General features: G+C 37.5%; 2 protein-coding genes across 2 annotated transcripts; one reads left to right on the top strand and one right to left on the bottom strand.

Moving 5' to 3' along the window:
* Positions 1-28,089: 28,089 nt before the first annotated feature.
* DDX1 (DEAD-box helicase 1) lies at positions 28,090-47,801 on the bottom strand. Its single transcript, XM_058800764.1, has 26 exons — positions 47,768-47,801; positions 45,796-45,847; positions 44,854-44,917; positions 44,327-44,356; positions 44,020-44,116; positions 42,498-42,545; positions 42,285-42,368; positions 40,857-40,940; positions 40,364-40,440; positions 39,052-39,124; positions 38,863-38,939; positions 38,040-38,154; positions 37,409-37,547; positions 36,326-36,386; positions 35,102-35,200; positions 34,329-34,418; positions 33,542-33,730; positions 32,468-32,519; positions 31,892-32,038; positions 31,157-31,248; positions 30,581-30,653; positions 30,081-30,153; positions 29,922-29,964; positions 29,601-29,696; positions 28,731-28,851; positions 28,090-28,399 (listed from the first exon to the last, which is right to left on the bottom strand). The coding sequence occupies exons 1-26, from the start codon at positions 47,781-47,783 to the stop codon at positions 28,269-28,271; spliced, it is 2,223 nt and encodes a 740-aa protein (XP_058656747.1). The 5' UTR covers positions 47,784-47,801; the 3' UTR covers positions 28,090-28,268.
* Positions 47,802-49,908: 2,107 nt separating this feature from the next.
* NBAS (NBAS subunit of NRZ tethering complex) lies at positions 49,909-209,206 on the top strand. Its single transcript, XM_058800751.1, has 52 exons — positions 49,909-50,052; positions 54,474-54,528; positions 55,208-55,244; positions 56,941-57,018; positions 57,953-58,000; positions 59,063-59,106; positions 59,485-59,618; positions 60,303-60,436; positions 60,556-60,654; positions 64,919-65,057; positions 66,494-66,559; positions 70,046-70,174; positions 72,037-72,100; positions 73,353-73,546; positions 74,627-74,884; positions 75,676-75,801; positions 77,072-77,223; positions 77,983-78,117; positions 78,386-78,464; positions 79,158-79,259; positions 79,557-79,693; positions 93,875-93,958; positions 94,383-94,536; positions 95,887-96,072; positions 97,092-97,265; positions 98,219-98,352; positions 99,089-99,151; positions 99,885-100,007; positions 101,492-101,594; positions 103,826-104,049; positions 106,359-106,471; positions 108,978-109,091; positions 116,084-116,197; positions 117,095-117,252; positions 118,592-118,690; positions 125,167-125,334; positions 125,923-126,036; positions 126,289-126,412; positions 131,271-131,347; positions 131,864-132,001; positions 146,193-146,422; positions 149,415-149,525; positions 152,664-152,914; positions 154,892-155,226; positions 163,759-163,977; positions 164,225-164,427; positions 171,232-171,321; positions 173,593-173,788; positions 188,731-188,870; positions 193,879-194,023; positions 199,921-200,049; positions 208,447-209,206. Exons 1-52 carry the CDS (start codon positions 49,909-49,911, stop codon positions 208,720-208,722), a joined length of 7,143 nt encoding a protein of 2,380 aa, XP_058656734.1. The 3' UTR covers positions 208,723-209,206.
* The last annotated feature ends 79,152 nt before the right edge of the window (positions 209,207-288,358 follow it).

A 288,358-nucleotide genomic window follows, 5' to 3' on the forward strand; every position in this document is an offset into this window, starting at 1 on the left:
CTGTGCTCCATGGCATGTTTGATTTTATCCAGAAAAAACACTGGTCCAGAAGTAATAATATTGAGCAGGAAAAAATTCAAATCCAGTGTCTTTAGCGGTGGCATGCTGCCAGTAGTTTTAGCAACAGCTCCACAGATCATTTTTGCATCACCCTTAGTACAAATATGTTATTAGATAGGTCATAAAGGGTACTAAAGCCAAGGAGAACTGTGTTTTACAGTTACTCTACCAAACAATTGCCCTTCTTTGAGATGTGGGAATGGGATATCCAGGAACATATTTTAAAACTTTTCATAGTGGCTTGATGGATTTGTAGCAGAGATGGCATTAATCCAAAGCCAGCTGAAGTCAGTGGCTGATTCCCTGCCCAATCTACTGCCTTTGAAAGTAGGTGGTGTGGACACACAGCTGAGGTGGCCATGGTGGCCGTGGTGGCTGTGATGGCTTTACAATCAGGTGTCTCTGAGGTGGGGTGGCTGCTCAGGGGCAGTTCTGTTCTGCAGAATTCATGTGAATTTGCACTCTCACTTACCAGCCTGTGAAAGGCACTCCTTTGCTGCTGCTGGTAAGTGACGTGCTTGTGATGAAATTTGTGCTGCATCAGGTTAAAGTTTTACTCAGGAAAGAAAAGGGGCAAAAAAAAAAGGTTTGAAAATTTCACATGCCTTTGGAAATCCAGTAATATTTGGTCATTAACCTGGCTGAAATCCATCTAAGTGTATAGTCAAACACAAGCCACTTGTTCTCAAGCAGTGTTTATGGAGAAGGAAGCAAGGTGGGAGATCTATTACTTTAGCTCATACTCCCCATCAAATCTCCCTCTGTAAGTACACAGTCAAACATTAATGATGACCCTCATCTGCTTCAGGTTCATTAAGGGAGATGCCTGTGCCTGCATGGAATGCCACTGACATCTAGCATGGAGCTGTAGTGCTAACAGAGTGGAGAGTAGCAGATTTAAAAGGACTAAATTATTATCATTTAAAAACATTTTATTGTACAAGATAGGTAACAAGCTGCAATTTAAATAAAGTGCTTCAAATTATGTGGTTGTATTTCTGGTTATATTTGAAAAAAATAGGTCAGTATGAAGTTGCAGTTGTAACCATTAGTTATGTGATTTTAAAGAGTGGCAACATAGAAATAGTTCCCTTGTGGTAATTTTATGTTAGGAGTATTCTATTGTTTAACAAATGCTGAGGGAAAATTATTTGTTTTTGCAATAAAAATATATCAAAGAAGAAAAAAACCTATGTAGATTATAAGGTCATTCTTTAACAATGCTGTTACTTGTGATGAACTCCTATCCAGCTGCTGATGTGACAGTCTGTATTAAATGACAGCATCAATATTGCACTGCACTCAAAAAACCCCAGGCAAATAGAGAAATCAAGTGTTTTAACTAATGCCATTCCAGAACCATCTATATATTTTATGCATATGAGTACACCAGGAGCACTTCATACACCAGCTGGTATTGGATAAGATATTCCTCAGCATTTTAAAGTTATTTCAATACTGTAAAACAGAATAACATATTTAGATAAAACTTTGGAACCATTTGGTATCTCAGAAAGTTTTTGTTTGATTTTCTCTCCAATTTTCTCCTTTTTTTTGGCAAAATTTGCCATATTTTTAGCCATCACAGATTTTTGATGAAAAAAAATCACAAAAGCAACTCTGAAACTGGATACAGAATAAGGCAGATCTGTGAAGGGTGATCGGTGAACATCAGGAGTTCTAAATATGCAGATGGCATAAAAGCCTCTAAAATTAAAAGGTATTGTGCTTGGTTTTCATATGACAATAGTAGCTAGCACAAGATATCAGCAAGATGTGGATCTTGCTGATATCTGCTGGGATGGTAGCACAGCCTTTACTGTTTTCAGATGATCCTGAGCATACTTGTAGGAGCTTAGGGTGTTGGAGAGGAAAGAGCACACAACCTCTTCTTTTTATCGCCTCTCCCCACAAATGTGCGCTGGGTGATGGGGGCCATTTGCTCCTTTAAAGCTGTCACTTTGATAGGCACAAAAGGATGGGAGCCCTCTGGCCAAACACAGACATTTGCACCTGAGTGACCCAGGTGATAAAATGGGGTGTGAATGACCCAAAGGTTAGGAAGGGATGAATTACCGGCTGGAAAAGCCTGTCAGGGAGGACCATAAAAAGAGCCAGTGTGGGTAGCCCAGAGGTACCCACCTACATACACGACTTTTAAAGGTGTTATGAATCTTTCCTGGAGCACAGAAGAACAGATTGGGTTTTCCTGAAGTCTTATGGAAACCTGAGTGTTAGGAGAAATTAATCTCCTCTCTCTCAAGAGATGATCTGTCCACAGCACACGGATACAGCAGAATGCCCTGCTTATCTCAAATCACTGAGGCAGGCAGCAGAAGTTGCACAGGTCTGGTGCTCACAGCCCAGGAAGGCCCTGCTGGGACAAGCAGCCAAGCAAAAAATGGACCTACTCGTGCATTTAGTATGGAGGTTGTTTGTTGTTTGTTACATTCACGCCTAAAATCACTGGTAGTACTCTATGAGCTAAATATCCCTTACAGAAGTGCTGTGAAGATTTTAATGTTCATATGCACAGTAAGCTGGAGTCAGATGTAACACTATAAGAGGTCTCTTTCAGGCTGTGAAACCTGAAAACAGGTTAGATGAGTGATATGCAAAATCCCCCCATAATGACCACCTAGTCACACAGGAACTTGCAGTGAAAATTAGATGCCATGAATAGAAAAGTTGTCCATTTATTTAAAGGTTGCAGAGTTCACAGGTTAAACCAAATGCTGCCAAGTTGGAGTTCTAACTATTTGCTGTTAATAATTTCATGTTGTAATCCCCTGTTGTTAGTCGTTTTCCTTTAATTACCTGTTCTTGATGGTTAGAAAGATGCTGCTTCCTGGAAGGTGGCACACGAGACTGTGAGGAAGAGGCGACATCGGGGTTGGCATGCAAATGAGGAAACCCCTCACCAAATCTAGCAGGAAAAACCCCTAAAACAATGAGCCACCACAGAATAAAGAGCTCAGTTCTCCCCACTCAAGCTGATTTTTAACAAAGGCATTAAAAAGGAGAAAGATCTCCTGCCCTATTTATTACCTTAGGTATTTTAATATTGCACAATAAGTATTGGAATAGTTATCCCTTAACTACGAGAGCCAATCACCTCATTATCCATCTATAACAACCAGAAATACTGAGGCAATGACTGGAACCCCAAAGTTTTCTCCCCTCAGCAAAGTAACCTTATCCTTTGCTTGCAGAGCTAGCTCACTTCTATCTTCCTTTCCATACATAAGATGTAAAAGCCAGTCATCTCAGAGCCTCAGCAAGTTCTGCTGCCACTAAGCTCATGTGAAAGGCAAGCAGCTCTGTTTCCTCTGGCTGTGCTTAAAATATCTCTGAAACATCTAAGAGACATCTTCTTGTAAGACTTCGTTTGGTTTTTTTTGAATTTAGCCTTCAGAGACATCCGAGTCAGAGCTCAGGTAGGCATCTAAGCTCAAGATGAAACAGCAAACTTCACAGGCATCCCTCTTTCTCACAGTTCTTGGATGCCTTGTCAGTAATTCCTCTGCCAGCAGAACAGCTGTTTCTCAGGACACTGTCCAGTTTAATGTGCTGGGTGTTCAAACCGATTTGTCTCCTCCTAGTCAATGTACTTTGAGCTATGGTGTCTGAGTCTGGGTGGTCAATGACGCTCCTGGAGCCAGCACCCAGACACCAGGAGTGACAGCAATAGGCAGTGGCATGCCTGAAGGGATATTCTTAGGCTGATCACTCACTAGCTCTTTTCTTTCTCAAAGGCAGAAGCTCCACAGGACCTCTGTGAGGCAAACTGGGCAACAGCAAGAAGCCTAAAGACCACACAGACAGAACTTTGAGGAACTTAATGGGGAGAGCAAATTCTTTCTCCTTGCATCCACCTGGCTGCAGTGTGTTCCAAGCCACCACTCATCCCTGGGGGCTCCCAGCAGCACAGGGGGCTGCAGGAGAACCTCTTTCTTGTTAGGATTTTATACACAGCACTCTGAGGAACTGAGCTACCCAGGTGTCCAAATGTAGATATGAACCTGTCTATTCCTGGTGTTTCAACACAAGAGGGGGTGAAGGCAAAAATCACATGCATCCAAATGTGTTTGAGGTTAACCTTAAACTGTGCACTGCAGGAGGTGTTTGTTTATTTTTTCTCAGCCTGTTTTCATAAGCACTTTCTAGTTGATTACCACAGTCTCTCTTTTTTTTCCAGTTTCTAAGGAAAAACTCAAAGCTCTCATCTCTTTGAATGCCGTGGTTGACAAATCACTGGAACCATCAGCCCTTGCTGCATGTAATTTTCTGGGAAAGAAAATACAGTTTTCTAGAATAAACACTTTCAAAAGGATTATTTGTTTAAACAGTCCATATTTTTCAGAAGGGATTATGATATTCATAAATTCAAATGTGATTGTTAGTATGTTCTGAAGAGTATATTCTCATTTTTTCAAGGCACCAGGGCTGCTATATATACTCATTTACAGTGGTACACAGCAGGTGCTAATGAAGCAGAAATGTCAATTTATTGTGAATTTAAGCAAAACAGCACAAGCACAAGATCAATTATATTGTTAGACATGTCTGGTAGATTTTAGGGGTTTGGGATTGCTTTTGTTTTCTGTGGTTACATCAGTCTAAAGTCTGATTACAAAGAAAATCTATACTCAGTTTTCCTTCAGGTTTAACTCTATTAGGAACAGCGAAACTAATGCATAGAATTTAATCATTCATTCCATTTTTTTCCCCAGTAAAAAAGAATATATGTAAATCATAAACGATGGTAAAGCTGACTGATTAGAACATATTTTAGATATTAAAAAAAAAAAAGGAGCAACAACTACAAAGCCTTGGCTCCTACATTTCTTGCAAATACAAACTTGCTGTTTTCACTGGGCATTTCAGATGTGTGAGAAATGTGTTATGGAATCCTTAAAACCAAGATTTCAATCATGCCAGTTTAAAACAAGGAGGCACTCTGTCAGTCTCAGGCTGTCAGAGGCGCAGTCAGTGTGAGGACACACAGGTTTTCCAGCGCAGGTTGGTTTCTAATGGGCAGAATTTACTGCTCAATTACATTGTTACACAACAGCGGCAAATCAGATTTAGCTGCTACTTTTTCAAAACAAATATAGTTCTACATTTTACACCTTAGTCTTTTCCTGTGCTTGATTAAACATTTATAAATAGTTCCCCCCACCCATCCTACAAATGCTTGGGGTTCAGGGACAGTATCTGGTTCACGGCACAGTCTATTGGAGTGGAACTGAGAGACAAAATTCAAGCAGATTCTGTAATACAGAAAATACAGAGGAACTGAGGTCAGGAGTTTGACTTCTAGATCCATTGTTTCATTTTATCACTCAAACATTGCCCCAGACTGCTTTGTAACTCAGGCAGAAGAGATTCTTGAGATTGATTTTGAGTTTGTAGCCTGTCTGAGAATTTGCTGAAAACCAAATCCTTCTCCTAGGAGGAACTGGATAGGGGATGTAGCAGGAGCAAGTCTTAAGCTTATAACTAGTATGAAAGAGAAAGTAATAACATGTATTTTTCACAGTTTTCTAACAAGAAGAATTAAAGCCATTGCATCTTCACTACCTTTTCACAAATGATCATCAATCAAAATAGTAACGATGGGGCTTCCAGAGAAACTACTGGCTCCAAAATGAGAAGTTTGTGTTGTAATTTTACCTGCTTCAGCTTTTCATTGATGGTCATATCCACACAGCACAAATTATTTCCAAAGGCCTAGATTGGCAGATTTGGCAATCCATTTTTTTGGTGCTTCCTTACTAGAAATTTGGAAGAATCCATTCTTAGGGGTGCTGAACAGCTGCTGTTCCTACTGATATTAGTATCAATAAAGTCTTTTTTGATTCAGCTGAAGATGAGATTTTGTTCCCTTTCCTCAGGTGCATCTCAGGAGAATGACCACCTTCTAACTTGGACATAAGTGAATCACCCTCGCCTCACAGAAATTATTCTCCTGGAATTTTAGCATGACTCTTTCTCTTGCTGTTTCAGTTTGCTAAAACTGAGTCCAAGAACTGAATGTAATAAGATTAAGACTGTATAATAAATAATATACCAGATTTTTATGACACAAAACAGTATTACAAACATAATCTACTCCAAGGCATGGAATTTGATATTGCAAATAAATGTATAGTAAGTTCTTTGTGCATATTGGGACCTATGTGTATTCCTGATAAAATGCCAGCAATTAAAATGAAAAGACAACATGTATAGCAGCTTGATGGGTTTTTTTCCTAGTGAGTTGGATTGAAAGAAGTAGAATGTATTTGGCAAAGAAAAGCTAACCAGCTTTAGGAGATTCTGTAATCCAATTGCTAATAGATGATCTGCGATTGTTTTCTTGGCATTCCAGAAAATACATAAACAGCTTCCTGTGTAGATTAGGAGTCAGAAGGGAAATTAATGTATATTACAGCAATATGTGGATGACTACAAATTATTTTACAAAGGGGAAAACCTTGGAACTACTCTGTTATTACTGAGGTTAACCTTCCATCCACTCCAGAATAAAGTTTTGACTCAGTAAGGGTCACAGGAGATGACTCTAAAAAGATCTGAAATGATTAGGGTTTGCTATTGCACTGCTGTTATTTAAGGGGATGGATTTTTGCATCAGAAAGATGTTGTGCTGTAGAATTCACATTTCCAAATCCTTTCCTGATAAATGCTTCATAAAACTTTTTCTGCCTGTGTAACAAGCAGTGATAAATTCACAAGTAAGAAAAACCTACCACCTACTGTTACAAAAGAAAAGTGGGACAGAGAATATGGAGTGACTGATGAAAAGACAGGTGGACATGGCTGATGTTCAGTATCCTATTCCCACTGTCAGAAGCAGAGGATGAGGTTGTGTTGGTCATTGGTCTGAACAGCATGAGATTTCTTATATTCCTATAAAATATTTCAGATGTGATTTGTAGATAGCAAGAATGTTTAACATAGTTAGGGAGCATGTAAAGGATGAATGTGCAAAATTTAATAAGCTATTTGTGGTACTAAGGTTATTTGTTGTTTAAGGTTTTGTATGGAGCAATCTGTGCCTACAAAAACATGCAGACTGTGCATAAACAAGAAGCCTTATATTTGAGATATAGAAGACTACACTACTGGACCACCAACAATTTAAAACAGAGATTAATCTTCAGTGTTTCAGCCATCTGAATGGATTGTTTTATTACTCTTCTAACAGGAGTTCATTATCTCAGAAAATCTGAAGTATCTGGGAAAGAGCAAGAGCCCCTTTAGACCCACATGGTGCAATTGCAAGGGAAACCTTTCTCAGCATCTTCCTCACCAGTCCTAGTTCCAGAACTGAACCCTCAAACTCTGTTAACAAGCTCATAATTGACTCAGAATCTCATTGTGATATGTCAGACTTAAGTGACAGTTTCTGGAAAGAACTGGCTGCTTGAAAACCTTTCTCCTGCGGAGTAATTTGGAGCCCTTAGGTGATGATTTCAGTGGTTCCCTCACAGAGTTTAACTCACTGTTTGAACAGAAGTCACAGAAGCCTTGAAACACTCTGAAAAACTCTGGAAACAGACTGAACACTCTGAAATGGGCTCTCCAGGTCCCAATGTGTCCTCTAATCTGACACAGGAAGACACCTACCTGTGTACATGTGGCAGCCAATATACATCAGCAGTTACATTCTTGTTTCCACTTTCCCTGTGTTTTGGCACTCGAGTGCCATCTTTAATAAACAACTTTCTGTGGCTCAGGGTCACGAAAAGCAATGAGGACCTTTGCTACAAGCTCATTACTACACTTCAACATCTTCATGCATTTTGTCCAGATGGCAGTGCAGAAATAGATCCCACTGCACTTGATTCAATGTAATCCTCAAAAATCATGGAAACATGGAGTCCTGGGACAGCAGTGTTATTACTGTCCACTTGAGAGAATACAAAGTAGTGGGACAGAAGTACCCTATACCTACACACAATACTGCCTTCTTTTCATTGAAAGCCTGTCTTAATTTTCTCATTGAAGATATCCCAAAACCTCAAATAAATTAATTTATGTAAGCAACTTACATTTTCTTTTTCTTTAATCTTTCTTTGACATTTGTTTCTGGGCTTGGGGAAAACACTAGGCCAAAGGATGGTATTTCAGAAGCAGTGTTTTGTGCATAGGGTGAGCAGCTTTGTATTCTATAGGTGATATGCATTCCCACTATTAAACTTACACTGAGGGATGAGAGAATATAAATGTATTTAATTTACAATAATCTGTGTAGAAACTATCTTCTTACAGCCATAGCCATACTTTTAAACAAAGTACATTTCCTAATTGTACATTTGTTCTTTCCATATCTACGAATTCCAAGAAATATATAGGGATTATATATTTTATATATATATATAAATGTACATTTATATATAATGCATAGTCTAACTTTAAAAACATTTTCTGCTAAAGTTAGCAACAAGAGTAGAACATATCTAAATAAATATAGAAATTAATCAGTGAAAGAAGTTAATATCATTTACACTCAGATAAGCGAACAAAATTAAATGTTCCTGTCCTGGTATCTAGACCAACCATGATTAATAGGCTTCAACCAGTCCATACCAGTTTTATCTAGTGCTTAAAATGTTAGCTTGTCTTCCATTGTAAGCATCAAATATTTTTTCTGTGATTACTCAGTTGTTATTAATTGTTTATGTAATTGCAATTGTAAATGGAATGCTTCACTGATTCAGTAATTAGGGAGCTTGATTTTGAAATAATTTATTAGGTCTTAATTTATGTGCTGTGAAATCTGTTAGATCATTTGCTAGTCAGTATGTTGTCTAGAATAAAGGCATTTCTACAAAGGGATTTTAGGGTGAGGGTCACCAGTATAATCAGAAACATACTCAGTCTGGCCTCCAGCTAAAGATTATATGCTTTTAAGTGTATTTCTGTTTTGCAAAATGGCCTTTTGAAGACTTAGCCACTCCAACAAAATTCCTTTTTTCTATATAAAAAGAGAAAAAGCAATTATTTTGCACTGTTGTTTGACTTCCCACCACCACCAGCACCCTGTCCCCTAGATAGATGACCCAGCTGATCAAGTGTGAGAAGTACATAGTTCTCTGCACTGACCTGCCTGAACCTCTGGAATGAAATCTTCAAAGTTAGAAGCAAAAGTTGGCATGAAGACTAAGCAGGGATTTGATTAAAGATTTGGAGTTACCCACACAATAAATTGAACCAAACTGATTTTTGTCATGTACAAAGGCACACTTATGTTTTCCACAATGCATGGAAGGAAGTGACTGACATCAGTTGGCTTTCAGTGTCAATTTATTGTATTCATCCATACTCTTATTATAATAGAGGATTTGTCAGTATGTTCACTATAAAAAAGAAACCCAAAAAAACAGCCAGGACTGGGGCTGGGCCTTTTTTATTGTCAAGCTCAGCTGTTACAAGTGATATTTGACTAAAGCCTCAAAGCTTGTCTGCTTGTTCAGGATGCTCTGAAATGGAAACCTTGCACTTTGAATGGCTTTAGAAATGTACATGTAAAGGGGTTTAAGGAAAAACATGGGGCTGCTGAATATATTGCTTTGGGCAGGATTTATCTGACAAAATATATATATATCTATACGTCAATACATACATTTGCAGCTGTCTATATTGTAGACTTCTGTAGATGTCCATAGGTAAATGTCAGTATTTCAATTAATCACAGACTCTACATAATCAAAGAAGAGAAGTGTGGTTCATTTTAATCCAAAGACAGCAACTATAAAGTCAGATGTCATGGGCACACCCAAGAGTACCTGTGAGAAGGGAATTAAAGGTGACTGAACTGCAATAATATAAAGTGAGAGACAAAATTCAAGCAGATTCTGTAATACAGAAAATACAGAGGAACTGAGGTCAGGAGTTTGACTTCTAGATCCATTGTTTCATTTTATCACTCAAACATTGCCCCAGACTGCTTTGTAACTCAGGCAGAAGAGATTCTTGAGATTGATTTTCAGTTTGTGAAGTGAATTGAATTTCTTCAATTCACTATAAAGTGAAGTGAAATGAATTTCACAGGAATGACCTGTAGTTTAATGCTTTGAAGGGGCTTCTTTTATCCAAGAGATTATCTCTTTAGATTTTTTCCTCCATTGTTAATGACATTTCATAGTCAAGGAACATATTTTTGAGCAATCTCACATATAAATATTTTGTCTCTGGAAAAGATGTAAACTACCATAGTTGTATCAATGACCATGGTCAAGAAATGTGCAATATTCAAGTTCATTGTCATAAGTGAAAATAAATTTAAAATACAAAGCAGGCAAAAGTCTGAGCCTTTCATTCCTCTTTTATTTTTCTTTCCAAACCTAACTCTTCATATAGTTACAGTCATGACCTATGCAACCTTCCTTTACTCTATAGTGTGTATTCAGCAGAAACTCCTAATTAACAACTCTCCATGAATATCAATGGTTCAATAAACAGAAGTGATAAGCAGATTTTTTTTTCTCTCAGAAGTTTTTTTTCTGGAGCCTGGAGAAAGCTAAAAATAAGTGGAGTGGGTTATTAGGAAAAGGAAGAAAATGCACATTGGAAATAGAGCAGGGTAAAAGACAGAGGGAGAAACACAACTAGTAAACATATGAAGAATAATTTTAAATGGGAAACAGAGAATATGGAAGCACATTTAATTGAATTTTATTTGTGCAATAATTTAAAATTTCCCTCAGATGCAGTTCAGTTCTTGGATATATTAATAGGATCTGCTGAAACCAGTGGGATAATAATGAAGGACAGATTTTCTCTCTGAAACTGAGATGGTTATAGTGTCAGCACAATCTGCAATCAGTGAACTTTTCTTATCTGGGAGCTTCAAGATTAGTTCCTAAAAGGACCTCTGAGAAGGCAGGCACAGAACAGACATTAATAAGTAAAAAGACAACTGTTCTTCATTTAGTCAGATTCCAGAAACTTGCTTTATCAGAATAACTGAAGCAAAGCAGAAAAAAAATGTGTATTGAGAAGCAGTTGTCAGAAATTTCCTTTAGGAGCTTGTGATTTACAGCTGAATTTTATTTCATTATTTTATAAATAATTCCTTAAAGATTCATCCGTTGTTCTTCTGTCAATACATTTAATTTAATGTTACCTTCTTTAAGAACATCTAAGCAAAGTTACCTGCACAATATCAAAAGCCAAAGTGACAGTATGGACTTTCTCAAGACCAACAAAATGCTTGTCAGGAGACAAAAATCATGATTATTTCTCTCACATGCTTGCTTTTATTCCCTACTTGGCTTGCTGCTACATTACCTGGATTCCCAGGGGTTTTCTAACTCTCAGCCAATAATCCTCACCAAGGAGGAGGAGGAGGGAGGGAGTGTTACATTTCTGTGAGAATCTTTGCAGTTTGTTGCCACCGAGTGAATTGGAACAATTTGGCTTTGAGGAAGTGATTTATATACACACATCCATCACATATAACCTGCTCTGCTCTGTTAACTCTCTGTTTGATCTCTGGAGGGTTCAGTAGATTAGGGAGGGTCTTCACACAGAGGTTTCATTAACAACCAATTGCTTAACCTGGCATGACTCCTGTTTGTGCATTTGGATGCTTTAAAGTGGGAAGAATAGGGGGAAAAATTGTTAATGGGGATCATTATTTACCAGTCCAGGAAACACCAATCATGCTTTTAGAGAGAATATGCCTCCCATTTCCTCGATTTTATGTTTTAGACATTGTAGAAAACAGAATTGAGGTTTACAATTTGAGCCATTCAAAAATGGTGATCACAGCATGTGAATTCTGACATACAAAGTATATCAGTAACCAGAGAGCATGAACTTAATTAAATTCATTATTTAATTACATATCCAGCCATAAGCTGGAAACCTGAACATTACTACCCAATTTAATGAGATAGTAAATGCAGGCCAAGCAGTCACACTTTTAAATATTCCAGATTAATGGGTCTCTGGTTACTGTCACCTGTTTGTCTGTTCAGGGAGGGGGGAGGCATTTGATCAAGTCAAAGAGTTGATATTATTAAACAAAGTTAAAGTTTGTTATAAAAAAAGTTAAAGAACAAAGTCAGAATCATAGAACAATATGACTATTCCTGCTACTGGTGGGGAATTTTGAGATATTAGCAGCATGCAGTTTTGGAAAACATCATCCAGAGCTGCAGCAGGGAGTTCCCATGCAAGCATAGTGCACTGTGTCTCTGCACTCTCTTACAAAAAAGGGATATTCTGTTAATGAAGGATTAAATGTAGTACTTTATGATATCTTTATAAACCAAATGACTGGTTTTAAACCAGCAAAGTGCTCACCATACTTTAACAGTTAACAAACTAGTGAAAGCATGTGAAAATTAACAATTTCTTATTGAACTCAAGAACATGGAAGAAAATAGGTATTAGTAATTTTTTGGAAATATGTGGAGAAAGTTGGCAGAGCAACTGTCAGGGTTTATTAGTGGCAACTATGGCAGCAAGACAGAAATTTGGCAATGATTATTAATATTTATTTCAATAACAAAATATAAAGGACAGTGTTCCATTCTGTCCTAATATTTGAATGCTTAAATATTATCTGTTATTAATGAATAACAGTGGTCCAATATATCCTAAATTCTGCCTATCCCATGCTCTCAAATCCCTCCCACCACAGATGTCCAGAAAAACAGATGTGCTCTGTAACATGCCCTGATATTTAAATGATAACAGACTATTGAGTACAAAGCTTTGGAAATTTATTCTCTTTCATATTAAAGTTACAATTCAAGCCTCAGTGGCATTTTCAAATGTGGCGATAACACATAAGAAAGAGAGAGAGAGAGAGATTGGATTTAGTACTTCATCGATAAAAAGCAGCAACCTTAAATGTATAAAGAATTTTATTGGTGGTCTGATGCTTTTCCTGTAGAATTGTTTCCTGTGTTTCCTTTACCTTTCATTACCTTTCCTTTTAAGCCTTCCCTTTAAGCCTTTAAGTCCCCTGTTCAGTTTCCCAAAATGAGCAGTCTCTTTCCCATGATTGTATGGGTATGATCACAGCTATATTCTTCTATATTAAACTTATCAAACTAAAGAATCTCTAAATCTAATGGAAAACAGAAAATTTTGTATCCATCACAATGTTTTTGTTAGCATTAACAATCACATCCTTGGATATATGTTTATTATCTATATGCAGATATTCATGCCCAGATATAACACTATATATCCTTATCTTCTTTATATAATTCTGAATTTTCCTCTGTTTTCTATAGTGATGAATTCTACAACGCCAGCAGCAACATTTAGAACCCCTCTTCACCTTTAACACCACAACATTCCACCACTGTTCCTCTGATTTTTATCTGTCTCACATGTTATCTGTTGTCCTGTATTATAGTTAAATCAAAGTTTGTGTAGCCAGGGCTGACCCTACCAGCCCACTACCTGGGACAAGGAGCTTTATCTGTTAGTACCACACAGAATGACAAGCTGCAAGTTCATTTCATTTTTGGTGAAAATAATTTTATTCCTGAAGAATAAAATTACATTAGAAGACATGGAAAGAAAAAGGTTGTGATCTATGATTTCTGTATTTAATTCATATGTCTTTTACATATTTGTGGGAGATAGAATAGCATGCAAACTGTGGGGGATTACAATCTTAAAAAGTGGTTTTAACAGTTTTGTAAAAGGACTATATATATTCCCATATAGGGTATTTCCCTGGTAATATTCTTTGAGCTCATGAAAATCACTGAATACAGTATTTGTTTATTTGTTTGTTTGCTGTATTGAAATCAAGCTTTCCATGATGATTAACATGAACAGGAGCCTTTAGAGATTTATTGCCAGAATAAGGAATGTCTCCTCTGATCTCTCCTGTAACAAATTTTAGATCTAGCCCCTCAGGAAACAGAAAGTACATAGTAATGAAATATTGGAGATTATTTTCAGTATGAAGTTACCAAAACCAGATATTGATTTCTACATTTTCTGGTCATGCATTTCTGGTTAAACATGAACCTTTTATTACCAGTTTTATCCTGACATTTCATAGTGGCTTACACAAGGATTACCATCAGATGTTGAGCATTAGGATGCATTGGCTTCTTAGGTTTACCTTTAACTGAATGTGCCTCTAGTCTCAACAAAAAAGGACTGGGTGAAATACTGAAAAGAAGCTGTTAATCCAGCTGGGCAGAGGTACCCAGCAGAGAGAGAAATGTGCTGCCACAAAGAGATAAAGGATGCACATAATCTTCTCTCTGCAGCTAGGTACACTCACCATGGACTTTTGCTTTAGGAATTAAGATACAGACAGCATTCATTTTCTATAAAAGATGGTATAAGATTTTCCTTTTGTTGTTTGCCAGATGGACACCCACCTTCACCCACAGCCAGCTCACACTGTGTTGAATCAGGGATTGATGCAGAGATGGAAACAATCAAGGGGAGCTGCAAGCACCACAGCCCATTTCAAAAGCATTCCTTTTCCAGGCCATCAGCTGCAGCAGCAGCACAGGAAGCCTTCCCTGATTTTACCACTACTGAGCAGCAATTTGATGATGTTTATGCATGGCAGGACCCCACCAGCGAGGAGACCCACAGCTCTGAAGCACCAGAAGTGGTGTTCAGAGGAAGGGTACAATTGACAATGGAGCTGTTCACGGCACCAGAGCTGCAAGCCCATCAAGCATCCTCTCTATCACATTTATTGCTCTTTATTCAGCTTTAAAGAGGCTTTTTTATCCTGCACAATTTAACTGATATATGTGCTTTTCTGCTATTTTTCTTGTTCAGCAAATGAACATCGGGTTTGACAGACATCAGTGGGTCTAAGGGTTCATGGGTTACATTTATTTTAAAACAATGCTACAAGGCTTATCCCATGCTTCAGCACAGGCTGTCAAACATGTTTGTCCTCCCCATTACACTAACTAAAGCTGTTGTGTCACTGGGCTCTTCATGTCCCCTTTTCAGCTCTGCTAAAGGTCCCTTATCTTGTACTTTCATGGCATAATATCTGATGCTGAAACCACACAGAGAGAGAAGTCTTATGTGTGGCCCCCAAGTGAGCCTGTAACACCATAAATATAATATTTACCTCAAATATCACCCTCTTTCACTTGTGTCCTCTGACAATGCAGCCCTAGTCCTGGATTTTGCAGTGAGTGCCATAGCAAATAGACATCAAACACAGGAACAGGATTTTGCTTGATCCTATGAGAAAGCAAGGTGGGGAATCTGAAAATCATTATTGAAAGACTAAGATCTGCAAAAAAGTATCAATAGCACTAGTGAAAATACAGAAGAATTTCCCAAGGACTTCCAAAATGCATTAATGAATAAAGTTTCCCGTGCATGTTCAGTTGATGATGATGTCAAAAATATTTTCCATTTTAATAGTAACTCAGAAAGGTACTAAAAAGAATCTCCTAAATGTAGAGTTTGCAGTGTCCAAATAACTTTCTGTAAAGGTTTCAGGGACAGGTTGTGAAGGAACCCTTTGGACCATTCATGGTTATTTTCAGTACATCATGAAACAACAGAGAAATTGAGGATATTTTAAAAGAGCAAATAAGACAATTGCATAATTATAGGCCTGTCACACTGACATTGATCCTAAGCGAAAGAGCTGGCTGAAGCAGGACTTGATTAATAAATTAAAGGAGGAAAATGTAATTAATGTCAATCAACATGGGATTACATCAAGCTAAACTGGTAGGTTTTATGATGAAATTACAAGTTTAGTTAAAAATAGAATCACAGAGAAAGCATATATTTAGATCTCTTTATGGTATTGATTTGGCACTGCCTTATTCATCTATTCATTTATTAAATTAAAAACTATGGTGACAAAAATGTAGCATTGTTCATATCAGCAAAATTATGTGACTGAGAGGTCTCCATACACACTGCAATCCATCACTGAAAATGTAGGGGGTTTTTGGATCCCCACAAGTTATTTGTATCAAAATCTAGGAAAAAAACCCAAACAATCCAGAGTGGTACAAGCCACCTCATAACCCAATCATAAACAAGTACTTTGATCCTAAATATGGCCACATATATAGTATTACCTGTGAGAATAATCACTCCTCTAGGTTGTAACCTCAAACAATCTCTGGAAGAAAAAAGAAAGGGGAAGAATTGGAGACAGAAGTATCAAGTTTTCAGCATGATTCCCTACTTTAAAGGATTGATACCATTACTGGCCACAGAAGGAAGGGAGGTTGCATTAACTCTGTGCTTGGAAATTCTGCTGGAGCGCCCCTGGTGTTGATACACAGACAAAGAACAACCCTGGAGACTTAGAGTTTGAGTAGAAGTCACAGGAATGATGTGAGGATTAGAAAACTTCTTTGTGAGGTACTTGAGCACTCAGTAAAATAAGTTTTGTCAAAGAAACAAAGACTGACTGTACCATATTCCTTAGGTACTTATTTAGGGACAAAATTTAATTACAGACAGCTTTTCAGTCCAGATAAAAGTGAAGTTTCCATTTCTATGATCTTAGGTAGAAAGGTTAGACCAGCAATTAGATAAAACTCAAAAAATAACTCAGAAAAACTTACTCTTAATGGATTCTTTCCTTTCCTCTCGGGCCTATTCCTTAGACCAATGAACCTTTAACTCTACTCTGCACAGTTGTGCTGGGAGGTGAACATATTCTCTCCCAAAAGCAGATTAAAGCTGATTGGGTGCTGTAATCTCTAGTGACATGGAAGAAAAGGATTTTAAAGCTCAAAGGCAGAGAGAATGTGCTTTTCATTCCTCTGTACCTTGGGTAATGCTCTAACCACCCATCTACAGGGCAAAAGCCATCACTGGTGATGATACCACTTTTTTGATGAGAAAGGAAAGAAGGTTGCTACATTTAATGTAGAACACAGTCATCCAAGAATACTCCCATCAACCATGTTCTAAAAGTATTTGCAGGCAATTTAGACAAAGCAGAAATATTTAGCTTCTGGTCCTTGAATATGGACTGAGCAGACCCCAGCTTCTCTCCTGTCTTATTGATCCACTTTTGATTACTTTCTGAAGGAAGGCTTAAGGCTCCTGAAAACTGTGCAATTCAGGAAGGAAATCATTTGCAGAACTGAGACAACTTTGGACTTGGAATCTGAAAAATAATTTTTATGACATCAGGAATTTAATTTCAAACTGAAGATGGACTTCACTGCTGTTCTAGGTCTTGTTCAGAATCCCTTATGTTCCATCATGGGTGCAATTTTTATCTTGTAATAAATAAAAAAATGCATTTGGAAGAAAAAAACTTAATAGAATAAACCCATGTGTCTTTTCATATAGATATGAACATGTTCTCTGATCATCATGATTTTCAAAACAAAAGGAGCATACAACAATATAAATGTGCATTTATACAATAATCTATTATTTTGCATAATTACATAAATATACTCATATCCAGTAGGTAACTTCCTGTAAATCTGAAAATGAAAATTTTAAATCTACATTTTCACTTTTCTCCTTTAACAAAATTAAACTTCACAAATAGAACTTTATATATAGTTCTTCCTACATCAGTGCAAGTTCAGACAGAGCAGACAATCCAGTAGCACTCAGCAGGGGTCTTGAAAATCCTGAAGAATATAATTTAGACCAGAATTTCCTACCTGAGCTTCACAATTCTTTGCTTTTACATTTTAGGTAGACCCTTAGCTTTATTTAAATGGGTTTTTTTTGATTGCATCTCTAAAATATTGAAGTTTAATATATACAGCATCATTATCTTACATTGTGAAAACCACAAAAGCATAGGAAAGTAATAGCTTTCTTGATGCACAAGAGGATTAATTTGTATGAATTGAATTTTTCTGTGGTCTATGAACTCACATTTCATGGACAGGCCAAATTTATAGGTGGAAAAAAATCCTCATCCAGTTAAAACGTCATAGAAGCTTAACATAGAAACATGAGAGATGTGTGCTCCTAGAATTACCTTTTCAAATTAAATTTCCAGATGGAGCTCATTTGAGAGTATACTTGCAGGAGTGATTATTTTTTAAATAATGCTACAATTTTATTTAGTACATGAGTTTGGTATTTTCTCTCTTGCTTCAGAAAGCTATTATCAAAATTGTTTAGACACATAGAAAGCAATGTAAGCTAAAGGATGACCATTTTTATAATCAGCAAGTCAGTATCTTTTAGACTTGTATGACTCAAAACTTCCACAAAAAAAAGTGCTGCTAAAGGCGAAAGCATTTTAAATCTATTATCATTAGCACTTTTCAGTAAATCCCTTGTATTTGTAGAAAAAGCAATAGTACATAGCACCTTTTACTTTTGCTGTGTACATTAGGACACAGCCATTTGGGCTACCTCCATGATCCTGATGACACCCATCTATAAGGTACAGGGGCACACAAAGACTTCTTAAAACATCACTATACAGACTGCTTCTCACTTTTAGAAGCAGATTTTTGAATAATTATTTCTGAATTTTTCTCCAGTACTTATGTAGATCAGCTGGATTCCAATAGTCATGGGGTTCCACTGCTGTCTTTCAGCATGTCAGGCTACAGTAGGGTTTTATTTGTCCACAAATCCTTAGCTAAGTACTCCTTAGTTGATTTTGATCAACTAAAATGACAGCAAAGGGATGTTGAGGCAAACTAAACTACCCAAAGGCAATTTTTAAAATTTTCCATTTGGAAAACATATGCAAATCTATATGGGTATAATTAAAACACATCCAGTACCACAGCAGAAAATGATGCCTAAAGAAGAGCAGGGGCTATAATTCTCTGTGAGGGTGTCTCTCACAGACAGGCTGCAAGGTCATCCCCAGCTAACCACAGGAGCACTCAAGCATGTGATCTGTCTGGGAGCCTTAGTGGCAGTAAAACAGGCTGCATCCTCCCACTCTTCTTTAGGGGTGTATCAAGGCACACTGTGTTGATAAAAATCAGCATTCCCACATTCACCCCACCTGTCCAGGAGACTCTGTTGGCCATGAAGCATGATTGGTCCTGGTCAGAGCCGTCCAGGCTGACTTCTTGTTCCTGATCTGTCAGTCTGGATACACAATAATCACTTAAAAATCACAGAACACTTGCTCACTTTCAGAGAGCAAAGGAAAAGGAAAAGCTGGAAAGAGACTTTTTACGGGGACATGTACTGATATGACAAAGGAAAATGGCCTTAAACCAAAAGAGGGAAGATTTAGATTACACACCAGGAGGAAATTCTTCACTGTGAGGGGGCAAGGCACTGGCACAGGTTGCTCAGAGAAGTTGTGGATGCCCCATACCCAACAGTTTTCAAGGCCAGGCTTGATGTAGCTCTGAGCAACCTGGTCTAGTGGAAGGTGTCCCTTCTCAAGTCAGGGTATTAGAAGTAGATGATGTTTAAGGTCCCTTCTAACCCAAATCTTTCTATGAATCTGTAAAAGTGTGCAAAACAGAAAAGTAACAAATAAATAAGTAAATCAATCTTGCAACATTCTCCTAGACCTTCACAAAGTACAAACTGTGCCAATCTTTGTTATAAGAGAAACTATAAACCAAAATGTAGTCCCCAGCCTAGTCCTTGGCTGTGTGACAAACCACTCCTTAGCACAAGAGGGAATTTAGTGAGTCTTTCAAACAGCAAAACCACACACAGAGTCAGCCAACTAACCTGCAATTTAGTTATTCCCATAAGTTCTTGTCAGTGTGCACAACTAGTGTTATCACCTATAATTGACTGGAGGACTTCAATTATGCTGGTAAATTTAGCAATAATTACACATCTTTGCCACCATTCAGGAATTACCTCTCAGGGCATGGAATCTGTTTATACTCACTTCCAACACATTCAGCCTTGACGTGTTTGCTCAGCTCCATGGGTTCAACCAACCATAACGATCTCGTTCCTTACGTGAAGTGTTGTGCTCCAGGAAACAGCATCTTGAACCACACCGTGGTTTCTCAAAGAAACCAGTGTAACTATAAAGGACAATTTTTTTGGCACAGAAAGAAAAGCACCTTTTATCCTCCTAACACAGCAGAACTTACAAAAAAGAATTTCACTGGCATAGGAAATGGGTTTTGTGGTGGGTAGAGTGGATGCCCAAAGAAATCCGGGATCATCTTAAATATGCTCCTTTCTTCATTATGCTCATTATTTCTCAATCTCATCCTTTCTGTTTGTTCCTTCAAAAGAATGTTTTTGAGCCCAAGAGTTCATATCATTCCTTCTGGGAGAGCAGTGAGGAAAATGAGCCACTCTTGACAGATATCAGAGGGCATCACTTCAGGAAAGCTCTCATCTACCACAGTGCCAGAACAAGGGCTTTAGAAAAATAAAGCTGACTGTGCCATGTGATTCACCATTTTTTCCTCCAGTCAAATGTAGAATGATTTACAGTACCATTCCACTGCTGCTCTTAGTTTTGCCCCTTAGGTCTCATGCTAGCAAGTGTTCTGGGAGGAATGTTGTGCTGTTGTACCCTCCTTACCTGGCAGATATCTTTGCTCTTCCCTTGAGCACATCCCCTAAACCAGAGGTAAGGGAAAGCAATACCAAGACATCTGGCACAGGCAGGTGAACCAAGAATGTGATGTATCATGCAAAGGGAAGTCTGAAATAGGGTCAGTTCATAAAAAACGACAGTGTTTACTTGTGACACACAGGTGCAAGCAGAACTCCAGCTAAAACTTTTCACATCACTGTATCAAACTAAGCCTTGGATGGGCTGTCCTTGCCCACTGCTATCTTCCCCCTCCAGTTTTTTTCTTGTTAAAGTAACAGATTAAATTAGTAAAACTAAGGCAAATTCCTGACACTGGTCCTGTGAAATGATACATACATGCTTTTTAATACCAAAAACTTTGCAGAATAAAACCTTATAAAATCTGTATGGCAAACAAAACAAAGTACTTGCTGCTGACACAATACAAAAACATTTATATTTAACAATATAACTAAGATAAGCCAAGAACACATGTAATACTGGAAATTGTTTCTCATAGCAGCAGCACTTCTGGAAATCAACTCCTTCTTTAAAACTTTCTTTCTCCACATCAAACACTTGTCAGGAGTGCTGTGGCTGCTCTCTTAGGAAACAACAACCACTGCGAGACCTAATTTCTGTCTGAAGGTTAATTAGTTTAATGCAGGAAATAGTCTAGTGGAGTTGGGGATTTCTTCTTCAAATAAATGAGTTAGAGGCTTGAGTTTGGTAAGAATTGCCTGAGAAATTGTGGCTGTTGGATGTGGTACTTTGAACAACAGAGCATCACTATACAAAAGGAGAAACAATAGCATTCCGCAAGTTCTACCTGAGTTGGCAATTTGTTAGGTTTTTTATTAAACACTTAGAAACACTGGAATAGCCTCATTTGGGGGTGGAATTGCTTCCTGCTTACTTTTGTTACACTCTGTTTTGTTCAGTACAAACCTAATGTGAACCAGAACGTAACTGAGGTTGGAATTTGTGAATGAGCTGCAGAGATTGACATCTTGCTGAAACACAGATGCTGCAGTGAGAGGATTTTCCATCATGGCATATCAAACCACATTATTTTAATTTGCCTTCAACAATAGCAGTATGCAAGAGAGTAAAGAGAATTTGTATTTGCTGTATATTGATTTGCACAGTCAAGATTATCACAAAGATTTAAGACTGTAAGACACTGATCTCTGAAGATCATAACCTTAAAACCAGAGCATGTTTGGGCACCACAAACCTAATTACCCCAAATCATGTAACTTATGGAAACACTTATGTAGAAGATTATTTTCAAGCTGGCAATTTAGGTCTCAATCAGGATTTGATTTGCATTCCTTCTTCGATTTGTGGAGTTTGCATTTCTTCCTTATCTTGCCCTGATACATTTTCTCCTCAGCCCATGGCTGTAAACTAAAAGCCACCATGGAAACAAATCCTGTTGATATAGGAATAAAAGTTAACTCACTTTTCATCAGTAGGGTAACAGGAGAGGCAACTGGATGCACACAGGGTCTAACAAGCAAAAAGGTCACTTTATCAGATGTCTTACAAAAAAGGAGACAACTTTAAGGGGGTTTTATATAGGCTTGATGAAAATATTTTGTATACAAACCCGTATTTCTGATTGTTTCAGTAGCCTGTGCAGTGTTTACTTGGACAGCTTCCCAGGGATTTCCTGCTTTTTCAAGGAGACTGCATCCTGGAGGACAGCATTTACATAAGTCACCTACACGATAAATGAGATAAGTAAAACACATGGAGGAAGCTTCTGATACCATAGGCATTATTCAGGAGAAAACCCCAAGTTTAATATGGAAAGATTAGCAACAAACTTTTTCCTCCTTTTGATATAAAGACTATTTTTAACCCATCAGGAAAAGCTGTTTGAACATACCATAGAAAAGTTAAATCTTAGCAAGAAAATACAGAAAAAATAGATATATTTAACATATACTAAGCACGACATAGTTTTAGAAACTTGGACTAAATGCAGTCCATAGTTAAAAGCATCACCTGGCAACAATGGCTGTTGGCAAAACTCCTAACCAGAGTTTGGGCTGCTGACAGAAAACTACAGATGACTTCAGACTATTTTACAATTTTGAAACTGATTTTAAATTCTGTTCTCACTTTTTAGACCATTAGAAATACCACAAAAGATCAGTGCTTAGAGGTGAACAGACTGTCTTTTTGTAAAACTTACTTATTTTTAACCATTTCAGCCAAACACAGCTTAAATTCTTGTTATAAGGAAGAGCAATGTGAGTTGTTGTTTTTTTTTAAAAAAAGGTTAAGACTCAATAAATAAAAACCCCTTAAACCTATTACTGCATTTGGTACAGGGCTGGTGAAAGCATAACTGCATGTGCTATATACTAACAACTCTCTACTTCCTATTTTAAATCACTTAATTAAAAATACCGTTATTGTTCAGCGGAACTGTAATAATCAAAAAACAATCACAAAGGTTTTTTAGTAGAATAGAATAGAACAGAATACATTGCTTAAAACCTAAATAACAGACTACTCATCATATTGATATACACCGAAGAGTTAGAAATGCCACTGAAAGCAATTTGGATGCAATTTCTATTATTATTTTAATATCCTACATTATATTCTTCGTTACTCATACAAGAAGTTGAAGTAATTCTAACACAATTACAGCTTTGGTTAAAAGGATGTTGGTTCCCAACAAGGCATCTGTGGAAGGATGGTTTTAATTGATACCATCCAAATCTTCTATGAGCAACAATCAACAAACAGACGGAAGTTACCACTGGACAATCCACAACATTGCAGTGCTCTCCAAAGAGAGCAAACTGAAGAGGAAACACAGTTTAGGAAATGTAAGGACTATGATGTTTCCATGTGTGTTAGAGTTTTTAAATTCAGCTCTGTTTTACACAGAGGATGGTTTAGGTTGTCCAAACACAAGCTTTTCATGCTGTTTAGACAGGGTACCTGAATTTTCTGTCTAGTACTGGCAGGTCCAACATAACACCTACAGAAAGGAGACCTGTAATTTCTGGAGAGGCAAGATTATCCTGTCACCCACAAAAGTGTCAGCTCAATGTTAGCTAGAATCTGAATTCCAGCAATCTATTCTCCATGTATTAAGTTAGCTGTTTGTATTTTTAGTTTTTCTGCTAAATAATAAATGAAGAAAATCCCTTCAGGACAAGAGAAATTTTCTGCTACACACCCTAGGCACTCCAGTAAGCAGCAGTACTCAGCAGTCATGGGATACACTTCATGAATGTACCTTTATGTTCTCCCATAATAACAACCATTATGAAAAAGACAAATTCATTCACGTGCTGAGTATCTTGAAACAGCATTTAACATATTACTGCTGCAAAGATATTACGACAATTCTTGCCAGTCTTGGCTGACATTCAGCTGATTGCTACACCTCTTTACCTCAGTTTTTCCATCTGTGGATCTGGACACATTTTTTAGAAATCAAGAGATATAGACAAAAATCACTGCAAGAAGCAGAGTGAGTTTTAGACAAATTTTAATAAGAAATGATAAGGACCCTGCTCATCATTGCCTAAATGCCTTAGTTACTGCAACAAGTAGCAACTCTGAAAAGTAGCAACTTTTTGCTTTTAAACAATGAGTAGAAAAAGCATTATTAGAGAACTCCTTACACAAGGTTTCAATCCCCCTCACCTCTTGTATAACTTCATTTTGTCAACAGACAAGGGGTGGTGCAATTGCAGAGATAAAGGGTTTATCACATTCTCCCTAGCTGTTACACTTTTCCCTAGCTACAGAGGTGTAAGGCAGCAGGCTACACAATTCTTGGCAAAGTTCATCCTTCGAATCTTCCACCTATTTTTCCTCTTTCTTACATATACCTAATCTAATCTACTTGAGATGCAGCTATTTTGCTAACTGGCTTAAGCAGGAGCCCAGTTTACTGCATTATTTGGATTCACATATGGTAGTGACCACAGGCCAATTACCTCTTCAAATAGACCAGGCACGTTTATTTGTGTGTGTGATTCCATAAACATGAGAAGACTGAAGTACAAGTCTGTGTTGCCAGCAGCAATTTTGTCTGCTTTCACAGTAGCAAAACAGAACCATACTTAAAGCTAAGAGACCAGCAAACTCCTCCTACCTTTGGAGCTTGCTAAAAGGGGCCCCAGCTCAGCAGTTTGGACACTGAGTGGCAAACACCATCTGTATCCTTTTCCCTTCCATAAAAGGAACCTTTATAGGAGTGTAAAGGAAAACAAAGAAAGATTACTACTAGTAGTTATAAATGAATAGTTAATCATCCAATAAGAATGTGAGTTCTCTCAAAGACATTGTGCTAAAGCAAATTAGTCAAAAATACAAAGCTATTGAACAAGGGTGCTCCAGTAAGCAAGTAATAAACTCAAGAAACCAAACAAAAATATCTCCCTAAATCAACTTTATAGCTGTTATTAAAATATAACTAGTTAAAAAAAAAAAAGGTTAAAACTAGAATTTGTTTTTTTTTTTTTTCATTTTACTCAGGCTAATCTTGAATTTCTCTTTCCTTCCTTTTGGTCAGGAAAGCTGAAGCACAGCAAGAGTGTCTACATAGGATTTGCTTACACAATTTTAAAACCAGTAAATGCAACAAATATTGCCAGGGGCACTGATGAAAGCCTATTTTTTGTTTCTTTTTTCAGTTCGCAAGCCCTAGAAATCAGCACTGAGAAGAAAAATAAACACAGTTTTGACATGTACAGTAGCAAGAATTAGCTTTGTACCCAGACAAGGAACAAGCCCTTTAAAGCAGAAATTCGTGGATTAGCAATCCGAGCAGCTCACATTGCATGTTTTTATTCAAGCTGCGACAAGAAGTCAGGCAGTGAAGCAAGGGCCCTTCATTGTGAGAGTGCGTTCCACACAAACAGCTCCAACAGCTTTAAGTTCTTTTTAGTTTAGGAGTTTGTTTGTTTCTAAAGAGAAAAAAAAAAAAAAAAAAAAGATAGGGAGAATGTAATTGACCCAGTTGGGAGCAGCAGGCTGGGATAGGAAAGGGGATACGCGAGACGCGAGCACCACCACGAGGCGGGCAGGGCTGAGCGCGGTGCGAGCGACCCTCGGGACAGACAGACAGACCGGCCGGAGCCCCTCGGGACAGACAGACAGACCGGCCGGAGCCCCTCGGGACAGACAGACAGACCGGCCGGAGCCCCTCGGGACAGACAGACAGACCGGCCGGAGCCCCTCGGGACAGACAGACAGACCGGCCGGAGCCCCTCGGGACAGACAGACAGACCGGCCGGAGCCCCTCGGGACAGACAGACTGCCCCGGCCGGGCACGAAGCACACGCGTGCCCAGCAGCACCTCGGGCAGATACCTACGAGATGCGGACAAAAATCAGCTAACCTGATTTCTCCGAGAGAAATTATTTTTTCCCAACCACTTGGAGCATTCCAATGAGATGTACAGCATCACCTGATTCTGATTTTTTTTTCCTTGGATAGCTGTTGGCTTTTGACATCCAGTACAAAAATATCTTCATAGCTTTGAGTGGTGTGAAAGCAAGTCAGTGCTTGGTTCAAGAGAGGCAGTTAAAGCTTTTAACTGGAATCATGCCAGTCTATCTTGATATGCCTTATCACTTCCTGTAACCAGGTATAAAGGCATGTTCATTCCCAAATAAAAACAACAAGAGGCAGGAAACATCATATCAGGGAAAATTGTCTGCACTTAATTCAGTGTAATTTCATTCAACTTGTTATTTTATTTTGGTTTTTAAGATTTTTAATAGCCATACTTGCTTTCTGGAAAAAATATCAAGTTTTCCAGTAAGTCCATCTTACTGGTTTAAGACAGCAGTAACTGCAAGTAAACCATCTTACTGGTTTAAGACAGCAGTAACAGCAGTACCTGTCAGATCCCTCCAATTGCTAGTTTATATGCCATCTGATCTAAATACTTTTCCTAGAGATTACTGATTATGGCAGTGGGGATTTTCTGCCATTTAGCACAAGATACATTTAAGTTCTTGACATCTCACAACCTTTGAAGTCTCTCAACCAGAAACTCCCCTGTACCTCTTTCATCCTACTACATTTGAAGGCATATCAGCAAAACTCTTCTGAAAGCAAGTATACATCAGTCCAGTGTAGTAATTTCAGCTCCAGCACCAATACAAAATTTAGGTAAGAATTGGCATGCCTAAATTATATGCCTAAAGTAATTTTCTTTTTTAGCACCATTTTTTTAGCCCTAATTAATCATGATTTGTAATTTCGATACTGAACAGCAAATCTTGAAAGATATCAGCACTTGGGTAACATATAGCAAATTAAGAATGTCACATTTCAACAAAAAGATCAATGCTCCTAAGACTTTGATTCCATCTACCTACCATTTCCCGTGATTTAGAAGTATTTGCCAAGATATATGTCTAAACTAGATGAAACTGGTTTTAATCTTAGCTTCAACTGGCAAACATGAATGTCTAATTCCTTCTGCACCTAAATGATTTTCAGCATTGCAATAAATTAATTTTGAAATCTGTCAATCCTAAATAAATCGTTACTTTTGTCTGAAAGGACCAACACAACACGATAGAACTTTTCTTCCCAAATTCTAATGATAAGCATCCCATGTAATCTCCTCTCTCCTTGGGATCAAGTAACATCACTAATTTCTGTAAATGCAATACTTTGTTTAAATTACTGAGAAATCTATGGTTTTTATTATAATCCTTGGGTCTCTCAGTCTGTCCCCTTCCAGGTAACACTACAAATCATTATTTGCTCAACCTGAGTTTAAATTGATTGTCATTGCTTTTTCAAGGGGATGGAAAATTCTGTGAAAAGAGGACTTCACAAAGAAGTCAAAAGCTAACTTGGATTTGAGGGTGTCTGGCCTTCCCAATGACCTGAGATATTTGGATGACAATTTGCAGGCAAAGTCACTGAAATTTCTAATAATCATCAGAAGAGTCACTAGAGAAAAAAAAGCTAAAAAGAAATTCCAAGCCAGTCTGCAGTATCTTCAACTGAACAAATTCAACATGCCTGAAAGCAGCACAAGATGCATTAAATATTTCAGCCTATACTGCTGCATGAAAAAGCTTTTCCTGCAGTTTTATGAAATGCTTTGATACTCACACTGTATTCCCCTATGAATTCAAAAGTATTGTAGAAATCTTTGTAACAATATTGCTACAATATTGTACAATCCATTTCAGAAATATAAGAACAATTAACTGTGAGAAGTCTAGAACTATAGAATCAAAATGCAGTTATCAGCCTAGATGTAGGGGGTTTAGGATAACAAAGAGCTTCATCAAATACTTACTTGAGATCTGGGGTTTTTTCTTATTTAGTATGAATATAAACAGCTGTCAGAATGAATATGAATCTATCTTTAGTCAGCCCAGCATTAAAAATTTACAGTACACAAATAATTATATAATTTTAAATGTAAATAAATAGAAATATAAACTTCTCCTCCCATATTTGCCTAACTACCCTTGTACTTTCCATAAATTAAAAAAATCACACAAAGAATGATTCTGCAAATTAATCCTTTAAGGCAAAAAAAACAAACAAAACCATTTCATCTTTGACTTGTTTTATTTTAACAGCTTACTCAAAGTTAACAGTGCTGAACACTCTGTTCCTCATGCAAGAAGTATATTTAGTTTTAACTGCTTTCTAACTACCTCTACTCAGAGACAGTGTGGGATTTTTGCATTTGCAGGGCAGAGCATTTTTTAACTCAAGCCTTCTCTCCAGTGTGGCACAATCAGAATGTTCTGAACAGCTGGTTAGGAAGATAGCCAAGATGCAAGAAAGATGTCTGAGCCTCCTTTTCAAGGGCAGCCAACTCTTGTACTGTAGGTGCCAGAATATCCACATGGCCTTTATACAGTCCACCTGCCGAAAGAGATACAATCTAAATTACATGTTCAAAGTCACTTCAGCAGAACTAACAATGCCCAACCACAGTCATTCAGAGAGTTAATTACTTTATTAAAAAAAAAAAAAAAAGCACAAAAAACCAGAACAGGTATACACATACTGTTGTCACTGGCAACCTATAGGCTGCATGTAACAAATGAGAGCAAAGAGCTAGCAGCCTTTTATAATCCATTTATTTATCACCTATTTTTTTTTATTTATAGTCTATTATTCTGTAGTGACACAGGAGACAACAAGGAAACTGAGCACTGCATAGCAAGAGAACTTGAGAGTAGTTCATCCTTACCTCCCAGAGCTCTCTTCTGCCCATATGTAACTTTCCCATCAAAATCATCCACTGGTACTTTTATGTCTGGTTCAACTTGGGCAATAGTGCAGTTTAAGTGTTCTTCAATCTCCCCCAGCAACTAAGAGAAAAAAAACCAAGAAGTCTTTAAGTACTCTTATGGTCCAAGACTAGTCCAACTAGTGTTCAGAACGGTCAGATTTGAGTAGTTTGGACAGGAATGGTACACAAAACAGTTTGGTCACAGATACAGAAGACTAACACCTTTTTATTAGCTCAGATGACACAACTTCATTTCCAATTTCAGTGTGGTTTTACCCTACCTAGAAGTCTTCATTTCATACACTACCCTACTTGCATGAATGAAGCTACTTTATAACACAGCTCATAGTCCAAGCTTATTTTACCACAGATGAGGTGTATTTGCCCTTCCTCATTAGAGAAAGAAGGCAAGTATTGCTTTTTAACATGCATTCATGGCTGGTACACAAATCCCAATGAAAACCTACTTAAGAGATAAACTATTTCCAGGCTAAAGAAACAACAGTTTTAAATGACAATTTCGCAACAAACCATCTAAACTAACATTCTCTTCAGGATATATATCTTAACAGACTTTGATTAGGAAGACTATAAGGAAACTGCAAGTAAGACTCCAACAACATTGGCTAGGAATATTAAAATAAATTTTTATAATTAAACAACTTACAGAACATGTAACTTGAAAAGTCTTCTAATTTCTTCTTTAAATGGAATCAAAGGTTACAAACACCCTAAGACTAGATTTGTACTTCAACTACACAGGTGAAACAGGAACTTTATTCTGGAGTCTGTTAGAGGAACTGGGGAAGATTTAAGCAAAATGCTTACCTGCATCTCATTGTACCATATGGTACAACCTCCTTCTTCCTTCAGCCTGGTGTTATAACACCCTTTTCCACGACTACTGCATACATGATACCAAACCTAGAAATAATGCAAAATGACCTCTAAACTTTGTGAAATAGTGTAGTACATTCATTTTGCCTAATTATAGCATGAAAAAGAATTCAGTAATCTGTTTATGTTCTCCTTCAATTAAGTAGGGACAAAAGAGCAATTTTTCAATGCAGGATAAGAAGGTCAGATAGCAGCTGGGGACAGAACCTCAGTAAATAATGTCTGTTCATCTTTGCTTTAGAGTATAATTACCTTTTCTTTTTCTTTTGCCACAAGGGAGATTGCCAAACCCATCCTGAAATATTAGGAGACAAGGGAGGGAGAAATGTATTTCAGTAACTATTGCCAACTTGTGAAACAACAACAACAAATCTCAAGAACACCTGGTGGCTGCTCTGAACACACACATACCTCTCAGCTCTGCCGACTCTCCCAATTCGATGAACATAGTTCTGTTTTTCATCAGGGAGTGTCACATTGATAACTGTGTAACACAGACAGTTCACAGAGAACACAAGATTTTTTTTTTAATGTATGAGCTAAGGTCAGAGATCAGACACCTAAAGTATTATTCTGATTGCTGCAATTCCTCTCCTTAGTCTATGTACATACTTTATTACAACAGTTACAGGTACAACCTGCAATAAAGGCTCTCACACTCTAATTGCTTTCTCTCTGATTATTTTTTGGCAAGAATGGAAAACCAAATTAATGATTCCCAAAAATGCCAGACAACAAAGTATTTGAGAACTTATGGTGAACAACCAAATTAAATATTGCCTAGTTTCAGCCTTTAACATCTACATCTCTTAAAATTATGCTATAAGCCATATTTATTTTAACTACTGGACAGGCACATATATTGAAGCTCCAGTGCAATTCAACAGGTTAAGTTTAAAAAACTATCTTACCATATGGTACACCATGAATATCAATTCCTCTAGCAGCAACATCTGTGCAGATCAGGAAACGGACATCTCCTCTCTGCAAAAACAGAGCTGTAATGAAGTGTGCTAAACACAGCAAGCAAAATCCCAAGTAATGAAATCATAGTCCTTTGCACTTCACCTTTAAGAACACTTCAAGTAAAGCATGAATAGTTTGGTGAATTTACATCCCTGTTTCTTTCCCCAGAACCATAAGGCAAACAAAACCAACAGTTTCATCAAAACTAAACTGTAATACTGAAATGTTTTTAAGTGACCAAGTACTAAAGACCTTAAAAACAAGTGTAATTACTATAGAGTTTAAAGTTAGGTTTTTATTTCAAAGTAAGCCTACTATCTTCTGAATTCAAACTCACAAAGGTCATACTGATTACTAGTGCAGATTTCCACCTACAGAAAATGTGCCTTACAATTTCACGAAGTGGGACATAGAGCATTTGAATGCAATTTAATTTAAATAGAGAACTAGGAACACAAATTAACATACAAATTCAGATATTGGGAGGTGAGGAAAAAGCCTTCAAGAATCTGCTGCATCACCTTAAATCTTTCCAGGTTTTGCTTTCTTTCTTGAGGTTTTCTATCACCATGCAGACAGACACATGAGAACTGATGTCCCTTCCTATCAGGGCCTGAAAGAATGTATATGCATTAATTACATCACATATAAGCTATGACACAAAACCATATAGAACTGGAAAAAATTTCAGAGGCATTGTGGTTGAAAAAATACACAAGACAAGCAGTAATACACAATTTCTCCCTCCTCCCAAGAGCAGACCTATGCAGGCACTTTTCCTTACTCCTTCCTGTTTTAAGTTTCCTCGTTTCTCCAAATGCTTATCTTCACCTTCCTCCTCACACATTGCTTTCACTGTTCCTGTGTTTTCTTTCACATTTCTCCAATGTCTTTTTAGGTGTGAACATCTCTTCCCATGTCTCTTCCCCTTAATGACTATCAATTTTACTAGCATATTTCAGCAGAGGCACCATATATCTTCTCACTGGTTCAAATTTTGGTGCATGATGGGTTTCCATTCATTTCAGAACTATCTGGAACAGGTGCAAGACAGTTCATTGCTTTCACAAAGAGAACCCCTGCAGCTGTCTGCTACAAAACTCTGAATTTTATGCCCAGTCAGCATGCAAAAAAACTGAAGCACGATTTTTTTGTGCTGTGTCCCAGTACTCGTGATCTCTATCATACAAATTTGGTGCTGAAAAAACACAAAAGTGAGAAAAGTGAGCTGAGTTAGGCTGACATGAAAACATTACCTCCACCCTGCTGGATGAAGTATTGCTCCATATTATCACAGTCTATTTTAGTCCTGCAGAAGATAATGGCTTGATCCATCTTGTGCTCTTTAATTGCTCGAACAGTGTATTCTCCTTTTAGAATTTTAATAGCTTCAGACCACATTTCTAAATAAAAATAAAGAAGTTATTTCACTCAAATTGTTTAAAAACACGAAGAACCTTTGAATTGCATATCTTTGAAGTTCTCTAGCCTTCAAGTAGACAGTTAAACTTTCATTATTAGAGTAAGTAAGCTAAGCCTTCAGTTTCTACCTCTTCCTTCCACGCTCCTGTGCTCCAAGGTGACACAATACAGGAAGAATAAAAGCACTCGTTTCTTATACACACCAACAAAGACTTGCCTACAAATCTGCAATATATATATACAAGTCTCTTTCCCACTTCCCAGTTACAGAAACACGTTTCTCTTCAAGACATTGAGAATGTGGAAATAAAATTTTGGAGGAACATGACTCAAGGCCAGTATCTACTACAATTTACCTTTATTTCAAAACATTTACAAGAATGTCATGATTTCTTAGTGTTGCTCATTACCTGGAGTGTTGGCACCAGGCCGTGTATTGTCTTTTGCATGTACTTCATCAGTCTAGGAAAAACACAAACAAAAAAGCCCCCCAAGTCAGTAGCCCACTCTTCACAGAGAAATACTGAACTCCATTAACTTGTGACTAGGAAGAAGCAGAAGTTTAGAAGTAATCTTAGCATTCTGCTCTCCTATCAGCCATGTTTACCCACCTTTGGCTACAGGAAGGTCTTGTATTTAAGAATACAAAACTTATATTCATAAAAAAGGGCAATAAAACTATGTAGCCACTGGATAGGAAACACCTTTGAACAAAGTGAAGAATTGAAAACACGCAAACAAACCAGAATAAAAAGACTTTGTAAAATATAGTTAAATCACATTAATAGCAATTCCTTATCTTTTCCCCTACGCTAGCCTGAATCAGATATAAACTTAAAATCCAAAAGAAATAAACTCACACTAAGACTTAATGACAACACATGACAAACAGATGTTCCAAAGACAAAGAGATTAAGAAAAACCATAGATTTGTAACTGCATCAGAGTTGCCAAGAACAAAATATGGTTCCAGGTTATTCAGAACTTGAATACTAAAGACCTGAACAACCAACACCTTCTCATGTGAATAGGTGTCAGGTGTATGTAGAATCTGGAATCTCAAATGCAGTCTGATAAGAAATCCATTCCTGTAAAACCTGCTCATCTCACATGGGTTGGAGACAGAGCTACCTTATAGAATGACCCATCTTGGCAGGCTTATTCCCTCCTGGCAAGTCAGAAAAGAGATACTAAGTAGAGTTAGGCCACGGACCATTAGCTGTGAAATGAGTGAAAAAGCACAATGCCATGGTTCTCTAGTGCAAATCAGACTGTTACTCTATCAAGCTCCTCCTCAGTCATGTTTGTAACACTGAGCTGTTCAGAAACAGAGTTATGACACCACTGATATGATGCTGACTACCAGGGAACAAACCATTTCAGATTGAGTTGTTTCAATAGCCAGCAAAGATCCTTCAATATTAGGCCCCTGTTCTGAAGGTTAAATAAGGAAACACGGACAAATAACCTCAATTTTCACTTACTCTGATATGATTCTTGCCGAGCCTTTCCCAGAGTTTATCAGTTTTTGGATTTACAGGCACAACTACATGGTGTACAGTTTCAGGGACAGAATCTTCTCCTTTCAAATCTACCCAGGTAGGAAAATGCATGATTTTTTCGGATAGTTTTTTCACATCAAAAGAATGCAGGGTTGCAGAGCACACAATCACCTGAGAAGAAGAGAGTCACATGGACACCACTGAAGATAAGATCCTCCCAGTCCAAAAAGGTGAGAGTAGAACTGTATGAATGTTATATAGTTAAATAGCATAATATAGCAAAACAGAAACTGTTTGGATCTCCTCATCACAGGAACCACTCAGTTGGCAAGAGTCAGGCAACACAAAATAAGTTGATTAACTATTCTGTTACAGAGACCCAAAAAATTACTAGGAATAATGCAAAACTATTGAAAGCTGATGAATCAAGATTATTAATATGTTAGAAATCATAAAGTTTGTGTTCAGTCATGTTTGCTAGATTTATATATAAATAATTCAAAATAAATTGAAAACTCCTGAACACTAGGCTTCAACATCTAGGAAGCTAAAAATATTTTCACGGGCAATTACTGAACTCACTGAACACGCATTAGTTTTGGACAAGAGCTTTTGGGAACTCCAAAGAAGCATGCTCTATGCCAAATAATAGTCAACAACTGAAAGCAGAACACACAACACACCCCCAAAAATATTTAAGCAAACAAAACAAACAAAAAAAAAAAAAAACCCACAACAAAAAAAAAACCAAACCACAAATATTTTATACCTGGAGTCTCTTTCCATCTGAGGTTATCTGAGGAATTTGACTATGGATTCTGTGTATGAAATCTGAATAACCTTGGAGGAGAAGGCCATCCTGTGTGGAGATGAAATAAAAAGAGATGAAGCTACAAATCTCCTCTCATTTCTCAGTCTTTACACTTGAGTTAGATAAGCAATACAACCCTTGTCTCAGAAGTTCCTGCTTTTAATTAGCTGGACAGGTCAATGCATAGCAGGGATATTATTACTAAGGAGGAAAACCCAGTAAAAATGTGGAGCACTTACATTATAGCTGCTGAGAAGCTCAGCAGCGACTCCTAGCTAACACCCCAAGGCATTTGATCTTTGTGAATATTCAGATGTACGACCAGAGATCAGAGAGATGCCCTTATTTCATAGCACATTCAGTACAACATTCACTGTCCTCAAGACCTGCTGGGTTAACTAACATTTATATTTTGTCTTTGTCCTTCGAGCTCCATGCAGTGGCAGGGACAGACTTCAGTATCTTGTAAATATAATTTGAAATGCATTTTCCTATCAGAAAAATTCTAAATAGATTTAACAGAGAGGCCAGAAGTGTGGAAGGGAAAACAAAAAAAAAAAAGTAGGTTACTATGGTTGCAAACAAGGAGAGGATTAAGGTGGAACAGTCTACAGGTACCTAACTGTTCCACTGAATTATCAAATACTATAGAATAATCATGTTTCACTTTTTTGCAATTATCATACTGCATTTAAGAACAGAATTTAAGTAGCACTCAGTTCTCTACATACAGCTTCATCCAGAACCAGGAATCTAACTTGAGATAAATTAATCTTCCCTGTTGAGACCAGGTCATCCAGCCTTCCAGGAGTTCCAACAACAATATCCACCTATGAAGTACATAAAGAGTATGAGTTGGTCCTGTAACTAACTAGAGACATGAAAAGTTTTATCTAAGCTTAACAATATGAAACAATTATTTTCTATTAATTATAACTTCATAAAATCCTAGAGTAATTTGTGTTGGAGGGATCTCTTGAGATTATCATTTGGTCTCCACTCCCCACTTTCACATGCAAATCAAGGACAATTTCTAGGTTACTTTAGGTAGCTGCCTAATACAATTTTCAGTACCCTTCTGGAAAGGGATCCTACAACCTCCTCTCTGGGCAACCTGCATTTTTGTTCTACAGTCATTTCATTAGCAGAATCTACCTTAGGGAGGAAGCCTTCCCTTTTTTGGGAAGTGCTGTGCCCATTTTTTCCTTCCCTGAATCTCAAGCTGTGTAATCTTGTTATCAAAAGCCAACAAACAGATTTGTTTTTAAATGGGGATAAATTTTTCTCAAGGTGGAAGGATACAAAATCTACCAACTACAGAAATAACTACAAATTTTGCCAGACAGAAAGGTTCACAATCAAGAACTTAGCAATCACATGGAAGTCGAATAATCTTCCAGTTCAAGTAGGCTTAACAGAAAATTTTTATTTTGGCAGCTAGAACCACTAGAAAATTTATCAACAGTGATGTGCTTTCACTTCCAAAAGTGAGTGTTAAATAAAAAACATGGCCCTGTTCACCCTACAGTGAGATTGAATCAATTGTACATTCCATGCTGCTGAAACCAGACCACTTCCTTCTATATAGGACTGATTTGTAGTGCAGGTTCATCTTGATAACTGCAGACTATTATTATTTACAAAAACAGGACAGAAGTTAATAGGAAAACTGCCTTGTTGTTAAAGAACAAATGGCAAACAATTGAACTTTCATTTTAAGATTTTCAGGAGTACTCAGGCTCCAAGAGAACTTAAGTGTATAGGTACTTGTATTGACATGGAAGTAAAGGAACAGCTGCTAGATGCTGCAACATGAGCTTCCTATCGACTGTACATTTTCGTTTTAACATGTTTATTATTCTTATTACCTGAGTTACCACCATTAATATCCTCTAGCAACATCATCAATTACTTGGAACCCAAACTAATAAATCATGAGAAAAAATACAACTTACACCTTGTTCCAGTACAGAGAGTTGATCTCTTGCAGCCACTCCACCAATAATAAGCAGTTCCCTAAAATTACATCAATATATTCGACATTTACCCATTTACTATAGTCAGAAGGTACACTTAGAATCAGTCTTCAGACAGATGTTTTTATTGATAGCTGACAATTAACAGCTCTGAACAGTAATTTCAAGAACAAAATAATAGAAAAAATTAATTTTGAAACTCATCCTTTCACATATACTGTACTTCAGTTCAAGTGAAACTTTGTTACCAAATTGTAATTGGATGTGATTATCATCGTTGTTTTAAGCAAATTAGCACCGTAACAAGTTTAATCTTACAAAAAATGTTTCTTAAAAATCTTGAAGATAATGTAACTTAGTTCACTAAAGTTTCCTGTGTCTTGAAAGTTAGAAATGCAAATAACAGTAAACTAAATTAATCGTTCATTGTAGCCTGCCCATTCCTATTGCTTAGTCCCAGCAATTCTAGCAAATGAACTCTTATAAACAGATCGCAGTTTAGAATTGGGAAATGTTTAAGTTTTAGAAGCACAGTTGTCTCTCAAAGCAGAGACAACTTAAACCCAAAGCAACTTACAGATGAATCATTTTTCAGAATTGCACCTCTACGATAATTTGTCCTGTAAGCACATTAATTAAAGAGAACAGACCCTGTATACAACTATTTGAGGGAGATGAAAAACAAACAAAATGAGGGGGTAGAGGGAGATGGGGGCATAGGAAAATGTTTAGAAGAAGGGCAGTAAGCAGATAATGTTTTTAACCAAGAGAAGCATGTGAAGTATCATACTAGTTATCACTGATAATTAAAAAAAAAACCACCTACCCACCAAATTTCTTGTATGAGAAAAAGGCAGTCCACTGATAAAACATACCAAAACCCCCTAAGTGGTCTAACTGCAGTTGCATAGTCAGAAGTTTGGTTGGTAGCAGGTTATTACTGATATTATTATGGTTGCAGATTATGGTTCACTTACTACAAAGTGGAACCTACTCCCCATCTCCACATGAAGTTACAACCATGGAAAATACCACAAATGCAACTAACAAATTCACTTTTACCTTAATTTGGGATTATCAACATATTTTTTGAACTGCTTCACATTGTTCAAAGTTTGTTCTGCCAGCTCTCTTGATGGTTCCACAATCAATGCTTTTGGAGCATTTGGCAGGTTCTGTGCTTGAACGACTTGGGCATTTCCTAGGTGGAAAAAAAAAAATCACCATTAAGATAAACTCCATTCCTATTCTGGAATTTTTTACTGGAAACAGATCTGGATTTTCTATTAGTAATTAAAATCTAATAATTTTAAATGCTCCATTGAAAGGTGATGTGATTGCTTTCTCAATTATGAGTAACTTCAGAAAAATGATCAGAACTTACAAGTGGGTGTACTAGCCATGCAGGATAACCCATTGCATTGTGGAGCATAAAGACAGAGACATTTTTACAATAACAGTGTTGAAAAACTTAGCTGGACTTATTTTATGTGATATACTTCTAAATTCAAAATATTGATAACTATTGGTGGTTTAACAGTAAGAAAATCTGGTATACTTTCAAAAAAGCATCAATATTTCTTCATTACTGCTGTATTTAAGATCTTTCTGATTGCAATTAAAGAGATTCAAAGATGCTCTGCAACATAATCTGAATATAGAGATAAGAGAAGTTTGTAAAAACCCAACCTACCTGAGTGTTGTGATTTTACAACACTACCCTCAGGAGCCTTACAAAGGCCAACATAGCCATCTTTTGGTGGAAACTTGAAATCTTCTTCACCAAAATTGAATTTCAATTCGGCATTCTAGGTTTCAAAGAAGTTGTGTCATACACACAGATTCAAGAGACCACATAAAATGAGCAACAACTCAGTAATGAAAAAATCAGATTGACAAGGATATAAGCAAGGTCTTTTCTTCTCCCATCTTATACATTCCTCTTCCCCAAGTTGCTGGAACTTAAACTCCCAACCAAACACACAGAAAAAAGTCAACAAAAAACCCAAAGAATTTTTTCTGAACTTGTACATCTTTCTAACCACTGAAAAGATTTTTTGCTAAAACCTCTACTGCTTGAGAGACAGACTCAAGAAGATTAACTCAGAAAGATATAGTACTACCTTACAGTAATGTTAGAGTTCAGAACAAATGAAACAGGCTATCTGACTTTCAAGCTATTTGCTTGTATCAGTTGAATGGCAGTATACAATAGTTTATAACACACAACATAGCACTGTTATTAAGAATTAGTTGTCCATTCTACCTATAAATTCAAGATTAAAATTTGAATTTTAACATTTAGCTTAAATGTAAATAACTCAAAGCTATTTTATTACTTAAATGGTACTCAAAGCTACTTTATTACTTCAGCAGTGAATACTGGTAAACCAAAGAAAACTGACTTTACATGCACAACTGCAGTAACTGTAAGTGGCTATGCAAATTTTATACTTAAGTACAAACAAACCCGGAAAAATTATAAAAATCTTGGACATCTGCAATATTCCTGTTACCTTCAGTACACAAGCTGCAAAAAGTGCTTGGTTCCTTATATGTGGTGGGATTTCAAATGCAAGGCCAAGGTCCTTCCCTGAAAGTAGGGTTGGTTCAGTCAGACTCTGCAAGTGTGTGCATTTCTCTCCTTCCCTCCCCTCCAGAGAAAGCATCCAAATAAAATTCCAAACAAAGAGAATAAAACTTACCATTTTTGGAAAATTTTATTTGTCCTTTTTCTGTGTCTAGATAACAGCCAATTGTATCATGCATAGTGAACTCCTGCAAAAAAAAAAAATGTTTGTGAAGCTAAGACATTTTCTGTGCATTAAGACAACTTAGTGCTCATATTCTGTCAGTTTTTAGTGTTCTCATCTCTCCCTAACAAATGCTGATTATTGTATAAGCAAGTTCAATTTATTTCAGTCAGACCATTGTAAATAGGACACACATTTTTATTTGGTTACAAGTCTTCAGTAAACTGCCCAACTGATCTTGATATTTAAACATTTATTACTGCTTAAAATTTACGTCAGAAACCGACACAATGGCAACAATACATTTAAGTAATTTACCTGGAAGTATTCTGCATTATGGAAAAGCACACTATCACATATTTATTAGCCAATGTAAATCTAAGCTTAGAACACCAAACATGACATCAGAAAACTGTATTTTAACTATAATAAAAGGCTAATGCTTGAAGATGACACTATATGAATATCATGTATGCTTAAGTGCTTTATTTTAGTAACTTAATCTGCTAATTTTAAAAGTATTCAATAACATTTATACATTATTAAGTGCTTCCAATCAGCAGCTCAAGAATCCCTGTTAACCAGGCTACAGTAGTCATAAAAGTTGCAGGTTTTATGACATTGTGGTGTTATTATCAACACAAAAAAATTAGAGTTTCTGCTTTAGTACTCATTTATTTATGTTTAAACATCTCAATTCCACTGCTACACTACACAAAATCCATTACAGATATTCCCAGCAGACACTTCAGAAGTGTACATTAAGGTAATGGCAAACCCAACTCAATAGCCAGAAGTAGTGCACTCTGTGTTTTAGTAGAAATTAATAATGCATTTTGACAGATTACAGAGTTGTGAAATTACTTCTATTTTAACTTCTAGTAAACAGAATATGATGCCCTCACTTGCATGTATATACAGTGTAAACATATGGGTTGATTTATTCAAGCTAAAGATGAAGTCAGTCAAGACAAATCTCAAGAGGTCAATTAACTTTTAACCTGTAACACACAGCAAAATTTTAACTTCTAAATAAGAGTCAATATAATTGCAGTATAACCACTATCATGTCTCAGCTTATAACTGTTTTGTTGAATCTTTTAATAAGCTTTTATGCAAAAATGCTTCAATGTTCCATTGCCCTTTTGCCCAGCGAGCCTCCCTTAGCAGTGAGCCCTATTTCAAAAGACAGTTGATTGTAACAGCACAAAACTAACATGCAAAACTTTAAAAAAGATTTCTGCCAAATGCAATTCAAGCTTACCTCACCATAGCTGTCAAATTGCTTGTTGTGAGATTTCTTACCAGTGCCACCAAATCCAAAGCCAAATTTATCAGTGCCTGAAGACAAGACAATAGGTTTTTATCTTTTGGTTGACACATTATGCTTTTTCCTTTTGGTATTAGCAACTGAAATTTCCAACACTATCACATAAACAAATAACACACAGTGCTAACCACTAACTTATGACCTGGATGTACACCAAACCAGATTTATTGATTTTACCAGTCTCCAGTCATCTTCATTAAAAATAAAAAAAAAAGCATGAAAGGCAGAAAGTCACAGCAGACAAGAAAGCACTGCCACAACCAAAGACTTCCCCTTACAGGAATTAAAATACTTATACAAAACATTTTCAACTCCCCAATATTGGGATCCTTCCCGAAGACTTCATTCTCTGCAACACTGGAACAGCACTCCACCCATTCTATGTCAATATAAAAACTACCTATAGGTTCTTCAGAAGGAAACTTACCCAGATCTAGTGAAGCCTGCATAGTTGACCAACCAACTCTGCACAAGCCTTGGTCATGACAGGAAACTTCATAGTAGTATTTGCCTTGAAAAGAAAAAGAAAGGATCTGATACAATACCCAAATTCATTAAGGTGGTTCAGTCTTGCTACTTCCAAGACCATACAAATCTAACATCCCAGTCCTGCTGAAAGTGCCATGAAATCCCCTACACTGTGTTTGTGTTTGTGTGAAAAGGTTGATTGTATACCTAGGTAGGAAACGAAGAAAGAGCAGGCAAAAGAGACTCACTGAGAAGTAGAGTGTGAAAGGCTCTAAAGGAGTGACAAGCAAGAGAGAAGTGGTCCTACTCAATGCACAGGACCTGATAAAACTCGGGACACAAGGTTCTGCAGAATCAGAACCAGACCAGCAGCATGCCCCAGCATCAACAACTCCTTGTGCCACTTGAAGAATATCCAGCTGGCTGTTATGTACACACAGACAACAGAAATATCTGCACACCCCATTAAAGGAGACTGTTTAGGGTCTTGCTGAACATGCTCCCAGAACCACTGGAGTATCAGGATGACTCTACTTCTGAGTCAAGTGTTAGGGTTGGCCTCTCACCTACTGCTACAACCACAGAACCAAGAAATTTTTGAACATCTGCATGAAGTCTGTGAGGAAACAACTCAAAGTACTGTGTGTATAGCCATTTCCTAAAAAAAGGCATTCTGATGCATATTATCTACAATTCTGCCTCCTGCAACTCAGTCTCCTATTGATGCCTGAAGATTTTTAGCTTTCTCTGCATACTTCATGTATTTGTAGCTTAGTAGAGTGTTAAATGCCTAGGTATAACTTCTAGTACTTTTCCAGTTCTCTTTGCAATAGGGAACAAACTGTTTGATACATTCTTAGAAGTTTTGTTTAGTCCTGCTTGTTAGTTTACCAAGGACATTTTATTTTGTACCACATATCGCAGACATAATAAAGGCAGAATCTGAGGACCAGGGGGAGGACTCCAATGGGGCAGAATCCAGGGGGAAGGGTTACCCAACCAACTGCTCCTCTATCTGGAAAATACTGGCTGGATATTCTAACTGTCCAATCTTATAAAACTATAGGAATCTAATTTGGGGTGTGGTTCTCACCATATTGTGCACCTGAAGGCTTTCAAGTAAATGTTTGCTTTTCTATTATAAGTTTAAGGTTGTTTGGGAAGATTTTGTTCTACTTTCAGGCATCACTATCAGGGAAAAGGTAATTTACAACACAAGGAGAACAAAACTGAGGTATATGTAACTTCCAAGTCTTAAGCTACTAAATTTGGTCAGATGGATAGAAAGTTTTTAATGCAACCATCTACATTAACAATGGCTGACCAGCAGGCATTTCAGCTGAAACTTTTCTGGAAGAGTATTCAAAACACATCACTTTATATGTACCTTTAGTCACTCCTCTAGTCGCTCTGCATCCATGCCATTCTTTTATTTCTCTGCTTTGACAACACAAACCATCCGATCCAATCGCTGAAAATCACAAGACAGTTTTAGTTAAAGAAGTTGCCTGCTTTTAAAAGAAAACTTCATGCATTCTTTCCTCTAGTTTATTCTTTTTTACCAAGCAGAAGTTCTCAAGTGAACAGCGGGACAACTCACCAAAAGCTGATCCTCTGTCATAGGGGTTCATTTGCCATTTATTGAGCACTAAGTTTGAAAGACAATAACAGAAAAAGCATTTAATCCACAAAGCAAGCCTGAGAAACTCAAATTAGAAGCTCAAATTGTTTCTAGAGTGTGTGGCTCAATTTTCTGGGGAAATATTTTCATTTCAATGAAATTCATATAAGCTCAAATGAAGGCCTACAATCCGAAGGAAGGGCACAAATGCTTAATGCAAACGGATTCTATGGAAGTTTAGATTATTCCATTAAGAACACAGATTAAGTTACTTAAAATTGCAACTGCAAACAATGAAGACTTTTATAAAATAAGGTGCTTCACACAATCACCATCAAATTCAGATAGAAAATATCCAAAACTATATTAAGAAGAACAAATCTGAAATGCATTATTTGCCATTTCTGTTCCAAGCTTACATTAAGGTATCCTTCAGGCTGTAAGCTAAAATGTCATTACTAAGGAGCTAAGATACATGCACATAGAATTTTTGACTTCATTTTTCATATGCCCAACAACATGCTATAATAAAATACATACATGACTTAAAAAAAAACAGGTGCCATTTCAGTTAGGTTTACTGAGTGTATTTGTGCATTCATATTACATTCTCTCAAGGAGGATTTGATTTTAACTTTTTTAAAGTTGACTTTACTGTCACCAATGTAGCAGTAGTTATAATGATGACAACTTCTATAACATCTTCAGAGTGTTGTTTGTGTAAATACTGCTCATTTACATAAAACCCAATCTTATCAGTACCAAAGACTGGACATGGTTATTGGCTTTACAGTTTCAAGCCTAATTAAATTGATGCATAATAGACTCTCAAATACTGTGAGGATATTATCAAAGTTACAATCCATTCTATATGGGTGAGTTCCAGCCCTATGCATTTCCTGCTCAATTCAATGTTTACTAGAAGAAACAAGATTATCAATTATTCAATTCCAAACCTAGGCAGGTGCCAAAAGGAACACAACAGATCTACTCGGCACAGCAGAATTGAAAGATCCTACACTGTTATCCCAGCCACACAAAAATATGTTTGAGCCCAAAAGAGATTTCTGCTCAAGCTCACTTAAGAGGCCCAAACCAACTCCATGGTGTCATAGCTGGTCTCACCTAATCCTGCAATAGAAAGATATCTTTTAACTCCTTCTTTTAAGGTGGACTGCTACCACTTCACATCTTGCAAGGCATTCACCTAGTATGGGGCTTCCAGAAGAATGCTGGAAAGCCAGGTGTGGATCAGCCAGCCTCAAGCTGAAAACAAGAGCATTACTAAGAGTCTGCAGTCAAATGCACACCAGTTCTTCCCATGACTCCACCACTAAATTTATATTCTCTGTTTAATAAAACACTAAATGATGATATTTACATTACTCCAAATTATGGAAAAAATATTTATCTAATGGCAGGTTAACTTTACTTTTAAAAGTGACAAAATCAACACAAGTTAGCAGAATTTTTAATTTAAGGAGTGTGACACAAAACTTACCTGCCCCTCCAGTTTTAATAGTGGCTTTTCCTTTCTTGCCTTCCATTTGGTCTTTCAGTGTTTCATAAACAATCTGGATAACTGGAATGCTGAAAGCCTAAAATGAAAAGTCACTTTCATTCCACAAGTTATACACTTATTTCCAGCCTCATTTTTGGGTGCAATACCCACAGCCAGAAATACTGAAATACATTCCTACATATATGTTGGTAAAGACTATTACCAAAAATGCTTAAACATATATAAACATTCTTCCTGCATTCCTTAAAGACTATTACTTTCTGCTAATATAAATTTGATTACTTACACCAGTTTTTCCACTCCCGGTTTCAGCAGCCTATAGGAAGAAAAACACAAGAGTTTTACCAGGACTGTAAGGTCTGTTCTAGAATTCTGTTTTGATAAACTAAGTTTATTTTCTAGGAAGTATTATTTTGGCTTATGGAATGAAGAAGACAGAGAACCATAAAAGACACGATGAACAAGGCATACTAGTCTGATACTTTCAAGACTATTGATACTGCAGCATTGGCTTGGGCAGTATCAGCCATGTTCCATACAGAGCTGGGTCAAGTATTTACAGCCAAAAGGAGCAGATGAAATCAGACAGCCCTCATTTATGTGACAGTGCCTGTCAAGAAGCCAAAAAATAAAGCCAAAAAATTTCATCTGCAAGAACAGCCAGAAACACACTAGTAGCTCAAAGAGAATATACTTTCTATTGAAGCAGGACAGGAGAGCAAGTCTAACTATGGACCCATCCAGAAAATTCACCACACAAACAACAACTGAAAGACACAGGATTTCTAAGAATAGGCTACTCTGCCTACATACCATAAGCACATCACCACCTCCTAAGATCAACGGGATGGATTCTGCTTGGATATCTGTAGGGAGACTACAGGAAAGAACTCATTAACACAAAAAAATGTTCTACATCAATAGAAAAAGAAATTTTCGCTTATCTAGAAATTCACAGAAACCAAATCATCTGCAAGATAAAGCAGGTAACTGCTATTTCTCCTGGCTTGCAGTGGATTCAGCTGCATCTTGGTAAGAGCACTACATTTCACATCATTATGCTAAACTATAAAAAACCCCCTTATTAACTATATATTCCTTGTCTTCTTTTCTTCAAACGAGTTTTTCTTTAAAGCCACTTATGCTGACCTCATTTACATGATTCCTGTACAAAACTGGAAGAAAAAAATTAAAGACAACTAAGCTCAAACAGCATTTCCAGACAATCACAGCTAATTAATATTCATATGAGAAGAACTACATACATTAAGTTTGTCCATACTGACAACTTTCTGAATGACAATTCAAAACAAACTCTGAAGTAAAAACATGTTGGCCAAACAAGTAACCAAACACAAGAATAACAAATTTTTTACAAGACTGACACACATGCGCTAAGTTTGAGAAACACAATCATAGATCAGTCTGGAAAACATGCACTAAACTAGCATTCATTATGTGACAGTATTTCATCTAATAACCCCATGATACATATAAATAAAGCAGAGAGGCTTCTGTGAAACAAAAGAAGTCAAGCACAAGCAGTGACACTCTGCCTGCCCAAGGTTAAATGTCAGAGCTGCAGTCACAGTTTGTGCTCTTCAGTCTCTCACACTACAGAGAAGCATGAGAGATGCAATGACAGTTTAAGGAAAACACACATCCAATTTGCTTTAATGTGACAGCAGAGGTGCTTTAAGAAGCATGTCATACATTGCTGAAAGGCAAATTAGAGTTTGCCACACTCCTACTTACAGCCAGTCCATCTCCTCCACTGCTTGAGCTATCTCAGGCATAACACCCATTTCTGTAAGACAAGCAAAGAAGGATCAAGCAGTGTTATTAACCTCACATTGCCCAAAGATTGCCAAGCATCAACACTTCCAGCTACAGACAGAACCATGGAAAACCACAGAAACCAAAAAACATGCTGTTTAGGGCAACAGCATGTGCAGCCTTCACTCCAGCACCCACTGATGGAGACGTTCTCCCTCCCTCACAGGCAGCTTTGAGAGATGTCCCCACTCAGAGCAGAGTAAGTCAGGCACACACAGGGCACAGGGGCAGATACAGACACAGCAGCAAAGTGAACACACTGGGAACAGAGCCCCATTCCAAGGGCAAGGTATTTATCTATGCACCTCTAAAGAAACTGCCTATGCAGACAACAGGTCAGACTTTGTAAATCACAAATACCCAACTTTCCCTACGGCTGAGGTGCAAACAGTAGAAAAAACCTGATCCTCTAAGGACTCAAGTTCACCAAATCTCGCCTGACAATAAGAACACAAGGCTTTGATTTTGACAAAGTTATTAATGACAGACATCTTTTAAAGTTTTTTTCTTGGAAACCCTTCTGGCAAGCTCATCTCAAGGTCTGATGGTTGTACCTCAGACACAAGTTAAACATGGAGCAACATGCTTGTACATTGATGAACAAATCCTCTGTACTTAAAAAGAAAACAAAACAAACTTGCAGCTATTCAATACAGGCAAGAGGAAAGCAAATCCTAAGCAACCCAAATGCTGGTACCATCAAAATTACAATTTATCTGTTGGCTATCTCCTTGGGTATACATAAGGTTACTCTAAATCAATTCCTTCAGCTACAAACATGCACCCTTATGAGCAGAGGTTTCACACACTGGCCTCTGCACTGCCACATGCTTGCCACAGCAAGCACATGCACACACACTGAGCTGGGCTGCTGCAGGTGGGTGTGCACAGCCAAAGATGATTATTATTATTATTCTTCCACTTGCTATAATACAAATGCTGTAAGAAATGTGTTTTATTTGTAATGTGATTGCAGGAAGCTTTAATATTTTCAAGTGCTGGACTCTAATCCTACAAAAGTAGACAATCCACACAAGCAACAAAATCAATAGCAATCAAAACCAATTCCTACTAATTCCAAGTTGGAAACAAGTCCATACTTTTTTTTTTCCCATATACTTCCAACTCACACAGTTTAATTCAATATAAAGTACACAAATTTAATCAAACAATGACACCATGACATTTTCCTCAACTACATCCAAATTAATCCAAACTGACCTCTAGATCTTGGGAAGAAGCTTCAGCATTTCCCCCCCATGATAAGATGCAGGAAGTTCAGTTAAAAGGAACAAATTAAAAACCCATATACATTAAAACTTTACAGAACTCTGATCTTGGCTGGCTGCCTAGTTCTACAAATATCTACATGGGGAAGGGAACACAAAGAGTGAGGCTTCCTCCTTTAATAATAAGCTTTTGGATTACAGTTTACTATTATATACACCTATATAGTTTATATAATATATATAGTTTGCTAAACCGTATCGCCAAGCAGCGCTTCTCTTACAAAAAGCCAGTTATTAGCAACTGCTATACAGAGAGCAGTTATGATAAACCTCCTGTTACTGAAACCAGCCAGCATGAGGAACGAGCCTAACTTCTAAGCAGCCCCTTTGCTAGATGCGCATATGCAATAAAACCTGCCAAGCCATTCCGACATCAACTTCTCACAGCCTACAGAAGGCCGAGAACACGGGGAGAGGCACGCACATCCCCCGCAGGCCTCGCAACCTCCAGCCTGATCTATGGTCAGCCACACACCCTATCGCGGGCCAGGCTGGCAGGGCGGCCGAGGAGCTTCCACGGTGCCTCAGGGAGCCCGGGAGCCGGCGGGCAGAGGCGAGAGGCTCCCCCAGGGCCGAGAGGCCGCGGCCCCCGCGCCACGTACCCGAGAACGCCGCCATCTTCGCCCCGGGAGCGCCACGAACACCGCAGCGCGCAGGCGCGCGGCCCGGCCTCCGCTTTATGGGGCCGGGTGGGCGCAGGAGCCGCCTCGCCGCGCGTTCCGCCCCGGCCCGTGAGCGCCCCCGGGTACTGACGGCCCAAGGCGCCTCAGACTGAAACACACCGCATATACACGAACAAGGATACTTTATTCGCCAGGTTTTACAGAAACTTCTCCAAATTCTGCACCATCTTGTTCTAGGGTAACTTCTACTGACATTAAACGCAAGAACCTTCGGGGTTTTTTAAAAAACAGAATGAGATTGCAAGTGCAGAAGTGCAGCTTCTACAGTTACATCAGGAGCCAATGGTGCATTTGTCTGCTAAGTGGAAGGCACGGCATGAACCATTGCCTACTGCTTTCCACTGTGAAACACAGCCTCAGTCCTTCTGAAGGCAGCATGAGACACAGACACATCTGGGTCAAAAGCCAAAAAAAACCAAATCAAGCATCTCTGACAACGTAGTTCTCTTGGGTACTGTGTTGCAATTTGAATACTGGTTTTGTCCAAATAGATTGTTTCAAAATTTTTTTTAAACTTGCTGAGCGCCACTAGCTGTTAACTTACACTGTAGAAACTGGTATCATGCAGAGAAAAATACAGCAGGGTACTTTATACCCTTCATACCAGGCTGTTTGCATTGCAACGGTTTCTCATGTATTAATAATTCCTTTGGGAGTATCTTCCTTTGATGTGCCTCTTTTCTTTCACTATTATTCGCTATATCTGTCAATCATTAGTTTGTTGCTTTCAGGTAAATGACAAAACTAGAGATTTTTTTTTAAAGGCACAGATGTGAATAATGCACAGATTCAACCATGACTAAGAAAACCAGTTTATAGGCAGACCTTGATATCAATATATAGTGCTGCTTGTTAGTGTGGAACGTGGAGTGTAATTTACGATACATCTCCCACAATTCTTTGAAACTTACAAACAAAATGTTATACTATTTACTATTGCTTTACAAGCTACATTGTCAAATATAGTTAAAAATATAGAAACAGCAAAAAGGCATTTTTTCTCAGTAGTTGTTTCTTCTTGAAGTCTTTCCCAAGCATGCAACAGAGCTTTCATATTGCCCTGAATCTCTAGTTTCAAAATTTGAATTTTTGTTTAACCTAATTCTAGGATACACAGTTGCCTACAAGAGCTTACTAACACAAGAGAAAATTGGACTGCAGGAGCAGAAGTGTCAGGGTGTGAAGTAATTTTATTTCTATTTTACAAATGCTTTATAAAGTCGCAGGAAAGAGGCTGAAACATCAGTTCTTTCACAATTATTTCACAGAATCAGATTGGGAAAGATATCTGAGATGACTGAGTGCAACCTGTGACGGAACACCACCTGGTCAACCGGACCATGGCACTGAGTGCCACGTCCAGTCCTCTCTTAGACAGCTCCATGGACAGTGACTCCACCAACTCTCTGGGCAGCCTATTTCAATGTTTAACAACTCTTTCTGTGAAGAAATCCTTCCTGGCGTCCAACCTGAATCTACCCTGGTGCAGCTTAAGCCTGTCGGCTCATCCTATTGTTTCTTGCCTGGGAGAAGAGACCAAACCCCTCTGGCCTGGCTCCAGCCGCCTTTCAGGTGGTTGTTCAGAGCGTTAAGGTCTCCCCTGAGGCTCCTTTTCTCCAGGCAAACACCCCCAGCTCCCTCAGCCGCCCCTCATCAGACTTGTGTCCCAGAGCCTTCCCCAGCTCCCTGCCCTTCTCTGGACACGCTCCAGCCCCTCAATGCCCTTCCTGACGTGAGGGGCCCAGACTTACAAACAAGCTCATTTTATCTGCTTGAGAGGGCTGAACGCTAGGAACTCTAACTCGTACGACTGAAATATTTAGAAGTCCTACGTAGCACCATTAAAGCCGCAAGAACCACTAGCGAGAAATCCACCTTTTGCCTTTTCCCCCACTGCTTGCCCCTATTCGGTAAGGGCGCAATCCATATCCCGAGGTCTCGGCTGCACCGGCGTTCCCCGCTCCGGGCCGGCGCCGCACGAGTTAAAGGCGGAGCGGGTTGGCCCTCGCCGGGCGCCGTCGCCGTGGCGGCGCGGGGAGGGCGGGACGGCCCGGCCCGGCATGGCCGCCACCGGCGGGGACAGCGGCGGGGCGCCCCGGGAGCGCGGCATGGCCGGCGCCGGCGAGCAGGCGGAGGACGGGGAGGAGAACATCCTGTACGACCTGCTGGTCAACACCGAGTGGCCTCCGGAGACGGAGGTGCAGGTGAGCGTGGCCGCCGCAGGGCCGCGGGCGGGGGAGGGGACCGGCCCGGCCACGTTGGCGTGGGCGGGGAGGCGGCGGCGCTCCGGGGGCTGCGGGGATGCGCCGGTGCCTGCGGGGCGGCTCAGCGGGATGGCCGCGCTGCTCCTGGCGGGCACACGGGGTGATCGTGCGACCCTTGTCCCCTTGTGCCTTCGTGTCACTTAATTCCCACCGTGGCTTGTGCCACCTGGGATGCCTTGAAGTGTTTTTTGCTTATTGAACAGGGTATATCGCGTTTTACTGTTGAGCTGGCACAAGCTCAAACCCAGCATTCAACTATGGTGACTGATGTCCAGGTGTCATCTCTAAAAACTGCTGTGCAAAGAGATGTGGAGTCTGTGCTGGTGAAAATACGACCTTCGTTGAGTTTACCTTGTATGAGGAGAATTAGATCCTCTCTCTGGACTCCTGTATCAGTACAGTTCTGTCTCTATTTGCAGGAGTGGGGTAAAAGGGAAAATATTTCACTTTTATGTCTGCAACGAGCACAGATACCCATTTCTGATTTCTTAAGCCAGCACTTAAGAAATCACAAAACACTGTTCTTGTACTGCAGGTTTTTAGTTGTTTCTAGCTGTTCTTCTTCCCAGGTCACTAGAAGGGCTGAGAAGCTCTTTCATCTTACCTTTTTCATGTTTTCCTCTGCAATGTGCTGAGCTTGCTGCTTCTATGTCTGCTCTTGTCTGACTTGGATATAAAGGATGCGAACAATGTGTTTTTATTTCTTTCTTGTAGTGGCTTTTAAGTCCACTGGAGTTTTTAATGCATTTCCTCCTGAAAGTTGGTAATAGAAGCATTTTAACAACGTTTTGTGCTTAATGAGAACAATTGAACAGAAAAGATGTAAAAACATCACAAGTGGAAGAATGTACCTGTTAAAAATTACTAGAACCATGCTCAAAAAAATAGGTTTTCATTTATCAGAAAGATTTTTTTGTTGTTGTTTTTGATTTGTAAATCCTCAGTTGCAGCAACAGGTATGGGTGTTTGGAAAACATGATTGCACTATTACCGTTTATTAGCTTAATAGGTTATTTGTGCAGATAATCGATAGTTGCACCTATTTTAATTCAACTGTGTTGAGAAATGGTAAGTAGTCTTTGTTTTTAGTAGCATATGGAAACAATTTTCCTGTTGGAAACCATGAGGAGGACTTGGGTATGATGACACCAGGCTGTGGTTCTACAGCCCTGTTAAGGGGGCACATTTCTGACAAGTGCCTTTTCTGCTGCCATTAGTGTTGTTGAAGTTGTACAGTAAGTTGATTAAAGAAGTGATTAGTCTGAGACACAACCGTGTTGTTTCATCTCCTTTTGCTAAGTGGTCCCTTTAATACCCCTGTAGGTACCAAGGGGGCTGTGAATGGTATGTCAGTGAGGTGACACCTCTCTTCAGTGGCAGCATGTGGTGGTGCCAGTATAAAGTGACTGTGTAACCACAGTCTGAGGGTCTTCATCTGCCCTGGTAGTCAGAATTTCTAAGCATTGTTGAATTCTGCTTGTCAGCTTAAGCAGATGGTGCTGTTTATTTTAAACTTGGTATTTCTTGCCTATTTATTTTAAAGATAATACCTGTTTTCAATAGCAGAAGTTGCAAGGTTTGAAAATACTATGCTGTATAGTTTGCTTGGATTTACATTCTTTTTGGAAACTGTCAGTATGAAGGACACTTCTGATAGTCTTTTTACCATTTTAGTGGGAAATTGATTTTATGCTGACAACATAGGCAAACAGATTATTTTGTCAGTATGAGTCAGGTTTTGCCTTAAGGTGTCTTAACAGTGATATTACTTAGTTGATTGTCCTAAGCCACTAAGTGTCCTTAGGTGACTTTCCCTTTGGAACATCTGTCTCTTTTAATCCTGTTTTTTTCACACTGTTTGGAAAAAAATCACACCCTACTTTCTTGTAAAACTGAATCTTTTGGAATAAGTGAGGTATGGAGTGGTAGAAAGGGAAAGAAAGTTGAATGCTGCGCTGTGAAATGAAATTAGTTGTCTTCCTATGCAGTAATTCAGGCTACAAAGCCAGACCTTAAAGTTTTACAGGTATTTATTGACTTTATTTTTTCTGTTATTTCATTTAGGATGATTAATTTTTAATTGCAGAGTACTAGAACTTACAGCTGTAATTATTGGAAGATGAGTCTTGTGATGAACATGTGAAATCTTGTTACATTCAAGACATTGATGAAACTGGCATGGATCTCTTAGACTGAATGCCCAAATTTGCTTTAATTTTAATTTTTGTCAGTATTGTCATTTACCTGTACTGAACGTTCCAGTAAGAGTTTTTTTGAGGGAAGAAGAGGAGGGGTAGGGGAGGTTACAGCAGTTATTTGTGAAGGAAACACACAAGGAATTGATTTCAGCAGAGAGGAGAGTGGTGTGGAAATCAAGCAGTCCGTGTTCAGGATGTTGATGCCATTGTATATAATGCACTGTTTGAGAACACTGATATATATAATGGGAATAAAAGGAATTACTGAGTAGTAGATCCATGAAAATAGTGAATGAGGCAGTGGCTGTGGGCAAGGTTGCAAGAGCAGACTTGTGAAATGATTTATGGAAAAAAAGGCTTATTGCCTCTATTTCTCTCTTCTTCAATTTATTTTCCAAAATGTATCACCTGGTCTTGTGGTTTTGTTTTTTTTTCATTACACTCTGATGTTTTGAGATTTCCCCAACACTCACCAGCTGCTGTCCCCCCAGTAAACTTGCAGGGTATGGAAGAAAATCCAAAACTAAGTGGGTGTCTTGTCAGCAAGAAAGTTACTTAGATTTTATTTCTGGAATACTGTAGGGAAGGAGAAGTTGAAATTGTTTTCCCAAGAAGGAATGAATTAAAAAAGAACTACAGCATATCTGGTAACCACTGCTATAATTGAAATTATAAGAGTATATTATAAAAGTAAAATTCATATCTTCAGGATGTAACAGTAAATCAGTTTTGCAAAGTGTTGAAGATGTGTGGAATAGCAGCCTGTAGTTTAGGCTCAGGAGCAGACACTTTAAATATTAAAAAAATTCTAAAGAGATGTAAGCAGTTTTAGAAAACGTTTTTTACTGGGAACTTCCCCGTAAACCAAAAACTTTTAACAAGCTCTGCTTTTAAGGTCCTTAGGAAATTGCAGCTCTCCCTGAGGTACTAGGGTAGCTGTAAGAAATAATTTATGCTCTTGCTTATTTTACTATAATGCCTTGTTATTTCCTGGCTGATCAACCTGAATGTAAAATGTTATCTATTAGTACAGCTGTGTTTGCTTCTTACATGCTGCGAGATGACGGCCTGGTTATTTGAAAGACTGTTTATGGATTGCCAACTTTGCCTGGAAAACTAATCTTTAATAATTTAAATTTGGGAGCCCAAATATTATTTTTAAGCAATGACATACTGCAGAATGTTGATAAATTTGTATGTCTTTCAGTGTTTACTACTTTGTAACTTGGTGAGGTCTGAATATTTCAGTTAACGAGAAATTTGGTCTAGGTATTTTATCTTGAATGGAAGAGAAAATTCAGTCATTGCCTAATGCTCAGTTTGTGGTGCTGTAATATTCTCATTAGAAAGGTATAAGCACGATTGCTTATTTTTAGGATTTGTTTGTGGATCCTTCCTTGTTGGTTATCCTTGTTCTCGTCTCAGTTTTGTATCTTTTTTTCTGCTTCTTACTAGTAAATAATTTTATCTCTTCTTATAGATAAGAATATATATCCTGTGTTGTTTTGTGTTCCTTTTTTCTGTGTTTGGAGAGTGCTTTCATTTGTGTAGTGACTGCAATTGCTCCCTTTGCCTAAAGTAGAGCAGGGCAGGTGGAAAGGCTGTGTGAGATGCTGTGGAGTATAGGTGGTTATCTGAGTGGCCATATTGCATGGTACACAATGATGTAAAAAGGGAGCTTTTTTCAGAAATAGTTTGTTTTTCTTGATGTTTCTGAAACTTTAATGAGCAGTCTTTAGGTAGCTTAGCACTTAGATATTAGCATAATATGTTGCACACCAAGTACTTTGACTGCTAGGCATTACAGATCATTGTGGCATTTATTTGGCATAAAAAGAGTGCTTTATAATACCTTACAGGAGAACATAATCAGAAGGCAATGTCTTTTGTTACTACCCAAAGATTGAGGCAAAGCTGAATCAATAGACAATCTGTGGCACATTTTGTTTATTGCATCTTGGCATTTAAATGATTTGGCATTATTACCTGTTTCAGCTTATGCAGTTAAAGTAGACATTATATGAAGTGGTGAGTAATAGAAAATACATAAGGAACTTGAAGGCTAGGAGCCAACTTAAACTTAATCAGTGAATGTATGTATGAGTATTGTATTTAAGTTAAAATGTGTGACATGCTGTCTGATGATTATTATTGTAATTGCAGCCAAGAGGCAACAGAACACATGGTGCATCATTTATCATCTCTAGAGCAATTGCAGGTAAATATTACTTGTTCCTGCCTTCATGCCTTCTAAGACTGTGTGGATTGCTTGTAAATTTTAAAATTTCTGCCCTTTAGAGTGCCTAATGATGGAAGTAGAATACAGCATTTGTTTTCAGGAAGATATTTTCTGATTTTGAAATGGCTGTGTTATTTTTATGTCAATTTTGTGAGCATTCTTGTCTCCCTTAGTTTGTTGGGACAAATTAATAAACCATACATCTTAGAAATTAACAAGCTCTGTGTTTTGCAGAGCTTGTTAATTTCTTGCACAGCTTGTTTTGCAGAGCTTTTTTTGTGTTTGTATTTGAGCAATTTTTTTTTCCTCTCTTAACATGCTTGGCACTGGGTTGTCTGTTAGTTCTATGAGGAAGTTTTAAATTCTGATGATGTTACATTGCATAAACCCAGTGTTAAATGGCAGTGACTGAATTGTATTTTCATCCAGTAGGAATTTCTCTTAGAATTTAAAAAATGTGCAGTGGATTTTTTGTTTGTTTAGTTTGTTTTTTATTTGGCGTTTGCATTTATTCTAACATAAGAATTCGTTGTCCGAGTATAAAGGATATTTCCCTCAATACCTTTTTCTTTAATGAGAATTTGAGATTCCCTGTGCAGTAACCTGGAGTGGGTTTTAAGACTACTAGAGGTGTAATTTTTACCTCTTTCCATTATAGGTCCTGCATTATTTTTGCTTCGGTACATCTGGTACAGGTAAGTTTTACAAGAATGCTGCAAAAAATATTGGGTAATATTTTTATAGCTTTTTGATTTGATGGAAAGTAATTCCTGATGGGAGTAAAACTGAACACTTGTTTAGAATATTGTCCAAGGAATGCTTAGAATACCCACTTTTCATAAATTGAGTTGCAGCTGAAGTCTAAATAGAAGAAGACTGGTATGTACTAGTTTGACTTTGTGCTTTTGTCAGAAGCTGAAGTAACATTGCAGTTGGAACAGGTTTCTCCAAACACATATTTGTCCTTTCCACTCCCAGCTGAGATACTGCCAAGGAAGCTGTTGTGAGGTTTTTTCTTAAGCCTCATTGACAGATATGATGTCATGACAGAGTTCGCTTCCTTTGGAGTAGTAATTTTGAATTTTCTTTCTTTGACAATTCAAACTCATACGAAAAGCTTGGTAACTGTTTGAGCAGTACTCATGCCATTTATAAATTTAAGTTTTGATTCAAAAAGTCATGAAATGGTCCCAGAAATTTGTTGGGGTGAGTACAATGTTTCTGGAAAATCAGTCATTATATGGCTCAGCAGGTTTGAAGATAAGAGTTTCCTGTTTTAAAGGATAATCTGTTATGTGGAAAGGGACATTAATGTGACTTCCTGTGAGAATGGTAGTGTACTTGAATTTGGCAGGGAATGCTCTTTTCCCTATTGCTAGTGTTCTACTTTATTTTTGTGCACCTACTGCCCCCCACCCCTTTTCTCATGAGGGATTGATGTTTATGGGCAACATATGGTCGTGTGAGTCTAGTTGTACGAACTCAGTTGTAGACAGAATTCACCTACTTTTCTTCCCTCCCTACAGTAGTCATAGTTAAAAGCTAATTTCAGGCTCTTATAATTTATTCTAGTTGCTGTTTTCATGTATTTGATAAAAGAGTTTTGGAGGGAGCTTGGGAGGCCTCTAGGTTAAAGTCCACTAAAATCAGGAGAACACTGAATTCCAGCTGAGTTCCTTGCGGCTCTGTCCAGCTAGGTCCTGGAAAGGTTAAAGGATGGAGAACCCAGAGAGTTCTCTGGTCAGCCTGTTCAAGTGCCTGACTGTCTTCATGGCAGTGAAAAAAATCTCTTTTTAATGTCATCTTGGACCCTCCTTGGTTTTGAAATTACAGAGACATTTAGGTTGGAAAAGACCTTTACAGTCACTGAGTCCAACCATTACCCCAGCACTTCCACGTCCTCCAAAGGGTTGGTCATAGTTTCTTCTGTTCCAGCCACGTACCTCTGTTGCTCCCATCTTCCTGGTATCAGTGAGAATGCTGCTTTTCTGTTATCCTGAAGCTTTCTCTTTTTCAGGCTAAACAAATGAAATTCCCACAGCATCTGATGTATTGTAGGGCAAGTACTTCAATCCCCTGATCATCTTGGTGCCCCTCCTGTTTGCTGGTATTCTTCTTTCAGTGAGTGTAGCAAAACTGCCTGGTGACAGATTGTAAAGAGTGATAAATGAATGATTAGTTCCCTTAATATGCAGTTTTGTTCTGTTAGTAAAAACAAGGCTGTTGTTAGCCTTTGTCGTTGGCAGGGTGCAGTGTTGATTCATGTTCAGTTGCAAACCCTCTCAGGTAACTGATGGGTGCCTTGAAGCTGAGTTGTGTGGTGTGTGTATCTCAGGTGCTGCATTGGTTCTCTGTGTGTTCTGATTGATCCTGATGGTTTTGGTATTTCAGCCCTGCAAAGTTTTCTCTGCCCACTGGACTGGTTCGCCTGGTTAGTAAGCAGATCAACTGGCACCTCGTACTTGCAAGGTAACCAGCTCCCATGCTTTGCCATTTCTGCCAGGAGTGAATGTATTAATGCTTCCTCTGCTCCTCCACCTTCCCAACTCAGCCATGATGAGTTGGTGTTGTGCTGAAGATGGGCTTTTCTTTCTGTTTAAGAGAAATACTGGAGGCTCTCACAGGTGGCCTCAGTGTGCTGCCTAGGGGCTTCTACCTGCTTCCCTTCAGTTAGTGCCCCTCTCACTCAGGGCTGAATGTCTGTCTGGCTTTTGGGGCAAAGTGACTTGCAGTGCAGTCATTTTCAATTTCAAGTCCTGAATTTAGTTGATTAAAGACTTAAAACTTGACAGGATGCATAATTTTAAAATAAGCAATTAATGTTTGTGGAAAGTGAATGCATACCTTCAAGACTTGTCTGCTATTCCATGCACAGAGAGAAGTGAGTTCCAAGGCTAGAGCCAGCTGTTCTGCAGGAATTTTAGCAGCATCAGTGAGATCACTGGCTTTTAAAGTAAGCACAGAAAAATGGTTCAGTGACATGGTTACATGAAGGCAGTAGGGAAGGTTTTAGTTTATGTTGTATGCAAAGACACATAACTTAGTGAATTATGATAGTTGTTTATACCAGGTAAAGCAACACATAGTTGTGTGCATTGCTGTTGTAAAATTATCTATAAGTAACATGTGACTCTGACCTCTCATGCAGTGGGATTTTAGACCTTGTGCTGTTTTCTTAGTGCTGCTGGAAAGGAGTGGCAGATAGATTTCTCTGAAATGAAAGCAATATCATAGCATGGATATTTGATTTTTAATAAAAACCTGATATTTCCTATTTTAATATTTTTTAATTTTTAAATGAGGCAATTTATATCTAACCATAGAGAAAAGTGCCTAGGACTCTGATGCACATTCTATAAGGAGTGGACTTTAAATGAACTTTCACATCTGTTTTTTCTTTCAGCAATGGTAAATTGTTGGCAGTTGTTCAAGACCAATGTGTAGAAATCAGGTAACTTACTATTATCTGTTACTTCAGCTCTGGAGTTCTGACAAAGTGTTTCTGGTCATTTGCTAGCAATACTTTTACAGATTTCTTTTTTTGTTTTGCAATGTTATATATTGTGAAATTTATCCATGGAATGATCGTAAAACCAGGCGCCTAAAAAAAACAAAACCCAAACCCAACATAAAATGTCCTTGACTCCCTCAATTATAACAGATGTGTTGATATAAGTATATATTTGTATCTCTCTCTCTGTTTTCAATATGTGAAAGAAAAACAATCAAGATCCTCAAAAACACTCAGCACAAATGATGGTCTTTCTAACCTTTGCCTTTCTGCCCCCTCTAGAAATTCTCCCCTATAAATGGGACAAGGAGCTAGTACCTAGTGTTCTTCTCTTGGAGTAGCTGGCATGCATAATACTTCACCTTATTTTACAAGTGGTGTGGATTGCTGTAAAGACTGATGCTTTCCCTTTTCTTGTGCTCTCTTAGGAACAAGCTCTCCTTTGCCAGTTCAAGAGCACATTTAGCTGTAGAACAGATCTTGATTGAGTGTGTTTACTTGCTTCACAAAAATCCATTTGCTAGAAGGTCAGACCTTCCATTTATATGTAAAAGAAGCAAGTGTATGAAAATTGTTCAATCAAAAGTGGTGTGAGCACCATAAACGTCAGCTTAAACACTATAAAATAAATCTTGTGTTTCAGCTGTATTAATGTAACTATATTCTTGCATTGTTTCTAAAATTGTAACCTAGAGAATACTGACTAGGTTTTTTTTTTCTAAAATTATATGAAGCCCTGAGATGATGCTGTCCTATTTTGTACAGCATTACAAATAAATGAGAGATGTTGGTATTTATGAAGTTGCACAGTCTCTAAAATACTATTGTTGGTTACTGTAGCTGCCTGGAGGGTGAAAGTTACTATCTGCTTTTTTGAACAAGTAGTTAGAGGCATGCAGGCCTTTGAATTGTGCATTTGGAATATTTTTATAGTGTTCTGTTACAGAAAATTGAACAGTGGATTTTTTTGTATCTAAATTCATAGGAGTCTTATTTCTGCAGGTCTGCAAAAGATGACTTTGTATCCATAGTTGGAAAATGTCAAGGTATGGCAACCTCTTCATTATTACTTAGTGTCATCATTGTTATTCATACATTGCTAAATGGTGGTGTTGGTTTACTTTAGTTTCTTAAAATCATTGGAAAGAATCTCTTAATAATTTTGCTTTGTGACTAGCTCTGTTACCCTCTCTCTGCCACTTCTTTCTATTCTGAATATATGAAACCTGAATTTGCAATGAAATTATAGTTAGAACTAATGGCTCTGGGAGACATACATGGTTTTTCTTTCTTTACCCTCCTCTGAGAAAAGCTTGTAATGCTGCTAAGCCCCCTGCATTTTTTGATGCAATTGGCTTTTTGTTCTGTTTAAGGGATTATATTTATTTTTTGCTTTTATTAATAATTTTATTCTTTTTTCATAGTGCCAAAGGATCCTAACCCTCAGTGGAGGAGAGTGGCATGGAGTCATGATTGCACATTACTTGCTTATGCTGAAAGCAGTGGAACAGTCAGAGTGTTTGACCTGATGGGTAGTGAGCTTTTGGTCATTTCACCGGTATGTGTTCTCTTGGGTTAAATACCAATATAGTAGAACTTTTTTTAAGGATCATGGGTAATTTCCACTTTTTGACCTTTTTAAAATCATGGCTTAGTTTGCTATAAATGCTTACACTGAAAACCACATAGAAATGGACTTTAAAAAGTTCTACTACAATACACCCACCATAGGATCAACAAAAGTCATGTGTAACCCTTACAACAGCATAAAAGGATATGTTTTACAGCTGTCCTAAACTGTGATACATCTGTAGGTGCATCAGCCAGTGGAAGTATGGAATCACCACAATTTGTATTAATAGATAATAAATCTGGACTTTATATGCAGAGTCAAATTGTAAATGAAATATTTCTGCCAAAGTACTTTGCTTGGTACAATATTAGATAATTGCTGTTGACAGGCCCCACACAATATATTTTCTATTTTGCATGTTCAAAGGGTGTATTGAACTGGTTTGTGAAGGTGGCTCAAGTGTATTTCCTCAATATATTGTCTTTGCAAACATTGTAATAATACGATTTCTTGATAATCAAGATAAAAGAAAATGTATTTAGTTTTAACTGAAACTTTATTTTTTAAATACAATATAGTTAATTTAACTTTCTAGTTCTTTCAGTAACAGAGACACTTCTTTAAAAATCCCCTTTCTCTCCCAATGTCTGCCCTTATTTTTGGGTAAAGACAGCAAGTTATCCAGGCGATCTGAGTTACGCTATTGCTGGATTGATCTTTCTAGAATACAAAGCAAGTGCCCAGTGGTCAGCTGAGCTCCTTGTTGTTAATTACCGTGGAGAGCTGAGAAGTTATCTTGTGAGGTAAGCATAAATTTTGACTTGCTTTGAGATGCCACAGTGAACTTCAGAGAAATTCTTTCTACTCTTTAAAGAATATAAATCTGAAGTAACGCATATTTTTTTTTTCCTGGCATACCTAGTGTTGGAACAAATCAAAGCTTTCAAGAAAGTCATAGTTTCAGCTTTGGCAGCCACTATGCCCATGGGATAACAACTGTCATTTACCATCCTGGTCACAGGTAAGTGTTCCGTTTGCTACTTGACATTGATATGTAAATGATGAACAAAAAGTGGCAAAATAAACATTGAAGTGTGTTCGATAGGGAGGGGGAGAAAAATCTATTCCTGCTAAAATTGGTATTTAGGGCATCAGTGATAACAAGTCATGTTTCTTTCTACTATGAAAGAGGAACCTTAGTTCATCTTACTTGACTTTCATTATTCCATTAGTAAAGTTATGTCCTTTTCTGTTTGAGTACCTTGCATAAGCAACATGCACTTTTTAGAATGTCAGGAATAGGTTCAAAAGAGGTTTCTGAATGTGATGAAAGATGGGTAATGTTGAAGGGTAAATTTAGGGGTTTTTTTTCTTGTTTTTTTTCTTTTTCTTTTGTTTGTTTCGGGATTTTTTTTAGTGTTTTTTTTTTTTTGTTGTTGTTGTTGCATTTTGTTTTGTTTTTCCATCTGGAATTCACTGCTGGACTTACTGGTGAGCTCATTGTAACTGAAATAAATCCTGGTTAGCCTATTATATATGCTTAAAATGGGTCCATTTTTTTAGTATCAATTTGTTATGTACCAAGATCAACTCAGCAACTCTGTTTCTATTTCTCTTCAATTGTAGGAACCAAACTTTGTTCTAGATATTTTTCTTGTATTAGATCTGCTAGGATTGAATCTTTCAGTGCAATATTACATGCAATGTTACATCACTGTATTTTTTTAAATGGAAATTAGGCCTGGCTATAAACTACCAGAAGAAACTGTTGAAAAAACTTCTCATTCTTCAGTATTAAATGAGCTGTCATATCTATCTTAGGAAAACAAATTATTATTAATGAGATGTAATGTTCTTCTAGCTTATTCTTTTTAAAGATTATTTTGTATATGGCTTTTTCTTTCAACTTAATTAATATTTAGTGATTTCACATCATTATTACTCAGTATACTGACTTTACAGTTTTGAGGTAATAGTTGTGGGTTATGGAGCTTTGGTAGCACTCCATGACCAGACAGCAGAACCAACCCCTTGTATCCTTTCATCAGATCAGGTTTAATGGTTGTAGTATTTCCTTCTATGTGCAGCCTGTTGAGTGGCTTAGTAAAGTTGAAAAATTGACACTTGAAAGAATGGATAATTGGATGGAATGGATGGAAAACAAAAGAACCAGAGTTTTTCCCCTGATGGATGCAAGTCTTTTCTGTTTTTAAATGTAGTCTGTGGTAGAAAGCTTGTAAATTTGACATTGGAGAATTCCAAATTTGTGGGTAAAGTCTCTTGCTGAAACTTTCTTGTTATCCCAAAAAACCCTGGAAGTGCGTGGACACAAGTACTTGAAAGTTGTGCATTAAAGAAAATTGTTGATATGCCTCAAATTTTTAATTTTCAATAATGTGTTTGATCACTTAACACATGTTCAACTTTGTCAGTTTGTGCCTTCTTGCATTTCATTTAATTTCAGGTGGTGAAATTATACTGATCTTTCTTCATTGCTTGTAAGGCTTGACTTACTGCATTACTGTATTACTGTGTATTTGCTCATGACCCATTATAGTGCAATAAAATAGCAGTTAAGAACTTAATTTACTTAATTTTTTCAGCTACATGTATGGTAATTGCAAAGAGACTATGTCAGTAGGGAATGTTTCTGAACATGTAGGAAAACTTGAAACTATACCTTTTGGAAAAATCCAATGATGACTTTTACTGTTGTGGAAAAGTTTTATGTACCTTAAGTTTGATATCTAGTGCTGGTGTTCTCTTGTCATCCTGCTTTCATCTAGGATGGAATTTACAGTGCATTTTAGTTGACAAAACTTAAATGTCTGCTTCATTGTGAGCTCTTTGTAAACTCAAATCCAAGGTTCAACAGCTGCTTGTTTTGCTATCCTCATCTGCAACTGAATGTGTCATTTCTGGGTTATCTGCAATTGCTGCAGAATGTGTTTGATACTAAAGTATAAAGTTTGCAATGAAGGGCTTGTGATGGAGGAGTTAGAGGGTTTCAGATTTATCTAAAGTTTTTGTACCAAAATTGCTAAGTAAAGAAGGGCATATCAAGTTTTTCTCTATTACCTCAACTGAGCTTGTTCTTGAGACTGGTGTTACACTGGTTATCTTCAACCCAACTTTGTACAAACCTATGGAGTGGAGTACAACTGAGGTACTGCAAGAGCAGCCAGTTTTTGAGGCTGGAGGAACTCTTTTAGATTATCTAATCCACTCCCCTTCACCTCAGTGTCAACTAGAGGAGGTTGCTTGGAGCCACGTCACTGCAAGTCCAAGACCTGCACATCTGTGTTCTCCCTTAGGAGCATGGTCTGTGTCAAGGCCTCTGAGGTGCTGGGGAGCTGCTCCAGAGGGTGCTGGAGACTGAGCCTGGCAGCACATCACTGTGATTTTTTTTAGATCGTACACAAATACAGGGTCTAGCCATCTTTTTCTGCAAAATGCTGCACTCTAGGCCTGGCATTTACATAGGTCTTTTCCCAGGTTTTGTTGAAAGGGTTCCTGACCCCTGCCAATCAGGTGTCTCTCTAGAAGAGAAGCTCAAAGCACCCTTTGATTAGGAACAGTTGGCAGAACTTGCTAAAAGCTTCTAAAGCATGCTGGCTAGCTCTTCCTGTCAGTGACAGGCATTGTGAGGTTCCTCAAAGGCTTTGCAGGAATTCTGTGATGGTCTCAGGAGTATGTAGCTGTTTAAGGATATAGGAATGAAGCCTGGAAACTGCTGCATGTTGGCTGGGCCATGTGTAGAGTACATGTGCAAGGAGAAAACATTAGTCTTCCTCAAGTTCATGTCTCTGGTTGCAGTTTTTGGTGAAAGTGACTTCTTTTTTTCTGCTGTAGGTTATTCTTAACACCAGAGAATAACCAAAACTCTTGAGAACTTTAAGCATCATTCTTGAGACAGATCTTACCACTTTCTACAACTATGTGAAAGGTGGTTGTAGCCAGGTGGGGATCAACCTCCTCATCCAAGGAGCCAGGAAGGCATAGAAGAAGATGAGGCTTAAGCTGTTCCAGGGGAGTTTCAGATTGGACATCAGGAGGAATTTCTTCACATTAAGGGTGATTAGACATTGGAATGGACTGCCCAGGGAAGTGGTGCAGTCACCATCCCTTGAGCTGGTCTAGTTGACATGGTAGTGTCTGATCATAGATTAGTCTTGATGATCTCAGAGGTTCTTTTCCAGCCTGATGGTGCGATTTTGTCATTCATCCATGGTATAAAATTATCCTGCTGTAGGTTAGTGACTAGCAGGAGACTTGGCATGATTAAATAAGCTTTACTGATGTCTTAAAAAGGATTAAATGTGGAAGGAATTTTTTTTTTCCTTTATTCTTTCTTTGACTTTTGGAGGTGTAGTTTTGGCATCCTGGTGGCCAGAGCTGTGCTGTGTGAGCGGCAGCCACTGCTGGGGGCAGAGCACTTGGGGAATGGTGCAGCCTTGGGAAAGGGGTCATGCAGCATTCCCAGGGCAGAGTTTGGGCTCCTGCAGTGGTGCCTTTTATTGTGGATACTTTACCTTTTGATATGTGATTCATTACAATCATGCTTCCAGACTACTTTTCTGAAAGTTTTCATCAAAGTAGTGATCAGTTAAATATAGAAGTGCTTGTTAATAAGGTGAAAGGGCTTCAAGGGCAAATACTGTGATACAGTTTAGTGTAATAAAGACAAGTTTAGTGTAATAATTACAAGACTTACATAAAAGTTTTTAAAATGCCACCTGTGGCATTAGTGTAATGATTACAGTTTAGTGTAATAATTACAAGACTTACATAAAAGTTTTTAAAATGCCACCTATGGTATGCAACAAAAGTATTACATACTCATGTATAATTGGTGCAGTGGCTTTAGAAAACAGAATTGACAAGCCTTAATGTGTTCAGTTCTTCAGTGAAAGAGAAGTAGCTTTTGTACAACATCTGAATAAATGAGAATCTGATGCTTAAACAGAATGATTGGAACTTGTTATATGCTTAAGCAGTAATTTTTAATCATTTTTGAGGGTAAGAAGGAAACTCAAACTTGTGGCCAGACTTACTGTATTCTAGATGTTGGGAATTATGCTACGAATAACAAATGTTACTTGAATGATATTGAAGTTTTTTAGATTTAAGGGTATTTATTCACAAAGTTTATTGGGCTGTTAAGTGTCTTGGTATATTTAGCCTTTTGTTACCCCAAGCAAACTGCTATAGACTTAAGAAAATTAAAAAATATGTGGCAGTATGGCAGTATATGAAATCATAATGCATCTTTATATATATTACAGACTTCTCCTTGTAGGAGGCTGTGAAACAGATGAAGATGGAGTATCTAAAGCAGCTGGTTGTGGAATATCTGCTTGGAGAATTCTGTCAGGCTCTCCCCATTACAAACAGGTCACTAGTTATGAAGATGATGTTAGAACAGTAAGTTTGTCTCCTCATTTTACTGGAAAAATATTGTCAATGGAAGGTCAATAAATATCTCTTTATGAAAGATGAATTTAATGGGATGTTTTGCTATTTTCTAAGCTATGATACATATGTCTAAACTGTTATCTTTTTCCCACAGCATCCATTTTTGCTTTTTCTGTAGTATGATCTGAACTTTAAGTTCTTAATTATCACTTGTGGTTTTAAAACCAAAAACAAGAAGAAAGGAGTCTAAATTTCCAAGCTACAACATTTTTTGCTCCTAGCTGTACATTGGGATATATTACCTGTCTTTGTTGGAGAAAAGTTACAGTTTGTTCTTCTGTTACTTCAGAACAAAAGGCAGCATGCCTGAAATAAATATTTCAGTTTAATTATAGCTCTTGATTTCTTTTGCTTCTAGTAGAAGTAAATGTTTGATTTGGTAACAGCTTGGTTATACTGAAATAAATTTACTATATTCCAGGATAAATTCCAATGTTTACTCTTATATAGGTATTGCTTAGTATTACAAGTGAGTTGTTAATTTAATTGCAAATGAGGAGTGCTTTTCTGTGACATGTATACCTACTGAAGTTGATAGAATGATACAAACTGGATTTTATTATGCTTGCATTATTTTAACGTAGGCAGTCTTATGGAAGTTTAAAAATAGTTACATCACGGAATAAGCTGAGTTGAAAGAGACCCACAGAAATCATCGAGTCCAACTCCTGGCTCTGCACAGGATACCCAGAGTCACACCGTGTGCCCAAGAGCGTTGTCCAAACACCACTTGAGCTCTGTCAGGCTGGAGCTGTGACCACTTCCCTGGGGAGCTGCTCCAGTGCCCAGCCACCCTCTGGGTGAAGAACCTTATCCTGATATGCAACCTAAACCTCCCCTGGCACAGCTTCAGGCCATTCCCTCAGGCCCTGTCCCTGTCACCACAGAGCAGAGATCAGAGCCTGCCCCTCCTCTCCCCCTCCAAGGAAGCTGTAACTGCAGTGAGCTCTGCCCTCAGCCCCCTCCAGGCTGGACAGACCCAGTGACCTCAGTCACTGCTCACAGGCTTCCCCTCAGGGCCCTTCACCATCCTCATGGCTTTCTTTGGGCACACTGATGGCTTCATCTCTGCCATATATTGTAGCCCTGCTGACTCATTCAACTCACTGTCAACCAGGACCCTTTCTGCAGCACTGCTCTCTAGCCTCTCATTCCTCAGTCTCTGCACACAGCCAGGGTTACCTCAGATACACAGTCTGGCACTTGACCTTGTTAAACTTCATATGGTTGGTGATTGTCCATCTCTCTAATTTGTTAAGGTCTTTCTGCAGAACCTCTAAAGAATCTTGCAAAGTTATTTTAGTATTTTAAATATGACTTTATTTTTGGTGGATGGAACTGTGGGAGATTGTTTTTCATTGTATGATTTGTTTCTGTTCTTACAGGCACAGAGAAGAGGATTATTAAGGATTATGAATTTAAGATTTTACAGCAGGCGAGGAACAGAACAGGTATTAAGATCTAGGTCTACCTCAGAAATGTATTTTACGAACGTAATTGTCTATTAATGACTACCTGAGAGACTGACTGCAAGTAGGTTGTAATTTATGCAACTTAGGAATTAACATTCTATTAAATTAATCAAAAAGCTTTAGCATTAAATGGAGTAGCTTGCCACTTACCTGGTTTTCTTAAAAATCCACTTAGTTCATTTGCTGAAGTTTGAGTCACTGGGTTTCAGGAAGAGGTCTAGAGATGTAGAGTTCAATATTAAATGTAAACCCTTATTCAAAAAAGAAAGGATTAGAAGCCACCTAATTATTTGTTAATGAATGTGATAATCAGACCATGTTAGATGTGTTATATATTCTACAACACGAAAGTAGATTGTAATGATGTTTCTCAAATAAAATATATGCCCAAAGAATAAGAACAAAACTCAGCCTTCTGCACTACATGTGTTTCACTAGAAAACAACAAAAAAGCCTCAGCCCACAATTTTCACACCATGTGGGAAAGAAAAAATGGGTGGATTCAAACTAATAATTTATGGCTTAAATAGGGCAGACAGAAGGACTTTACTTTTACACTTTGAGATACTATGGAAACATTTTGCTTATTAGCTTCCAACGTTTATTATGGGTCAGACTTCTATTCCCAGGAGCCTAATGAAACTGCTGATCAGAATCAACTTATTCTTAACAAATTCTGGGTATAGACCTTATGTTCTCCTCTGCCATGAATGAGTGTTAAACCTTGAATGTCGTGCTGAAGTGTAGGTGTGTGCTTTCTGTATTTCTAAAGTGTTGTACGTGGTGCTCATTCATGGCTTTCTTCTACATGCCTTAGGAACTTCCCATGCAGTACTGCTTTTCCTTTTCTTATCTCTTGTCTACTTGTCATGTATAGCCTTGGTTTGATTCCTTTTTCTATCCCCCTTTCCCTTCTTGTAAGAGAAATTGTTTTCCCTTCTTTGGCTTTACAAGGAAAGAACTGTAAAGAATCTGTCTACCACCTTCACTCTGTGTCCTTCTGAGTGGAAAAATGGCTGATCTGAGTTAGAAATGACCTTAATAGATTCTTGGGATGTTTTAGGTGGCTGGTTGAAAGAAGAAGTTGCCTGCTTTATTGTAAAGGGAAAACAAATCTTTCTGAATCTTTCTCAAGGGTGGAACAGGGAGAGATTTTATTTCCTTCACTGAGAATGCTAAAGATAAAGCTGACTTAAGCTTTTTTAGCTGAAAAGCTTGTATTGCATGTAGCTGTACTAAACTTCAACTTCATTGCACTTGCCAATACTAAATTAATGAAGAAATATGGAAACTTATTTATCCTTGAATGTTTTGATCTAATTTCAGAGATTATGGCTTGAATATATAATGTATAGTTTTTATTCCCAGTGTGAAATTAACGTCCCATTTAAAATATGATGGACACAGCAGCTAGAGGACTTGTATATTACAACTGGCTACACTGGGATTTGATTCTTAGTGTTGTTAAATGACACTTAAAAAATGTGAAGTGCCAGCCTGCTGAGTTTCTCAACATCTTTTGCTGTTCCCTTAAGCTGATGAGCTGTTTACAGGGGCAGCATTGCCTGCTTTGGCAAAGGACTGATTAATTTTTATAGATAACAGGGCTTGGGTGATAAATTTGAGTGTGTTAATGACCACCCAATATCTAAATCTCACAGCCAGAGAATTATTACTGACTGCTGAGTAAACATTTACTTCCTTTCAAGATCAGTTATCTGAACAGGTTATATATTTTACCTCTGTGTTTCTGGGTCCTTTAACAGTCTTTTGTTCTTTGTCTGTTGTGCAGGCAAATTAGCTTGTAAAGAGAGAAGTTCCATTAGAAGGCATGTACAATTCCTGGGCAAATTACAGTTGAAAGTGCAGTACTGCAGCTGCCTAAGAATATAGTCAGAGAATATGAATTTTTTTCTAATAGAAATAATTCTTAATGGGTTTAAAAAAAAACCTTAATGCTGTCCTTTTCAATTAAAAACACATTTTAGGCATTGATTTAAGGAGTGCTCTCAACAGCTGCAAACCACTGTACAACAATAAACATTTCTTGATTGTCATTGCTTCTCTGGCATACCTAGCACTTTAAAAAGACTAAGAAATAAAATAAAAATAATAGTAAAAAAAAAACCTCCCAAGTCCCAACAAACACACTAACCTGAAAAGAATATTTTTTATCTTAAAATAATACCTACCAGTAACATTCTGCCATTTAAACTTCTTAATTGATGGATGTCAGCTAACCTTTCTATGCTTCGTTTGTGTTGGGATATTTTCTGAGAGGGGTGGTGCTGGCCTAAAAAGAATTGGTTAGCTGCGTACTTGGAAAAATTTAACTGTGAATCTTTATTAAAAGGTTTTTTAAAGTGAGCTAACAAAATGGAATTTTAGGAACAATGTAATTTTTGGGAATCTGTATCCTGCTGTCTTTTAGGGAAGATGAGACACTTTAAGAAATTAATGATCTTTCTGAAAACATAATAGAGAGGGGTGAATACATGTAAAATGTATTTTCAGAAATTGTCATTTATTGCCAGTGTCACTAAATTTGACTTTAAAAGTGTGTATTTAGAGTGTCTTGTGGAAATAGCATACAGATCCAGTTGTCAATGTGCTGGATTTTGTGAATCCTTAAGAAGGTATTTTGCCTCTTAAAGTGTCCAGAGCTGATGGAAAACTTAATCTAGGAGAATTTTTGTAGCCTTAAAGAAGTTAATGTATAAATGCTGAATTAATTTATCTATATGGACTTATTCTGATATTCACTATGTTACTACTTGGTCTGTTGTCACTCGAGGTTCTTGGATTTTGATTCAGTGTCCTGAAACGAACAGTGTTCTCCTCCAAGATCTCTTATTGTCTGATTTCTTGTATCCCTTTTGTTGCTTTCCTTTAATTTAAGAATTGGATTTGTAATAATACCAACCTATAAGTTTGCTCCCAAGGAGGAAGAGTTGTACTAAGCTGTGGTTTGGTCAGTCTTTCTTGAAGACTATTAAGGAGCAATCAGGACAAGAGAGTCAGAATAGTAGAAAACTGAGGCTGCTGGATGTTTTTTCTGTGCAGAGAACAACCTGTGCTTTTCCCTTCAAGCAGCTCTGCATTGCTGTCAGGGTGTTCTCTTAGGAATGCTGCACTTCCAGGTTTTATTTGCCATATAACAGTGTGATACAGAAGTTTACATTCCTAAAGATTTGTTCATGCTAAGATAGTGGTCTTCCTTTATGCAGGTTGTTTTTATTCTTCCATGTCGCAACTGATCTCTTACTTTTTTCTTTTAGAATAAGGGTTTTTTTGTTTGATTTTAATTTAAGGTATGTTAACTTTTCAGGGTGGAAGATTGTACAATTTTTTGTTTCTCTAAAAGAGAGGAAAAAAAATGTATTTGGAGGAATTTTTTGGGGTATTCCTTGGTGTATATTTTTATTATGTTTGTTTGTTTATTTGCTTGGATGCCATGTTCGGCAGGATGGAGTTTTCAAGATGAATCTTTCTCCTGATGGAGCTCTTTTGGCAGCTATTCATTTCTCAGGAAAACTGACGATCTGGTCTATTCCATCTCTCAGACAACAAGGAGAATGGGACCAAACTGCTCAGGTAAGAAGAATGTACATGTTTAGAAACTTGAATTATATATCTTACTCTGCTCCTCTAGAATTGTGTTTTTGTAGGAGTGAGAGGAGTTCAGGTAACTGTGTGTTAGCTACACACAAGCTTCCCAGTCAGCTCCATGTTTTTCAAGAGCCCTATACTTACATTTATTATAATCTTTCTATGTTACTCCCATGAACTGTGAACTTGAAAAATTAAGAAAAAGAACCAATCATGTTGCAATGAATTTTTCATGAGGCATTTTGGTACCAAGTAGGTAACACTGTTAGAATTAGACTACAACACCATTAGACTGAAATGCAGTTACAGAAGAGAAGTAGAGGCTAACATGGCTAAATTTGTTTCACTGGTTGAAACTAAATTCTGGATGTCTTAGTATATTCTATTCCTTCCTCAAAATTTACCATACCTGGTTCCAGATGATGCTGTAGAATATTTTCTTAATCAGTTTGCTGTTAAGTCCGATGCTTTCTGCAGGAATTATTTGCAAAACTAAGTAGAGGAACTTTCATTAGGAATTTCTCAGACACTGGCAAACTTTTAGTGACTTGTGTGAATTAAAACACTGGAAATTTAAAGCTAATTAGTTTTCAAAGAAAAAAACCCCAACTTTATTTTAATGAGGAAATGCATTCTGAAAAGTGAAAAATCTGAAGTGAAGCACACTAGTATGTGAAGTGTTGTGATTTTCCTCCCATTAATTTATTGACTAATAGTTAAAGAAAGGCTTTTCACTGGGAGTACTGTATGCTATGCTCTGAACCTGTGAGATATAAACCAATATACGTTCCAAGCAGGGTAAACAAATGGGATCGAAATGTAATTTCAAGCTTATTTAGAAAAGCATTTTTAAACAGCAACCAAAACAAACAAAACCTTGAAGAATTTGTGTTCTAGTGTTGAGATGAGTACTGTGTCTATAAATGCATATCTATTTATCTCTGTTTTTAATATATACTTCAGACAAATTTTGCTCAAGGATGCTTACAGTGAGTTGTATTTTTTCTTTGTTTTTAGTAATAATGAGTATGTATTCTGAAGGAGCATTCAGGACTTCATAATTCAGTGAGGGTGATATAAAGGAATATTTAGTGCTTGACTATTCTCAAAATTTTTTTATAGGTGAAACTGGTGTCCAAGTATAATGTGTATTTTCATAATATGTGTGAAATTAAATTAGACTGGCCTTATGTTTACTTTTAATTAGTAGACTCTCCTCTTTCTACTGAAAAATCAAGTCTGAAAAACACCTTCTGCTTTATCCAAATGTGCTTTAGTTATTTCAGCTTCCTGTACTTCCACTGTGTTGCACTTGGGGGCAGGATTTCTGTCACTGCTAAGTCACGTTTAAAATAACAGCACTGCAACCTAATTGTAAACCTTGTGGTGCCTCAGTTAATAATGCTGCTGCTTTTCTTGCACTAGTCTTCAAAGGGGCTTTATATTTCTGAAAACAGCTGGGGAAAATGCTTAGAGAACTGTGCTAGACTGTCACACAGGGCCACTACACAGACTCTCTTGGAGATTATTTTATGTGCCTGCAGTCCTGTGTATAGACATGAAAAGCAAACACTTGGCTTTTGATTGCTGGAGAGGAGAACCTTTATTTCTGAAATCTTTTGGGTATGATTACTGTTTAAAGCTGGTCAGGCCATGACTTGTGGTTTTGGTTTTTTCGTTTTTCCTTTTAATTGTTTGTGGAAAGGTACAATGGTGCTGCAGCAGTTGTATATTTATGCTTGAGAAGAGTTTGAATTTGTAGAGAGCATTTTAATTGAAAAATGAATGGGTCAACTACAGAGTAAATAAATGGATCCTGTGTTACTTGCATGTCTTTTTTTTTTTAGCCTGGCTATGATGAGCTTAACCCAGACTGGAGACTCTCTAGTGAAAAAAGAAAGAAAATAAAAGGTATGCAGTACAGTTAGATCATTATTTTATATCACTGTGGAGTTAAAAATAGTAATGCAAATACATGAGGACTGAAATAGCTGAATTAAATCTCAGTCAGGGTGCCAAAATTGCGTGATTTGAATTTGTAGCATGGTAGATCTAAATGACTGTCACAATAGGTTTTTTTTTCAGATTCTCTTTTAGGAATGCTTATATAGCTATAAAAAAGTTGATATTTCAGTTAGCACAGGATTTCATTTTTTCTTCCTGTAAATGTCTAATAAATCTTGAAAGGTACTTTAATTAAAAGATACCAGTTAAAATTCTAAAAACAATTCTAAAGCAATTTCCTCTAACTGGATTTACCTCATCGCACTCTATTATTTTCTGAAAGCTCAGGCCAGTCTGAGCAGCCATTTAGCACCTGGTTATTGCATGGCTGTTCCAAGAGTGCAGAGATCAATAGCTATTCCATGATCCATTTGCTGCTGCTTATACACATCTATATTATTAAAAAATTCCTGCTTCTTTTTAATATTTTCTTTGGAGATTCTGTCTTCAGGTTAATTCATCTGACTTCATACGTAGGCACTGCTGGTTAAGCACTATTTAAAAAAGGAATAATCTGACCTGTTTGTTAGTGCTGTTTGGGAAAAGGTTGTTTTCATCAGAGAAGAGGGAAGTGACATGTGGGGGCGAGCAATATGATCCCACTCTCTGATGAGCCTTTTATCCCAATACCCAGTTACCATAATCAAGACAGTGACTGGAAATGCTATAGCTTCCATCCTCAGTCCTAGAAACTTTCTCGTTTACTTGGTTTTTTAGTTTAACATTCCTAACAACATTCTCTTGGAATATGTTGATATGTTTACTTGTCCTCAAAAGTACTGTAGCCTGTTCTGATTTTCACTATTAGGTTTGTTGTCATGTTGATGGCCTGATAGGTAATGAAGTAGATCTTTATCATAGATGAAAAATCTGTTAGTTTTCGTGCAAGTAAATCAGTTTACTGTGAATTTTTTCCAAATAATTTATATATATTATGTTTGTAATTGTGACTTTTTTTTTGTTCTCAACAGCTTTATTTAATACAAATATGGTTTAGTAAAAGATAACTGATATAAAATACAGACTTAGTGAACCAAGGTTGCAAATATAACAATAAATATCTGTTAGATTAGACTGTATTTCTTCATAATGGCAGTCTCCTCTGTTCTTACCTGAGGTTTAACATTATCTTTCTTTATATGGTGCATTCTTATTTTAGATAAAGAGTCCTATTACCCATTGATAGATGTAAATTGGTGGGCAGATAATTCTGTCATCCTTGCTCGCTGCTCTGGTGCATTGACTGTGTCATCAGTCAAGACATTAAGGAACCTGCTGGGAAAGACTTGTGAATGGTTTGAGAGTTCTCCCCAGGTCACTTCAGCTCATGATGGAGGATTTCTAAGTCTGGAGGTGAGCAATGCATAAGCAGGTATCCTTGTGGATTGCAGTATAACAGTTTGCTCTTTTATATGTGATCCTTAGGTAGGGGGGTTAAAATAGAAGATGTTACTGCTAATAGGAAAAGTGATTCTTCTTCCTTATCTGTAGATGGGCATTGCAGGGGGGTTCCGAACTTGCTGCAGCTTAACTGTTCTAAGAAAAACTTGATCAAATAATAAATAACTTGTGGAGAGTAGAAGCAAAACTCCTGGAACGTTGAGTCTCAATGAGAGGAAACTTGCAACAGAAAAGAATTTGTGTTGACAGTAACCTTGCATTGTATGTTAGTGTTCTGAAGAGCATTGCAACCATCCCTCTTCCACTTTGAAATGCATGACTCATAAAGAAGGAGTGAACACGTTTCACTTAGACATACGGAACACAGTGAAGGCAGAGCCACATAAGAGATATATTTTTTTGTTTATTTTTAGTAGGATTCCAGAAGGGAGTAAAGGATAATAAAGTTAATCAGTAATTTTCTTTAAAACAGAGAAAATTACTCCTTTTTAAAGCTTATATTGAAATAGGTCTTAAACATCTTAATCAAAAGTTTAACATTAGAATCAGAAAATCTCAGTACAAAGCTTGTGTGTATGTTTTTGGAAAGTTGTATTGTTCTGGAAGTAATATGTACAGCTTGTGACTGGCATACCACAGCCTAAGGATGTAGTCTGAGATTGCATTGAATAGAAAACCTTGATTTGAACAGCTGAGAGTTGAAAACACTCCTGTATGCTGCAGGAAGCTATAGAAAGTGTGGAAAGCTGTCTCCACTGTTCTGCCTTATCTTGGCTGATGCAGGAGGTGTAGGGTAAAAGTAGGTTACTAAGAAGCCTTCACTTTGGTAGGTGAGGGATGAAACCTCACATCCAGGAGACAGATGCAGTCAGGGTTTGTGGAACAGGTTAAGCAACCTGAGAAACGAAGGGTTTTAAGGAGAGAGGGAGGAAGGATGTTGATTCTGTAATTTGAAGTGGAAGATGTACTCAGTTCTTACTAAACTAGTTAAGATGTGCTAGGTGGATGCTTCTTGTTCATGTTTTCTTGCAGTGTGAGGTGAAACTCGTTCCAAAAAGATTGCGCTTGGAGAGCAGGCCTGGTGATGAAGATGAGGGAGATGATGACTCAGACTCAGATGAGGAGACTTCTGCTAAGGACAGATACTTCAGCTACCTAAAGCAAGGCCTGTACTTTGTAACAGAAATGGAACGATTTGCTCCTCCACGGAAACGACCACGTACTATTACAAAGAATTTCCGCCTTGTCAGCTTAAGATCCACAACTCCAGAGGAACTGTACCAGAGAAAAGTGAGTCTGGAAGGAAAAGTAAAATCTCTTTTAATCAGCTTTATTTAGAAAGAGCTTTTTCTTTTAATTCCTGCTGTACTGACAAAAGGATTTAGGCACATATTTCTGAGAGTCTCTTAACTCTCAATGTGCTGTGTCACCTGATTAAAGGGATCCACTTTTAAAAATAGCAGTATGATAACTGAAATGATGTGATGTTTCCACTGGGAGTCATTGTGTAGCATTGGCTTGGCTAGTCTTGGACATGTACTCGTGTTTGCATGTAGTGCAAGACTTGGCAAATATATTGAATGAAATCAGTTTCACTTGTTGTTGGCCCAGGAGTGGGTTAACTTACAGTCTTCTGTGAATGTTTTGCCTATTTTTTCAGATATATGTAACACATTAAGCCTCTGAGTCATTCTTACCAAACAGATACTGCTCTGTTTTTAGGGATCTTGGACAGACTGCTTTGTCTGTGCTATTCCAGTTGTTCTGCTGGTAAACCAGCCCACTCTGTAACTCTTACAGTTCCCAGGGAATGCTGCTGTCAGACTAAATATGATGTATAACTAATATAATGTTACCCAAATAACATGTTCCTTTTATTTGAGGGGAAAAATCTTTGATTTTCCAGAGGTGTCCATCAGATCTGAATCTTACTTATCTATATCTTGAACCAGTCTCTTTCCTACCTGCTTATGCATACCCACAGTAATTATCCCTCTGCCTCTTTCAACACACAGAATTAACAATTCATTGTTCAATATGGAAAATCAGATGACTTTAATTTTCACGTGTTTGCTTTTTAGATTGATAATGAAGAATATGGGGAAGCTTTGTCTTTAGCTCAAACATATGGCCTTGATTCTGATCTTGTGTACCAAAGACAGTGGAGGAAGTCGGCTGTTAATGTCGCTTCAATTCAAGACTATTTGGTGCGTTTGTGTTTTGTGATTTTTTTTTTTTTTAAGGCTTTCTTATCAGACTGTCTGTGTTATCTTTACAGGAATGGAATTCTCAATTGTGTTCTAATTTATGCAATGTGAATTGGTGGCAGTTTGAAGAATTGCTCTGAAAATTCCATTTCATGTCATGTGTAAGAGAGCAGTTTAACTGAAGCCCTGATCTAGAAACCTTGGCAGCGAATGAAAGTCTTTTGGAATATTTTCTAACTTCTGTTAATAGCAACACGCTTCCTGTGTGTAATCTCTTCCCCCACATGCCGCAATAGATTATTGCCTGGCAGATGAAGAATAATAATTGGAAATATCAACTGTTTATACTTCAAGTTATTATAGAAAATAAATTGTGAAGGTGAAGTTGGTACAGTAGCTGTATCACAAAGTTTGAATAACAAAATTTACAGTGAACTCTGGAAACTGTAACTGATCTTTTCAGTAGAATTCAACATGGGGTTTTTTTGGCTTGGAAGAAAAACTGCTAACTCAGCAGAAAAATGGTGTTTAAGTTGTACAACCTCATGGTTGTGGTAAACTATTAGTAATAGAAATATACTATTACTATAGAACAGTAATATATAGTTCAGTATTAGAATAGCAGATAGAGTATGGTATTAGTAATACAGGTATATTAGCGTATATATAGTAGTATAGATAGGTATGTCAGTCTAGTATTACAAGAGATCAAGAGAAGTGTATTCTATATCTTTTCAAGTCAGATATTGACTAAATGTTAAAATTTAGCCATTCCGTATGTGATCTGTAATGTCAACCAAAGATCAGCAGATAAGGCAAATATATTGTGTAATTTGGGTGCCTGTTCTGTCACAGAATCTTAGTGAATGTGAAGAAAATGGTATTGAAAATTACTCTAGTGCTGTTGTGGAATTTATACACTTGGTGTATAAAACATGTATTTTACCCCCAAACCATCACATTGTATTTAGTGTAAAAAGGAGTAAAGTTAATTAGAAAGTGCACATAATTACTTCTGTTCCAGTTGTGGAAGTTCTCCTAAGTAATTTGATATTTCCATGCCCTTTTCTGCCACATATATATTCCCCGCTGAGGGGATTGTGTTTATTTTGTTCTCATCTCTTTTGTTGGTTTGCATTGTCAGTCACCAGGGGAGCTTGACATTTTCTTAAGAGGACGAAATACATGAGAAAACTTTATTGTAATCTCTGATTCTGTTGCTTTGGATTGGACTGCGTAACGTTGTGTCTGTTCTCTTGTTCTTGGACAGAGCAAAATCAAGAAACGTGCATGGGTTCTTCATGAGTGCTTGGAAAGAGTTCCAGAAAATGCAGATGCTGCTAAGAAGCTGCTTCAGTATGGCTTGAAAGGCACAGACTTGGAGGCTCTTGTGGCCATAGGAAAAGGAGAGGATGGTGGCAGGTTTGGGAAGAATATTTTTTTTGTTTGTTTTCTTTTTAAATAATGGTGTATAAAGTATTTTATGGTAATTTGGTAATTTTTTTTTTTGTATCAACCACTAGTGAAAATATTGGGAAGCTTTTGTAGGACATAAAGAAAGGTCATGCTTTGACTCAGACTTATTCTATAGATGTCCATAAAGTACCTATATATTTTACCTATGTATGTATATAAAACACAGTGTTCATTGTAAATATATGCCCTGTAATTTCTTCATCAGAGGGAATTTCTGATGTCAATATTTTACTATGAGAATCTGTTTCTCTTGCTGCTTCTGAAAGCTGCAACTAATCCTATAAATGTGTTTAGTTATGTCTTAGTTGTATTGATCAAGCAGAAGCAAGACACAGTAGAGACAATTGTCCTCAGTGTTCAGTTTCTGGTGGTAGAAATAGAAAGAGGCTGTTCTTTGTGCAGTCTTCTATTGCCATTGTGTGCTGGAGAGCTGCTGCCAATCCAATTGCTGGCTGTGGAATTTAGAAACTTCTATGAATTTTGGATTTGGTTTGTTTTAGGGAGGGAGTGGAAACAGAAGTTGATGTCTCTTGTTGGCTTGGGAAGAATCCCTGCTTGTTTAAAACACAAAAATTCAGTATTTTTCTATAAATATGCAGATTTTTAGTCAAAACATAGACAAAAGGCTGTTTTAATATGTTTCTTCAAAAATGATTTAATTTCTTTTTTTCCCCCTTTGCTTAGATTGTTGATTTTGTCTTCCAGATTTATTTTACCAGGGGAAGTGGACATTGAAATTCCCTATGAAGACCTTCTGTCACCAGATGAAGAAATGGATACTAGAAAGGAAAAGGAGGCCAAAAAGCGTCAAGAACTGCTAGCATCAGTAAACTTCTCAAAGTAAATGAAATGTTAAGCCATGTTTTATTCAGAATTATAGGTTTATAATAACTACACAGTTGCAAGAACATAATTACTCATATATATTATTCCTGCTAGAAAAGTGGTATAAATTTTAATTGGCATTATATTGTGTCAAGTTCTCGGTTTAGTTAATTTCTTGATATATCCCAGTGCACAAAGTCATTAAAATGTGTAACCTTTGTCTTCATATGCCTGTGACATAAAATATTAATGGCAAATGTGAAAATTCCTGTTCTGAACACAGGCTGACCCTGGAACAGAAGGAGCTGTGCCGTAGCAGGCTGAAGCTGTTAACTTACCTTGATCGCCTTGAGACCTATGAGGTGAGTTCTTCTGAGTTCTCACACCCCAGGTGTTCCTGCAACTTTTGCAGCACCTCATCTTACCATTTTTGTTATTTATTGTGGTATTAATGTTTATTGCCTTGTTGAAAGGCTATAAACTCCAGTCTATCACTGGAGAAAAGTAAGATGTTTTCTGTTTGAGTGACTGTTTCTCCTGCTTCACTGTTTCCAAAGGATGGCTTCTAGTCTTGAGAGGTGCAATTGGGCAAAAGCCTGCTTTGAGCATCCTGTGTCTGCAGGGAATTGAGTTATGCAAATACAGGGGATGTAGAGTTCAGGCACGGTTACTGTGATATCCCTGTCTGTCAAATTGACAAGTTCTGTGCAGGTTCTCTAACAAATCTTTTTCTTCCATGAGCTTACAAATGTGATAGTTTTTGGAATGTCAAACTGTATTTTACTAGGTTTTTAAATTTAAAGTTTGCAGTTGGTAATGCACACACTCCCATTTATGGAATTAATGATGTCTAAACCTTAATTAAAATAAGGCAGAAAATGGTTTTAGCTTATCAATCAAAAATGCATCTGTTTTTTTCATACTGAAACAAAAAACCCAGCATACTTTTCAGCATATATCTCATACTTACTCATCCTAGGATAAAAAGATGTGTGGACTTTTTGATGCTTTTGTAAATCTTGTATAAAAAGCAGTCTTTTTTTTTTTTTTTGAAGGAAATCCTTGGAGGGCCTCATGCAGCTGAACATTACGATGGAGAATTCTTTAAGAAGTTCAGAAATCAGAATATTGTACTTTCAGCAAGAACTTATGCTCGGGTATTAATATTTATGTTGCTAGAATCCAGTGTTGTTTTGATATTGCTCTTTGCACTAAAGTGCTTTTTCCTCCTCCTTTTGAACTTGGTTGAATCTCAATGGAAATTTAAGAGGTAGTGTCTTTGATTTTAAATAAATGAATGCTGTGACCCTGACCTTGTTTTTTTGTTGCTAAAGAAAATTTTAAAATGAACTGTTTGTTGTATGACCTAAACTTTCTTGCTCATTTTCATTACATTGCTCTATTTTCAGTCTAAATCAGTCTTAAGCTCTGCAACTTACTGTTCTGTTCTTTAGGAAAGCAATGTGAGAGCCCTGGAAATTTTGTTCACTTTCCATGGATCAGCTTTACTTCCACACAGACAGGCGATTCTCTCCAATTTCCCAGAGACCACTTCGCCACACGAGTATGCTTTGCTGTTACCTGAAGCTTGGTAAGGCTGCATTGATAGATACTAACTCAAAGGGAGAAGATTTTTAGATTAATACATAAATTAGTTTCCCTGTATGGCACTCTGTTATTGGTTATTATCTGGAATCAAGAGAGCAGCTTTGTCTGTATGGGTTTTGAGTTTACCAGTCATCGTTTTTAGCTTTACTTTGTGCCCTTTGTGGAATCCTTTTGGTCGTTAACAGGAAAGTTGGGATCTAGAGGTTCTTTACTCCATTACATATCTAAGAGGGAACATGGACTTGTCTGACCTGAAACTGCCCAGATTTTCACCTGTGTAGTACTGGTCTTTAATTGGCTTGTGGTAACAGCCACTGTTAGGAAAGGAATAATACAAGTGTTTAGGTCCCTGGAAGCAAATGCATTTTTCTGGATTTGTTTTGTGAAGTAATTTAACACTTAAGCAGTCAGTAACTTCAGAAACATTAATCTTATTGGTACTAATTCTTCTGTAACTTGGTAAGGTAGAATTTTGAAAAGCTTCAAATACAGACTTTCCTACTGTTTCATTTCAGCATAAAAGCTTATTTTATTGTAAATTTTATTTTTCTAAGAGAGTCTTCCTTGAACATCATAATTAAGTTCTTCATATTAATTAGAAGAATTTTTTGCTTTTAGAGTGTTTCTTTTCAACTCTTCAATTATGATATTAGTTTTGAAGCAAATTGTTCAGTGCTCATAAAGAGATGGACAGATTTCATTATTTGGTACTTTACAATAGGACTTTGAAGCCTTACTTAAAGAGGGAAAGTTTCTAGAGAAGCTAATAGAATTTTTTTGACATTATTATAGTCAAACTTTCCACTTCAAGGTTTTGCCAGTCCCATTTGGGCAATTCTTCTTTTACAATAGGGTTTTTCAATTCATTCCCCTGAAACTTTTCCTAACTCAAAATACTTACCAGTTTTGTTGTCTCTGAAGAGAAAGAACAGTCTTTATTTCATGATAGCTAATGCTTCCCTTTTTATTTGTTGGTAGTATTAGGAACACATTTAGTGATTTAATTAAGGTATGAAAACACTTGTTTTATCCTTTTCTTTAAAGTACAAGTTATGACCATGAAGAGAAATTATTGAAGTGTTTATAAAATTGGTAAAACATATTCAGTTTTTCTCTTTTTTTAAGGTTTGGAGTGTGACACACAGGGAAGAATGGTCATCTTAAATGTGGTTACGGTCCATTGTTGGTCATAAATAGGGTCCTTGCGTTTCTGAAGGGTTATTTGTTCTTGGTTTTGTTGTTTTTCTTTTTGTTTTTATAATTTTTTTTACTTTGTTGTTCTGTTTGTTTACAAAACTGACTTATGTGCCAAGAGACAAGATGACAGCTAAAATAAAACATTTCACCAGTGATCTAGTAGTAAAGATGGGAAGTTATGGGGTAAGAACTTAGTTTTGTCTGCTATTGAAAAATGAAAGTATATATTTTGAATTTTTATTCTCATAGCAGACAGAACTTTCCAGTGCTAGGATCAGGTATGTGCAGGTTCACACTTTTTATCCTCCAGATTGCAGAATAGACAATACTGTGTATCTTTTGAAGTTTTTGTCTTTGGACAACTACAAAATGAAGATGAGATTAACACAAATCCCATACACTTATAAAACCAAAAATACACTGTATATTTGATATAAGCTTTTCCTAAAACTGTTTCTCTGCTACAAAACTGATTGCTCATAATGTTGTTAAATATACTCCCTAAATCAATACTTTAGTAATGTGATTAAATATGTACTGATGGCAGTGTCTATCAATGAGACCAATATACTAATGAAATAGATTTAAGTTGTAGACAGTGAAATTTTCTTACTATTTTAAGGAGGCTTCTGGCAATTCTTGTGTCATATGAATTGAAGAGAATTGAAGTTCCTGGTAATTTTTTTGTGATTTTATTGTCCTTGTCTCTTCGGTGGTTGTTTTTTAGGGAATTTATTAGGATGGTAAAATTGCTGACATTCTGTAGATAGGGGCTCTCTAGCTTATGTAGCTTGTAGATACAGGCATCTCAGGACAAGCAGTGAATCAATGTTGATGAACTTTGACTTTAGGCAAATAGATTCTGAATCAGGAAAGGACTGTCTGGTTTTCCTTTTGAAATTTCACACTGTTGCACTTGGGAAATAGGGGGTTATCCTTCAGGAGCTTTTTACCTCTTAGTTGCAAAAAAGGCTGCTCTCCAGTGATTTCTCTTAGATCCTTGTTTTTTCTGAAAATTTTCAGTCGCAGTATTTGTACCAGTAGATTTCAGTAGGGTATTTGGTGCATGTGATGAGACCACTGGCACAGGTCAGCTGATGGCATTGCCTGGTCAGGAGTGCAGCCTGATCCAGTGGCCTTGCTTAAAGAGCACCTTGTTCATGCCTTGTTGATGCCTTTGTTGCTCAGTTTCCTGCAGCTCAGACCCCTGCTGATCAGAAACGGTTTTGGTGGAGGTGTCTTCTGCATCTTCCTCTATGGCTCTGTGTGTGTTTGTGTGTGTAGGATGAAGTTCTGTTTTGAATTTACCATATTGTTGTGTCTGTGTATGCTGCACACTTAGAACAATAAGGGGGTTGATTCCCAGCTGGAGCTCTGTGAGGTGACACTCATCCCTATGGGAATTCACTGCATTGCTCTATGCTCACTTAGTTCTTCCATCTCAAGGGAAATCTGGCAGAGGAGAAACATGAGATTGTGTAGCAGGTGCTGCCTTGTTAGTGCATGGAACAGATGAAGTGAGTAAACAGGCACCTCCATCTACAGCCCAGGGTAAGAGCACTGAAACAGTTGCTTGCTGTGCACCTCCACCAACATGAATACACATTCAAGTGCTTTATATGATGAACTTCCTGACTAGTAAGAAATGTTTTTGTGAAGGTTGTGTTACAACTGTTCATCTGTGTCCTTCAGTTCACCTGCCAGCTCTAAATTCTAAGTACCTGCTGAAAGAAAGGTTCCTTTGGTTAGTGCATTCTGTAGGCATAAAGTAGGTGTTTTTCTTGTACTTGGACATGTAATTTACATCAGGATGGCATTTAAAGGGCAGTGTCACAAAAATTTGAGATCTTGTCAGTCAAGGAAGAGCTGGCATAACAAATGGAGGAAAAAATTAGATTTTTTTTCTCTTTTGTGACAGGTTATTAGGAAATACATATATTTTTTTCCTGTATCTGCTTGTAAAAAGTCTCAAATAGTAGATATACTTTTGTTTCTCATTTTTGGCACATATTTTATAGCTTAGCATCTTTTGGGGTTACTCAGAAGAGTTCAGGAGTTCTGTGTCTAAGCAGGGAATTTATTTATTCATGAGACTTCTGCAAAAGTCTGTGATTTAAGTAAGCTCAACAGCTCCCTAGTTGAGAAGGAATCTGAAATAAAAAGACACATTGGTGGCTGTAAATGGTATTGGTTTCAAATTGGTATTGTGATAGATGAACATTACTAAGTAATGTGTTTTTGCAGAATTCGGATTGTAGTGTTTTCCTACTCTTTTCATATTATTTCTCAGCTTCTTTTATGTTGATGGCTCCTGTATCTCTGCTGTCTCTTATTGAGATTCATGCTCCTTCTCAAAGAGCCATCAGATGCACAGACTACATCTGTTAAGACAACTAGAATGAAGGTGGTAAAAGTTCAGGCATTCAAAGGAGCTGATAGCTCTTTTTAATCTCTGTTTTAATAGCTATAGCTAGTGTTCTTAGTCTGTAGTTAAGACTGTTGCCCTGAGGTTTTTAAATGTGATCTAGGAAAACAGTGTTTTACTGCCATTATAAATATGTAACCAGAGTATTTTTCCATTTTTAAAAGTTTCTTATCCTTTGTACTTGGCCGAACTGCTGTATTATAACATTACTGCTCACATTTTCAACTCACAGAAGTCTGGAACTTCAAATGTGTGGTTCCCTCAGCAGCCATAAGTCTGCTATATTGCACATTATGCTATAGTAAAAATCTTCCCCCTAAGATAGCATTTTTTAATGTTTCTGTGTTTTTGCTTTTTAACTTTTTCAAATACCGGTGTTCGGTTGTGACATAAAGTGAATTTTTACCAGAGAGTGCTGGATGAACTCCATTTGCCTGATGAACTGGGATAGGAATGTGGAAGTATCTCCTAAAAACTTAGTGAAGGTTTTAAAACCTGAAAATTTCCATGTAGTTGACTTTCATCTATGAATGAGTAAGTACTACTAAGAGTTCATAAGCAGTTGACTTTGCCTTTTCCATAATGATATCTTCTCCTGAACTAGGTTCTTAGTTATTGCCTGTGGCACTGTAGCTTCAATAAAGCTCTTAGAAGTTCATCTCTTCCCTTCCTTATATGTGCATGTAAATAGATTTGATAATGGAATGTCTGTGGAACTGTCTAATATATAGTCCCCTCTTTTTCATATTATTTTTTTTTCTTGTGAAGCTAAACTTTTGGTTTTAGTGTAATTCAGAGGTGTTCATGTTAAAAGAATTAATCTCATGGTTAGATCCCTTTTTGAATTTGCTTGAATTGATTTGTATAGTGCTACAGTGAAAATAATAAGGGCCTGTGTTTTATATGCATGTCTTTTATCTTTGCACTAATAGGAAGAAAAAAACAGTTCAGAGGAAGAAATGTAGTTAATTTCAATGATGTATTTGGTAGAAAAAAACAGCAAATCTTACCTTCTACTATGAAGTAGAAAAAATAATTTTTTGAGAGAAAGATTAACTTGTCATGATGACACTCATGCTTTTGTCTGGATTGACTTCTGGTAGGAGCAGGGAAGGTTCTTGTCCATGTAAAAATGAAGCAGTGATTTGGAGGAAGAGAGGCTCCTCTGCAAGCTGCTTGTGTGTGAATCTGTGATAACAACAGGAATAGCTCATTTATAGCCAGGAGGCTGCTGCAGACTGTGAGCTGGTGAAAGTACCATAGATGTTGGTTGTGAGGAGCTTTTGAAGAAGAGAATGAGAACTTGAAGCCATGAGGGAGATGTGGAGAACATGAACTGTCAGGGAGGAAGGAGGGAGGTTTCACAGAACCTGCTGTTCTGGAGCTGAGGTGTCATTTAGCTGAGAGAGCCGAGTATGTTCAGCATGGAGGAGGTTTCAGACAGGCCAGTAGCAGCCTTCACATAACTTCCTGTAGCATGTGAGTTGAACTGTGGCTGTTTATCCACAGAACATTGACAGGATTTCCTTTGTATTTCTGGCTAGTAAATGCTGGACATATTCTGACTTCATCTACCATGTGTGTCTCTTGCCTGCATAGTCCTGAACTGGGGTTTGGCTTGCCTTGTCCAATCTTCTGGTGAGGTGTACCACTGCTGTTGTCTCATCTGTTCATTGTTCTTTTACAGGGTTTAGAATAAAATTTGTCACAGGAACATTCATTATGCTTTATAAATGTACACTTCTGAAGTAGTATTTCATGATTTGGTGGCAGACAGCTTTGATCTTACTTGGAGTTCAGCTTTGTCTTTAAAATAACTTTCAAAAAATCAAAATGGGCTATTGCCTTACAATTTTAATTGTATGCATGAGGAAAAAAACCACAGCGAGCTTCTGAACTGTGCTTGTGTGGTGTTAGCTGACTTTTCTGATGTTTAGATTATTCATTCTAGGTTGTTTAGGAGTGAAGAAAGTTTCCCTCTCCCCAGATTTTATTAGAGGTTAGCCACATTGTTAAAACATAGCTTGATTTGTTTATATGAAATCAGTTACAACTTTCTCCTCTGGTGGCAGAGCTGCTTCAGAAGGCCTGAAGTAGTCACTACAGTGTGCATGGCAGGGATTCTGAAGGTTAGCTAACTGTGGCGGGCAAAAGCTGTGGGATACCTTTTCCACTGGTTTATGCAGACCAGCTTTCCCAAAATGCAGGATGTTTTAGGCAGCAGCTGCACTTCAGTCTTGATAAATTTGTCACACCCTATGGGTATTTCTGGAAAATGAAGCACTTCTCTCTCTCTGCTCACCACTTCTGTATCTGGTAGTATATTGAGCAGTTGGAAACCTAAAAATACATATAATCAGTTCTGTAGTTACATTTACTAATTCATTGTTCAAATTCTATAATGAAAGAGGAGAATGCTTTCATCCACTATGAACAATGCAATACATATCCCAGCTGTTTGAGACTGTATATCTTGGATGCATTTCTTATATTTCATCCTCAACTATGGAATAATTGTGACATAACAAAACTGTTTTAGAGATATAAGAATTGCAGAGCAACAGAAAGTGGCGTTGATTTCCCCATTGCTATCTGAGAAGATACAGCCTTTGGACTAAAGAGTTTCTAAATTAAAGGAAAATAGAATATTTTAGTTATTTTATATATGTAACACACAGGCTTCCAAATGAGGAATAAACGAGTGTTTCAAACTATTTTTCAGACAGGGAGACATGATTAAAAAAAGACAGCAAAGGTTTATCTACTTCCAAAATGTCCCAAACCTACTTCTAAAAACATCAATGTCTTTCACCAAAAAGATACTGTTTCATAAATGTTTTGGGGCAAGTTGCACTATGCATTCAATGTGGATGAGTTTACAAGGGAAAAGATTTAAAGAAAAAATACTCTGAATTTTCAACTTGAAGAGTCCTGGAGACAGGCCTGTTCTATGAAATGCTTAAAAGGGAAAAAAAAAGCAAACCCACACAGCTGGTATTGGTAATTGAGTGAATTGGAATCTGACCTTAAAACTGAGTTAGACCTTCCTCTTTTGAAAGCCTGTCCTTGGAGAGAAAATAATCTTCCGGATTCAATAAATGCAGTTGGTATGATACAGAAACTACAATAGCAGGAACTTCTTTTGTCAAAGAAAAGAATGGGAAGGATTGCCAAGCCAACATAAGCAATAGAGTGAAAAGAGCAATACAGGAAAAGTCAGCTCTTTTTGAAGAAGCAGAGCTGAATACCTCCATAATCAGTCAATTTACTGGATTTCAATCATATTTATTCTGCTGTTGAAAAGAGAGAAGGTTAGAAGGTGGGGGAGAAGCAGTGGCTCAGGAAAAATAAAAAATACCTCACAGCCATGCTAATATTTGCATACAATTATAGTATGGCACAGCTGATAGTTTTGTTTGTTGGGAGAGAAGGCCACCTGCCTTGGTGACTGCAGTGGTCTGTCAGCAGCCATGTCTGGAATTCCAGGTGCACATGTCTCTGACCTCTGTGGGGTTTCAGGTACAAGAACAAACCTGCAGAGTTGTGTAGCACCAGGAGAATGAGCTCTGGATCCAGTGCACAATGCATAAACAGCAGGCTGGCTGTGCATTCACACCTCAGCCCTGCTAGATCTCTCTCTGGGGTGCAGGGCATGTGTGGAGGTTCTGATGTGCCCCCATTCAGCTGCATTTGCTGTACAGGTGTTGTACACAAAGCATTGTAGAAAAATGTGAGTTCCGCCTCTTTTCAGATACATGTTCAAACTTCTGTACCGTTTTGTTTCTTCTGTATGCGTGAATTTTCAGACTGCAATGGTATTTTGACACCTGAAGACTTTTTCAACTGACTTGCTTCCTTTTTAACAACTATTCCAGAGTTTTGTTGCTCTCTGTTTCTGCATGAGTCACTGAAATAACTGAGAATAGAAATCCAAGGGAAAAAAACTAGTCTGTGCTAAAGCATAAGTATCAGTTAAGAACAAACCTTTTGGTAAATGTTGAGATAAATATAGCATTCTAATCTTTGCCTTTATAGAGGGCTTAGGTACAGGGATGTCTCATCCTTTGTTTGTGTCAAGACTGGTTTGTTCCAGTCCTTGTATGTAATTTCAAATACAGGAGTTTTTATTAACTCTTCAGAATGAGGAGAGATAGTCAGGACAGTTGGACACAGTCATGTAGGGGGCAAGAGGAAATTATATATTTTATTAGTATTGTTGAGAAGGTGAATGGAGATAGGAGTCATCTCTGAGTGCTCTGGGTTCTGCTAGGGTTTTTTGTGTGTGTTCTGAGCTCACCAAGAAACTTACATGTTAGAAGTAACTTTGCATAAATGCTGATTTATACTAGGATAAAAAATCTAAATATCTTGCAGCTGTATCTTTATTGGTGGTGTTTTCTTTAAGCATTTAGAGAAGATGGTTTCTGAATGCTGCTTGACTCTTAGTGAGAAGTTAAAAGTCTGAAATTCCTCTCCCAACTTACTCCAGTGGTGAACCTGAATACTTTTAAAAAGGCAAATGGAGCCAGAGCAGAAAATACTTTAAAAAGTATTTTCCATGGCTTATTCATACACCTGACTTAAAATATTTAACTCTTAACTTTTTCTGCTGTGAGAAAGGGGAAAAAGATAGAGGTAGACATTTTGTAGTCAAGTTTGCACTGCATTTCATTTCTTCACCATGAAATGAAAAATCTTTTCCTCTTTAGTGTTTCACAGTGAGGTCTTTTAATAAGCTTTTATGAAAGACTTCTGAAGTATTCGTTTAGCATTTCAGGAATTGAGGTGTCTGGACAACTGTGGGGTTCAGTCCCGGAAAACCTTATGCTGAAACATAGGTAGACTTGACCAGAAGGCAAATGGCCAACAGTAGTTTTCAGGAGAGGAAAATAGGTACAGGCAAACACACTGCAACATTTACTTGAAGTTTCTCAAGTGAGAAATAACATACTTCCATAAAATATGGCTCAGATATCCTCAGCTAGATATTTTCTAGATGTGAACTTTCATGAGATTTTATTCCAGTACAGTATTCAAGTACATGGTGGTTTATCTTCTATGCCATGCAGCAGGTAGTTAGCAGCTCAGCTACATATTGTGTAAAACAGCATCTGCTGTTTATTGTAAATGAGGCCCAGTCTCATCAGGATTTACAGTATTGTAGGAAGTAAGTACAGTGAAATATCATTGCCTATTTAAGTGAAATGATAACATGAACAACATGGAATCAGTCTTGACATATTGTTTCTTTCTTCTAGGATTCTTCACTCTGCTCTGGCATTTAGAAAAGGGACATCATACACTTCTTGCCTCTAGTCATTCATATTGCTTGTCTCTGTACTTTTCACCTTTATTTTTATTGCACTCTTTTGAGAAAACAGCCAGAGAGTTGCACATTGCTTTGTCCCTTGATGGATTTTGGAGTTGCAGAGAAAGGGGAAAGGAAAGCAACTTTCACAGAGGGCAAAGCCTGGGAACCTGAATTGAGTGAGATCTTCCTTAACTGTTTTTTTTTTTTTTTAAGCAGTAAACCTTCAGCTTCAGTTGACATTATAAACCTGGGATGTTAGGGAAGTTATTTTTAATGTAGTCTTTATGTAATTAATGACTTCTGCTCTTCGGAAAGGATTCTGTTTTAAAGTCTATTGAAAAAAATATTTTAAATAGTTGGTATTTAAGGGCAAACCCAAGTGGCTTTTGTGTTATAGAAAAGGGGAAGGATGGGATAGGAAAGAAAGTATAAATGTTTAGCTGGGAAGAGCAAAATGCAAATTATTTTCTGAAAATATTAGGGATATGGAGTAGTTGCATGTCTGTAAAAAGAAGCATTTGCTAAGAACTGTTAACTTTAGGCCGAGGTGAGTAACACTTGCATGAAAATTAAACTTTTTAGTCTCTAATACATGTATGTCAGAGTGAGTAAAATAACTCAACTATGTTATAAATAATTGGAGGTTAGAAATGTGTAATTTGTATTATTACATAACCCAGTTAAAAATATGCAAGTTTTGCCAAATTTAGTGGTAAGCCTTTTATGCTACTGAATCTGTAAAGAAATGACTTCTTATTTGGAACTATATGTCCTGGATGGAACTTGCCTAGATGTGGATGTCCACCACATGTATGGCAAGTATGCTGGATGTGACAGCAAAATTATGAAGAATATGTTCAATGTGGTATTTGGCAGTGGACAGGCTTGGGTCACTAGAGTTTTCTTTAACTTCTTTCTTCTTTTTTTTTCTTTTTCTTTTTTTTTCCTTTCTAATTTCATATGGAGGGGATTGTAGCATTAGGGTTGTGTGTGTGTATTTTGAGATATTCTGGCTCCTTGTGATACAGATCTCATTCATGCAGGGGTGGTTTTAAATTTACATTATAAATATCTGTATTTGTTTATTTGTAGTAATTTTCTTTTCACATAATTTTTTAGTCTAAAGAGGAAAATGTTGAAGTTTAAATACCCATGAAATGTGTGCACCTCTTTCCTTACTATTTTGCATGACTTCTTTCTCTCAATAACAACCAAAGCAACCACTGGAAGAACACCTAAACCAAAGAAAATTTCTTCTGGGCTTCTGAGATTAGATAGCAAGATTTATTTGGGTGGGAAGCTCTTACTTAAGAGAGTCATAAAAGTGCAGGTGACTACTGGGAACAAGACTTTGCTTTCAGAGTAAATACAATAAGTGACATGTGCAGCAATTTTCTTAAGGAGTCTTGCTGTAATTATTTACTTACTGGCTAAGTAATTGCTCTACTGTCAGGTAAAGGCATCAGAGACTCTTGCAAAACCAGATTTTGGAAGAGAGGGGTAGGGGTATAGTTTGTGTTCTCTTTAGTGGAATGATGGAATAGGTTGTTTTGTAAAAGACTCTTAAGATCAAGTCCAGCTTCAAACCTAACACCACCAAGTTCACCTCTGAACTATGTTCTTAACTGCACTCCTCCATGTCTTCCAAATACCTTTCAGTGGTGGAGACTCGGCCAAGAGGCGAATGAGAAACTGACGGAGGGTCAGACCTTGTTTTACAGGTTCCTTGGTACTCTTTGGGCTGTTCTTAGTGGAGCTGTGGGTAGGAATGGGACTAAGGGAAGGGCAGGATCTAGTGCATGTTCTTTGCTTTTTGATTCTTCATCCTCTGAAACTGCTCAGGCCCTCAGGCTGCTTTTAGAACTTCTATTGCCAGCTGGTCCTTGCCAGAAGCTGAATATTTCTTGCCCTTGTAGTTTATAAAAAAATAATTGCTATTCTATTGTTTTACTAATAAAGAAATAATCTCAAATGGGCCTGTAGGACTTGACTACATCAAATAATTTTAACCAAGTACATTACAAATTTTGGGGACAGAATAATAGTTAAGACATTAGTTTGTAAGCTAATGTTGGAGGAAAAAGCTATCTGTAATGTGAAATTGGAATTGTTACCTGAAAATCTTCTCTTAATGTTATTCTCTCATAGTAGTTCTGGTACAGTTTTGCAGACACTTGAAACAGCTGCTGAAATGAAGCCCTTATCTGTTTGCTGTATAAAAACACCTTTTTTCCCATTAAGAAGATATGTTAATATTAAAAAACCCCACTTAATTCCTCCCAAAAGAATGACAATAATAAAACAACCCCAAACCAAGCCAACCAGCTGAAAAACCAAACAAGGCCTCTGTCACATGAAAACAGGAGGTCTCCTCAAACCCTTCATGTTTGATTAGTCTGAGACCCTCATGCTAGACCAGTCTGTCAGTGTCTCATTATGGAGACTCTTCATGGAGTGGTGCTAAGTGTGAGGGCAGTTCTGTGCCAAACAGAGACCCCTCCTGGGTCTGCACACCCTTATTCAAGTGAGTTCCCTGCTGCCAGTGGCTGACAGCCCCCTTGAAGGACTCAGGCTTGCAGGTTATGGAATAACACTCTTTATTAATAAAATTGTGACAGTTTAAGGTTCAAGGATTGCTGGTGATAGTATCTGACTGCAAAAACATATTCGAAGCAATATGCATCACATAATGTAGCTCTACTCCCTAACAAAAGTTATCTCAAAGTTCTCGTTTGGTGTGCACAGAACATGGTTCTTACCCAGTGGACATTCCTGTGGGGCAGAAGACAGGTTCAGCCCATTGGCTGATCCCAGAAGTTGTGATGGAGTCTTTCCTGACTTCTCCCCATTCTTCTATACTATTCCTTTACATTTAAGGAAGAAGTTAGTATAAAGGTATATACTTTTATACCTATGCAGTGCGGGTTGATTGTATCTTGGAGGCCGGGAATGTTGGGATGGGAATATGCACCAGTCCAAGGAGAGTATTTTTCCCATGGTTGATGATTCAACAGCAAGATATCTTCCTTTATCTCCTTTGGGTTTTAGCTGCTCTGGGATTTACCAGCTAAAAAGTACTGCTGAATTCCCTTCTCTACAAGGATTTCAGCAGAGCCTGGCCATGGTGTCTACACTCTGCTCCACCTTTCATTTAGGCCCCCTTGGCACCTATTGCATGGGGGAAATCAGGCACACTGACCTCATTCCATGCATAGAGGAGCAACTGCATTTTCCTCTATAATTTCCATGCTGTTACAGCTGTGTGTATAACTTTGCACTTTGCTTTAATTTTACCCCCAATCTTTTCCCCACCTTCACACTCCCTGCCTCCCCAAACAAAATAACCAGCCAGCCAACAAACGTTCCCTTCAAATGTCTTCTTAAGCTTACTGGGAATGAGAAAAAGTTTGCTAATATAAATTGTCTTAGACAAATTTTATTCTGCTTTCTTTTCTGTTAAATAGAACACAGAAAAGGAGAACATTATCATTGAAATATCAAGTCCTGCTAGTACTGTCTTGATTTTATATTTTGGAAGACATTATTAATCACACTTTGGCTTTTCTGGTATTTGACATTTCAGCTGATAAAGAAAATTTTTTCACTACAAGCTGGGCCTTCCATAATAACATTCTCAGGTATGACATTTGAAATATGACTGTATTAATTTAGTTTATGAAGTCAGTTTTAAACATTAAATTATGTTATTTAAGATTTAAACAACTACAGCACCCCTTATCCCCAAAATGTATTGGCTGATGATGAATCTTTCCAAAATAAGAAAGTTGCTTTATTCCTGTTTACACCATAAATGTTAGTTTGGAGTTTTCGTTATGAATTATTTTTTAATGATGTTGCTACATGGTCCAAAATTATAAAGACAGCCATAGAGTATCTTGTTCAGGCGAACTAGAATTGAAAGCAGGTGTTACTATAGCTCTGACACAGGAATTAGCAGTTTTCCATCCTCACTCCTTCATTTGTTTGACGCCTATAATCTGCAAACCTGTCTCTACCATTTTACTGTTGCATTGCTACAGCATGTGTAATTTGGAGGGTTGGAATGACTGTGTTAAAACGTAATGTATTGCTTGCTAATGCACAGAGGAGGGAAAGAAAAGAGTGACCAGTGTTCTGGGTGAGATGTGTATGGGGCAGGGCAGTTTATGGGCATGCCTTGCTTTGTTCAGTGAGTTTAATGGCTGTTGCTAAACGAGATGGAGTTACTGATTTTTAGCTTATTGTTTCAACTCTTCCTGTATTGTGAAATTGATTTGTTGGTTGGAGTTCTGTTTATTTTTAAGGTACTGAGTTACAGTGCTGCTCTTCAAGGGATGAGAAGATTGAGTCAGTTGTTAGTTTATAAATAGAGCTGGCCTATGTAGTATAGCTGTTGCTGTTTATTTTCAGGGTGAGGGAAAAATGAATTAAATTTAAGATAGCGTATTGTTTCGGTATGCTGCACCTCTAATGTCTCTACTTTGTACATGGTTTGTTTCCTATTTCTACAAGTGCCAGAACCCATAAAGTACTGCTCTTCCCCATTGGTTTATGTTCTGCATAGCTTGACATGGTTTTCTAGTGTTTTATGCTGCATAAACAGCTAGCCTTCTACACCAAGCCATAACTAATCATTCTAGTAATAATCCGTGATGTTCTTAACCTGCATCTTAAACAGGTTTTATTCCCCTTCAACCTCAGTATTTAGAAGGTGTTTCATTGTAGAAACTTGTAGTCAGAAACTCAGATTAAACTTGAGATAAGCATAGCAGGACATATGTAGTTTCAGTATGAAGATTTGTGCTAAAATTTGAATGATTTATTTTTTTTCAAGTTGTGAATATCATAGGTTTTTACTCATTTCAGTCTCTTGTGACAGCGTATGAAGTCAGAATACTTAGTGTGAAATGCTAAAAACTCTGAAAATGTATAATGAGTTTTTTCCTTTGTTTAAAGCATGGTCAGTAAGGAAATTTATTAATCTTTTTTATTTGCTCTTTAATGGTATAGGTAGAATATGGGTTTGTATGGATAACATGCAGGGAAAACCATACTTCTAAAGCTGCACTAAGAAGTAATGAATCTTAAATAATTGATACTGTAATTGACTGACATGCCTTTTATGAATTCACTGAAATATTTTTTGTATGCTTTGTATTCCATTACTTGAGTGCCATAGAAAATTAAAAGGACATAAAATTATGTAAAGCTTCTCTTTTTTGTCATATCAGCTACAAGAAGGGGACATTGAAAATTCTTCCTTGGAATGAGCAGAAACATCGTGAAGAAGACTGGTGTGAAAAACAAGAATGCAGGTAAGTATATATAAAAGCAAAAACAGCAAGAATTTGTTTACTAATTCTTAAAATGTGGGAATTGACCCAGAAAGACCCACTATTTTTGTACACACTAACTTGTTTTTTCAGCTTTCTAAGGGACACTAACTGAGCCAAATGGAAAGCAGAGGTTGTGCAAACCTGGATCTTCAGTAGAGAGTGTTCTCTTTCACGATCTGTTGCATGTTTGAATTCTCTTACTAGTTCAGTAGAGAGGATTCTTTCTTTCATGATCTCTCTCCTGTTCAGAATCTTTTAGTAGTTCCTTTGCTGACAAAATCTAACACTCACTATTGTAGGTTGATCGTATAATTTTCTTTCAGAAGTTTTAGGAAAAAGACTGATGTTAAAAAAAAATAGGTAGATAAGTATATACTTAAACATATACTTATTTTTTTTAAAGGATGGTTATTGAACCGACTTTGCAAGATGAAGGCCAGTTTCTGTATGAAAAACAACCTGAGTTACTGAAGTACAGGACTACTGACCTTTCTGTAGATCTCGTCACAGATTGGTATTTGAGCAGAGCACAGGAAATTGAAGAATATGCAATGCAGGTGAGAATAGCAGTGAGGAAATGATGGCTGAGCAGCCTTCTTCAACAGAATCCTTAACAGTCTTATGCATATTAATAGGACACTTCTCCCTCAGTAATGTACACTCTGTCTCAACTTGATTATGGCTTTTGAAGTACTTGTTTTTTCTTCTGCAGTGTACTTAGGCTTGTTCTAAAGTTTACTCAGCCAAATTAATCCATAGAAATAAATAAGGAAGCCACTAGATTCTGGTTTACCATAGCAGACAGTAGCTCTTTTGTAATCCATGAAAAGTGTTTCCCATTGCATTTTATGTTTGCAATTGAGGGAGGGAAAGTTGTGCACAGCATGTTGGGAATGTGTTTTATGACCTGTCACACGCTGCTGTGTTGTGTATATTGATACATGCCTGTCACACATGTCACTCTCATGTCAGTAAATGGTACTGTCATGATTTCTTCCTGGCAGTTTTTTGTGTTTCTATGGGACTACTATGCAGCTTATTTCTGCTTGATTTTCTTTAAATGTTAAAAGTGTTTGAAGCTCTGTTGCACATAAGAACAGAGCTCATCACTCGTGTGCTCTGGTATTTTATTGCTTCTCAAGCCAATTTAGCTGCATGAAAAGGAGGGTGACTGAAAGTATCACTATAGGTTAGTTCTGATTATTGGGTTCTTCTGTTCCACAAGTCTGCACTCTACCAGGGCTCTTTTTAATCATGGTTGCCTATGATCTTAACAACCAATCAGTGGGTATGGAAATGAAAGCAACTTCTAAGGATCAGTTAAATTATATAACATACAAATTACATTGCATTCTGCTCTTCAAGACTTATGTCTGCCTTGCTGAATATTTACAGCCAGTATTGTGTCCTTTGAAATCAAAACAGAACCTTTCATATGAAGGTAGTTTCAGTCACTGGAGAAAGACTGTCATTGTTTTTCGTGATGTAAAATGCAACAATTAAAATTACTAAATCATGGTCAGCTAGAAAAGTCATATTGCACATCAATTACCTGATTGTCTTAGTTTAGAGCAATCCTTCATATTCCATATGCTGAGATGAGCTGTGTAATCTCCAGAAGGACTAATGTTCTAATTTACATGTCTCTATATGATGGTTGGTTAAATGCATGCATCTTGGTTAAAAAGATCTAGCAATATCATCCCCTAAGATTAAGCATTTTGTGTGCCCTTCATAAAGCTGAGAAGGGCAATCCATTTAGGAATATGCAGTCCACAAAAACTTCTAGGAACTTCAAATTACCTATTAAGCAACAGGGGAATAAAATAGATGTACAGAAAGGACTCAGATTGAAGGTGGTGTTTGGCAAACAGTTGTACAGCAGTGTTTTTTGAATTATTTTTCAGGTTGACTGTGCTCTGTCCCTTGTTCGTCTTGGCATGGAGAGGAACATTCCTGGTCTGCAGGTGCTTTGTGACAATCTGATCACCCTTGAGACAGTGGTTTATGAGACTGATGGTGATCGAACTTTGACTTTGAAGGAACTTTTAGAGATGAAGGACATTGAGAAGCTGAGACTGTTGATGAAGAATGTAAGTATTTTCAATAAATCAATAAGTATACCTTGAAATCCAGTAACTTAGATTACCCTGGATCCTTTGTATATAAAGATGCTCATCTTTCTGGTGAACTTCCATCTATAATTCAGTAAAAATTCTAAATTTTCAGTCTTTTTTTTTTTTTTTTTGGTAGTAGGGTTTATTTCTTTTCCTTTCTAAAAAAAAGCTAAATTTGCTCAGTTTTCTCAAAGACCCACTTTATCCCTGGCTGAGGACTCAATGTTAATAAATCCTACTTGGAAAGCTTGCCTTTTCATTGGCCTATTTTTTTAAGGATCTTCAGTGTAGCTCTTGATGATGCTGCAAATACAACATTGAATGTGTTGCTTGGATGTTTCTTGGTGTCTTTAAATATTATCATGAAATTTTTATATTTGCCTCTGCACCAGATGTGTGGTTTTTGTCTCTGTACTGAGCTTGAGCATGGAATTTCAGAATAGAAAAAGACCTCTTGGAAGGGTTGCAAAATAGCTAGAGATGGAACAGGGATCTGAAATTCAGTTGAAGAACACATAAGCACCAGAGGAAAATAGGAAAGTACTCAGAAATTAAATATAACTCTTTGTTGTTTTGTTGTTTTTTTTTTTTTTGGGGGGGGGGGGAGTGGTTTGGTCTTCTGTTGTTTATTTGGTTTTGGTTTTGGATTTATGTAGCCACTCATGACTTGTTTTTCTATTTTGCATTCTTGTGAATTGCAGAAGGCAGTGCTACTCTGACATGCTTGCATGGTCTTTTACTCATTCTGAAGCTTCAGGAGGAAGGCAGGCTTTCCTCACATAATGGCCTTTCTTCCTGTTCTGCTCAGTTTCCCCAAGCCATTGGGTAGCAGGAAGATTGTTTCAGTGTTTCATGATGTAGTAATCTGTTTGTGATAGGTGAAGATAACTGTTTCAGTTATATTGATCAAAAAAAGTTCCATTTGTTTTTTGCATTTCCTGCTTGTTTTGGACCTGTTCTTAGATTTCCTCTCTGTAACTCTTTGTGCTTTCCAGTCTTCAGATGAAAAATATGTGAAGAATGTTTATCAGTGGATGATCCCTTTCCTCCACCGCTGTGAAAACCAGTCCCCTGGTCTTGCAAATACCCTTTTTAAAGAATACTTAGTAACATTGGCAAAGGAGGACTTGACTCTACCTCTGAAGATATTTCAGAATTCAAAGCCTGATGTAAGTAAAGAGCTCTGCTGATGATTCTACTAGTTTCTTTGGAAATTCTTGTCCTGGAGAGATGAATTCAGAAATAGTTAGTTCATCTAAGTCAGATCATCCTTCTAATCTTTCTCATTTTCTTGGACCCAAGATTTGTTATGTTTTGAAAATATAGAAAGGTTTTGCCATAAATTATAATGCAGCTAAACTGTCTTTGATGAGACTGTCAAACTAATGTAATAATGATTCTAGCCTAGTAGAATAAAAATTATTGAATTGATTCTTCTTCTAAGCAATTTCCTGGTGACCTGTTTGAAGTAAATTCTTGGCATATTTCCTTTCTAAAAAGTGGATATGAAAGAGTTTAATGATGTCACTTTTTTTCTTGAGGAATTTTACTAGGAGTAGATTTCAAGTTACTTCCCCCTCTCCTGCCTTCCACAGCAAATGTAAAGAATAAAGTGGGGGCCATTAGAATTGAGGTGAGAGATGAATGAGTAAGGGTTGAAGTTGCCTTCTGTGTGAGTGTTTCATGCTATTTCTTTGGCATAAATAATTATTCCAGAGCACACATGCACATATTTGCATGCTATTGCAATGAGTGTATGGACAGAAATCAGCCAGCAAAGCACAACCACAGCTATTTTATGTATGTTGGTACTGTTGTACATATTAAGTAAGTCTGACAAATGTTTGCAGCAGTTGCCTTCCTCTGTCCTGCACCCTTTCCACTTCTCAAATTCAGAAAGGGTATAATGGCATACCGCTGTTCTTTCAAGTGTCTGCACTGCAGAAAACTAGCCAAGACAAGTTTCTGGTTGTGACTTTACCAGTTTGTTAGCAAGAGACCTTCTAATTGCACCTAAGACAATTTATTTACTTGGAGTACACGTCTTTTTATATTGAAAAGAAAATTAACTGTTCAATTAGAAGCAAGAAATAAAAACCAGTTTACATTCTTTTCTTGTTAGTGTCAGCCAAAAATTATTCCTGATCAGGACCAGCTTATGATTACGGCGTTGGAGTGTATTTACAGCTGTGAGCGAGATGACCAGCTCTCTCTCTGTTATGATATTTTGGAATGCCTTCCACAAAGAGGATATGGGTAAACATTTTCAGCTAGTTATTTGTAAATATTTTAGAAATATTAAATATGGATGTTAATTAATGCTTTAAAAAGGGTTGTTAAATTACTAAAGGATAGACAGAGTTACTGGAATATTCTGATCACCTCTGAGTAGCTGTGACTGTAATGTGTGTATCTATAGACTTCTGCTGTGTGCATATTCTACCAGTTACTGCAGCAAAACAAAGGTTAAAGTAGCAGCCTAGACCAAGGCTTCTGTATTGTTTCTTAGACTTTTACAGTCTGATGAATTGAGACCAAATTTTAGTGCTGCCTTACTGGTTTTGTTACAATCGTGGCATCTTGCACTTAACTTAAAAGCAGCAATACGTCCCTGTGAGAGAGGGGAGATAGAAAAACCTATTGAGGGACAAGTAATGCTCAAGAAAGGGAAAGCTTGAAGAGGAGAGATCCTGTGATCTGTGAGGTGCAAACTATTCTTCCAGTATCTTTTACATGAAGGAAGAGAGAGCCTGAGAAAAGTCTAAGGAAGAAGGAAGACCTTTGCTCTTGGGAGACTGAGGGGGACCCTCTAGATTTTAATTGTCTTTACAGCAAGTAGCCCAACAGTTTTAATATTTACAGGTAAACATATATTTGATTTTAATCCAGGAGTCAGACTGCTTATCTTCATATCTATGTAATATGAATTACAAGAGGAAATGATAAGGAGTATGTGTATATGTATATATTTAATTGTGTGATATCATTGCAGGCCTGAAACAGATAAAACTAAAACTCTTCATGATGAAGTAGACGAACTGGAACAAATTCTTAGGTATTTAATTTTGCTAAAATAAATAGTGTATTCTTACAGAAATCACTAGGCATAGCCAGGAACTCTTTATGATAAGAAACCGGAAAAAATACTTACCTTTTTTTTTAATGCTGTCAACAAGGTGATCTGGTTTTTATATTTGGAACATAGACATTTTGAGTGGTTATATCTATTTGACTGTTATACATCTCTGAGATACTTTTCTTGGAATAAAAGGTTGGGGGGTTGTGTTTTGTTTTGTCCATTTTCTTGGGGTTTTTTTGTGGGGGGCTTTGTTGGGGATTATTTTATTTGTTTGATTGGGGGTATTTTGTTTGTTTTATTTTGGTGGTTTTTTTTTTTGTTGGGAGCTTTGTTGGGGATATTTTTTAATTTGTTTGGTTGGGGATTTTTTATTTAGCTTGTTTTATTTTTGGTGGGGTGTTTTTGGTGAGGAGGAAAAGGGTAACCTGAGGTATTTGTTTTGGTCTTGATACTTTATAATGCTTTGAGTGATTAAAGACTAAAACTGTGAAGGTGTGTCATCAAGTATTGGTGGTATATGTTTACCATCCAGTAGTAGTAATATATTTTAAAAAACGTAGGTGATGTTACTGTGGCTAGTTGATACTGTAAGGGATTTTTTGGGACTGTTTGCATTTGCAGTGCATGTTTTGAGAGCTTTCAGAGTGCTGCTGCTGCAGCAGTAGCTGCTCAGCTGTGCAGGGCTCTGAAGGGCTGGCTGTGTTTGCAGCGTGGCGGAGCTGCTGGAGAAGCACGGCCTGCAGAAGCCGGTTTCCTTTGTGAAGGACACCAAGGACAGCGCCGAGGAGGCTCGGAAGCTGATGGTCAGGCTGACCAGGCACACAGGGCGCAAGTTAGTATTCCAGGGGGACTGGGCGAGAGCAGGGGAAGGCGCTGAGGTAACAGAGCCTGCCTGCCTGCTTCCTGGCAGCAGGGAGCTGTGGTGTTCACCCTGCAGGCAGTGTACATAAACACTTTTGTTGAGCTGGTGATTAATGTGATTAGTGTTTTGGCTGCATTCTCCACAGTCAAAAATCTCTGCCTGCCTTCAAACCTGCTTTAGTATGTTCATGTGCAAGTAAACAAGCTTAAAATGCATACTGGCTGCAAAATACTGCAGGATGATGAACTGTGAAAGTTAACATGTTGTAAAGAAGATCCTTTAAGACCTTTAGAATTTTATTGAGAGTGTAGGATTTGTAAAATAATTCTTTGGTTTTTTTGGCATGTTTTCTTGGAATCCTTGTAATAGGGTAATTTATTGATTTTAGGTATTGATTCTACCAGTAGAATATATTCCCCGTGTAATTTTTCAGTTTGTCTAGTTTGACTCATCTTTCATTTAACTTATCTTTCAAATGCATATGAATTGTTAAATGGCTTTTGGTATAAGCAGGTAAAACTTTTGAATCATGGAAAACCAGGCATAACTGTGGGTGATTTGTCTTTCTTATTTAAAGGAAATATGCACAACAGTTTTCCGTGATGGTAGAGTGTTACTTATATTTTTAGTAGTTTGAAAGCTTTTTAAGACCTTTAGAAACTTCACTTTAGAAAGATCAAGACAATGCCTCTGTAGGAAAAATGCTGATTTTTCCACTACTGTTGGAGACCCTTTGTTTTGCCAAAGTAAAAGCTAATGCCACATGAGAAAATCACTGTTAGCTGGAACTAGCTCATGCAATTTAAAAAGGTCTTTTTTTTAATCTGAAAGGCTCACGATAATGTCAAAAAACATTCATAGTGTTTTTACTGGTAAAAGTTTTGGTAGAGCACAAGAAGTTGAAGCTTTGTGGATAAGCAGAGATTCATAGATCCAGAGGGTCAGAAACCTGAATACCACTAAATTTTAAGAAACAAGATCGAGTTGCAGCTTCATTCTCCTGTGATTGCATGCCATTGATTAGTCCTTTGAGATTGCCTACAATGAACAGCAGTTTAATGAGCCTCAGTTGCTGTTACAGACTTGGTTTTGCCCTGCAGTTCCCAGATCAGCAGGAAGATAACACTCCCAACTTCCTGATGTATTGTGGAACATTATCAATACCTACTTGGGAGATTTTGAGAAAGATGGCTTAAATCCCTGTCTTATCCCACAGAAAACAAAAAAAAGAACTTTGAGTATTGCATTGTTTTCAAACCATTTTATCTCACAGATACTGTTTTAATATTCATTAACATTAAAAGCCTTCTGTCTTTGAATCACTTCTGGTTAAAACTCGAATTAAATATTGAAATAAAGTTCAGAAAACTTATATTTTTGGTGATGGAAATCTACTGCTTTTCTTTGAAGCTGTATTGCAGAAGTGAGTATTTAATTTTAAAAAATGTTTGTAGGCAACCGTCCGTTGGTGAGGCGCAGTGGAAGGAATTGCTCCAGGATATGTTGGACATGCAACAGAAAGTGTATAGGTGCTTACATTCAGATACTTGCTATGAGGTGAGTTTTTTGTCTTCTTACTGGCTTATGTCCCAAGTAAGCTACACATTCTTATTTCATATTGTTGTTCACAGGTTTAAATACATTTTTCTGTGTTATTACTTGGTTGCCTACTGCCTTTTTTTCCCCAGTATTTTATTTAAGTAAAAAATTTCTGGTGTTTGTTCATTTTATCTAAAGCTCCTCTAATAAATACTGTGTATATCTTTTATTAAAATTCAGCTTTTTCAGAAGTTGAGTCAACTTTGTGAGATTTTCTTACATAGCCTGTAATTCTGCGTACAAATGTATTTAGCAATAAACACTCCAGACTAATGAAAATAAAATGTTATCTTCACTCAAGCATTTCTTAAACATGGAGTTTTGGTTTGATGATATTATCCAAGATCATTATAGGATTATGGACTTTCTGCTGCTTGCAATTGAAGTAAAATTTTGTGAGATGAGAAATTTAATTTGAATGAAGGTAAAAACCCTTGCATGTGCATAAAGTCCAAACCAATGTCAGTATATGCAAAAGATTGCTGTTAGACAGATGTAGAATTTGCTGTGACATATATTATTTATTTACATTTTCACTTCAATGTACTGCAATTTATTACAGATGCATTAGTATGTCACCTATAATTAGTGTTTATATCGATAGAGAAGCAGGTTTTATTGCAATTTACAGAATTAGTTGCTTATGTCTACCCCTCTGATTAGCTCTTAGGAGAAGTTTTAAAAGCAAATCAGAAAAAAAAAAGAAGGAAAAAGACAATGCTATTCAACTTCTATATAAGAAAAATCACTCCTTTTCTGTAGTTGCACGGCTAGAAAAACTGCAACATGTTTAATAGCCATGTTTTTTTGGTGGGCTACAATTTAGGGTACTTGAATTTTTTTGTAAGTGCATGTTAAGAAATTGTAATACTAGAGCACTCTGCAAATAAGGCATTTGCTTTACTCAGATCTTAATGTAATGTTTCTATTAACATTATTTTTTAACTCTGAAACATGATTAAAAAAGAAACACAATGATGTGTTTTGGAAAAAATATTACGTAGGAGTGCTGAAAATGCTTTGAAATGTAGTGCTGTCATATGCAATTATACTTTGATGAGTTCAAAATTGATAAATTGGTGAGGCAGTAAGGATTTGCAATCCCATGTGATGCCTGCTTGCTCTCTTCTTTTTCCATGCATAGTGAATTCTGTCTTTTTGGCTTCATAAATTTTGAGAGAGGTGAATGTTCTGTGTGTGATCTTTGAGGGGGAAGAGTCAGCTATGGTATTTTGCATCTCTTGCTGTTCCTTGAGGGTTGGTATGTTGTGAAATGGAAGATAATCCACTTGTGTGATGTTCTTGAAGAACCACTGAATTGTTTTCCTTTCCCAGAGCATGAGATGGTTTGGAGAGGGTCTTCCTAGACAAGAAGTATCTTGAAATAAAGTGTGATTGGATAGAGTGCTAAATAGTCTCCTTCATGCCCTTTTTCCATGAAAGACTGGACCAGATGATCTTTTGAGATCCCTTCCAACCTTGGCTCTACGGTTCATTTATCCTCTTGAATTTGTTACAAACTTTTAAACCTTTGATAAAGGCCATATTGCTGCAGCTGTGGTATTTCTGAAATGATTACATTTTTTTATGTTCCTTTTCATTAACACAGTAATGACAGTACTCAAGAAAAAACCAATTTTTTTAAGGAATTGAGGTTGAGTGTCTTAAATTGGGCAAAATTTCTACCTCTAAATCAGGTGTTTTGTGGCAGATGCTGCATTATATGAGTTTGCATTCTTTGAAGATAGTCTTGATTGAAATTTAAAGAACAGCTTATATACTCAGTTCTTAATAAATTTAATTAGTTTAGGAATACAAAATTTCTTCTTTTACATTGTTGGTTTTAAGTTCTTAATAATGAACTGCCCTTTCAGATTCTTACATTGTATTAATACCTGAGAATGTAGGTATATTTTGGTGTCTTAAGTCACACTGTAAAAAGACAATTGATATGTTTTTTTTTTTTTTTTACTTCCAGCAAATAGAAACTAGTTACTAGTTAATTTTATCTTTACTTAAGTGCATTGTAGAAGTACTTCCCTTGGTAGAAGTTAGATTTTCTGCTTGGACTGAATATATTCTTTTGATTCAAATATCCTTGTATTCAAAGGGGTTAATGCCATACAATACAGATGCCAAATTGAAGCTACTGCTCCTGCAGATTTTTCAATTACTGTTCTTTCTTTTAGATATTCACCGAAAGTCTCCTGTGCTCAAGCAGTGTTGACAATATCCACCTGGCTGGGCAAATGATGCACTGCAGTGTTTGGTCAGTGGATCTACCAAGTTCATCAAAAGGGAGGCCACAGTACCGAGTCAGCTATGCCAGAAGCATTGAACTGGTTTTGGCTGCTGGTAGAGAATATTTCAATTCTTCAACCAGTTTGACTGATAGCTGTATGGAATTGGCCAGGTACCTTTACAACCATCCTATGCATAAACACAACTGATGAAATGTTGTCATAGCATTATTTGCTAGTATCACTCCCCCACCCAGTCTTCTGTTGGAAATGTTTTTCATAAGCAGGCTCTGAAAATACAGAGTAGTGTTGCTTTTCATGCAAAGAGTTTAAAGACCCCTTTAATGCCTAAGGGTTCTGTGACCAGCTTTTCTCTTAAGGTTTTATGGTGATAGTTCAAAATACATTTAGCTGAAATACTTGCTGTGAATGTGTGACCCTGTGTTTATTCTGTTTAATAACATGTTTTGGTTCTCCTCTGATTTACCTTCAATCAATTGTTTCATGGTAACTTAACTTGAGTTTCTGTGAGTGATTATTGTGTGTAGGTCTCCTAGTAGCCTTTGTGTATGAGTTGGTTTAGGTAGAATGTATTTACAGAATCACTAGGGTGGAAGAGGCCTTTAAGATCATCAAGTCCAACCCATGCCCTAACACCTCAGCTAAACCATGGCACTGAGTGCCACATCCAATTTTTTTTTAAACACATCCAGGGATGGTGACTCTGCCACCTCCCCAGGCAGACAATTCCAGCTTCTCTGTAGTTCTTCTATTCCACTCCTATTTTAATATTGAGCCTGAAGTATTTGTCAATATGCCTGAAAAATCTGCTGGATTCAGATGGGATTTTCAGCTAACATGCAATTTTGTTTTTGATTTAAAATGTTTATTAATTAATGAGTGGAGAAAAAATAGGGCAGGCTGGACAAATCAAATATTTTCCTAATCTAATGTGTATGGTGATTTTAGCCATATAAAATGAGATGACTTGCCATTTGGACGAGCTCAAGACATGAAGCTCATAATGCTCATGAAGTTCAGCAAGAACAAGTGCCGGTGCTGCAGCAGGATCTGGGCAACCCCTGGTGTCACTCCAGGCTGGAGGATGAACAGATCAGAGCAGCCTGGCTGAGAAGGACTTGGGGGTGCTGTGGGTGGGAGGCTGGACATGACCCAGCCATGTGCCCCTGCAGCCCAGAAAGCCAAATCTGCCCTGGGCTGCATCCAGAGCAGTGTGGGCAGCAGGGGAGGGAGGGGATTCTGCCCCTCTGCTCTGCCCTGCCCTGGTGAGACCCCACCTGCAGGGCTGCACCCAGCCCTGGGTTCCCAGCATGGGGAGGACATGGATCTGTTGGAGTGAATTCAGAGGGATGAAGCACTCCTGTGAGGAAAATCTGAGGCATTTGGGGTTTGTTCAGCCTGGAAAAGAGAAGGCCCTGGGATGACCTAAATACCAGTACCTGAAGGAAGCCTGCAAGAAAGACAGACTTCTAACAAAGGCATGTAGTGGGACAAGAGGAAATGGCTTCAGGATGGAGGAGACTAGGTTTAATTTAGATGTTTAAAAACATACTGTGAGGGTGATGAGGCACTAGGACAGATTCTCCCCAGAATTTGTGGATTCTCCATCTCTGAAAGTGTTCAAGCAGCTCTTGAGCAACCTGGTCTAGTGGGAGGTGTCTGTGCCCATGGCAGGGGATTTGGAACTAGATGATGTTTAAAGTCCCTTCCAACCTGTGGCCAGTCTATGATTCTGTGATTTTACATGTTCATTTTCTTTGTTCAATGTGCATTAGTAAAACTACATGTGACTACACTGTACCAGAATGCAGCTTGTATTTAAAAAAAACTATCTAAAAGCTTATTGCAAGAATATATTATTCATATGATTTAAAAACTCTATTTAGAATAATGTGCTCTTAATAATTTCATGCATTAATTCATCCTCAGAGGAATTTAGTGGGGTTTTTGTTATTTTTTTAATAAGCTTTGTTTTATTTTCTGTACCTAGTTGAGGAAACTGAATTTGTGACAATGACTCTTAGTGTTTCACTTCTGTTAATTTTTTACAGTGTTTTGCTTTTATAACTTCTACTATATGGCAATACCAAAACACTATAGTGGTAGAAGAAATATTTCCCAAAATAATTATGTATTTAAGTACATAAACCTTCAACATCATCTGTAAATTCATTGCAGATCTAAATTCAGGAGGGTTTAGGGGATGTGCTTATAACAACCAGTAGAAGGCTATGCCAAAATAGAAATTCATTAAAACATTTAGCCAGCTATAAGAGATGAACTGTATCAAACACCTCACATGTGCATTACAAAAGCACTTAGTATTCTGACATTTCATAAGCACATTTAATTTCTGCTGGTGGTTGTTTTGTTTTATTTTACTCACCAGTTAACTTCTCCCACAAGTTTAATTTAAAATGTTTTCCTCAGACTTCAGAAAAATGTGTTTGTTCTTATTTAGGTGTTGTCTGCAACTTATTGAAGACAGTCCAAGTGCTGTTCAGGAGGAGTTGGACCTCATTCGTGCTCTGGGTTACCTGGAAGAGTTTGGTGTGAAAATATTACCGCTGCAAGGTACTGCTTAATTTTATTCTTCATATGATTACTTGAATTATAGGCATAAATATGCATGAGAAATAGTTACTATTACATAAGTGTGCTATGATTAAAATAAAGAGTCCATATACTGCCTCCAAGCAGTGTACAGGCACATAGAAAAACTATATTTTTAATAGAATTTTTTAGCTTGTGAGGTAAGAAAAATATTTGCATATGGTGTCTTTGTTTTTTTTTGACTTTTAGCACAACTTTAAAATAGAATATCAAGTATATGAAACTCCTGGTGATTGAACAGAAATTGAGCTCATTTTTTATTTACCAAATAATCTGCACTTGGCTGTGTGCTTTAAAATAACAGGTATGAGAGAAGTACTTCTTGTCAGGCAGTTTTCATGTCTCCACTGGGTTGTTTCATTGTGAAGTATATAAAACCCAATGACAGTGGAAGTGAACTTTTGCAAGGTATTTCTTCTGATTCTGTGCTAAAACGAAATCTTTTGTAGCTCCAACTGCAGTGGAACAGAAAGGTGTTGGACAAAGGTTGGAAAGAAGTTATGATTATGTACAATGAAATTGCATGAACCCTACTCATGGAACTGGCAGAGATGAGCACTAAGACATGAGATGTGCTGATGATAATGTTTTACTTCTGGCATTGTGCAGAGAAATACTGGGATTTATGGAAAGCACTTCTGGTACTTTCCATATCATGGAAAATGAAGTAGATGTTGTCAGCAGCAGTTGTTACATTACTTGGTGCTCCCTTTTTGTTCTCTTTTCTTCCAAGTATTTATTCAAGTGAATTGATGCTCCAGATGTTATAATCAGAAATATTAACATTTCTGGACTGAGAGTGTCTGATTTTTAGATCTTGCAGTATTGGTCTGTTGATTTCTAGAGCAAAATTATTTTTCAGTCTGTTTGTTCAGCCTGTAAAAGGGTACATGTATTTTCTTCAACTTGTTTTGATGTGGACATGGAGATATCATTTAAAAAAAGTAGTGACATAATGCTGCATTAACAGAATGTGTAATACAACTGATCTAGATTAATTAGAATATGTGAAATCATGCATGTAATTTCATTAATGATCCTGACATCCTTGCTTCAGTATCTTTCATGTAAATCAAATTAATCTAATAAGATTAAAATCATGTTTTCAAGTTTTAATGAAAGCCTTTAAATGATCTGTTACTTTGACAGAATGTCATTAAAGTAGCACTAAGGATCAGCTGCAGCAATAGTCTTTTAGCAATAGACTTTTGTTTGCAGTTCTGTGTTTAGTTGTCTGTAGATCTTCCCCCACTTCTATTTTAGCAAAGTTAACAGTTTAAGTTTATGGACTATCATTATGCTATGTTGTAATAAAATCGGGTTTGAAGACTCAGTATTAAAATAAAATGTGAAGACAAGTTCATCTTTAAGTGCTTGACCCACAGTATTATATCAGATTACTTTTAGTTATATAATGTATTAAAAATTCCTGCTTAAATAATCAGTGACTGAAAACATTTTCCTGATGAATACTAATATATGCCTGTGATAGAATATTAAAAATGAAACTAAAAAGATGACCTTTTCCTGCTCTTCCATTCTTATTCAGTTTAGTCTAATTTCCAGAATTAACAGTTTTCATTATATTAATATGTCTTTGCTCTTATTTAGAGGCCTAATATCCTGTTTTAAGCCCAATATGCTAATGCAGAGTTTATCCCCATGCAGCCATTCACTCTTACTGAGTGTTAAGTGGGATATCTGCGTGCTGTTCCTCTGTGTTCTGAGAACTTGCATAGTATGAAAGCATCACCTTTTAGAGCAACAGCCTGAAGTTAGCCACCCACTAATGAGCTAAATAGAGCACTTGAATCAGTTAATGATATTAAATTATGCAGTTAAAATAGTTGTTTAATTCTTGGTATATTTTTTTAAACACAGTACTGATTATAAGCTGCTCAGGATATGGTTGAAAGAACCTTGTGATTTGCAAGCTATCCTTCCACTTCCTCAGGAAATTTTAAAGTAAATTAAAAAGAGCTGAAGCGTTTGCTAATGACAGTTCTTTCAGTCTGTATGATGTATCTTGTCCATGCTAAATAAATGAAATCTTAGTTGCAACATTCTAAACAAAAGTTAATGCCTGTATTAGCAGTTTAACGGGATATTGCAAAAATTATAATTAAAAAAAAAGTATAAAAGTATATCAGTTAATTGTACACATTTTAAAAGAGTGAATGTGAAAACATGAAACAAAATAGAGTTTCCATTCAGGTCAGTTCTCTCTTTTTGCTCCCTTCACAGCCTGACTTGCTAATGATTGGAGCTGGATATCCTGTGGTGTTATTTTAACTTTTCTGTTTACAGGTATAATTGAGGATCTGCATGCAAGCAGCTTTGAGCTAGTTTTCAGATTGTGTTTGCATTCTTGTATTCCCCAGCAGTCCTTCTGCCCTGTGCTGTTTGAGCAGGAACACAGCAGTCAAGTTCATTTGTGCAGTCTCTAAACCAGTTCTCCTTTCAACAGTGCGCTTGTGCTCCGATCGACTCAGTCTCATCAAGGACTGTCTGGCTCAGATGTCAACAAACTATAAACAGCCTGCTAAGCTCCTGGGACTGGCAAACCTGCTGAGGGTTGCAGGTAAGCTGTGCTAGTAAGACACTGAACTGCAGTGCAATGAACGTTCATGTTGTGCTTTAGGGTATTTTAGGTGATGGGTAGAATATGAATTCAAAGATACCACTAAAAAGTCACCTGGAAGAGCAGTCATTGGGGAGGAATGAAGCATTTCACATGAGTGGAATATTTCATCTGTAAAACAGCTGAAATGATCAGCTGCTGTATTCTGCTAATACCTGAAATAAAAAAATGCCTTATCCAATCTAGAGTTGGAGTAAAGGCTGATTTCAGATTGGAGGAGTTGTGGCTGAGAATATCTTGTTTTACAGTTAATTGGTAGGGAATTTACTGAAATTACTGTGACTGCTATTACCTCTATGAAAGAAGGTAGCCTGATTTAATAATAGTTTCATTTAAGATACAGGGGGAAAAATAATCTGTAAAGCATGAATTTTAGCTGTTACACTTCAGTCTAGGCTGCATGTATCTCCTTTGGGCACTAAAAATAATGCATTAAGTTGAGTATTCATTTGAAGAGCTTCAAAGATTGAATCCTGAGGATATTAAGGAAATTTTTTTATGGCCTACCCAAAGTATCTGCCTTTTGATTTTTTTTAATTTTGAAAAATACTTAATCAGTGTAGCTGTAAACACCATACTGCTGTATCTTTAGGCTGTAGAAATAGAATATAGAAATATAAAATATTTTATATTTTATGGCAGGGCATATAAAATCAATGCATTCCGGCTGTGTTACTAAAACATGCCTGGCTAATTCTTTTCTCCCTCTCTATTTGTTAAATCATTTCAGATTTTTTTCTCACGTTTTCATGAGGCTTAATACTGGCTATTTTTTGCATAGTATTATAAATAGGAAGGGAGATCCTTGCGACTGTTGTGTGAGGTTGAGAACAGAGGTATGGAAATTAGGCTGTTGACCTCCCAAGACACCTTGATTCTAAGGAAGGGAGTCACAGGAAACGTCCTCACTCTGGTCAGCACAGCATTGCTATGTGAACGGTGGAGGAGGGGGTGGGATGGTACCATGATGAGTAGCTGGATCCAATCTACATATTAAATATGTAATCCATAGAAAAACTTAAATGACAGTTGTAACTTCTTTTTCTTTGCTTGTAAGGCTTTTGGGAAAAAAAACAATTCTCCCTTGGTTCATATGACAAGATTACTGTACTGCACTTTCTTTCTCCTCTCTGCTTTGTCCTATGAACATGAAGTTAAAATTCATGAATTTTTCTTAATATTCTGGGTTCTTTGTGTTAATGCTGCTGATTTTTGTTTTACCTTCTTTTTAATTCTTAAGTAATTATCTTTGTGTGAAAGAAGGAAAACCAGTATCCAGAGACATTCTATAAAGCTTTGTCCAGTAGTGTTATCCTAGTGCCTTAGCTGTGGGATTTACAGTGCCCTGGTATGTGCCTTTGAAAAGAGATCAAACTCGTGGCTCCCATCTCCAGAGACTGAAAGATGGCAGTCCCTGCATAGTATGTAGAGAACTTTAGGGAATTTGTATAGAGTTCATTGATACACTAGTGTCCGTGTGCTAGTGTTACAATCACAGTGACAGCTACTGAATCACCACTGAAAAGAGAGATTTAAGATGTATTTAAAGCCAGATGATAAAATGGCCCCCCAGTTTTTCTCTTCCATGCACTTACCAGGCTAGAGAAAAGCAGAAGATGAATGTGTGAGATGGTAAATTTTTAAACAGGTGAATGATTTAAAAACTACTACTTACTCAACTGGTGACATATATACATAGGAAGTGTGGGGCTCTGACTTTAGTGGTTAATCTTGAGAGTAATGCTGATGGTTGCTCCTATGGTAAGTTGGGAATTTTGGTAGTAAAATTATATTTCAAGAGTGAGTAAGGAATACACTACTTAGACATTTTTCTCTTATGATAAATATACAAGTAACTTGGTCACTTTCAAAGTAATCTTTTGCTTATAGAATAACATTTATTTATCTCAAAGGAAAATGCAGCAAGACAACATTTTCAGTAGTGACTTTCTGTGGTGAGGGATGTGAGGTGTTTTTTAAATTTTGTTTTACATACGTAGTTGTAAGATTTTGTGATTAAAAGCCGTTTCACTGTCACTGAAGGATAACTAGTTGTATTGCTTATAATGGAAAGCTGTCATCTGTAGAGAACATCCATTTATGAGTAAGATACGGATTTGGTACAAGAATGTCATAGTTGTGAATTTTATTTAAACCGAATTTTTATAGGAGATGGTCTATTGAAAACAGATTTATTTAATTTTAAGAAACTCATTATTTTTTAAATATACTTGTTTGCTTGTTTTTCTGGATTTGGAAGCTGTAAATGGCATACCACTGTTACTGCAAATTTTTTGTGTCTGGCTCTCTAGCCCACTGAAAAGTATCCACAGGATTAGCCAGTAGCATACAAAAGAAACATCATTGTCTTCGTTTCAAAGCATGCATGTAAATACAATATTTTCTCAGATTATTTAAGAAAGGCTGTAGAGCGTTACTCTTTGGTCCTTTGTATACCTCTGATGAGTGATGGAATAGGTAACCTTACACTGAATTTAAAGAGTCTTAGAATTTGAGTAACTAGGTTATTAATACCTTTCAGAACAGTTTTTAAGTGTAATGCTGGTATAGCCTTAATCATAGTCTGTAATGAGGAGCACTGTTTAATTTGATGGTAGAGATTAAAAACAGGATTTCTACAGGACATGTAGTAATGGTATTTATGTATCTGTCAACTTGTAATTTAAGTTACTGAGTTCCAGTGAGTTATTAATATTAATTAATACTATTAATACTGTTTTTAATATGATGAAGAGTTATATTAGGACTTGGTAGCTCTGTTGTGTGATAACAAACACTAGTATTATTCCACAAATTACTTTATAGACAAAAGGGCAGATCCTGCATACAGATTCTAAGATTTTTGAATTAGCATACTTTAAATTTAATATTAGAAAAGGTAAACCTTCCCTGCAGTTTTAATATGGATAGTCTTTGTTTGCAGGTGTAAAACTACTGGGGAAGGATATCATGATTTCTAACAGCTTCTGATGAAAGCAAATGGTTTTGTTGAGATATTTTGGGATAGGTCTGGATTTTGAAAAAGAGGATTGAACTTTACACACTTAATGAAGAATTAGATAAAATGATGCCAGGTGAAAGATTTGAGATTTGTCCTTAATTGGTTTTCACTGCTTACACAATTACCCTGATCTATGAGCCACCTTTGCTGTGTAAGAAGTTCTGATTTTGTCCTCTGGAACATACTTACTGGTATTGGTTATGCTTGTTTGAAGTTGTAGGTCCCTTCTGTTCCAAATCCACTTTGTATTGTCTTGTGTTTTGTCTGTTCAGTGGAGAAATTTGTTTCAGTATTTTCCCCTCTTTGCTTCCCTGCCACTCCACCCTGTATAATTACTGATTGGAAAGACCTGCTTGCTGCATCTGTCCATGTCTATGTAAATTTTTTATGTGTGTGTCCATATAGAGCATAAAGTATATGCTGTGTTTTATTATATGTAATAGATAGCCTATAAAATCTTAAGAACATACATATTTTAATTTAAATTTTAAAAGAATGCATTTCTTGTGGATGCAAGGGTAGATTGCACAGAGTCATTATTAAGGAGCTTTGTGAAATATGTATTCTGAATACGGTTTGCTTTGAGAGCAACGCTGAAAATTAGTAATAGAATTTATATTCATATTTATCAAAGTTAAAATCTTGCTTAGGTAATGATATATCAGCTAACTTCTTAATTGCTTTAAAGTATTCAATTAATTACAGTGAACTCTACTTAAGCCTCATGTCACTACCTCTGTAAAGTAAGCCCACAACTGTTATCTTAATTTCACAGATGGGTAAAGTGAGTGAGGAAGAATGTGCTCAGCATGACAGCCGGAAAATCTGCACATGCTCAGGGAGCTGGAGCTGCTCTGTGTCTTGCAATCCTCACTTAATTTGTGCTCTTTGTTAAGAATGGGTGTGACAAATTCACTTTATGCAATTACTTGAGTAGATGTGTACAAAAAAAAAGCGAGGAAAAAAGCATCTGTATCAGAAATCAGGAGCATCCTCTCTACTCTTACTGTATGTCAAAAAGATCTACTGAGTGTTGGTCATTATTTCCTTTGTCAGACTCTCTAGAAATGTCTCCATTATTCCCTTTTCTCTGTAGTAAATTTATTTAATTTTAATATCCATAAGTGAATCTATTAGCTTTAAGCTTTGCTGAGATTCCTTAGTTAAAGCTTATTTTTGAAATCTGTTGTTCTTAACATTGACTTTCTTACATTTGGAATTAACAATGTAGATGGCTTCTGGTCTCCTAAATCTAGGTGACATGGTATTTCTGAAGTACAATGTTGATATCATTTGACTTCTAAGTTTTAATGGCATGATTTCATTCAGGATAATGTTATTTTATCCACTCAAAAATAGCATGCATCTTACCCAAGGTATTTCAGTAAGATTTTTTTTCATATAATCCAGATTGGATCCAAGCTTTTAAAAAGTATTTCAATATCTTTTATTTCTCAAGGAAAAAAATTGTATTGTTTCTGAGCTTTCATGTTTTTTATCTCGTTATTTTTATTATAACCTCAGAATCATCTAGGGAATCATCTAGGTTATCCCCTTCCACTTTCCAGTTTCTGAATTGGAGTCTGTCAGGTGTTACCATTAAGGCTTGAAGCAGAATTACTATGTAATATAATCAGGTTACAATTTGAAGAATTTTGTCATTCCTGTCTTGGTTTTAAGTCATGGATAGCTGTCAGTATGGCAAGGGAGACAATTTAGACTTTAAAACTTTTCCTTTTATGAGACTATTATTAAAATACCATCAAATTATGTGTTTACAAAGCTGAAGCAGTGAATTTTTCTATACCTGAATGGAAGATGATGACTAAACTGCAGCAGTGAGCATTATCAGTCACTGCATGGTTAATGAAAGGTGTGTGGGAAAGGTGTGTGGCTTCACTCAGGGATTCAAGGAGTAACACTGGAGCCAGTGATTGTTCTCTGCCATAACAGTGAGTGCCAAGGTAATGGAAGTGTTAGTGAGTTATCCTTTTATTTTTACACTTGTACTTTTTTAAAACATGCAGAGTTGTATTCTCCTGCATCAGAACTCCTTGGCTGAAACATTGGGGATGGGAGACCTGATACCATACAGCTGCTCAAGCACAGTTAAAGAAACCCTTCCTTGATCCAAATGTTCTTCCTTTCTTTCTTTCTTTCAGTACCACTCATTTTTAAGTGGGCATAAATAGCAGTGATTATTTTGCCTGAATTTGAGGGATAATAGTTTGATTGTTTCTCTTGACTTTGCTTTGTGTCTGCTACTTAGTCAGATGTCTCTGTAAGAAGTCAAGCTGTCAGGGTGAAGTGGGCATCAGGAGTGGCAAGTACGTGTCCCTCGCTTAGAGAAATGACAGTTCACATTTAGCTTGTGAGGATAGAAGCATCTCTTTGTCATCTGTAATTGCTTTTGCCCGAATGAGAGGTTCCCAGGTTCCAGAGGGCATAATTTTGCAACAGGAGAGCCTTGAATGTGATTAATTTGCAGCATTGAGTGCTGGCAGTATATTGAGCAGGAGGCTGGAAGATAAAATGATGGGAAGCTAACCTGTTCTCCCAGCTGAGTTAGTCGTGATGTGCAGGGATTAGGGGAGCCTTGATTGAGTTCAATAATTAGGGTAACTTCACTTGCCTGAATGTCATTGAAGTGCAACTGCTACAGCTTTCCTTTTGAGAAAGCTTTAAAAAGAAATTTACTTTGTCCGTGGTGATGGATCTGCAAAGTGGAGCTAAAAATAACAGCTATGCAATTCAAGAACATGTACTCTTTAAATGGTTTTTGAAACTGGATCTGTTTAACCTTCTGAAATATTTGCATTTCACAAGTTGTAGTAATACAGTTTCATAAACCAGTGCCCTTTTCAAATTACTGTAACAACACTGACTGCATAAAATTGCTTTTAATAATAGAGGAGAAGCATGAGCAAGAGGCTTGCGTTTAAAAATCCACTTGTTTTTATTCTAAAAATTCTTTCCTAAATTAATAGTTTATTTTTTCTGTGCACGTTTTGTCACCTTCTTATAGAATGCATGGATGTACATAGTATTTTGAGCACAAGACTGGACAAACTAATGCCAGCAAATTGTTCACTATAAATTGAAAAAAGCTTAAAAAAATATAGATTACTAGTAAAGGGTGATAGATATAAATGTTATTTGTATTGACTATAAGTGGCTTTGAGATGGAGATGAGCTGTCTCGTTAGATTTTCATCTGTGAATGCTGATGTATTAAAATTGAGGTCAAGACGTTTTTCTACAAAGATTCTTGATGAAACTTTAGTCAGAAGACTTCAATAGTATCTAAAGTCTAACTTTTGATTCATAACTAGTGGAAGAGGCATTGTCCAGAAGGTCTGGTGACTGAGATGGAGGTGGTATGCAAAAATTAGTTTCAGTTCTACTCACTCACTTTATGAGGTTACAGATGTTTAAATGCTTACATTTTCTGCATCTCATGCATCATTTGGAGCCATGAAGTGGCAGTTTTAAATGGATCTCCGTATATTATGAGAAAACAAACATTTCAATTATTTTCTTGTACTACAGTACAAAGATTATTTTTTTCAGTGTCAGGATTTTGATTTATATGTCACTTAGCTTAAATATCAGTTTTGATCCTTTGGCCAACACATAAATACAATTTTCAAAAACTTCTTTTTTTTTAACCTTGACATAACGTGCCAATTGGTTTGGGGTTTTTTGCAAGCTTATGGTGCCAATGTTTTTTTAAAATACTAGCTCCTTTTATTGTTTCCTTCAGGAAAACACAGGCAATTTTATTTTTGTTTCAGTTTCAAGAGGGGCTTTTCATGTTGTGGTATATAGTTCTTAAGAAATAAAGTGGCAAGCTTAAGTTGACCATTAATTCCAATTAACTAATAATAAGTTTGATTTTTTTTTTCTTACAGGAGATGATCAGATGGAGCGAAAAGGTCAAGTTCTAATCCTTTTAGTGGAACAGGCTCTCAGTTTCCAGGACTACAAAGCAGCTAGTATGCATTGCCAGGAGCTCATGGCCACAGGTGAAGTAAATAAATACATGATGCATGAGGTGATGGAGGTGGAAATCTGAGTTCTGACTTTTGTTTTACTGTGAGGTGTGGTACTTCAGATTGTTCCATTTCATTAAAATAGCAGTTACATCTTGTTAGTGGAAGTGCACTGGCATTGAATAGAGACACAAACAGCAAATACTGCATGGAATAAGGGTGTACTGAACTACTGGATGTGTAACCTCAGGCAGCTTTTCTGAATGCCTCTGGGAACAACAATTTCTACTTCTTTCTACACTGTAGCCTCCTCAGACAGGTAAAACCTTGCAACTGCAGCGAGCAGGAAAGCGCAGGTCTTTTAGAAGTCTACCTTTCTATCAAAACTCTAAAGATATTTATATGTTTGTGCTATTTATATAATTTGTGTATGTGACAGTATGAGTGAAGGTAAATGAAATACATGTGTCAAAATACTAAGGAAGATGGGATTTGTTTCTTTGGGTCTTTTTTTCTGCTTTGGGAATGAGGGGTGGAAGTTCAGTGTGTGTTGAGATTTTTTTAATATATCAAGTGTTATATATTTTATACTTTGTTTTTGTTTTTTACAGCCACTCCAGCAAGGTTTTCATTATCATGCACTGAAATAAATGAGGATTTTCTTATTGTAATATGTAAAAATATAGGATGTAAGCTTACAGATGTCTATTTTATTGTTATCTACAATATGATAAAAAATAGTCTTTTATGTATTTGGTCAGTCTCAAGTTGAGCATCATCTCTGTTTTATGGAGCCTTTATGGTTCCTTTTTCAGGGGATGTTAAGCCTTGACAGAAATACCACATGCCCTCCTTTATCTCATCCAATGAGAACTGGGCAGCATCCTCCTTTCAGTTGTGATAGGGAGTGTGTTTTGTGTTCCCTTGTAGGTTATTCTAAAAGCTGGGAGGTGTGCAGTCAGCTGGGGCAGTCAGAAGGCTTCCAGGACCTGGGCATGCGCCAGGAGCTGATGGCCTTTGCGCTGACACACTGTCCCCCCTGCGCCATCGAGGCGCTGCTGGCCGTGAGCAGCTCGCTGCAGACACAGGTACCTGCCTCTGGAGCTTCTGTTCAGTGCCTCCCAAAGTGAAGGGCACTTGGGCTCATTTTCAAGCTTGTTCCCTTAAGTTCTACCCTCCAGTATATTTATATTTGTTCTGCTCTGCTCTTCCACTTTCACTGTTATATTTCAGCAAATGAGGTCTCTTTCTAAGCAGTTTTGTCTGATGAATTGGTTTCTGAAGTGGAAAGGCAGTTGTGTTTTCTGTCTTTAGTATTTTTCATAGCTTTATTGATTGCCTGATTTAAACATTTTATTTAAAAATGCAGTTGGTGAAATCTCAAAATATTTTCCAGGTATTTATACTTTGTAATTCATCTTCATTAAATGCCCACATAAATGTGTATTAAGGGTTTATTAGATGATTTTTATGATCTTTACCCAATATGCAATGAAATTATTTTCTCACAGATTTCAGTGATGTAATGGTTTTAACAATGGCAAGAGGCTTTGTGTCTGAGCAGTCTTTATTAATTCTGCAGTGACTCACTTGATAGAGTCACATGTTAGGTGTTGAGCTGATTGCAGTATATATGTGAGAACATGTAATTGTGGCATTTAAATGCAACTTATGTCAAGGTGACATAGCAAAAGTTTTATTTTGAATTGAAGGGCAGTAATTTAGGTTGTCAAAATGTTAAATTTCTGTTCACTGTAATTGTGGCTAGGCCTACATACTATGACTTGTTTGAGTTCATAGTTATCTTAGTTGTCTAAGAGTTCACAGTGTTCTTAGATTTGTAATTGTATAATAGAGACATCTTAGAGGTCTTTGGACACAGAATGTAAGAATGGGGGAGAAGGGAGTCATAGCTACAGCACGTGTGCAGCCTGATTAAGGCACCTGCAAGAGTGTAGTCTTTTCCTTAAAAAATCCCCTGAACAGAAGTTTCTGTGAGACTACAAGCAATGTAAGAAGGTGGAAGTTCTGTGCAGAAATTCTACTCACAAAACCATTGTCCTGTGAAACACGTGTCTTTGTGGAGTTACCCAGTGCTTCAGAGTCTCAGTTCAGAAAATGGAGGTTTTCATGACATTTCTTTCCTCTACATTGTACAGCACGGCACATAAAGTTAAAAAAAAAAATCTTAGATTGTGGGAAAAATATTGCACAAAATTCATGGAGAAGGAAAGGTCATTTTGTCTAGGGACTCCAACAGTGAGAGGATGTCAGAGGTGCTGTGTTTCCTTCTTTGCATCTTCTCTTGCCCCCTTTTCTGTTATAGAAGCCTTTACATCAGTTTCTTGGGTTTTCTGTGAAATCAGTCATAATTCTTTCATTGGCTTCTTTGCTTGGCAAAAGATAATATTTATTTCATGTTTATAGATTCTTTATCAGGCTGTGAATTACCAGTTCCTTCCTTCTGAGGGAGGTGAGAATTCAAGTATCTCCGGGCCTTCTTTGTTGATCAGTAAGGATACAGAGGTAAGTTTTAATGTGAATTTTAAAGGTAATAATAAAATACATGATTCTGCATTACTCTCAAGAATGGAATTTGAGTTTTTGACAACATCTGTCTGCTTACTAGATAGAATGAGCAACATTAGACATGTAGTACTTTCTGTTGTTAGATTAACTTGAAGATTTTGCTTCTGTATTTATACTTTGTTCTGAGTTTTAGTTGCTTCTTCCTACAGTCTTAGTGCCATTGAAAAAAAACCATAAACCCAGAGGCAGGAAAAGTGCAAAAAAACTTATATTAAAATAGACATTTATATTGGTTTAGTTTTTTTTTTTTTTTAATCTGTCTCAGTTGCAAAGCAACAATTTTAAACCTGAAATACTTATTTAACCAAAAAATGTTTTTTAATTAAACTTATTTTTCCCCTTAGTTCTGTGCATCATGAAGTTTATTACTTGTTACTTTATAATGTACATACATTGCATGTGAAATTATTTTTATGTGTAAGATCAGAAGGAACCTTGAGTTCAGGCAGGACAACAGAAAACAAGTCTGATTATTCTTTCTGCTTTTATATCAATTATTTTATGCCTATATGTGTGCAATTGCAAGTACTTTTGTCTCTTTAAATAAGATGTAATTATTTACCTATTTGTGAGAACAGGAATGTTTTTCACACTCTTTGAACTGGAAAATTCTGTATTTGATGTATTTTTTTCTCTGTGTTTGGTTTAATGAAATAGGTGAGTGATAAATAAATCTAGGGGTGAGGAGAGGGGATCAAAAGCCTTAAAGAAATACAAGAAAGAAGAGATTAAAAGGGGTGGTGAAAGAGGGAAGGAAAGAAAGAAAGAGGAGGTTCATGTTGCATAGGGTGGCTTTTTGAGAAATTATGAGAGTTCCAGCCTCCTTGGAGAATGTGTCCATATTTTGTGTATGATTTTTATGTATGTACATATGTATAGGTGTGTGTAAACACACATGTGCATGTATATGTATGTATATACATGGATTTGTAGACATACCTGTAGATGTATGTATTTGCATATATATAAAATAAACGGCAGGAAGATAAAATAACACTACAAACAGAATTCAGAGGAATAGGGCCAACATTTTGTGTCTGCCAGAATCATCAGTATGAAGAACAGGTCTGTTTCACTGGCACAAATGCATTTTATTTTCTGGAAATCCATAGATGCATCTCTCTGAGTGGGAGGTTATTAAGTAGATGTTAATAAAATTTATATGGGTGTGGATGCATATGTTTACAATATTTTAATGTCTATAAAAATTTGTCATGCATTACCTTTCATCTGCTGAAGTACTGTATTGAGGCAGAACAATTGGACATGCATATAAATGATTCAAAAATTTATTCAAAGGTTTATCAGAGTTGAGTAAACTCGCTAATTAACTTTGCTATCATTTCAGTTTGCATATTGGAAGCAATTTTCATTATGCTGGAGAATTGACATTCAAAAATTTCTCCAATACAGCTTTCATTTCCCCACCCCCTTAGTTGTGGTTGATTGTCTCTTTAGAATTTGAAGTAGGTAGACAATTGACCTGGCAAGTTTGTATGTTGCTGCACTGAGGTGTATTTTCTTTTTCTTTAATAAGGCTCCTTGGCATGTCGTGTTTCAGACTGTTACACTAGGAAATAAAGTTCTGTATATTTGCTAATTTTTTTCCTTTTGTTCTCTCCCAGTTGACTTGATAGGGATTTAGAGCTTTTTTTTTTTTTTCCATTTTTTGGAATGACACGGGAGGAAACATAGCCAAAAATTTACTCACTGTAAAGCTTTGCCTTTGTTACAGACATCTGCAGTGTTAGAAAACCAATATATTCAATAACTGCAATCCTTGTAGTCACACTTCATCTAATTCCCTGTGCTTCACCTTCATCGTCTTGCACAGAATTTTTGTTTCTTTAAAGAAAAAAGAAACAAAGATTTTTCTCCCTTTTCTTGTACTCCTTTCACTTTCACTTACCTCCTGATTAACTTAGAGAATCCTCATTTCAGGGAATTGACAAATGGTTTTTCTCACTTACTGATACCTTTTCAAATTGATGCTCTAAGTCTAAGTTTTCTTATCCTGACTTGATTAAGGTCTGGCGTACATGTATTTGGGTCTGGCATACATGTGTTTGGGCATCCCTTTTTCTATTGCATTCAAAATACCTACCTGTAAGTATATCACTTTTGCTTTTTAAACTTTTAGTGACCTTTTTCTCTCCCTCTTACTTTTTTTTTTGTCTAGCACTGAATTATTATTCTCCATTACCATTTCTTCCCTTATGTCAAGCAACATCCTCAGCTGGTCATACTTTTTCATCAGCTTTCTCTTGGTGAACTCTTCCCTAGAAATTCCTGATATAATTTCATTTTTATTCAATTTTTCCTCCAAACTATTTCCCCTAAAACTTGCAGAAATCTTGATAGGAGTCTATATATAGTCTATGTAGTCTATATATATCATAGACTGCTTAGAAATGGTTAATTTAATATTGCTCTCATGATGGCTGCAGCATAACTTTTCTCCAGGTTTTTGGTGGTCCTCCTCTAAAAGAAATTAATGAATGCTGTGGTAAAGCTGCATGTCATTATTCTGTAGGAGCTAATGCATGTGCACAAGCTTTGTGTCAACTTCTCACTGTTGTCTGAACTCATGGAATCCATTTGAGAGGTTATGCTGTGGAAGCTGTCATGATTCCAATGTACAGATTGTTTCTAAGCAAAATGTTAAGTTTCACCAATCCTCATCCTTCTTACGTCATCATCTTTTTTACTTGTGTGTGCTACAAATTCCTAAAGAACGAATCTTATGCTTCTCAACCAGAATATCTTGGTGAGAAGATTAAGCTCTTGATTATTGATTAGTGAAAAGCCTTTCAGAATATTATTGGTAAAATTATTAAATTCAAATAAAATGCTTAGACATGAGATGCTGTGTTGTGTATAAGCACAAAACAATATTAATCAGTTGCTTTGTGAGCTCTGAATTTATTAAATCTGCATAATATTTAAATTATGTTTACATCTGTTATAAATTATTATTTTGTCCATATCTGAATATGGAAGCGTAATTACTGTTACATGGCACATCAACCCAAGAGAAATTAGGTTCAAAGTTTTATTTTTAAATGAACTCTTGATAGAAAAGTGGATATATTTTCTAGACATTTTCTAGAGAAATTAATATGTTCAAATTATAAGAATTATTTTCTTATAATTTGAACAGATGTTTAGATTATAAGAATTATTTTCTTAAAGGCTTCTTAAAGAAAAGAAAATTTTTGATTAGCAGAGCATTAGTGTCTCCTTTTCCAGTTTTCCCAAGCACTATATCTGGGAAAAGACAGGATCTCTTAGAACATTTGTTTACATTAAATTGGTAGGTCACACATTGTTATCCCAGCTGCTTAGAAATTGCTAGAGAGTCATGATCAGTTATGCTCTTGTCCTTTAGCTGCTGCTCCAGAATGTCTCTGTCAGATCTGCAGGTGTTAAGCAGCTGTCTTAATCACTGCTGCATCTCTCAGGCACTCATCAAAGCCTGTGTTTCAGCAGCTGAATGAAATGCATTGTGTCTGCTTAAGACTGGGTTACTTCTTTTTTCCCATGATGTTATGGCCCTAGTAAGAGCCTGAACATTCAGTGACTCTTGAACATTAGTGTTGTCATCTTGAGCTGAATCTTTTCCATAGTCTCTCATTTAGGGTCTGGTTTGTCATTGCAGGACTGGAGCTTTCACTTGGAGTGGTTCATAGCTGTAACAGACATTGAAAAAAAATTTAAAATCCCCGATACAAAACCCTCCAAGGCACAAAAGAACCACATGTAGGTTCTACATGAGTACTTATGTAAAAAAAGGCTGTTTTAAATTCCTGTTTGGCAATGGAAGGTACCAAAAAGGGAAGAGGAAGACCTAAGGTGTGATGCTCTGTTTTTGAACAGACTCTCTTCTATCTCATTTCATTTCCTTCATAGTCTTGACATAAAATGATTCTTAACATACAAAGTGTATGCAGTGTATGGTTTTTGCAAGTTTTAATCCTTGCACCTTGACTAATTGTCATCAAAGACCAAAACCAATCCTAAAATCCATGCTGCTGTTGTTCTAGTTTATTATTGTCTCTTGTGTGGCTTGTCTCACAAACAGTTGGCTTTGTTATTTGTTCTCCCATGAGACTGTTTGGAATTATATAAGTGTGTGTAGGAGCCAAGGTGTATATATATGTATTTTAGCTGTTATTTTAAAGTAACTTGATAATTCAGAATTTGTTGGTTGTCTTTTTTTATACCATTTAGATTCAAGCAGATTTTCAATCTGCTAATTTGTCTACTATTTAATAAGTTGTTGCTGTTATTATTTTGATTTTAATCAGAAGTGCTTACTTTATAAACGATGTCAGGAAGAATTAATAGAAGAAAATAATTTCTCCCAAACACCTCTCAGAACTCCCAAAATATAACTTCTCCCTAAAGATCCAATTAAATGATGCCATTAAAGTTGTTTTCTCGAGATGGGATCTCCAACCTTATTTAAGAAATACCTTATTTTGCGAGAGATTGATTTGAGATAGCAAAAAGTTGTAACCTGTAAGTGTTGCTGTTCCAGGTACAGAGTAAAATGTCTTCTCAGAAAACAGAATTTCTGTTTTTTGCTGAAAAACTGTAATTACTTGTAAGAGGGAAATTATTTTTAAACGAAAGTCAGCAGAGTTTGTCTGATAGTAGTAGTGCCATAAGCATTAACCCCTGCGTACAAGTTGGCTCATTAGTTTTCATACTGCTGAAGGAGGCTGATTTAAAGAAAAGTGCTTTGCTCAAATGCAGTTGATAACTTGGGTGGGATGGTTTTTTCTCATTCTGTTTTAGTTTGGTTTAGTTTTGGTTTAGTTTTCCTCCATGAAAAATCAACTAGGTGTGTTGCAGCATCTACTTGAAAATGGTGGCAGAGAGGAATTAGTATTCTGTATTTAAAATAAATTACAAAAATTTGTCTTACTTAATACTTAACATGGTTTATTTAGAAAACACATGAACAAGAAATTCTCCCCCCAGGCCACCAGACCTAGGATTTTCAGTTGCTTTTCTTTTTTCAGAGCAGAAAATTCTGACAGGTTGTACTTGGCATGCACTTTCTTAATTTGGTGAAGCAAGAGCTGAAAGTCCCAGTTTATCCAGTTGACTCATTAGTGGTGCATCTGTGAAATGCACAAAATGATTTCAAAAAAAATTAAAACAAATGCTGAAGGACTAAAGATGAACCTGCTATTTCAATGGTCAGCTTGATGCAGTAATTTACTGTACGTTATAGTAAAAGGTACTAAAAATAAGGTTTTCTACATGAAATTATATTTTATTGAAGCTGATATGTTTTTCCTCTGAGGTTACAGTGGGTCATATTTCTCTTCAGCATAATTTGGCATCCTTTGGCTCTCGTGTTTGAGGTTTTGTCATTAATTAGTAAATTGTAAACTAATACTTTCCACGCTGTTATACAGGTAGAATTTTTCTGTTCCAATATACTTCAGTGTATGGGGAAATTAATAGTAGGGTTGTTAGGGATAACCATATGGCTGTTAAAGTTTGCTATATGAAGGAAAATATTTGTTTTTTGTTGTGAAAACAGTGTGTTTACCTCTGTATGCTAATTATATGTTTGTGATTAATGTGCACACATTGTAAAGCATGCAATTAACACAAACCTTTGAGAGCTGGAACAGCACAGATCAGACAACATGGATGTTCTGGATATTTATTTAAATGCTTTACATAGGAAGAGCTGGTGTAGAGAGCCCCATTTGTGGAACATGTATCTACTCTTAAGAGTGATGTGTGAGTTCATACTAAGTGAAGGTATTTGTGCATGTATTGCAGAAGAAGTTCTTGATTGAGAAACGGTTTGGATTCTTGTAGTCCTTTAGGCTGGCTGGTTTTCAGTATTTTGTGTGCCAGCTGCAAAATTTGAAAGCTTGATGATACTTTATTACTTGGTCCAGAGATGTATATTTACATCTCTACTGTTTCCCCTATTGGGAGTTAACTTAATTAATGCTACCTCTGTAAAAATACAAGATTGTCTCTAATATCAGCTTTCTTGAATTGTCAAAGATTAACTTTAGTATACTCAATCATCATGTTTGTAGAGAGGTGATTATTTTAGTGGAAACATTCAACATTTATGTAGAACATTGCCATTATAAACTTTGGAATTAAAACCGGTGCAGTCTGTGGAAACAGGGGATGATAACTGAGTAAGGGGCCAAATGTTGTGCTGATCACACCGCTTACTTCACAGTGAAACTCCTAAATCACTTTCAGTTTGTCTTTTGTTTATTTTTGGCAACTGCTGTCTGAATTAATGGTCATTGATGTGTGTTATTAATAGAGTGTGCCTGAACTCTGATGCATTTGTTTGGCTTTAGGTCACTAACCTAATTACAGCAGGAGTCTAACCCTTGCATTGTGTGTTGGATATGTCACAGGATGAAAGCAGCGTCTCCTCTGGCCAGTCCGCTGATTTGTTGTACTGGACGACATCCAAAACCATGAAGGTGTTGTCCAACACAACTCTGACTACCAAAGCCATGCTGCATGCTGTCAGTGATGGGCAGTGGTGGAAGAGGTCCTTAACTTATCTGCGACCACTACATGTAAGGGATTGCTGATGTGTCCCCAGATGTTTACACATTTGTGATACATTAGTATAAAAACTCGGCTCCTTTGAAGGAGCTGATAGCTGAACCATCAAATCCATAAACAAACTACAGACATCATGGGACTGTTTGCAAGGAAATCCCAGTGAAGCAAGGGGTCTAAAGCTGTTTTCTAGTCTATTCTCTCCTGTTTTTTAGCGTAGTGTTAGAAGGCCTAATTGAAATTTGGCAGAATTTTAAAACTTCGGGGAGCAAAGCACAGTAAAGCCCACTCTTTAAATACTGTCATCTTGTATTCAAAGCTGTTCCTTTGCAGTTTCTCCTTTCTACTTTCTCTATTTCAGTGACTTTCTATAATGTTTGTGCCACTATTTTCTGTGATACTACTTTTGAACATGATTCTCTTTCCTTTTTTAAGAATACTGGACTTCATTCAGAACTGGTTTATGTAAGATGACTCCTTTGTTGCTCCCCACTGAATTCAGTGATCTTTTCATTTACAGCTGTTTCCCTTCTGCATAGTGTTAACAGCATTTTTATGAGCTTTTTTACAGCTATAGGCTCAACTATGCTTATTTTTCCCAGGGCCAAGAATTTGGAGATGTATTAAAAAGTGAGTCTGGAGAAAATGCTACTGTGGAAAAACAAGGCTGTCATCCATTTTATGAGTCTCTAATTGATGATCCATATATCGCAGAAGTAAGTTACAGTTACAAAGTCTGCAGTTTTTTGTTGAGATCTTATAATCAAGTGAAAATACAGACTTTTTGATTATATGTGTGACTTGAAATTCTGCACCGTAGTAGGAAAAATAATTAAAATTAAACATCCTTAGAATTAAACAAAGGAAAGCAAATAGAGGAACTGAGTTAAGCAGCTGCATGTGATGCAAGTGATCCAAATAAAAATGCAGGTGTAGAGTGCCTATGTCAGTTGTCTTTTTACTTCCAGTCTGAGGTCAGCTATGGAACATACCAGAACAATTCCTTGGAAAGCTTTGCAGAAGTGTTGCTGAGAACAGGGAAACTTGCAGAGACAAAGAGCGAAGGAAAAGACCTACTTCCAACTACAGAAGGTATGGACTTATTGGATATATTCCTTCCATGTATAGTAAATACAGAAGTATCTGTGGTTTAAGTGTGGAGAATTGCACAGAACAATCTGAAGTATTTTCTGGGTGTTTTGCATGAATTGTGATGTGGTTCAATGGCTCTTGTTGGTAAGAAGTCTTGTTAGAAGTAGCTGCAGTGTTTTCAAGGGAATTAGTGACTTAGAGTTGCTCAGCAAAGACTAGAAAAATGAAAGTTCTCTTTAAATAAGCAGAAATTGTTATTTGGGAGTTGGCAATGATAGGAGGAATTGTTGAAGGTTTCCTGAATATGACCATATACGGGTCATGGGAATTTGTAAGCCATTACGAGTTATTTCTCTGTATGTCTGCATATTCAGATTCTGTGCCACTGTTTATCCAAGTTTCAGTATTGCAGGTTTATGGTAGTATTTTATTTGTCAATTAATGCTTAACTACAGCTTCTGGAATTGTCAGAATTTTTGTCTTCTTCTGAAATGTCTACATGTTACAGATTATATTTAATAATTTTTTAACAGACGCAATTTCACTTTTTAAAAAAAGATAAAAACCACCTGTAGTTATCTTTCCTTTTGGATATCTTCTGCTGGTTTAAGAAATTAACTGTTTAAATATTACATGCTGTTAGTGTCTTTTGAAGGAAGATAAATGTATTATACTTGGTTTGTGGTAAATTCTGTCATGAAAAATGAGTATATTAAATCACTTGCTAGATGAGAAGTTTCAAGACAGGCTTTCCTCACAAGCCACACATTTACTCAAAGTGTTTCATGAAAACCAGCATATTTGTCTTACAAGTGTATGATTCAGTAGTCTGAGATATGTGGTGTTTGTACAGATAACTGTGTAGTTCTAATATAACAACACTGTGAATCAGAAAAGGTTGGCAACAGCTTGTATAAATTGGGTGTGTGCGTATTTTGGTCTTTACATGCTCTCTTAATGCAAAAAAATCCTTTAAAATCAGTACTTAAAATCTCATTTGTTGTATGCTGAATGCTCATAGGCCTTAAGCTTTGATTCCAGTGTCTTAAAGGAGGAGGGGGGGCAAGGATTAAAAAGTATTTATTGCTTCCTTAGGGAAAATGATTTACCTGGCAGATCTGTGGAAATAGTTCCTGCTCTAACTTGAGTAATTGGAGCTGATTGTTTACAATTCAGTGGCTGCTTTTGAGATGGAAATTTCAGTGTTGGGGACTTTTCCTTGAAGAAGAAAAGAAATTTTAGATTCTAGCTTCCGTTTTTGAGCATCTATCTCATTCCTTTTAAGTGTGAAGAATAAAATTTTTGCTATTAAATACTTCTCTTCCACCACTTTTATTCTGTAGTCAGAGTTTCACTTAAGAGTCCTTCCAGCTCTGAAACAGAGTTCTGTGTTTTCCTCTGGCAAAATGGACTGTGTTTATTCTGAACTCACCAGTCCTTCTGTATTACACCTTTTGGTAGTCAGTAAATTGTTCTTAAGCATAACATAGCTTTCTCTAAATAACTGGATTAATAATTTACTACTTGTGGTGTGTTTAGCCCTGTGTTAATGGTATTGGATCCCACCTCTTCCCCCTTAAAGCTTTGCCTTGTCAATTCTCATGGAAGTCTTTATGATGAGTTAACACATTCAGGATTGTGCAGATTGAAAATATACCTGTTGATAGCACACTGCTGAAGTTTAAGGAATCACACAGATATGAATCCCGCTTAATATTCTGCATTTTTATCATTTTCAGGCTTCCTGTACATTTTTGGGTAGGATTTTGCCATACAAAACTTGAATGCTGATATGAGGTGTCAGCTACTGCACTGGTCTAGTAACTGCAAGCATAAAAGGTTTCAGTTGATTTTGCTGACAAGTTTGAATCCCAGCTGTTTGCTTCTAGCTGTCTTATAGGACAGCTACAGCAGCAGGTTTCAACTCCATCAAAAGAACTGAAGAACCTGGAGGGAGATGCAGTTTAGCAAAGAAGTCTTCATTGTACTTGGTACTTTTTCTTAGGAGAGGCTGGAGTAAGCATCAGACTTTATTTACTATAACAGTGCCATGTGCAGTGTGAGAGACTGGCTAAACACTTCCCCACTGACAGAATGCATCATCATAGAAGGGTAGAATGGTTGGAAGGAATCTTAAAAATCATCTCATTTCAATCCCTTGCCATGGGCAGGTATGCCTTCCACTAGACCAGGTTACTCTGAGCCCCATCCAGTATAGCCTTGATAAAACTCTGTAATAAAACTCAGGATCTCTTGCTGCTTTTTTGGATTGGGTAGTGTTACAAGCCTTGCATCTTGACTTTTCTTGTCCTTGCTGTCTGGATGTAGGTGGTAAACTGAGTATTTCCAAGTGAAATGGTAACTCTCATCTCTCTGAGTCCTGTAAAGTGCCCCTTCCTCAGCTGTGGGCTGATAGTTCACCCACACTTGGTGTGGCTGAGGCCATGTTGTGCATCTCTCTTTAACAGGAGTTTTGTTTCTCCTTAGGCCTTAGGGATTGATCAGGAGGTTGAAGATGAAATTTGAAAAGATGGCTGTATATCCTTCTAACCAGATTAGGCACTAAACTCAGAGTAAACCCAAGACAGTCAGTCATACCTATTAGTCCTCAGGGGTTTTGGAGCAACTAATACCTTAAGGCTCCCCATAATTTTGTGGTTAGTTGTAGATATGTCTGTTTAACTTCAGTATATGCTTCTAAGTTTATTGAGATTTTTATCATGGACTAAATGAACAATTGAAGACTCAAAGCAGGTTTTGCATTTTTTTCAGAGGAAAGCCCATCAAAAGTGAGTTGTGAAACTTTCTATGTATGGAGAAATTCCAATTTTCACAGATAAACCATTTTTTTAATACTTAGCGTCTCAAACAGGCTGTGGCATAAAGACCTGCATAGAAAACAAAAATATTTATAAAATCAAAATATTTTTGTGTTTCTATGAGAAATTAGTGCTTCAGGACAGCAGCATTGGCATTTTGCTTGTCACTGCCTGCCCTCCCTGGTTTGCCAACCCTGTAATGTCCAATCCCTGTGGCAAATTCCAGATTTGGTAGTGGTCTGAAATGACATTAAGTTCTTGTAAATTTTGTGAGGATAGGTGATAGGACAGAATGTCATCCTGCTAATGTCTGGAGCCTGTGACTTGAACTCAGCCCTGCTAGACTGCAGAGGATTCTTGCATGGCTTCCCTGGGAGACAGGAAGCTGCATGAAATTATTTTTGCCTACATGTATTTGTGTGTATGTAAAGTGCACATCTAAGTATGGGTGCATGAAAACCTATCATGAGCACACTAGCATGCAGAAAAATTATTGAATTTTTTTTTCTTGGAAGGTATGACAATAGAGGCAATTCTTTCTTCTTACATACGTTCTGGGAGTTGGGATGCCATTGTGTCACACTTCATGCAAAATGTGAAGAAAATCATATTGTTTTCTGGCCCTGTATTGGTGCTGTGTTCTTTGTAATTATTGCTATCCTAATGGTGAAGATCAGTTTTTGCAAGTAGTCATGTTGGGGATGTTAAGTTGAAAGGGAACCCATATTTTATTGTGTACTCAGAGGTTTTACTAGCATTAATTCTCCAAAGAAAGGGAAAAGAGAGCAGAACTGAAACTCTTCCTCCTCACTTTTTTTTTCTGTTATCAGAGGAGGAGCCAGCAATTTTCATCAAGATTTTAATATTAGATATTTCTGGAGTTCTTACTATCTTTGCTTGGACAGCATACAGGTTATTTAGAGTGTAGCAGAAACAATCTGTCAGAAGCAAGAAGCTGTCTGAAGCACAGTAAAAGCCATTTGAAGCATAAAGGATAGGTGCTGTTGGACAGGCTTATGTTGCAGCCTCTGTGGTTACTTGTCACATAGAAATTTAGTGCTTGTATCTGGCTGAGGGCCAGCATGTAAATCCACTTCAGGCTGATGGCAAATTAATGATAATCTTAAAATTGTAATTGCTCATTCAAGCCTTTTATAAGTCATTCTTTGGAACAAAGAATTAACTGTGGGAGTGTGTGCAGAGTAATTGGGTTTTTACCAGCATGCCCTCCAGAGGAGTTTATGTAATGTGGGAATTAACAAACAGGTGTTTGAGACTTCCTTGAAATAAACAAAGAGCTAAGTTGCTGCAAGATAGCTTGTTCCTATTGAAATAATATTGTTATTAATAACATTAGTAATAATGTAATCTATAACAATGGAAACAACCCCTCCCCCTAAGTGTGTATAATGCAGGAAAAGCAGGTGATTTTTGTGTCAGTTTTACCAGAAGTATATGAGTTTATAATCAGAATGCTTATCCTTTAATGAATTTATTAAAATTGCTGTAGTACTGATACTTGTTTTCAGTATGTGGCAGAACCTTTTTGTGGTGTTTCTTATGATACTTGTGATTTTTATTTTTGATTAAGGCAGAAGTTTTTAATATGATTTGTTATGTTCAGTGATGAGGGAATTTGAGCTCAGGCTTGAAGAGAAGACATTTTGTACCATTCCTCTTCTTGGTATCTTCGAACCTTTAGAACATTACGTTACTTCCTTGATTTTGCAAGCAAAATATTTGCTTCTTGGAAATCAGTACAGGTGGTTTTGTTTAGCATTTGTTGCTGCATAATCTCATTCTTCTTTGGTTAATGCATCAAACACTTTCCCTGGAAGTTAAGGTAAAGCTGTGCTGCAGTTTAATTATATATTATCTCTTTCTGGATTGTGCTGATAAGTGTTTAATTAAGTATGTCTGGAGTGCCTCAAGCTAGTGTCTAATAAAATATAGTTGCCCTGAAAACATTTCATTTGCTAGCTCTCAAGGCCAAGTGGGTCAGAAATCCAAACTTTGTGTCTGCTCCATCTCTGTTGCAGTTCTGCTACAACTGGCAAGTGATGCTTTACCAAAAGATGCGGCCTTGTCTCTTGCCTATCTGCTTGCACTGCCACAGGTATGTTGACAGGGGCTTTGTTTGTATGGTTTTGCCAGGAAAGACTATTCATAGCAGAATTCCATTCGCAAATTTAATTTCCTTAAGATATTAAAATCTTAAGTATTCAAATTCATTGTAATACACATTTTTACAGATTGGGCTGGTGCATGTAAAGGAAAGTGAACATATGCCATTGGACGTTCCATTGAGCATGGCACTGATGAAAAGATACATTTTCCTACATAAAATAGAAGTTGGACCACCAGACTGACAGTTCTAATGTAACTCAGAAATGTGGATAATATCCTTGTGGTATAGAAGCAGCAATAGTGTAGTTGGAGAAATGTTTTGGTTAGGTGCAAGGGGAAAAAATGTAGAATTATCTTTATGTATGGAGGTTATTGATTTACTTCTGTGCCAGAAAAACACAGAGCTATTTCTAAATGATAGCAAATAGCTTTTTAGAAAGTTTGTACACTTAATGTTGTATGCTTACTAGTTCTTTCATGTAAATGAATTCTCTATTTCTTCTAGGTGGTAGACGCCAACAAATGCTTTGAAAAGCAATTACATTCTGCGTTATCTCTCCAGCTGGCAAGTTATTACTATAGCCTGCAGATCTATGCTCGTTTGGCACCATGTTTCAAGGACAAATGCCACCCTCTCTACAGGGTTAGTACTCTTTTCTTTTTAAAGCCACATTCATTAATGTTCAGACTAAAAGCTATTCTAAAAAGCCAGTACATGAGTTAAGCCTGTTAAGGGGCTGATCTGACTTACACTGTAAGCAGACTGTTGTGTTACACATAATTATTCTTCTACAGTGCTGTAAACAAACAAGTACTTCACAATTTGTGGAGGAGTTTTTGAAGCACAATATCAAGTGTCATTTTTAGGTAACAGCACTATCAGTCTTCAAAGTATCTTATAAGCACTAAGCAGGAATGAGTATAGCTTATGCTGTTACCTTGCAATACTGTGTCCAAGGCAATATAGTACTTCCCAGGAAAAGTAAAGTCCATTTTAACAGAAACAGTGCGTTTCAGAAAGTTTCCATAGCCTCACCTAGGGTGTTTTAGATTGTATTTCAGTTTACATATGGTGTTTTGAAATTTATCCTCATTCATAGGGAAATTTTTTTATTTCCTTTGACAAGTTTCTGTTTTTGGAATGACACTACTTTGTCTGTTCTCCATTGACAGTGCTTAAAGCAGTTTTCATGGTGAAGTCTGTACTAAATGGAAGAGGTGGCATACAAAAGTTTAGTAAGGCACTGATTGCCATTCTTACTAAGGTGCCTGCATAAAACCCCTTGTTTGCTCCAAGAGAGCCTTTCTGAATTTACACCAGTTCTTTCCTCCTGTGAAGAAGCTCTCTGGACTGTTTGCTTTTCAGCCTGTCTCTAAACTGTAGCCAAAAGAACACTTCTGGTCACAAGTTTTCTGAAAAGGAAGTAATCACCACTGTGGCATGAGAGAATTGGTTTTTACCATGTTAAGAATGACTCCTGATTTACAGCAGAAAGCCTGTTTTGATATTCGCCCAGTTCTGCAATTAGGAAGCCTTTCATGTTCCTGCTGAGATGTTCATTTTTCTTTCTTCTGGTTAGATGCTAAAGGAAAACATAGCCACAACTGTGGGGCTTGAAAAATAAGTTGGTTGTGAAGAATTAATTCCTGTTTGTTAAAAAGTTTTCTTTGAGCCTGTACATCTTCCTGCTGCATGATAACTTTAATGAAAAAAGTTTGTGGGTTTTTGTGGGGCTTTTTTTCTTACTTTAGCTTTTTCAAACAGTCCTATTTTACAGGAAAATCTAAGCAGCCTTTGGAAAGTGCAAGTTACAAGAATGAGGACAGAGATGTTAGATTGAACTATTTGTACTCCCTGCTACTAAGCAAAGTCTTATCAATGGCACCATGCAATTTATCTCTTAACTGTGATGTGATCTTTGGCTAATATTTTGTTCCATCTTGGTAAAATACTGTATGTGACTGTGATAAGTAGTGGATTCTAATTTGTATGCTAGAAATAGTAGGTTCTATGTTTAAGCTACTCTTAAACAATAGCTTTTGAAAACAACTGTAGAAGAAGATTGAATGAAGAGCACACCAAAAAAACCAGGAAAAAAACCCCACCAAAACTGGCCTGGATGCCAGTAAAAAAACAACATAATCAAATACTAATTTATAATTCATTGTTACTAATTCCAAGGGTATTCAGTGAAGGAATGTCACAGAGGTAGAAAACAAGAAATAGAAACAGATACTTTTAACCAAAATAAACATGCTTGTTTTTTTTTTCCAAAAGCCCAAACCAAAAATGCTAAATGCCAGACTTAAATGTCCAATTTATGCTTAATTTTTATGCAAAACAGACATTTGCTTAAATTTACATCTTAGATGGTGTTAATAAAGAATGGGTCCACCTGCAAGTTTGTTCATAAATGCTATTCTAGTTTGTGTCCATGGGAGTAGATCTAGCCATGAGTTTTGGGGTTTTTTTTTGTGTTTTCTAAGAGTTCTGTGTGAGGAAAAGAAAATTGATCTCAAACTTCAATGAACATGTTACACTCAGCTGGAGATGTCATTCTGTAGTAGATTGTCTTCTGACTCATGGCACTGGTGGCTTGCATCATCTTTATCTTGTGGCTGTTTGTGAAAGCAGAAGTGTATCCCTAGGTCCTTTGCCTGCCTCAAAGCTGTACATTATTCTCAGAAGGAATCTGAGTGCATTTTTGTCGATGAGAGTGTAAAGACAATCCTTGTTTTCGCCCATTCTCACTCATTACATGGCCAGTAAATCTGGCGCTTCAGCCACATGCTCAGAAGGTGAAACCTCAAGATCATTGAGCATTTGTTTCTGTCTACTAGCATCTGAGTCACAGTAGCTGTGATTTTTCTAGTCTGGTGAATCAAGTAGTATACTGTTGGAAAATGATCTGAATTTAAAGAAAACTGTATGGAAGCATGGAAAAGTCTACACATTCTGTGTTTCTCATTTTAAAATGACATTGTTTGAAAAGAGCTCATGAGTGCCTCTGGCAGAACAGGAGAAATGTTGGTAGAATGGAAATGATGGAACATAATGTTACAAGGATAATGAAAAATGCAAGGAGAGCTCCTCTTCTGTTGGCTAGGACAGACTTTCAAGACTTGCCAGTTAGTCAAGAAAGATATTTTGAAGCAGTGATTGGGTCTGTTGCATGAACGCTTGTTACTTTTTTTCTTTGTTTTAGTTGTGATGTGAAATACTGACAGCTAATATCTATGCATCAAACCAGAGTCATAAATTGTCAGAAATTCTCACTATCACTTTTTGTATTGTTGATGCCCAAAAGGAAATCATCTTGATAATTTCAGTTTCTGGTAAAGTTATTATTTTGCTTCTAGGACAAACAAAGGGATCTGGCTGTAAAGCATTACTTTATTTTGTGCCCAAGACAATTTCAAATTTTAGTTGTTATGATAACATAAACATAACAGTCACACTTTAAGGCATCTGAGCTATATTACTTTCTTGTCCTGAGGAATATGTTAAAGAAGCTCTCTAACCTAAGAAAACTGCAGATAAAGGTCAGAAGAACAGAGCAAAATTTCCAGGAATGGAGTGTATGTGGAATGTACTGGTATGAGAAGACTAATTACCCTTTGAGGACCTATAGTTGTTTTTGGTTTAGGTCTGTAACAGGGTGGTATTGACTTTTCATTGCAGCCCCTGTGGTGCTGTGCTTTTGCATTTGTGGCTAGAAGGGTTGGTAACAAGCCTGTTTCAGCTGTTGCTGATCCTTGCTTGCACAGCATCCAGGCTGTTGCCCCACTGCCACTCTGATTCACCTCACTAATTCCCGGTCTTGATGAACAAGAAGAAAAGCTGTACAACTGACCAAGGAATTTGCTGGGTAATTCTTCTTGTTAGCAGCTTATCTCCTCATTCGTCCTATCGTGGTGATCTGATAATTGACCAGAATAAATTGCTTACTCTAGAAGGGAGTGAAAATGCTTAATTATCCTGAGGTTAATTAATATGTTACGTTCCTGTCCTCATGCTAATACTCTGTAGTTGAGGTGCTTCTGTTGTTTTGAAGAGGATTATTTTACTGACCTCAGCTGAGGGGGCAAGCTTTTTTTTGGGGCATCAAACAACAGGTACAACAAATACTGCTAAGTTGCAGAGGGGAACAGGAATTTGCACATAATAGCAGATGAAGAGATTTGCTGTTAGCAGAAAATTCTTAGTTTTTTATTTTCTTCCCTTATATGTTACTTTTCAGTCAAGAAGGTGAGTTTGATTCCTGTCCATTTGTGCATTGCAGCTGACAGTATGTTGAAGTGGTAAGCTCAGAGATTCTCCTTAGTGATACTTCTCTTGCTGTGGCCTAAAATTGGTGAAGAAGCTGGGAGTTCAGTCCCACAGAGTTAAATAGCCAGATATGTATTTAGCCTTGTGTATGACAGGGCACATTTATGCAGTGAACCTGTGCTCTGTGCACTTAATCTGCTTCCCTTTTCTGTTACTTGCTTCTTTGGAAAGCCTCTGTCGACATCTCTAAGAGGCAAAATTTGGTCAAAAGAGGAGTGCTTTGAACTTGGAACGGAATGTGTGGAAATTTCTGTTGGTCTGCCAGGATTTCCTTCTGCCAGTATCACGTGGCTTCCAAGGTTTTGTTGTTTGTTTGTAGGTGTAAATTGGTATAAATTATAAATGCGGTTATATTAATCCAGAAATGTAAGACTCCCAGCCATGGTCTGTATGCTACAGCTTTATGTAATATTCCAAATACAGGATGTTGAAAATAAAGACTTAATTTGAAATGGAAATAGACATTATATAAGAAGGCTGCATACAGGAAAAAGGGAGGGAGGCCGATCTGATGCATCTGATAACAGATCTATTACCCTTACTAGATAAGGTCCTAATGGCTTTAACCTGGCACTCTAGTGCAGCTAAAGGTTTAAGTCTCTACAGGTGGTAATCTCTAAATCTCTTACTGGAATGCTCATTAAACAGTTGCGTGTTGTTTTGGATATTCTGTCACATTCCTAAATTATGACTTCAGTTTACTAGAGATAATATATACATTTTTAATCTCAACTTGCATTTATGTACATAATGTTTTACATCATGTGCATAACTAACATGCAAAACTGACAAACGGTGTCAGGCAGTCTTGTTTCATTTTGTCTGGACATTCAGCTTTCCATTCATAAATGCTATGGCTAGCACTAGGGCGTTAGCACTTGGCGAGTGAATCTATTGAATTTGATGGTACTTCTGTTTCCAAGTCCAGTGCATACCTGATAGTTAGAAAAGCAAATACCTTGAATTTATGGTGCGCTATTCACTCTCGCATTGGTCTTCCTTTGTGCGTGTAGACTCTGTGATGGAGAGGAGACCCAAGGAAAAGGAGGGCAGTGGCAGAAGGCACCATGAATGGGACTACCAGGCAGACTAACTACTGATCTGGGGAGAGTTCAAAGACCCTAGTGTCATCAGAATCCTTCTCTAGATCATCAGTAATGGATTCTGAATAAAAGTGGTCTCAAAACCTGCCTCTGTAGTACTTGCTGTTGACTCTTTCCTCTCTAAAAAGCAATCTCCAAGCTTCTATCTCTTGTTTTACCAGATTTCAGTTAGTTGAAAGGACAATTCTTCCAATCCATTAATAACTTCAGTTTTCTGGTTAGACTTCAGTGTGAAAACTTGTGAAAGTATTTTGCAAGATTTCTGGGTATTTGATTTCGTTTGTGTGTGTGCTCTTTGATACCCTCATAGGCCTCCAGCCAGTGAACAGAGGCCATGCTGATCTTTTCCCACCAATCTCTTAGTGCTCAGTGGTCTTTAATATTTGTTACATAGTCTGCCATCTTACTAGGGATAGACATTTTACTTGCTGGGCTACAGTGCCTATGAAGATCCCTTTTACATCCTATTTTTTCAGATGGAACTTGCACGCTGGCATGTTATTTTTAAAAATATTTGTTGGTGCATCTTGGCCTGCCATTTACCATAATTTCACAGTTGTGGTCCTTCAGAACTGAGGGATGAATGCCAGCTGCGCATAAATGACACCTTCCAGATTCATTTAACTCATGGGGCTCCTCTCCCCCACCTTCAGCAGTGAGGGCTGACACAAAGGTCTCATGATTCCTACTGCTATGGACTTATTCATGACTGCTCCTTCCACACCTTTTCTCCATGGGATGCTGCCACTTCTCTAGCTGGCTTCCTGATTTTGAGCACTTTTCCGAACTTTTTCTGTTAGCTTTACCATTCTTTATAAAACATGTTCCTGGTGCTTTATTTAGCACTTAAAATTTCCTTTCTAGCTTGTCATATTTTGTGAGTTTTCCTCATTGATTTGCTTATTTTTCAGTGATGTCTCAACACATAATCACACATTTTCAAAATGAGTGAATATTTAAGCTAACAAAAATGGAAAACTCTATAAACTGTGATGTATCTAAAGGCTTAAAGCTTAAGTGAGCTCTCCTGAACTGCCAGCAAATATGGTTACTTTAGAACATCATCTGGTATGATCCCTGAAAAACTAATCCAGCAATTAGGGACAATGCAGCCAGATTGTGACAAGTAGATTCTTTTGGTTGTGATGTGTTCGATACAGATAAGCCAGTGTTTCACAGATCTTTCTTTGTTAAGAACACAATATGACAAAGTATTGCCATTCTTAGTTGGGACCAAATAATATTTAGGTGACTCAGAAAATACCCTATTGTTAAATAGTTGTTAGGTGTTGCCCCCAATCCCCTGTTTCATTTCTTCAAGATAAAGTGTACTTATGGAATGAGACACTTATAGTCTTGCTTATTTCTATTTCTCTAGGGTTATATGAGCTATTCTGTCAAATCCTACTTCTGAAAGCAGAGCAAGTGTTATTCTTTAGACAGCTGTTCAGAAATTTTCTTTTAGAAAAGAGGATCTTCAAACTAGCCTTTCATTTCAGCAGAGGGTTGAGTTTTAGCTTGCCCACGTTTCTCTGGAGACATACTAGTGACTTTTCTTGTGAGGGAGATAGCTGGGATAAGTGCTAATGCTTTTCCTTCTTGTGAAGTTTTTTCCCTCTCTGGGACACAGTGCAGAGGTGACCAACAGCTTTTTGAAGCAGTCTTACACTAGTCAAGCAGTTTTATCTTCTCTTTTACCTTCCTTTTCCAAACTTCTGTAACTGTTTTCTCCAGTCAATGAGCATCATAAATTTTGCAGGCAACCTGCTTGAAATTTGCTAGTCATCTAATTATTAAGAACATTTTAGCAAAATTTCATTCATCTGAGTTGGCAATACAGGTTACCTTTCAATTGCTGAATTTCCTTCGGGTGAGAGAGTAGGCTTCTCCGTCCCTTTGGTTTTTAGTTGTTTGACTCCTTGCTGGTGGGGTTTTTTGGTTGGTTGGTTTGGGTTGGTGTTTTTTTCTTTTACATCTTGGCAAATTGAGGCTAAATGCTAGATTGGCCTCTGTATTTAGCTGAGGAGACTACTAATAAAAATGTATATCTCAATAATGTAATGTGATCACTGAGAAACTTGCACTTCTCAGAAGTGCTAGCAGTGCTATTGGATCAGGATGAAAAATATCTGACTTCTTGCATTTTAATAGCTGTCAGGGAACAGGTAGCTAATTGTTCTTGTAGCTCTTAGGATATCTAGTTTTTAATCTTTAAATTAGTAAAATATATAAATATTTGCATGTATCAAGTTAAGTAACTGTACAAATTAAAAAGAAACAGTATTGTACTTAATCTGAAATTGCATAATACTGCAGTAAAGTTTTGCAGTAGGAGTGTATGCTTGTCCCAAAGTCTGCATATGACTAAAGTTGCTACCATATAGGCCAAGATAAAAGGCATATTCTGAAAGAATAGCCAATTACATCATTTATTCAAAAAGAAAACACAATGATTTGTTTTTTAGACAAAAGGGAGATAGACAGAAGGTTAGGATTATTACCAAAAACATGGCACTTATTTACTGAGAGTAATGCTGACTGCAAATAGGAAATGAATTATATGCTATGAATTTAGTAGGCACTTCACTCAAAACCATGTAGTAATTTTCTATTTTCAGAAGTGTTCTTTCAGTTGACACTTTAACCTTTTATATATCATGTGTTATTTTCACTAAAAGAGCTGTCAGATGAAACGATGAGATTTTTCTACCTCAACCTGACTTATCAATCAGAAAATCTGTAAGAGAGCACAAGGTAGGAAAAAACCTATGAAAACATTTACTCTTGGGAGAAATTATTGCTCATTCTTGTTGGAATAGCTGATAGAAATCAAAGCATAAAAGTGTTTCTCTGAGGAGAAGCTTGACATCAGCCAGTGACGTGTGCTCACAGCTGAGAGAGCCGATTGTGTCCTGGGCTGCATCAAAAGCAGTGCGGGCAGCAGGGCAAGGAGGGGATTCTGCCCATTCACTCTTGTGGGACCCTTCCTGCAGTGCTGTGTCCAGCCTGGAGGCCAGAACCTCAGAATGGACATGGACCTGTTGAAACAAGTCCAGAGGAGGCCACAGAGATGCTCAGAGGGAAGCAAAGTCTGAGAGAATTGAGGTTGTTCAGCCTAGAGAAGAGAAGGATCAGGAGAGACCTCGTAGCACCTTCCAGTACCTGAAGGGGCTACAAGAGATCTGGAGAGGGACTTCTTACAAGGCCGTGAAGTGACCAGACAAGGGAGAACAGGTTTAAACTGAAAGAGGGAAGGTTTAGACTGGGTTTAAACTGAAAGAGAGGGTAGGTTCAGATTAGGTATGAGGAAGAAATTCTTCAGTGTGAAGGTGGTGAGGCACTGGAACGGGTTACCGAGAAAAGGTGTGGATGCCCCATCCCTGGAAGTCTTCAAAGCCAGTTTGGATGGAGCTCTGAGCAGCTTGGTTTCGTTTCAGCTGTCCCTGCCCATGGCAGGGGTCTTGCAACAAGAAGATCTCTAATGTCTCTTCCAATCCAAACGATTCTGTGTTTCTATAAAAACAGCACTAGAGCAATTTGTTCAACTCTTCAAACACAAATCACTTAGCATAACTGTAGAAACAACTGCCTGGACAACACTTCTAATTACTTTTGTTTTATTATGGAACAGCAGCCTCTTACAATTTTTGTTGGTTTTGTTCCTGCAGCAGTGCTGTGATCCAGAAGTGATTTTCTTTTTTTATACTGTCATACATCTGGAATGAAACTTTAAAACATTCAGGGAAAAAAGATACATTTGCATGAAATCTATGGTAAAAGAAGGAAGGGAGGCTGGGGAGTTTAAATCCACAGTTGCCTTTCTGCATCTACATAATCCAGACACAAATTTTTTAGTACAGTAGGAAATACCTTGTTTGCAGTACCATGTACCATACTGTGGTGAGAAGCATTTTTTTAAGAGTATGGCCAGGCTTTAAAACCATTATACTTAATTATAGCTGAGACATTAGAGTATGCTACAAAAACTTCTGCCAGATGATTTAAGATTTTAAATCTGAAACAGAATATTGTTTTAATGTCTGGATGTGTAAGACTTACAGTTTAACAATAGAGATGAGCCATAGATTCTCTCCTTCATTGTTAAAATAAGTTTGTACCACTTGATCCTGATGCATCTTGTAGCTTACAGAAGGTATTCTGGTAGTTATTTTATATTGACCTCGTGTGATTTCACTGGTGAGTGATGAGATTTGCTGCTTCCTGTAGCCTTTTAAGAAATGGTCGTGAAAGCTGATCCTGACCAAAACTGTTGTCACACAATATGTGTAGCTGCAGCAGTGGAAGGAGAATAAGGTTGAGGTATCCTCACATTTGAGTTATATGACAATAAAAGTTTATTTCTGAGATGTTCTGGTCTTCCATTTGAGCCATATGTTTTATCTTTTGCTTTGGGCAGATCACATGTGAGACAGCTGTTATATGGAAGGTTGGCTACCCAAATTCATGTGGTGCTGTATCTAAGTTAGAGTACTTTTGATTCACAGCATGACAAAAGTCTAAGTTGAAGACAGGTGTCATTAATTTAATTAATGAAAAGCTGTCCTGTGGAGAGATGGAGAGTATTTCTTCAGTGAACAGGCACGTTCAGGATTTTATTTCTTGAGTGAACTATTTTGTTCCTGTAAATCTTTTTTCCTGCTTCAGTATGTGAGGAAAATTATTGTCTTATGTGCTTCACTTCATTCTTTTTCTCTTGCCTTCCCCTCCATCAAATTTGTAGCACATTGAATCTCTTGCTGCAAGGACTGTGGCAGTTGCTACAAGGATTAGGGACAGTTTTCCTTTCTGAAATATGAATGCATTCTAGAGGTGTGGTTTGGTTCCCAGCTGCACTGGTGATGGGCAGTAGCTGCAGAGGCAGGGAAATGGGCAAAGTGCAGCTGTGTATGCAGCAGGAACCCTACACCCTGCTCCCTGTGTGTGTGTGCAACAGGAACCTCACACCCTGCTCCCTGTGTGTGTGCAGCAGGAACCCCACACCCTGCTCCCTGTGTGTGTGCAACAGGAACCCCACACCCTGCACCCTGTGTGTGTGCAGCAGGAACTTCACACCCTGCTCCCTGTGTGTGTGCAGCAGGAACCCCACACCCTGCTCCCTGTGTGTGTGCAGCAGGAACCCCACACCCTGCTCCCTGTGTGTGTGCAGCAGGAACCCCACACCCTGCTCCCTGTGTGTGTGCAGCAGGAACCCCACACCCTGCTCCCTGTGTGTGTGCAGCAGGAACCCCACACCCTGCTCCCTGTGTGTATGCAGCAGGAACCCCACACCCTGCTCCCTGGTGTGTGCAGCAGGAACCCCACACCCTGCTCCCTGGTGTGTGCAGCAGGAACCCCACACCCTGCTCCCTGGTGTGTGCAGCAGGAACCCCACACCCTGCTCCCTGTGTGTGTGCAGCAGGAACCTTACATGCTGCTCCCTGGTCGCCCTTGCTCATGTGCTCTCATCTCCTTGTTTTGCTAACCATGAAGATGTTGCTTGGTGTATGTGTCTCCCTCTGGAGCATGAGACCTTTCTTAGGATTGCTTAAAACGGTGTAAAAGGAACCTGATGTTACAGGGATCTGGGCACAAGGGAGCCTGTCCTCTTCCTTCCTTTTGGATTTCTGTGGCTGAATGCAGTGGCAGCTTTTGCCCATTGCCAAAAGATTACAGTTCAAAAAGTGATGGAAATGCTTTGCAACCTCAATCCAGAGAGGTCTACAGTGTCAGTTTTGTCTTTGAGGTGATTATGAGTGGATTGGCCTCTGATCTAAGCAGTTTTTCTGATCACTTTTTCTGATAATTTTTGTACTGCAGTCTGTAGATTATTTACATTAAAAACAGAATCAAAAGAGTAATAGGTTATTTAAGAACAATTGGATGGCTTCTTGGTCTTAAAAGAAGGAAGCAAGCCAAATAGCATTATAGTGATCTATTATTATATTGGTGATAAAGTGTTCACAAGAGAGCATTTTATTTATTTTTTATTTTATTATTCTTTTTAAATTAGTATTACCATAGTTGTAAAATTATTGCCACTTCCTGAGCAGGAGAGGAGCAGCATAGTAGATCATATTTTTTGTTTGTTTGTTTTTTTAAATTTGTTTCTGATGCATATAACTGAATTAAGTCTTACATAGATTGGAAGAGGAAAGAAGGCATACCAACTTGCCTGGAAAAAAAGCCACTAAAATTGAAGATTAACTCAGGCATAAGAATGAAGATATTCCAAGATCAAAATCTCTTATTTGCTTATAAAACCAGTGTTGCTTTTATACTATTACAGTGGCTCACATATTGAGGGTCTTCATTGATGTCACTTCCAGAGGGTGACCAAAAAAAATGCTTTAAAACATTTAGTCAGGTGGACCCTGAATCCCTGCTGAGGGATTGTTAACAACCAGTGGGGCAATAGGGATAGAAAGATGACCTGTGCTGAGTAAATGACATTTAAGAGCATGAAATGAAATTAGCTTTGTGCTGAAGTGATGTGTGCTTTTTGTTTTCTCTCCATTTTTTTTTTTTTCTTAATTCCTAGGTAAGGCCTCTGCCAGCACAAGTATAATGTTAGCCCAAGAGCTGAGTGAAATGCATTGGCAGGGGGTTCCTGAGGGATTTCCCCTTGTAGTGCTAGGGAGGCTTCTGAGTTAAGGGTGTTAATACATTTGGGTCAGTTCTTTGGCTTCTTTGGAAACTTACCCTGTGTTTACAATGTACGCATGTAAAATGCCCTTCCTGCATGATCACAGGAGAGAAAGCTTTTTTCAAACATCTCTCTAGAAGTACTGGAGGAGATTATCTGGCAAACTGGGGAGTTGGACACCTAAGCACAATTTCTAACTGGCCAAAGGACTCTGAAAAACCAAGAGAATTGTATAGTAGCTCTTTGGGGGTTGTTGGTGTGGGTTTTGACAGGTGATGTTATGAAGGGAACAAGTTGAATATGGCATCTTATTGGTCTTACTTGTCAAAAATAATTTGTATTTACACAAATTGCTGTCTGTTACAATTTGAAGAATGTCCAAAAATTGAAAAACTCTGTGAATGTTTCAGTAAGATTCAGACTTGACTGATTTTACTGATTTTTGTCTTGGCCAGGTACTGTTACTAGCTAGTTGTTACTGTTTTTTCAATTAAAATTTGTTAAAACATTTTTTGAAAACTGGTGATCCAGCTGTAGTGATTTTTCTTTCTTACAGTTTCATTAGAACAAGCATTATGTCTAATTGAATTAGCTATTTAATGGATGTAGAAATAATTTTGCTTTTCTTCTAAAAGATATTCATTATTTAAAATGTGAAGATGTTAAAAAATGAGTACTTAAAATTAAGAAACACAAATTCAATGCATCTTGATACCTAACAGAAGACTGTGGGATTTCTCTAATTTCGGATTCATATGCTGTGATAGTTTAGGCCATAGGTTTTTTAAGAGGTAAGAGGATAACACTTGATTGAAAGATTTCTCATGGTGAATAGAGTAAGACAATCTTTGGAAACTACTTGCAGTAAACAAACTTCAGTTGTGTTTTCTTAATCTAAATGTATAATTTTTATCTTCTAGATTGAATAGTTTGTACTTTATTTTGCCACTTATATCTGGGGTTATATATACGTGGGAATTCACATAGTGTCAGATTCTTTTATTCTAAATTTGACATTAGTAAGACCAATAGACCCCAAGACGTTATTTCCAAATAAGGTCCTTGGGACCATAAACAGGCAGCATGGAAGATTACACACAGGTGCTTTTACGGAAATATACCACATGGGGCCTTAATGGAGAGAGGGGAAAGCTAACAAAAGAGAGCAAATTTACTCTCATAGGTTTCCTGAGGAACTTGCCTTTCTCAGTGCACTGGAGGTTTTAGGCAGTTATGTTAAACATGTTTCCCTGTCTTGCTCTGACTTACCCTGTCTCCATGCTTTGTTTTCTAGTGTATCACATAGAATGAGATACCAGGGTACATAATAAGCTGTGGATGGGTTTCCAGCTGATATAATTGTGTTGTAGAGGCACTGCTCTGCTTGCCTGTATCTTTTTGTGAAGTTTTACTATTCTACTACCAATCTCCTAAGCAGCCTTGAGAGAAGTGCTGCTGTTGTGTATAAAACCAATGAGTTTGCAATGTTTGGAGGGCTTCAGAAGTGCAGAGTGAAGAGGAAAAAGGATGCCCTGTAGCATTTAATGTGTCTTGGTGAGCAGCCTGTCAATTAAGATACTTGGAAAAAAATCAATTTAGAACAACCAGCAAGTCACAGAAAAAATAAAGCACGCCTCAAGGTTTAAACTTTTGGTGCATGTTTTACCCAGCTGTGCACTCAATGTTCATAAGTTTATCTTCTAATGTAGCAGAATAATTCTGTAGTAAAAAACCGAAGTATATTGCTTGGGTACACTCAACATTTTTGAGATCACAGCAGTTACATCAGCTGTTTCTCTTAGGAAATACTTCATCTACACTGGATCCTAAGGTATCCTAAGGTTTTTTTGGTGGCTCTTTTGGAGGTACTCCTTCCTCAGTGGATGCCACACAGAAGTCACAGTGCACTTTTGGGCATTGAGCTGGTGTTGCCTTCATTTTTCATGGAAGAGAGAAATCAAGGTATCAAGTAAGCCAAGTGTTTAGATGTTACACAGAGCTCTGTTCAAGTGGAGGTGCCTAGGCACAGCCACTATCCAGATGTTGAGATAAATTGGAACACTCCGCAGTACATGCATTCTTTTTTCATGCTTTGTGTTCTAAATTGTTGCTTTGCTATGAGGATTTTTGACTACAGAAGTTAATGGTTTATAACAGATGCACTTGGTGTGTAATTTCTAACACAGAAAAATAAGTTTTATTTGGGATTAAGGTATTTTGAAAAGTGAGGTTGCTTAGTTCATAGATGATCAGTGTTTTATTCTTTGAGGATTCAGAGTGTAGGCAATGCTTCGAGTAATTTGTGGATCCTGCAATACTTCTTTGAAAGTATTAGTTCTCAACACTTAAAAGCTATTCCTCTCTTCAATCTTCTATCAGAAATTCAGTAACTTTTCTTTTACTTCAGTGTTTGATTTATCAGTTACTTAGTTTCAATGTAAATAAAAGTGAGGAATTTAAAAACAAATAAATTCAGTCATAGTGAAACATTTGTTACTATTCATTTGATGAGGTAAGTTTGGGGTTTTAAAAAATATTTATATCATATGAAGTAGTCTAAAACATTCCAAAAGGATAAATTATGATAGCAGAGCACATGGGCCTTACAGAAAATTTTAAATTCTGTTTACTTAAAATTTCTCAGAAATGGAAAAAAATCTCCTAGTTTTGAACACAGGGATCAATTATGTATTGATAATTCTTTGTTCAGAATTAACAGGGATTTTTTTTTTTAGTTTGTTGTTTGTTATTTTTGCAGGCTGATCCAAAAGAGTTGATTCAGATGGTCACAAAGCATGTTACTCAGTATGCCCAGGCAGACTGGCCTGAAGAAATCAGCAGTTTGATAAATCAGCTGCATTACTACAATGAACGACTGCTGGACTTCACTCAGGCTCAGACTCTGCAAGGACTTGGCAAAGGAGTGGACGTGCAGAGATTCACAGCGGATGCACAGTACAAGAGAGAAACAATACTAGGATTGGCAGAGTAAGTAATTTTATTAGGTTTGTTTCCTCTGTTTCGGGATAGAGTAGCTTTAAGCTTTAAATTAGGAGAGTAAATGGAAAGTAGTGCTGACCTTTAGAGAGATAATTTACTTGCTTTTGAGATTTACACTGTAATACAGCTGCAATTGGAGCTTTTTCTATGTAACTGCTCTACTTAAATGAAATGTTGCTCAAATAAATGGATTTATAATTGAATCTATAACTCTTCATTTACTAACTTCTAATATTAAAATTAATCAGGGATTAATGAAAGCAGAGCGTAGATGAAGGTTTGGTCTGTTTCTTTCATCTCCTGTAAACCTGCCCTAGCAATCTATTAAGGTATGCCCATGCATCAAAGTTTGGAATGAACTATAGTTATAAAAAAAAAAAAAGAGTTGTTAAACTGTATTTTATTCTTAATAATTTAGTTAGAACGGCTGTATATCACTGTATTTTTTCCATGTAGTCATTTGGAAGTGTTTCACCACATATGTTCTGATATTTAGCATGCTTTTATCTCATCTTTCAGAAATCCAGAATAGAAAAAAAGAAGGATATAGGATAGTACTTTTCATATTAAAAGTACCTTTAATTAATATCTGCATGCAGGTACTTCAGGCTGTGAACAAGTCATGAATATGACTTGTGTTTTAGGGACAGTCACAGCTGACTAGTTGACAGACTGTCAGAGAAAGAGTTCTCTGCAATAAGAAGCTTTAAATATAATCTCAGATTTTCAGCTGATGTCTGCATAAAGGTTTGAAGAGCATATTTAAATATTCTCAGTTTTCCACATGTGTAGCTACTCATAGCTACAATTCCAATAGAAATTTGCTACTAAATGGAATTGATATACCAAATAAGAGTGGTTGTATGAGGTCAGGTTTTGGACACAAAGCTGATGCTTTATATCTGTGAAATTTGTTCCTGCATTCATAAAAATAGCTTTTGTCACTGCAGATTTTGTCACTGCATTCATAAAAATAGCTTTTAATAGTCTTTTAATGTTTCCATTCAAATTGCCTGCTTTGTATCTATTGTTACTAAGCTCATCTGTCTGGTGTGTCAGTAGGTTACATCTTGATGACTACCTACAGAAACTTCAGTACAAGTAGTCTTCTCTTATTACAGATACTCACTTTGATTACAGCAGGATAACTTACATTTTCACCCCAGAGTTTATAGATACTGTCTCTTGTAAAATAAAGTAAATATGAAAAGAAAGTTCCTTACAGTAAGTAGAGGTAAAAACGATATGAAAGGGTTAGAAGTGGCACTTCCATATTGGGCATTTGCAGAGATCCAGTTAATTACTTGTTCAGTTTGCAGTTTCCTTGCTTTAATCTCCTCAGTGGAGTCTTAGTCTGCATTTTCTAATGGAAAAGATGCACAAATTCAATGCAATTGTGTAGCATATTTGTTCTTACTTTTTAATTAAGTGCCTCATGTTTTTTAATCTTTCATGAAGTGCTGTTTGAAGGAGCAACACCTGGAAAAGATTACATTTTATTTACAAAACAGCTTTTTGGAGCAATTTGCTACAACTAGCTAACTGGTAGTAGGCTGCATTATCTTCTGTATTTGGTGTATATCTTTGGAAGCTGTTGGTTATTGAGTTTGTGCCACTCTTGGGTAAGCAACACCAAAATACATCCAAAGTGTGCCTGTGCTCACCTTCACTGAGGTCTCCTTTGGTAGTCCTTGGACTCAGACCAACAGGCAGGCAGGGCTGGGCATGAAAAAGGGTGTGTAAAAGAAAGCTAAAAGATTCTTTGCAAGGTAATGGACATTTTTTCAGCTTTTCATTGTGCAACAGCTGCTTGCTTTTGTCATTACCTTGACAATGAATAAATTGCTTGTACTGTTCTTCATTTATATGGTATAATTTCCGTAAACCACCACTGCCTTAGGCTGCTGCTGCATGCCACTCTAAGACAGAAAGGGAGGATTGTGGTATAGCTTATAAAGTTCCAGGAGGAAAGGATTCCACTAGTTCCAGGAGCCACTCCTGATTTGTATGATTGACTGGATTATTTTGCAACTACAGCATTCATACCATCTTCCTCTTTCACTGAATCACAGAATGGCTGAGCTTGGAAGGGGCCTCTGGAGGTCATCTTGCCCAAACTCAGGCAGAGCCTCCTCAAGGATTCACATTAAGTACATTTTAAAGAAGTTGTTCATGACAGACCTATGAGGAAGTAATTACACACAAATAGTGTTTTTCTTGGAATTATCCTGGAGATAAAAGATTGAACCCAACCAAACTGAAACCAAAACCCAAAAATCAGCCTTAACAGTATTGCCTTTATGCCAGCCTAGAAACAAGAACCATTCATCTCTGTTTGAACCAAACTATACTGGATTAGTAAAGATTAATATGAAGTTAACTTTGAGCTTTCATATTTTACATGATCTCCATATCTTGTTTTGTAAAAGGGTTTATGCACTAACAGAAAAGTAGTTTTTAATATTTTAGGACAGAATGAGCTGGACATCTTCACTCCTTTTAGTCTACAAATACTGGGAGTGTTTTTGTCTGTGAACTACTAGGAAGAGCTTTGAGGACTTATATACCAGTTGTGCTAAAATACTGTAGGTGTTGCAACTAAATCAAATAAATGCTAACTGTGATGAGTTACATCCTTCATCACTTTGTAATTGAAATGGAATGAAAACTGAGATTTTTGCTTTAGCACAGTGTTGAGTAGAAATTGCCATTGAGAACCAGTGTTTGTGGTGTAGGTTCCTGTCTTTGAAATATCTTTGTAGTTTTTTTTCTTCTGTTTATTTTTTCCCAGATGGAGCACCAAGTATAAGTAAATGCAGAAGGACACGCTTAATGTATTTTTATTAAAATTTTTTTCTATGTTCTTGTTTTATGAAAAAGACATAGTAAGTTTTCTAACATAAGCATTTATTTTCATATTATGTCTCATAGGGCTTAACATAACTTTTCCTTATTTTCTCTCATGCCTGTCCTCTACCAGGACACTTGAAGAAAATGTCTATAAAATTGCTGTTTCTTTGGCTCAGCGATACAATGTTCCACTTTGGGAAGTTTACATGACCCATCTGGAATTTTTATTCACTGACAGTGGGTAAGTTGTCTCCTCTGCAAATGCACATACAGTTCTGTTACATAGAAATAAATGTTGAAGTATGACATAATTTAATTATATTGGGAGTGGAGTTTGGGTTGTGTGTTCATTTGTCTTGTGTTGGGATAGTATGGGAATATTTGTCTTTTCCACGTAATGCTTCTGCAGCCAGCTGTGAAAGCTGCTGTTGCAGGCAAGGTTAAAAGTCCATGTGTGTCTTACTGTTCTTCAGAGTATTCCAGGACTTTGTTTCAGTGTTCAAGTTTCTGTAACTTTGAATGTTGAGTTCTCTCTTGCAGTAGCAACTTATCCTGGAGTTACTCTGACAGTCCCTGTAATATATCCTGAAACCTGATAGTTTCTCTTTTACTCTTTTTTGCTCTTTATTGACCTCTATTCTACATAATAGAGGAAATAAATATATCCCTATTCACATTGTGCATCTGTTCATATTAGTTTCATTTTTTGATAGAGGCAGGGTTTTTTTTTTAAACAATGTTTTACTGAAACGGTTCTAGCCTAAAAGATTATGGCAGACCAAGCCTGGCACGGGTGTGGCATAACGGGAGGGGTGCTTATAATGTCTGTTCCACAGTGGCTTTAGGACCTTTATTTTTAAATTTATGTGTTTATTTATTTTAACCTCTTACATCATGTCAGGCAGTTTTTGCCTACTGAAAGAGGAATAAACCCATTTGATGGAAGACCAAGCTACTTGCCTGAATAGCACATGCAGATGACAGTGATGTAGAACTCCCTGTGTAATGCAGCAGCTCTTACCTACTGTTCTGACAGATATGATGAAATGAATTTGGTTTGTTTCAAGTGTTTCAGTCTTAAAGCACCTTTAGCTTGCAGCAGTGTTGGTACGTCTCTTAACATTAACTATTAATTAAAAAAAAAAGCATTGAAACATTTTATAAAATGTGAGGCATAAAAAACAAAGCCTAGTGAATTGTCTGGAGAAGATGAAATAATGTTCTGAGATTTTTCTTCACTTCCTCCAAAAAACAGAGAAGTCGTACCCTCTAAATTTTGATGCTGCTAAATTATTTACTGCTTTAAACAAAACAGACAGTCAGGATATAAACATGGCAACACTGGGCTGAGTGTGAAAGAGCCAGCTGCCTTCTCTGGGACTCGAATATTACCAACTGTTTTGCAACAGTTTTCTATTGTTTTCTTTGTTCTTGTCCTCCTTGATTTAGTATTCATAGAATTCTGAAATCACAGAAGTACAGAGTAACCATATTTTCTCTAGTGAAATTCAAAGAAAGTCTTAAAAGTTGATCTATAATAATAGCATGATATGCTGCTGAGCATATTTTTGTATCATAATCTTCTTTTAAAATTGATTGACAGCAAATGACCATTACAGTATATTTGAATCTTGGGATTATGGCATTAATAATAGATGTTTCATTATGCATTCATTCTGAACTGAAATTAAGTTTATTCTAAGACTTAATGTCTTTAACCAAATACACAGTATTTCTGTAAGCCACTTTACATAGGGAGAAGCTCAAAAGAGCTTCATAGTTTGAATTAACATAGTTTGTATTAACTATTCTTTTGATTATTTGGTGACAAAGAATTAATGACTTTTTTGTGAAATATGAGTCTGGAAATTGTTCAGAATGACATTTTATAAAAATCAAGAGAAAACGTAGTTATTTCTTTTGAGGAATCTGATCACATTTGATTATCAAAACTCTATAAATTGGAATTTACGATTTTAGCAAAACAAACTTTTGTCTGTCACAGAACCTCTTGTTCCAGAATCTTTCTGAACACCACCATAAACTCTTCCTATCTGCAATCAGCCCTGCCCTAAAAACACTGCAAACATCTGCCAATCCTGTTCATGTAATTTAATGCTCAACTGGCTTTTAGTTTCAACTTTGGGTATGAACACAAAAAAATAATCATATCACAGTCTTGAAGTACATCAGTTCGAAGTGTCTGCTTTCCCCAATATGAAGAGTGGATGGTACTTTATTTCTATTAATATTATACTTGTTTTCATTAATATTGTAGAAAAAATAACAAATAAGAAGAATCTGTAGAATTAAAAGAATGCTTGTAATGTTAACCATCTTGAGATAGGTCACAGATGTAAAAATAACTAAAAAATATCTTATTCTCCCTAAGAAATAAGTTAATTTTTAAACTGAGAAGGTTGTATTTGTGGTGTTTGCTATACAAAATCATCTTTAAGAATGAAACAGAGACATTTTACTTGGATATTAAAGAGAAGCACTAACTTACAGCATGTGTATTTGGGGAGGGAAATTACGAAATTCTAATTTAATCAGTTTTAAAGTAGATTTTCCTCAGATTTAGGTCAAACTTTGAGTTGAGAAAGATAAACTTAAGATGATATGCACCCATATGCACCCATTTTTCTCCCAGCCGAGGGAAAAAAGAGTGATTATCTTTTATGTAGTCAGCTGGAGGTGTCTGAATTCATACTGTGAAAAGGCTAATGTATTCTTTTTAAAAGATTCAGGAAAGAATTTCCTGAAGCAGTGAGACTGACTGAGGTCAACCCAGAGCTTACTGATATTTTCATAAGCTTTCATGGATGATAATTTGAGAAGCAACTCGTGAAACTATCAAAGTCTTGGTAAACTGTCCTAAGCATTAATAATAGTGCCAAACAGATTAATTGCTGGGCAAGACCAAATTTTCAGTAATAATATCTCTCAAGATGTACACAGGTACGTACTCATCAGCTACAGAAAACAGAATGTAATGGATTGGGAAAGCTTCTAACTGGGCAGTAAGATCTTTGAACATCATTCAGCCACAAGTGGCTGGTTAATATGTTTAATAAAGTCTTCCTTCACACATGTCCTGGATGTATTTTTATTTTTACATATAGCTATACTCCCAGATGTGAAATCCTGCTTTGAATTCCACTTCAGTACTCATAACCCTTAATCTGCATGTCCAAGGTAACAGGATCAGGAAATACAAGAGTTGCTTAGCTGTTGTTTATAGAGTGTACAGTTATCTAAGTGTTTGTGAGTGAGACCCTAAAGAGAGGGAAGGATTGTCCTGTCTCCCAGGTGTGCCGCTGTAAGAGTCTTTCATGGCACATCCAGGCCTTTAAGCAAAAGTTATTTCTACACACAGGTTATCGACACTGCAAATAGAAGAAAGAGCACAAAGTCTTGGTCTGTTTGAGACTTTGAAAAGCAGTCCTGAGACCTTTCATGAGCACATGGCTAAATATGTTTACCCAAGTATTGAAGGCCAAGATCACCAGCGGTTGCTTTACTATTTTACACTCCTGGAAAACTGTGGCTGCTCAGAAGTGGTGAACCACACTCTTAAACCTGAAACTCACATACGACTCCTGAAAAAATTCAAAGCGGTTGCACCAGGTAAGAGAGTACCTGTTTGTTTTCTTCATCACTGTATTTATTACTTTATGATGTAAGTATTGGGATGATTATACTCAGCTAGTTTGTTTTCCTGGTAATTGTTTCTTTTCTGTGAGCAAAGGAGATGAATACAATTAATATAGTTGCAAGTTCTTTTTCTTTGTTTTACTGGAAATTTATTTGATTACAGCAAGAAAAAACAAGAACATGTTTCTGTTAGTGATGCAAATTAAAATTATTGTTGATATTTCATAGTGAAATTTTAAATGAAAAATGTCAAGTTCCTAGAGTATAATTTTTAACACTGCAAGTTTAACATGAATATTCTCAATGGGCTTAAGAAAGTTTACCTTTCAAGAGTCTGAATTACAGAATATATTAGGGACTTTATGCATTTTGTGTTTGTCTGAAAGAGGATATTTTTTAGTTATGTTTTACCCTTGATACTACCTTTTCCTTTCCCAGAATTACAGCATTGTTTGTAGCCCTACATTTTCAGACAATTACTGTAAAATACTCTGCTGCTAAGCATTCTGGAACTTGAAATACTACTTTCAATTTGCTTGTTAGTTGGATACTTTCTTGAATTTTAGTTGTACAACACCAAATCCAGTTTCAGATTGAAAAATACACACTGTATGGCATTACCTCCTGTGAGGCTTAATTAATTGATCAGTATTGGAACCTAATTTGATTTGGACACTAACTGTGCTGCAAAGTTTGAAGAGATGGTGCCTATGAATTCATGTATTGCAGGAAGAAAAAAGTCAGTTTTTGGAGAGGAGGGGTAACCCTCAGTTCTTATTGATATTATTCAACAATCAAGTTCTGTGATGCTTGCCAAAGAAAATTCTGCCATGAAATTATTGTTTCATTCATTTATTTAAGCAATTTATTAAAAAAAAAAGTCCTGGGAAAATATGTCAGACATAAATTCATCAGTTTGTGTGGTAAAAAATTAAATCTTTGTACTACATGCCTAATCAAAATTCTCAGTGTTCAGCACAGTTTAGAGGTAGGAATGAAGGAACAACAGCTAAGTGTTTGCAGAGGTTGCAGGCCCAAAGTGTATGAATAAGAACATGGTAATAGAAGTCAGTTACTTCAGAAATTATATGCAGAAGAAAACAAAATAGCATCATTTCTAGAAATACTTCTGCTGTTGGTAAATTAATTGCAAGGATGTTCTTCCTCTGGGAAGCAGAGTAGTAGCATGACTCTTGATTATATAAATATTGATGTAAATGGATCTACATGTCCTATCTCTAGCTGACCTTATTTAGTTTACTTGTAGTTAGTGCCTTACAATTTTTCCTAAGCGGTAAGTACCAGTTGTTACATGATCAGAATACATATTTTAAATTAATGAAGACTCATGCTTTGACTTGCATGAGGTTTTGTGGGATTTACATTTAAGTTCTAGCATGATTCTATATACTATATATATGTTCTTGCTTCTTTAAGAATCTGCTTTTTTCGGGTTGTGTCATAGAATCACCGAACAATTAGGGTTGGAAGGGACCTTAGAGGTCAACCAGTTCCATATCCCCTGCCATGGGCAGGGGTACCTTCCACTAAACCAGGTTGCTCAGTGCCCCACCCAGCCTGGCCTTGGACACTTCCAGGGGTGGAGCATCCACAGCTTATCTGGGCAGCCTGTTCCAGTGACTCACCACCCTCAGAGCGAAGGATTTCTTCCTTGTATCTAATCTAAATCTACCCTCTTTCAGTTGGAACCCATTCCCCCTTGCTGGAGTGATATATAATGTTCAAATATGTTCCATGGATTGAGAAGTTTCACATGCATCAAGACATCATAAAATCTAAGTCTGTCAGTATTTATGTTTGTAAAGGGGGATGGGCTAGATTCTTTTTAGTTCTGCAGATGCTAGTGTATTCATTATTTCACATGTCATTTTGGAGTGTGAGTAGATTTAATTATGAATAACTTTTGCCTCTTTCTCTTTCTGTCACTAGGTCTTAATTACAAAAAACTAACAGATGAAAATGAAAACCCTCTGGAAACATTGGAGCCCATCCTTACAAGTCAAAATATCTTATCTATTTCCAAACTGGCTCCCAAAATTCCTAAAAAAGATGGCAGCATGCTGTCACCAAGTTCTGTTTATACTGTGTGGTTGCAAAAACTTTTTTGGAATGGTGATCACCATCTCATTAAAAAAATACCAGAAACCATGGAGGAGTGGCTACATGCGTATGAAATGTGTTCCAAATACTTTGATAGACTCGATCCAGATGATATTGCTACTTTTATTGATGAAATTACTTTTTCTTCCAAAGCTGTCACAAAGGTAAGGAGATATTTTTAAAGAATTTTGGTCCTCAGGTGAAGCATATAATATATGAGTTCAATATAGTATCAAGAAGAAACTCCCAGGAGATGTTACAGTTTTCATTTTGCAGTATTTACAGATAAATTTGTAAACCTTTCCCTGCCTACCTTTTCTTTTTATGACAGCCAGTATGAAAAGAAAGGATTTTTATTCACTTAGGGAAGTTAGATCTGTGCATGTGAGAGTTTTGATGGAACCTCAGAGACCTCATGTGCTCATTGAACTGAGAATAAGATATTGTGTATTTCATAGAGTCATTGAGTAGTTTGGGTTGGAAGAGACCTTAAAGACCATCAGGTTCCAACCTCTCTGCCATGGAGGATTTCTGCATTTCTTGCATCTATCTAATATAATATAAACCTGGCCTCCTTCATTAAAGCCATCCCCCTTGTCCCATCACTACAGGTCCTTTGGAAAGCTCTCCTGCAGCCTCCTTTAGGTGTTGAGGGCTACTCTAATGTCTTCCCAGAGTCTTCTCCTGTCCTTACTGAGCAGCCCAGCTTCTCAGCTTGTCCTCATAGGAGAGTTGTTGCATTCCTCTGCACATCTTTGTGACCTCCTCTGGGCTCAGACAGTCCCACTGTCCCTGTGTTTCCTGTGTTTGACATAGATGTTAAACAGTGCCAGTCCCAATACCAGCCCCTGAGGAGTGACACTTGTCAGTGCTCTCCATTTGGACACTGAGCCCTTAATGCATCTCCTTGTGTGCAGCCAACCCAGCCAGTTCTTTATCCACCAAGTGGTCCATCTGTTGTATCCATCTCTCCAGTTTGTGCATGATGCTGAACAGTGTCAAATGCTTTGCACCAGTCCAGGTAAATGACACCAGTTGCAGCTCCTCTTTCTTCATCCAACAGTTCTGTAACCCTGTCAGAAAAGACCACCAGAATTGTCAGGCATGATATGCCCTTAGTGAAGCTGTGTTCGCTGTCACCAGCCACCTCTGATTTTCTGTGCCTTACCATAGTTTCCAGGAGGATCTACGTCATGATCTTGCCCGTCACCAAGATGAAACTAACCAGCCTACAGTTCCCTAGGTCGTCCTTTTTTAAAAATGAGGACTATTATTTCCCCTTCTAGAGTCAGTGAGAGTTTCTCCAGACTGCCACAACTTCTCAAATGGATGGACAGTGGCTTAGCAAATTCATGCACCAATTCCCTCACAACTCACAGAGGCATCTCATAAGGACTTAGGACTCGTGCACCTTCAGGTTCCTTAGATGGTCTTGAGCATGAGATTTTTCTGCAGGGGCTTATTCTTCACTCTGCCAATCCCTTCATTTGTTTTCTGCAACTTGGGTAGCATGGCTGGAGCACTTGCTGGAAGGCTGTTGCAAAACTGTTATTGGGTGACACTGTTTTCTCCATGTCTCAGGTAACCCCACTTCTTATTTCCTTCCAGGGAGGACCCACATTTTCCCTAGTCTTTCTTCTCTCACCAGTATACCTACAGAAGCTTTTCTTGTAGCCCTTGGCATTCCTGGCAAGATTTAGTTTGAGCAGTGTTTTAGATTTCCTAACCTGATCCCTGGCTGCTGGGATAGTTCCTCTGTATGCCTCACAGGGTACCTGTCCTTGTTTCCACCCTCTGTAGGCTTTCTTTTTAGTGTTTTTAGTTTTTCCAAGAGCGCCTTGTGTATCCCTGTAGGTCTCCTAGCATTTTTGCCTGACTACTACTTCTTTGGGATACATTATTCCTGCACTTGAAGGAGGCTATGCTTCAATATCAGCCAGCCTTTTTGAGTCCCTCTTTGCTTTATCCCCTAGTACTCTACCAGGCAAATCCCTGAAGTCCAGAGCAGTGAACTTCCTGTGCACTCTCCTCATTGCACTAAGGATCTTCATGGCTGCTGCAGCCCAGGCTGATCCTGATTGTCACTTTCCCCTCCAGTTCTTCCTTGTTGGTGAAAACAGGTTCCAGCATAGCACTTCTCCTAGGTGGTTCCTGTATGACTTGGAGAAGGACATTGTCATCAGTGCATTCCAGGTGCCTCCTGGATTGCCTGTGCCCTGTTGCATTCTCACTCCACCAGACACTGGTGTGGTTGTATTTATTTACTGGCGCTCATCCTAAAATGCATTGTGCCGCAGGCTTGTGCTTAGTACCAAGCTTTTGCATTCAGAATAAGATGTTCCACAGAGAAAGTATTCTGGCCCAATGCATGTAGTTTCTAAGCATTGTAATAATGTAAATTATAAACTGTTGTAATCTCATCTGGCTGAAAGCCTGGTTTTGAAAGAATGCACTTTCAATGCACACTTATCTGTTACCAGATATTACCAGATGTGGAGTTTCTTTTTGCCCAGTGAAACCTACTTGAAAGGCTATTTCTAGCATAAAGATTTAACTATGCTTTCTTACATATCTTTATTGTGAAGCACAAAAGAGAAATGAGATTTCTTAGATTTTACTCTATTAAAAGATCTAGAGACGTCTTCTCTAACTTTAACTGAAATGAAAAGGCAATAGTGTCCAGGGGTTTTTTTTTGTGTCTATCTTCTTTATTTTTGTTTGTGACAGTTTTTCTGAGGTATTTATACACCATGTTTAATGAGGTGAATTTCAGTTTGTTCTGTCTTTAAATACTGTTTTAATGTCCCCACAATATTAGTATAGGTTTATTAGAACCCGTCTAACCTGTGTCTATATCACAAGTTGGTGAAAAAAATTCTAGCTGGGTTAATAAGAAACTTTATCAGCACAGAGTTTATGCTGTGATCTGACTGTCAGAGTAGACCAGCATGTTTTCTTTAGTTCCATCAGCTGTCTCTGAAGCCTTTTTAGCAGAACTGTTGTCTTGGCTTAGGTGTTTTGTTCCCTTTTATCTCATAAAGGTACTTTTTCATTCTTATGAGCAATGACTCCGACTCCTCCTGAGATGTTAATTGCCAGACTTGACCATGAACTGAGGTAGCAAGGGCATGGCTTGTCTAATGAGAACGATGTACTGTCTTTACATGTGGTCATTGCAACAGACTACTTGAAACTCTTGCTGTTAATGTTTCTTGAGTATTTCAAGGTTATTTCTCCTTTATTCCAGATGAATGGTACAGGGGGAGAGTGGATATCCTCCACTGTGTCTGTTTTGAAACACCTTGATTATTTTCCTTTGTTTCTGTTCAGGATTCTAATACATTTTCTCTACGCTCCTGAGAGTAGAGAGAAGGAATTGCATGAAAGAAACACTAAGGGCAAGATGATTGTGGTTTGTGGTCAGGCAGAATTTTGTAGTAGAGACCTGTTAGCTTTCTGGCCATGAAAGATGCTCAAGAAATGCTTGAAACAGTTGGTCATATCATCTAATGTGCCATGCACTGGGTTTGGGATTCACAGCTTGCAACTAGTTTTGCCTCAGGATCCTGTTCACTTCTCAAGTAGAATTGTACAATGAGAAATTCTATCATTGTTGACCCTGGAAACTTATCTCTGAGGTCTCTTTCCTCTACTTTTCATCTGGAAAACACTGCATACATAAAAGCAGCCTTTTGACTTGCACCTGTTACTTAAATTTTATGTGTTTTGGGGCTGCCCTGGTCATGTGCTCGCTCTTTTAATCTCTAATTCAGCACTTCCTTTCCAGTCTAGTATTGTCACCAAATACTTTGCTATATCAGTTTTCTATTCCTACAACAGATGCATATTTAAGTATTTCATGGAAGTGCTGATACTTAGTCAAAATGCAAAAAAACCTGGTAGAAATTAGTAGAAATTAGTTACCACCTGAAAGATGAGACTCAGTTCCCAGGCCTTAAGGGTTCCTTAAATGGTCACATTGTGTGGTGGGAACTGTGTGAGCAGAGATGCATCATAGTGGGACTTCAGAAAACCATAGACCTAAAGTAACATAGTTAATGTTGTTGAAGAAGGTATAGATTGATGCAATATTTTTTTGTGTTTGTGGTAAATGAAACAGGCAAGGACCTTAAGCCTTTGTCAGTGCCGTCCTCACACATTGAAGGGCTGGTGCCTTGACCACAGAAGCTCACTGCTGCAAGCAGTGGAAAGGTTCCTGCTTGTGGCACTTATACTCAGATATGCTTTAACTCTGTATAACTATTTAAGTCTTTCTGACTAAATAATAAATCATTCAGTCTCTGTAATGTTAAGAAAAGGTTGTCTGTGTGTATGGAACAGATTTCTTTCTAAAGAGGAGATATTCCAAATATTCTTTGGAATGACTGCTCATATTTTTGCATGCATTTTGAATCTGTCACCTTTTTTCCTCAGCAGCTCTGTTTGCTTTTAAATAATGTTGATGTCATAGTTTGTTAATTATAGCAATGATCACATCAACTTCTTACCATGATGATTTTCCATTTGTTCCTGTTTCTGTGATCTTTGTGAAGCATTTTAGATAGTTCGGGGATTTTTTTTAAATTCCTTCATTGCCAGCATTTTGTTCATTGTGCTAGAGAGTTGGTTATGTCTTCAAAGAACCATCTGTTGTGGAGCTCATAGGTCATTGCCCTGATGGTTTTTTGATTAACAATACTCTGGAAAAAAAGCCTAGCACAACAAAAACACAACTGAAAACAATATTTTTAAATCACTGTGTTTTCATTATTGAACACACGCTACAAATGGAGCTTGGCACAATATGTTGATTAGAAGAAGAAAAGGCCACAGCTTTAGATGGGAAAAACAGAATAAAAAGCAGTGGTATCATCAGTCTGGTCTTCTGTAGAGAAAGAGAAGCTGAAATTTTCTTTACCATGGGTACTGTATTGCAGACTTCCATCAGACTACAGCTGATGATGTTTTTTGTTTAACATTCCATCTTTTATAACTTCTTTCCCATATTGTGATTTAAAAAATTGAAAAGAACTTTTCTTGCAACTTAGTGATTTCAGTTGAGAGGTTGACTTATTTTCTCCAAGTCAGTATACTCTTTTGACCACATACCAAAGAGGTGTGGAATGAGAAACTGTTACAACTGAACATTACCCTGCATCATTTTCTTGACTTTAGAGACATTAAATGCTGTTTAAAATAACTGTATTAAAAAAGCTCAGTTAAAAGAAAAAAAAAAGGCCAAGGCCAGAATATTGTTCACTGTCTTTTGTCTGGCTGATTGGCTTAATGCTGTATAAAACACTGAGGAAGACAGGGCATGACATTGCCTGAAGGTGTACAAGAAATGTTCTTACATAGCGTGACTGCATTCAGATGTTACTTTTTGAATTACTTGGCTTCATTTTATCACTGTGCTCCAGTTCAGTAGGTTTGCCTTGCCTGACCTTGTGTTGTTCATGGATATTGACAGTACTTCTTTTTCTAGTATCAGTGCAAGTTACTTTCTTGTGCCTTTCATTTTATATAGTTATTTTAATTAAAACTGCTTTGAGAGTGGAATAGGAAACTTTACTAATATCTTTTCTTTAACTTGTTCCTTAAACTTCCATTTAAACTTTTTCCAGATGAATTTTACAGGGTCTGGTAGGAATGAAGTTAACTTTCATCATAGCAACCTCAATGGGGCTGTGCTTTGGATTTGTGACTGAACAGTGTTGATACCACACTGGGATTTTGACTTGCTGAGCACTGCTTGTACAGTGTCAAGGCTTAATTTTTATCTCAACACCTCAGCCCTGAATAGTCTGCAGGTAGGCAAAAAGTGGTTAAGGGACACATCCCGGACAGCTGACTTGGGCTGGCCAAAGGTGTGTTCTGTGCTATCTAATGTCATGCTCAGTGGTAGCAAACAAAGAGTTGGGTGAGATTAGAGGGATTGAGCACCTCTGCTATGGGGAAAGACAGAGAATTTGAGTTGTTCAGCCTGGAAAAGAGAAGGCTTTGGGGTGACCTAATTGTGGCCTTCTAGTACCTGAAGGGAACCCACAGGAAAGATGGAGACAGACAAGAGCATGATGGAGACGGGACAAGAGAGAATGGCTTCAAACTGGAGAGTAGGTTTAGATTAGACATTGGGAAAAATGATTACCCAGAGAACCTGCAGATGCCCCATCCCTGGAAGCGTCCAAGGCCAGGTTGGGTGGGGCTTGGAGCAGTCTGGTCTAGTGGCAGATGTCCCTGTCCAAGGCAAGGGGGCTGGAACTAGGTGATCTCTAAGGTCCCTTCCAACCCAGGCCATTTTATGATTTTGTGATTTGGCAGCAGGAACTGCACCCAGCTGTTCCATCTGAACATCAAAACCCATTTTTCATTAGAAGGGTGAGTGAACACTGGCACAAGTTGCACAGAGGGGTTGTTGAGTCCTCCCACATTGGAGATACTCAGGAGCCACCTGAACCGTGGTCCTTGGCCACTGGCTCTAGGTGGCTCTGTTTAAGCGATGCCCTTTGTTGGCCCTTTCTACCCATTCTGTGTTTCAGTGTTGCTGGCATCCCAGGTTCCTGTGCCATTAAAAGAAGTGGAGCTGTTGCCATAATCTCACACTTGCATGTTAATCACTGACAACAAGGCTGGCAGGGTCAGCATCTTCACATACAAGTAAATAATACTCATAGTATACTTTATTAAGAAGTACTTATGTACTCTGAGGAGAATAGGCTTATGAGATGAGTTTTTACCCTGAGGAGTAAAATCTGTTGAGGTGAAATAGTATGTGATGTTCTTTGGTTTTAAAAGAGATTTTTGGGATTTTTTTATTACACATTATAGTCTATAGATTTTAGAATCTTCTTAAACTGCAAAAGCTTTTTAAATATAAAACTTCACTTCACATGCAAACAAAGCTTGAACTAACCCCTAAGCTACGTTTTTATCTCTGGTTCTGATACCAAATCTCATTTCTGAAGCTGACTAGAAGTACGGAAGAGAGCTAGTCACGGTTTGGAATAAAATAACCAGAGAAATTATATGTTCATAGTGCTGCATTTTGGCACTATGCAAATGTGAATGCAAAATTAAAACAGCCTTGTGAAAAAGCTCTATTTTCTTTCTTGTTTTTTTTTTTTTTTTTTGAATCTGAATGCTTTATTCTGCATGTGCTTATGGCAACATGACTTCTAAACTGGCAGTATATTGACACTTTCCTCTAGGATATAAGTTAGATGGAATACTTAAATTGTTTGCTTTTTGCATCACTCTTAATTGCATTTTGAACATTAGAATGTACACTAGAAGAGAAAAAATTAAAATATGTAGCTGTTTTCTTCTTTTGTCATCTTTATAAAATGGATATATAAATCCAGCTGTGGTTGTTGGATTTTAATGTGATGTGGAGGCTATGGATTTTTCCTTGCTTAGAGTAAAACCTGATATTGAGGCCTTGTTCACAGTAACAAACTCAGTTAATTTGAGTGGGAATGGAACTCTGTTGCATTTGAAACTGTATGGTAAAATTCCCTTTGTATTGTGTTTAAACTGGCAAACTTTCTTAGCTCTAACAATAATGTCCACTCATTTTGCTTTTATCCTTAAAATATCCAGTAGCCCATTAGTGTGGTTCACAGCAATAGCACAAAAAACCAGGAGTAATCTATAGATCTTTCACTTGTGACTTTTTATCTAGGGAGTTTTACAGTATGTAAACTGTAAAGCTTTCCACTAAATAATGCTTATCAAACTTTTTATGGCTTTGGAAGTAGCTAGTTAAATTCATGCTGTAAACATCTCTTGGACTTTGTATGAATAATGCTGTAGCAGTTTATTTGCCTTCTTTTATAATAATTCATCTTATTTCCTATTCACTGTGTCATACAGATTTAAGCATTTTTATTCTATTCCTTGTGTATTTCAACTTGAAAGTTAAAATTGTTTATGTCTTTGCTCAGTATTGCAGCAACTAAAACACCTTATGTTAAAAGTACCCAATGCTTTGGGTTTAGAGTTCAGGCAAAGGACACTCCCACCCATTGGAGAGTATATTGCAAGCATTGTTAAAACGTACTTGAAGTTACAAATGAGTAAATCGTACATGAATATCTAAAATCATACTTTAGACTTGGTTTTGGACTTTGAACCCAAGCTGTGTCTGACAGAAAAGTCAGACTTTGTTTCAGTTTAATGCCTAGATACAGCTGGTTGTACAGGTCTTTAAAAGTATTTTGTATCGTTACTGTTTTGTATACCTTGGGCTTTAAATAGATTGATTTAAAAATTCTCAGTCCTTGTGGGGTTTTTGCTTATGGTTATGGTCTTATATTTTAAACAGCGGTCTAAACCTGACAAAACTAATCTTAGGTGAGTTATCAGTCAGTCTTGTAAAGCAATTCTCACCCATCTCTCAGTGAAGAGCTGGAAATGAAAGATTATGAGGTGGCAGTCTACAAAAATAAAATAATTAGGAAAAGAAGTTCATATGGTTTAAAATGAACATGAGTCAGTTAAAAGAAGGACAGCAGAAGAAAGTAAAGGAATACTGATCATTTTAATAAATGACAAGTCAGAAACAAAGTTGTTGACCATTAAATACTTCATTTAGTTTTATGCTGTGTTGTGGAGCCACCTGACCTCTTGGCACTGCTGTAATACAAATAGTAGTGTACAGGTAATGAATGAATAAATAATTAAGCAATCTTTTTCAGCTGCCAGTTGAAGCCAGGATAGAAGTGACTAAGAAGGCTATTAAGGCAGTCAAACATCTTTCTGAGAAATCAAGAAAAAAAACTTCAGATAATGACATGAAAGATGCTGAAAACCCATCTGCTAATTATGAAGAAACACTGAATCATTTGCAACAATCTCTCGCTCATCTGGAAACACTCACTCACAGTTTTATCACTTATTTGAAAAGCAGCAAACAGGTAATGATTACTGATCAAGTGCTTGCTTTGAGTGTTACCATGACTAGCAGTGATAGACATCAGTCGTCTGTCATATTTTATTAATGTTTTCTACCTTTGCTTTTGTTGACCTGGGTTTTGAAAATTCAGTTCTGTCAATCTTTTTTTTTTTCTCAGTATATGTTAATTCCTAGCAGAAAGGAAGACTGATACAGCCCTGTAAATAAGCAGTACACTGATTAGTGTTCCAAAAACTGTCTGTTCACAGGATGCACTACAGAAGTATGGCTATTTATATGATCTGTCAAGGTCAGAGAAAGACAAAATCCATGAGCAAGCAGTAGCCATGTGTATAGATGGTCAGCCCCTGGACATGGTGCAGCAGTTGCTGCAAGTGGCTGTTGGAGATCTAGGCCTTTCTCCTCGGGATATTGTCCAATGTGCTATCAAAAAAATTGTAGGTATATTAAGGTAAGCACAAAACTTCCTTAACTAAGTATAAAAATCTTTCTTCTGGATTTTTGAAAGGTTTTTTCCCAATGTGAGTTGGTGTGTTGGTTTGTTGTGATTTTTGTGTGTTTTTTTTTGTTTTTTTTTCACTGAATACTTGTTTACTTTTAATGTCTGGATTTTGCAGTAAGAGGAAAGCTTTTTGTTTATGTTTTTGTTTACCAATAATTTCATGTTATATTTTTATGAGTTGGGAAATCCTGAGCAATTTGAACACAGACAGACCGAGCTTACAGGCGCTTTTTAGTTAAAGCATTGGCTTTACAGCGTTGTTCCATTATGTGTATGTGCCCTTGGGAATTTTTGTAACATTTACAACAGCACATAATTCTTCCTGCTTAAACAGAGTTAAAAGGCATGTTTATTGGAAATAGTAACTCGTGCAGGTATTTGGGCAGCAGAGGCCTAGTAACAGCTTCTGCCACAACAGTGTGTCCTACCAGAAGTCATGTAATTTCCATCTTTGGAAAAACTTGCTGAGCCATTTCTAGGAGCTGGGCTTTTTTTGTGCTGGTTGGGTTTGGTTCATTAGAAATATTTTATTCCCCCTCATTTTTTAAGGGAATGCAGGGAAGCAGGGAGGATAATTTTATATAATCCATTTTAAATTGAACAGATACTTCTCATTTAACTATTCATGCAAAACTCTATTGTGAAGTATTTCTGTTTCAAAGAGATGTATACATGCATGCATGCAATAAGTATGAAAGAATATTCTGCTGTTAGATGTCTGGTAAATAATGTTTAGCACTTCTAAGACCAGTTTAGAGAGATAAAACTTTGAGAATTTATCCTGTTGTTCTACATGCAGAAAAATTATATGGGCAGGATGATCTGAATGTATACACCAGGAATTGGAAAAGAAGTCTAGCATGGAAAGTTTGCTATGGCTCTACTGTTTCTTCAGCATGCATGTATATATTATAGCAGTTTGAAGTGCCACAGATGAAAAGAGGGTAGCCTGTCAAATTGTTTGCAGTTCTCTTTGGCAGAAAATTGATTTCTCCTGTCACTCACTTTAAGAATGTTCACAGCATCCCCAATGATGATAGAGCTTTTGCACAGCAACATAAGTAATAATCTTTCTTGTCTGGGTTTGTCCATTTGAAGAAGAATAATTTAGCTTTAGATAACAACTGTCCTGCTGTTCCTGACTAGCAGTGTGATGTATCTGGATACAAAGCTCACAAAGTCCAGTTATTTTGACTATAATGAATCTCATTAACATGCAGAGTATGACAAACCTATCAAAATTCTCCTTTCTACTCTGCTTCTTATCAACACTTTTCTGCAAACTGAAATTCTTGTTCTTTATTTGCATTGCAAGGCTGGGATGGCTGCAAGTTGATTTAAAGTTCTGGGACAGTGACTGTCTCCAGTAACTCCTATGCAGCGCTTGACTGGAAAGAGGGGAATGACTGTCTCATAGAGAAAAGTGTAGTGGCAAAGATGGGCAAATGAGTTGGAAGTTTCAATTAAGATGGCTTGGTGTGTGTTGTGACCTTATGTGGTCAGTAGAAATGTTCCACTCCCACTCTGCTGCGTTTTTGGGAAAGGATGAGAAAGAAAATTTTGATATCATTTTGATCAATGGAAGGTTTGTCTACTACAATTATAAAGAACATGAAATGAAAATCTAGCATCGGCTAAAATAGAAAATACTTGAGATAATATCCTCCCTATGATGAAATTCAGAAAGGGTTAATATTATGAAGTACTACATATAATCTAAATATAGGGAGGAATTAAAAGAAAGGTTGTTACTTGACATCTCTTAAGCCTGCTGGTATTCCTGTTGTTGTTATGAATAAAATTGGATTAATCTCTGTCTTATGCTCAGATGTTCACTTTCAAGATACAACACAAATTACAACATCTTGTTAAATACTTGCATTTCTACAATTAAAGAAGCAGTCTTGCCTGTGTAGCTGGGAAAGAAACTTTTACTCGATAAATGCAACATTTCAAGGGAGTACCTTTTTTAGGTTTATTTACTGGAGCTTTGATATGTTACACAGTGTGGTTATTTTATACAGTAGTTTTGAAAGAGATTTTGTTGGAAAATTCTTTCTTTGACAATTAACCTTCACAGTAGCAGCTGGAAGGCTGTGACACTGAACTTGGATTTCCTATAGCTGTGTTGACAAGAAATGTAATTAAGGGATTGCAAACATAAGTGGAGGAGGCCTGTATGGATGTGAAAAATTATGGTAGTGTCAGTGATTTGCCTGAAAATTAAGCAACAGTCCACCACTTCTGTGACTGAAAATATACATCCTTTCTTTCAGTTGCATTAACTACAACCACCCTTCAAACACAGTAAAATATCTTTTGTTATTAGCACATATAGTCATTCTTGCAGAAGAACCTTCTAGAAAGTAATGTCTTCATGAAAGCTGAAGTTACTTTTTGGCTTCATTTTACAGCAGTGTATGATATGACAGGCTTAACAACTTTGATACCTTCTCTGAAACAGATTTTTTGTTAAATATAACATAGTTATTTGCCTAATCTAGCATTTTTAAATTTGTAAATCATTAAATTGCAATTTTAAGAGCATTTTTAAACTACTTTTGTCTCCATTAACTCTAGTTTTGGCACACAAAATTCAAAATAGAAACTCTTGCATTGGTATGTGTAAAAGCTCTCCACAGAGCATGTTTTCATATTTTACATGATTTACATATTGTGCACTTCCTTGTTTGCATGTAGAAACAGCCACTATAAATAAAAATCAGTTGCCTCTTCAATAGAAACCATGAACTCGTGGAAAACAAAACAAAATATTTTAGCAACTATGGTCTCCTGATTAGTCCTACTAAGACTCAGTTTAATTCCTTGCCTATGATCTCTGGCCTGGTGGATAGGAAACATTCCGTGATCCATGACTGCAGGCATGTCCATGGTTGGTCAGTCAGGAGAGACATTTTGTCTGTTGAAGACTTCATGGTTTCCTTCACCTGCTGCTCCCAGAGTTCTTCTCTTAGATGTCCACAGAGATATAGTGTTTTATGAAATTTCACCAGGCAGCGAGCAGGAAAGGTTTGGTGGAATTTTGAGTTCCTTGTTCAATGCCCACTGTTTGTTGAAGAGGATAAATCCAGCTTTGTTAGAAAGAGTAGCTACATTAACATGGAAAAGAAAATCAGATTTTTTATTACCCCATCTCATTTGAGCAGAGGTAATATAGACTAATTTTGTAACTTTTATATAATGATTTTGTGGTATTTTAGATGGAAATAATGGTTTATGATTAAGACATTTATCCCCAGCTTTGAATGGTAACACCATTAGCCTGTTATTTCCTTATTTTCCTCATATTTAAATATGACAAAGCACAATCAGAAGAAGGAAAATAAAGCTGGAGTATTTTCAATCAATACAGTAATTAGGTTAAAAAATTTAGATTAAGTTAATTTATTCTTCCAAGTGTTCTTTGTACTTTATTCTGTTTGAGGAATGTGATTAAATATGCATCACTTTTTCTGACACTGAACTGAAATCAAAATAAGCCTTTATCAGTGTAATTACAGCAAGCTCATACCTAGGAGTTTTGAGGTGAACACTAAATCATGTTCTTTTGTTTAAAACATCCATAAAATAGCATATAATCTGTGTGGAAGACTAATCCTTCATTAATTATATTTGTTTCTGTTAGTAGCTGCTTATTTTTAATCATTAATTATTAAGAAAAGAACAAGGCAGTAATCTGTGGAAACTTGACAGGATTATTTGTCTCAAGAGCTGTCATCTTTTTTTAGTTCCTCTAACCATTAGGCAGTAAAGGCAGTATTAAGCTTAAAAATGGATAGCTTTCAGTCTTTTTAGCTTTTTAAAAGATTTCCTTATTCTAGATAATTTTGGCTTACTGCTTAGATTAACCTTTTTTCTCCTTTCCCTGTGCTTAGTAAAAGACACCTGTCTGTGTCTGACAAACTTGAAGCTTCCTGTAAGTGTTCATACATCTGTTGTTCTGGAAAATCAACTTCACAGATGTATTGCCAGAAACACTGAATTTTTGTTTTGGGAAATGCCCAATTAGCTTTTGTAGATAGATTTCTTTTGACCCATTTTGGTTTGGTTTGGGTTTGTTCGTTTGTTTGGGGTTTTTTTGGCGGGGCGGGGGGGTGTTTTGTTTAGGGTATTTTTGAGGAGCTCAGAGCCTGCTTGTGGCAGGAGCTACCAACTTTCATTTCTGATTAGAGATGAAGGTTTTTTGAAGAGCAAGCACTAGTACTGTCCAGAACTGATCTCGAAATTGAGAATACCCAAAATATAAGGTTTGCTGGTCAGTTTCCTTCGATGTGGTATTCATGTACACTAAACATAAGTGAGTGCAAGCAGAGCAGGAAGAACTCACCTTCTGTACACTGTACAGTCACATAATAGTTTGGTCTGGAAGGAACCTTTAAAGGTTATCTTGTGCAACACCCCCTACAATGAGCATGGACATCTTCACCTAGATCAGATCACTCAGAGCCCATCCAATCTGGCCTTGAATGTTTCCAGCAAAGGAGCATCCACCACCTCTCTGGACCGTTTGTGCCAGTGTCTCACCAGCCTCACTGTAAAACTTCCTTCCTAATATGTAGTCTGAATTGACTCTCTGGTCTGTCACCATTTTTTCTTATCATCCCCCTTCAAGTATTGAAGGGCTGCAAATCTCCTGTTTATTTCTGTTTCAATACTCATTCTCTTCCTAGTGTGTAAGCTTTACAAGTATTCCAGTTTCCTTTTCATATGCCATGTTAATGCCCATTGTAGATGTGTTTTTATTACAAACTTAATTGAAAAAAGGGCACAAAAAATGGAAAATTGAAATCTGACCTGTAAACAAATCACTAACAAAATGGCTTATAAAAAGAGTGTTAATGAAGTGTCTTATATCTTTCTTCACTCTAGGGATAAATTTTTCTAGCTTTTTATGTTTTAAAAGAAATTGAAACCTCTCCTAATGCACGTAGCCAGTTGCATAAAATGATTTTTTGAATACTAGTCTGCCTTTTACCATTTCCACACTTCTGCCCTAAGGGTTTATTTTTTTTTCTTTTTCCTAAACAGAATGCTCAGTTCTGTTACATCTCCTTTCTGTGAAAATACACTTTTTTCTTCTTTTTTTGCCTTCTGAGGATGAAGTTTTTGGTAATGGATTTTATCTTTTGGAGACATATCATGTATCTGAGAGTTTAAAACCCTGAATATTTCTATATATTCGGTACTATAAATTATAATTTGGCTGTTTCCAGATATTCTGAAGATTTTTAGAAAAATATTGAGATTCAAGCTTCACTCATAAAAAAGTTATTTAGCTTCCATATGCTAATACCAGTACTAAGAACAGCATTTTATCAGTCATATGTACAATGTATTTTTTGAAGGCAGTGTTATCTGCCTTCTACGCCTATTTCAAATTTTAGAAGTGCAATATAATAATATAAAATGAGCATGCTAAATTTTCATCATGCAACAAATCATCTTGCATCTGTTCTGAATAGACTCATATTGATTTTTAATCCAGTGTTGTTCACTGGAGTGGTGGCCACTTACTAAGAAAATAGGAAAGATGAAAATTCTAAATACAGGAAGACATTAAAGGTTATAACGATTTAGGTCTCTATTCCATATGATATAGTCACTGTCCAGGAAATATATTTATCTTTCTGATGCAGTAAATGACAAAACTGTAAATATTCTCTAACTCTTGACAAAAAATATTTTGGAATATCACAGTTATTTTTGCACATTACTATCAGCTGTGTAGTATTTTGGCTTTAGATGGAACAGTCAAATTAGTCTGGGCATGTGTTTGTTATTGGAAAGAGCAGATCTAGGAAGAGGCTGACATTTTTCGTATCAGAAGAGCTTTGACATGGTGATGAACTATGGAGAAAATACCCTTTTCCCTGGGTTTTTCAAATCATCTGCAGTCAGATAACTTGGTAACTATTTGTCTTTTTTTCTCTCTCTTGAATGCAGCTTTGACAAAGTAAGCCAGGCAAAGCTGTTGTTTTTCCAGTTCATCCAGGCATCATTGCTGCTCAAGTGGTTTCCATGGGGAGACAAAGGGCAAAATCTGTCCCTCTCTCAGCACTGATCTGTTTAATGGAAAACCTTAGCTGAAAATGTCACTTTCATTGAGTTAGGAGCAAAGCTTGCTTTCCTACCAGAGTGGCTTTGGGTTGTATGTTTGTTTCTTTTTGCACCCAATTTTTACAACCTTTTAACCTCCAAAAGAAAAATGTATTTTAACTGAAACATCTTGGGATGGGAGTGGTGGAGATTTTTCGATTCCTCTGTGCACAGAAGCTGCTGTTCCATGGTGGCTTGACCCCAGAGAAATCAGCAGATAGGATACTACTAACTCAGGTTCCAGTTGAGCTAATTTAAGCCAACAGAGATGCTGCAAGAGGATTTGGACAGAAAGTATGGTGACATTTATTTATAACTTTTAGGTCCATTTAGTTCATATTGATCTTTAAGGTGGTGAGATTACAAGTGAATATTCTGCTGACCTAATTAATCTGTGTTAGAAGCACTAAACTTTAACTGTGCTTTTCCTTTCAAGTCTCATTTAAGAGTTCTAGTATTTTTTCCCACTCTTGTTGGTTTTTGCATTACTCCGACATAAAAATAAAGCTGCTAGTTAAGAAGCAAAAATTGAACATTCTTATAATTATTGAACAATTCATATAAATACTACAAGTGCAAAAAATGAGATATGGTATTAGGGACCATTTTAATTGTAGCTTTGTCTTCCCTTAATAGTGGAAATGGTGACTCATCTACAACAGAGAAAGATCCACTCAGAGTCCTTGAAGGTATAATTTCTGCAGTGCATGCAAGCGTTGAAAAAGGGTAAGAGCTTCCTGTATGGATTCTTTGGGTGAGACTTTGAAAGATGCTTCTCATGAAATCTTTGAAGGTACAATACTGAATATGAATGATTTTTCTTCATGGATATATATAATGGGTTTGCACTTAATTTTCTAAGACTTTATTCTGGAACAGGCTATCATTTTTCATGTTAGAAGTCTGAGCCCTGACAGAAGCCTTTACTTGATCATTTGGAAGAAAGCACTGAACCTAAAATTTAGATAACTATGTATTATAGTGAAATGAGAAAATGGTTTTTCAGCTGTGACTGCTGCAGATTGTATATCTACCAGGAGCATGTCACTGCTTTTGTTTTAATTTAGTTGATAAATTGCAAATTATAATGATTCACTTTCAGATATCGTAATTTAGATATCTAAGTTTGTCCATATTTGTAAAGTATAGTGCAGAAATAATTTCCCAAATGCTGTATGATGCTTCACCACATTTTTTTCTCCTCTTTTGGGAATGTCCTTACTTCAGATCACATAATGGCCTCTATGTCTCACTGACATTTTCCATTTCACTTCCTGTAAAGAAAAGGAAGAAACAAAAAAAAAATCCTTTTGTTACCCCCAGATGTACAAATGAAGAATTCATGTATAATAATGATAATAAGATTCCCTACTTTCTGGTCGCCACACAAAAACAGTTACACTATTTTTTTGAGGCTTCTGCAATGAAACTAAATGAGTTGAATGTTGGATACTGAAGTAGACTGAATTGATGTAAAGATTTGCCGTAAATATAATTTGCAGTATTCTAAGTTATAAAGGACAAGTCAGTACTATTTTATTCTGAGATACACTTTCTGGAGTCTTTTATTTGTATACTTCATCAACATTTAACTGCTGAAACAGTAGTCTGGAGTGAAAGTAATTATGATTGCAAGAGACTGTTTATATTCCTTTAAATATTTATTTATTAACTTAAAACTCAGCTACTCAATTTATGAAACAGAAATATTTTCCTCAGGAATACATATGTAAGCCTCAAGTGCACGCTCTACAAACTCTTGAAATATTCCAGCAAGTCCCTTTAATTCCCAGACTTTTAATTTACAGTTTGAATGCCACCTGTTCAGCAAAGGCATGTCTAATTCAGCTGGAGTTCTGTGCTAACAGCATCATTCAGACAATATTAAGCCTAAGTTAAATTGAAATCCCTGTAATATGAAAACCTCACATGTCAATGTTTATTATTTCATAGCTGCAGGACAGGTTAACTTGGTATTTTCTGTTTCATATTACTTTCTCAACTGTCTTGTTAAGACAAATAAGGGAACATTAGTTACAAATCACACTCCACCAGGAGCCCCTTGCTCGGCTTCTTTTTTTAAGAAAAAAGTTTGCTTGAGTTTGAAACATTACTGAAAGTTAAAACAGCATTTACTCATTTGGTATCTGTTAGTTTTTAGCCTCCAAGGGACAGCCCAGATTATTCTGTCTCCAGCTGTGAACTGCTTGGTCAGTTCATGGTGATCTGTGAACTGTGAATGCTTCCACACAGTTAAAATGTATTTGATAGAATTCACTTTCTGAATCAAATTATTTACTTAAGAGTTTTCCTAATTAACAAAGTCTGACCCTGAAACTTAGGAGTTTTAACCTCTCTCTTTTTTTTCTTTCTAAGGATTTTGAACTTATTACAATCATTATCATGCTAAGAACTTAGAATGATCAAGCTGGCTAGAGATGGTACAGGAAAAAAAATAGGACTAGAGCTGTGAATAGGAGAAAATAATTTGTGTGTGTGGAATGGAAAGAAAGGGCTTTTAAAGGAAGAAAAAGGGTGCAGGGTGACAGTATGAATAAGCATTCCAAGATAAGTGTCATACTAAAAATGTAAGCATTCAAGCTGGTTTTCCGTAAAATCAGATGGTGTGGTAGTACAGGCATCAGTCAGGCCTGTACCACCCAGACCCCATGAAAAGTCTTGGACTTCCAGATGCTGAAAGCCAGCAGCACTGTATGGTACCAGGGTAGTTTATGGGAGAATATGTAAGTCTACAGATGGATTCCTATGGTGTTACATGGTTGTTTGAAGTCCAGGAAAAGTTCTTCTGCCACACAACTATGCTCCTGGTTTACAAGGGTTGGTTTTCCTGCAGCCTCACAGAGGTCAGAGCTTCCATTTCCTGGTGTTAGGTATTTCTTACATCCTGAATGTGCTTTTTAAGTTTTAAAAATGCATGTAGTATTTTCATTATGATTATTACCTGAGACTGTTTAACACAGTATTATTTAATTACAGGGAGAAAATAGTTTCTTCAGATGACCTTCTGGAGTGGTTGAGACCTTTCTGTGGTGATGACTCCCTGCCAGTGAAGCCTCGCATCAGGGTATTGCAAATTCTGGAGCAAGCCTTCCATCTCAGTGATGAGGATAGCAAGCTGCTTGTGTACTTCAGGACACAGGCTGTTCTCAGAGCCTGCTGGCCTGAAACAAAGGTATTAATACTGATTGCTGCAAATTACAGCATTAAACTGTTGTGTGTGAGGATTACATAATGGATCACTGGTCTGCAATATATGGTTGTGATGCATCCTGCTGTCTGGAAACTAATCCTACTTTCCTTTTTAAATCAAACTTCTGATACATTCTGATTCTTTGGAAAACAAAGTTACATAAAAGTAAAGGACTTCTCTAATTTTTGTTTAGGATCAGGAGTACATGATACTGAACTTGATGAAACACTAGTGATTTTCCTCCATTTCAAACATTGACTTAGATGTTTTTGTACCTTCTTTCTTTTCTGACCATTTTTTTCTGTCAGTTTTATCTTCCATCTTTATCTTCTACTTGGTGTCACATTTGGCTCAGAATTAGAATGATAATTACTGGCCACTGGCCAGACTCTTTTAGTCTTGAGCCTTTAAATATTATTGTATGAATGTGTAGCAGTCTTGAAATCATGTGAAATACCTCTTGCTGCATGTAGAATTGTTCAGAAGCAGAGTTACTTTTTGTTCATTTTCTAAGTGCCTCTCCCTATGCCAAGACCTTATAGAACAAAAATAGAATATTTCTAATAGTTCCCAAAAAAATCTATGAACAAACCCACTTTATATTCATATAATACAAAAGCAATATCTCAGTTTTGACTTGCTGTGCTAAATTCATCCAAGGGAACAATCCTAATAAAAATCTTAAAAGGAAAAGAAAGTACTTATCTCTTGGTTTCTTTGGAAATTACTTTTTCTCTTGTATTTACAGTAATACCAGCATTTAACTCCTCAACTACTATGCAGGTGTCTGTGATTGGATTCTTCATTTCAATCCTTTGTCAGTATTTGTGTTGCCTGTGACCTGCTTTCCAATTCAAAATAATTTCCAATTATAAAACATTCAACTAGAGTATGTCTTAAGAAAACAAGATACAGGCATATAATAGCTTTCAGCCATGTTTGTAGAAGACAGAAAAAGAACCTGTATTTGACAGAAGCCTTATGAGACTCATTACAATTGTGATTTTACTTTAAATATTTATCAAAATTTTATTTTCTCCCATAGTTTTGTATGTCAGGATGTATAACTTTGCAAAAAGAAACTCTCATCCATTTGGTTACAAAACCTAATTTTAAGACTTAATTGAATGCATTTCATATGCTGCTGTTTCATGTGTAGCTCACGGCCCACCAGAACCCCCAGGGCTCCATCAGCAGAGCTGAGACAGCCACAGCTGTGCTGTCCCCACCTGTGCTGTTCCAGGAGCAGCACAGCTGTTAAACCTTGTGCAAATTTTGCTGCCTCACTCTTCCAGCCTGTTCAGGCCTCTCCATATAATCAGCTACTTTCGGTTTCCTGAAGGGATTTATAGAATACTCCTAGTTTGAAGCAGGAAAACCTGGTTTTCTTTTTGTGAGGGAAGAAGTTTGTACTGACTGAGCAACAGTTCATCTGCTCATCATAGAGCTGCTGATCACTTCAGTGCTTCACACTTTTCCTGATGAGTAAGCAAGTAGTGCAAGAAGATGTGTAATAAAGCTTGAAAAATGCACTAGATAAGCTCAAACCTTTCAGAGATAACTGTATGAAAATATGTACACAACACCATAATACTAATTTCTCTGTATATACTATTTATTGTTTAGCTAAGTGTAGAAGTAACTTTCATGCTTAACAATAGTGAAAGCAGTGCTTAAATGTACATACATAGAAATCATTGGTTATGCACCCCAGTTTCTGCTACAGAGTGCAATTATAAGAATCCTGTTGGAATATATTAAAAGTTATTCTCATTTTCATGTCAGCTCAAGCTCAGTGTGGTTGATAAGAACCCTTTCTTTGCTTCAAATATTTTGTGCTAGGTAACTAATGTGTTATTAGACAGCACAGTCATGTTGGCTTGTCCATTAGATACCTGTCACTGAAAGTCAAAGTTCTTCACAAATGTCCAAGAAAAGAAATAAGTGGGCTTAGATGTATTTATTTTGGATTTTTTCCTCTTTTAGTCAGCTGATGTCAAATGCAAGTCTACAAATTGATACGAGAAAAGCAAGTGATGGCCTTGTTTGAGGTCTTACTAAGTTTGCATATTTTGTGAACTAACAAACAAGGAAAATATAATCATAAAATAACAGATTGAAAACTATACATTTCCCAGTCCTTTAGGTATGTTAGTGGAACAAGAACGCTGCAGAAGTCAGTGCTTACATGGTTGCTGGAAAGCAAAGAGAGAGGTTTCTGTATGAGCTTTGGCAGAGCATTATGGTTAAGACACAATTTTCTCATGCAAGTTCACACTGAAGGTACGAAGACCTTTAAAAGCAATCCTGTTTATACAGGAGGGAGTATTGAAGGACAGCTTAAAAGTTTAATCAGGTTGCTGAGTAATCCTGGAAGAAGTAGTAAACAGGAGGAATCTCATCTTTCAAACTATGTCAGTCTGCCTGCCTTGTCTGTAGGCATCACTTTCACTAGTATCACTACACCTTTATCAATTTGGTCATCCTTTCTCATCCAGAAAAATAATTTAAAAAACCAATCACATCTTAAATAAGTGGGGAGGGAAGGGGCTGTGGATTGAATGCTTGTTTTAGATTTTATAGGAATGTATTTAAAGGTTGGTTTTCAGGGCTTTTTAATGAACTTTAGATTGCAAATAGGTCAAAAATGCATTCATTATCTTGCTTCCAGATTGTTGTATTATTACTTGTGTGGCATTTCTTACATGCTTTTGGGGGATCCCTCTTCTCCTATAGCAGTCCTTGGCACAAAAAGGAACAGCAGATATTATAAAGTATGAATATGGATTTCTATTTAATAAAGATAATTTTAATGATATTGCAGTGTTCAATTACCAGAAAACGTGTGAAAGCCACCCTCAGTGTGCCTACTAATCCTCTTAGACAGGCTTTGCATACATCAAGGAGGGACTTAATATTTAATTATGCTCTAGGTGCTGTAAGTAGTGGTCCCACAAATCAATGTGCTGGGAAACAGGCCAGCTCCTACAAAATTAAAAATGTACTTTATGGAAGCAGCTACCTATCAAACATTCAGAAACACAGTGATTTCCAGTTCTCTAATGATTAGTTAACAAAATTAAAAATTCAGGGGTCCTCATTTTTCAAAGGCTTGAGAGTCTTTAATTCACATTCCAGTAGCATCCCACGCTATGGAGGAGGAGGAGGCATGCCTTGTTTTAATCCCCTTGATGAATTTTATCTGAGCTCTTCAGGTTCTGTAATTTTCTAGTTAACTGGTGCATGAAAAATATGGGTCAAAATACTGGCTTTTTCTATATTAAAAAATGTTGGTGGGGGAAGAAAGACATCATTTAGAATGTTGGTATCAAAATTTATCTTTATTCATCTAAGATGGGAAATCAATTTCTTTTCAAATAGTATAAAAATATAGTCTGTAATGACTCAGTAGTGTCTAACAAGCCTGAAGTGTCAGCTAACAGGTTGTGTGTTTGTAGTTAGCTGTTCAGCTCAGTGACCAGTTACAAGGCATAGGTTACAGAAATGAGCTGGGGTTTGCCTCAGGAAGTTACAGGGGCACTAAAAAGCTTCTGGAAGTACACTAAGGCTTACTTTCATATACAAAGTTATTCATTGTGAAGCTTCTACAAAACACACCTTTTCTTAAAAGGATTGTTTCATTATTATGCAAATGAAAAATGTAATTACTACTTGCATGCCACTTAAATGCAAATAGCTTTGTCATTTAGAGAAGGTAATCTCATTTAGCCTTCTCCCTCATATTGTTGTATTATAGTTTTTTCATGATCTTGGGGTATAGAGAGCTGCTGAGGGCTAAATGTTCTTGAAAATTTGAAGGAATGTCTATTAAGGATTTAAAAGTGTAACTTTGGGTGTTTCTCTTATTTATTTTTTTCTAAAGTTTAGCTTTGAAATATTGACAGATTAATTGGTGTTTTGTGTGTGTGGGATGTGCCCAAAACATTTTCCTTCTTTCCTGCCTGTCTGGCAGTTGATGTATGGCATATGCAAACTTGTGTCTCAGCAACCTCAGTAATGTCTGCATTGACTTTCCGAGAGCTTGGGGTGACTGTCGAGACTCCGTTGCTGCTTTGTTCATATTTTAACCCTGTTAATGAAAAATGGTGTTTCTTCATACTAGTTCCTCGAGAAAAGTCTCAATGGGAATATCAATGTCCAGTGATTTTCATCTTTTTCCCATTGCCTCTTCTTATGTCATAGATTTAAACATGAGAAGTCCATTTTGTTGAAGCCATTTATCAGGTAACAGTGGAACGTGTATTTAGTTTGATCTGGCAAAACACAAGGGAAGGAGCTGTATCTGTTTTATCCTCAGCCATCTTTATTTGTGAAAAATGCTTAATTAGAAGAAAGATTTATGTTCCTATCAATTCTGAGTCAATTTGTTATGATGTTTGTAATTCTAGAGACATTGTTTCTCTGCTGGTAATGCATAAAAATTAAGCTTAAGAAATTTAATTTAAGTTTTAATTAATATTTTAAAACACTAATTTCCACTCCTTGAAGATGCAATTAATCCATATGAAAACATGTGATTTTTTTTTTCAGGGAACATAAATTGTAGCGTGTATGATTAATTAAATACTTTTAGATGCAAATGAAATATTCTCCATTAACTACACAAGTATAGCAGATAACACAAAGTGTAGAGAAAAGCAGCAGTGTGAGTGCACACAAGTTTTGAATTGAGCCCTGGGCCCTGCAATGCTCTGTGACCAGTAGCAGTGGCTTCAAAGGAAGATAAGAATGTTCTGGAGTGGATTGATGGGGGATCATTCACTTTCTCTCATAGGTCTTTTGTAATGAAGGTTTAAGTGCAGAATGGTTGAAACAGTGTATAATCAGTTTTGATCCCAGAAAAATTAAGAGCTTATTAGCAATATAATCAGACTTCTGTTATTATATTTCAAAGAAATCGGTGGATAAACTGTGATTCAACCTTGGGTATCCCCTGCTAAATTTTCAGCCTTAGAACACACCATGCATCACTGAGCACAAAACATGCTGAAACTTTGTGAAGGAGGGATGCCATCCAGAGGGACCTGGACAAGCTCAAAAAGTGGGCCCATAGGAATCTCATGAGTTTTACAAGATCAAGTGCTAGTGCTGCACCTGGACTAGGGAAAGTCCTGGTGTCATCCTGGGGGATGAGCAAACAGATCAGAGCAGCCTGGCTGAGAAGGACTTGGGGGTGCTGTGGGTGGGAGGCTGGACATGACCCAGCCATGTGCCCCTGCAGCCCAGAAAGCCAAATGTGCCCTGGGCTGCATCCAGAGCAGCGTGGGCAGCAGGGGAGGGAGGGGATTCTGCCCCTCTGCTCTGCCCTGCCCTGGTGAGACCCCACCTGCAGGGCTGCACCCAGCCCTGGAGTCTCCATGAGCAGAAGGCTGTTGGAGTGCATCCAGAGGAGGCCACCAAGATGATTTGAGGGAGGGAGCACCTCTCTTGTGAGGAAAGGCTGAGAGAACTGGGATTGTTCAGCCTGGAAAAGAGAAAGCTCTGGGATGACCTAAATATGGCCTTCCAGCACCTGGAAGGAGTCACCAAAATAGATGGAAAAGGACTTTTTATAAGAACCTGAAGTGACAAGACAAGGGGGAATGGCTTCAGACTGGAAGAGAGTAGGTTTAAACTAAGTGGTAGAAAAAAAATCTTTACTACGGTCATGGTGAGGCACTGGAACAGGTTGTCCTTAGAAGCTGGGGTTGCCCCATTCCTGGGAGTATTTTAAGGCCAGCTTTGAAGGGGCTTTGAGCAACCTGGTCTAGTGGAAGTTGTCCCTGCCCATGGCAGGGGTGTTGGAACTGGATGCTTTCTAACGTCCCTTCCAACCCAAAACATTCTGTGGTTCTGTGACTTAACCTTTTTATGTGATTTGTTAAGTTTTGTGGTTTTTTAGGATATTAAAATCCATAAAATCAAATTTTTTATTCACTACACTTTTCCCCTTATTCTGTTGTTTACTCTCAGTAACCAATTCCAGTCACACCTCCTCCACAGCTTTTTCTCTCCATAAGTATCCTCTCCTCTATCTCAAAACCCACTGTGATATGTAGTACACCTCCTGAGAAAGATAATTGGAGAAGTGAATATGCTGTCCTTGTGGAAATTAAGACTCCATGGTTATGCATCCCAGCACCTTGATTGCTCTCTTGACTTCATCTGTACATCAACCAGAGGTCTCTGGATTTCATTCAGCGAGGCTCAGGTTACTGTTTTGACTTGATTAGACTAATTTAGCATATTTTAAAATGCAGTAGTGTTACCATTGTTACATTTTATTTGCCATCAGAGAGTCGTTTACTTACCTAAGACTTTTTTTAAAGTCTTTTGGAGGTTTCTTTTGACATAAACTAGCCTTGACAATCATTTGTCTGTGTTTTTGTCTTTTCCATGCTTGCAGTCTCCCCAAAACATAGTTTACGTAAACAAGGAAGCAGCCATAAACCCATGAGAAATTCTAATTTTTACCTTTACTATTTGGTTATAAACCGCTTTTTTTTTGTTTACATTTTTGGGTTTTTTTCCTCTTAGTAGATTATGCCCTTCAATGTTTCTAGTCAGGAATGTAGTTCTAAGCCCTTTGAAAATATAAGTAAATTGTAAAACTGTTTTTCTTTAGGCATTTTTAGTGTTAGTATCTTAAATGAGCATGTTTTTATTAATAACTGTGACAATAGATGCTGTCCTTTTTTCCAAACAGTTTTCTTATTCCATCAGCCATTGTGCTTGTTGACAATTCTTATTTAGAGATCTGCAAACTCTGTATCATCTGAGTGACCTCACTCAGGTATTCTTAAAATAGTTCTTACTTAATAGGAATTTGTGATATTTCATGTTGATTGAGAGAGTGAGGGGCTCTTTTTCCACATTGCTGCTATTGTTACTCAGGGACCCAGCTGTCAAGACTGTGACTGCATCAACTACACCAAATCAAAAAGAAAACCACCAACTGCAGTGCTTCTGTAATGCCATTTGGTATGACAGGTGCTGCCTGCCCTATTCAGATTATTTTTATGGCTGCAGCAGAGCGACTCACTTATTTCAGTTTTTACAACTTAAATAATTTTGTGATAACCATCCACCTGGTATTTTATTTGCTCCTGCCTAGATCATAACAACAATGAAGGAATTCTTCTTCTTTTTTAACTGGAAAGAGTTATAATACTGAAAGAGTTAAAATACTGAAATAACTGGAGTTGACAACAGTCTTCTGTTCCTGTAAGACAGTGTCTTAGTTTAGTTGGAGTCTTTCTTTTTAGAAATACATCTTTGACTTTTCTAGTCCTGCCTATTTGCAGGAAGATGTTTTGGAAGTACTAATTCTGAGAATGTTTCACTTACATGTAAACAGCTTTTAGAAGAATTTTTCTTTATTAGCAAGAATTGCAGACTTTGGTTATCAAGACAGCAGTTATGCATAGAGGTGAATACTGTGAGCTTGTGGATGCTTGTGGATGCTGCTTGATGGTAGTGATGATTAGAAGGGAAAATTAGAAACCACTTGTGTATGATATGAAGGAAATGGCTGAAGCTGAGTTAACAGCTTAAAAGACATCTATAAAGATGAAAATCTTGTAATTTCTGGGCTGGATCTTCTAATGCTGTTGTCTGGTCTGTTATTTATATAATATATAAATTCTGAATTACAAAACAACGATTAGTAGTTGATGCATACACAGAAGATTACTTAACGTGCCTGTGAGTCACTCACGTTGCACAGGTGTTAGTTTTAACTATACATGCATCCAAATTTTTACATATTACCACACACCTGGTCAAGATACAATTTAAATAATGTGTGTTAGTCCTGTCTCTTTCAGTTCCATCTAGCTAGCTATAGGAGTCTTTCAAAAGCATCTTTTTTTTTTTCATTATTTGCTGTTATTCTCCCTACCAATACCTATGTACAGTCCTCAGAGGTTTTCTCTGTACTTGCAGATTAGGACATAGTCTCCTGCAGAATACAAATGAATGGATTTTGTTTTCTGCACGAGTTACTCATTTTTATGCATTAGGCAACACATTTGTGTTTATTGAATCTATATGCATTTCTTAGTGAGCTGCATATGAAGCAGATAAAGAATTAAACAATATATAAATCACTTCAGAAGAAAAAAGTTCTTGAGTATTTCTATAAGAACTCAACATGTGGCTGAGCCTTAGTTTGATTCATCACCAGTAGGCTTCTTGTTGATTTGTTTTTTTAACTTGAATCTCATAACTTGCATGTCTTGTACACTGGCTTTAATTTGAGCAGGATTTTACCTGTTCTATTATGTGCATCTCTTTAGTTTCTGCATGCAGCAAGCTTGCATATGTGCTCAGAATTCAGTAATGGTTTTAATATGTGAAGCCCAGCTCTCAGGAAAGTGCAAGAACGCCTGACTTCAGAGTTCTTCCTCCTCTGGGATATAAGGCACGGGTTGTGAACAGTGAGTTTGTTCATGCAAAACCCTTGATTTCAGTTTTAATTTTGAATTTATTGCTTTAAGACTGTAGTTTTGATAGCAGACACTTCCCTCTGCTCTGTCTGCCAGTGTTTATGGCTTTCAGTCTAGGTCAGAGCCGCCCCTGGTCAGTGAGTTCAGCTCCTGGCCCTCACAGGACACCCCAGGAGTCACAAGTCACACCCTGTGCCTGAGAACACTGTCCAAACACTTCCTGAGCTCTGTCAGGCTGGTGCTGTGCCCACTTCTCTGGGGAGCCTGTTCCAGTGCTCCAGAGAACCTTTTCCTAATATCCAGTCTAAACCTCCCTGACACAGTCTTTGGAATGTGGTTGGGGATTTTTCTATTTTTTTGTTGGTTGGTTTTGTTGTTTTTAAGTAACCATCCCTTAATAAAACTTGCTTTGCATTAACTGGGAAAACTCCATAAGCATAGCCTCACAAAAAGCTGCTTTCAAGCAAGGGAATTTAATCTGCAACAAACTGGATCATGTTCTAGCTGTTGTGTTTTTTCATTAAACAAGAGCTAAATCCTGTCATTATACAGGACCATTTTGTGAGGCCAATGAAACTGGTTTTTAAAGTTGCCATGTCTCAGCTGTGACTTACTACCACATAAACTTCCATTTACCAAAATGTGTTGAAAGTAGAATTATCAAAGTGTGAACTAGGCTAGATAGAGAAAGCAAGATCAAAACAGCCTATTCAACTCTGACAGGCTCCTTTGCCCTTGACTTTCTCCATCCTGTTTATCCTGGCCCATATGCTGGTGGACCAGTGGCTGAATGATATTGTGGTTTGTTTTTCCAAGCCTGTTGTTAGTCTCCCCAGCCTGACCCTGTTATGTCCTGGAGGATTTTCCCCTCAATCACAATTTACAAGATGTTTAATGTGGACTTTTTTAAAAGAAATCCTAGTTTAGAAATAATGGGATGCTGGTGTATGTTGCAGGGTATAGCACTTTTGGTTTTGCCTTGAAAAAGGGTTTACTGTTGCTCTAGCATGTGAAAATCTTGAATAAGATGTTTAATACGTGCTTGTGGTTTTGCATTGTTTCACAAGTATATAATGTGTCTAGCATCAAAGCTGATAGGATTTCTAACATCTTGAAACAGTTTGAAGATGATGAAGTAAATAATAGCCTTTAAAAACTCCTAATCTTACATGTGCAGAGTCAGTAGCTGTGCAATTTCAGGAAGAGTTGTGTAGTGTTGAAGATTGTTTTTGGGGTTTTTTGACTGATTTTTGCCATTTGTGTTCATATTAGGAATAATTGACTTTAAAATTTCTATTTGACTTGTAATTTTATATGTCCTTTTTACAAAGCTTTTAGCTTTGCAGCCTTGTACTGGAGGTAGGTTTCAGTAACTTATATTTGTGCAGACTTTCAGTAGCTGCATAGATACCAGCAGAGCAGGGAATGACGGATTACAGCCTGTCAAAGGAAGGACTGCTTTCTCCAGTGGCCAAACCCTACTGGCCTGTTGTATAGGAAGGACAGTTTCTTTGCTGATTTAGTTAATTAGATTGTGAGCTCTTTGGGGCAAGGCTGCTGAATTTTTGAGCTGTGAACAGCACATCAAGATGGCAGTTACAGGAATGCAATCAAATTGCTACCAATCCTTTTAGTTGTTGTTAATAAACCACGGTAAGCCCTGTCTAATTAGTGGAAATTTTAGCATCAGTGTTGCCTATTTCAAATTTGAATAAAATCTTTGATGTCACATCTGCCTATTACTTTGAGATGCAGCACAGATAAATTCTCTATCACTACAGCTTGGGCAGGGGGGTGGGGAGATGTATGAAATCAGCATTTTAGAAGGAAGTTCTGAGAAATTGCAGAACAATTGTCTATTGTAGCAATAAGGGACCAGTCAAATGCCTGCTTAGTGCTTCTATTTTGAATGCCATTTTAATTCAAATTTATGCTGCAGTGTTGAACATGAACATATTTTGAAATACTTACATTTACCATCTGGTAGATGTAATAAAATTAATTTTATAATCATGTAAAACAGTAAGATTTTGGTTGCATTCCTTGGTAATGGTAAATTTTTCTGCCTTGAGGATGGGGAGTTGCTTTTAAGCATGGATATAGCTTTTCTCAATAAGCAAGCAATTATAGTGAAAATATTTTTCTGATTTCATTTATAAACATCCTTATAATTTATCTCCTTTGTAGTCAGCAAAACCTGTTGATGAAAGCTGTGGCTCTGTCACACTGACACAGAGTAAAAATTGAATTTCCAGAATAGATACCAGTGGGCAGAGGGAGGTCGGAGTCTGTCTGCATTAGTTTTCCTGCTCACCATTCTCATACAGAAATAACATTTTTCTGTTATCTCAGAGGAAGGAGAGAGTTGAATTGACTGGATCTTTTTATTGGCATTTCCATTTTTTTTTTCAAACAAAAGGCACTCTCATCAACCAAGTCAGTCAGCACCAGATTGTCAAATTAAATAGCATTAGCAATAAAGCATTTACAGGTCTATCAGATGTGTCTGTCCTGTTGGATCAGGAGACCATTACATTAGTGGATATCTGTAACTTAAGGACACAGTTCAGAAACAGCAACATTTCAAAGTTGCTGTAAATACTGGTTTTAATTTTGATTTCAGGAGTGAGATAATGTACCAAACTGAACCACTGATTATGCAGTGTTTTAGTTTGGTACATTATCTCACTCCTCTGCCATGCCAGAGGCTTTTTTTTATCAGTCATGTGTGATTTCCACAGTTTTTAATGAAGTTATTAAACTTCATCATTCTTCAAGTGCATCATCTTACAGTTTTTGTAAAACTTTAGGTTTCCAGAAGCTACATAACTAACTTGTGAGGCAACTTTTCATATTTGGACTCCTTCATCCATACCACAGGTGATGAGTATGAATCAAATAACAAATCTGTAGAATAACATTATGATTCAAAACTTAGTGCATTGAAAGTCAATAAACTGAGTGCCTTAAACATTTTGGGCATCTAATAGGATCTAATCTGTGAGGAAAGAGTCTTGTAAGATAAGTCCAAAAGATTTGATCATAAGGCAGAAAAGTTGGATTTATTTGAAGAGAAATTTTAGGTGCACCAAGTTTTTAATTCAACGCTGAATCTCTCATAGGCTATGACAAGCTCATGCTGTTTGTGAAGCCAGTATTTTGCTTTGTGAATTTCCTGTATGATTTTTTTTAAAGGAACCATTACCATATGCAGATGTTTGTATATTCTCGATTCTGAACATATGTAGTCCCTCAGTAATGAAATTGTGTGTTTTAACAGTTTAACATAAGGTTTGGCTTTACTTAATTTGTGTTTTGTTTTATAATCTATCATGAGGATAATTTCTACAATTAATTCCCCTAATTGACTTTCCCATTGTAGTAAATATTTGTGCAGCCTTTTAATGAGAAACATGATGCCAGCTGTGTTCTACTGCCAAAGAGACTGCCTGAAACTGAGGACAATCAAGTCAGAATTGAGCAAATCTGTTGTTAAAACTGAAAACCCTGCTTCCCTTTTCCTTGCTTTTGTTGTTTTGTGGTTTGTTTGATTTTTTTATTCCACTTGTTTTTCATATTTCTTTCGGTTCATCTGAAGTTCATGCCTAGCTATGGACCTCATTATTCTGTTTATTGACAGGTTCTTTACAGGCACTTGTGTTAAGAGGGCTCTGAGCAGTTCATGGTGGGTTATCTTGGCATGATTAACCTCAGAGTGATTTAGAAAGATATTCTGGGGGTTTGTTTAAAAAAAAAAAAAGAAGGGAAAGCAGAGCGCTATTGTCCCAGTACCCTGTTTACAACATTCAGAGTCATCTGAATAGATCATCCAGAATTGCTACAAAGAGAGTGTTCAATTAAAAGTGGATTTTTTTTTTATTCTATTATTTCAACAAAACAGAGATGACTAGCCACAGCACCTCATCTCAGCTAGCTTTCACTTTGTGAAGGTGAAATTTCTACCTTATTACACAGAGCTTACTCTGTTTCTGCAGTGGGAGGTATCTGCTTCCTCACTGTGCTCTCCCCAGACTCAGAAAGCAAAGACAGTAATACAGAGCAAAATTTAAGTTATCTTAAATTTTCTCTGTGTGTTTTATATAGATCAATCCATCTGTCTGTCTAGATATATGTATGTATATACATACAGACACATAGTAAATATAAATGAAAACCTCATTCCTATGTGCTGTTTCAAGATATTGCTTCCTTCTAGCAAGGAACTGTCACTGAAATCTCTCTTGCTTCACATTAAAGGGAAGTGACATGCATCTAAAATGTCATAAAAAGAGTGAATTTTCTCTAGTCTTTTAAAAAACACAAATCATTAACACCATAGAAAGTTCACTTAATTTTTATTACTCTTATTGAGAAACATAGGTGACTTGAAAAAAATGCCATTGTAGAGAGAAATGCTGCAGAAATGCTCTCTTATTTGAGAATAGAAAGGTAATTCTTCTGATTGACTTCAATTGAATTAGCATGTGTTCTGTCATGAGCAATCATGTTGCAAGGATCTAGCTGTCCAAAACACAAAATTATGGTGCTAGATGAATTAAGCTCATAAAAAAATGTAAACCAAAATTTGTAAAGATGCATTATTAGGCTGAATTCCTGGAAGTCAGTTCATGTTGAGTAGGATGTGTGATCTGCTCTCTGCTACTAGTAGGGGACTTTCTCTGATGGCTTTTCTCATGTATTCATACTGTCTTTGCCATTTATTGCCATTTTTATGATTATCATCAGAAAGATCTTAAAATTTAGTCTGTGTTTTGAAGTAATGTGCTGTTTGTGAAGATATAGTAAAATGTACTCAGTGGGCCATCCAGAATGGTATGTACTTGGTTTCAGTATATAAAGAGCTAGTTTTTTGAGAAGAGGTTTGGGGATGGGTAAGCAGTGTGAGAGCTTCTGTTGTCTAGCTAGTACTTAACTTGCTAAGATGGTGAATTTTTTGGAGCCTTAGAGGTTAAACTCTTCTGTTTCTTTTTTCCTTTTTTCTTTATCTCCTTTCTCTTTTCAGCCTTGCCATTTCAATATCTAGTATTATAATACTATATATTATCAAGTATATATATTACAAGTGGGTAACGGATGTCTGCTATGTGACATTTGCAGTAAAGAAAAATATTTCAAGTGGACAGATCTAGGGAACATTTTTCACTATCTGAAATGTATGGTGCTTTCAGATATGCTCTGGAGACAGAACCAAACAGTTTTTCAACACTAAATATTTTAAAGTCACAGATCATGTAGGCAACTCAATAAATGCATCAGTAATGTTTGTTTTCCAGCCTCTTTTGAAAATTTGCCCTTGATTTATCAGAGCCACTTTGAAGAGATTGGGATGCGATCTTTAATCTTTCAGAGTAGCTGTAGAACTAAGGAAGACTTGGTCCATGTTTGATGTCTTAGAACTACTTGGGCTGAAACAGAAAAGTTAACATTTAATGCTGTGTATCTTCAGTAGAATTATAAGATGAAACTGAAGTGCTTGATATTCTGAAAGTTTCTGGACTCTGGAAGAAAAGTTCAGCATTAAAATGTTAGTAATAAGAGGGAGCTACTTTGCTATTGTAGCAAATAATTGTTAAACTCTAAAAACTTGTGTCTGTCAGGTAGGCAGTGAATTGTTATTCCGTTTGCGAGAGCCCTCCTGGTGTGATATCCAAACTTTTAAACAGCAGTTATTTCTTATTTAGTAGCAAGTTGGTTCTCATTTACAGCACCCGTCCTTCGACAGTCAGACCTTTTACCCTGCATATATTTACCATGAAACTGCAGGCAGTAATTACGTTTAAAAGAACCCGTCATCAGCTGGAGTGAATTCAAGTCCAGGCAAAAGCTGCAGGTTTGCAACAGAGATAGGCACTTGTCCCAAGACAGAATTGTCTGGGAGCTGATAGGGCAGTGGGGTTTTTTTTCCCTTAGGTTCAAACACCTGTGCAGAGAAATACTGTATTGTTAGCAAGCGTTCTTTGCTGGGGAGATTGAGAGGCATCTTTCAAGGCTCTTTTCTAGGTGACAAGAGATATGGTGCTGTAAATTCAGATCAAACTATTGAATTTTCATGGATGAGGAAGAGTAGTACATATTAGGAAAGCACTGGACATAGCCATTCTTTGAAAATGTGTGTGTATATGTCCAAAAAAGAAATTTAAGGAATTTTTGTTTGAAGAAGACAGAGATCTGATCCTCTGAACTAATCAAAGAATGTACTTGTGTGAGATTACATTGTTCTAGGAATGTCCACCTAAGTCATTCCACAGCTTCTGTGTTCTCGCATTTTATTTGCATGTAGTTGAAAATGAGAGATAAGAAAATGGGTTTCTGGGAAAATTACGTTCACTGTGTTTCCTGCATTATTTTGGAACAGTGATGTTCTTCACAGATAGTTTAGCAATTGCTTTTGAATCATTGATTTCTGGGGGTAAAAGAATAACCTGGTTTAGTTAGTTTATTTTTTGTCTCTTTCAGGTAGAGATAACAGATATTGAAAATGAAGAAAAAAGATACCATCTCTTCCTGGGACTTCTAGAGTCCAGTCAGAGTCTGTCTGAGTTTCAGCACTTGGTCCTGCTGCTTCAGGCTTGGCCGCCAATGGACAGGAGCAATGGGTGAGTGTTTCTTCAAACAGCCATGTAAGAAAAGAGTTCAAAGTCTAGCTTGATACCATGTTGTTCTCAGTCCAGTAGCTGAATGGTCAGTGGCTGGTAGGAGTGCATCCTTTGGAAAGGGTCATACTGGGAAGAATAAATGGTTAATTTAAAGCAGAGTTGAATCAATCCATTTCTTGTAAAACCTGTATATACACATGTGTAGTCTCTGTGATGAAGGAAGGCAGAAAAACATTTTATTGCCTGAACTGTAGCACAGGACAGTGTTCTATCTACTTATAATTTCAAGCTACATGTTTTGCTCTTGTTTTTAGCAGTATAAACAGAGTCCATAAAAAAAGAACAGAAAGTTCTGACTGTTCTTTATATTCAAAGTTACACTTTGCAGAACGGCCTCTGAAAGGTGATGGATGTGGCAGGCAGTCTGCAGGAGGCCTGGGAGGGTAATGGTACCATGAAATGGCACTTCTCTTGTCTAGATCACTACCTGTTATTTCTGTCTCTGAATAAAGCATCTAAACCAATTTAAGATTAAAACAATTATAAGACTTCAGAATTGCACTCATAAAGTGGATATTAACTGGAAGAAGTAATTTGGAACATCCAGACTATAGGCAATAAAATGTTTTATCAGTTCTTTGGGTTTTTTTCTGTGACTTTCTAAATAGATTTGAAAGTATAGAATACAGCAGCTAAATTTTTAAACTATTTTTTTAACTAATCACTTCCAAGATACAAGTATTCAAATAAACTCGTGTGGAGAGGCAAGGATCATGTATCTTTCAGAGAGCAGTAATATTAATAAATATTTTGGCTAGCCATGTCTGACAGTAGTTAGGTTAGAGTTATTTAAGTGGTATTTATGTTGGATTACTTAGGGGTATTGATTACAACCTATCTTAACTTGGGGACTACATTCACACACAAAGTGTTTATGTACATTGATTTTTCAGGAAAGTTAAGGCTTATCTTTTTCTGAAAAGTAACTATCTTATGTTCGTGTAGAGAACTGGTGGGTTACAAGGTAATCTGTAAAAGTTTTTCACATTCAAGCTTGCACTTTGTTTGGAATTTCTGGATAAGCAATAACCTGAATTCTTTAGTGACAGTTTTACAAGCCAAAAATTGTTTTCAGTACATTAGGAATTACAAGGACTGCTGTGGGATCTGTCACAAATTCATATTTCAACTTCCATTTTAAGTTTCAGTTTTGATTGTAATTGAAAATTGGATGCCTCAGTGTGTGGGAACTGTCAAATTTTTTATAATCTACACACTACCTTTAACCAAAATCTAAAACTTAAAGAACGAAAGGTCAAGTGAAATACTGCTGCAATTAGCAAAATCTGTTTTCTTTGTGCTGAACAGAAAGACGAAAGAGTTTGTGAAAGGAGAGCCCTTCTTGTATATGGGCAGTTCTTGTCTACCGTTCTGTTACAGAGTACATTAAAAAAAATACATTATTATATCTACCTTATTATATCTACCTCTTGGTGTTACGATCCTTCAGTCTGACTTCATCCTTCCTACAATGAAGACCAGAAAGAAAGAAAGAAAGAAAGAAAAAAGGTGTAGTCACAACTAACTGTGGATCAGATTTCAGAGTGGGGGATACCTCTTCCACTTCATCAATCTTAGAAGTGAAAATTTCTGCAAATACCTAGGTCACCTGTATCATAACTCTTTTAGAGTCCAGAGTAGTTGTTATGGCTCCTAGGCAATTACACAGTCACAGTTCTTCCCTCTTCTCTCCGTTCCATAATTCCACGTTAGCAGCATTCAGCTTTGCTTAGCAGCCTAGGGGTTTATGCATGTATGTGTGCATGTGTTCCTGAACAGCCGATCTTTAGGATGATTGGGCGTAAAGAACAGGAACTGTTTTCTTAGTGGTAGTTTCAGCCATTTCATTTTAAAGCAAGTTGTATTAACAAATTTATGAGCAAAGAGGCAAAGAGGAAAGCACCAAGAAGTTAAAACTATATGTAATAACATGTTTGTTTACTCTTTACTCTTTTTTTCCTCCTCTCCTTCAGAAGGAGGGTCATTATTGCTTATTGTTTCCAGCCAATGTAACAATCCTTACAGGAACTGGGGAATTTAAGTGTGAGTCATGTGAATACTTGGAATTTAGGTTTTCAACCTAGCAGTAAATACCTAATACTTAGAATTGAATATAAAGCTGGAAAACACAATTTACATTCTGTAAAAAGTTTAAAAGGAAGGAGAAATAAAAGAACTAAGATTTGAGGGAGTTTTTGGTAGGCTTTTAATTTTTGTAACCTCTGTGTTAGTAAGTCCATACGTAATGGTTTTTTGAGTTCTTGTTTTCTGAAACACTCCAGGTAAAATAATACTTATTATCACAAGTATGATTCTCTTCTTGTCATAATATGCTGTGTTTACTGTGAGAAAACAGAGAGGTAGTTTGGTTGTTTCAGTCAGCATTCAAAGCTGTACACTTCTTAAAATTTTATTTTCATTCCCTTGTTATGCATGCATGCTTCTCCACCCAGATGGCTCCTAGTCAGGTGTCATTTTAAACATTTCATAAAGGTGTTTCTTAAAAAAAAATCATTGACAGTACCTGAAGCTCCGCAGTCCTTTGGAACTTGCTGCCTACATTCAAAAGGCATTTTTTATATTTATTATAAATATTGATAAGGTGTTTTGGAACTGAAATAACCCCAGTGTTAGAGACTCAGTACTTTAGTTCGCTTTTTTAGTCTTAATCCTGGTTTTTCCTCTTTTGGCGTTGGGAGAAAAATGTAAGGTGTTTCTGCTGTGGTTTTGAAGTAATTGCATTTTTCATGATGAGAAATAATTTTTTTACAATTACAGTTACTAAAGTAAAATTCAGGAGAGAAGAAAACTGAATTTTTCCTATTGGTATCAGATTTTGGTAACTTAATTTTGGTTTTAATTAGAGATAGCAGATAGTTGTTAATAGAGCACAGGAGTTATAAGGAATTGTGATGAATAAAGCTTTATGTATGTAAACTATATAATCTGATACTTAAATAAATTTGCATATGGCAGGCCTTTGTGGCCTTGCATATTTCCATTTATTTTTGTGTTTTGTAGTGTGATTTTTTGTTTCCTTCTTCTGATGGAAAATTCCTAGAGATTTTCTTAATGTGCTCTGGGGGCAGCAGCTGTAGAAATGGAAATTGATTTTGACTCTGAGCCTCCAAGCGAGAAATGGATCACAGAGCAGGAGCTATCCCTTTAACCAGTGGCAAAGATGGAGTTTCAGGGATTTTTTCCTTCTTCTGCCATGACTGGGGATTCACAGATTCAGTGCCTCATGTTGTGTTTGCTGAATAATCTGGCATCTTGGGGTTCGACCCATCACATTGAAAGGAGCAGAGAGGAGGAGCTCTGCTGTTCCCAGCCAGACTTCTGGCAGCTCTGTGCTCAGTGACTGTGACTGATGGAAAGGCTCAATTAAGTTGTCAGAAGGAAGAAAGACAATGACTTCTATTTAATTTGCATTCAGAGTTTCCCACTCCTAGCTTCTCTGTCTGGTTTTCGTGTTGGGCTGTAATGACAGCTGCTTTTGGGGCTGCCTTTACTTGTTTACAGTGTGTACTTTTGGAAGTGGACGATGAGCAGGAGAGAGCTTTTATGTATGAAACAGTAGATATCTGTGGTTGTCCCCTCCAGAGCTGTCAGGCAGACACACTTGGTATGTCAATCCAAACAGACTCTCTTAACAGACTCCATTTACAATTATATTAATGTGTTGCTTTAACAATTGCTGCAAAATAATAACTTGGAAAAGCAGCACTTTGACAGCACTTTACTGCTTCTTGTCACATGTACTAAATGAGTATCTTAATTTTCACTAAATTATAATACTAAATTGCCACTTTTGGTCCTGCTGTGAGTTGGTTTTTTTGTTCTTCTTTTTTTTTCTTTTAAGTTAAAGTGGAAAGTTTACCATGTCTTTGGGATGCTGATTACTGACCAGAGAAATTGATGGGGTGATTTTTAAAATAGCTCTTGTGCCTTCTTAAGTTTATGCACAGATGAACATAGAGTTTGTGTTATTGTGGCTTAATAAAATCATTATGTAAGCTGTAACTGTGCATGCTTTTAGCCCACTGTAGGTGGGAATTGAAATGCATCAACTTAATTTACATTAGAAAAATGGCAGTGTAGGTGTGTTCCAGTGTTGTGCTTTGTGCTATCAGTTAAAAGTGGTCTGTTACCCATTTCTGTCACTACATCCACTCCTAGCCAGTACACCTGTTCCTAACAAAAGTATCCAAAATATCTCCATGATCTACCAAATAATGACTATAGGTGAAAAAATGTAAAAATGTCGCAGCAACAGGAAAAAACTTCACAGTAAACACTGTGTTTGCTATCCTGCATGATGAAATTTACTTGTATCTACTGTCTGCCATCTGTTTATGTCTGATTCTGTAATGGTGACATAGCATGAGGTTCTGTGAGGAATTAAAAGAACATTTTAGATATGTAAAACAAATGTAACTGTATTGATATCTACTAGCAGAGTTCAGATGCAAGTAACTTCACTTCCTTACCCTTTTTGGATGGGCTGTGGAGAAAAGTTTATTTTTGTCTATACTCATTCGACCTGAAAATTAAAATGTGAATCTGCCTATATAGTTTCCTCTCAAAAGCAAGAGACAGATACTTGAGAAACAGAAGCTGTTAAAATGTGATCAAAGCAAACAAAATTAGGAATGCTGGATTCCTGTCACCCCTCTCTTGATACCACTCTGCTTGGGAAATTAGCTGGTGTGATCAGTCTTTATCTGGTGTCTAATTCCTTAGGGTTTGCAATAAGCATGTCATAATTCCATGTAATTTAAATTTCTTTGTTGTATTGAAAGAGTGATGGCATTATGGACCGTGACTTGTCTCAAAACTTTAATGTTTCTTTCATGAAGTTGTGCTTTTAAGTCACATGAGAAGCAACCTACAGAAAATGCTATATGTATATTTATATTTTATATGCATCTCTTTTTTTACTGGTCAGATCATGCACAGATGATAATCCATGGGTGAAACTGGGGACTTTTATGCTGCAGAAGTGCCCACCTGAGGAAAAGGAGAAGACAGGAAATGAAATTCTGAAAATTTGCCGTTCTTTGTATGAAACAAAGCACATGCTCCCTGTCAAGGTAGGTTTTAACTTTGGGTGTCATGTTTATGAGTCCTGTTTCAAGGTCCCAGCCACGGGTGAGATGTTGCTGTAGTGGATGAAGTCCAATGGAGAGCTAACAGCAAGGCTGAGAACTGGATTCAGTCTGTCTTGAGAAGAGTTGACTGTGGGAGATCAAGTGTTTAAGTAGTCAAATGAGGAAACAAGGAGAGGAATTAGCGAGTCTCTTTTCAGACATGCTCAGTTATGGGACAAGAGGCAATAGAGACATGTTACATCATCAAAAACTCTCATTGCACCCAAGGACAACATTTTTCATCTTTAAAGTAGTGAAATATTAGAATGGATCTATCTAGGGTGGATGCCTAGAAGAGACAGGGAGAATCTACCTTTGTAGGTATTTAGGTCTTGAGTGGATCACAGGCAGTTTGATTTTGTTGGACTTGCTTCAAGTTGGAGGCTGGTTGGATTAGCTGATCTTTATAAGTCTGTTTCAGTATAAATTATTCTGTAATGTATTTGTAGAAAGGCTTTAATAATCTATTATCATTTAAATCAGTGTTGCAAAGATTGTTACTTGAATTTTCAGTAATTCTCTTACCAATAAATCCTTAAAGATTTAGTGAGGAACCCCTGAAAAACATGGCGATTGAAAAAAAAAATACAAGTAATTGCTAAGTAGTAACTATGATATTCTAACTTGTCTTCCCTAAGTATGTATGTATACTTCAATACAAACATCTCCTCAGTATAAAATTATTGGAAGTGTTTTGTATGTAAACACTGTATATTAATGAAGACAGACTGGAGAAGTTCTTAATAAACTTCACACAATTTCAGAGTAGTCATGCATATTTTTAGTAGGCTGATTAATCTCGTATAATTATCTTTATGCAGTCACTGTCTGTAATAGAAAACAGCTGATGTTAGAAAGAGAAGCAGAATAAAAACAACACATTCTGTTTAAAATACAGACAGGTGGGTGTGTGGGTTTTTGTTTGTTGTTTGTATTTTTTCCTAATCCAACACACTCATCTGAGTCAAGTTCTGAAATCTTTGTAAAATGTGATTCCAGAAGGTGGCAGTAAACTGAAATAATAAGTACATTTACTAATCCCACCAAAACTCTTTGCTAGAAGGCAGGTCCCTGGGACTGGTATAATTATATGTAACTTTTCTTTGTAAGGTGCTGAAATGATACATTATAGCTTGTAAACTCATAATCTTAGTCTGCATGGGAGTAGCTGAATTTTGTTGAAGTAGAATGTTCTGCCTCACCTCAGGGACTGAGGGAGAAAAATCCCCGTGAGTGTCACTGTCATACAGCAGTCAGTTCACCAGGAGTTCTGCTCAAGGAGGGTCATGGTTTGCATTTCTCTTAGTTGAGTAAACTTCTCCATGATCTCCATGGCAAGTCACTGTTTAAACAGAGTTTTGGTATTGATATACAGCTTTGGTTGGAAATGCCTTGCTTTGTTTTTTGTTTTTTTTTTTTTTTTTTTTTTTATATTACAGGATGTTGAAAGAGCTCACCATGTAGGTATGGCTTTACAGGTACAGATAAGAAGTTATTCCAATCATCAAGGTTTAAACAGCCTTACTGATGTAAAATACCTTTTTATGGCTAGAATGCTATGCAGTGACAAGAAGTTGCACTAAAATGTGTAGCTGTACAGTTACCTACAAACACAGGCTGTATTCCTGTAAGTCACTGCTTGGGAAGAGGAGGAATGGCATGTATGAATTTTAGTAATTTATTTGTATGTATGTCAACAGTACTTAGGTGCTCAAAGATTTGCAGCTCTGTCGATGAATAAGGTGGAAATGTGATCACTGACAATTAACCTGTTTAGATGATTTGACATTTCAGTATATAGACTGAGTAAGATGACAAATCTGGAATGATAGAATTCTAAAAACTGAAACCAGTTAATTATCTTGAAAAACATTTGCCATTCAAGTTCTCCCCCATTACAACCTTGCCAAAGATTGTAATGGAAAACACATATAACTTCAATTCTTGTGGTCTAGAAGTCAGAACAAACATTTTTGGATATAGTCATGAAGGATTTAACTCTTTTTTTCATTCCACTCATTCCATTCCTACTATCTATCTAGCTTTTTAAGCCAAGTACTTTTTAAATGTCTTTTGGATAGCTATATAGCTTTAATTGTTCTGTGTTTGCTTTGTGGGATGGTGTTTTGTGGGGTTATTTGTTTAGGATTTTAATTTGCAGTATTCAATGGATAGATACCTGCATTCCTTTTAGTGGAAGAAAGCATTGTTTTATTTGCCTGGAAGACACATGCTTGGACTGTCCAATATCTGCACTGTCTGATTAATCTCTTTAGAAAGGGATAAATCATTCTCCACCCCGTAATTGTTAAAAATGTGACTCCTCTGAATATCTCATGTTCTTCTCTCAGCCTATGGGTCATGTGTCAGTTAACATGGGAGAATGCATCTAGTCCCTTATCTGTAATCACCCTGAGGTCCTAGAGGCTGAGATACTTATCTCCTGTAATAATACAGCAGACAGTTGGTCTCCTTTTTTTCTAATTTTTGTAGCTAGTTTTTGTTGGGATTTATATATGATTTTAGATTGTGTGATTTTGTCCATACACTGTTGTGTCTGCTAATTTTCTTCAGATAATGTTGAATTTAAATGGTGTTTTTCAGTCTGTTTTTAGCCTCTCCAGACATAATGCTGTTTGTACTCATCATCTGGCCCTTCAGGCCATCCATGAAAATACTGAATAATACTGGACCCAAAACAGACTCCTATGACATATGGGTTATTTGCCTTGCTGATGTCACAGTGAGCCACTGATAGCTGCATAACTAGAGAGAAGACAAAAGTTGTCATACAAAAGTTTCAGCTAAATAATGGTAATTCAGATTTTGAATTGGGCTTCCCTTGGCCTTTTCACAGATAACATCAAACCCCCTCTAAGCAGTGCCTCTCATGGCGGGCAGCAGATATTTGAATGCTTTCAACTGCTCACTGCACAACAGAAACCCACTTATGTTGCTCTGAGAAGTGCTGGGGGTGACGCCTTCTTTCCTGGGCTTGGGTTTTCAATTCCTGTCCAGAGCAGCCCTGTAGTCATTAGTGGCAGTGATACAAGTTGATACTTGTACTATTTGGACAGTCTTCCATGGCTGGCAAGCTGTCCAGTCCCTTCCTGTGGAAAAAGAAATGCAGTTGTTGGAATGTGTCTTTCTTCTTCAGAAGAGATTATGACTTCTTCTGTACTTGGGTATGGTAGTTAAGACTGAGTATGTCTGCTAGACATGCTACCATCAGGCAGAAAGTTATTCTACTTGTCCAGCTGGTTTTGAGAGGGAAGTGTTTCCAAGCATGATAAAATTGCTGTTTTGCTCAGATGTATTTTATGGCTCTCAGAATTTATTTTTCTGAATATTGGTGTGAATACATTTTCAAGAAAAGACGTGTAGAGTGACTCCGTGACTTTTCATTCAGTAAGTTTGCTAGAATGGCAGGTATGCAGCTCGGAAGCAATCCAGTGGAATATGAAATTACCATGAGTTTAATAAGCATGTGAATGCTCAGACAAAGCATTTATTTAGTCTTCTTATTCCTTGATCCACATCATATCATTCACAACAATCATGCCCATTCCACTAAATTGGGAGGAGCTGTTGACTTCCTCAAGGACAGAGAGGCCCTGCAGAGAGACCTGGACAAATCACAAGGATGGGCAATCACCAACTGTGTGGGGTTTAACAAGAGGAAGTGCTGGATTCTGCACCTGGGATGGGGCAAGCCTGGATGGACAGACAGACTGGGGCAATGAGAGGCTGGACAGCAGTGCCACAGAAAGGGACTGGGGATCCTGGTGGCAAGTTCAGACTGAGCCAGCAGTGCCCTGGCAGCCAGGAAGGCCAAACCTGTCCTGGGGGCATCAGGGACAGCATGGCCAGCTGGGCACGGGAGGGGATTGTCCTGCTCTGCTCTGCACTGGGGCAGCCTCACCTCCTGTGCTGGGGCAGCTCTGGGTGCTACAAGGTAAGAAGGGCATGAAACTATTGCAGAGTGTCCAAAGGAGGGAACAAAGATGGTGAAGGGCCCTGAGGGGAAGTTGTGTGAGGAGTGGCTGAGGTCACTTGGTCTGTCCAGCCTGGAGGGGGCTGAGGGCAGAGCTCACTGCAGTTACAGCTTCCTTGGGAGGGGAGAGGAGGGGCAGGCTCTGATCTCTGCTCTGTGGTGACAGGGACAGGACCTGAGGAAATGGCCTGAAGTTTTGTCACAGGATTTAGGTTGGATATTAGGAAAAGGTCCTTTCCCCAGGGATGCTGGGCACTGGAACAGGCTCCCCAGGGAAGTGTGACAGCACCAAGATTGACAGAGTTTATGAAGCATTTGGACACTGCTCTCAGGCATGTGCTGTGACTCTGGGGGATGGTCCTGTGCAGGGCCAGGAGCTGGACTTTGATGATGCTTGTGGGTCCCTTCCAACTCGGTATATTGTGTGATTTAAAGCATCAACAATCAGTAGCAGTACTGAATATGAGTTTAAAGGAACAAGTCTGAATAAGAGAACAAGGCTTGCCTTAGTGACTCAGAGTTTACTGTGATGGAATATATCCTTCTAGGCTGTTTTTCTTGAAGGTATAAATTTGGAAAAGCCAGAGAGCTTCCTGTCCCAAGCAAAGCTATGTATCTGTGCAGTACATTATATTTGAAATATTTAATGTCTCCTCATCTTCAAATAATAATTAGGCTTTTAGGCTCACGGCTGCTGAAACTATGCTACTAAATGTGTGAATCATCTTGGTCATTAAATTGTTACAGTTATCATTAAAGTTCAAAAGACATAAAAAATACATGACTTGCATTCTCTTAGCTTAATATTTAGCTGATGAGCTCCTTTGACAATTGCTCTCAAATTGTTAGAGTGAAACAGAGAGCATCTCTTAAGAGATGGATACCATTTTCAATGTAACTATCATACAATATCCAGTGTCCCTAGCGTAAAGTGCCTTGGAAAATGGGCCTCTCTGATGGGCCTCGTTCAGAAGTGGTTGTGACAAGCAACCTAAATTCTCAGAAATGACAAAAAGGAAAAGGAAAGTTATAATTTGATTTATAATATAATTTGTAGGTTGAAATACTTTCTGACGTATAAATGGACGAATCACTACGATACTGAGGAAAATACAACAGCTCGCCTGTAGGACATGTTGTTTGGTTGTTTAACTAAGGGACAAGGTAAAGTTTTAGAAGTGCACAGTAGATTTGTTGAGGGATGTTCTATAAAAAATACCTTATGTATAAAGGTATAAAACACCTTATTTTAGAAGGTATTTTCTGGACAGTTTTATCTTGAAGTTGTGTGATGCTAAATTTATGGTGTATTATCAAATATGGGAAAACAGATCAATGGCAGAAACTTAATTTCCTAAACCTATATTGTGTAAAATATTGTATAAAATTTTGAAACTTTTTGCAACAGAAACATTATTCAGCTCTGGTATGTGCTGTTATTTCCTCTTTATTCTACTTTTTTGATTGCATAATTGAGTTACAGAATTGTCACAGGTGTCTGTCAACGTTTCTTCCTCTGTTTTGCAGTATTTCACTAAGTACAAATATGTTAGTCCCACAGAGAGCTGTGGGACTGCTGTTATTTTTCAGTAAGACTCCTGGTTGTAATGGTGATTCAGTACCTGCCTTGTCTTAATCTAAGAAATGTTGCACTTTAACCCGTATTCCACATTTTTAAAATTTGTTCTTTCTAGTTTCCAAGGATTTGTTTCCAACAGGGAGTTCATTTGTTGTGGAAGTGTGGTTTTCATTTTGTATTTGACATAAAATTTTCATAAATTTCATTGTGAATGATGATGTTAGTAACTTCAGCGATCACACTGAGAGAATTTACTTTTTATTTCAGTGTATAAAAGAATTATGTTTGCTGCTGCTTAACCAGTCCCTCCTGCTGCCATCCCTGAAACTGCTGGTAGAAAGCAAAGACCAAGACCTTCATGCTGTGGCACTGGAGCAGATAACAGCTGTTGCTAAGGTATGAACAGTTGAATGAGCCACCTTTCAGAGGCTGAGGTAATAAGTTAGCTCTTTTATCCTGGTGTAGTAAGCAGAGACTGCTGAGACACTTAACCATTGTTAAGGTTTTGCACAGCTATTGTGTCCACAGTGAGCAGTAACACAGGGCTGGTAAGAGCTTTTATACATACTTGAGTGATTAAACCTCATAGCACTTCCTTTGAATACTTGGTGTGTGCTGTTTTATGTCAGTGTGGTGGAACAGAAACTATTGTGATACATGAAGTAGGTTGTTACCTCTGTGTTCATATTCCCTCACTTTGGGGTTTTTAAAGTGATAATAGTATGACTCAGCTTGTTTCTGACAAATGTGGCATGTGTTTATATACACTTGGAGAGCTGTTATGTCACTGGTTTTGATGTGATGGGATGTTCGGGGACTTTCCTGCCACTCTAAACATACTTGGTGCCAGAGTTTCTGGAGGAGAAATCTAAATACTGTCCTTTTCTTTGGGCAAGAACTGGAAGACATTAATGCAGATGTCACTTGCTATATAACATTACATATAACATGTCTTTTCCCTGTACATTTGCTTTTCAGCAAATAAGAAGGAATGCCCAAAAAGCTGAAATTTAGTCTCCTAACCACAAATTTTCTATGTTTTTTGCAAAACAATTGCATAAATATTAACCACCAAAACAATAGTATATTGATTGTTTTCTTTTACCACCTGCAATTTTAGATTTTATTTCTACAAAACAAGGCTTTTTGGTAACTTTTAAACAAGATGATCTCATTGAAAAGCAAGCACAAATCGGATAATCTAATATATGCATGTACTTTCTAATCTGTGTTCTTGTTAGCCTTTTAAAATTGACTTCTTTGACTAATTCTGAAGCTTGTCAGCAGGAGTAAGTGTCCAAATACATTTTATTTAACTATTTTTAAAGCATAATGCTGTGCAGTAGCACTTACTGAATGGCTACTAATTGTATTGCTCTTGAAACTGGCCATTTCTTTCTAGTGTGCTCCAGCTTTCCTACACTCTAAGCTGATTACATTATATTGGAGTTTTAGGGCCAGGAACCTTATTAACTTCTTGCTGGTATAAAGCATTTTGTATACCTGTGCATGCCCAAGATAATTTTGGGTTTTTTTGGCTTTCTTTTACAGGAGGCAGCTTGATAAGTTGTTTCTAGTTTTTCCTTCTAAATTCAGTATTAATTTGAGCATATAGTTCTGCAAGAGTGCTGAATAACCTAGAATTTTTGAAGCAGTTAGCTTTGGTCTAATGTTTTATTTTAAGTCAATGAAGATTTAAATGTTGACTTTATTACACCAGGCATAGAGCTTAGCCAGTACCTGGAATGTGACAGAGTTAGAAAAGCAGCTAGTACAGAAGAGTGCTGTGCTAAATGTAAAAGCTGTTCCTATATTGTATAAAAAGTACCTCTTACTCCTTGTTTTGTATGCATCTCTTATGATTACATTGTTTGCTGTTGTACTGAAAGAGCATATATTACTTAGCTATGCCAATGTTGTTTATTCAGTATCATTTTCTATGCATACTTTTTGCATTTTAAAAAACAGTATTCAATATTCAGGCAGTTAATGCTTTTTGTCAAATTCTAAATTAATTTTTCATAGGAAGGCCATTTCTGCTTACATTAAACAGGAAACAGACAAATAACTTCTGGCAGAGGGGAATCATGGCTATTGATTCCCCAATCCAGTGCTAACACAGCTCCCAAACATGGCTGTGAGAAAAATACAGCACTTGCTTGCTGATAGGATGTATTAGTTAGCCATTTGTTGTATGCTGCTGACAGCTTTATGGATGTTTACAGTTAAGGATGATGCTGAAGTGCTGATACTAGAAATTGTGCAGCTTTTGCCTGTAATAAACCAACCAAGTTTTTGCGTAAGCTTTTTTGAAATTGCAGACCCCTCTTTTTATTGTGTATCTTTGAACGAGCTGCCACTTGTTTTTTCTGAGTAACAGAAATAACTGTTCTTCCCCTATGTTGTGTACTGTGTGAGTAATTTAAAAAAACCAGTTTGCCTAAATAATCTTATTGCTGCTAATAGAGCCCTTAAAAGTCAGATTGTTTTTGAGAGGGATTTCAGTGTTGTCTGTGCACTGTGCATTTTCAGAGATGAAAACTGATTTTTATACATCTGAGAGAGCAAGTCAATACTCTATTGCCTGTTGGTACCTATCATGTTAAAACAGCTAACAAGTGGGGGCTAATATAAGCAGTGCAATACTTGTTCAATCAATACTTTAATAGAAAATGGAATAAGCAAAATGCTTTAGTCTGAAAAAGTACCTCAGCTTTATTTGCATGTTATAATTTCAGTGATGAAGTACTGAATCTACCTTCATAACATGTTTTACTGAAAAATGTAATATGAACAATCACACATTTTGTGTGCAATAATGGAATTTCTAGTGTTCTCCAGTGTATGCCATTTATGGCTATTGACTTTATGGGGTTTAATCTTTTAAAAAATAGTTAAATTATAAGCTAATGGTGATTATGATAAAATATCTTTCTCCAGTTTATTTTTCTAGGATTTTTTATGTCACTTGTTTCTCTTCCCCTTATTTATTTGTTTTAGAGATCTGTACTCCAGGAACAAATAAAAAGAAAAGCATTTTCATCTCATATTATATTGGAGAAGGGAATACTCTGGGAAACTGCAGTTTCAGTTCTTTACTGGTGTTAGGTCATCAGAAGCCCTTCCCTTTGATAACTTATGGGGTTTCTGATGCAGGAATTATAGGTGAAACTTTGCTTGTTAGTAATGCCAGAGCCTCTGGATGCCTGTGCAAACAGTGCTGATGGGGAATTGGATCATCTAGTTCCAAACCCTGCATGGGCAGGGACACCTTCCACTAGACCAGGCTGCTCAAAGCTATCCTGGCCTTGCACACTTTCAGGGCTGGGGCATCTACAATTTTTCTGGGCAACCTGTTCCACCCTCACAGTGAAGAATTTCTATCTAGTACCAACTCCATGCTCTTGTAAAACATCCCTCTCCAGCTCTGTTGTACTGAAAGGCTGTTGTATGGTCTCCCCAGAGCCTTTTCTTCTCCAGGCTGAAAACCCCAACTCCGTCAGCTAATCTTCATAGGAGAGGTGGTCCTAAAACAGTCTTCATCACCTTCTCTGGACCCATTCCAACAAGTCCATGTCTTGTGCTGGAGGCTCCACACCTGGATGCAGTACTTCCAAGTGCTCTCATAAGGGCAGAGGTACCACTTGAATGCCTACACCTCAGTGCTTGGAAGCAGATATTAACCAATACCTAAATAGGAAAGCCAAGGGAAAAAAGTCACTTCTCCTTAATGTAATTATCCCCATTAGATCTTTTACTCGTAACCATGGACATTGTGTGTGGGCACCATGCTAAATCTGCGCTGACAAATTCTCCTGAAGGAGAGATGCATATGAAAAATGAAAGCTGCTCCCATTTAAACCTCCCAGATTTTACTGTAATGAAAAAATTATCACCCTTAGCATGGAGTTCTAGATAGGCATATAATGATGTTTCTCTTACATATACACTCTGATTCTGTCATTATCGTGGGTCATAGTGTATTCACACAATATGGAAAGTGGCTGGGTGTTAATTTGTGCAGAAGATAACCTGCACCTCTGAGACCTCTTTAAACTGCAGTCAGCTGCATTCCACATCACTGGAACAGTGATTCTGGGATTAGCAATATTCTTAGTTTTATAGACTAGTTAGTCTTGGGATAGCAAGGGCTCTGCATCTGCAGGCAGATCAGAAGTGATTCATTGGTAAGATCTTGACTGAGCTGTCTGCCCAGAAAAAACAGCTTTTTAAAACTGGGATAGTAAGGTGCTTGTTTTTTACTTGCTGGGTTTTACTGTCTTACAGACTCAAAAGAATGATTTTGAAAATGAAAATGTAGTGTGTTTAGGAGTCTGTGTCTACTGTAGGCTAATATTTGGTATGTATGGCAAGCAAAAATAATTCTTGAGGTTGATTTCCATTAATATTTTTTAAAATGTAACATTTTGAGGATCAAAATGCCATCTGGAACAGCATCCTGGCTTGAACAGATGGAAGAATTACAAGTCCAGTGAGGAGTAAGAATGGGGCAGATGTACAGTATTTCTTTCTCTGAAATACTACTTTGCAAACTTCTGGTTATTTTCAGCTGTATGTATCTGCTAAGTAATTGCCAGTGGTTTTCTTTTCTTGGTTTTGTGCAGTTTTTTCCTAGATTTGGATGAGCTTTTACATCTTCAAGTATTATTTGACAGAGAATTCAAGAGCGAAAAAAGCCTTTTTTTTATTTTCTTGTAATCTGATCCCACTAGGGTAATTTGATACTTTATATTTTTTTACTGTCTTAATAAGATAATGTTTTTAATTAATCCCTTTATAATTTTGGTGATGTTGCTATCTGCCCTATGCCCTTGGAGCTGTCTCTTTTTTAGTTTGGAGAGTCATAGTTTTGCTGAGCAATTTCTTGCATAAAAAACTTACTGTACTCTCTGTGGTGTAGTTCTTTAAAAATATATGCTTTCTGTGTTTGCCTTTTATATTGTTTTAGTAGGTTTTTTTTATTTTAATGCTTGTTCTGATTTAAAATTAATTTTAAATAAATGTAGTCTTAAGCTACAGTTACAATGCATTAATTAAAAAAAATCTTACAGTTCTATTTAAACAGAGCTGTTCAGTGTATAAGGTGTCTCACTTAAGGTTTGTAAACATGTATCAATTCATTGACAATCTCTGTAAGTTGTTGTCTTTATTTAAACTAATGACTAGAAATGTTTTTATATGTGCAATTGATACCCCCAAAATTGGCATGACCTGGAGCTGTAAAACTGGTAAATTAGTCAGTTGAGCTTTCTTTGCTGCCTATTTTTAAATGCAATTCTCATTAACCCTTGGTGTCTCTGTGTTCTTCCCACACCTGCCAGACCCCACATGACTTCCCAAAGAATGGTGGAACAGGCAGTGGCCTTAACTGCACAAAATGCATTCACAGGGTCTGGTTGCCATCATGTGTCTCCATCCAGTTGCCTGGAGATAACTAAATTACAAAAATTTCCTCTTCCTTACCAGGTCTTCAGACAGTTTGCAAGTCAGAAAATGGGAAATCTTAAACAGTTTAAACCTACTGATCTGTTTGGGCCTAAGGATGAGCTGTGGGGCACAACCCAAGAGCCTTTTTTGTGAGCTGTGTTGTTACGTGTGAAACCACACTGATCTCATTTCTTTGTGAGTGCAGACAGGTTTCTCTGCTTGTGGGTTGCATGGGTATCTTCATCCCTGTAGCATAGCTCAGATGTGTAATGGTCTGTGCTAGGAACAGTCTTCTTTCAGATTTGTCTCTCAATTTTGTACATTTGTGGTATATAAAATCACACTAATTTATAGCAGTTTTTCTTAACTGAATAGTAGCCTAAAAAAATTTAATTTTAACCTTGCATCTGCTTAATCTCACTACTGTAATTCCTATTTGCATTTTATGTTCATAAAATCAAACAGTGAAGCCCTGTGTAAAGTCCCATTCTACATACAAGTTAAGAATAGACCACACAGAGCTTCAAGGTGCGAGAGGATATCCCTTCAGCCCCATTTCAGAAGAGATGACAGCTGTTTGGATAATGGCTTAGTGTGCTCCATGGTGTGCTGCAAGATGCCAACACTAGAAATTTTGGAATCAGAATTGTTTAGGTTAGAAAATACCTGTGAAGTCTCACCATGTCCAGCTGTTAACTCAGCACTGCAAAGTCCTCTCTAAACCAAGTCTCAACCACTTCCCTGGGCAACCTGTTCCAATGCTTGACAACTGTGTTTAGCTAATATCCAATGTAAACCTCCCCTGGCATGACCTGAGGATGCTTCCTCCTGTCCTGTCACATGTTAATTAGGAGAACAGGCTGACCCCCATCTGACTGTAATTTCCTTTCAGGCAGTTGTAGAGAACAATAATTCCCCTGAATTCACGGGAAATTCAAATTTCCCCTGAGCCTCCTTTTCTCCAAGATAAGCACTCCCAGATCCCTCAGCAGCTCCTCATAAGTCTCCAGACTCTTTCCCAGCCCATTGCCCTTCTCTGGACGTGCTCCAGCACCTCAGTGTCTTTCTTGCAAGTGCGAGGTGCAGGACTGGACACGGGATTTGCGGTGTGGCCTCACCAGTGCCAAGTGCAGGGGACCATCCCTGCCCTGGTCCTGCTGGCCACTCGATTGCTGATCCAGGCCAGGATGCCACTGGCCTTCATGGCCACCTGGGCACACTGGCTCATGTTCAGATGTTTGTTGGCCCATTTTATTTAATGATCAGCCTGTCTTCAACAGGAAAACATTTCCATCGTTAACTTTTGGCAGTTACTAAATAATTGAAGACTAAGATTGGAGAGCCTGAAGGCTGAACATCCCTGCAGTTCTTAGAACTGTTTTGTAAACTGGACCTTCTGTGCTAATTAGTTTAAAAATGGCTTGATTACAACTGTGAAGTGTCACTGCCAATCTCCCTTTGTGCAGTAGTTATGTCCTGTGTAGCAGTTGAATTGCTCTTCAGGGGTGCTAAATAACTTATCATAGAATGTTTATTACTTGCTGATACCCTGGTACCAATCATGGATGTTAGCACATAATTTTTATAGAAAATTAAGCAGAAAGTAATCAGGCAATTTTCTTTTTGCTTTTAAACTGGGAGGTGGTTTTGTAAATGTACCATAATTTGATAAGTTTATTTGTAACTTAATAAGGTGCACTAATTGAAAACTAGTGCACCTTATTAAGTTACAATAAAGTAACTTAATACTATTGTCTAGCCCTCCTCTGGTCCTGTTTTTATCACAGAATCACAGAATGGTTTGGCTTGGAAGGGAGCTTAGAGATCATCTTGTTCCAATCTCTTCCATGAACAGGGACACCTTCCACTAGACCAGGTAGCTCAAAGCCCCGTCCAACCTGACCTTGAAACACTCCCAGGAATGAGACACCTGTAGCTTCTCTGGACAATCTGTGCTAGTACCTCACCACCCTCACAATAAAGAATTTATTGCTAATACCTAATCCAAACCTGCTCTTTTACAATTTCATCATTCCTCCTTGTCCAGTCACCCCCTGCCCTTGTAAAAAGTCCCTCTCCAGCTCTCTTGTAGCCCCTTTTAGGTACTGGAAGGTGCTGTGAGGTATCTCCAGGGCCTTAATGTCTCCAGTCTTAGCATCTTGCTCTGTCCTCATAGGAGAGGTGCTCCAGCCCTCTGACCATCCTGGTGGCCTCCTCTGCACTCTTTTCAAAATGTCCATGTCTTTATATAGGGGATCTCAGAGATGAGTGCAGCACTCCAGGTTGGGAGGGCAAAGGGACAGAATCCCCTCCCATGCCCTGCTGCCCACACTGCTTGGGATGCGGCTTAGGATATGATTGATTGGCTTTCTGGGATGTGAGGGCACATGGATGGTTCATGTTGGAATTCTTGTCCACCAGCATCCCTAGGTGCTTCTCCTCAGGGCTGCACACAGTCCATTCTCTGCCTAGCCTGTGCTTGTGCTTGGGATTGCACCAGCCCAGATGTAGGTCCATGCACTAGGACTTGTTCAATTTCATGAAGATTGCTCAGGGCCACCTCTCAAGCTTGTCAAGGCCCCTCTGGGTGGGGCCCCTTTTTTGTTTGTATGTAGTTGTTCAATTGTGCTTCATTAAGTGGTAAATTAACACAGCGCTGTATTTCAAAGAAACCAGGAAGGACATATCAAAATTAACTGAAATAGAATTTAAAGTATTCTGTAATGTTATTTGCAAAGCTACAGACAAGATTCTCAAGAGAGAATTGTGTTCTCATATATCAAGTTACCACATTTTTTTGTGGCATCCAGGATGTCTCTCAGAGGTAGCAGCTCTGTTTCACATCTTTCAATATGTTACATTCTTTTGAAAATCTCATCCTTGCTGTGGGTGCTGATTGAGCGTGTGAATGTTGCCTGTCATATTAACATGTGAAATGTAATGTAATATATTAATATAAAGAGACCAAAATTTAATATACTCTGCTCTGACCTTCCTCAGATTGTCATTCTTGATATAGAGCTAAATGGTGTGATCTGTGCTGCACTGGGACTGAAAACCTGTGAAAAGTCTATAAAGCTGGTGGTGTAATCCCAGACTGTTAAGCATTCTTATTCCTTAACTTTGTGCAGGTCAGATATTTATATTAATGTGGTAGAGTGTTAAAGACATACCTTTACATATTCTGACATATGCAAAGCCTGTATCCCTGTAGGTAATCTGTGAGGAATACTCCTCTCACTTTGAAGGTCACACTGTGCAGTCAGAGCCATCATGACATGTCCTAGCTGATGGCTGTACCTGGTAATTAATTGTTAATTACTTTGAATTTCTCTTTCTTTGCAGGTTGATGATTCCACTTGTGATGCTGAAATACTCTCCTTGCTCCTCAACGCCAAGCTGGTGGTGAAGTGCATGTCCACGGCCTTCTGCCCACGCCTCATTGACCACGTCCTGGCCAACCAGGGGCAGGGGGGCTGGGATGTGGAGGAAATTGCACAGCAGCTTAAGGAAGCAGGGTTCAGTGCAGAGGCCGGGTCTCTCCTCATGGCTCATCGAGGCACCCATCCTGCACTCAGGACTTTCACTACTGCCCTTCAGGCTGTTCAGCACTGGATCTGAAAATGTTGGACTTATGCATTTGTCTGCATATTTGCTGGAGATCTTACACAAAAGGGAGAAATTGTTGCTCTAGTAAAGTAACAAAGTGAGTTATTACCTACATTTTGTAGAAAACACACAGCACACAGTAAATTCCCATATACTTCTAATTGTTTAAAAAATTATTGGTGCAGACTGTATAATTCTGTTGTATGATTAGCAAAGCAATGAATCTGATCATCCTTTCAGATCAAAGATAAATGGTTACTCAGTTACATATAAATGAAACATTAGTGGGGTGGCAGGCTATATACAATTTGTCTTAATTTCTGTAAGTAATTTACTCTTGTCATAATGTAAAACTAATGTAAAAATATAAAGATATATATAGAGCAAAAAAAGTCACAAGAGTGATTTTTGAGAATTTCAAAACCTTAAAATTCTGTATTGTGCAATGTTGTTATCACAGCTTTTGTTTGCAATAAATAAAATATTTTGCATTTAATGTGCTATCTCTTTCAGCCTTTCAGGCACATAAATATTTTCTTTCTTCAGCCCCTTTTCTGAAATTCCTGTCTCTCCTTACTGATTTTTATTCATGAGGACAAGGTAAAGTCTAAGAGATATTTTTCTCCACCATTTCGGAAGCCCCATCTTAAATCCTGAACATGTGTTGATACCATTGTGAATGTACTTTCAAAGTATTTAGTTACATTTTTCCTGAGTTATGAAAAATTGCATAAATCTGTATATTTGCAGAATTACAGAATATGCTGCGTTGGAAGGGACCCACAAGCATCCTGGAGTCCAACTCCTGGCTCTGCACAGGACCATGTGCCTGAGAGCCGAGTCAAAATGCTCCTTGAGCCTCCGTCAGGTTGCTACAGTGGCCACTTCCCTGGGGAGCTGTTCCAGTGCCCAACCACCCTCTGGGTGATAAACCTTTTCCTAATATTTGACCTAAACCTCCCCTGGCACAGCTTCAGGCCTTTCCCTCAGGCCCTGTCCCTGTCACCACAGAGCAGAGATCAGAGCCTGCCCCTCCTCTCCCCTCCCAAGGAAGCTGTAACTGCAGTGAGCTCTGCCCTCAGCCCCCTCCAGGCTGGACAGACCAAGTGACCTCAGTCACTCCTCACACAACTTCCCCTCAGGGCCCTTCACCATCTTTGTTCCCTCCTTTGGACACTCTGCAATAGTTTCATGCCCTTCTTACCTTGTAGCACCCAGAGCTGCCCCAGCACGGGAGGTGAGGCTGCCCCAGTGCAGAGCAGAGCAGGACAATCCCCTCCCTTGCCCAGCTGGCCATGCTGTCCCTGATGCCCCCAGGACAGGTTTGGCCTTCCTGGCTGCCAGGGCACTGCTGGCTCAGTCTGAACTTGCCATCAACCAGGATCCCCAGTCCCTTTCTGTGGCACTGCTGTCCAGCCTCTCATTGCCCCAGTCTGTCTGTCCATCCAGGTTTGCCCCATCCCAGGTGCAGAATCCATCCATTTTTCTGCTGAACATCAGATGGTTGCTGATTGCCCGTCCCTCTTGATTTGTCAAAATCTCTGCCTTCAAGGGAGTCAGCAGCTCCTCTCAGCTTTGTCTCATCTGAGAACTTGCTCAGTATCCCTTCAGTCCTTCATCCAGGTCATTTATGAAGATGTTGAAGAGCTCAGGGCTGAGGATGGAGCCCTGTGGAACCCAACTAGTGACAGGTGACAAGTCTGATGTTACCTCATTCACTGTCACCCTTTGTGACTGACCCATGAGCCAGTTGCTCACCCATCCCATTATGTGTTTATTCAGCTGTGTGCTGGACATTTTGTAGAGATATGTCCTGTAGGAGAGAGAGTATCAAAAACCTCACTGAAATCCAAAAAAATTACAATGCTCATCCTTTCAAGGTGGGTTACTTTGTCTTAAAAGGATATTTGGTTGGATAAGCAGGACTTTGCTTTCGTGAAGCCATGCTGGCTGTGAGCAGTGACTGCATTGTCTTTCAGGTGTTCTCAAATATCTCACAAAATAAGCTCTCTAATTTTACCAGGGACTGATTCTAAATGCCTTTCTGTCTCATTAAGACAGAACATTTTTTTTTGTTGTTTTCAGAGGTTTTTTTAACAACAGCACTGTTTATTACACTGCATTACCTGAAGGGTTTGATGTTTTGTGTTTACAGACACTCTTAAAATTAGTCTGTGAATCTTTTGCCTAATCCTGTGTTCTAATTTTGATGTAATAATGTACAGAAACATTGTATGTTATAAGATCCAGAGGATATTGGAAGCAATCTCTAGGGTAATGTACTGTAACCTCCTGCTTAAGGCAGGATGCCTGTATGGCTGGAGTAGGTTTCTCCAGCCTACATTCAGTTGGGTCTGAAAAACCTCCAAGGATAACTGTATTGATTGTTCCCATGTTGAAAAGCTTCTTGTTTGTCCTCTTGGGATCTGCTTTGTTTTACCAGCTTTTACTGACTGTGAAAATGGCTCAGATGTCAGCCTTACTTCCCCATTGCACAGGATTTGTAATGAGACTTTTAACAATGCTTTAATTCTTCAGATTGTTAACTTATCTTTTGTGTTTGCTAGTCCCAGCTGTCCTTCAGTGTTTATGGGAGGTTATATCATGCATATATTAGTATACATTCCAAATTCCAATTTCTATCATTCAGCTATATTGCCTTAATTCTGTTCTCTTATGTTGGCAGTCCCAAGAGCCCCAGACTAGTAAAGCAAGCATATTGGAGTTGCAGAGGAAAGAAAGGAAAAAATTAAAGAAGGTAATATTATTACCAAGTGGTAACCAGTAGATGTGGGCAAACAACATGCACACCTCCAGCAATAAAACTTTGAGATATTCTGTAGAAGATATTTCAATACTTTACAGTGAAGTCTTTTGGCCTGCAGGTTTTGTTCTCATGTTGGTAAATCCAGTGCTAGATTTTCTGACCATTCTTGTTCAGGATCATGAGGAGTTTGTGTTTAGTGTCACTCTAAAACTGAGCTGTAGAAAAACCTCTAATGAGTGTTATTGATCTCCTGTCCATTTTCTCATTTGCTGGCATTACAAATCCATGATCAATACTTTCCTTGCAGCCTGTATTATTCCTGATTTATTCTGTATTCAGAACTTTCACCTGTAAGAAAAAGTATTACTTTAGTATATATAGCCAAAATTATCAGCCTATATTAGTGTATGTTGCAAAGAAACTTTAAGAAAAAAAGAGAAGAGGCACATAACAAGAACCTATATCCCAGTATCAGCCTTTTACTGTCTTCTGTACTTCTGTATTGCAGAATAACATTTAATTCTCTGGGATTGAGTAGGATACATTAGCAGGTGCTATTGAGTTGGGTTTGGATTCTGGTTTTTGTTTTCTTTTTTCTTTTTAAAGGTTAAGAAGCTCACCTTGGTAGTAGTTTTAGGCAGGTTGTTGTTATACTGAGCACTGAACAGTTCAGTTCTGTCAGTTTATTTGATTTGCAATTGGGATTTGTTCATAATACAGCATAAGCGGATTTTCTTTTCCTTTTTTACCTCAAACAATTCCACATTCTGGAGATATTTCTGCTCCCAAAAGGAAGTGAATAAAGAGTTGAGTTGTGTCTCCAAGAGCAATGCTTCCTAGGGCAATTAATCCTCTTTTGTCTGAAAGACACTGACAGCGTTTGGATCTTTAAGGAGCTTTTAGCTGCTTGGGAGACAGAGCAAAGCAGCAAAATATATCACCTTGCTTTTGAATAATTAGAACCAGAGATTAGGAAAGAAAGATCATAACTCAGAGTTTCTTTTTCTGCTGGAAATACTAAGTATAGCCGGTATGACATTGCGATACATGCAGAGTAGACACTTCTATTTATAAACAAATGTTGCAATTTGTTAACAAAAGTGCAATTCAATGAGTAGGGTGGCTACATGTGATTCAGATATTTTCCTTGTATAGTGCTAGTTCTTGTGATTTACTGTCTGTGACATTCTGCACAGTGAGAAGATGCTTTGAGAGTGGCCATCTGGTACCAGAGTATGGCCACCCCCAGCACAGAAAAGACATGGACCTGTTGGAGAGAGTCCAGAGGAGGCCACAAAAAGATCAGGAGGCTGGAGCACCTCTCCCATGAAGACAGGCTGAGAGAGCTGGGGTTGTTCAGCCTGGAGAAGGCTGCAGGACACCTCATAGCACCTTCCAGTACTTGCAGGGGCTTGTAAGAAATATGTTTATTTTATTTTAGTTTATTTATTATTTATTTATTTAGTTTAGTTTATTATTTATTTTAGTTAGGATAAAGTTTTTAGTAGGGTCCATTGTGATAGGATAGATAATGTAGAAGAGGGTTGATTTAGATTAGATTTAGAAAGAAGATTTTTATAATGAGGATGAAGAAACTGGCACAGGTTGTCCAGAGAGGTGGTAGCTGTCCCATCCCTGGAAACACTCATGGTCAGGTTGTATGAGACTGATATACAATTGAAAATGTCCCTGCTCATTGATGACCTTCAAAGGTCCCATTCAACCCAAACTACTCTATGAATATGGATACCTGCATCATAGGGGTAAGAATTCCTACACCTGCAAAAACAATATTTTTTTGTATTTTTTGTGTATTTATTGAGATATGGAAGGCAGGAGCAGAGCTGTGCCTTGTATCAAAGGTTGCAGACACACCAAAAGTTCCGGGGGCATACAAATGTTTCTCAATTCGATTATTTAGCTATTACTGAGCACCTGAGGTAGTGTTTGCATAGGATTATTTCGTTTGACACTGAGCTCCCTTTCCACAGTGGTAGCAGTAATCTGAAATTGCTCTCTGTGTGTTACAGTTATTTTATGATTATGTTTCTCTTGTACATCTGTGGTTGTAACACTGCCCTCTCCTCCTTGGGCCACACCATGATCTCAGAAATGCTCATTAGGCCTCAGCCTTGATGAACAGCAGCTGGCTGAGCTTCTCTTGAGCTTTTCAGAAACACTCTCTGCTCCCAGGAACTTGCACTGTCTGATGAGCTCCTGGTTTTAATGAACAGCCTTAGAAACTTAGAAAATGCCTGAATAACAACCCAAATGGAACAACATTTTTGTAGCTGAACTTTCAAAGGAAGTTACTGACCTGAATTGTGGTCAGGATGGGAAATTACTATGACTAAAGCCCACCCTCTTGTGACCCTATGAACAATGGTCGCAAGCGAGACCCCCTGAGCTCTCCTGGACCACAATGGGCTGTGGCAGCATCTCTGATCACTGTGAGCCAGAGAACCCTCACGTTTATAGCATCTCTCTCTGAGTGAGACACCACTGTGAGCCAGAGAACCCTCACGTTTATAGCATCTCTCTCTGAGTGAGACACCACTGTGAGCCAGAGAGCCCTCACGTTTATAGCATCTCTCTCTGAGTGAGACACCACTGTGAGCCAGAGAACCCTCACGTTTATAGCATCTCTCTCTGAGTGAGACACCACTGTGAGCCAGAGAACCCTCACGTTTATTTGGAGAATGGCTGCCAGAGCCTGGGCTGATACCCCCACTCCTCAAGGATCAGCCTTCATCCTCTGAGAAGATCCAAAGGCACCCAATGTGAGTACTTCCCTGAAAATATGGGGAATTTTCACAGGGATATATATGCTACATGATACATATTCCTTTAAGTCTGTGTGTGTGTGAGTATGAACATGTTAAAGTCTTGTGAATGTTTCTTAAATTCTTAAGTACTTTAGATTCATAAATGAATTAGGTGTATAAGTGAGTTGCCATTGTGCTATGGTAAATTCCACAAGTATATTTCATAAAATTGTTTAAATTAAGCTGTTGATTAAGTGCTGTTAAGTTTAAGTGCTGTTAAAAACTTCAGACCTAAGCCATTGGTGACATGTGGGGCTAAGTTTGTCAAGGCTGACTCAGTGGGAGTTGATCACTCAGACAATATGTTTCATGAAGACTTTCAACATTTTTTGATCAAACCATAGGTCTCAAAAACTTGTCTTCATTACCACCCCTCTGATCTCTGAGGACCTGCTGGAACATTCTGATAAATTCCTACACCCTTAATGCAACAGCACTTTGATGCCTTTATAATCTTTGATGCCCCTTTTGTAGACACAGAAAATAGTAAACCTGAATGTCTTTGGCAATTGCCTGCACTTGAAAACAGCCTGCTCATTTTGCTGGAGACGTGGCACATGATGAAAGCAGAAGTATAAAGGTCCTCTGGATGGTCAGAAATAGGCTCTTTCTTTTAACTTGGCTAAAACATCTGCTGTTGTGGTTCTATTCTCCACAAGAGCTCAGTGTCCTTAGCTTTCATGTTTGTCCTCAGCAATGCTCTATTGTACCGGCTGGAAATGGAGTATGGAGTTTGCAGAGTGAATGAGCATCCCTTTATAGTTGAGGAAGATTTTAGCAATAAAAGGACAGAGCCTCATCTTTCCATAGTGCTTAGGAAAGTTGTGGTTTAACTACAACTTTCAGCAGATAATTATGACAGCTAAAACTTTAAAAAATATAAATCCCTCTCAAAGCTTTTCTGTCTGCCATGACATTCAGAAACATGAAAATCTCACTTACTTTGATTTCTTCTTATAGTGATAAATTTCATCTGTCATTTTCTTCACTTGCTTTGAGATTGGCTAACAAAGGGGATGGCCTGGTGCTCATGCTAATGACTCTGCTGTTGAACAAAGCAGGGTATTTTATCATGTTGATTGAACCTCCATGGGACACACTAAGCTGTGCAAACAGAAGATAAAGTCTGACATTACGTCCAGCTCAATCATAGCTGGATCTGGCAACCTGGTCAGCATTTCTACCTAAAAATAAAGACTCTGCTTTCTGGAGCTGTCTGGGAGCAGATGGAACAGAACCGGACAGCTTCCCTGTTGCACAGCCATGTCATTTCCATATCCCAGCTTCCTGTACCATTTCTCAGTAGCAGATACAGGATAGTTAGTGTAAATTTTTGGTATATGCTGTGGGTTGACCCTGGCAGGTGGTGGCAGGTGCCCACCAAAGCTGTTCTGCCACTGCCCTCCTCAGCTGTGCAGGGGAGAGAAAATATTAAAAGGCTCTTGGATCAAGATAAGGGCAGAGAGAGATTACCCTGCATTGACCATCACAAGGAAAACAGATTCCACTTGGGAAAATCAGATTAAGTTATTGCCAATCAGACCAGAACAGGGTAATTGGAAATAGAAACCAAATATTAAAACATCTTCCACCCACCTCTCCTGTCTTCCCATGCTGAGTTTCACTCCTGGTTTTCTCTCCCTCCTCATCCCGGCTGGTCCAGAGGAATGAAGAAATAGAAAATTCATCATAAATAAAATTTAACATAAAGGATGTGATTACCACTGAAATGGATTTGTCTGCTCAACATGTGTTCCTCTCGCTCTGACATCAGCATCTTCTGCCACGCTGTGCTGGCACACTAAATGTCTCTAAATGTCGTTTTAGACTACCCTCCTAGGCTTCCCATGCTTTCTGGGCACAGTAATAGGAAAACCAGCTCTACACAGAGCTCTGATTTATAGTCAAATGGCCTTCATAATCCAGGTACACAAAGATTCACAACAGCCTTTTTCCTTGACGAGCCTTATCTGCCTAATGTGCATATAAAATAATTATTCTAATGAGCAAAACAGATATATGCTGTTTAAAATAAAAAAGTAATGTTTGAAAACAAACAAGCAGAAGGAGTTTAGTCTAAATGGGAGAACAATAAAGAACACAAGCTGTGAATGAAACAGAGGGGTGATTTTAATTATTCTGATAGTACCATCTGCACTGGCTCTGGCTAGAGAGGAACAAGGACACAAATGCAAATTTCAAGAGTGTGTGTGTATCTGAATGTAAATTTCAGTAATGTGTATGTGAATACATTCAGTATCCTATATAATCTTGAAAAGGAAATGGAAGTGCAATTTAAGGTCAAGTCCTGGGATGTTTCTTTTGTGACCTTTTCCATTTGATTAAACACTTAATGACTATTTTGTCTAAGTGATGATTTAAGTGTTGCACTGGTGAGGTCACACCACAAGTCCTGTGTCCAGTTTTGGACCCCTCAAGAAAGATGTTGAGGTGCTGGAGCGTGTCCACAAAGGACAATGAAGGGGTGACAGGTCTAGAGAGTGAGTCCTATGAGCAGTGGCTGAGGCATCTTGAGGTGCTCAACCTGGAGAAAAGGTGTCCCAGGGGAGAAAACTACTTGAACTCCCTACAACTGCCTGGAAGGAGGCTGTAGCCGGGTGGGATTGGTCTTTTCCCAGTCAACAAGCAACAGGGCAAGATGGCATGGACTCAAGCTGCAGCAGGGGAGATTCAGGTTTGACATCAGGAAAAATCTCTTCACTGAAAGGGTAGTTAAGCTTTGGGATGGGCTGCCCAGGGAGATGGTGGAGTTACCATCCCTGTGAGTGTTCAAGAAATGACAGAATGTGGCACTTAGGGCTATGGTCTGGTTGCACTGGTGATGATCGGTCAAAGGCTGGACTTGATGATTTTGGAGGTCTTTTGCCACCTTAATGATTCTGTTGTTTCTGATAAAGACACTGCAGAGAAAAGTAGAGTGAAAACAATCCTTGGTGATTTTGGACTTTGGAGCTATAACATTACACCCCTGTTCTGTACCAAAAATGTTCCTAAGATGTGATATTTTTTAGTCTTTGGCACTTTCTTAGACTGTTCAAAATTTCTGGACATAAGTGGATGAAAAAATAGAAGAGATTGTGAGATACTGCTTTCATATAAAGCAAGTCCAGTTTGAGATGGTTCAAGATTCAAGATATTTAAAGTTAGAAGTTTTGGGTTATTGTTAGCATTATATCCCGGTATAATCTATATCTCTTCAATGATTTGACAGGTCTCCATAGGAACAAAACACCTAGGTAAATATTTAGGTCTTGTGTTTGCTCTTTTATTGAGCATAATGATGGAGAAATACCTGAAATGACCACACCAAGCAACTCTGTTTAATTGTGAGATTTTCTAAAACATCTACAACATTAAGGAGTCTGAGGGTCTTGGTCTGGAGAGGAATGACAGTATTGCATCTTCTTCATAGAAATGCGCAATGAGCAAAGGGAAATGAATGAAGATGACTACAAGCTACCATTTGTAATTAGACCTTTAAGAACATCTCAGTTTAGAAAAGGGCAGGAAGTTATTTTGGAACTTTTCTCAGTGGTTTTCAGGAGGACATGAAAAACACAATATTTCTTCAGATTTCATATGTATCAAACAATATTTTAAGAGCAAAAAAAGAGGGACAGACTTGGTTTTGACTCATAAGGTTAGTTTGCTGAAGCCTTAGTACTAGCTATCAGTCTTCTGAAGCCAGAGGACTGGTTTTCTTAACATTCCTATGCATATTTCTTAACATTTCTATACATAATCATAGTTATGTATAAAACTGTCAGCATTGAAAAAATATAGGGTAAAGAAAATAACTTTTGCACTTAGCATTTTACTAGCTACAGCAGCATTTGAACACATTTATAGCTAATTCCATGAAATACCACTAAAATACTTTCCAGTTGCCTACATGAGACCTCTAAAAATAGTTGACATTTTGATAACTTCTCTGTATTCTGCTTTAAATGTGGCGAATTATTATTGACTTTAAAAGCTGGGTTTACCATTCTGTGACCTGAATGTCAGAGAAGTAAGGGAAGAGCACAGGTCATGTTTATGCCAGTGTCTTAGTTGTAGCTTTATCAAAGAGCAGTGCCTTATACACAAAGCAAAGTGTGAGCAGATGCTCACTCAGGTTCTCATTCATCTCAATGTATCTAAAAACTATTGGGAAAGCCTCAAGGTCTTCAGGACCATCAACAGTAGAATAAAACAGGGAGCAGAATCGTCTCTCTATGTTAAATCCCCTGCTATTGCTGTGATTGAAGGCACTGGCAATGTTCTGCATATTTCATTTATTTTCATGGCATTTTGTGGCATTTGAGATTTTCAGCAAGGATTTAATTCTGTTCTATGCTGTTGAGAATTTCCGGTGACAGCCTCGAGTAAATGTTCTTTCTGTTCTGATCTATTGTCCCATGGATGTAATGTGTCCTGAGAGAAAACCAATTGGTACCAACAATTAAAATTAGCTGGGAAGATCTATTTTCATTACCCTATTACTTATTGCAGCTGCTAGTTTCAGCTTTTGGTTTTGACCACAGTTCAAAAAGTAAGGATTGCATCTGCAGGTGAACAGAAATCAGCAAGCTGGATTTTGTTATCCCAAAACAGCGGTGTGCTCCATCAGATCAAATTTCAAACCTACAAAGACTTACCCAGAGGAATATTGTAACTGTGGGGAAAAGAGTGGAATAATTCCTGGCATGGCTAGGACAAGATTGAACAACACAACCTCTTGTGTTTACAGAGCTGCCACTGAGGATTACTGAGAAGTGTCACACAGCCATGCATGGGAAGAAGTGGTTGACAGCTAACATCTCAAAGCCCTGCTTTACTGATGAGTTTGGCTTAACCCTAGGCCTGAGAGCTCTCTCCTCTATTAAGGGCTAGCATTTAGCACTGCTGTGGAAAACAGCTTTTTGGGGCTGTTTGATGTCATGGGTGTTAGCTTTGAGTGCTTGGAGCTGGCAGCTTTTCCAGCTTCGAAGAGCTGTGGATCACTCTGTGTTGCTGTATACATTTGTAACTTTGAGACATTGACCTTACAGGAGGAAATCGCCCTTCCCGTTCTTTGCATGTGGTTTGCACGTGAGCTATTAAAAGTGAACTGTGGGGCAGATGAAGGAGGCTTTGTGTTTGCTTCTTCTCTTGCATTATGCCAAGATTTTTCCCTATTGGCCTGGAGAATTTTAGCAGTTGTTACGACTGCTGTGGCCCCAGTGATGTACAGGGATGCACAGTCACAGCTTCTAACATTACCAAAAAATTTGGCAACCTGAAGTAGGGCAATATCTGTGTATCAGAACTGTAACAGTACTCTGTGTATCAAAACTGTGACAGTAATTTTATTGATTTCTTTTTGAAACTTTTTGAAACACCCTCTGAGGAGTAATTTAATTGTAGAGACCAGCAAAGAGGACATGTAACTTCAAGACTGATGGAACCAATTGAAATTTGAATTATCTTCTCTCTTTCCAATGACTCTTTACCATTGAAATTTTTATTAAGACTACTAAAATTACATTACTAGTGTAATTTTATAAATTGGATACTACTCATGTATTCAGCTTCCTATTTGCAGAGTTCATGAGTGAGAAGGTGGTTTTCCAGAGGTGTCCAGAAACTTTGCTGCTTGGCCAGCCTGTTCCTCTCTTTTAGAGCAGCCAGTAGGCTCAGTCAGATTATGGATACTTCTTCCAGAGATTCACCAGAAGAAAGAACAGGTCCTTTGGCTCATCTTTCTATTGAACAAATGGAAGAAATTTCCTCTTTCTAGAGCTATTCCAGACATTTGTGATGGAAAATCAAATTAATGAATGCAGCCTTACTTTCCTGTTAGTTTCTTGCAGACAAGCTTAGAATTTTCTTTTAAGATTTTTCAAATATTAAAGTACCTATTTTTATATGAGTTTTATTCTCCAGATTGCTTACCACAACTAGTTACTTTTATGAGCTTCTAAGATTTTTAATTAATGCTCATTTGGCTAAGAGGATTTTAAAGGCCAATACACGCCATTGTTTCACTCTGGAGTACTTAGCTAAAGCTCTTTTAATTTTTGCTGCTGAAAGTGCATTAGCATCTGTGTTATGTAAATTCCATAGATATCCCTGTGTCTAACAGCAAAAATCTCTTTTACAGATGTTTAGAATAAAATGAGAGGATCTTCAGACCCCAGGACTATGAATTCATGGCTTGGATCCTAAAGCCTGTTTGTGAGTAGTTTATGGCTTGGCCCAGGTGGGTACTGTGAAATAATCTATCTGCCAGTAACCAGGTGATGTTATACAGATGTGTTAGGTCTCTACTCTGATTTAGCAATGATTTGTCTGGCCTGGAACTAACTCTATATGGTGCTTCTTATTAACCTGTAGGAAGGAGCAGGGCTTGTCCAACCTTCTGTCTGTAGCCTGCCAGCAAAAAGATGGGTGAAAGCTCTTGCTCATAAAAAGATGGATGCAGTGTCAGCTCTTCCTGTGGCTAGGCTGAGTTTAACAAAACATTGGTGTGATGTCTCCTTTCCCTCTTAGACCTGGTGATTCCTGTGAGTCTGAAGCTGCAGGCCTGAATGGTCCTAGGCAGGAGTGGGTTGACTGACAAAAGATTTCTCCTTTGAAATTTTTCAGCTGGACCAGTCTTGGAATTATTGGACAGAGGATCAGCCCATGCCTTAGGTTTAGTTTTTTCTTTAGGGCTACTAATGTGGCTTCTTACCTAATATCCTTCCCAGTTTTGCCCCACAATATTTTGATTAGGCAGCTTCTAACCTAGTTGGTTTCACAACAAATAGAAAGGACATCCTGTGTTATCTTGTGCCCCGTTGTAAAATATTATAAAGTCCTTTAAAATATTATTAAGCCATGATAGCCTTTTTTTTTCCCCTTACCAATTCTTGTCTTATATGTACCCAATACAAAAGGTTGTCCCTTACTGGAAATAAATTTATGTTAGAGAATCTTCTTTAAAAAACCTTATTATTAAACATACAAGTCCACATGGTCATCCTATCACATTTCTGCACTATAGAATGTGAAGTCCCTTGTTCTGTGGGCAGTGGCTTCCCTGGGATTTTGTACTGTTTCAGGTGTGTGCATTTCCATTCCTTTTAAGCTTCCTACCTTCCCACCCCACATCCATCATGTCTCTGGAAACCCTAGCCAAATTTGTAGTACCAAGTCTTTGGGACTCATTTGTTTCTTTGGGGATGTTGTGTTTTTTGGTTTGTTTTTTTTTTATTTATTTTTTTTTTTCAAAATTTAATACCTTTAAAAAAATTCTAGCTCAGCCTAAGTTATGTCAAGTATCACTTTATCCTTGAGTATGACCTCTATGCTGAGCAGTAAGATGCGTCTGTCTTTTCTCATTAAACCTCTTCCTTATCCTTGACTTTGAGATATTATTTTCCCTCACTTCAAATTCATGTTTTCATGGATATTCTGGTATTGTATTTGACATTACAGTGCAAAATGTCTAGTTAAGGTAATGAAATCTGCAAACTAGGATGAAAAACCTTGAAAAAACAATGTCCTTGGTAAGTCAGAAGAAGTGGCATGCTCTATCTGCTACCACTCTGCTGCTATACTAATTTCAATGTTAACATCAGAACTCCAAGTCTGATGCATTTAGCAAATAGCTAATTTGCCCTTAAAGTTTGTCATTTTAAAAATAGCACTCCCAGCCTCTTGTAAGCAAGCAATTCCAAGTACATAGCACAAATAAATTCCCTGCAGATCCTTTTTCATCCCAGTCATTAACCAAAGAGAAACCAGGTCAAACATCCCCATCACTTAGAAAGTCAGCCCAGGGTAAACAGACAGGAGCTGGGCTCTGCACTGTGGGTATTTACCCTGCCACTCTGTTTTGAGCAGTGGTGTGACAATAACAGAGGCCAAATTAGAAGCTGTGCTAGGTACTTTCCATGCTTAATTACTCCTAGTACTTAACTGACATCATGTTGAAAAGCTTTGTTTTGTTTCATTTTCCTAAAACTGTAATGGAAAAACATCCCTTTCTCAAATTACTGTTTGCATTTTGGGGAATACCTCATTGTTGCCTCTTTCATTATTAAGAAATTTATATTTTGAAAGGCTTTTTAAAACATTGTCTTTAGTTTCAACAAATAAAATTCTTTGATTTCTCTTTCTTCATTTTTTCTTCATGTTATTTTTAAAACACCTTCCTTGCTTTCTCCTTGAGTTGCTAAATTTTATTTGAATTACTGTACCATAGTTATGGTCTTGTCAATACTTTGCAGAGTAGAACAGCTACTTTTCATGACCTTCATGAAATACTTCTCTACCTTCATTAGAGAATTACTTTTGCTCTGTACTCATGCTCTCAACTCATTTTATTTGTGGTTTATTGTAGCCTCAGCTATGTTTCTGCAGTGGTTCTGCTGTGTAAACAGTCTCATTTTTATATTTACTACTTTAATTCTTCTTTCTCAGGTGTACCATTTTTTTTGGTTAAATTTCATGGCATTTCTTTGATAAGGGGCTGTAACCATGTCCTTGAGAATCTTTAAGGTGTTTTCAGCATCCAAAAATTGGTTTTGCTTTCAACCGTATCACTACAGAAAATTCAGAACATAATTCAAAACGTATGACAGAGCTCCTGTTTCATCTCCCACCATTCCAGGCTAAAAGTAACTATTAGTAACTATGCTAGGAACATGTTGTGCTCTCATTATTGTCACTTGGTTGTGCGGGCAGTTAATATTAGCTTTGCCTAAACTATACATCTCTAATTTTCCTATGTAAATATCAAATTCCAGAAGTTTTACTAAAGACAAGATGCTTAAGTTAAACTTATTCCCCCTAGCTTAATATCCCTGTGTATTGGGCTTGTGCGGCGAGTTGTTGGTGGCTGGGAGGGGTCACAGCTTCCTTGAGAAGCAGCCCCATGTCCAGCAGAGCCAATGTCACCCAGCTCCAAGATTCAGCCACCCCTGCCAAGGCTGAGCCCATCAGCAGTGGTGGTAACACCTCTGGGATTACAGAGCTAAGGGAAAAGGAGTTGTTGTGCAGGAGCAATTGTGGCCAGAGGGGAGAGGAGGGAGAATATACGAGCAGAGCAAGCCCACAGGCACCAAGGCCAGTGCAGAAGGAGGGGCAGGAGGTGCTCCAGGTGCTGGAGCAGACTCCCCTGCAGCCCCTGGTGCAGCCCATGGAGAGGCAGCTGTGCCCCTGCAGCCCAGGGAGGTCCATGGGGAAGCAGAGATCCACCTGCAGCCCATCGTGGACCCACAAGAGAACAGGTAGATGTCTGAAAGAGGCTGTGACCTCATGGGAGGTCTGTGCTAGAGAAGGCTCCTGGCTGGAGCAGCTTTAGTGGGCTCCTGGTCAAGCCAAGTCAATTCACCCTGTCAGAGAAGTAAATTTCATTATTGTGCCATCATGGGCTTTAGGAAATCCATTTTTGTATTTATTCTCATATTAATATAGTGTCCTAGCTATAAAAGAAGTGTTTCAAATTTTTTTCCTCTTTTATATATCAGGGTTTGATCTTAAATTCCCTAGTGACTGATGTATTTTTATTTCCTTTTGTGTAAAGGTAAGAACTTTTTTTCCTCTGGAATGTATCTTACCTTCCTTGAGCTCTTTCAGGAAACCATTAATTATTTGGAGGCTGTTTGGCATGTTCCTGACATTTATTCAGATACCTAATATTTATCTGTATATCTTTTAACTGCATTATTTTCAGCAGTTTCAGTTATGCAGTCTGGGCAATACAAACACTGACCTTACTCGTCTATTCCTCCTTAAAACCTAAGTCTCTGGTGATTTCTTGGCATGAAGCTGTGACAAGGGAGGTTCAGGCTGGACATCAGGAAAAGGTTCTTCACCCAGAGGGGAACAGGCTCCTCAGGGAAGTGGTCACAGCACCAGCCTGACAGAGCTCACGAAGCTCTTGGGCAATGCTGCCCAAGATGCTGAACATGGTGTGACTCGTGCAGAGCCAGGAGTTGGACTTCAATGATCCTTGCTGGTCCCTCCAGACTCAGGATGTTTTGTGATACTGTGATTCTTTCCTGATAAGCACAGTCATAAAAACTTTGTTTAGATTTTCTGCTAAGGCTATATCTGTTCCAAATGCTTTTTTTGCACCTTCGTCGTCTAGTAGCCCTAGAGACGCTCTTGTCAGGCTTTCTACTTCTGTGAAGGAGTAGTTTCTATTTGTTTTTATGCCTTTAGCAACGTTTTCCTCCATTTTTTTTTTGCTTACCTTAATTTTTTTGAGTTGTTTTCTCCTTCTTTATTTGAACATGACTCAAAAGACCATCTTATTTCTAGCAGCTTATGCTTCATGCTTCATCCCTGCAGACAATCTAGTCTTAGTTTGTGTTTCAGGAATAGCTGGTTATATTTTCAGCTGTTAGGATGATATATTTAAACCATTTATGTCATAGTTCCAAATTTTGCATCTTTTGAATTTCATGTGTTATCTGAAAAAACCTTTTTCTTTTTTTCTAAATTTATTTTTGTGTGATGTCTCTTTTAAGATAAAACACTTCATTAAAGCTTTGGGGGAGAGAGCATTCATGCTTTTAACCTGATGAGTAAGTGAATGCATGTATGAAAACCAAGAATGCTGCCTAATGTAGCTGTGGTTCGGTTTTGTTTGGTTTTGTTTTGTTTAGATTCTGGGGTTTTACTGTTGTGGTTTTCCTGTTGTTGTTTTTGGGGTATTTTTTTGTTTTCATTTGTTGTTATTGTTGTTGTTGGGGTTTTGGGTTTGTTTTTTGTTTTTTTTTTTTTTTTTTTTTTTTCCTGCTCTCTTTGTTGAAGAGCGGCCAAAGTCTGTTTTCCTGTTTGAGATTTGACATCCTGTATTCTATTCTGTATTTGAAGGAACACAGGCCTTATGACTGTCATTTTTGCACTATGATTTCACTTTCTGTCTGCTTCTCCACTAAGTGGTAAATGCAGGTGGTGCCATCAGGGAGGGAGTTCTTTAGTGTTTTGTGCAGTAACTTGCACGTTGCCTCCAGAAGCTCTCTCTTGCTGTTCTCTCGATTATGGCATGTTGCTGTACCATTGCTGTTGTCCCTGGATTTGCTGTTCAGGTGCTGTCTAGAACAGCAGCACATTGTTTCCTTCTGGTCAGAAAAGTCACCAGAAGGCTTTCTAGCAACAAAGCTCTTGTCACCAATTGTCTTGGTGACTGGATCCTTCACCTGCATAACCCACCTTTCCTTGCTCTGTGAAGGGTGAGGATATTGCAGGGCAGTGCGTGGCCATTGTGTGGAGTAGCCATCACCACAAATGGGCTTGGGGACATCATGGTCTTCTGAGACTTCTCTTTTGCATCGTGAATATTGTGAGCCTGCAATGAAATCACGGCATCTCCAGACAGCATTCCTCCTTTTGCTCATAAACTCTACAAATAGGAAGCTGCATAGATAAATGTAATCTTAATAAAAATGGTATTGATAACGTGTCCTATAGAGTCACTTGAGAGAGAGAAACAAATTAAAATCTTGGTTAGTTCAGTAAATCCTAGAGCTGCACATCACTGTAGAGGGACTTTAGGGTGCCAGTAGTCCTCAGACAGGCAAGGTGAGCATGAGGAACATCAGTTCCACTGATATGAATGTGAATTAAGTGCTCAGCCTGCTCAGGAGCTGAACAATTCCCACCAGCTACAGTACTGGGACTCTAAATACCTTTGAAAATCAGATCCATCAGATTTGCAATGTGCCATACATAGATGAATGAGTGGTTATTTTGGGAAAGGTTGGTGCATGAGTTATACAAGTGGGAGACTCAATGTACAAATGATTTTTGGCATAAGAGAACTAGAACTATGTCAGGCAATGCAAGGGGTCCTGATTCCCACATCGATTTCTGAACTGTTCTTTTCTTTTGTTGTTTTTTCTAAACACAGTGACCTGTAATAGATTTTATTTCTATTTCAGTGCCCTCTGGTGTCCGTATTTTCTTTTCTTTAGTTCTGATTTCTTCTTCCATTTTCTGGCATACTTATGCACTGAGATGTCTTTCAGCTCAGTCCCTTTGTCCCCTGCACAGTTCTCTCTGACAGGTCCCATTTAACAATACTAGTCTGTCCTTCTCTCAAAAGTGTTTGCAATGTCCTTGGTTTGTGTTATTTATTTATCTCTGTCTTCTTTTCATCTCTTCCTTATTCTTTTTTATAAACTCCAAAATCTGAGGTTTACTATTCCTCGGACCACACACCTGCAGTGGTTCCCATGGCAACATGATTCTGCAGCCCCCAGCTGTTTCATTCCTCATTCTTATTAGCAGTTTGCTGGATGCTGGTAAAAAATGCTGTGGGTTTGGAGAGGCAACCTTGCAGCTGAGAGCACGAGCATTTAATTACTTTGAAACTGCTTGTCTGGTTGTAAGTCCAGTCACTTTACCTGGGCTGAGAACACAAGCCAGCTATGACTATTTTGCAATCTCATCTCATTAGTTGTGCTTCCTTGTAATCTTTGCATATCTACCTTATGCTTAAGTTGATAGCTCATACTCAATCCAATTATTTCTTATGATCTAAGCATGTTCAGATTGCTCTCATTTTTCCTACGTCTTTCAGGAAACCTGAAAAATAACTGCATTCCTTTAAAGGAAATGTTTAAAAAGCTTACTGCAGACAAGCAGAAGCTGGGCTGTCAAACCTCCTAAGTGCTGTCACAAAAATACTTCCATCATGTCCCTGAAAGAAAAGTCCTTATTACTTTGTGATGGGGTCTTGAGCAGAGCTTATATTGAAAGAATATAATGATCTTTCCATCTGCAAATCTGTCTTAGTTTTATGCCCCTCATCACAGTGGAACTTGAATGTCTAATGAAGAGAAATGGCCGGTGAGGATTCAAGGAGAAAATCAATCTTATTTTACTTAGGTCTTACCTAGCTTCAACTAATAAAAGTGCAGTGAATTAACACCTGTTGTATTATTGCCAATAGAAGTGGTGCTGTCTTAAGGACATTTGCTTTATATTTGTTTTATTATTCCCACGAAAAAAATGCAAAGTAAATACTATGAAAAAATATAAATAAACTATTCTGTTTTTTTTTTTTTTTTTGTAACTGTACCTAATACAATTATATATATCTAAAACAATGGGTTAGACAACGATACACAGTTTGAAGTACCAGTAACATGGAAGATATGGTTTAGCTAGAAAATGAATTCTTTTGACAGTCAAGCAAAAAGGAAAAAACCCCTCATACATTAAACCCCTGGTGTCAGAATTTGAAGAATCAAGTTATAAGAGAAAGCAACAGAGAGGAACTGTCTGTGAAAATAGGAATTTTAAGATGGCCAAGTAGAAGTTTTTTTGAAATCCAGACAGATGCTGGATAAAGCCAACTAGATGAGCCACATTTGTATCTGGTTCATGAAATACAAATTTATTGAAATAAAAACATCATTGAAAGGTGTTATTTTGATAACTCTTTAAAACAAGCTTTCAACATAGTTTAAAGATGATTGTAATCTTTATTTCTAAACTACTTCACTGAAAGAATTATTTTGGCTGCTTTTATAGCTACATTAAATTGTAAGAATTATTCAAGTGTGATATCATCAATGGTATAAACAACATTATTGCATTTTGTTAGGGCTTTTTTTTTCCTTTAGAATTTCTCTTATGCTTAGCTCCATAAAATTATTTTAAATAGACCAGAAATTCAGTGTCCTTATTTTAGATATATTTATGAAATTGTAGATTTTAAATTTTTTTCTTCTAAATTGCTAAATAGACCAATTTATTTTGTATTTTACATGAAGAATTTATGTTCTATGTACTCTAAAAAACAAAAACTGGAGGGAATGTGAAGGATCAATTACTTGCTTACACATTACTTCCTAATGTGAAGGGAAGAATTAGTAAAATTGTTGGTATCTTCCAGTTTGCTTTTTTCTTCATGTTGGAATAAAGATATGATTTTGAATGAAGGATTGTTCCCATCATCTTTTTTAGTTTTCACAAAGCAAGTAGGCAAAAAGGCACTGCTCTCTTCTAACTGCAGCCTGGTGAGCTGGATTCTCCTCTCGTGGCCTGGTGACCTGCAAAAAGATTCAGCACCTACAGAATAACTGAGGGGTCTTATGAGCTTGGGGGTGTATTTCCTACCCCACAGACTGTTCTGTAGTCCTGCCTCTTCAAGTGAATTCTTGTGTTCTGAACAAGTGTTAATGAAGATATCCTAGAAACCTTTTAGTGGGGGGGAGGTAAAAAACCCCCTGAAAACTGTCTACAGAATATGGGCAATACAGGAGTTTTACAGTTCTTGGGTATACAGCAGATATTTAATTATTTGATTGAAAGTCTTTATTCTGTGTTTTGCATATGTACATATGTACACATTTACTACAGAATTGGTGCTCAATAAGCACCAGTCACAGTTCCTGTCGAGTGCTGAGACCTGCACTGCCCTCCATAAGCCTGCAGTGCCCTGGGGGAGGTTCCTCTGCGCAGCTGAGTGTCTCAGTAGGTTTAGTGTTTGTCCTGAACAGATGGGTCAGGTTTATGGGATCACTGAATAGTTTGGGTTGGAAGGAGCTTTAGCAGGTCACCTAGACCAGGCCTTCTGCAGTAAGCAAGGACATCTTCAACTAGGTCAGGTCGCTCAGAGCCCTGTCCAACCTGACCTTGAACACTTCCAGGGATGGGGCAGCCACCATCTCTCTGGACAGCCTGTGCCAGTGTCACACCCCACTCACTGTAAAAAACTTATTCCTTATTCCTCATCTATACCTACCCTCCTTCAGCTTAAAAACATTACCCCTTGTCCTGTCACTACAGACTCTATTAAAATAAAGTCTGTCCCCATCTTTCTTATCAGCCCCCTCTATTTACTGAAGGGCTGCTGCAGCTGGAGCTGAGGACATGGGCACAAGGCCCAGAGCTCTGCAGCCAAAATTGGGTGTGCAGGACCCCAGGAAGAGTGATTACAGGCTAGAGCAGGAAAAGACTGAATTTTAAAACCGTATCTTGTGTTTCCCAGATCTGCATTGCTCTTCTGTGAACTTCAGTTTGAGTGAGTAATCAGAGATGTGTGCTGTTCTAAATAAATGGAGCTATCTGCTTTTTGAGTCATTATTTAATCACTGAAATTAATTTTGTTTTCATAAAGGTGTAGTGTGTGATTTGAGCTAAAAAATATCTGCTTTCATTCACTAAAACTTTCTCTGCTTCAACATCTTATTTTATTTTTAAGGATTGTCCAGTAGAGTGGACACAAGATATGGATAAGTAATTAATTAATTGTTCTAAAATTAATTCTAATTCTTGCTTTATAAAGGAGAAGTCCTGCAGGTTTTAATGTATTGCTCTATTTCAGCCCCAGTACACTCAGAACAGTATAGCTGGAATGTGTTGAAAAAAATTTAGTTAATGATTCAGAACATTTTTCAGGCCAAAATGAACTTGCTAATTGTGGAAAGTGGTGATTTATGTATATATTCCTATGTGGAGTCCAATGGTTTATCTATCTGTGCATGTCCACACACTATGATAAATACAAAAGGATTCAAAAGTTAAATAGTTGCAAAGAAAATAAATTATACCTGTATTGCGTATCCCTTTCTGCAGCCACAAAATCCGTAAGCATTAGATTAGATTATGGAGGTAGGGAGGGTGGGAATGCCATTTAATTTTTTTTCCTCGTCTGCCAGGTTGGAAAGAGTCACAGCAGACAGAGAAATTGAGTGTAGACTGACCATCCACAAACACTACTTTCACCCAGCTGCCCCCTGCAATTTCAGCATGGTGTTTGGGACTGAACTACCTCTTCCAGGTAGCAAATAAATTTTTTGTGTCAAAACAGTCACAGTTCAGCATTTGGCTTCTTACTGCTGAATTTTTCTTGTTGAATGAAAAACGATCCTATCAATGTCACTTGCAGAATTCAGACCATCTGATGGGAATGAGAGAAATAATAGTTTTAAGCTGACAAGGTAGGCTTTGAAATAGTCATGCTGCTGCTTTATGGGAACATTCTTCTGCTGATTTTTTTTTCTTAAACGTGTATAGTATAAAAACTATCTCAAGAAAGATTTGGATTCTGACATGAGATAAGAACAGCTGTTTTTAGTGCTGAGAGCAGCTAAGAAAGGCCACTGGCATCTTCTGTGATATGACTATAATATCTGTGATATTATGCAACCATGTCTTGTGCCTGCACTCTGAATTTGTCTGGGCTACAAAAGTTTTCTGGTTTTGTATTTTTTTTAAATATTTTATTATGGTGCTGTAAGTGGCCCCTGCTGTGTGTACAGAGGATCACACTCACTTGCCAAAGGGAGAATGATGCTATGTATCCAATATGTGCTCTTCACACAGTAAGGAGACAGTGTGGTCAATGTGCTGATGGATCTTGTCACAGGCAGATCAAGACAGAAACAGCAAATCACACTGAAACTAAAAAAGAAATCCCCAGGGACTTGCTGAGCACTATGGAATAGTTGCCATAAGCATGCTGTGCGAGGAACAAAAGCAATTACAAGTTAACTGGCTTAATTGGTTTGATGAAATAGAAAGGAGATGCTGGGTTGCATGCCAATGCCTGCCCAGCTGGGGCTGAGGAGGAAGTGGCTTCAGCTGGCCACAGCTGTCACCCTGAAATTGCACTCCATCCTTTGTCTTCCTTCTGCCTGACACCTCAGCACAATGGGTAGTTTGGCTTTGTGCTTCTTCGATTCTAAAGCACCTTCAAAAACTTCTCGTGGGACTGCCAATATTAATGAAGAGGATTGCTGTATAGTGAACATCCATAGTCATGGATGCTGTCCTGGCAAGAGATTTCCATGACTTAGCACTCTTTTAAGCCTCTCGCCAGTCTTAGTTGAAACAAAAGTTAATTTGCATTCACAAAATCTTTTCAGACTTACTGGGACAAGTCTCCTGTCCCAATAGATAAGAGTGCTGCACTGAGCAGGTGACACTCCATTCCAGACTCGGATGAGGATTAGATTTATAAAAGCATGTGCTGTCTTGACAGGATTGAATTTAAAACCAGAGCATTTAATATCTGAGACTAGAGTCTGCCTGGCCCCAAGCACAGGGCTGTGCCCCATACAGGGAATAACCTGGCTCAGCTCTCTGAATACAGAGCTAGCAGCTATGTTTCTCATCAGATTGCTGGGGCTGTGATTTACATGAATTTGGACAGGCTGTTAAGGAAGTCAAGAATGGTCATGAGAAACGTGTTTGGTTTAACAAACTAGTTAGAAGTGCTGATGCTTCTGGAAACAAAGTTCCTTTATACTGCCCGTGGAGCACCTAGTGAGATCCAGGGTAACAGCTACCCTTGTGAAAGAGAAGATGAAATAAAAGATGATTTTATTACTTGAGGAACAGCTTTAATTCAGTCTTACCTTTCCATAGTGGCATATAAACCTTCTGTGTGTCTTGGCACCAGAAACATATTAACAATGAATAGTTTTTGTTGGTGGTTTTTTTGAGATACCATCTGTGCAATGAAATGCAGATCTGCTGGAATGCTTACGTTGTGGAAAACAAAGCTGGAAATGGAGTTGAACTTTACAAACAGTTGGGGTCAATCTACATATAGCAATTACTTTTGTTGTCAACAGATTAGAATTACCAGCTCAGAAAGGTTTAAGAGAATTGGGCCTCTTTTAAAATGAAGTGTAAGCTACATGTAAATGAGCCGGTGCTGCCTCAAGCTCCCTTTCAGTCCTACCACGTAAGACAGGATTGCAGGGACTTATTAACTACCTTGGTGTGGCTGTGGCAGGAAGCCCCAGCAGAGCCTGAAGCTCCATTCCACTGGTTTATGCACAAATACATTGTCTGCTGGTGTCTGTACCACAATGACAGAGAAAGGATGTCAGTCCTCAGGATTCTTTCGCAGGAGAAAAAACGTTTCAATCAGAGATGTGCAGTAATCATGTACCATTTACTTCTCATTAGTATTTACTAGTGGCAGCAGCAAGTGTGCTTGGCTGATAAACTAAGTCAGAAGGAGCAGAGTGGGACAACCCCTCAGTACAGTCAGGGTGGGAAAGGGCCCATTAAAATGATAAGACACAGAGACTTTATCTGTGACTCAAGACTTAAAATGGATTTAATAGCTGCTAAGCATGCTGTTGTTTACTGAAAGGTCAGCATGACTTTACCACGAATGAGATAGCAAATTTTGCACTGTTTATGTTTTGAATGCTCAATGAATGCATAACAATAAAATCCCCCAGACATATGACGCCATTCCAAACTACTGTTGAGTCTGCCTCAAAACTACCTCTGATATTTTTGTAAAGAGAACCAGGCACAGACATATCTAAGTAATAATTCTCTTGAAGGAGCAAGAAGTGAAAGCCTATTCCCTCTAAAGTGAACCCAATGGTAAAGTATGCAGCAAGAACCTGATTTACTCTTGTTTTCAACATTTGTCTTAAGTGCAGTGCAAATGAAATGAGGCAAGGGACCTTTGTAAGCTCAAGTTGCCATCTGTAGTAAGAAAAAGAATATTCGGCTGGAACTAATTACATGACTTTAGGGATCTTACAAAAGGAATATCCAGAGAATCCTCTTGGTGATCCATTCTTTTTCACAAATCAAAGTAGGTGAAGAAAAGAAAATCCTGGAGCTCAGCCAGGGGTGATGTGGATGATTTAAAACTAAAGGTCTTGTTTCTGAAAAATGGCAGTACCCTGGTCTGGTGCTTCAGCCAAAAATGGTTGTAAAATTGAAATTGTTCATCTTCCCTTGAGGGCACTAATTCTGCCAGCCAGCAACTATCTGGGACAGCCACAAGTGTCTTAGAACAGCAGCTTGAAAGGAGACAAAGTGGGTGTTAGACAAACTCAGTCTTCCATGAATAAGTTGAGCAAAGAATCATTTGGCTGTAAGTTCTTGTTTCCAGGGCTAAGGTGTCTCATGCAATGAAGTCAAGCAAGGCAGCAGTGTTTTCTTCTACCTAGTCAGAATATATATTTTCTCTGGTTATAATAAATATGGAATATGTTTAGAACTCTTTAATTTTTCAAGTTTTTAATAGCATATTTTTTCATTAAAAATGTCCAGTTTTTCACTAGATGAAGTGATCCTGGTTTTTTCTGCTGTAGTGGTAAAGGTAAGCTAGATCCTTGGGTGCTGGATAAGGATTGTAGAGAGTAGGATAAGAGGGTAATTTTCATCTTACATTGCCAGGTCAGTGGATTAGTAATTTAAGTCTTTAAAAATACAATAAAATTACTGAGAACTTAGAACTGATTCATAGCTGTCTTACAGTGAGAAGCTTAGGCAGATGAAAGTTCTGCAAAAGAAGACTGTGAGGTGTTTTAATATTTGGGCACAAGACTCTCCTAAGTAGAGCAAATGGAGGACTGAAAATGTTTTGTTTTTACAGGTAAGTGTAGAACTATAAATACGTCAAAGGCTTTGGCTGAGTCAGACTTTTTTTAACAGTAGATATAATAAACCACTTCAACAAATATTTTTTTTAAAAAGTGATTTCTTTAACCTTTTACTATTTTGTTGGTATTTTCTCTCAGATGACCAACCTTTAGTAAAACTCATTTAAAATTTTATGCAGTAAATGCATGGAATAATATCTTGTCAGGTGAGCTGATCTCCAAAATTCTTTCCTTTAGAACTTAACTAATTTATCCTCATCTTATACTCAGTGCCCTTCTGCACACAGATGTAGATTAAGGCACATAGATACCCTTCTACCTCACCAGGTACTGTTACTCACATGTAAAGTCAGCTAGAAGGTGTTCATTCTTCAGTATCTCTCCTATATTAATTTATTTGGACAGTTTTCAAAGCTACTTTTTGAATTATTTTGTCCACTTCCTATGATTTTATCAGCTGAAGAAAGCCTCATTGTGCTTTCAGATTACATTACCTGTACTTGTGTGATTTATTTACATAATTGTTTCCATTTAGAGATTTCACTGCTCACTAAAACTGGGATGTGTTACTGCAGTTTTATAACTGAGAGAGTTCAAGAACATAAGGTTTACTTTCAGACATGAGCTAAGATAATGAAAAATATTATTACCGCCATAACTTCAAGAAATGCATTGATTAATATTTAGTAGAAATAACCCTTCATTTACTCTGATACTGCAGAAATCCTGTAGCATCAAATTAAAGCCATTTTGGCTGGCCATGGAGCCCCCCCATATAGGAGAGCTACTTAGAAAAAGTTTTACTCTCCCTTAAGGCTTAATCCTATGCTGTTCTTCATGGCTGTGATTCTGCAGTCACCCAATAGGAATATCCTGGAAAAAAAATCCTACCCATAACAGGAAAGTTATGTAAGTATGTTGTAAGCAATGTAAGCCAACACCAAGAAACAGAAAAGGGAGGAATATTGAAAGTCCTCATGGCCCCTTCCATTTCCTGTTCTGAGGTCCAGACACAGTGTGAAACGTGTTTCCTTAAAGTCACAAAAGTAATCATTGCTCCAGAGGTTAAGTAGACAAGAGAAAGGAAAGATGTATTTGCAAGGAGAGATGGAATGATTCACGTGTTCTGACACCTGACAGAGGAGGAACGCTCCTGAGACAGGAGCAGAGGCAGGGACTAGCAGCACTATCCTGGCATCTGGGAGGGAGAAGGTATGGCCTCAAGGTATGACCACACCTGGTTTATAACATTGGTGTCTATTGCTGTTAAAAGAGCAGTGTGTAAACAGGAGAGTGCTCTAATAATTACAAACATGTTGGGTAAAACTTTTAAAACTCATCTAGTTTGTGTATGCATGCCTGCCCAGCAAGGCAGGAGTCTTGCAGAGAAGAGTACACAGGCAAGACAGAAACAAGAAGATTGTTTCAAAGAAAAGAGAAGGAATCCTTTTAGAAAACTTTTTTTTTTTTTTTTTTGTGGCGTTCAGTGTGTGAATCTTGTAGGTAATGTCATGCCTTCTACAGGAATTAAAAGTGCTGCTGGGTTTCTGTGAGAGGAGGCCTAGCAGGCTGACCCCAGGCTGGCTGCAGTGTGAGCTGTCTGGCAGAACAGCATCAGACCCATCTGCCCCAGCAGCAGAGCCTTCCACGCATCCCCTGCTCCAGCCCTTGCGCCAGAAATCAACGTTACAATGATTTGCACTGGGGTAAACATCAAAGGGACACCCTCTCCAGGGTAAAACTGAGTCAGGGTAATCCCCAATATTATATCAGCAAACATTACCAGGAGTAAGGAGTGGGTTTTATCTGAAGTATTTATCAATTTTGTGTCATTAACTGTCTTTGCCTCTTGAATTATTTTGGATTCACAGTTTGCTGCAGAGTTGTGTTGTCATTTTCTCTCCTTTGCCTTTCCTAAGAATTTAAATGCCTGTTTGCAACAATTCAAAAGACACCATGAACAGATAACCCCTCACTTTTCTCTTTAAGCAGAAAATCCTAGAAATGAGAGGTGGAAATTACTGGCATGTCCTGTGTGCCAGCAGGAAAGGTGACAATCTGGAAAGCAACTTTGCAGCCAAGGACTTGGGAGGCTTCATGAATCCCAAGGATCCATGTTGATCCCATGGATCCCAGATGAACATGAGCTAGCACCAAAGGCAGCAAACAAAAAAGGGACAAAAGTTCCCCTGGCTGCACTCAGGAGTGCTGCTGGTGGGATGAGGGACATGACCTTCCCCTGGACACAGCACTGATGTAGCAACACCCAAAGTGCTGTGTCCAGCTACAGGCTCTCCAGTGCCAGGGAGGGGAGGCCACAGCGGAGAGGGCGCAGTGAAGGGTCTGTACACACCTGATGATACAGCCCAAAGAAGATGGAGCCAGATTCTTTTCAGTAGTGCCCACTGGCAGAACAGGAGCCAAGAGACACAACCTGAAACACAGGACTGCCCACCTGAACATCAGGAAACACTTTTCTCAGAGAGGGTGACTGAGCACTGGCACTGACAAAACAGACCCAGCAGAAGATATAAAGGATCTTTGGTCTGCGTTTTAACCTCTAACTAATTTTGTGATGGATCTTTGTTACTTGTGTGAACAATTTGTTCATTTCTCAGGTGAGGAACATCTTCATGGTACCTTCAAAACAAGCTTTATGCTTTTAAAAACCTTAGAAGGATTAAAGAGCAATAAAAAAGAAAAGCACGAGGATTATGCTTTTGGAAGTTTATTCTGTGGTGAGAAAGAAATTGTATTATCCATTTCATATGTGCTTAACCAAATCTCTGTCAGCCTCCTGAAAATAAAGTAAAATGTCCCTTTCTGATGAAAAGCACCTCAGTAACACCAGTTAATGTGATTATTATGAGTTTATTTGGATTCAAGCAAAGTCTTTTCATGCTAAAGAAATTTTATTTGGCAGTATTTAAAAATGACGGAGGAGCTGGTGTCTCAAGTGCAGTATCAGAGGAGATGAGAGCTTGGAGGGAAAAGCAGATGGTGCTTGTCTCCCACTGGCTTGTCTAATGATGTTTTGATTTGTATAATTAGTAGCAATAATATGGGTGCCCTGGTAAAATGACTATATTCAATTCTGTGGATCAATAATAAACACTACCTATATATATATAAAATATATGATAGCATATATGTACAGGCATTTTTTAGACTCAAGTGAATTAAATTCAAGGTCTTGGTTCTAGTAAGTGGCTTGATAAATTGAAGCTGTTAAAAAGCATCTTTTCAAATACTTTTACAACTGTGGATGAGAAATACTGTAATATCTAAGTATTTTTATTGTAGTAATTTACATTTCATCTTTAAACTTTTGATTAGGACAGACTTGAAAAAAATACTTATTTAATATTGTATCAAGGTAATTCCCATTTGCAATTCATTTAAATTTATTTGCAAATGAATATTCAATAATTTCTGTTAACCTGCAAATTTCTGAAAACACTGGTTTTAAGGACTCTACAGGCAGTAGTGAGCTTTTTTATTCTTAAGTTGACATAATATTTAGAATCTTTCTAAATATTTGATTTTCTCTCCATTTTTTAAAAATAAAATAACATTCTCAAATTCTATTTTCTTACAGACTTGCCTGTGCTACAGATACTAGGAAGCTTAGCATATCATATTGATACCAATAGTCCAGGGATATAAAAAATTCAGAAGGGTTATAGTTGTGGTCTCCCCTTACCTGGCTGCCTAAATGGAATTTAGCACAAAGTCTTAATGCTGTTGTGTGTTTTTATTTTTGGAGCCTTTGCTACCAGAACCTCCTGGGGAAGTTTTGTACTGTTCTAGAATGAAATGGGTTCCACCTCACCTGGTAACGGTAGCAAAGGTTGATCCTCAGAGCTGAATCAGCTGGAGAAGAAAAGGTAGAAATCTTAAACTTCTAAAATTGTAATAAATTGCAAAATATAGGAATAATTACAGAAAGATGTGAAAATATAAGAGGTGTTTTCTCAAAATGTTAACTATCCAGGAATCTTAAATATTTCATGCTGAACATTCTGTGAGTAAAACATTTACATTGCAAATAATGACATTGTACTGTGACAGCTCGTGCAAACTGAAAACTGCATTGTACTTGGTAGTCTGGCATTAAAATAGTTCTTTATTATAGCTTACACACATATCATTAAAGATATAATTCTGAAGGAGTCCCTGGGATGACAGAATAGTGCTATCCTCTTGTCTCATGTGACCATTGCAATGCTTTTTCCTCTCTTTTTTCTTTGAAAAATATCAAAGAATAAAACTAAACTTACCTATAATATAGGGATATATTAATAAATATTGGGCCCTGGAAGCTATTTCATAGATTTACCTGTTTCAGAAGTAGATTTGATATGTTTATCCCTGACTTTAATTTTAAAAGGACGGATACAAAACAAAAGCCGAAAGATGATTACTAAACAAGAAACCTGCAACTCCTGTAAAAGCGTGCTCCAGAATTATTTTGTTGAATGTCCCCAGATGGTTAAATCTGTTCTGCCACCTGTTTATACATCACTATTTCTTTGCCTGAGGAGAAGGTTGGCTGTGATCTTGGGTCTGGCAACAATCTATGACTGCCAGTTCATGCACCTTCGCAGGTATGTGGTTGGTTTGGGTCTTTTAGGGGTGGTGGGATTGTTTTTAAGTTTGGTTCAGGTTTTTTTTTTAGTATAGTGTCAGTGTAGGGCAAAACTAATGGCTTATGGCTGCCAAAAGAGTTTGATAATGAATGCTCCTTATTTTTGATGGTCTCAGAGTACATTTTTGTCTTCCCACACAAAAATGTGAAATGTTTGCATTGTTTGACCTGAACCTACCTGAAGATGAAAATATGAAGGAGACTGACACACTTTATTGTGTTCAACAGGCATGATGACAAATATGTACACGCCTGCAATGGCCAAAGACTGCATTGTGCATGAAAAAATATGAATTCTGAAAACTGTGAGCACCAAACAGTGCAAACAAACCCCATAGTTACAGAGGGATGCTGCAGAGCCCCAACAAGCTGCTCCTCCTCCTCTTTCCCAGGCCAAGAGTTAACTTTCTGCAAAGTGTCTCAGCTCTGGATGCTTAGGGCTCTGTAAGTCACATTCCTGCTTCATTCAGGTGTGGCTGCTGCCTGGCTTTTATTGTGCTTTAAAGTGGACCCAGGTGCATTTTTGAAATGTATATTTAGAAGAGCATATTATTGGCATTGCAAAGTCTCAGAATACGGAAAATTAGCTTTCTTCTGCTCTGTTCACTCTGGCTCTGCTTCAGCTTCCCTCACAGAGTCCCTGAGGGAAGTACTGCAACCTTACCTCTTGCCCTGGAAGTCATGGTACGTGTTTTCATTAAGGTAGAGGGAGATTGTGGGAATTCTAGAGGTCTTTTATAATTTAGCAACCTTCTAATAACCTGTGGCTGGGGGGAAATGTTGTGAAACTTGCATTTCTTGATAATAATGGCAGACAAATAACATGATTTTTGATCTGTATTACTTCTGAGATTATTTCTCCTATGAAATGCCATGATAATAGGAATGCTTTCTTCTTCTCATGGTTATCATCTTCCTACAGTAATTTTTAGCAGCAATTGTCATTGCTTGTCTTTTTATTTAAGAAAAAATTTGCTATCTTAGTTTCTATGTGATTGGGAAATGTATGAGCTTCAGAAGCAAGCTATTTCCTTTGTCAGAGAGTTGTATGCACACAAATGCATGAAACTCATCCTTGATCTTGTCTTGAACAATAAAAGATTTATAATGAAAAAAATCTGCTGATAACAAAGTCAGAATACTGGAGAACAATTATGGTTTATCCTGTCCTTGGCTAGAGACTTCCAGCTTGCCTCCAGCCCCAGTCTGCCATAACCAAGTCACAAGCACAATTTTAAAGGAGGTCACAAAGCCATTGGTAACACCAGCACAAAGTGTGTTTTTCAGGATGAGCTCTTGTAGACATAGCTGAATATTTTTATATAGTGAAGACTTTTGTATTTATTCAATTTTCTTCATGAATCTCAGCTTGAGTTCTCCTGAATTCCAGCAGCATCAGGGCAAAGAGAACCAAACCAATAAATGTGTCTCAGCTCAGTGGAGGAAGGGCAAAACTCCAAGTTTCCATGTAGCAGGTTTTGAAATAATGGTGTCTCACTATGGCAATTTCAGGCTCACTGCCATTTCTTAGTCCTCTTCAAGACCTAATTTTCCATCATAGTTGTTATAGTTTTATTATTATATATTTTGTTATAGTTTTATTTTATATAGTATTATTATATATTTTGGGAAATCTCTTTTACTATTTAATACTATGTACTACCTACCCCAGGCTGATGGAATAGTTCTCTTCTGCCTGGGATGGAGGAACACTCAACATATCCATGTTGATTTCACTTGTTGTATTTGTGGTGCTGTTTGAGCTGAAATAGAAAAAAAATTAAAATCTGTTACTAAAGAAACCCCTTCAACAGTCAAAGAATCTGGCTTAAGCAGAGTACCACTCAAATTCCCATGACTTTAAGGAATTAAGCCCAGTTTAGTGTTATTCCTCTGAATAGGAATAGGAAATAGGAAGGCATATAAAAGTGAAATAGGAAAGCAGATAAAAGTTTGATGTCATAGAATCATAGAATGGCTTGGTTTGGAAGGGACCATAAACATGATCTAGTTCCAGCTCCCCTACCATGGACAAGGACAGCTTCCACTGGACCAGGTTTCCCAGAGCCCCATCCAGCCTGGACTTGAACACTTCTAGGGATGGGGCATCTACAACTTATTTGGGCAACCTCTCCTAGTGTCTCACCACCCTCACAGTAAAGACCTTCTTCCTAATAGCTGATCTCAACCTACTCTATTTCAGTTTGAAGCCATTCCCCTTGTCCTGTGAGTACAGGCTCTGGTAAAGAGCCTCTCTACCATCTTCCTTGTAGGCTCCCTTCAGGTGCTGGAAGGTGGAACTAGGTCACTCTGAAGTCTTTCCTTCTCTTCTCCAGGCTGAAGAATCCTAATTCTCTCAGTGTTTCCTCATAGCAGAGGTGCTCCATCCCTCAGATCATCTTGGTGGCTTCCTCTGGACTTCTTCTGACAGGTCCAGGTCCTTCCTGTGCTGGGAGCCCCAGAGGTGGATGCAGAACTCCAGACTGTGTGTCATGAGAACAGTGTTCTCTAATTTAATATTGCTTCTAGGACATAAACTGCTGTTTCTAGCCAGCATCTGCATTATTTCTATTAGTGTGTGTAGATCTCCTTCTGTTGATGGAGGTTGAATCTATTACTGCAGTTATGCCAAGGGCTAGGTATAATTTGCAAGTAAGTATATATGAAATATGTTCTTCTTCTTCCCATCACAGAGAATATAAATCTTCTGGATATTCTGCATGTACAGCCTGATTTGTTAACTCTGAATGCCCATGTTCTCTCCTTTCAAAGACTCTTCTGTCAGTGAAGCAGGAGATCATCCCATAAACAATGTCATTTACTAGTATTTAAAAGGATTTAATGTTTCTTTTCTGTGCAAGATTTTTGCCACTTGCTGAGAAATAATCCCCCAGACTGGCTCTTGCCATGAGGATTAATACTTCCCTAAATATCAATATTAAAGTGTAAAAAAATCATTCATGCCCATGTCAGATGCACTGACCTTAGCTTAGCTTTTTTTTTTCTGCTGCTTAAGCAGTTGGAAATGAACTGAACTTTCTAATCTAATTCCAGAGAATTTTCATGATACAGAATCATATGTATTGAATAATAAACAATAGTCTCAAATTGTCTATTTCTTGTTCTAAAGACTGATCTTAAAAACGACTTGGTTTTACTTTTTTACTGTAAATGAAAAGCTGTTTTCCCACATTTGCTTTACATATTCTATTAATTAAGGTAAAATAAAATTCATTTTGGACTTGAAAAATGCTATTTCTTTCCTGCAATCTGCATTTATAAATTGAATTAGCTCATTTCAGTCAACTGCACCTTCCAATTTAAAACTGTCAGAATAAATCATAATCACAAAAGATATCTCAATAAACAGGCTCTGATAATCTAATTCCTGAGAGGACATTTCAGAGTCAGCAGACTTTTTTTCACCATCTTTTTTCTCAAGGAATTACTGAATATAGGCTTCTTCAAGCGAAACTTTATGAGTGGTAGTCCAGAATTCATTAGAAGATCCTTTTCCCATGTATATTTGACCATCCTATAGGTACTTTGAAATGAGCAGATCAAACTGTGCTTCTAGTGTGCTCCATAGATTGCTTTCAATAGCTAAACGCTCAGACTAGTACAGTTACAGCTCAGAGAGCTTCAGTTGTTGACACCATAAAGTTGATCTTTATCTGGTATGAAACCAGATTTTCATGGAATTAACTTCTTAGTTTGATGAGAGGTTTTGTGTGAGGAGCAGCAGAGGGAGCTGGGGGTGTTAAGCCTGGAGAAAAAGAGACTCAGGGGAGTCTCTTAATTGCTTTCTACACCTCCCTGAAAGGAAGGTGTAGTGTGGTGGAGGTAGGGCTCTTCTCCCAAGTAGCAAGAGGCAGGACAAGAGGCATCAAATTGTGACAAGGGAGGTTTAGATTAGGTATTAGCAAAAATTTCTTCCCTGAAAGGGTTATAAAGCGCTGGAATTTACTGCCCAGAGAAGTAGTGGAGTCATTATCCCTGGAAGTGTCGGAAAAATGTATGGGTGTGGCACTGGAAGACATAGATCACAGAATCACAGAATGAACCATATTAGAAAACACCTTTGAGATCATCAAGTCCAACCTATGATCTAACACCTCCTCATGGCACTGAGTGACACATCCAGTCTTTTTTAAAACATGCCCAGAGATGGTGACTCCACCACCTCCCTGGGCAGACAATTCCAGTGCCCAATCTTTCTTTCAGTGAAGAAATTTTTCCTGATGTCTAACATGGTGGTGGGGCTGTGTTGATGGTTGGACTGGATGATCTTAGAGGTCTTTTCCAACCTTAACATTGGTATCATTCTATGATTTAACTCGCTTTGGGCTCCTCAGATTTTGTGTTCCATCTGGGACAGAAAGGCAACAAATCCCTGCAGTCCTCAGGGGCTAAAGTCATGCGTGATAAAAACAGTTGTTTGAGTGTTCTGGTTTGGGTTTGTTGCTGTTCCAGGAAAACACTTCCATGTTCCACTCTCTCATTTTATGCATTGTCCTGCTTCTTGGCAGATGAAGTAAATGTAATCCTCCATCCATTTTAGAAGATGGATGTTTAGAATCCACAATTTTGCAATATTCAGTCCTCCTTGCCCTGTCTCCAAGCAGAAGCAGGTAAGAATAAATACATGCTTAAGGTCACTTCCTTACCCACCTCTCAGTTATAAAAGCATTATAATTTAGCTTGGAGGATGCCTTTGGGGTCATCTTGTTCAACCCACTGCTCAAAGTTCCAAAAATGGATCAGTTTGTTTTGAGCCTTTTCCAGATGAGATAAGAATATTTCCAAAAACATTGATTCCTTAACCTTTAGAGGAATCATATCCCAGCACTCAGCCACCCACTGAGAAAAACATTGCTGTAAGTTTAGGGTCTATGATAGAGGTGGCATAAAATATGTTTTAATCTCTGATTTAGGGTTATCTAGAAATTTCAGACTCCAGACTAGGAGGCACTGTTGGATTAGGAGTTTTTAATGTTGTAGGACTGTACATTTACCTAAAAACAGGACTAGGGCCTATTCTAATAACCATTTTGACTGCATTTGCCAAGGGCTATTTCTTCAATTCCAGTCCACTAATTTCTCCTGGTCCTTTTTTTTGTAGTGTTCTCTGCTGAATTAAAACTTCTTGCTGAGTCTGATACCTTCTCTTCCAAAGAAAGGATCCAACAGAGGGGTGAGCAACAGAAACTCCCTGCTAAAGAAAGTGCTCAGGCTGCCTGTTGTTTTGGTGTGTGGGAGATCAGTTCCCAGATTTATAAACAAATGATGAAGTAAAAGGCAAAGGAGTGGACAGCTGAGTAGCCATATAATACATGGACTTGAAAATTGAATTTATAAAAGCTGAGGGTGTGAGAATGTGAGAAGAAAGAAGAAATGAGCCAGGAGACAATACTGGAAAGAAGAATATGTGGAGAAAAATAAGAGTGGTTTGTTCTTGTCATATGGAATATAAGATAGCTGTATACTTGTTTTCATAAGCAGATGGTCTCACTTTTTGTAGCAAGTTGTACTGCAAATTGGAAGTACTTCCAAATACAGTCAGGTAATTTTAAACATAAATACAGAGAGTGTAGCATTGACACTCTTTAAATATGTGACTTTTGGATTCTGCCAAATATGAGAAATATAAATCTTTATGCAGCATGGCATATTATAATCAAAATTATTTGACTAAAATGGGTTATGTGGTTCATTCCTTCTTCTTCAGTGTTAAGAAAATTTATACCAAAGGCATAAAAGGATGCTATTTGACTTTCTTCCTGGCCAGTTTGTTTACAGCTTTTCACTGCATCTGTAGCACTACATTTTGAGGTTCCTGTATGGAACGTCCTTGAAATTTGTACAGCCAAGCACCTCTGTGCAGCTCAGAATAGAAATAAAAGACAGACTTTGTTCATGCTAATTTGGATTTAACAGCCAGTAAGGGCCAAGACAGAGAAAGTATTGAAAATTGAGTTACAAATTCAATACGATAATCCTGTAAAAATATACAGATGTTAAAATTCCATATTCTGAATTAAAAAGCCCTGTTCCTCATAAAATCAGTGTATTGTGGTATCTCTCAGTCATAGCAAGGGGAAATGGAAAGTAAAGTGAGAAAACTGGGAAGTAAAGAGAAATAGAGATAGACTGGGCTTTAAAATAGGAAAATTTCAATTTAAAAGGAAAGAGTAGGAAATGAGAAAACAATAGTGGTAGCATTTTCTAGACAAGATATCATAGCAGTGATTTTCTAGCTAAATAATTTTTAAAAATGTATTACTGATCATTAATTGTTTTGTCACATGAAAGTTAAAAAGAGAAAATATTAAAATAACTGTCTCAGCTGTTGACAAATTTCATATTTTTCAATATGGATTTATTTTTAAATTCTTATATTTTCTAATTCCAGCAGACATTTAGTGAATTTATCATTGGGCACTAAGTGATTTCTTAGCCAAATGTCTGCTGACTATAAACAAGATTTAAAGAAATTGAATTTTTATTGTTGTTTTTATCAGTGCTTGAGACATTAGAACACATCTTCATTTATCTTTTTTGAATAGTGTAAAAGCATGAATATACAAAATAGAATGAATATATAAAATAAATATATGAAACAGAAGAACAGGTCTTCTGAAGAGGTCTTGTGTATTTTTATTACATTTTTATCATTTTAGACCTTTAATTTTTATCTTTTTTGACAAAAAATCTTCTGTATAAATTGAGACATTTAAGGCACTAGGCTTTCCTTCTGTTTAGGATATGGCATTTTTTTCAGTCTGGAGCAATATTTCTAGAGAGGAGAGATGATGAAGAGACAGATCTGAAATAAGAATGTCTGTAGCACATAGAACCACATTATGTTTATAGATTTGTGCAGAATCCCAGAGTTATTTATAGTAAAATGTGTAAAGTGGCAGCTGGATGCTTATTTAAAAATTTGTATCACTTTGAGAAAGACAATAGAGAAGCAGCTTCACTTCTGGCTGGTATTTTAGAAGTCTTTGCTTTTGTTTTGCTGTCAGATGATTCAGCAGTGAATAGAGAATCAGGTATTATTTCACTTACAATTAATGAAAATTTTATTAACTAGAACTAACAAAGACTTGAATTGTTGTGGCTCTGGGTTTTGCATCTATCTTCAGACTATCAGTAGTGTTGGTTCCATTGGCCATCTTTTCTAAAATTTCAACATAATAATGACATATATATTCTTAAAAGATCTTAATTTAAATCATAAATATATCATAAAAATATAATTATAATATACTCCCTTTTTCATTCCAAAATTTTTTCCCAATAATTTCTATTTATAACTTTTAGCCATATTTTAGTTTGCTGTCCAAAAATACTGTTGTGCTTCTTAAGCAGAGAGATATACCTCCTATTAATGTATGTACATAATTAAACAATATAGACCAAAAAAATCACCATCCTTTTGGGTCTGTTTTCTTCTGTGACTTACTGCACCCTACTGGGTTACTGTACATTGGTTCAGTTGCAGTTGTCTATTCTTTATCCACCCATAAGATTCGATTGACCATTGCATATAGAGGCTAAAACATTTGGAGGAAAATTCCAGACATTGTTAAATGTTTCAATATGCAGGTTAATAAAAGGGCCTTTCTGCAGTCTAGGATGAATTTCATGTGCAGCTTAAGGCTGTGTAGTTCTCATCTTCTGCAACAGTGCCCACACCACCATGTTAGCATATCTATTTCCTTGTGGGCTTCCATCACAGAGCTCTGCTATCACAGATTAAACAGCTCCCCAAGTTACTGATGCCTGGGATGGGTTTTACATAGGCTTGCACATATTTGGTTTCTAAGTCAAATGGAATATATATAAGATTTCCCAGCTGTGTAAAACAGTCTTCATTTAGATACAAAAGGGTGTGTTGTGATGTCATCCTTGAAGCTCAGGGGGTTGCAAGAGGATGGCAAAGTGTGTTTCACTTTGAGAGTTTCAGTGTTAGGTATTTCCTCAGCAGTAACTGGGGAAGCCTCTACAAGAACTGCTGTAGATGGATGACCCACTATTAGCTGGATTTGAGCTGATGACCTTGACATAAAAGCCTTTATATCTGAAAATTAATCTCCAGGTTTAACTGGCTCTTGACATGTCTGCTCTTTACTGCCTGTTCTTTTACACTGCTGAGAAAATGCTGGGGTCATTCACAAGTCATTAAGTCCTGGGCTGGTGATACAACTCCTACACATTTTTGCAGAGCTCTTACCTCTTTCAGTAGTTGCAGACTTTGTCACACAGTCTGCACATCCACAAGTGGGAGCAGGACAACTCCATGAGCCCGGTTACTGCCGGAGCAGAAACCAATCCTGCAGCACCAGGTGTGGGGTGGCAACCTTCCCCTTCAAATGCCAGTTCCTGCCTTACTTTGCAGTTATGACTATTGCTTTCATACCTCACTCATGGCTAGATGAGCTCTTCTACATTTATATGTGGTTTTTGTAGCTTTCTAGGACTTTTGCTTTGGTAATGTCAAGTTGCCATCTTTATCGAATACTGCAAATTGCCTTTGTACCTCTGTTATTTCAGTGGCTCAGAAGAAAGACTTCATCCCCTCATACCTACACCAGTGGTATAAACAATTAAATTTCCTTGGATTTGTCAGACTATTTGAGGAAAGAAACTTTCAAGGTAAGGCTCAACTGATTAAAGATTAAGTACAATTTCATAGCTATTTCCTGAGATGAAGTAAACAGAAAGACAAAGAGCTCTTGAGATAAATCAGGTAGGATGCAACAATCTGAAAGGAAAAATTCAGTTGTGTCCTGTGGTTCAACATATAAAGCACATGATTTGATGGTCCTGGTTTCCTAAAGAGCCTTCTGTTAGGTCTGATTCTTGATTTGTTTATCTATGTTAAGGACATCAAGCCTTTTCTGTGTCCCAAGGAAGAAACATGGAGAATCCCATTATTTATCACATTTTCCCATGTACTTTCCTCTATAAACTAACAACTACAGCCAGGCTGATAAATGAAATGATAGAGGGGCTGTTTTCTGGCCTGAGGCCAACTGGCATGGCACAGATATATCCCTCCAGCTGGATTCTCTGACACCCCCAGAACAGGATGACCGCACAAAAATTGTCTGTTGGGGCTCAGCCAAGTCCTGAGCTGTGTGCACTGGGGGGAAGCCTGTGCTGATGTGACACAGAGCTCACTAAATGTCAAAAAGTACAGACAATTGCATGCTATTGCTTCAGCCTGTGCTCTCAGCCTTTTATTTCCCCAAAAAGATGTGGCTAATTTGGATGATTATACCCATTTCATCCCAAATACTTCCTTTTCATTTTATGATGTTACATAATAAAAATGGTAATGATTCGGTCTTAGTTTAAGGATTAAATACCTTAAAAGATTTTTTTTTCACCAGAATTTGTCTTCCTTCCTTGTATTTTATGAAAAAACATGCAATTGTTCCCCCAAGAAAAGCTTGAACCTATTACCAGCCAGTCTGCAGAAATAATGAATTCCTAACATAGTATAACAGTTATCTTTGCCAATTAGTCCACCTGAGCGAGTTCAGCTAACAGGTGCATTTAAGCTCTGTGAGGCTGCCTTCATCACTCTCTCAGGAAAGAGGACAGCTATGCTGGTTTCTGAATTAGACATTGGAAAAAAACCAAAATACCTGGCTCTGTTGCCTAGCTGTCTCTGTGATTGAAAGCCAGTCCTGCAGAGGCTGGTGCAAAAAGAGTGCCTGAGACTGGGAGTTGTGTGTCTGCCTGAACAAAGAAATGGAAAGCAGCGAAAGAATCACTAATCAGCCCTTATGAATGTTACTGATTTTAAATTACCTCTTGAGGAAAAAAAAAAAAAACAAACCATAGATTATAATTAAACTAAAGAATAAGTAAATCTAATTTCAAATGTTAAGGAATTTGTAGCATTTCTGTTGATTTTGCGTACAGAGAGAGTTAATATAGATGTGGTAAGGAAATATCAATCCTGCCTGCACATGGATTTGAGCAGACACATTTTAAGAGCAACTAGCTAGGCAGTGGTTTGTATGATATAGCATGTAGAATATGTCACTTAGGTTTTCTCCAGTATGCCAGGCAGAATATAAATACAGTATGTAATATACCTCCATTGGTATTTAGAGCTGTAAAACATGACTAAAGGGTAAATAAAAAAATACCCTGTGGTTTTAATGTTATTTTCTACATGCCTACCCATCTTTGAACTTAAATATTAATAAAGCCATTTTACATGAGTAAATTATTAAAGCCTTCATACCTAGTCAGAACAAAGACATGTCAGAGATAGATTTTGATTTGAAGCTTTGTCAGTTTTGAATGTAACACTCAGGTTTTGTTCTGTGTCATTAGTCAATTTTCTCATAGCTTCTCTGTCAGAAAATTCAGCAGTGTTACTTATCTCCTGCAAAACAGATTTTGGTACCATTCCTTGGCTGAGGCTTCTTTGAAAGAGAAATTAGTTTCCAGAAAGGGATGCCATGCAATCCCAGGATCCAGTTAGTCTGCAGCAGCTCCCCATCAGACTCTGCCTGATTCCATAGCAGCAAACCAAGCATAACCTGGGGACAGTGTGAGCACACTGTCTGATTATGCTGATCCCTATTAGCATGATCCCTAGTATGTTTTTGGCTGTGTTTTAAAGCAGAAACATTGCAAACAATCGGCGGTCCTGATTTAGCAGTTTGCAGGGGTGAGGAGTGATTCCCAGCGACAGTCTCTGTGCAGCCCCCTCATTTGGGTGGGAACAAATTCATGTCTACCCCCTCATCCTCAGGGCTTAAAAATGGAGGCTTGTTTTTTTATCTCCTTGTGTGCATACACCTTCTGACATCATGTCTACCTTCCTTCACTTTTAGACAAAAAAATGCATTTCACAGAAGCACCTAAAGGCATCAAGCATATTTGCAGCAGACAGTCGAGCAGCGTAGTGACTCCACTGTAAAGCTGACATTCCAAATTTCTGCAAAAGAACAGTTAGGTAAAGACAAGCCCTTATGAGGTAAAAGTCAGGAACAATTTTCTTAGTGTAAAAAGGCTATTTACTTAGTTAAAAGGCATAAGATAATTTACTTTTTAATTGAGATATTTTGATAAGAAGGTCCAATGATAAGGAATGAGATCCAGTGAGCAGTAATAATCCCTAAGTACTTCATTTTGTAGGCAGCACAAGTCCTGCATTTCACTACTTAATTGTGATTTTTTTTCCAGTTTTGTTGTTGATGTTTTTAAGCTTGAAAACTTGGCCAGTTGCTATTTTGATTATTCAGATATATTTCTGTTGAGTTCCCATTTCTGGAATATTTAAGTAGAAATGCTATTTTCTAAGTGAACACAAATCTGATGTGCACACTTCTTCACACGATATCCTGAAAACATTTGTGAGCTGTGGGCTGATTTTCTAACCCTCTGTCTTGCATTGCTGAATCTTGTACTCACTAAAAGAATTTGCTGAATGTCTTGTCTTGCTGTACTAACTCACTGCTGTGTCATCCCAGGGTTACCTCTTGTCTGCAAAACCTTGTTCCTGGTATTTCCCACAGCTCATGTTATTAACTCACAGAAGGAGCAGATTGAATTTAGTTTGAAGATTTTGAGCTGACAAGTCCTCAGGTGTCCAAGCCTTTTCTTCTCTCTCTGTGTTTCCTAATACTGAAGGTGAAATCTAGGGCAAGGAAAATTCACTGCCAGGATGTAGTATTTCCCCTTTTTCACTGTCTTCAAGATTTGTGCCAGGGGGACTTTTCCTATTAAACGACACTTAATGATTTAAGTAGAAAAGCTAAGGATGGTTCAGAAAAATATTAAACTACCCATGTCCATTATAAGAATATTCTAAAGGTGGCATTGTCTCATCTGACTTAAGACATTTTATGGCAGAATTCACTCTCTCTGAGCTCTCTTTTTAGTTATTGAGGGCAAGATGATCTGATTTAGACTTTCAGCAGGAAAGGAATTAATAAAGTCATAAAAATAATGTGAAAGCTGGGGACATGAGAAAGAATAATGGCCAAAGAATCTTGTTTTCTGCAGAGGCGGCACTTCGGGATCATAGAATCACAGAATATACTGGGGGACCCACAAGGATCATCAAAGTCAAACTTCTGACCTTCACTTGAACTTTTCTTAAACTCTTGTCAGGCTTGGTGCTGTGACCACTGCCCCAGGGAACCTGTTCCAATGCCCAACCATGTTGCCATATATTGAAAGAGTTCTAGAATCATTACATTGCAAGGGTTCCATATTGCCAGAGTTTCATACCTCCTTGATGTTTCTTGTAGGCATCTCCTCCAGGCACTGACTCTTGCCCAAGTGACTCTGTAAGGTTTTCTGTGTTGTTTAGGTGGCCTGGAAAGGCCCAGGGATGGCCTTGAAGAGCCCGGCGCTTCAAAGGACGAGGAGAGACTTCTGATCTTGTCTCAGTCTTGGTGTTTATTAATTGTTTATCTAAAAGAATTTCTTTCAGCCCGACAGAGGTCTGCACAGCAAGTCAGCCATGGGCACACACTGCGAGCCCCCGGGGCGGTCACTTATCTTTATACTCGAAGTTACGTGTACAATATTTATCATTTTTCCCCAATACCTTCTACCCTTATTAACCGGTGCACTTTTAGTAATAACCAATCCCAAAGTGCCACCACCACCACAGAAGATGGAGGCCAAGAAGAAGAAGAAGAAGGACAGGACACACCCCAATTCCTCCATCTTACTTCTTTAGACCCCCCTGTACAGAAATCCTAAACCCTGTGTTTTACACTCTAATTAACTTATCCCTTCACCATACACCCAGTGAATTCCTCCCAGTCCTCATACAGGTCTCATCTCCTGTGTAGGATCAAAATCCTGCCACCAGACACTTCTGGCAACATTCCAGGATTCCCAAGCCCCCCAAGGGTGGTCTCGGCCACTCTGCACCTCCATCCTGAGGTGCTGAGATCCCACGTGACTCCAGTTCCCCTCAGCCAACCAATCCACTCTTTTATAACACTCTGCTGATTGGCTACAGCTGTGGCCTGTTAACATCAGGCCTGCTCCTAATTCTTAATAATTGGCTCAGCTGCAACTCTTTAGGGGGTAAGAATACATTCTATACCACTTTCATTTACCTATACTGCATCCCCCTACACAACCACCCTGTAAGTGAAAAATCTTTTTCTGATATTTAATCTAAACCTCCCCTGACACAGCTTCAGGCCATTCCCTCAGGTCCTGTCACTGTCACCACAGAGCAGAGATCAGAGCCTGCCCCTCCCAAGGAAGCTGTAACTGCAGTGAGCTCTGCCCTCAGCTCCCTCCAGGCTGGACAGACCAAGTGACCTCAGGCACCCCTCACACGGCTTCCCCTCAGGGCCCTTCACCATCCTCATGGCCCTCCCTTTGACACTCTGCAGTAGTTTAATAGTTTTAAAAGTTAATATTGTTTTAACATATTAACACCCAGAGCTGCCCCCAGCACAGGAGGTGAGGCTGCCCCAGTGCAGAGCAGAGCAGGACAATCCCCTCCTGTGCCCAGCTGGCCATGCTGTCCCTGATGGCCCCAGGACAGGTTTGGGCCTCCTGGCTGCCAGGGCACTGCTGGCTCGTGTTCTGCTTTGTATCAAACAGGACCCCCAGGTCCCTTCCTGTGGGGCTGCTCTTCAGCACAGGCAGTAGAGAATCCACATGTGAGGCAACCCTTTTAGAATCAACCCAATTTTTAGAAAATATACAATCAATCAACAATAGGCATGAATCCAGGTAAACCAGGTTTAATTGGCACCTCTGAGATCATGGAATGATTTGTTTTATTAAGGACAGTCTGTGATTGAGATGAACTGAAAATGAAGTGTTGAAAATTAAATATCATGGTTTAAAAATGTTCTTACTCTACACTTACCAGCATGTTTGGAATAGAAAAATAAATGATCTTATGATTATGACATTTTGTTTAACGCAATTTTTTCCCTGAGTTTTTCCTGTATTCCATCTCATTTCCTGTGTAACCCAAATTACAAGTGGAGAGCTGTCTATGAGCCACCATGGTCCTGACATGCTGTTATGACCAGTGCCTGACTGTCATAACAGTGGACATTGAACCCATCTGTCCTGGAATGTAGAGATACTGAATGGGAGCTTATGCTGGGGTGTTTTTTTCTTTAAAGCGTAATTTCTCATTTTGACCCTAAAAAAATAATTAATCCATTGTAGAATTCTCTCATTTGAGTATTTGTAAAGCACTGTCTGAGGTAATTTCAGAAGTGTTCTCATTGATAATGTCTGAAAGGTTTATGACATGCCAGAAACTGCACAAATATGGTGTGCAAGCAGTGGGAAAGGGAAAAGGAAATGGGGATTATAAACCTGACACTTATCTTCAATTTCCTCTGCAATTCTGGATGTTAAGAGGCCTTTCTACAGAAATAAATTGTAGAGATGATACATCTTAGCTTCAGAAAAGCTTTTGGCATTGTTTCACCCATTTTACTTACAAGAAAAGCTGTTGAGATGTTCTTGAGGAAAGTACCATAGCATGGGTGAAAAAGAGTTTGTAGAAATGTACAGAGAGAGAAATTTCATGGTGGACTTTTTTTTGTTTTGCTTTTTGTTTGGTTGGTTTTTTTTTGGTGGGTTTTTTGTTTGTTTCTTTTTGGTTTTGCTTTCTAGGTTTTGGTTTTTGTTTTGTTTTTTGTTTTTTTAATGGAAATATAAGACATCTAGATCTTGTGCTGTTAAATTCTTCTATTAATCACTTCAATTACTGTTGTTTCAGACTACCTGAAACCATGAGATAATGAAATTATTTTGAAGTACAGATTAGAATTCAACAAGTTTTAAGATATTGAAGATATGATAAAAAAATAAGACAAATCTCTTCAAGACAACACAAGGTACTGTAAATTGATGGGAACAACTAACTACAGATATGGATCTGTAAAGTGATGTAATTGCACTGTCTGTTTGTCTTGGTATGGAAAAACAGGAGTCTGCTAATGAAGGCAGGAGCCTCCCCTGAAATGGAGAATGTAAACCCTCCCCACCCCTCCAAATTGCTATAAATTTTAAATTAAGGGTCTCTCAGGCAAAAATATGGGACCAGGAAATAACAGTTCGTTAATAGGGAAGGGAAAAAAAAAAGATAAAATAAACAATGCAGCACACTAGAACAACACTGGCAGAGTCAGAACCCAACCTGACACCCTGTGGGTCAGGGTGTTGGTAGCAGTCCAAATTGGAAATGTGGCTGTAATCCTCCTGAAGTGTCAGGTGTGGTTCTGTTGGAGCAAGGGGGTCCTGTAGAGAAGGATGTATTCTTCCTCTGAAGATCCAGTGGAAGAAGAGGCTGCTGCTGTTCCTCTGGGGAATCCATTGGAGAAAGCCATGCTGATGTCTCAAAACCCCTCAGGATTATATCTGGGTAGCAATGCTTGGCTCCTCCCTCTGGGCGGAGCATCTCACAACGGGATGTTACAGTTCTTATCAGTCATGCAGTGACATTCAATAGTCTGTTATCAGCAGATATCCCCTCCCGAGGGAGGTGTGAATGTGGTCACTCAAAGAGAGAGATAAGGCAAACTGCCCACTTGTCAAGGATAATTTGCCATACAGATGCTAATTGAAAACATCTTGCATTGCAATCTGGAACACTGTTACTCAACAGCCTTTCCCAGGAATGGTTCTCATCTGGGTAGGAATGGACTTCAGGAAAGAAGAACAGGAGGTGGTTAAGGCAATATGATATGTACAGAAATGACTGATGACTGAGGCTGTGAATGGGGATGCAGTTACTGTCCACAGTTACACAGTTTTGTTGCAAAGAAGGGGAGGTTACCTTTTCTACAGATTGAGGGTAGATAAGAAGTAACCTGTTTGAGTTGCCGCAGGAAACAAAATCAGTTTACACATTTAGAAAAGATATTTGGAATACTGGAACTGTAATGTAATGCTGGAATAAATCTCCTGGGAACTTTGGAGATTTCCTGCCACTGAATAACTTAAACAAAAGAAAACATTTGAGATTTGTCAGCTTAGATAAGTTTTCAGGTCCATTTTTGCACCATTTAAACTAAAGTCTGTAAATTTGGTGGATTGTGTTTTCTGTGGGAAGCAAAACTTGAAGATTTGCTGAGTGTGTGTGAATTGCTTGGCTTCATTACTGACTGAATAAAACTTTCAGCACTGGCCAATTTTCACTCCTTATTTCCACAGAAAAGACTAGGTAGCAATAGCTGTGGATATGTGCTTTCTTGAAAAATGCTTGATCCTTTTTTTGCAATCTATTGTTTTTATGAGTAATATCAAGAAAAATAAAGAGTGGTAGGAAAATCCCATATGACAATTCCTAATTGGAATATATTTCTTCATCCAAGCCAATAATTTACATTAGTTGAATAACAAGCTGGGTTTTAAAAATGCTCATTTATTGCTTACAAGGTAACAGGTGGTTGATTTGTTACCAGATGTTTTTAGCACTTTAAATTTTAGGATCACTGCTTATATCCTGCTATCTTCCCTAATACAGTATTTTTATCAGCTTCTTGTAGGCTGAAAATAACCTATGGGTCAATATTATTTTCAGTGAAAGTGAATGTTTCTCTCAGTATTTTTTTTGACCTAAGAATATTTTTGGTGCTTCACTAGCACAGGCAGTAAATAAAATGAAATAGGGAGAATACAGGATGAAAGAAATACAGCTAAAAGTTTTTGAAAAAATAAATGATATATGGCACATATTTTGTGCAATAAGCAGGATCTATCTATTAATAAGTCAAAGCACATTTCTTTAAGATATTTCACAAGTGCTTATTTGCTCACTGATAAAACCATATTAGCCCTTCATACTGATCCTCAGCAGTCCCACAGACCTTGGTTCCACTATAGGATCCTGCTCTTATCCATTCCACCTGAGATGATGAATAACAGCTATTTTTACACCTATTTGAATTTAATATAGTTTACAAAAGAATGTTGGTGGGGGGGTGTTTGATTTTGTGTATGTCTGTTATAAAGAAAAAACTGGGATTTTTTTAGTATGTTTTTATTTTTCCTATGGGTCTGTAATGAAGAAAGATGTTGATCCACCTTGGATGAAGACTTGCAGTCCTGGTTGTCTTCTATGCCTTTACATATTCTTAAGATGTTGATAAATTTTTTCTAGATGGTGATTAGATATTTTCTTGTCTGTCTCTGAATGACACAACTGCTCAGCACCTCATCACATGTAATGCAATCCATCATTATGTAAGACAGACAACTTGAGTTTTATAATGAAATTCAATGTTTTGAAGATTTAGACCAGAAATGAAAATTGAATGTTTTGAAGATTTAGACCAGAAAATTGATACTTTTATCTACTTATTTGTAAATTAATAATTTACATTAGATTTCTGTGCATTTCTATTAGTATTTCTTGTATATATACTGGTGCCTTTCTAGAACCTGACATCTGTTAAGAGATTTTTTGAACTTCTGATATTTGTAAAGGAGAAAGCTCTCAAGCTTTATTCCATAGCTTGAGGTATGGAATTTTCATTGCCTTGCATTCATTCAATTATGCACCTTTAGAAATTGGCCTGTCCATCCTCAGTTGCATTTTCCAGAAAAGGTTTAGCAGTTTAATGGAACAATAGTGAAGAAAGACAACATTTACAGGCCTGAAACAGACCACTCCAAAAGCCGGAGTAACAAAATTTATTGCACTGGAACTTTGTCAGAACAGTTGGCATGGGACTGAGGTTTGAGTGGACATAGGGAAAACAAGATTGAATCTGTTCCTGAAGTTCATGTACAGCTCCAGCTTCTCTTACAGGAATTCTCCATCATTCTCTGGGAATGATGTTCTTCATCACAGCAGAAACTCCTTGAAACTGGGTTGGGTTCTCTTCCTTATACCTGGAACCAGAACCACATCCTCTCTTTAAGTCAAGAACCTCCTGGCCACAGATGGAAGACTTGTAAATTGTAAAGACAGGTAGTGAAAAATTAGAAAATGAACATATCTATTTGGCCCTTTACCCCTTTCAATTCAGAAGCTGTGTGGGTTATAAACTCTACATATACACTCCCCAGTCTTTTTTTGCCTAAAAAAACACCTGCCTCACTCAGTGAAAAGAATAGAAATCTAAAGAGAAAGATCAACTGAGGTTGTTCAGGTTAACACAAATCTTGCATTTCTTTTTAGTCACTGAGAACATGAACAACTGTTTTTCATTAACATGAGTTTTAGCTCTGTAAACAGGCATATAGTAGTTGTAAGGAAAGGAGTGACTGTATACAGGAAGAAATCTGTGCAGAAAACACAATAATTTACCAGGGATTTATGGACTATTTCTGATAGTTGCTGTAGACTTCTATGTGTCTTCCTGTGTTACCCAAAGTGAAACATATTTTTCTTTCCTGTTTCTTTGCCCTGTTTCTAAAACAGAGAACTGCACAGTGCACTGGGACATAGAAGGTCTCCACCCTACTTATGTTTTATAGTTCTTTGCCTTTAGCTTGGACAGCTTTGGGGCTTGATTTTTTAAAATGTCTTATGTACAGTATAAAAGAGCAGCATAAAGAAGAAATTGGGGAGTTTGTGTGAATCATGACATAAATATTTATATATGTAATAAATACTCTGGTTTTGGGCTTGACATGTCTCAAATGAATAAAATCAAACACAGTAAGCTACTGATGGTAGAAGGGGAACTGTTTAAAGTTTAGATTAGTATGAGATGTGCTTTTGGAGGAGAGAGAATTCCACCTGATTTTTCACATAGTTTCTACATATTGTGAGTAACAAGTCCATTAGGGAATAAACTGAGACTCCAGTTCTCTTCACATTAGTTATTTGATGTTTTTGATAAAGATTTTTAGTTGCTTTTTAGATGGTCCAGTGTCATGACAACCAGCTCAGAAACAGATTTCATAGAGAAAGAGTTTATGTCTCATTAATCTCTTGATAGTATATCCACCTTGGCACAATGGGAGTTTTGTTTGGTTTTTATAATAAATCATTTTTATGAAAGTAGTTGGTTAGCCTCATCCCCTCTTTTTATTTTCCTGGGGGGCTTTTTGTTGGTTTTTGTTTGTTTGCTTTTGTTTGTGCTTGCTTGTTGTTGTTGTTTCTATTTCTTTGTGTTTTTCTGTTTGTATTTCCCCTATGCATAGTTTGAGATATATAATCAGGTACAGAAGGGACAGTTATTAATTTATATAGAAAGAAATTAATTTGACATGAAGTGCCTTTGTTTAGAAAAGCATGATTGTATTGCCTTGCATGCTGTGGGGTTTGTGCTTTGAAAATTTATTCTTTTGACAAGATTTAATTAAAGTAAATTCTACATATAGTTGAATGTTTTACATCTTACAAAGAGTATGATTACTAGTGACTGCAAGTTTTGTCATGTAATTGCCCTGATGGTCTTACAAACAAGAGGCTATGACTCCCCATTATAAGCTGGAAGGAGGAGGAGGAGATAAAGATCTGATTATATGACGGAGAGGAAGTTTTATGTCTTTGAAACATCATCTTAATACCTAACAAACTTTGGAAAATAAGTGCAAGAAATCAAATTTGTTGCTGCGGCAAAGAAAGTCACCAGGATGCATCAAGAGGGACATCACTGGCAGAGAGGAAGGCACCATCCCACTCTACTCAGTGCTTGCTTGTCAGGCCAGACCTGGAACACTATCTTCAGTTTTGGTCCCTTTTATACAAAGGTGACATGAACAGAATGCAGAGGGTCCAGAGAAGGGGTCCAGAGATGATCCAAGGTCAGGGAAGCCTGACATATGAGGAAAGGCTGAGAGACCTATCTAGGTGTGCTCACGCCTGAAGGATGAAGATTTAGAAAAGGCCTTGGCACCATGTTCCAGTATTTAAAAGGTGGCTGTCACAGACATTTTTTTGTGAAAAATCCTTTCTTTAGAATTTTTCCTTCTGGGAAGCTGAGGCCCCAGAAAAAGAATGTAAACAATGGTTATCTGCTGCTGCGGAATGCAACAGGTGCACCTGTGATTGGCCAATGTTGCATGTTTACAATTAAGGGCCAATCAAAGGCCGAGCTCTCTCTGAGACAGAATCAGAGATAGCTCCTTTGTTTATTCCTTCCTTTTCTATTCTTAGCTTAGCAGCTTCTGAGACTTTTCTTTCTATTCCTATTAGCATAGTCTTAATGTAATATATATCATAAAATAATAAATCCAATTCTGATCATGGAGTCAAGATTCTTGTCTATCTCTTCATCCCTGAGGAACCCTTGCAAGCCCAGCAACATCTGGTGACCCTGACTGAGGACAAACACCAACAGGTGGCTACAAAGAAGATGGAGTCTTCCTTTTTAGGAGGAGTCATTAGGGGTGATGGGTACGAGTTAATTCTGGGGAGATTCTGATTGGACACAAGGGGAAAAGTTTTCACAGAGAAAATCATCATCCCTTGTAATAATCTCTCCAGGGAAGTGGTGGATTCCCCCATATTGAACACCTTTAAGATTTAGCTGGACAGAGTGCTGGGCCATCTTGTCTAGACGAAGATTTTACCATGCTGTTACCAAGAAAGGTTGGACCAGACAATTCTTGAGGACCCATTCCAGCTTGGTATTCTGTGATTCTGTTAACAGACAATTTGAATGAACATTAAATCAGTACCTTGTTTGATGCTTTTATCTTTTTTGAAATGGAAGTATACATATTTATATTTTTAATGAATGTCAGCTGTTAAAAGCGTGTATTTTGAAATATTTGTGAATATTTAACCAGTGATATTCCTAAATATTCACTCTGCTTACGATTGCACCAGTATATGACTTCATAACAGGATTTAAACATTATTATTCCTATAATATGGTGTAGTAAAAGGTTACTGATTAAATTCAGGGCTAAGTGAATAATTTGTTATGGAGGTTAATGAATCTTTCCAACAGGGCAGTTTGAACCACAACTTAACATGTCTCAGAGCCATCGTTCTCAAATCTACTTTTTTTCCATCTTTCATATTTTTACCTGGGTCATCCTCCCACCTGCTGCTGCTTCTCCCTGCACCCTCAGCATTGCCATGAGCTGACATCCAGCCTCCTCTGGAGTGGTGACCACTGCTCCCTGTTCCCTCACAGAACTGACCTCTGGCACAGCTGGCTGTGGCCTCAGTGTGGTACAGTCCCCTGAGAATTCTCACAGTCCAGCTCCCAGTGTTTCCTCTCCCATTGTTTGGGTTACTTTCCATTCTCCCACTCAAACTTCATCCATAGCACATCCAGTCTATGTTTGGGGAGGATGGACACTTTTCTTCAAGGACTCTATATGTACACCTCCTCTGCAGCCCTGTTTCCTGCAATTTCCCTGACTCCTGCAGCTTCTTGCAGATTTGCACCAAAACTGTTTTCTCCTAGACAGGAAACTTGAAACTGGTTACACCAGAAAAAAAAAGATAACATTTCTGAAGTCTTCTTTTCTCATTGTGGCAGGTGAGATGGAAGAGATGGTGATTAATTGGAGCTGCTTTAGCTCCTACTCACATCTTTGTCCCAGTGTCTGTTGTCTTTAGTTAAATAATGGGCTCTCCCGATGGAAGTCACAGTAGAAAGTCACAAGTAGTAAACTGCTAGTGAACAGAGTGATCCAGTGAGAGAGATTTGAAATAGAAAAGAGGATAGATGAATGTTGGATGGACCATTCTTGGGGATTCTTACAATTTGGAGAAGAATAATGTCCCACAATTGAAGGACATAGACCATCTTTTCATAAGAGATGAAAGGCCAAATGTCATACTAAGGACAACCAGAAGGACTGTTTGAGCTACACAGTCTAGACTGAGGAATAATTTTTTACATTCTCTTTCCTGTGTTTTGAAAAATAAGAAGCCTAGAGCTTGACATGAAAATTTGAAATACTTATCTGTGTAATGAGTGTATAAAGCTGAACAAGGTAACAGGATGTTTATCAGGCTGCAGTATAAACAGAAAGTCTATGACAAAATGAAAGGATCACAGCAAAGTACACTCTAGAAAGATTTTTTTTTTAAATTCCATTAATGACTAAGCAAATTCAAACTTTCTGGCTAGTGGAAGAATCCCAAAATAAAGATAACTCAAATTTTAAAAATGTCTTCAATATTTATCAGCATGAAACATTACTTGCTTTGTTAAGTTATATGCATATAATATAAGGTGTTTCTGATCTGTTGATATTTGTTCGTATCAAACTGTATCTTATTAAGTGTATCTACAGAGATTACAGAAATATCAAGAAAATTTTTTTGTAGATGTGATGTCACAGTCTAACATTCTATTTCACATTTCTAAATCCCAAAAGCACTTGAGAAAATAATAGGGGTTATTTTTCTTCCCTTTATACCTTCTGAAAATAAAATTCAGTGAATCCTACACAGATTTCACGGACTATCAAGGCATAGCTAAGATGAGAATCCAGCTTTCCCTTTCAGTGATCTATACCTTGACCATGGCTCCTTGTTTCCAAAGGCATGTAGACTGGATAAATAGGATGAAATCTTATATTCCTTGTAAGGTCAATATCTGAGACAACTAAGGCAGAGGTAAAAGGAGAAATGGAGGTTTGGAGTTGAAAAGAAATTGTAGGATAGATGCTATTAATTTTAATTTGAGGTTCCTTCCTTGTTTAAAGGTTAAAAGCTGTAAAGTGTTAACAGTTAGATGTTAAAAAGAAAAAATTATGACTACCCTGTGTATTTTGAGAGACAAATTCATGCTCATGCAGATGCCAAGCCACAACTCCTCTGCTCAACATCAACTTGTATAAATTAAGCAGGATATAATGGAAGAAATAGCAATGAAATGATACTCAATCTGTAGCTGAAGTGAAGGTGACCTTTCCTGTTAGCATGATTGTCATTTTGAAGGACAATTTGCTGCATCTGAGAAAAGGTCCACATCCATTAGTTCTTAGAAAAATAGGCTCTTCAAAGAATGATGCCTCAGTTTTCCTATGACACTGTCTGAACTGAAAGTGCAGTAAAAATATTTTTGAATTGTCTAAAGCTTTGTATCTTACGTTGTCCATATTCAAAAGGAACAACTGTATATAGAAATTATATTTTAAGAAGTTGTAATTATTCATGTATTTGAGTATTTGAAGGGAATTTACTATTGCTTGACACTGAGAAACAAGAGATCTGACTTGTCAAAACGATGACTAATTTTAGTAAGGACATGGATCTTTAAATTTGCTATCAGTGCAGCCAGAACGAAAGCAAAGAATTGTAATACATTTTTCAGACTAAAGAATAAAGTACTTTCCTTTGGCAAATGTGAAAGTTACAAATCTCTGCCTTACACTAAACAAAGCCTTCTATCTCTGTTTTTCACCAGCATTTCTGATATTTCTCATACCTAATTATAACATGTATTTCCCTTTAATCAGTGGTACATAATTTGTTTTGTCATGCTTATAAATGTGCTTTTCAGACATGCTTATTGAAATACATACAAAGCATCTTCCTATAAAAAATATTTAATGATACAAATGTATAGAGATTTCAGGCAAAAATACTTGTAGCTTTCTAAATATTATTTTCATTTTTAATAGTAGACTTCAGAAACAGGAATCAGCCTTTTATTCCTTAAATTTAAGGTGTAAAAAATACAGGAAAGTAAAATACATTTCCAGAGGTTTCTGCCCTATGTGCATTTATAGATGTAAATCTGATGACAAAAGTAACAATAAATGTTAAAAATTTTTCTTGGAGGCCAAATCTCACACCAAAAACAAATTATGAAGACCAGAATCTTATTAACAAAGGAAGTAATGGTTAGATATCAAACCAAGGGCATCATTATAAGATTTAGCACTGGAGAAGGTGTTGCTAAGGAAATTGATGCTAAATATTAATACAGTGAAATTAGAGTTCTATTTTATGTCCTTTATTTTGTTATAAATATAAAAGCTATATTTATACCATCAAGCTGAACAAGCCCAGGACATTGTCCCAGCATTAGCATGGGATTATTCATAGTCTTAAATCATTAGTACATTCCTTGGCACATTTTTTGGTTTTACTGCTTAGCACTAGCCTAAATAATGCTAGTTTTTGACTTAATAAATTAATTCATGGACTTATAAGGTAGAATAGACGGAACCACCTTATTTTAGGAAGAACAGAGTTGGTCCGTATAGAATGAAGTAGACTGCACTGCTTGGCCTCAGGATGAGCAGACAGATCACTACACATTTTATTTCCCAGTTCCAGCTGAGGTAACTGCTCAGACCCCCAGCTCTTTACCACACAAACCACACAGGAGGGAGAATCTCCGCATCTCCATATCCCCATCAGAATGGCTGACACTGGAAGGGGCCTCTGGACATCATCTCACTCACCCTCCCTGCTCAAGCGGGGCCACCTACAGCCACTTGCTGGGGACCATGTCCAGATGGCTCTTGAATGTCTACAAGGAGGGAGAGCTCACCACCTCCCTGGGCAGCCTGTGGGAGTGCCTGATCAACCTCACAGAGCAGAGATGTTTAGACAGACCCTCCTGTGTTTCATTTTGTGCCTATTGCCTCTGGTCTTGTCTCTGGGAGCACTGGAAAGAGCCTGGCTCTGCCTTCTTCGCATGCCCCTCCAAGAATTACCAGTCATTGATGAGATCTCCCCTGAGCCTTTGGACAAACAATCCAAGCTCTCTCAGCCTTTTTTCTTAGGGCAGAAGCTCCAGTACCATCACTTTAGCAGCTCTGCACTGGACTCTCTCCACTGTCCATTCCTCTCCTGTGCTGGAGAGCTCACAACTGAACACATTATTCCAGGTCTGACATCATCAGTGCTGAGTAGAAGGAAGACTGTTCTTTCTCACTGTGAGCTCCAATCTCTACATAAATGCTCTCAAAAAAAAAAAAAAGAAATCGTAATTTTATATTCTTAAAATGTATTTATTTGCCCCTCTGTTGTGAAGAAGTGTATGGTACATTTTGACATTTATCTAATTCAGGATTCAGCCAAAACACAGAAAGTTAGTTATTTTCTGTGAATCAAACTGCTGGTTCTGGGCTCTGCCACTGTCACAACTGTTTCATTGGTGCAACACTGACATCTCACTCAGACACTGCTGGGGACAACTTCCATGTTCCTTTCTCTTTGCACTGTAATCCACACCTGGATTGAACAGTTTGGTTTCCTGAACGAATTTCTTCCTGGTTAGGAAGAAAATTTACTTTCAGATTGGGTTCCACGAATAGTGGCAGACTAAACAGGCAGCCTGCTGAGGATGAAGATGACTCCCAAATCTTACTCCTTTTTGCATTGAAATGCTTCCATAATATCTTATTTTCAGCTTTTTTCTAGCCATGAAGTGCTGCCTGCTGTCCCCTTTTTCAAAATATTTCAGAGAATCAACTTGTGCTAAAAAAAGCAATTAAGAATATGTATTTTTGTGATATTGCACAGCTTGGTTTTCATGTATGCAGGCAGATGGAAGACATTCCTGGTCTTGCTGAAGGAGCAGGAGCAGTGTGAGTGACACGACAAGTAGGGATGTTGTCCATGTTGGTATTGGCAATCTCCTGCTGGACCCTGAGGCAGCGTGTTTAATTCAGTCCTGGCTCTGCACTGTCTTCATGGGAACCATCTCAAAATTACATCTGTCTCAACTTGTCCAGATGGAATGGCTCTGTGCTGAGAGAAAAAATCACCTCTGGAGGGCAATCATGTCTCCAGTGACAAGGAAACAGAGATGACTGGTTTAATTTAGACCTTAATTAACAATCTTGCCAGGTTCTGTTTCCCACTGGGAAAAGCACCAGAAACATTTACAGTCCAGTTTAGTCAAACACTGCACATATTTAAAGTGATTTTTTATTCAGACTCTTAAGCACATGCGTGAGTCACACAATATAATGAATTCAATAAAAGTATTTGAATCTAAGAAAATGTTTAAAGATGCTTTTGAAGAGAAGCTCAGGCAGGAACCATAGGAGATTTAGCTCACTGCCTTCCTAGCCTTGTATAAAGAAATGGGTTGAATACAGATAACATTTTGTCAGGGGTCTTGATATATTTCATCTGTCATTACACAGCGTGCTGGGTTTCAAGTTTTCAAGGACAAATTTTATTTTTATTTTATTTTTTATGCTTGTTTATTTTTTTGCATACAATTTAATCAATAACAGTTGTTAACTACCTATTCAAATTCCTCTTCGTGTATGTATTCAGACTTTAACAGTGTGCTGCTTCATGTTCTCTTTTTAAGATGAAATCACTTCAAAAAGTTTCAGATCAGGAACTCTCGGGTTTTTGACTGTTTTTTGACTGTTTTTTCATTGACCTATAGTTTATCTGAAAAACACAGTCATCCTGAAATGAGATGCTGGCATAATAAGGTAACCCTGTTCCTCCTAATTCTGCCCTTTCATCACATTAGATGTTATCAGGAATTATTTTACATGTAGTTATATATAGTTATATGCATTTATATACTATTATCCTCACAATCCATCTTCCTTCCTACTCAAGTGAATCAGCTTACTAATATATTTCTATAAATGACAATAGAAATATATTAGTAAGCTGATTCTTGAGCTAAGAATTACTTAGCTCAAGACTGCTCATGACCCAAACTTACTTAATGAATTAATAATTTAGTTTTCTTTTCATTATAATAATTTGGTCTATTTATGAGTAGGAGAGATTAAAGGAAAAAATAATTTTTTGGCTGCCAGGAATATTTTTGCTGTTAGTATACAAGCCTAATCAAAACTAACAAAGTTCTACACTTATTTGGCTTAGATCTGAGCCAAAGAAATGCTTTCCTGATTCCTCATCTCAGTCTGCCCTTTCACAGAAAATGTCAAAAGTTCCAGAAGATATACTATGAGTTGTTGATAATTTTGAACAAAAATGTTTGCTCACACTTAGCAATGTTTCCAATTGTATCAGTCTGAAACAGACCTCTTAAATTAGAGCAACAGATAAAATATTGTGCAAAACGTAGTTTTGTTTTGTTTTCTAAAGAAAATGCATGCATCACTTGAAGCATGTTAAATTTGAACATTTGGAAACACTTTGTTTTCACGATTTAGAAAAACCTAAATGCAAAGAGGATGTTATCACAGTAAGTAATTTCATTTTCCAGTGGTTTTACAGGCAACAGTGGTGTGGTAAAATACATGAAATAAAATGGGGTGGTGGTAGTGGTAAGGATTATTAATCTGTGCCTGTGGTAAATGCAGCAAGCTTAGCCCATGAAGGAGGCATGACTGCATCCTCTGGCAGATGTTCCCTTAAAGCAAGTTATTGCAGGCAGAGGGAAGTGAAATAGAATTTGCCTCTAGTTTTTGCCTTTCTGTGGCATCAGACTTGGCCCATATGTAGATGCTTACTGAAAAGGCATCCCTATAAGGATAGAGTACTCATTAATCTGAAAGTAGCTCTCAAAATGAACTTTTACTTTTGCATCTTTAGGAGGCTATAGGTATAGGCCAGGAATGGAAATGGTAAATGCAAAAAATTGTTAAAGAGGAGAAAACTTCCTGGGTAGTGCCCTGTTTTGCATTATCATGCACAAGCTGAGGGGATGATAAAATGAGCTTTCATGAGAGGAAAGTAAGAAAAAAGTAGATCTTATTGTTTACAAGCACATAAAGAGTGTGGTCTCCTTTCCACTGGAGAAAGGGTAAAGGACAACACAGTAATCAATATAACCAATCAGTCACATTAGGAAAAAGTTTACTTTGAACTGAGAAAGAGTGTGCAGGGAGAAAGAGAGGAAAAAGATAATTAAGATATGAAGATGGAAACCAGAGTTTTTACAGTTTTATAATTTTGTTACTTTGTCAAATCATAACAGTTCATTTCCAGAACAGGCAGGTCTGCGCCTGATAGCTGGAGAGGTTTTACTGAAGGCATCAGGAGAAGGTATGTCCTATCACAATAAAAACCAAATGCAGTCACCCCTCTGAACTAGCAGCTGAAGGTTAGGCCCTGTAAAATCTGTGTCTTAAAATGAAAACAGATGACCTTCTGAGGCAACTCAATTTTACTCAGGGGCTGACAAGCACAGAATATTTAAGTTCCTCTTACAGTTGTTGAGCTGGTAACCCCCTCCTCACTTTGTTACTGGTCTTTGGGTGCCTTTTACTGTGCCCCAAATTGAAGCAGAACACAGACAGGAATACAGAGCAGTTGTTTATGTGTGTCATGTGAAAAAGGGAGGTTTCCTCAACCCTTAGTGTGGGGAGATGGACTTGACCCCCCCCCATATCATTAGTGTTTGATTTGTCTGTCAGCATCCCAGGAAAGCTGGGGCCCTTGTGCCTGACCAGTCTGTCAGTGTCCCTTTCACTGAACAGTCCTGCTGGATCGAGGGTTGATTTGACTGACTCGTTCAGGGAAACGTGGAAACAACATAAAGGAGACTCCTCAGCAGCTCTTCCTTTTCATCTGGATGTGTTCCCTGCTGCCAGTGACTGCCAGCACCAGTGAAAGGCTCACACCAACAGTTTATGGAATAACATTCTGTATTAATATAAAATTGTGACAGGTTAAGGTTCAAGGACTGTTGTTGACAGTATCTGACTGCAAAAATGTATTCAAAGCAGCACACAGACAAGCTGTAATCCCCAATAAAAGCATTCAGCACACACAGAGTGTTGTTCTTTCCCCATAGGTGTCCCTATGGGGGAGAAGACAGATTCAGCCCCTTGACTGATCCTAGCAGCTGTGATAGAGTCTTCCCTAACTTTTCTCTATTCCCATCTTACTATTTGTTTGTGTTTAGCTGGAGCCTGTGTGACTCCAGGCATGCATACCTTTGTTACTGATTGGTACAGAATTCTCTTGCTTTGATTTTCAATAAAATTCAGAGCCCCTGACCAGTGAGGAGTGGCTGTGCCTTGGAGGTGTGGTACCTTTGGGTTGGAGGTGTGTGTTAATGTTACAGTTAGGTTATAATGAACCAAGTCCATTTGAGGAGAGGGATTTGAGCTCAGCTGTTGGCTCAGCAGCAGGACATCTCCTCTCTCTGCCCTGGCTGACAGGTGCTGGGTGGTTTTTCAGCTGCAAAGCCACATTGAATTCCCGTCCCTGTGAGGATTTCAGCAGAGCCTGGTCGTGGTGCCTCCACTCTGCTCCCTGCTCTGTTCCATCCCCTTTAGCAGGGGCTGTGGCTGCAGACTGGGGGTGTGGGGAATCACCATGGAATAAATTACAAGCGTGGCAACTGCACTCCATCCAGGGAGCAGCAACTCTAATTTACCCTAAAATTTCTGTGCTATTGTAACTTCTGTTAGCATGTGAATATAAATTCTCAGTTTCTTCTAATTTTACCCCCATCCATCTTTCCACTGTGTGCTAACATGGGCAACATATCTGGGACTTGTGGTGTACCAGGCCAAGCAGGAACAGGCTGGTCACCCACAGCACCCAGCAGGTCATTTCTGGTCAGCCAGTCACCAGCCTTGTGGGGAGGGATGGGTCTGCTTTGCTCCTTGGAACAGAGTGAGTTGCAGTTCACACACTTTCTCACACGTTTGCAGCCAATTTTTCTTGTTAAGACTGAGCTGGTGTCACAGAGCTGTACCAGAGTAACGCCACCTCAGGGCACCTCCTGTGCTGGGCTGGGGGCCACCAACCCATCCTCTAGGACACATCCAGCTGCTGATCAGCTGAGGGCTCTTCAGGCACCGCTGACTGTGCTGAGAAGATCAACTACGATGATGCTTAGACACTTTGGCCGTAAATAAATCCCCCAGGTAGATATCCTGACCTTGAACTGAATCTTTGTATATTTGATTTCTTTCTATCCTGTTTTTTACCTGCATCCCTGTCCCAGAGATCTGGTTACACGTTCATATAGGCTGTTACTTTCTGGAAGTCTTTAGTACAGGAATATTTATGTAGAATTCATTGTCACCATACTGACAGAACTCCAAAGAGGGTCATTATCCTCTATGCTTGTCTTCATTAATTATGGAATTTTAGTGTGGGTGAATTTTCTTTTAAAGGCTTTCTAGAGAAATTCTTAGTCATCTCTATTGAAAAAGAGTAATTTTTTTTTTTGCTAGAATAAGGCAATTTTCCATATCAATTTGGATAATTTCTTGTATCTCTTGAGTTTTTCTCTAGATTTTCCAGCTCTTTCTACTAAGGTTTTCATAATATAGTATTTATACCTCCTCAAATATTAATTTGCACTTGCTATACCTTTCTAAAGGAACCAGTTGATACATTTTACATACTATTAATTTTATAGTGATCAGAGGAAGTGTGATGACCCAAGATGTCTGGGAACGACCAGCAGTTCTTCACCATGAGCAAATTTGTCTGGCTAATGTAACTGATTTCTGATGAAATGCTTTTGATGTAATCATCTATGGCACTCTTACACCCAAAATTATGAGATTTAGTTTGAGTGTAAGGTGGGCAGGAGACTGGCTGGAGAGAACAGGAGAGGACCCAGACAGTGAAACTTCAGGTGCTAAATACTCCCCCACTCTGGGGACTTTGGTTGTGCTGAGCTCTCACCTGACCCAGGGACTTTGTGCCTTAATGACAGATCAGAGTCAGAGTCCACACTCCTGACATGCACCTCCCAGTTTTGTTTCCTCTGAGAAGGCTGAAATTTGCCTGAACAACCTGTTAGGAGAATTTGGACATTAGCTTGGCAAAATTCACTTCTGGTCTGAGCTAAAACAATATGTGGAATCGTGTCATAGGGACTAGAGAATTTTTCTCCCAGGAATGATGTTTTCTGAAGGCAAGTCTTCAGTTAGTTGCATGTGTCATCAATCTGGTTCAAAAAACACACAGAAATTCTAGTCTTCCTTCTCATCCACTGTTTTTTTCTCTCCAGAGTGTTGGTATCTTTAACTCAGAAGTTTTTCTGACTGTAAAGTTTTGGGTTTGTTCTTGCTTTGTTTTCCAAAGATAGCACAGAACTGTTTAGTTACTAGCTCACATCACTAGAAACAGCTTACACTGACTGAATGCAGCTTCTCTGGGAAGGTATCGTGGGACTGATACAACAAAGAACCAGCAAGAATTGTTTAACATTGCAGCTCAGGACACAGGCATCTGTAGATATCTGTGGTTTCTCATGAGACTTCTGTGAAAAAAAAAACAACCTCGAGAGCCACTGAGAAAAAGGCAGACAGAACTTTAATAGAACAGCACTGGGTTGCATTTGGTCAGTTAGAAAAGTGCTGCATGCAGCATTCGACTTTAAAGCACTTTGAAATTGAGGGACATGCTGATAGGTAGCATTCCAGTTCCTCTGTAGAAAGATAATAGTGAAAAAAGAGCTAGGAACATTATCCTTGTGATTTTTATTTTGTGAAATACCTATGTCTTTGTTTACACCAAACAGTATATTTCTCACAGAAATGTCCCAGTGTTTTATTTTATACTTTGCTGATCTGTTGTTTCTACATTAGTAGGTCCTTCAGTCTTTTAAATCTCTTCTCTTCGAGGGTGTGGGTGATAAAGGGAAAATAAAGGAGAGGACATAGTCTTTCCTGTAAAAAAAAAAAGGTGGAGAAAATTATCTCTACTTCAAATATTACTGGTGAAGAAAGTTTAGATATTATCTATAAATCTTTTCTCTGTATTTAAAGAAAAATAGCATCTGCTTGTACACATCTTTGAGAAAAAAAAAAAATATCCTGTATCGAAAATCTACGATATCATTAAATGTGCGGAGATTCCATAATTTTGGCTTTTCTTAAAATTAGTTAGTTTATGTGCAAAAGCACTTCCTCAATAAAAGGACAAGCAACCAACCTTGCCATTGTTCTACAGGTGAATATAATCAGTGTTAAAAATTGAGAGAAAGACAGAGGAGAAGTTACAGTTTTTAGGTAAGTATTAAATATGGGATTGGTGTTAAGCAGACCCTTGTTATCCCCTCTTATCACTCAGTATCTGATGAGGTTTTCCTTTCAGCCCTGGAAACTATTTGTTACACCCAAAAATTCTTAACCTATTAATTCCCTTTAACATTGAGGAATATTGCCAATAATTATTTGTAAGTTCAAAGAAGTTATAAATGAAAGTTCAAAGAATTTGCCTGTAGCTTTTTTGATACCTATAAAAATCATGATTTATCAAAGAAGCAGGATTTTTCATTTAAGAAGACTGACTGGTTCTTCCTGTTACACAGAGTTCATTTAGAAATCTTTCTAATTTAAATGATTATTTTAATCAATGCTTCTGAAATTCACCAACATATAATTCACAGATCAGCTACCTTCCCTCACTTTTAAGCCTGGTTTTCTTTAAGTTAAAATACTGGCTCTAGTTTTTTACCTGTAAGCTATTGTGAAATTCACAGGTACATTTGAGGGTTATATCTCTACTTTTGCTAAACTTTGAAAATGAGAGGGTTTTTAGCTCTTTACTGTGTTTTGGTTTACACAGAAGCTACAATGGTGAATTCCTGTTTGGATCTAAAACTCTCATTTGATGGATAGGGATTCTATTTCATGAAAATAAGGTACTTTGAGAAAACGTTATTAGGTTTACTGTTGTAATCAGCACTGATCATAGTGGTGATATGAATTATATTAATTAGTATTTATTTTATTTATGTGCTCTGGTGGGATCTTCAAGAGATTAAAACACTGCATGATTTAGATATTTCTTCTTATTATTAGCCAGGTTACTCTCAGATTACTGAGAGGTGTTTCACCAAAAAAGTGAAGGGAAGGGTTATTTTTATTACAGAGACTTGGCACTCTACAGGAAAAACTTAAAAATGTTTGATGAAACAAACATGAAAATATGAAAATAAAAAAAATATAGAAAATTCTTTCTTCCAAAGGAAATGCAAAGGCATAAGCCATTGCTCAATACACAGAAAATGCTTTCTGGATATCTGAGAACAGACTGAGAATCTTTCAGTCTGATTCCTTGTCTAGAAAACTATCAATGACTGCATTTCTGAGCCTGTATGTTTCTTTGATAATCATTATATGACTATAATAATGTCTTCTTGGGAAATAAGTGTTGTCTTTTCTCACAAATAAATGAAGCAATGAATTGAAAATATTGGGATGAAATCTTTAGATTTATACTTTTTTTGGAGTGTGCAGTACTGTACCTTGAAATTTATAGAATTAAGAGAATTTCTAGTTATAGAAGAAATATTTTTTAATTTTATGAGGATTTTATTCCCAATTGAAAACATATAAGGCAGGATTGTTTTCATAAAAATGTAGTGTGAAAACATCCCAACATTGAAGAAGGCTAAGCAGCTTAATTGTCTGAGAATTCTATGAACAGTGATATAAAGGTGTTTTTTTAACAACTAATCTTAAATGATGAACAGTTAATCCAGCTACAGCCTACAGTTGTGGGAAGCAGGAGTTTGGTAATGCCATAAAAAGAAGAAAAGAAACATCAGGACACACCAATTAAATAATCTCCCTCAAATACCTTCTTTAGCAGTTATTTAAAATACAGATAAATTTTTTCCTGTATGACAAAACAATAGGTTTAGGGAAAAATCAGACAAAAACCAATGGATATGCAAAATAAAAGCCAATGAAAAACAGTTGTCTTTTGGCCCTGTTGCGTAAAATATCTCCATACTCACTGGAGAGTGTAGGGAGCTAGATATGCTGCCTTAGCAAGTGTTTGGAGCACTGTCCAGCACTTACTGAGAAAGGTGATCCATTGTTGTCCAATACCATCCAATACAGGCATTCTCTAAGTTACTGGAATCCTGGTGGTCTCAGTTGGGAATTCTGCATAGGAATTCTGGCTTTGAGTCACTGGAAGCAGGACAAGCTCTAAAAACAGAAATGAAGCCCTCGGTGCCAAAGGGTTTCACTAGTCCACTGATCTGTTTCTAGTCCACTGATCTGTTACTGGAGAAAGATAAAACCCCTCAGCCACTTTATTTCCTGTTTAATTTAATTTAATTCATTTTTCCCCCTGGTTACCCCACCATTCATGCTCCTCAGCTGTTGTTTTTGTGCTTTGTCAGCACAGTGGAGGTGAGGCTTATTCAGGTGACTGATTCCATCTATTCTGTATCACAGGGATATTTTCACATTATGCAGATAGGCCATTACTGTTTCATTATAATGTGTCATTTTTTCCTTCATATATTCTGCGTCATTAACTGAACCACTGCTCTTTAAAAGTCTTTGGAATAGGTCTTCTGTGAGGTTTAGATATACATTCTCTCAACAGTCTCCACCATGGTCAATTCATTAAAAAATATTAATTCTCCTTTCTCTCATCCTAATGTATTTAATATGACTGGAAGCTGGAGCTGGAAGTTTAAGATGGTCTTTTATCTTTGCTTATTAGCACCTGACGAATCCCTGTAACTGCAGCAATACTTCTGGTGAATCATTTGCCACCTCATCATCTTTTGTAAAAGGTGTCACCCGTGGTGCTGCACATCCTGGCTCCACAGTGGCCTGGACACTGTCCCACTGAGGGCAGTCAAGTTGGAACAAAGCTCACTTCACTGCATCTATTTGGTGCTACATTGGCCAGCTTAACAGAAATAAGATCAAACTAATACTTGCTTTTCTCTATCAAAATCAGGAAATCTGGTTCCAAAATAAATAAGGTTTATGTAGTGCTGTTCACATTTTACTATATATTGAGTTTACCCTCACAGTCCTCTGGGGTACTGCTCTGCTCAAAACTAAATGTATCCAGAAACATTCTTGAACTTCGGTTCACATGTTTGATCTTGCAATATATTCCTGTTGAGATAAATGGATTTTGATTGAGGTAGAGAAATAGGAAGTATATAAAGCCTCCATAAACAAAACCAAACTAAAATGGACACAGTTCATTACTGCAGACCTAACCACTATTTCTGTGTTTTATCCAAGCAATGTCTCATTTTAAAAGCATAACAAGATGTTGTTGCCGGAACTCTAATACAGATATTTTTCCCTGGTCTGTAGTTTAAGAACCTGATCACTAAATTGAAAAGATTATTCTGTTTGTGTGTTACTGGTGTCTTTGCACCACTTATATATGGGATGAGGACAGGCACTTCTGTTCAGAGTCTTTAGGTCAATGGAACAAACCCCCTTTTCACTGGGAACAGAGACACAGATTTGAATTTCCCTGTGCTGATTAACAGACAAAAACAGGTGCCTCTTTGTGTTGGTTCTGAATGGTAACAAGGTGCTGTGCTAATTGATGGATGTAGTCATCTTTGTGTGATTTTCCATGCTCCTAGTATGCTTTCAGAGGCTCAGGTTCTCTGCACTCTCTGGATTACAGTGAAGTTTAGAAGGGAGGGGTATGTGTAAAATGTTGGCCTGAGAATTGCTAGAACATTGGAGAGAATAGCAATTTTAAAGTTTCTCTCTCCTGTATTTTAATAGGCACAGGAAATACTATTTTTCCCCCTACCTTGTTCTTATGTTTCTGTTCCTTATCTATTTCTTTTTTATCTTGACTGAAACCACAGTCAGGGCTGTAGTTCTAGCAGTGAACCATAACTTCCAAGCTCAGTGATCTGAAAAATAACTGAAAAAAAAAAAAAAAGAACTTATTAAAATGAACTGAGAGATATTCTTAAATTGAAAAGATGAGGGTTAGAGGGGTGAAGGAAGAGGAAAGCAAAGTGTTACATATGGGACTGAAAAGAACCTGCAACAAATACAGGAGACTTTTGGCAATACAGGCAATTTTGGATTGAGTGTTACTGCCAAGCATTGTGACTAAAGCATTGCAAAACTATTTTAAGAATTTCTGCATTTTCTACAGTAAGCAGTACAACAAATAAATGTTTAAAGGAATTCTTTCTGAGTGTTCCAACATTCTGTCAATGATGGTAAATAAAGAGCTACTCTGCATAAGACAGAAAATCTTATACATTTATTGAGGACTGATTTAATGGTCTATAATTAAGTGAAAATTGAAAAGGAGAAAAATGTAATGATGAGCAAAATTTCATAGCTAGGTTTTTCAGTTGCCAAGTGCTTCAGAAGGCTGCAATTTCACAGCAGGGTTGGTTCCAGGAGTGGAAATTGGACATAAATAATTCCAGACAGTGTAAATGTAAATTTAAAAAAAATAATTAAGATGCATATTTTGTCCTAGTACATTCTCTATTAATAATTATAAACTAATCACAGAGCTATGGTTTAGAAATTAACTTATTAAAAAAAATCTTTAACTAATTGACTTCAATTGTAAAACTGTGACTAAGAATATTTCAAACAGTTGGTCAGTTCTGGTGTATTATTTCATTATGATTGCCCATAAAATGGTTGGGGTGTGTTGGCTGCAGAACAAGAAACACTAAGGCTATTACAAATCAGTTATTTTCAGGTTTGGTATAAATAATCCTGCACCCTAACACAGCTGTTGTCACTGACTAATAGCGCATTTACGTATTTATTCTTTTTTGTTACTGTTTTTGATCAGTGGTCTGTGTTTTTTCAACAGGGATGTTGTTATCATCAGATCCTATTTATTAAAGAAAGTTATAGGAGAGAATAACTCTTTCTTTGCTCCCAAACTAGCTTTACTTGGGGGATATATTGCACACTAAGGCAGTAAAAGGGAACTGTTTCTCTACACTCACACAATTGACTTGGAGACATATTTAAGTCTTTGGACTGGCTTTGGGGTAGGTTTATTACAGTGCCAAACCAGCAGGATGAATGTTTCATTGATGTATTTTTATCACAAGATGGGAGTACTGTGGGGCCTCTAGGACAGGTAGCAAAATGAATAGAGATTGTGAAAATAATCTCTATTCAAATAAGGCAATCCACCAGAGCCAGGGATGAACTCAGTATGAAAACAAGTGCTCTTAAAACAATTTGTGTCAATACACAATCTGTGTGCATGATGTATTCAAATCTCCTGTCAAACAGAAGGGCTCTGGCACAGAAAAATGCTGATTATAGGACATTGCAATGGACACAACTCTGTACTATTTCTGTTATTGATGGGACAGAATCATAGCCTGGCTTCACTCCTGGGCTGAATTAAGGAGCTAGTTTAGGAGTCAACCTTATTAACTGGTAGTTAAGTGCCATGAGCGTGTCTGAGATTGGAAAGATGCAAGAATGGAAACAGTACATTTCAGCATACAGCAGATTTGACCATACCAATACATCATGAAAAAGGAGTCCCAAAAGATAAAGAGTAGCTAAAGGTGGGCAAATGTATGAATTTGACTGTTCCACTTAATAAGCGTCTAAATAGTTTTTAAGTTGTATTTTAATTAGAGTATTCCATACTTTCTTATGGAGTGCCTTAGATTTTTTAAAATAACTAAATGGATCAAAATTATTTTTTTAATGGAATGAAGGGCTAAAAAGAAGATACAGTGAACCAGAAGCAACTACTGCTTTTATGGACACCTTTATGTAAAATCTAGATAAATACTGGCAAAATTTTTCAGTGGATGAGCGATTTTGGTAAATCCAAATAACAACAAAAATGGCTTTACAAACTAAATGAACCTTCAAATACTTTATTGCAACTGCCTTGGCAAAGGACTTGGTACTTCAGTGATAGACTATATTTTCTGTATATTCTTTCTGCTTCAGACTCCTTAGGTCAATGGTTCAAACTCCTTTCAAAATCCTGGATTTCCAGGCTGAGTTACTTTTATTTAATTACAGTGTTTCCATTGTTTTAGTATATAAAGGATATAATTAAGCTGAATGCTATTTCCAACACTGTGTCAATATGAGTGGGAGGGACAGTTGATGAAGGTAAGATTATTGATAACAACAGAAGTGATAGAAGAAAAGTTTTGGGAAATGTTAGTGTCTCAAGGGGACTGCAGAGAGGTTTTCCTAGAGAACCATTATGAAATGAGACAAATTTCATGGGTTAGCTGCTTCTTTCCCATCACAGTATCCTCCACAGGCTCAGACAACCATAAGGGCTTCACTTTTTACTGGTTGAGACTGTACAATAAAACTGGACAACATTCTAAAGTTAACCAAAAATGCTCAGTTTGCCACAGTCAGCTTCTTTAAATCTGGCCTTAAACATACTTATATTTACAAATTTATAAGGAAACCTTCTAAATATAAGGAAGTTTTATAATATATTTAATAGGAGGACAAAGTTAGCCAATGGACTGCCAATGGCTAACAAAGTGGCTGATGTGAAAATTCACTGCAAATGCTGCCTTATTTTTTTGTTTTGATTCTTGGAATTCATTCAAATGTGTGGATAAATCCATCATTTGAGCGTGTGTCCCCCTGCATGTCCCAATGGGAACTCACCTGATTTCACAGGGTAGTTCACTCTACATCACTCTGGTTGTAACTGTAATCTCATTTGAGTTCATATCTTAGTGTGACATGTGAAAGAGCCTGATTCCTAGGAGATGTTTCCACTCTGAAATGTTTTATTTATTCATAATTACATGTGTGTGTATAAATATCTGTATATAGAGATAGATTCAATTTAAGTAGAAGCTTTTCAGTTCCGATATCTTCACTTACTTTTCTAACTCTCTAGAATTTGTTAAAAAATCTAGACGTTATATGATGGTAAAATTACTGTGTGCACAATAATGTCTGAGTATTTAGTCATAAGAGCTTCTGTCTAACATTAGCTAATGTACATTTCTTAATTCAAAGTAGCAGCAGTTATTATAATCATTATAATGGATGTTTTGGTTTATAATACAATTTGCCATACGATTCACTTATAACAACATTGTGTGTGTAACAAATATAAATGGAATTTTGCTTTAATATCTTATCTGAGAGGAGTCAACATCTCCTGACTTTTGAAAAAAGAAAAGACAGCAGTTTTGTGGCTGGTAAATGAAGAAAAATATTTCAATGCCAGACATAAAATTAAATTATGCAATCAAACTAGTAAAACAATCTTAAGATGAAACCTGGTTGCAGCTATCTACAAAGTCTAGAGGCAAACATCTGGCTATGTTTTTGTCCTTCGGGTATGATAAATTTTGCTAAGAACAGCATCATGAAAAACCCCAGAAGAACAAAGTGGCCTGGGAGAAAACCAGAAGGTAAGAGAAAAACATCTTTATTTATTCATCTTACCTTGACTTTTTCTGATGCTAGGTTTGCTTGAAGTGAAATAGTTCAAAAGTAAATTCTGCTTAGTGCTTGCCTTAAAAATTGTTTTGTTCTGTGTAGTTTTTTAATATTTTCTGCTGAAAGGAAAATGTACTAGTACTTTCCAATAATTGATGTCAGTTAGCCTTCAGTGTACTGGGGCTGTGGTTAGTGATGCCACTGAAAACCTTAAAATTTATCTCAGTAACAGGTAGATCTTACTTTCTAAAAGGAATGGGTATTGTGTGGAGGCTAGAGACTGTCAGTTATTCCAGACACATTAAGGAAGATTATAGTAGCATCCAAAATCCATTTTACCTTTCCATGGAGTGCACTATGTATTTGTACTGTATTTACCTTCCGTATAAAATGGAAGTGAATATAGTGAAACCTTGGTTCAGGGCACAAGATTCTGAAATGGAAAATGCACAAAACAGACAAAATATTTGAAAACAAAGTGCTGAAGCTCTGGGAAGCTTGTACAGCACAAATAGACCTCAAGATCAAATTCAGACAGTCCATTCTAGTTCTCAGTAGGATAGCTGAAGAGGGTTTTGCCCTGAGGCATTGCTTGCTGCTAGACTTGACTGGTCCTTTCCATCTGAAGATGGAAGGACTGTTTGAGGTCTTCAAATTTTCTATGCTGTCTGTTCATATTTGGCTGATTTTGTATGAAATGGATCAGACTGTATTTATACTGTCTTTTCTACCAGGAGTAGCTCACTAAAGTGGTAGCGCATACCTGGAGGAGCATTCTGTTATTAGCACAGTGGATGCTGTCAAATTTCCAAGGGAGTTTTATTTTGATCCAAAATTTGGTGATTTTTTGGTAGTTTAAAAAAAAAGTTTTGAACGTCACATTCAATCCATTCACATTTTTTCAGTTCTCCTATTCACATAAGAGACACTTATGTATTTTTAAAAGCTAGTAATTCTCCTTCATTCCCCAGTGGAATTTTTCTAAATGAAGTCTAAAATAAATTAGTAAATACCTGCTTGAGGCAGACATCCAGAGTGCAGGCTTTCAGCATCACTGGTTGCAGAGGTGATCAGTAAGAGAAAATATCAATTGACAGTTTAAGGTGAGGGGCAACCAGCTATAGTTCCAATAGTTTTGATAAGTAGGTGGAGCTAGAACAGGTATTGGATATGTTTTCCTCTGGAGATTTGTTTTAAATTCATTGTTTATTTTTCCTTGCCTAGATTTAAACACAGAGGATGAAATAAGTAATTTCATCTGAGGTCTGCTGTAAAAGCTAATGAGAGCTAATCAACCTAAACCTCAAATGTTTAGGTTGATTATCAGGAAATTTTTTTCTGACAGTGACATATATTATGCTTTGGGATTGTCCAGATTGAAAATAGCTAAAGCCAAACTTCTTGGATCATACTGGCAAGGAGATGGAGGTTAAGAAAGTACATTCTGTGAAACAGCTGCATAAAGCAGGAGAAGGAAGTGATGATCAGAGAATCCTCTTCATCTTTTAATGTCGTGACTCTTCACCTTTATTTAATTTGGAGACTGTTCAGTTCTTCATGTATTTTGATGCCCTTTCTTCATTATCAGGGCAATATGAGAGTCACTAACATGAAAGAAAGAAAAGAGTAGCAGCAAGAAAACACCTCTCAAGTCACCAATTAATCATAGTGTGGGTTTTCTTCCAATGCACCTTCTTTCCAACTGCTGACATATGGTGCTCATATGACCAGCTGATTTGCAGCATCACATCCATACATCTGCCTGTCAGATAAGTCTTCTGCTTTTGTAAGCTAGCTTGGTGGCTTGGACTCTGTGAGGCAGTGCTTAAGGTAAAGGTCATCCAGAGGGACCACATGGGTTTAGGAAACGAAAGGCAGGGGAGAGGAAGTATTCACTTAATCCTCCCTTCTCGTATTCAGTCCATTTTTTTTCATGTTTTAGGGGCAGATGTGCAAGCTGGGAAGTTTTCCAAATTCATTTTTCAGAACATTAGGTCCTCTCAACATTAGGCACACTAAGCAAATCCCTCTTTGTAACAATTTTGCCATCAGCACTGAAGATGAGCTGCTTTCAGGATGAAAATAGATGGCTGAGAACTTGGGCCAAACCAAGCAATTTGGAGATAAAATTACTTGGAAAACTTTTTAGCTAGTTTTCACACCCTCTCTGGTCTACTTAGAGTTCTTCAAGCCTTTGAGCACTTACATAAAAGCTCTTTTTACATGGAGTGTTTCTGAAAAAAATGAGAAAAAACCCCAAAACATAGTACATGACAAAGAGGCTGACAAAGGTTTCTACAAAATTCTATGTATTAGACAATGACTCGCATACCCCTAGTATCTATCAATAAGCTATTGATCTGATCACAGAGTTTCTAAATATCCAGACATTGCTACTTAACTATGTCATTTTTTATTTCATTGGGTTTCTTTCTGCAGTTTTGAATAGTCTAGAAGAGTAATTTGTTTTCCTAATAAAGAGGACAGAATTTTGGAAGAGTAAAAAGAAGTATTGATTCTGCCTTTCATTGAGCAATCTCAGTTCTTCTTTTTCCTTCCTACTACTTTGATGAGATTCCTAGTGGAGTTTAGTTCATTACTGCAGAGTCCTTGAATTAGACTCCCCTCCATCTGCAGTAGCTCAGATGTACTGGTATTCAACAGAGTTCAATTGCTTTCCTGTGCTTTTAAATAATAAATTGAAGAGACTGGATTGTAAATCAACTGGTTTTTCTATTTATTTTTGAGTCTGCCTTGTTTATTACTATCTATATCTACAGGGAAACAATGCAGAAGAGTGGTTAGTTAGATGAATAACTTTTTGTTAGGTTTTTTTGGACAAGGATTTTAAAATATAGGGTTTGCAATGAAGGTGAGGGAAAGACAGACAGATGGATAAACTTGGAATTAAGGCTCAACCCTGCTCCTGAGTGGTTCAGACTGTGAGAATCCTCAAGTGGAGGACTGATTGTAGATGACTTTGTCTTTCAGAGGGATACACAATGTTGAATTACTTGATTTCTCCAGTACTGGTTGTACATATCTTTTGTTCTCAACACAATTTGTCTTCCACATCCTCTCAACCAAAGGAGGAAAATTAACTTTTAAAACCTTGGTGATTTTATAATGGTGATGAATATATCTGGAGGGAGATATGGGGACTCTAAATCACCATAATCATAAATCACACTTCCAATGATGGGTCATTCACAACTTCTGTGGGTAGTCTTTTGGAGCGTCTCAATACCTTAATTTAAAAAAGAATGAACCACAAAAGTGTTCTGTAAGTACAATCCTGGTAAATATATATATATATGTATACACACACACCTTTTTAATAAGCCCCCTTTATATATTGACAGGCCACCATAAGGTCACCCTCTCTCCTCCAGGCTGAAAACTCCCAGAAAATGGCCTATAAACACACCCACAGAAGGATAAGTGTTTCCATTGAACAACTTTCCATTATTTGAGAACCTTATCAGTCTAGTAGAGAATCTATGTGCCTCTACACTGGTAACCTCAGCACTGCCTAGAAGCTGATTTACTCCTGTACTTTCAAGTTAAGGACATGACTAAACATTGTTTAAATGTGAACTGTGTTGTTGTTATATTCAAATATTTCTCCACAATAAATTTAACTCATCTGTTGGCTTCTTAATACTGTCCACTGTATAAAATAATTAAGAGAGGATTCAAAAGAGGTTTCAACAGTAATGAAAAAGATTCCCTGTGTTTTATAACTGGATCACATTAAAGACTTGTATTCACAGCATCTCTAATAATTCCCAGAGCTGAAACAGGTCCATGCCAATGAGTCTAAAGGGGATGGGTTCTCTGTTTACACAACTGCATATGCAAAAAATCTATGTAGTCCTCTAAGGCTCTTCAGCTTTAACTAATTAAACAGGGATTTTGCTGCTTGTCAGAAAATCAGCCAGGACACAAGCAGCTATGGGAAACTCTTCTATGCACGTAACTGCCTTTGGGCACCATGCCACTGAGCAAGAGAAAAGGGACATGGGAAATTGAGCTGGGGGAATTCCAGTCACAAGCTATAGAATTAATTCCCCTAGGATGAGGACAGCCTCAAACATAATTTCTTACTGCCTCCAGTTTGTGGCATATTTTATTTACTGTATAATTTCTATTACAAGAGTACAAGAATATGCATATAGATGTTATTAAAAAAGAAAATAATTTCTATTACAGGAGTACAAGAATATGCATATAAATGTTATTAAAAAAGAAAAAAAAAAAACAAGGAAAAGACCAAACTAACCAACTGAACCAAATGAAAATGAAAACAGTATGCATCCGTATTTTTCCCTGGGAAGGTGGTATGAGGAGAAGTGAGCCATGCATAGATGATGTTAGAAACTCTGCTTTCATGCTGTAGTAAAGGGCAGAGCTGAAACTGTTCCACTGTGCATAAAAAATGGAAGTGATGGATGTGGATTTACACACAAAGGAAATTAACTGCTGTCCACAGCTGAGTCAAACCTTTAGTGCATTTATTACTGCAGCACTGTATGCAGTTCAATTATATACACAGAATTAAGGTCTGAAATGCTGTACTTATGTACATATCCAAGAAATTATCCCTGTTAGATGTCCCTTTTCTCCCTAATACTCAGTGAGTAGGGGAAAAGGGGTCATGACAGATATATATTTTCAGTAGTTAGTTCTGAGGAGAGCTTCCATAACCATTCAGAAGGGAACAATGTGGGAAGAGTTTGGTGTAAATAGTGTGATGAGTAAAAAGTGGGCTAACTCAGAACAGGTATTTTTTATCTTTCTTTTTCTAGGCATCCAAAACACAAATCTGCTTGGAATGTGAGTCAGCCAATGAAAAAGGAAAAAAAAAGAAAAAAAGAGAGACAGAAGTGCTACTGCTTCAGTACTTCAAATAGTCTAAATAGTCTAATAGCTAAATGATCCAAATATGGGAATGCAAGTTCGAATTTCTTAAAGAGAGTAAGGACTTGAATTATAGAGTTTATACTCTCAGGAGTTTATTTCTCTGACTACCAACCTATTTGATTGCAGCTGGTAATTCTGTGTGTTTCACTTCATTTAGCTTTAGACATTCAATATCTAGGCAAAAAGTTAAGAAAATTTTTGACATTCTTCTACTTAAAAGATCTAAATAGAGATTGAAGTGACTCATTTCAAATTCAGGTAAGACATGAAGAAAAATAAGCTTCTTTTTTGTTGTAAGAGTGAACAAACCCTGGTAGAGGTTGCTCAGAAAGTCTGTGGAGTCTCCATCATTGAATAAATTCAAATTACAGTTGGAATGCTACTGTGTGCTTTTTTTTTTTTTTTTTTTTTTTTTTTTTTTTTTTTTTTTGTTTTGTTTTGTTTTTGTTTGTTTGTTTGGTTTTTTTTGGTTTTTTTTTCTGTAGAGTGTACTCACTTTAGCTTTGGTTTCCTAACACATATGAGATGACTCTCAGCTGATATCAGCTTTACCTGAAAGCCAGACTGGCATGCTGAGAAACAGATAGAGGTGGAGGAAAATTGTTAGGTATATGGTAAAGACCACAGACTGAGTCTGTGTTAGACACAAAATTAAACTAAAGTCTTCGGAGATTCAAGCTACAGCATTCTCATAGCAGAACTACACTTCCACGTGCATCATGTCAACACATGGCTTTCAATTAGAAGCCTTAATGTGAATGTTATATACAGGAATAAATCATATGCACTTGGGAAGGGCACAAGGCAAGACATGTACAGCAAAATGACTTGCAGTTGTTTCAGTGCTGAAACACGATAATTACACACTCATGGTTGTGACAGATACATCCCACTGAAACATTTTCTCTTCTTTTGTCCTTTCTTCTGACTAGATGAGATTTCATAAGTAAGAGACCTTTTCCATATCTGACAGTTCTTATTACATTCCTCTACTAGGCAATTAATTCAGACCGAAATCAGAACAAAAATTAAAATTTAATATTAAAAAAGGGAGAAAGATAATGCTGCTGATTCTATATTATGTATCATGTCTATTTTGACTGTAGCAAGGTATAATTTCAAGAATGATGAGTAAAAAATGATTACCAAAATTACTGTTTACACTTCTAAGGATGTCCAAGAATAGATTTAGTAGAAATTCTCATATGATTGTCTTCTAAAGGCATTTCTTTCTTTAATGACATACAAAAATGGAATTGCAATTTTACTTTCTTGAATTATATCAAATTTAAATAAATTCAGGTAGTGGAGTTTGACCACATCTCCAGCCTAATGCATGTATAACTATTTAAAAGAGTCAGAGGAACCTAAATGAGAATTGTGTGTTGCTCCCTTTGAATGTGGAAAGTAACACCTTGAATGAGGACAGACATGTTAAGCAGGCAAAACTAGATATACAGCAGTTTTGAAGCAGTCTGATAAGGCCAGATTTTTTTATCTATTTGAAATCTGTGTTTTAAATTTAAAATAGTAGTGGGAAAGAATTTTTTTTGTTTTTTTTGTTTTAGTGGAAGCTTTCATTCATACACAGTAAATCCACAGTTTTCAGATTGTTTTGTGGATCTAAAACCTGCTGTCAAATGAAGTTGGCTAATTGCACTAAAAGCTTCTCATTTTTGCTTTTAACATTAGAAAATCAAATATACTTGTTTTGTTTGCTGCAGGACTCACCTCCCATGAAGCTGATAAATAGCACAGCTGTTTTATATCTCTGAATGGCAGGACAGGTTCTCTGTGACTGATTTCTGTACAGAAAAAGTGCACTCAAACTCCCCCTCATTTCTTGATTCTGCCATTCCCTGCACGGCTAAGGGCATCTCACTTGGCCGTTTCTGGGACCTAAAATAATTACCCAGTCTCTTCAGAATTTTGCATGGCTTTCCAAATTAAGAGGAAAGGAAACAACACTATGATATTGCAGAGGTCTATTATCATCTTAATAAAACAGACAAATATTGCTTCAGGGATTCTACACTCCCTGCACTTCTTTTACCAGGAAAGCCTGCTCAAGCCACACTCTGATGATCTGTTGTTGCATATCCTGGGCATGCACATCCAAAAATATCTTGGCAGGGACTGTGTTCAATGGATGATTATTGACCTTTACTGAATCACTTCCCTAATGTTTGGTATTTATGCTTTTAATTTATATAGATAGTACAATGTTCCTACCTTTTATAGCAATAAACAGGCTTTCAGGCATGGCAACAAGTACTAGAGCATTAAAGTGATTTTATTACTAGAAGTCCTATGGTCCTCAGTACCCTGGGAGGCAAAGAGAGTGAAAAGGAACTGAATGTATCAGGGCTGCTTCTTTTAGAGCATCTTTCCAAATGTTACCAGTGAAGATTTTGGATTTATACTAAGAATCCTCTAAGTGGGAGAGACATTCCTATTGGCATTAAAAATTCCTGGCAACTGTATTTAGGTAGAAAGAGATGTGATTTTTTAAAAATCTCAGATAAATGCTAGAAGACACAGAGAGTCTTCTGTAGAAGAGTGCTATTTTTAACCTGAGAGAAAGCTTATGAATTTATTATTTGTTTTAGTAGATATGGTTATCTTGATAGCAGGTTTATGGATAGATGTTGCAGTAAAAAAATTGAACTAAAAATTTCTGGTTTTCATTCAGAGTTATGGGCTAGATCCTAATTAGCCACAAGGGCTCAGTGCCTGTGAACAGTCCAGAGGATATCCCTGCAATGTGAGATCTGAAAGCAATTAGTGCTGCCATTGAGAAGCATGGTGCCAGTCCAGTTCTCACTGTTGAATTTCAAGAAGCAGATGAGATGAGTCATTGCTGTGAATAGAAATCATTGATATCACCACATGCACTCCCACATATCTAGGAATTAATCTGTCATTTAATTTGATCATCGTTAAGGCTCACGTACTTGCTCACGGTAAAAACTTCTGAGGGCTGGGACATGGGAACAAATTACACCTTGTACCATTTTACCTGCTTTTTATTAACCTGTTTGTTCTTTCAATCCCATTTTATAATTTCCGATTAATGCACCTTAGCAAAGCCGATCCTGCTGAGCACACATCAATTCACTGTGATTTAGGCAGTTAATCCAGATCTAGAATATTTCTTTCTCTTTCCTTTTGCACCTGATGACCAGAAATAAGTTCCAGGGAATCTCTACACATATGTGACACTTCCACATACATCTATGTAGAAATATTATACTAGTTTAAAAATATTGATCCCTATGATGTTTGCTTCAGAAATGCTTTAAATAAAAGACAGTGTACTATTATCCAAAAGGGTGGTAACTTGGAATATCTCTTTTAAAAATAGAACTCTTAGCACAACTGCCTTTTTGTGGTAAAGTGAAAGCTGGCTTTGGATATCAAATATCTCCTAACATTTCTTATTCCATCTGGCAATAAACTGAGCCTGAGAAAAAAATATTATGAGCTCAGACTTTGGTTATGCATTTTTGGAGAATAAAATAGTACACAGTGGTGCTGCATTAATCAGTGATGTAAATACAAATTAAAATACAAATGTCCTAGACAGGCTACTGAATCTTCAACCAGTTATGATGTGTTCCTCCATGGCAAACTGGGCAAGTCCTGTTACCTGTCTACAGCAGATAGTAAAGATGCAAGTCTTACGTGAAGACCAGCCTGTGGTCATGTAAATGGAATGTGCTAATAGGGAAATACAGGTGGCCTTTCTGCTTGTGCCCTTCCCCAGGAAAAAAACATTTGGAAGATCATGATGAGGAGTGGTAATGAAGCTTCCTTGCAGTCAAAGTGTCCTTAACAATTCCCATTTTGTGGCACTTGTTATGTTTCTGATGGATGAATGGCAGCTACAGCTCAACTCCTGATGAAACACAGTCTGAGCTGGCTGATGCAGAGATCAGTTAGAAAAAGGGCTTGTGGTGGGTGGTGAGGGACTTTTCAGTGACGAATTGGTGGAACAGCTGAAGTTGGAAGGCATCTCTGAAGGTCATGTTGCCCAATGCTGCTGCTCAATCGGGGCCACCTAGATCTGGTTGCCCAGGACCAGGCCCTAAATATATCCAAGGAGGGAGAACCCTCACCTCTTGACTTCCCTGGGCAATCAGTGCCAGCACTCAGTCACTCTCACAGTGAAAAAGTGTTTCTCAATGTTGAGGGAGCCTCCTGTGTTTCAAAATGTGCTGAGCCCTCTCGATGTGCTTTTATCCAGCATCCATGACAGATTTTTTAGGCAGAGAAGAAAGGACATTGGTTACACGAGTTACACTTTTGAAAGGAGAAGAAGGACTCATGATAGTTTTGTGTATTGGTGTAACCTTCACTTTAAACTAGCCTGATTGCTAGACTAAGGTAGGGTTAAAAACAATCCAAGACCTTAAAATAATGTCAGACCTCATACTAGTACGCTAGTAAAAACTGGAAAAACTGGAACTTACAAAATATGCATTGGTTAAACTGATTAATTTGAATTGATCCATCTCACATTAGTTCTCTGCAGAGCAACTCAGGTACTTCAGTATCCAGAGATATATCTACAGTAGGCATCCCCATGTCAATAACAGTCCTGCTATTGATTCAAAAAGGGCTGTAAATTCTAGCCTCTGTACTGCTGCTGTTGCACTGTGATCAGTACTTGAGCTAGCTCAATTAAAGATGGCAGATGTAGCTAACTTCACTGCAGTCTTGGATTCTATGGCAGACCCACCTTTAAAATGCAAAACTTTTACTTCAACACAGGAAATGAAAAGTAAAACCCCAATTAATACAGAGCAGTACCAGCCAGCACTGCTCTTTCTAAAACTGATATTAGAGTAGGAAAAGTTATTGTTCATTATACTGTTCTATTTGCTTAGGAAAGAGTTATAAACATTCAGTGCACTGTGATGCTGAGTGCTGCTCCAAAAGGCACAGGGCCCTCCTGGAGCATCATGTTCATGCTTTGGCCAGACTTACCATATATAAAGCCTCCATTTTTAACATGCAGTGTGGCCTGTTTTGTAAGTGATGCTGATGAAGTCTGGCTGCCTTCAGTGGATGTGTTTGTCCTGGGTACAATACCTGTGCACTCCTCCTGTGCTCCACGATGTGTCTGCCTGAGGACAATGGATATGATGTGCACAGTCCAAGTTCATAGACAGAGATATTTTGTGGTGGGGAAGATAAGATAACTACCTATAAATTTTAAGCCCAGCTACTCATGAATAAGGCCAAAAGACTTGGAAAAAAATTTTGTTATTTTTCTATTTTTCTCTTCCAATTTTTTCACTGGAAGAATTTCCTTTTGGGATAAACTCTCCAGGGAAAGGCACAAGTAACAAAAACCTATCAAAGACACTGGAAGGCTTTTAAATTAATTAAGAAGAAAGAATATGTTAGAGAAATTTCCTCCTGGACATATAAAAAAGGAGCTTCAAGCCACATCATTATCCATGCTTGAACAGAAGTCTTTCAAAAGATCTAGATTATGTATATTCTTCAATGTGCTTAGCCTTTTTAAAAGTTTTTAATTCTCAAAGGAGTAAAATAAAAAAATCCATAAATGAAAATTAGATATGGAGTGTGTGCCTCTAATCAAGAAGTGACACTTTCCCAAATCCCTGGTATGTTGAGAAATACTGCTGTTTGTTTGCTGGGTACATCCAGACTTGGATTTTACCAGAGGGGACAATGGAGTTGGTGTCACCAAGTACAGCTATTCCTTATTTGGCTGGCCCACTTCCAATAAATAAGAAATATAATTGACTTGTGGCAGGTGCACTGAAAATTCAGAGTGTGTGTCAGAAATGTGACAGAACTCCAATTCAGTAATGCACTGCACACAACAGAAATGTTGCCCCAGTCAGCTCTTTGCAGAGTTCTTTAAATGCTGTAATTCCAGTAAAATCCACTTTTTACTATCTTATGGCCACATATTTACAAAATATCCCAAAGGTTTTGTAAACTCAAAAAGAACAAAACAAAAGCTTTGACTGCTGATGTCAGAAAGCCTCCCCACCTGTACTTTATCCTCAGAAAATCATAGTCTGAACACTCAAAGGGTAGGAATATTGTAGCATGCTTTATTACTCTCTTGAGTAATAAAGCTTTACTGAAATATTCTGCTGCCAGGCATCTTCCACACAAATGCACATGAATAAAAGCC

The sequence above is a fragment of the Ammospiza caudacuta genome, chromosome 3 (assembly GCF_027887145.1).
Source record: "Ammospiza caudacuta isolate bAmmCau1 chromosome 3, bAmmCau1.pri, whole genome shotgun sequence".
Lineage (NCBI taxonomy): Eukaryota > Metazoa > Chordata > Aves > Passeriformes > Passerellidae > Ammospiza > Ammospiza caudacuta.

What these genes read in the sequence shown, in the direction of transcription:
- NBAS (XM_058800751.1), top strand. Translation starts at nt 49,909, where the DNA reads ATGGCCGCCACCGGCGGGGACAGCGGCGGGGCGCCCCGGGAGCGCGGC. An exon ending in CTTCCACAAAGAGGATATGG is followed by an intron (nt 98,353 to 99,088) that starts GTAAACATTTTC and finishes ATATCATTGCAG; the next exon opens with GCCTGAAACAGATAAAACTA. An exon ending in ACAATACTAGGATTGGCAGA is followed by an intron (nt 146,423 to 149,414) that starts GTAAGTAATTTT and finishes GTCCTCTACCAG; the next exon opens with GACACTTGAAGAAAATGTCT.
- DDX1 (XM_058800764.1), bottom strand. An exon ending in GTGGAGGAGATGGACTGGCT is followed by an intron (nt 44,918 to 45,795) that starts GTAAGTAGGAGT and finishes TCTTTCCTGTAG; the next exon opens with TCTCCCTACAGATATCCAAG. An exon ending in TGGCAAAAGAAAAAGAAAAG is followed by an intron (nt 29,697 to 29,921) that starts GTAATTATACTC and finishes CATTATTTCTAG; the next exon opens with GTTTGGTATCATGTATGCAG.